The 288,358-nt window shown below is 43.2% G+C and overlaps 1 protein-coding gene, 2 non-coding genes and 1 pseudogene across 4 annotated transcripts; 2 read left to right on the forward strand and 2 right to left on the reverse strand.

Annotated features, from left to right (window-relative positions):
• Positions 1-11,025: 11,025 nt before the first annotated feature.
• Positions 11,026-221,774, forward strand: MAN2A1 (mannosidase alpha class 2A member 1). 2 transcript variants are annotated; one of them, NM_001205886.3, is made up of 22 exons: positions 11,026-11,160; positions 50,003-50,260; positions 57,478-57,622; positions 76,201-76,372; positions 96,397-96,524; positions 106,032-106,205; positions 109,126-109,312; positions 113,083-113,260; positions 122,560-122,762; positions 125,568-125,750; positions 130,032-130,146; positions 131,240-131,307; positions 164,182-164,347; positions 166,483-166,701; positions 167,420-167,542; positions 170,615-170,729; positions 189,856-189,989; positions 192,733-192,874; positions 195,510-195,643; positions 204,798-204,992; positions 217,178-217,288; positions 219,047-221,774. In NM_001205886.3, the coding sequence occupies exons 1-22, from the start codon at positions 11,026-11,028 to the stop codon at positions 219,197-219,199; spliced, it is 3,438 nt and encodes a 1,145-aa protein (NP_001192815.2). In that variant the 3' UTR covers positions 219,200-221,774. The 2 variants fall into 2 exon arrangements, with proteins under 2 accessions (NP_001192815.2, XP_059744171.1); XM_059888188.1 differs by lacking the exon at positions 11,026-11,160 and adding an exon at positions 53,275-53,390 and having other exon boundaries at positions 50,193-50,260; positions 219,047-221,772.
• Positions 55,611-55,664, forward strand: MIR2285BV (microRNA mir-2285bv). Its single transcript, NR_162311.1, has one exon. It is a non-coding gene; the product is annotated as a microRNA mir-2285bv (primary transcript).
• Positions 79,488-81,054, reverse strand: LOC132345809 (protein lin-28 homolog A-like; annotated as a pseudogene).
• Positions 221,775-251,599: 29,825 nt separating the features above from the next.
• TRNAY-GUA (transfer RNA tyrosine (anticodon GUA)) lies at positions 251,600-251,671 on the reverse strand. Its single transcript has one exon. It is a non-coding gene; the product is annotated as a tRNA-Tyr (tRNA).
• Positions 251,672-288,358: the final 36,687 nt, after the last annotated feature.

The following is a 288,358-nucleotide window of genomic DNA, read 5'->3' on the forward strand; positions in this document are numbered from 1 at the left end:
ACTTTCTCAAAGTGACAAAAGCTGTGTTTCCTGGAGAAGGAATCAGAAGAAGCCTTTATGACATGGGACCTTCCTCCTGTAGGCTTCTGGAAACAGGAGGAGCTCAGTTGGTAAAGAATCTGCCTGCAGTGCAGGAGACCTGGGTTTGATCCCTGGGTCATGAAGATCCCCTGGAGAAGGAAATGGCAACCCACTCCAGTATCCTTGCCTGGAAAATCCCATGGATGGAGGAGCCTGGTGGGCTGCAGTCCATGGGGTAGCAGAGTTGGGCACGACTGAGCGACTAACACACACACATTTTTAATTTTTTGTTTTCCTATGAGGTTCCAGCCTCCTAAGCCACAGAAATGGATGCAGTATAGAGACTATTTTCTTCCACTTTTTTCTAGATACATTCTCTCATACTATAAGGGTTAGATCTGTAGCTGCCTCTTTTTCTAATGATAGACTAACTGCTATAATCCAAAGGGTTAATAAAACCTCTCTTATCTTCCCCAAAGCAAAAAATTATATCCTGGGAAAGGACTCTAGCCTGGTTCTGAAGGTGCTGGGGAGCCTGGAGGGTCATCTCTCTAGTTATTTAAATGTCAGCTAGGATGAGGCCCTGGGGCTGAAGACATCTGGACTAAGAAGGAGACCCTCTCAGGAAAGGGAGGGGGACAGCTAACCTCCTTACCTTCATAAGCAGATAAAAATTACTTTTCCCTGTCCCTTGTCTACAGAGTATCTGGCCACTTACGAAAGAAAATCTCCATTGGCTTTCTTCACTTTGTCCCGGGGTAAGGCCCAGGGCAAGCTGGGAAAGGGTAGCATGCAGCTCTTACTTACTGTGGGGTCATAAGGAATCTGCCTCTGATCCAGAACACCTCGTGTGCTCACTGGGGGTCAAATGAATAAAGACGGATATGAAAAACCCACCACTAGACAACTCAGAGGAGGGATAAGAACATATTTCCAGACCATGAGATGAGTAGCTACTAAAAAATACCTGGTCATAGTTGAAGAGATAGAGAGATAGTGTTTGAGTTTCCTTACATAGCATGAGCAGGAATTTGCCAGTGGACAAGTTGGCTGAAAGACGTTCTAAACAAAAAGAATTAAGACAAGGATTTGCGGCACACCTTTGTTCAAGTTTTTATAAAACTGACCGTTTCTTCAAGGTGGTGCTTAACTTCTGTTTGCCACAACACTGTCATATTAACTTTAATAGAGTAAGACAGCTTACTGCCATCTTCCAGAAAGTAGTTCTAGTAACCATACAGGTTGACAGTATTAGTAGTGTGCATGGCACTCCTTGGCAATGGTAAATGTGTGGTATGTGCAGCCATACATAGACCATTCTGCCTACCCGTTAGAGACAAGTTGTTCAACAGAACTCGAGTGAAGACTGTATGTGAAGGTATGATAGGAGATAAGCTGGATAGAAAGGCAGAGGTCAGACTCCCGGGCTTATATCCAAAAAAACCCAAAACACTAATTCTAAAAGAAACATGGACCTCAATGTGCATAGCAGCATTATTTACAATAGCCAAGGTATGGAAGTAACCTAAATGTCTACCAATAGATGAATGGATAAAGAAGATGTCACACACACACACACACACACACACACACACACACACACAGTGAAGCCGTACTCAGCCATAAAAAAGAATGAAAATTTGCCATTTGCAGCAACATGGATGGATTTGGAGGGCATTGTGCTAAGTGAAATAAGTCAGACAGAGAAAGACAATTACTGTATGGCATCATTCATATGTGGAATATAAAAATACAACATACTAGTGAGTAAAACAGAAGAGAGGATACAGAGAACAAACTAATGGTGGGGGAGTGGGGGTGGGAGGTGCAAGCTACCGGGTGTAAGACGAGCTCGAGGGTGCATGCACAGCACTACACGCAGAGAATACACGCAGTATTTTGAAGTAACTGTAAATGGAAAGCAACCTTTAAAAATAGCATTCATTTTTAACAAGAAAAATAAACAAAGGCAGAGGTCAGAACTCGAAGGAACCTATGGTCCATACGACTGTGATCAGCATCAAATGTGATGGCACTGGGAAACTACTGATGGATTTTAGGCAATACTATGAGATTGAAATTTTAAAAATTTCACAAACAGGGGATATTGGAAAAGTCATGATAGTAAGAGAAGGCAGGAGACCTGGTAAGAGATGGGTGGGAAGACAGCAGGAGCGCATGATAGAAAAGGATGGGGAAGAGGCTTCTCGGGTGGCTTCCTGTTGGGAGTGAGCCTCTCTACCAGCCCTACCAGTGATCCCCATCACTGTATCTTCTTCTCTATTATCTCGACATTTTACTTAACTCTTCTTTTTCCTGTGTCTTCAATCTATCTCCACTTCACCCCTATGGCCTTCAGTTGCCCCAATATATCAAAGACTTGCTTCTGCTCACCCCTAGTTTTTCACATGAGTATTTTCCCCTGAGTTATAGTGGCTTAATTCCCTCTTCGGACTGGGGAAATCCTATCCTTCTAACAGTGGCTGAGCCACTCCTAAGTAACACTGCAATAGCTAACAGAGCCACAAGGGCTACAACCGAAGCTTCTAGGTTGGCTTACCACACTTTGAGAGATGCAGCCATTAACGTGACCACAGGCTAAACTGGATTCAGACAATTTATTACTTGCACAGCAAAAACAATATCAACATAGCACTATCTCCGCACATCTCTATCCCACTGAAGGACACTGGACTGGAGGGACCCAGTGATGGAGACAGGAGCAATGGTTGATCTGCTACTGAGAAGCCATCTCAACCATAGCCGGGCGGTTTCTAGACCTACCCAGCTTAGAGCTGTATTTGCAGGAAGGTGCAATTAAATGGAATCAAAGTAATCAACTTAAATGAGGGAGATGGATGAGAAATGGTTTGATGGCAGCTCCTCATAAGAAGCTTAACTGCCCCGGCCGAGAAGGAACTGCAGGGCATTCCACCAAGACTCTGGTCAGACTCGGCTGTCTGGTCTACGTAAAGCTATGTAGCGTCAAGTGGTAGCAGAGCTGTCTCTTAGTAACTACAACCCTGACTTTTCATGCATCCAAGAAAGAATTATTTATTATTTTAAGGAATTTAGGCCTCCCATTACCTAATTAACTCTACTGATTAACTGCAGGGGCTTGAACCAAACATTTTCTATTTGTCTTAGACTACTTCAGATAAGAGTGACCAAGACTTTGACTCCTGGCAGGATGAGCAGACCGACTTGAAAGCTAAATGGCAAACAAGACTCCCAGCCAGAGCTAAGCCAGCTAAGCACATCTCAGTACTCCTGAGACAGACCTTGCATGCATGTGCAGTCACTTGTCGGGTCTGACGCTCTGCGACCTTATGGACCGGCTCCTCTGTCCATGAATACTGGAGTGGGTTGCTATGCTCTCCTCCAGGGGATCTTCCTTATCCAGGGATCAAACTTGTGCCTGTGTCTCCTGCATTAGCAGACAGAATCTTTACTCACTGAGTCACCTGGGAAGCCCCAGAAAGACCTTTGCTAGTTGCTAAGTCACTTCAGTCGTGTCCGACTCTGTGCGACCCCATACACGGCAGCCCACCAGGCTTCCCTGTCCCTGGGATTCTCCAGGCAATAACACTGGAGTGGGTTGCCATTTCCTTCTCCAATGCATGAAAGTGAAAAGTGAAAGTGAAGTCGCTCAGTCGTGTCCGACCCTCAGCGACCCCATGGACTGCAGCCTTCCAGGCTCCTCCATCCATGGGATTTTCCAGGCAGGAGTACTGGAGTGGGGTGCCATTGCCTTCTCCGCAGACAGACCTTAGAGAGCCACTATAATGCAGGAGATACATCGCTCCACCTGCCCTGACTTATTCCTCTCAACGCAGCAACGGTGCTGGCATTTGAATGTACTTCACTTTGATCGGTCAGGAGTGATGTGATTGTCTATAACCAGTTGTGTTAGATAGTTTATACTGGTTTTTGTCAGGCAAGTATAAGTCTGATGTCCACACTGAGAAGTAGTGTCCTGCATGCATGCGTGCTAAGTCACTTCAGTCACACCCGACTCTTTGTGACTCTACCGACTGTAGCCTGCCATGCTCCTCTGTCCTTGGGATACTCCAGTCAAGAATACTGGAGTGGGTATGCCTGCCTTACTAGGGGCATAAAATGTATTAGGAGTGTTTTCTAGTCATTTATCAGGGCGAGTCAATTTGGTGTCCCTTGTGATGGACAAATCCCTTGGTTAAACCTAAATTATTCCTGCAGAGCAGGGTGCAGTGCTTCTGAGGAGAACAATCTGCCTATCACAGCCAACCAGCCTAGCCTTTACAGCAAGAACTGCTCCAGGTAAACTAGATTCTGCTAATAGGTTTGTAGTCCAGCAACAATGTTTTGTTGACATGGGGGTCAAGGTTTGATTTTCCAGTGTCCAAATCTGAACATCTGTTCAGTATTTGGCAGTAGGGTCAGGAGACAGTGATAGATACAACAGTCAAATTCAGAGCAGTAGCTACAGTCTGGGGAAAGTATAGAAGAGAATTTTCTCTTAGCTAGTAAACAGAGAGCACATGGGACTGAATAATCTCAGGCTGGGGCAACCATATTAATGTTCAGAAAATTAATCTTGTTCTGTCATCGTTGGTGGAAGTCATCCATCCAAAAGGTCAACAGTCTTGAGTGTAAGCTCTAAGGACCAAGGAGCTGTGTCCTAAGGTCTTCGGGTCTAGGATCTAAGTTAAGAATGGGTATTCAACTAGCAAAGCATCCTGAGACACCAGGCCAGGTAGTCTACAGGTAAGGGCTGAGGGGTCAGTGAGTCTCCCCCAGTTCTCGGCTTCCTGGGGCTTCAGGCTCCCCTCCTCTGCCCGCTGTGCTGTTGCCTTCTTCCACAGCCACACGAGGGGCACAATCCAAGTCTGCAGCACCCACTTCCCTGTTTCTTCCAATCCTATAATTTCTAACCAACATCATCTGCTTGAATTTCTCTCTCACTGTCTTTTCCCTAGGATAGCTTGTACCATCCTAGAAGCTATCCCGCCCCTGAGGTGTGGGTCTTGCCAGGAACATTTTGGAGTTGCCATCTCTTGTTCTTAATTATCCGATGCCCTCTAGTTCAGATAGATCTTATGAAGGTGTGCTTCATACTTGCTGCTTCCTGCTTATTATCTCCAGTCAGCCTACTGTTGTCATTATGAACAACCAAAATGAACCTGTGTGATATTCCGTGGAATGTCAAGATGATCAACGTTTCTGTAGGCTATAGTAAGGAGGATGGTGAGGTATACTTGTAATAGGAAGAAGCAATCTGGCTCCATAGTTCATCTGTTTCTTTTACTTTAACCTTTGTATTCTATTGCTTTTGCTACGACAATGATGCCCATAGCCTGAAGTAAACAAGACAGTCCATTCTCAAGATTCTCATCTTTAACAGTATAACACTTTTCCATTCACATAGAAAAAAAGCTGCAGAACAGAGAATAACATTTTCTTCTTGGGTGTTTACAAGAATATTGTGATAGAATCTACATAGACAGCTGTAAGAACAAAGGATTCTAACACCAAGAAGTCTGCTATAACCAACCGCACCTCCCCTTTTAGTATGAAAGAAGCCTGAATTCTAGAGAAAGATGGTTCTTTGGGACACTAATCCACCATCTTCTAAATCTACTGTCTTTCTGAATAAAGTTACTATTCCTTGTTCTAATAATTTGTCTCTTGATTCATTGGCCTGTTGAGCAGTGAGCAGTTCTAGCCTGGACTCAGTAACATGCTGTTGGCCCTGATAGGTACAAGCCAGCTTTTGATGGTTTTTACAAATAAGTATAGAGAAGACAGTATTACTCACATCAGTAGCTATACCAAGTGCCAGGTACTGTGCTGATTTGCTCCAGTAAAAATACTGCACCTGAGGATAGCAGCCACAATTAGAATTACCTCCTGGCTAAGTTTATAATAGTCCATGGTCAATTTTTAAGATCTACTTCTGCACTGGCCAAACTGGTGAGTTAAATGAGAATAAGATAGATATCAGCACCTGTGCTTTTTTTCAAGTCTTTTATGGTGACACTGAACAGGGAAGAACAAAGCTGACTCTATACTGGGTCTACTTCTTTTGCTTTAACCTTTGTATTCTATTACTTTCAATGTAGGTTAATTACTTAAGGGCTGTTGCCTATAGTTTAAAGTATACATAATGGCCCATCTCAGGGAGCCCAGCCTCCCTTGACTGATATTAAGCTAAAATACCTTTTTTAGCTCACAAGAAACATCCTGACCAGGCTCACCCATAAAGATCTTCAGGAAAGAAGAAATTAAAATATTTCCTCCAGAGTCTGGCCAGAACTCAGAAATATTTGCAAAAACGCATCCTCCATTTTTACTCTATCTCCTCATCTCCTCCTCTTGCTCTGTCAAAAAGACCAATATCCAAATCTAGGCAAGATAGTTCACTGGGACACTAATCCACCATTCTCTAGGTCTGTTGGCTTTCTGATAAAGCCACTAATTCCTTGTCCCAACACAGTCTCTTGATTTATTGGCTTGTTGTGAAGCAAGCAGCACGAGCTTGGGCTTGGTTAATAATACTAATTGCTTTAGTGTCTTGGAAGAGAGTGAAATTTCCAGGAGCATCCTCTTAGCTCTTCCTACTCTAATGGCCCTCATCCCAGGGATAAGAAAGCCAAAATGGGGATATAATCTGTTCTAGACCTCAGAAAATAATCACACAGTTGGTTGGTGTGTGGATGAAGTGACCTAATGACCAACTGTGAGCTGGACATGAGCTAAGGCTTCATCTATCAACTGACCAGGATAAATTCCAGCTTTAGTTGAAGTGTCACAGTGGTGTTGTGTGTCCCTAGGAATTAGCATCAATTCAGATCCAAGATCCAGAAAACTTCAGAAGATCTATTTCCTTTTTTCCATACCACTCTAGTATATGGCCACACATTTTGGGGGGACAAGGTTGAGGGATCATTTACAACATGTACTGTGGCAATGAAACTGAAGTCCTGTGTGACTCTTTCCGACCCCTTGGACTATAGCCCACCAGGCTCCTCCATCCATGTGATTTTCCAGGCAAGAATACTGGAGTGCATTGCCATTTCCTTCTCCAGGAGATTTTCCCGACCCAGGGATTGAACCCGGGTCTCCCGCATTGTAGGCAGACCCTTTACCATCTGAACCACCGTGGCAATGGTGCAAGGTAATTCCTAAAGAGTACACAGACTCTCCTTCAATCAAGGGGTTCTGGGTCTGTGACTTGATACAGGTCTAAAAACTGAGAGAATCCACTGTGGTGACTCAGGTTGGATTTTGGCTACCTCATTTAGAGCTTTTCTTGTTAATAAATATCAAGTAGTATTCACTTAGGGGGTTTCCCTGAGGTCTCAGGTGCTAAAGAATCCAAATGTGCAATGCAGAAGGTTCAGTCCCCGGATTGGGAAGGTCCCCTGGAGGAGGGTATGGCAACCCACTCCAGCATTCTTGCCTGGAAAATCCCATGGACAGAGGAGCCTGGTGGGCTACAACCTATGGGGTTGCAAGGAGTCGGACACGACTGAAGCGACTGAGCACACATAGTATTTTATTAGGTTGCCTTTCTTTTTCCAAGGGCCTCTCTGGGGACAAAGGCATTCTGATTGCCTGAACACACCTGCTGCCCTTTCATAATGCAGATGTAGTCCCATCATCGGTGGTAGTCTGTGCTAATTTGGGGTTTGTTATCCCCATCATTATCAATGAGTCCACCTTAATAGTGGCATCACTGACAGTCATACGTGGCTACAGAGGGAAACATCCACAGACATTTTCAGAGATGCATGTCTTCCTCTCACGAATGTATGTCTCAATTCTTCAGTGAGGGGAGTGTCTTCTGGGCCTTTGGGGGATGGGTATGCAGATTACATGCCCTAAGTCCAAGGTAACATTTCCCTCAACTTTGGATTCCCTGCTGCACATTATGCCAGGGAAGCTTGGCGTTTCAACCTCACAAATTTCAGGCAACCAGTGAGTCTAAGTTTCCATCAATCAACCGAGTAAAGTACTACAACATCTCTAACCACATGAGTTAACACATATAATAAAAAGCATATTAATAAACTTGGCTCAGCACACTATTACATTCCATCATTCATGGTCTAACACCTCAGAATCCATACAAACACATGTTCTCCAGGTTTCTGCCTATATATTAGAAAAGTCTTGTCATTCCTTTCCGTGTCAGTTACTTCTTCCTCCATCACAGTGTGCACCTACATCCCCAGGAACTTGCTGTAAATTGATTTTAGTTGTGACAACACTGGTAGGAGAAGGTGATTACCATGGTTTTTGAGGAGAATGTGAATTTCCTCTTAAGGCACCTGCCCCAGGTGAATTTTCAAGCAGAGGAAGCCTACCTCTTCAGAAACTGGAGGGCAACCTACTTCCACTAGTGAGAGGGGCTCAGACTGACACGTGGGTGCAAGATTGCCCGTTTTCTCTGGGTCTTAAGCACTCTAAGTTTGGGATCCTGTTATTCAACAGCACTCTAACTTTTACATGAGAAACTTAGCATATCCGTGAATTTGACAGAAGTTGTAATGCAGTAACATGAAAACGAAAATGTGTTTGATTTTCAGCAATATCATTTTGTCACTACAATCCAATGAGCTTCCTTTAGAATTGTACGAAATCTCTCTGGTTCCCTTACTGTAATTTGGAACTGTGCTTATTATTTCTCTTTTTAAGCATTCAAAGGAACGTAAAAGAATACATCTCACACCACAATCCTTACAGTTACCTCACAGCCGTAACAGTCCAGTGTAACTGCCACTTGGGGCCCCAAGGCACTTGGTAGTCCGTCACATTCAGCCACAGGTGGCTGGTTAATTGAGATGCCCCCAGCACCACAAAGTCCTAGCCTCTTAATTCTGTCAAGGAACTCAGCACCCAGCTCAAGCCCAAGTGTCCAACCAAACTGAACTATCCCTTGGGACTATCTCTTAATAAAAAGAATTATGAACTACCACAGGGTTTTGGACTAATGAGAGACTCACTACTAAGATGAGTGAAAATACAGAAATAGCCACTATAGGGAGTCAGTCTTATCAATAATCGTGGGGTTAGGAGACAGAGTTGTTAAAGACAGCTCTCCCTGTCCTTCCCAGGGCTAAGACCCAGACCTGACTGCAGAGGGCACAGCCTGGCCCACTGAGTGGCAAAGACAGCACTTGCGGTGGCATTCCTCGTGAAAAGTCCGCCGTCTGGAGCTTGCTATGAATCTTGCCTCCAGGGTGCTCAGAAAGTTATTAAGGACGTCAAGTCTGTTTTTAGCCCCTCTACTACGAAAATGGTTGGAAGGCATCACTGACTAGATAGACATGAGTTTGAGTAAACTCCGGGAGTTGGTGATGGAGAGGGAGGCCTGGCGAGTCCATGGGGTCGCAAAGAGTCGGACACGAGTGAGTGACTGAACTGACTGAACTACAAAAACAGAGTTGGAGAAGTGCGCGCAAACTGTGGTCCCTGAGCAACACAGGAGCGCGGCACGGGGAGAGCCGGGTATGCTGCCAGAGCCTGCCCGCCGATATACCAAAACCTGGCAGAAAACGCAGTTCTTCCCCGCCTCTGCTGGCAGAGGAACGCTCACTTCACAAGGCCCAGATCTATTTCCCCAGTGCAGCCAAAAAGGGTGAGCTGGGCTGAGACGCAATGGAGACACCGCCGGCACAGGCCGGTTTCCCTCAGGTTTTGTGGCCTGGTGTCTACACCTGCCGGGGGGCTCCTGCCCTCAGGTTTGACCAGAAGTCAGGTAGGCAACGGAGGCAAGGGAGAGTCTGAGCACAACGCGCAGCCCCCTTCTCCTCAACGAGTTTCTGCCCACGGCCCCTCAAGCCTGGGCCTCGAGGCCAGGAGACCCGGGCGACGAAAGGGAGGCGGGGAGACAGAGCGGCGGAGCCGGAGCCTCGGCGTCTGTCCTCCCGCGCGGCCGCCCTCCCGCCGCGGCGCTCCCGAGGCCTGAGCGGGGCGGGCTCGGCGGGCGGCGCGCGCTGATTGGCCGCCGGGGCGCCCGCCCCCCCGCCCGCGCGTCGGGGGGCGGGGCCTGACGCCGCCTTGGCGCCGGGGCCGCGGGCGCCCACTGACCGCGCGGCGCTGCTCCGCCGCTGTCTCCGCGGGCTCGCGGCGGCCGGCGCGCGGGCGCCGAGGGGCGCTGCAGAGCCGGCGTTGCCTTTCGCGGCGACCGCCGCCATCGCCGCGCGTGCGGGGCGGGCGGGGACTCGCGGCTGCGGCTGGAGCGGGCTTCTCCAGGGGAGGCTCCCCTCCTGGCCCCGTCGCCCTCCCCCGCGCGCCGCCGCCGCCCGCCCCCGGCGCCCCCCCGGCGCTGTCCTGTCCCCGAGAGCCCGAAGGCCGGGGCGGCGGGGGCGGGAGGCCGGCCGGCGGGCGCGCACTCTGAGGAAAGTCCTGTCAGAGCCGGGCGCGCCCCGGCCCGGCGGCGGCGGCGGCGGCGGCGGCGGCGGCAGGAAGGGGCTCCGCCGGCGGGCGGGGGCGGCGCCTCGGGGCGGGCCCGGCCGTCCCGGCGCTAAGTTGTGGGGCCCGGCCCCTCCCTCCTGATTTCCTTCCCCGCGGCTCCGCGGACCTGGTCCCTCGGCGCGGAGCTGCAGTGCCCGCACTCCTGGGCGGAGAGAACGCGCCGGCCCGGCTCGAGAAAACTTTTCCTGCCGACCCGGTGCTCGCGACGGCGGTAGCAAGTCCGCGCGGCGACCCTGCCTGCGCCTGCCCCGCGCGCCCCGCCGGCGGCCGGCGCGGAGATCCGCGGCCAGGGCGAGCGGGCCCCTTCCGGGCGTGAGGCGTCCCGCCCCGGGGAGGGCGGCGGGCCGGGCCGAGGGCCGAGGGCGCGTGGGGGCGCCGGAGACGAGGTGAGGAGCGCCGCCCGGACCCGCGCCCGCGGCGGAGAGGAGCGCGCGCAGGGCGAAAGCCCAGGAGCCGGGAGCCTCCGGCCGCCGCTTCCCGGAGTCCGCGCTCCGCCGGCTCCGAGCGGGGACCGTGCTCGGGCGCCGGGTCTATCGAGGAAACATGAAGTTGAGCCGGCAGTTCACCGTTTTCGGCAGCGCTATCTTCTGCGTGGTGATCTTCTCGCTCTACCTGATGCTGGACCGGGGTCACTTGGACTACCCCAAGAGCCCGCGCCGCGAGGGCTCCTTCCCGCAGGTGAGCCCCGGGGAGTGGGGCCGCGGGGCTCCGGGAGGGTGCGGGCGGAGCCGGTAGTTACCCGCTGCTCCGCCGAGGCTCCGCGCTCGGGCAGGGCGAGGCCCAACTGGACGGGGGAGGCTCGGATCCTCCTCCCACCCGGGCGCCGCGGCGTTCGGACGGCGATGGCCGCGACCCGGGAGTTAGCAAAGTACCGGGCGGCCTGAGGTGGCGGGATCACGCCCCGGGGCCCGGGCCTGCGGGGGCGCTCACCTGCCGGCCGGGTCGCCCGGCGCGTTGTGCGGCTTGCTCGCGCGCAGCGCCCCCTGACAGCTGTTTGGGGAGCCCCTGGCCCGCACAGGGTTAAGCCGCCGCAGACCCCCTGCGCGACCTCGGTCGCGGAAACCGATCGAGCAGACCCCATCTGGGTGTTTTATTTGTTTTCTAACTCCACTGTCTCCGGAGACATAAAAGTTTATTTGGTGTTGCAGACCTCCAGAATGAAAATCTGTAGGGTTGATTTTGGTGTCGTCATTCTTCAGCTGTTACCTCGGGTTTGTTGGGCGCAGTCGGGAGAACCTGGGGAAGCGCGTGTCATTCTCCAGCCGGAAGCTGTGGGGCGCTCCGTCCCGGGCCACGGTCACACTGTCAAAGGAACTGGGAAAACGACCCATCTTCAGTCTTTTATTTAAAGTTACTAAAAATAAGCGAACGGAACAATCGGTTCCTATTTGGGAAGATACCGCGCCGCCTGTGCGTTTTGTTTCGTTATTTGCCAATGATCTGTAATATCTAGAAATTTTAGTGAAACTGGGTAATGTGTAGTATCCCCTGCAATGAATGAACCTGAAGAACCCCAAACCCCGACAAGCTGATACATCAGCTACTTAACAGCAGAGAAACGTAGGATGTGAACAAGTTGGCGTTTTTTGTTTTGTTTTCTATCTTTTGTGTGACACTGTAAATAACCAGAGAATATTTTTGCCTTTTGTTCCGGTGATACACTGGGACAAAAGGCTTGAATTTAATGAAATTAGACTAATTTTACCTGAATTATTATGAAAGTGAAAAAAGACCATGTGACACCATTGTGAATGGTGTCATCAATATACTTCACTCAAAATGCTTTGCAGATGAAAGATATTAATAATCTGATTGTAAACAGATGTATCAAAAAATTTTAAAGCTTTTGCTTTTGTTATTGAAAACGCAAATTGTGTGTCTGATGCACAGTGAGGCCAACAATACTAAAACGTTGGGGTCTGGAACAGAGGCAGGTTTATTGAGGGTCATACAAGGAAATGGGTGGCTCATGTCTTAAGAGCCCCAAATGTACTCAAAGCTTTCGTGAAAGCCCTTTTAAAAGCAAAAGGTGAGAGAGGGGCATGGTTAATTGTTGCAGACTTCTTGGTGTCAAACCCTTTATTCTTGAAGTCAAGTCATGGTAAGGTAAGGACGTTCCTGTAAATCTCTGTGTAACGAATATTATTCTCTGTCCTGACAAAAGAAGGGCAAGATCCCAAGGCACAACTTTCCCCACCGAGGTCCGGGTCCTGGCTAAGAGGTGGCGGTCTCAGCTGCGGCTCCCTCAGGGCCAGGGCCCCAGACCCTACCCCGGCCATCGCTGAGGAGCCTGGCCCCGAACCCAGCTGGCCCGCACGCTCCTCAGGCTCCGGCCGGCGGGCCCAGGGGCCCAGGCTGTGTCCGTGCAGATGGCTGCTGCCATCAGGTCGCAGAGGCAGGGATGTAGGCAAGGGTCACCGCCGCCTCCAGGCTTGGGCCAAGGGGTGCTGTGCTGGGCTTAGTCGCTCAGTCATGTCCAACACTCTGTGACCCACTGGACTATAGCCTGCCAGGCTCCTGTGTCCGTGGGGATTCCCCAGGCAGGAACACTGGTTGCCAGGCCCTCCTCCAGGGGATCTTCCCGACCCAGGGATCAAACCCAGGGCTCCTGCGTTGCAGGCGGATTCTTGACTGCCTGAGCCACCAGGGAAGTCCAAGAATACGAAAGCGGGTAGCCTGTCCCTTCTCCAGGGAACTTCCCCACCTAGGAACCGAACCGGGGTCTCCTGCACTGCAGGCGGGTTCTTTACCAGCCGAGCTGCCCGGGAAGCCCCAGGCCAAGGCTGGCGGTGACTTTGGGGAGGGCTCTGAAGCCCGGCAGGACACGGCTCTCAGCCTGTTCCCTGGGACCCGCAGCTCATCCACTTGCCCAAGGCCAGAGAACAGGCTGGAGGGGTTGGGGGAGAAGGTCAGGATCCGCCTCTTGGCCTTACTCTCTACGTGATGACCTCCACCCTACAACTGTAGGCTGAAACCCCCATTGACCGTTGGTTGCCAGTGGGCGGGGCCCACTGCGGTGCCAACCAATGGCTGAGCAGCACCACTAACGGTCTCTCATTGACCGTTGGTTGCCAGTGGGCGGTGCCAACCAATGGCTGAGCAGGACCTTTTACCTGGTAATAGCGTAGTGATGTGCAACAATGGCTCTGTTCTGAGGGCTGCAGTCGCCTTGCTCTCTACACTTTTAGGTAGTATTATAGAGAAAATGGAGAAGGCAATGGCAACCCACTCCAGTACTCTTGCCTGGAAAATCCCATGGATGGAGGAGCCTGGTGGACTGCAGTCCATGGGGTCGCTAAGAGTCAGACAGGACTGAGCGACTTCACTTTCACTTTTCACTTTCATGCATTGGAGAAGGAAATGGCAACCCACTCCAGTACTCTTGCCTGGAAAATCCCATGGATGGAGGAGCCTGGTGGACTGCCGTCTATGGGGTCCCACAGAGTTGGACACGACTGAAGCAACTTAGCAGCAGCAGCATAGAGAAAATACGGTGGGATGAGCACTATGGGGTATCATTAAATACGGAGTTTAGAGTTTGTCCAGTGCTTGTTGGTAAGATTGGATAAAATAGTTAAAAAAAAGTGGGGGGAGGGGTGACACCCTGGTGTTTTAAGCTTTTCTAAAATATGTTGTATAATTTTGGGGCTTAACTTGCTGTGATTTTTGCCCCAATAGTCCCACTTTCAGAATTTTCTCCATTAACAGGAAAAACCATAAAAACTGATCTTACTCAGAATGTTATCTTGAGTAATATCTTTTGGGCTTGACTTGATGATCACTTGGAAATGATTTATGCAAACATCTGAGGTTGGGTTCTCTGGCAACCTTGACATTTGACTATTTCTAAAGAAGTGAGTGACTCATTTGGTCTCTGGAAAGTCTTAGGTGAAGTTAATTCCAATATTTTAGCATCCAGCCCTAGTTCTCATGAAGGGACTGGAGTCCTGCTTTGAACATAAAGCATTAATGGAAAGTGACAGTAGCTGCTGGAAGAGAAGGCCCTCTGCTTATTTTGTTTTTGGACACGACTAAGCGACTTCACTTTCACTTTAATGCATTGGAGGAGGAAATGGCAACCCTTTCCAGTATTCTTGCCTGGAGAATCCCAGGGACAGCGGAGCCTGGTGGGCTGCTGTCTGTGGGGTTGCACAGAGTCTCACACGACTGAAGCGACTTAGCAGCAGCAGCAGCAGCAAGGGGAGAGGGTTTGAAAAGTGGAACTTTTTATACTGAAGTTTGTCTTTTCTGAGATTTTCATACTGGATTTTCAGTGCAAAAGACACCTTTGCTGATTTAGTTTTAAAGAGCCACTGAATCCCCGGGCAGGTGGACTGGATAAACATTCTTATAGCCTTGTATGTCTGATACTAGCCGATGTGTTTTAGTCTTACTTGATAAACTGCATTCACACAGTCACCACCAGGTAGGTGAGGAAGCTCAGGCATGAAGAGAGTAACTTGCCCAAAGTCACACAGCTAAAAGCTGAGATTTCAACAGGCAGCCTTTGGAGTCTAAGCTCTCAGCCACTATGCTGTACTGCCCCTAGTGATCCTTTGCCTACTGTTTAGGCTCCAGCTTCCTTGTAGAAAAAAAGAGCATGTTGCTCTTTGGCTTCTTAGTGTATGAATTTTTTTAAAGGAATTTTTAATATGAAGCCCTAATGAATGTGCTGCTGCTGATTTTTTTTTCTTTGATGCTTTTAAAAAATTTGTCAATTTTGAAATAATTATGGAGTCACATGCAAGTATAAGTAATAATACAAAGAGATAACATGTATCCTTTAACAGTTTCCGCCAGTGGTAACATCTTCCAAAACTGTAGGGTAACACCCTGGATATTGATATCTTGATATAATGAAGATACAGGATATTCCAGTTGCCACAAGTACCCCTTGCATTGCCCTTCTATAGCCATGACCACTTCCTTCCTATCCCTTCCCCTTCTAGCCCCTGGCAACTACTCATCTGTTCCTCAATTTCTATAATTTTGTCACTTCAAGAATGACAAGTGAAATCGCATAGTGTGCAACCTTTGGGGATTGGCTTTTTCCATTCAGTGTAAATCTCTGGAGAGACTTGTTACAAGTTTGTTCCTTATTATTTTTCGTTGATGTTGTTATCTTTTCATTTTTATTTTGTTCCTTATTATTAGTATTCCACAGACAGAGCATAGTTTGTTTAACCGTTCACCCAGTTGAAAGACATCTGGATTGTTTCCAGTTTGGGGTAGTTTATTTTGAATAAAGCTGCTATGGACATTACAAACATTCACATACAGTTTTTGTGTGAACACATGTCCTGATTTCTCTGTGAAAAATGCCCAGAAATATAATTGCTGGGTCATATGGTACAGGCATAGAGTTTCCCACGTAGTTCAGTGGTTAAGAATCCGCCTGCCAATGCAGGAGCTGCAGGAGATGCAGGTTCAATCCCTGGGTCAGGAAGATCCCCTGGAGGAGGAAATGGCAACCCACTCCAGTATTCTTGCCTGAAGAATCCCCACGGAAAGGGGAGCCCGGCGGGCTACAGTCTACGGGGTCGAAAAGAGTTGGACTCGACTGAGCATGCACACACACATACTACACACATACGCACACACACATACTACACACATATGCACACACACACACTACACACATACGCACACACACACACTACACACATAAACACATACACACATATGCGCACACACACACTACACACACACACACTACACACATACACACACTACACACATACACACACATACTACACACATATGCACACACATACTACACACACACACACACACACACTACAGACATACACACACACACACACACATTGTACAGGCATTCCTCAGAGATGTTGTGGGCTCAGTTCTAGACCACTGAATGTGCTCCTTTTTATGAAACATTTAATGCTTGAGATTTGTACCTCTCCTACAATATCTTCCAACTCACTTGAGAGCTAAATGTTGTAGTGGAAACCATTATGCAGCATAGCATCCCAGCATTTGAGTTGATGTTTATTTTTTTCACTCCTTCTAACACCTATGTAAACCTTAATCTGATGAGAACACCAAACAGTGAAACTAGGTGGCACTAAATTATATTTCTTTGATGAGTTTGGGTATTGAATTCTTTAAGGTGGTCAGTCGGTCCCTGTAAACCACTTTTGGTGTCTAGTGGAATGGTTTTTCTAGAAAGGGATTGATTTGCTCTGAATTGTCCATTTTAGTTTCTTCCAGTTAACATGGAGCCCTAGGTGGTCCATCAGGTAAGCAAGATATGTTTGAAAACTGTCTTCGGTTGAGAGCAGTCTATTTGCTTTCGTTCTTTTTCCCTCCTCCCACAAGTCTGTGTTTGCCACCGCCTGGCCAGACTCTGGTGGAAGTAAGCCCAACTCTGGGTGCTCCACTTCCTCCACCCTGCATATAGTCCTTAAAAGGCTTTCCTCTCTGTTTCTTGGAGGAATTGCTTTGAAGCCTTGAGGCAACAGTGGCTTTTGTGTGTCTGTTTCAGGGTTAATAAATCTCAGCTAGAAAAATTAATAAAAATTCCACTCTGAATGAGAGGTTGACCAGGGTCTAATGGCCTGAATATGCTTTGAGGTAATGTAAGAATTCAAGCAGATGGAAAGGAGAAACATTGTTAAGGTGTTCCCGAAATTCTTTATTACTTTTCACAAGCAGATTTCACCAGTTGCTTACTATCTACATTGTGCTTAAGCAGATGGCGTATTAATGTCTTATATTTGGGTCTGGAGAATTAATGACTCAGGTTGTGTATAACAAAGTATCGATCTTTAGTATAGCATATGATATAGGGGTTAATTTTACCTCTTGAAAGATCAGAGATTGAGATTGATGGCAAATGTAAAATTGAAGTTCAGATTTTATCTTTGTGCCCAGATAACATTTATCAAGTGACAAAGCGGGAATGTCTTTAAGTATCTGATAGAAAGGCACTGGTAGAGGGAGACTTTTCTGCCCTTTTTGTTTTTTTGACTTTGACTATGAAAGTATAATACACCTATAAAAATATGCTAGAACACTTTACATCTCTACTACTTTCTTAAGAGTTAACATAGTATATGTTTAATAAAAGTTGACCTGAGTTCCCACTTGTTTTTTCTTGTTTTTAAAATCTGTGACTCTTAAGAGTAATAAACAGAAAAATGTGATCTTTTCTGCTTCTCCACACTTGAGTGCGCTCCGTTTATAAATTGTAGCACTTGTTGCTGGGGTTTGTGCAGGTGTGTATCAGAGAGTTTGTTTCATTTCCTGAGGTCTGCTGTTTGAGATCTGTGACTTCTGGGAAGTGATGGAACTATGACCATGGTGGCGTCCAGGGATTTCAGAGAAACGAGTAAAACAGCAGGAAAGGCCCGAAAGAGAGGTGGTTCCTGTTCCTCTTCCTCTTCCTGCGTCCAGCATCCTTAACTGTTTCTCTCACCTGCGTGTTTCACTAGGACTCGAGGGTCTTCCTACAGACAGACACTCCGGACTGCACCTGGCATGAAGGCTTAAGTTTATTAATTTTTAAGTTGAATTCAATGCTTTATTTTCAGATCAGCACTGCTATTAGGACTTAACCAAATACTTTTGCTTGGGAGATGTTGCAATCCTATTTATCTAAAGGAGATTTTTTTTGTGACTCATTAATTGGCATTAAGGGATATCTGGGCTATGGATAAAACACATTAAAATTACCTCTTTTACTTGTTGTTTTTAAGTCAGCTATTGCTGTTGGTGATAGCTGTTAAAAGTTTGGCTTTTTTTTTTTTAACAGACTGGACTAAGTGTTTAGATTTCCTAAAAGGAGTAGTTCAGTAGCTGCTGCTGATTCCCTGCTTTGCTCTTAGTTTTCCCTTGTTGTTCACTCATTTCCATGGCGGTCTTTAAGAAAACAGGAGGCTATTCAACAACTAGGATTCAATCTCCAGCTGCTGGATTGGACCTTCTGTCCTGGTAGCATCATCTCTTACAGTAAATGGAGAACTCAGAAGAGGAGGAGGAACTCTAAAGAGCAAATTTTGCTTCTGTTCGTAGTTGTGATTGGTAAGTTGATCAGGAGAGGAGGTAGACCATTTTAGCTAAAACAGGTTTCTGTTTCAGTAATAGGTGTTAGTAGCAAAACTGCTATTTTTAAGGTCGAAACCATGTTTAGGTTCAAACAGGTTTGAGGGTCGATTGTACTGAAATGGAATTCAGACCTAGTGCTTGTGTATTGCTAAATGTGCTTTATGATAGGGAAGGATTAAATAATTTGAATTGAGTGAATTCAGTCTCTTGAGGTTACAATGTAGTTTTTCTGTGAGACAGTGTATTTAAGTTTAAGGTAATGTTATTTATACTTTGATGCCAACCGGTGCATAGTTGGTAGCCGGTAAATATTTTATGTTAAATTTGTAAACTTAACTATTTCTAAAGAAGGACTCCCCGGTGCACCCTGGTTTATGTGTGTGCTCCTCCCCTGGCGCCTCGCTGCCTTTGCTGCTGCCATCTGTGACTGCCATCCTCAGGGTGGGGAGCTGTCCTGGGATCCGTACGCACCCTACGATGTGTCGCAGCATCCCTGTCTTTACCACGGGATGCCAGAAACGCCTTTGTCCTACTGGGAGCTACCAAAAATGTCTCCAGACATTGCTAAATGGCCTCCTGAGGAAAAATCAACCCTTTGAAAACCTCTTTGACTTCACTCTTGCCAAAGACATGTTCTTTATGCTGATCGCACTATGTTGGAATTTTGCATTTTAGGAAAAAGTGATTAAAGGCTCAATTCTTTATTTTTTAATTAGAGTTGATCTACAGCATTATGCTAGTTTCTGGGGTACGGCAAAGTCTGTTTAGTCACACACGCATGTGTGTGCTTTTACGTATTCTCTCCCGTTGTGGTTTAGTACAGGATAGCGAATGCAGCCCCCTGGGCTGTTTGTCCATCTCTCTGTGTGGTTTGCGTCTGCTAGTCCCAGTCCAACCCTGCCCCCTGCGCCTTGGAAGCCACGAGTCTCCCTATGTCTGTGAGTCCGTTTCTGGCTCATGGTGAGTTTATGCGTGTCACGCTTCAGATTGCACGCGTGCGCGATGTCATACAGCGTTTGCTTTCTGTTTCTGACTCGCTCTGTTTAGTATGATCATCTCTAGGTCTGTCCATGTAGCTTCAAATGGCATTATTTCATTCTGGTTTTTTATTTCTGAGTACTACTCCATTGTGTGTGTGTGTGTCTGTGTGTGTCTGTGTGTGTGTGTGTGTCTGTGTGTGTCTGTGTGTGAGCGCGCGCGCGCCACATCTTCTTTATCTGTTCATCTGTAGAGGGACATTTAGATTTCCCCTCTGTCTTACCTATTGTAAATAGTGCTGCTGTGAACATAGGGGGCTACCCTGGTGGCTCAGTGGTAAAGAATCTGCCTGCAATGCAGGAGACCCAGGTTTGATTCCTGGGTCAGGAAGATCCCCTGGAGAAGGGAATGGCAACCCACTCCAGTATTCCTGTTTGAGAATTCCATGCACAGAGGAGTCTGGTGGGCTACCGTCCGTGGGGTTGCAAAGAGTTGGACACGACTAAGCAACTAACTTAGTATGAAGATAGGAGTATATGCATCTTTTCGAATTACAGTTTTGTCTGAATATATACCCAGGAGTGGGATTTCAGGATGGCAACTCCATTTTTAGTTGTTTGAGAACCTTCCTCCTGTTCTCCATTCGGGATGCACCAATTTTCATTTCTAACAGCAGTGTAGGAGGGCTCCCTTTTTTTCACACTCTGTCCAGCATTTCTTGTTTGTAGACTTTTAAACGACGGCCATTTTGACCCGTGTGAGTGGTGCCTCTTGTAGTTCTGATTCACATTTCTCTAGTAATTGAGAAGGGGAGCATCTCTTCTCATGTGCTTATTGGCCATCTGTGTGTCTTCTTGGAGGAAGTGTCTATTTAGGTCTTCTGTTCATTTTCTGACTGTGTTTTTTTGCTGTGTGAACTGTCTGTATATTTTGAAAATCAAACCCTGTCGGTCTCATTGTTTGCACATCATTTCTCCCAGCCTGTAGGTCGTCTTTTTGTCTATGGAACTCTCTGTTGCGCAGAAGCTTGTACGTGTGAGTAGGCCCGTTTGTGTGTCTGTGCCTGCGTCTCTTCTGCCGCCTTGGGGCTCAGGGAGCACCGGCGCAGTGCATGTCACAGGGTGTTTTGCCTGTGCTCTCTTCTGGGAGCTTTATGTCGTGTCTTATAGTTAGATCAAAAGGCTTAATGCTAATACTCAGGGATAACTAGCTTTTTTTTTTTTCATGACTGAAATGTGTCCTTTAACTAGATGCGCAAAATTCACTTGCATTTTTAGGATTCCTCATTACAATATGTTACAGAAAATACAAGCGTAGATTATGTTCATATGGAAGTTAAAAACGGAATATTATTATACTGAAACAATGAAAAAAAATTGGGCAAACTTTTTATTCTGAGAAAAGCATTTGATCAAATGATAGTAAATAAGCCATCTTTTCGTTTATGCAAACTTAAAGGTTTAGATTTATTCCCCTTGCCTTTTAGCACAGGAAGATAAGATATATTGATTAGTAATAAGGTAGTATGAAAGGCATATGCAAAAATAATTTGAGAGATCTGAAACTTTCTCAGGCAAGCTATTTACTTTCTTCAGAGTATTACTTGTTTTATTTCTTCTAATTATGATGACTTTGGTTACTGCATTTTTTAATTCCTTCTTGAGATCAGAAAAAGCTGGGAAGGAAACTAGAAAGTCGCTGATGGAGACTTCCTTCCCGTTCATTTCATTTTGTCCTAACTAGGCTTTTTAAAGAAGGGGGTGGAGATGGGGTGGGACAAGAGTGACGGAAGTTCCGGGCAAGCGCTCTCCTTCCTTTTGCCCGGGGCTCTGGGCTTGAACTCTGGGGAAGTCAGGTAACTCAGCCCAGTGGGGCCTGCCGCCTGTTGTTGTAGGACCACAATGGGAGACTGGAGCTTCCATTTTTAAATGGTTAAATAATTCACGACGTGGTCACGCTTGTTCCTGTGTGAATCGAATCGTCTCTGGCTGTTTTTGTGTTATAAGGGCAGAGAGGAGTAGTTGGGACAAAAACAGCATAGCGCACAAAGCCTAAGTTACTGTCTGGCTCTTTGCAGAAGTTCGCCAACCCCTGCTTTAAACTGTATTTCTCTGTTATTAACATTGGAAGCAAACAGTGTGGTTAGATCTGTTGAAGCAGACGTAGGCTAATTAAAAACAAACAAATTCTTGTAAGCTGGTTATTAGGTTAGCATTACTCAAACTTAGTTTGTGTTTTGAGAGTATGGTTTAAAACTCCTGTTGTCTGCATGTTTCATAGATTTTTTCAGATGTCCTTCGGGAACTTCTGTGTTATAGCACTGATATGCTTGACATGTTTAATTTGTTTCTCTTCTCCCACCTAAAGATTTCTTACTCTGGGACTGCTCTGGGATGGAGGGTTCTGGGGCACGAACTGTGCAAAATTGATCCATAGTCTTGAGATGCAAACCGTGACTTTGTTGCATTTTAGATTTGTTGTAATTCACAGGTGGGCTGAGTCCTGAGTCTGATCTGACTGCTTGGATTGCCCAAGTCCAGGTATCTTCTTCATAAGCCAGAGATCCAGGCCAGAACTCGGCCGTCATCTCTGGGACCCCGAGGACTGGGCAGCTTGGAGGCGAAGAACCGACTTCCAGGACGTCCACAGGGCCCTGTGCTAGTCTGTTTATCCAGGAGTAATTAATTCCCGTTAGTTTCGAACCTTCTTCATGCTTCTCAAAGATTATGTATGATTTTCATCATTCCTTGTGGCACAGGCCATTCTCCCATTTACATCCTCAGAGACTTCGCTGTCACCATTAAAATGCAGTACATTTCACATGAACAAAACGGGTGTAATGCATCTCATTGAGTAATGCAACTTTAAAGTTTTTTCCCTCATTTTAAAATATATTCATTTTTCATATGTAAATAGATTTCCACACTGGCTTCCTATGCATGTCGTCACCTTCAGAAGTCGAGAGAAACGAAATTCCTTTTGGAGAGTTAGAGCAGGTCTCAAGTGAGGCCTGATCCTACCAGTGAACCTCACTGCCCTGAATCAGGGGTCTGGAGAGCCAGGGGACCTGCAGTGGTCGTTTTCTTCTAAACACATGTTTTGTCCAGATCTGCCGGTGTTTGGTTTTGTGGTGGGAGGCGGGGAGCTCTTCCTCTCCAGAGTGAAGCTGCGCTTTGGGCTGATGACGTACTTTGCAGCGTTTGCCCTCTGTTCCCTGCCGCAGGTGTGGAGGAACGTGGAACATGGACTCTATTGGTCTTGGCCTTTGTGGCGACATTTTTACCCTTGGAGCATTAGAGGATGGAAGCCTGACAGTATGAATCATTCTCAGAATTCTTTTCTGCATAAAATAATCCTGAATGTGCATTTTTTTAAATCCAGTGAGGTAGTCATTCTCTTAGCAGTCATCAGAATCTCAGAAAAGTCATGAAAACGTCACGGAAGTCTTGGAGTTGGGCAGGCCCTTCCAGGGTTGGTAATTTAGTATTTGATTTTTCAGATAAGGACACAGACGTGTAAACTGGACCTCAGCAGTTTTTTTTCTTTTTTTGATCTGTGTCCCGTTCCTTGTCACAGCATCCTTGGGACATGCTTGCTGTCCCATAATTCGGGGAGCTTCCTGTTGTCCTGTCGCCAGCACCATTTGCTGGCTCGCTGTGTGTTACGTACTGTGCAAATTGTGGCCGACGTACCAAATATGTTCCTTGCTTTGGTAGAGCTTCTTAGTTGTGGAGACACAACTGCCATTTGTGAGACAGCTAGAGACAGTTGAGCGTTTAGTTATTCTTTAAAAGAGTTAATTTTGAGAAGTTGGAAGACTTCCTGGCACATGGCAAATGCTCAGTAAATGCTAGTTGTTACTGATGAACAGCTTAAAATAGTACACGTTAGGTGCCAGGCACTGTTGTAGGTTCCGGGAGCATAGGAACTAAGAGTAAAACAAGAGTCCAAGATCTTAGTTTGTGTTTTCAGTATAAGGGCGAGGGCCTTAGAGTTTAGAACTAGGTTCATGTAGTGGCCTAGCCCAAACTGACCATGACACAGCACAGGGCTAGGCTTTCCTGATCGGGTAGGACTTTGAGGGGAGAAAGAACATTCCTGTGTGAAGCATGACACCTCCAAAGGCTTGGAGTCCCAGTGGAGCCTGGCCGCGTGAGAAGGGGTGAGGGGATTGGTTTGATTTATGACCTTTGAACTTCTAGAGTCCCTGGGGAAACACAGTAGGTCGTTTGGGATCCGTTGTGAATTGCCCTGTGAGCCAGTGCGGGGAATTATGGGGTGAGCCATTCAGAATTGTTGGATATGTCAGGAGGCTGCTTGAGAGAACCAGTGTTGGAGAATTAATTTCATAGAAAATTTTAGGCCTGGAAGGGAGCTAAGAGAATATTCAGTCTGAATTATTCTGGTAACTGTGTGTAGGAAGACTCAGAAGCAGGAAGGCAGCTGAGAATCTGTTTGAGGTAATACAGACATGAGGCAGTAAATCCCTGTACCGGTATTGAATTGGCTGGAATCAAGAGGCAGAGGGGAAACGTGGAGATGTTTTGTGAAAAGAAGCATCCGGGTTTCCTCACAGATGTGATAAAGGGTAAGGATAGGTGGCTTGAGTTAAAACAAGTTCTCCCACCTTTATCCTTTGGAGTATTTGGAGACTGCTTGCTGTACTGTTTGCAGAAGGGGTAGTTGGAAGGATAAGCTGCTTTGGGAAGCCAGGTTCAGTTTGGTTTGTGATGAGGTGGTTGTGCCTGGAAATAGCCAAGTGTGCTGGCTTGCCAGAGGGAGAGAAGGGGAGGGAGACGCGAGTGAGGAGCCTCGCACGGGCGGGTGGGGCGTGCACTTGGGACTTGGCTTTGTGAATGGAGAGCCAAGCGCCAAGCAGTGCTCCTTACATCCAGAGCCCACGCGCCTTAGGTTGAGAGTACTGTGTAGCAGATGTTAATAAAAGGCAGCAGCTTGTATTCAGATTTTCAGAAACCAGCTTATTGATGAGCATATCTCAGAACAGATAATGCTATCATAAGGAAGGATTTCAAAGAAGCATTTTGGTAGGAAATGAAAAAAGGCCCATCTCATCTTTGGCCCTAATTCTGGTCCGGAATTATTTCTTCTAGGTTATAAGAACGAAAGTAGATTATGTGTGCAGGTTTGTGTTGGAGGCTGGAGGAGGGAGAGGGGGAGAGAGAGGAGATTAAAGGGCCTCACAGCTCAAGGTCGGTCTGAGCATCTCGGACATCTGCGAACACCCCCAGTAAAGGAGAGCCTCCCCCATCTGACTGGTGAGTGGCCCTCACACCACTCTCATCCCAAACTGAAGAAGTATGTTGGTCCTCAGGGCAGTTCTTGAAAATTTTCAGGCCCGAATGACAGCACTCAAGATGCAAGGTACTTCCTGTGACTTTCGGGGGAGAGTAAACTAGTAATTGTTTAAAAAGATGAAGAACCCAAGAAATGTACATCTCTAGCTCTATGGTAGCCGACAGTATGGTGTTTAGCAGGTCGCTGTGTTGTGTTTCTGCGTGTGAAATCCGTGCACTTCACTGTCACACTTGTTGTGCCCACGCGAGCATCATGCCCCTTTGCACCCTGGAGAGCAGCTGATTCAGACCCTTTTTTAAAAAACAATTATTTTATTGGGGTGTAGTTGATATACAGTGTTGTGTTAAGTTCTGCTGTACAGCAAAGTGATTCAGTTACACACATATCTAATGTTCGCACAGTCCCTTTCATGCTTTTCCATGGCGGCTTGGCGCAGCATGCTGAGTGTAGCTCTCTGTCTACGCAGTAGGACCTTCTTGTTTATGTGTGATAGTTTACACCTGCTCATCCCAAACTCCTCATCCATCCCCCATCCCGCAACCACAAGTCTGTTCGCTATCATACCGATTTTTATAAAGTCTCTAGGAAAGGATCAGTGGCAACCCCCTCCAGTACTCTTGCCTGGAAAATCCCATGGGCGGAGGAGCCTGGTGGGTTGCAGTCCATGGGGTCGCACAGAGTCGGACACGACTGAAGTGACTTAGCAGCAGCAGCAGCAGGAAAGGATTGGTAAAACTTTAGAATATTTGATGCTTGTAAATAAAAGTAAGGAAATTCAGAATTTATAATAATTAAGATGGGGCTTGGCTAAACACCTGACTCTTGTGAGTAAGGAACAGAGGGGCTTATTCAGGAAACGGTTAGTATGAATAAGACTAAAGGTAGGCTGATTACTTACCTACTACAGTCCTGCCTTCAGGAGGTTCCCCTGAACAATTTCTGTGTGAAAAACTGTCTTAGACATGACACTTGCCTTTATTTTAATAGGCTAATGCTGTTCAGGTTGATTTGCTTTTTCCATTATTGGCAGTTACTCTCTTTTTACATTAAAATCATGTTTCTTAAGACTACTTGTGAAAATTATGTCGATAGAACTTTTATTAGGAGAACCTAAAATATAATATATGCCTTTCCTTCATGGAAAATGAGTTTAGGTAGTATAAATAGATCATGCATAATAACCCTGTGTACAAAGACAGGCATATGTCAAAAAATATGAGACAGATTAACAACATAGAGCAGAAGTCTGATGAGATGAATACATGACATATAACCCTGGTTCTCTGGGAATTTTTGCATTCTGAAAGTGCGTCTCATGAACTTTTGTGCAAGTTCTTGAGTGGGATACAATGTTGACATTATTTCAGAGTGCTATATTTCAGAATAGAAATTCCATTAAAATATGAAATGTTTTAGAAGAAAAATCAGTGTGGTTTTTTAAAATGTTGCAAAATATAAAGAAAAGTAATATTCCTTAGAACAGTTTGCAAAGTGTGGAATTAAAGAAAGAATTCTATTAGTCAACACCTAATTTGTTAGTGTCAATCGCAGTTATTAAATGTATTTGAAAGTAATAAAATTGCACTGTATGAAAATATTTTATAGCTGAAACATTTTGTGCTGTCTACAAGCCCTCATTCTCATAATCATTTTGAAAAAGATGCCCGTTTTGCAGAACTTAGCTTTGTATGGTGCCTGTGTGCCTCTAGGTTGCCTCAACAGGAGGTGGTTTCCGTGCAGCTGCGTTGGGTTAGTGTGGGTGGGCACGGCTGGGTTCTGATCTCCGTGAGCGCTGGACACCCACAGAGGGGAGGAGAGCCTGCAGGCCGCTGCCCGCAGCTGCAGTGCTGCCCGTGCTTAGGGACGTGGGGAGGACGGGGTCACAAGGACGGGGCCTGCTGTTTTTCTGGGTCTGGGCCGGGCCCTTTGCAGGGATTCCAGCAGCTGCAGAGTGGTTGTCTACATGCGGCCATGGCTCTTTCGGGCCCCCTGCAGGAAGAAGGGCTGGTGGACGTGGAGGCCCAGCTCGCCCCTTCAGGGCAACTCGTGCTCCACCACAGTGCCTTGGTGACTGTCGCGCCTCGGCAGGTGCGTGATCCATGAGGGACGATTTCCGGGGCCCAGAGTGCCTTGGCCCGTGTGTTTTGACAGGGTAGTATGTAATTAAGTATTCTTTGTGCTCACATCATGAGGGCGTTTATTTCCTTGGATGGACAAGTAGAAGCACAAAGACAGTACCTTGGAAGAGCTTCAGGCACGAAAAGTTCTAGATTTGGGAAGTCATTGAGAGGTCATTAGTAATTGGTTTGGGGCTTGTTGATAGAGTTACATACGTAACTGTGGCCACAGCTTTAGTTCACATGCTCTCTGGCCTCAGCAGTGCACATCTTAAGGGGTGAGTGGTCACTTGGGTGACTTCTCATTCAATCAAACCAAAATGCTTCCTGTTAAGAGCCTGAGATCTGATTAAATAGGGTTTTTCTGAATAGTTGAACAGCAGCTAACTGCCCTGGGCTATGGTGGTACTGGTGACACCCCTGCTGGAAGTACGGGCTCTCTTTTACCAAATCACTGTTCCTATATTTAGCTTTAGTGCAGTGGTTCTTAACTGGGAATGTGTGAGAATTGCCTGGTGAGCCTTTTACAAAATGGTAAAAGGCAGATCTATGCACTCTGTCTCTGGGTGATCCCACTTGTCCCCACTGCTTTAAATTCACATTGGTACTGGCCGCTCAAGTTTACACATTCTCCTGCCGTAGACGTGCCTCTCTGTGTGACACCACCGTTGAGCTGTCTGATGGCCCCAGGACGGAACCTTTGCCCCTCTTGGTTCCTCCCCAGCGTGTCCTCTTTTCTCAGGATGCCACCCCACCCTCTCAGTTCCCCAGCTGCCTGAGCAAAACTAAGGGGCCTCTTTTCTCTCTTTCCTGGTGCCTCGCGCCGCCCCCCTCCGCTGCCCCGGCTCACTTGTCCTGGCAGAGCCTCTCACATTCCTCCACCTTGGCCTCCGTGGCCCTGGTTACCCTGGCATTTACCTGTAAGCTGCAGCCACCTCTTACTCCACTGCTGCGCTACAGTTCCAGAGGAGCTTTAACACACATTTTGTTCTTTGATCCCAAAGCGTCAGCGGTGATGATATGGGTGTTTCTTTCCTGGTAAAATATGTTCAACCATGTCTTTTCCTGCCTCCTTCATGTAAAGATAATATATAATCTTGTTAGATCGCAGCACCCCTGGGAAAGTAGCGGATAAAGTCACGTGGTCTAACCTTCCTTGCTCCATGGTACGAGCTCTCAGCTTCTTAGGCTCCCAGCCCTCCACCCCTTCTACGTGCATTTGGACAGACTTCCTTCTGCTGCGAGGGTAAGGATGCTTGCTGAGCTTCGTATAAGTCAGCTCTCTTCCAGCTGTGTTATTGTTGTTGTTCAGTCACTCAGTCGTGTCCGACTCTTTGCGACCTCACGGACTGCAGCATGGCAGGCCTCCATGTCCATCACCAACTCCCGACGTTACTCAAACCCATGTCCATTGAGTCAGTGATGCCATCCAACTGTCTCATCCTCCGTCGTCCCCTTCTCCTTCTGCCCTCAATCTTTCCCAGCATCAGGGTCTTTTCCAGTGAGTCAACTCTTCTCATGAGGTGGCCAGAGTATTGGAGTTTCAGCTTCAACATCAATGCTTCCAATGAATACCCAGGACTAATCGCCATTAGGATGGACTGGTTGTATCTCCTTGCAGTCCAAGGGACTCTCAAGAGTCTTCTCCAGCACCACAGCTCGAGAGCATCAATTCTTCAGTGCTCAGCCTTCTTTATAGTCCATCTTTCATATCTGTACATGACTACTGGAAAAACCATAGCTTTGACTATACGAAAGCTTTGACTATACAGACTTTGTAGGCAAAGTAATGTCTCTGCTTTTTAATTTGCTGTCTAGGTTTGTCATTGCTTTTCTTCCAAGGAGAAAATGTCTTTTAATTTCATGACTGCAATCACCATCTGCAGTGATTTTGGAGCCCAAGAAAATAAAGTCTGTCACTGTTTCCATTGTTTCCCCATCTATTTGCCATGAAGTGATGGGACTGGATGCCATGATCTTTTTCTGAATGTTGAGTTTTAAGGCAGCTTTTTCACTCTCCTCTTTCACTTTCATCAAGAGGCTCTTTAGTTCCTCTTCACTTTCTGCCATAAGGGTGGTGTCATCTGCATATCTGAGGTTATTGAGATTTCTCCCAGCAATCCTGATTCCAGCTTGTGCTTCTTCCAGTCCAGCGTTTCTCATGATGTCCTCTGCATATAAGTTAAATAAGCAGGGTGACAATATACAGCCTTGACGTACTCCTTTTCCTGTTTGGAACCAGTCGGTTGTTCCATGTCCAGTTCTAACTGTTGCTTCCTGACCTGCATACAATTTTCTTAGGAGGCAGATATGGGTCTGGTATTCCCATCTCTTTCAGAGTTTTCCACATTTTTTTGTGATCCTCACAGTCAAAGGCTTTAGTGTAGTCAATGAAGGTGTATTAGTTTCCTAATAAATCACAATAAACAGTGGCTTATACAAGAAAAAATGTATTATCCTATAGTTCTTCAGGTCAGAAGTTTGAAATAGGTCTTACTTGACTAAAATCAAGATGTTGGCAGGGCTGCCTCTTTTGGGAGGCTTTACGAGAGAATATTTCCTCACCTTTCAGTCTCTGGAGTCTGCGAGTGTTCACTGGCTCTGAGGTCCCCTTCCAACTCAGTGTCGCTCAGACTTCCTGTTCTGTCTCTGTGTCTCCTCTGATTCTGATGCATCTGTCACCTTCTTTTCCATTATATGTGATTATGTTTGGACTTCCTGAATATTCTAGGACAGTCTCCCCATCTCAAAAATCTTAAGTTAATCACATCAGCAAAGTCCTTTTTGCCATGTAAAGTAGCAGACTCACAGATGTCAGGGATTAGGACATGGACATCTTTGAGGGCCATTCTGCTACCACACCAGGTGCTGTCTAACCTGGTTTGTGTGTGAAAGCTGACTTAACACTTCATAACTGTCCTGTGAGTTAGTTCTTACATGTGATCCCTGTTTTACAGATGAGGAAGACTGAAGCAGAGGAATTATGTAGTTTACCCGAGGTTATAGAGCCATTTATAGTGGAACCATAATTCAAATTTGGCTTGGCTTTATTTTTATTCTGTTTTTTTTCCAGCTTTATTGAGAAATAATTGACATATAGCACATAAGCTTAAGGTGTACAGGTGATCATTTGATACATATATAGTGAAATAATGTTAGTTGACATATCCGTCACCTCACATAGTCACAGTTTCTTTTTTATGGTGAGAAAACATACATATCCAGTGTCTTTGACTGTGATCGTCCTGCTGTACATTAGACCCCAGAGTGTGCTCATCCTCCAGCTGGTGGTTTACCCCCTTTAATCGGCATCTCCCCATTTTCTCCTCTGCCAGGCCCCGAGTGACTGCCACTCTACTCTGTGTTTCTGTGATTGTTTAGACTCCACATGTAAATGATACTACATATTACATGTATTTCTTTGACTTACTGCACTTAGCATAATGCCCTCAGAGTTCATCTGTGTTACCATAGATAGAGGACTTCCTTCTGGCTCTTATGACTGAGGGGGTGTGTGTGTGTGTCTGTGTACAGCACATTTTCTGTATCTGCTGATGGGCACCTAGGTTGCTCTGTTGTCTTGGCTGTTGTCGGTAATGCTGCAGTGAACGTGGGGATGCAGGCGTTTCTTTGAGATCCTGTTTTCATTTCCTTTTTGTACATACCCAGAAGTGGCCTCGTTGGATCCCGCAGCGGTTGTGTGCTTAATTTTTTGAGGAAACGCCGTGCTGTTTTCCGTAGTGACGACACAGTTCACATTCCCACGGAGAGTGCACAAGGCTCTCTCTTCTCTGCACGCTCACCGACGCGCGTCACCTCGTCTTGTTGGTAGCACTTTGCCCGTTGTGAGGTGACGCTCGCTGCTGCTCTGACGCGTGTTTCCCTGGTGATAGTGGGCTGAGCACCTCTTTATGTGCTTCTTGGCCATCATATGTCATCTTTGGAAAAATCTGTTCCTCTGCCCAATGTTTAATCAGATTGTTTTTAAACTACTGAATTGTATGAGTTCTTCATACATTGGGTATTTATCCCATATTAGATATATGTTTGCAAGTGTTTTATTTTTATTCCATGGGTGACTTTTTGTTTTGCTGTTTGCTGCTTTTGCTGTGCAGACACTTTTAGTTTGATGCAGGCTCATTTATTGATTTCGCTTTTGCTGTTTGTGCATTTGGGGTCATATCCGAAAAATTGTTGCCCAGATCAGTGTCAAACATTTTCCTTATGTTTTCTTCTAGGGGTTTTATAGTTGCAGTTCTCATGTTTGAGTCCGTTTCAGTGGTATAATTTGGGTTCTAATTCAGTTCTTCTGCTTGTGGTTTCTCATTATTCTCAACATCATTTATGGAAGAGAATGTCTTTTCCCCGTTGAATATTTTTGCCTCTTTTGTTAAATATTCTTGGACCAGATACGGGAGGATTTATTTCTGAGCTTCTGATTCTGCTCCACTGCCTCTGGGTCACTTTTTATTCCGGTACCATACTGTTTCGATTGCTGTAACTTTGTAGTACAGCTTGAAATCAGGAAATGCCAGCTTTATTCTTTCTCAAGATTGCTTTGGCTTTTTGAGGTCTTTTATCATTCTATACAGATTGCAAGATTGTTCTTTCTATTTCTGTCAAAAATGCCATTGGAATTTTGATAGAGATTGCATTCAATTTTGATAGGGGTGGCATTGGGTAATATGGACATTTTAATAATAATTGTTCTTTTAACTTATGAACAAGGAAGATCTTTCCATTTCTTTCTGCTGCTGCTGCTGCTAAGTCGCTTCAGTTGTGTCTGACTCTGTGCGACCCCATAGACGGCAGCCCATCAGGCTCCCTGTCCCTGGGATTCTCCAGGCAAGAACACTGCAGTGGGTTGCCATTTCCTTCTCCAATGCATGAAAGTGAAAAGAGAAAGTGAAGTCGCTCAGTCATGCCCGACTCTTAGCGACCCCATGGACTGTAGCCTACCAGGCTCCTCCGTCCATGGGATTCTCCAGGCAAGAGTACTGGAGTGGGTCACCATTGCCTTCTCCGTTTCTGCTCTAATATATGTTAATTCCTTCTGCTAGCTTTGGGCTTAGTTTATTTCTGTTTCTCTATTCCTTGAGTTGTAAAGTTAAGTTGTGTGAGATCTTTCTTTTTCTTAATGTGGGCATTTATCACTATAAATTTCTCTTTTAGACTTGCTTTTTTCAGCATTTCCTGGGTTTTTGTATGCTGTGTTTCCATTTTCATTTGTGTAAAGGTATTTTTAGATTTCCCTTTGGTTTCTTCTTTGACCCATCAGTTATTCAGAAGTGTGTTATATAATTTCCACATATTTTTGAATATTCCACTATTCTTCCTGTTAGTTGATTTCTAGTTAGTTTCCAGTTAGAGTCCATTCTGCTGGAAAAGGATACTTGATGAGCTTTCAGTATTCTTAAATTTGCTGCCTTGCTTTGTGGCCTATCCTATCATCTGTGCTGGAGAGTGTTCCTTGTGTGCTGAGAAAGAATATGTGTTCTGCTACTCTTGGATGAAACGTTTTATATGTGTCTGTTAATCTGTTTTTCCTAAAGTATGGCTCAAGACCAGTGTTTCCTTGTTGATTTTCTGTCTGGATGATCTATCAGTTGTTGAAAGTGGGATATTAAAGTCCTGTCAGTTCAGTACAGTTCAGTTACTCAGTCGTGTACCCCAAGGACTGTAGCATGCAAGGCTTCCCTGTGCATCACCAACTCCCAGAGCTTACTCAAACTTGTGTCCATCGCATTGGTGATCCCATCCAACCATCTCATCCTCTGTCGTCCCCTTCTCCTCCTGCCCTCAATCTTTCCCAGCACCAGGGTCTTTTCCAGTGAATCAGCTTTTTGCATCAGGTGCGAAGTATTGGAGTTTCAGCTTCATCATCAGTCCTTCCAATAAATATTCAGGACTGATTTCCTTTAGGATGGGCTGGTTGGATCTCCTTTCTGTCCAAGAGACTCTCAAGAGTCTTCTCCAGCACCACAGTTCACAAGCATCAATTCTTCGGCGCTCAGCTTTCTTTATGGTCCAACTCTCACATCCATACATGACTACTGGAAAAACCATAGCTTTGACTAGACAGATCTTTGTTGGCAAAGTAATTAATGTCTCTACTTTTTAATATGCTGTCTAGGTTGATCATAGCTTTCCTTCCAAGGACCAAGCGTGTTTTAATTTCATGGCTCCAGTGACCATCTGCAGTGATTTTGGAGCCCAAAAAGATAAAGTCTCTCACTGCTTTCATTGTTTCCCCATCTATCTGCCATGAAGTGATGGCACCAGATGCCGTGATCTTAGTTTTCTGAACGTTGAGTTTTAAGCCAGATTTTTCACTGTCCTCTTAAACTTTCATCAACAGGCTCTTTAGTTCTTTTTCACTTTCTGCCATAAGGGTGGTGTCATCTGCATATCTGAGGTTATTGATACTTCCCCCAGGAATCTTGATTCCAGCTGGTGCTTCTTCCAGCCCAGCATTTCTCATGATGTCCTCTGCATAGAAGTTAAATAAGCAGGGTGACAATATACAGCCTTGACATACTCCTTTTCCTATTTGGAACCAGTCTGTTGTTCCATGTCCAGTTCTAACTGTTACTTCTTGCATACAGATTTCTCAGGAGGCAGGTCAGGTAGTTTGGTGTTCCCATCTCTTTAAGATTTTTCCATGGTTTGTTGTGATTCTCACAGTCAAAGGCTTTGGTGTACTCAATAAAGCGGAAGTAGATGTTTTTCTGAACTCTTTTGCTTTTTTGATGATCCAATGTATATTGGCAATCAAGCTTGAACAGTAGTCTCCTACTGTTACTATATTATCTGTTTTTCCTGTGGGTCTGTTAATAATTGCTTAATATATTTTGGTGCTCCAATGTTGGGCACATATATATTTAAGATTGTTATATCTTGTTGATGAATTGATTACTCTGTCCATATATAGTGACTTTATTGTTTCTTTTTACCATTTTTGGCTTAAAGTCTATTTTGTTTGATAGAATTATACTTCAGTTTTGGTTTTTATTTGAACAGAGTATCTTTTTTTCAAAAATATTGCTAGTTTATTTATTTATTTGACCGAGTTGCACAGCTTGTCGGAGAAGGCAATAGCAGCCCACTCCAGTACTGTTGCCTGGAAAATCCCGTGGATGGGGGAGCCTGGTGGGCTGCCGTCTGTGGGGTCGCACAGAGTCGGACACGACCGAGCGACTCAGCAGCAGCAGCACAGCTTGTGGGATCATACTTCCCCAGCCGTGGATCCACCCTGGGTCCTGACAGTGAAATCACTGAGTCCCAACCACAGGACCACCAGGGAATTCTCCTGAATGTCTTTTTTCTACCCCTTCACTTTAAATCCTTGTGCCTCCTTAAAGCAGAAGTGAGTGTTGTGTAGGCAGTATATAGTTAGTCTTGCTTTTTGTCCATCCAGCCACTCTGTTTTTTTATCTGCAAATTAAATCCATTTCCATTTAGAGTAATTACTAATTGGTAAGAGCTTACTAATGTCATTTTGTCATCTGGCTGTTTTGCAGTTCCTTTGTTCTTTATTCCTTTGTAACTTGATTTTCTGTAGCATTATGCTTTGATTCTCTTTATCTTTTGTGAATCTGCTGTAGCATTTTGCTTTGTGGTTAACATGAGGATGAGGCTCACATGAAACATTCTGTAGTTCAGTCAGTTCAGTTCAGTCTCTCAGTCGTGTCCAACTTTTTCCGACCCCATGAATCGCAGCACTCCAGGCCTCCCTCTTCATCACCAACTCCCAGAGTCCACCCAAACCCATGTCTATCAAGTCGGTGACGCCATCGAACCATCTCATCCTCTGTCGTCCCCTTCTCCTTTTGCCCTCAATTTTCCCAGCATCAGAGTCTTTTCTAATGAGTCAGCTCTTCGCATCAGGTTGCCAGAGTATTGGAGTTTCAGCTTCAACATCAGTCCTTCCAATGAACACCCAGAACTGATCTTTAGGATGGACTGGTTGGATCTCCTTGCAGTTCAAGGGACTCTCAAGAGTCTTCTCCAAAACCACAGTTCAAAAGCATCAATTCTTTGGCACTTAGCTTTCTTTATAGTCCAGCTCTCACATCCATACATGACTACCTGAAAAACCATAGCCTTGACTAGACAGACCTTTGTTGACAAAGTAATGTCTCTGCTTTTTAATATGCTGTCATAGGTTGGTCATAATTTTCCTTCCAAGAAGTAAGCGTCTTTTAATTTCGTGACTGTAATCACCATCTGCAGTGATTTTGGAGCCCAGAAAAATAAAGACTGACACTGTTTCCCCATCTATTTCCCATGAAGTGATGGGACCGGATGCCATGATCTTAGTTTTCTGAATGTTGAGCTTTAAGCCAGCTTTTTCATGCTCCTCTTTCACCTTCATCAAGAGGCTCTTTAGTTCTTTACTTTCTGCCATAAGGGTGGTCATCTGCATATCTGAGGTTATTGATATTTCTCCCAGCAATCTTGATTCCAGCTTGTGCTTCCTCCAGCCCAGCGTTTCTCTTGATGTCTTCTGCATAGAAGTTAAATAAGCAGGGTGACAATATACAGCCTTGATGTACTCCTTTTCCTATTTGGAAGCAGTCTGTTGTTCCATGTCCAGTTCTAACTCCTTCTTCCTGTATACAGGTTTCTCAAGAGGCAGATCAGGTGGTCTGGTATTCCATCTCTTGAAGAATTTTCCACAGTTTATTGTGATCCACACAGTCAAAGGCTTTGGCATAGTCAATAATGCAGAAATAGATGTTTTTCTGGAACTCTCTTGCTTTTATGATGATCCAGCGGATGTTGGCAATTTGATCTCTGGTTCCTCTGCCTTGTCTAAAACCAGCTTGAACATCAGGAAGTTCATGGTTCACATACTGTTGAAGCCTGACTTGGAGAATTTTGAGCATGACTTTACTAGCGTGTGAGATGAGTGCAGTTGTGCGGTAGTTTGAGCATTCTTTGGGATTGGAATGAAAACTGACCTTTTCCAGTCCTGTGGCCTGCCATATTGAGTGCAGCACTTTCACAGCATCATCTTTGAGGATTTGAAGTAGCTCAACTGGAATTCCGTCACCTCCACTAGCTTTGTTCGTAGTGATGCTTCCTAAGGCCCACTTGACTTCACTTTCCAGGATGTCTGGCTCTAGGTGAGTGATCACACCATTGTGATTATCTGGGTCATGAAGATCTTTTTTGTACAGTTCTTCTGTGTATTCTTGCCACCTCTTGTTAATATCTTCTGCTTCTGTTAGGTCCGTACCATTTCTGTCCTTTATTGAGCCCATCTTTGCATTAAATATTCCCTTGGTATCTCTAATTTTCTTGAAGAGATCTCTAGTCTTTCCCGTTCTGTTGTTTTCCTCTATTTCTTTGCATTGATCGCTGAGGAAGGCTTTCTTATCCCTCCTTACTATTCTGCAGTTATAACAGTCTGTTTTACCATGATAACAAGTTACCCTCGATCATAGACAAAAATTTTACCCTTTTACTCCCCCTTTTGATGTTTTGATATCATGATTTACCTCTTTTTATATTGTGTATCCACTGACAAATTACTGTAGCTAATAGTTATTTTAATGCTCTTATTCTTCAACTTTTTTTTTTTAATTAGAGGTAACACTACAGGCTACCATATTACAGTATTAGAGTATTCTGAATTTGACTATATACTTACCTTTAGCAGTGTTTTTGCATTTTCTATGTTTTTGTGTTACTAATAAATATGTTTTCAGCTTGCAGATTTTTTTTACAGAATTTCTCATAAGACAGTTGTTGTGGTAGTAAGTTCCCTTAACTTTTGTTTGTCTAGGAGAGTTTTTATCTCCTCTTCATTTCTGAAAGACAGCTCTGCCAGGTAAGGTATCCTTGGTTGGCATTATTCTTCTTTCAGCACTTTATCATCCCAGTCTCGCCTGCCCTGTAAGGTATCTAAGATTCCTGCTTAGAAGTCCACCAGTAGCCTAATGGGGGAGTCCCATAAAATTTACAGGTTTTTTTTTTTCCTCTTCCAGCTTTTTAGATTTTTGTCTTTGACTTTTGTCAGTTTTAATATACTGTGTCTTGGTGTGGATCTCTTTAAGTTTATTTGGTGACCTATTAGCTTCATGAACCTGTTATCCAAATCTCTCCTTAGTTTGGGAAAGTTCTCTGCCGTTATTTCATTCAATAAGCTTTCTGCATCCTACTCCTCAAACTCCAATAATTTGCAGTCTGGGCCTTTTACTGGTATACCACAGAACATGTAGGCTTCTAAAATCCTTTCTCATTCCTTTTTTCTCCTCTGATGCGATGATTTCGATTGATCTGTCTGAGCTCACACGTTCTTTTTTCTGCTTGGTCAAGTCTGATGTTAGAACTTCTATTGATCATTGTATTCTTCAGCTCAAAAGTTCTTGTTTGCGTCTTGCATGTATTTTCCTTCTCTTCATTGAACTTCTCATTTTGTTGTTATATTGTGTTCCTGATATTCTTATATTCCTTATCTGTGTTCTCTTGTATCTCTGAGCACCTTTTCAACAAGTATTTTGAATTATTTGTTGGGCAATCCCTATATCTTCTTCTGTTTGGGACTAGTACTAGGGGTTTACTGTATTCCTTTGGTGGAGTCATACTTCTTTGCCTAGTAAAGGTACCTGCATTTGAAGAAGCAGTGTCCTCTCCCAAACTCCGTGGCTGAAGCCTCTCCCCTGTGCGTGGGGCATGCTGGAGCATGCTGCGACCCCAGGTCGGGTGGGTCAGGGTCTCAGTGCAGCCACGTGTGGCTGCGTCAGCTTTGGGGGTAGTGTGGTGTCTTTTGGCTCAGGCCCCTGCATTCCGTAGCGTTGATGTGTGTGGTTTCTGGCGAGTGCTGCAGGTGTTTGCAGAGGGCTCCAGGGCTGTTTGAGTCCTCAGGAGCCCTCCTGGGTTCAGCAGCTATGCATCAGACCATATGGCATGATGGCCAGCATGGGTGTGGACACACTGGCTGCAGGGGCCAGCTGCAGGGACCAGGGTGGTGGCCAGGCTGGTTGCAGACGTGCATGGAGCTGTGGGGCTCCAAGTCGGGCAGCAAAGCTGGAGCCAGCTGTGGGTGCGCAGGTGGTTGCAGGCGTCCTGCTTGTTGGTGTGTTCTGGTGACGGCTCAGTCCCACCGTGGGTGTGCAGTGGCGCGCTGGGGACAGGCACTCAGGTGTCGCGCAGGTGACAGCTGGCGGGCTGTGCCAGCGGGCACAGTGGTGCCTGCAATGACAGCAGACGGGACCTCATCCTGGCCGACACGCTGCTGTGGGGCCTGGCTGCAGGCCTGCCTTCCCGGGCTGCACAGTGTCATGCGAGGAGGCAGTGGAGGTTGCTGACGGGCATCAGGTTGGCAGCATCTTGCAATGCCTGGCTGGCCGCCCCAGAGGCCTGAAGCGGCTGCTGGTGTGGCTCCCGGGCTCCAGAGAGGCTGGGTGGGGAGAGCAGGAAGAGGCTCGGGGGCTGGTGTTAAGGAGCGTGCCCGTCTGCGGATGGGAACTGGGTGGGGTCTGCGGGGCTCCCGTGGCTGCTGTGCTGGCCCTGGGCTCCTTCGGGGGCAACAGCTGAGGCTCTCTCTGGGAGACAGGCCTCGGAGCCTCTCCCACTGCGGCCCAGTGGCTGCTCCCCGGAGCCCGCTGACCCCGTGTCTTGCGGCCTCTGTGTGTCTTTCCACGCAGTACTCCAGAGCATTGAGGACGTTGGCCCCTTACCCTGCTTCCTTTCCCAGAAAGAGGAACTCTTTCCAGCTGTGGAGTTCCCCCTTGGCACTGAGCAGCGCCAGCTTGGGGGATGGGACGAGCAGGCAAAGTGAAGCTGCCGCCCTTCTTTCTGTGTGTGGTATTCTCGAGGGTTTTTTGTTCCACTGTGTTGCTGAAATTCTGTAAGTAGCCTCCAGAGCTCTCCCAGAACAATTTTGTTTGTGGATAACTGTCTAATTGTTGATCTTTGTAGGAAGATGGAGGTGAGGGTCTTCCATGCTGCTGTTTTGGTGACGCCACTTGTTTGACTTGGTTTAGAGTCTGCTCTTAATCACAGTTGTTGTTCCTTCAACGTAGTTTTAGAAAGCCGAACCTTTGCTACAGCAGTAGCAGCAGTGATGTCTTCTGGAGTGTTTACTTGTTGGCAAAGGTGAAAGTGTTAGTCACTCAGTCGTGTCTGACTCTTTGTGACCCCATGGACTGTAGCCCGGCAGACCCCTCTGTCCATGGAATTCTCCAGGCCAGAATACTGGAGTGGGTAGCCCTTCTCTTCTCTAGGGAATCTTCCTGACCCAGGGATCAAACCTGTGTCTCTTGTGTCTCCTGCGTTGCAGGCAGATTCTTTACTGTCTGAGCCACCAGGGAAGCCCTTCCGTTGGTGGCAGACTCAGTGCTAATTCATTTATAACCATTGCAAGCAGTGGGTATTAGCACCACATCTTGCCTATAATGAAGCTGAGGCTTCCGAAAGTTAAGGCTGCTTTCTCAAGGTCACAGTGCTGGTAAGTGCTGAGACTAGGATTAGAACCCAAGTAGTGTGATCCAGAACCCATCTACTTGAACTTTTTAGCTAAACTGGTTTTACCTTTATTTGGTAAAAGGAATCATTAAAAAGAAAAATAATCATCATTTGCTGGTATTAAAAATAAAAATGTGATCTCCTGCCACAGGAACACAAGATGGGTGAGAATTACTGTCCCATTTAAACGGAGGATCAGATGGTGCAGGTCTGGGAATTCACACCACCCTGTGGGGAGCTGAGCGATGATTTGCCAAGTAGTTGACTGTGTGCTGCATCCTCTTAGGCAGCAGCCTCCAATCTTTTTGGCACCAGGGGTTGGTTTTGTGGAGGACAGTCCCCACTGGCCGAGGCTGGGCGGTAAGGTTCGGGATGCTTCGGGCGCCTCGCATATCTTGTGCCCTTTGTTATCACTGCATCAGCTCCACCTCAGACCATCAGGCATTAGATTCTGGAGTTTGGGGCCCTGCTGTCTCACTGAGATGCATGACTTCAGAGACACAGGTCCCAAACCTAAATGATCACCAGAGTCACCTGTGGAGCATTAACATTGCAGTTTCTGGGGCCCTCCGTGACATTCCAGGGTGGATTCCAGGGATTTGTACTTTTGAGCAGCCTTTACAATGAGTCTTGATGGTCACTGTTGGAGCCTGTTCACCCAACTACACTCACTACACGAAGGGCACTTAAGTGACAGAATCCAAATGCCGAAAAATCCTGATGTGATGGACTGATAGCTGACTCTAACCAAATTAGATTTAAAGGGGAAGAAGCATCAGGTATACACACAAGCATACAATGAGGTCAAGCTTTTTTCGTTAGAATGCTGCCTCTTTAGAATGCTGGTTATATACATGTAATGTTATTTCCTCTAGAGTTCCCTTAATTATAAGTTTGATTTGGCTGCATGAAGATTTCATATCACTAACATGGTAGGAAGGATTCTAGAATTGTCTCAGGGTTCAGATGCCCTCAGTCACCCTCGTCAGCTGAAAATCATAGCTCATTGAGCCACGGTTGTGAAACCTGAAGACATTTGATTGGACTGTACAGAATCCATAATCTTTGCTTTAGAAAGGAAGCCACATTTTTTGCTCTACTCACGAGGTCATGATGGTCACCCTGTGGCTGAATATGGATCGGTTTCTCTCTCATTTCCCAGACAGTCCATAAAGATCATCCTATTTATTTAGGACTCCTCATTCTTTTCTTACCTACATTTTGGGTTACAGTGAAGATTTTATCTTTCTTTAAAAATTGTTAGTTTCATTTGTATTTGTACTATAGGTGTATGTGCCACAAAATGACAGTTACTGCTTCTTTGTCTTAGAAAAAAATGTTGCACACTTTTTTCTTTAAAGTAAATATTTTCAGTTCTGTTTTGTGCCAGGCGTTGTGCTTGGCATCAGAATGCAGTGGGTACAGTGGTGAGTAAACAGCTGTAGTGCCTGTTCTAAATATAGTGATTCATTTAGTGATGAAGATTGGGAAAAAATACATGAATAAAATAGGCAAAAATACTGTGGAAGAATCAAAACAATAAGCTGACAAGAAGTGTGACACGAGGAGGCCTATTTTAGAGAGGACGCCTGGAGAAGACCGGGCAGAGGGGCGTCTGGGAAGCGGCGAAGCGCTGTTTACAGAGAGGGCCTGCGCAGGACCTGGGTGAGGCGGGGGAGCTGGCTGAGGGCAGGGACGAGACAAGGGGTGGGCTGCCATGCCGGCACAGACGGTAAGGACCCACCTGCAGCCTGGGAGACCTGGCTTCAGACGCCTGAGCGTCTAAAAGCAGCACAGCACAGGAGAAGGGTGTGGCTACGTAGAAAGCGAAGAAGAACTGAAGAGCGTCTTGATGGAAGCGGAAGAGGAGAGTGAAAAAGTTGGCTTAAAGCTCAACATTCAGAAAACTAAGATCATGGCATCTGGTCCCATCACTTCACAGCAAATAGATGGGGAAACAGTGGAAACAGTGGCTGACTTTATTTTTTGGGGGCTCCAAAATCACTGCAGATGGTTATTGCAGCCATGAAATTAAAAGACACTTGCTCCTTGGAAGAAAAGTTATGACCAAGCTAGACAGCATATTAAAAAGCAGAGACATTACTTTGTCAACTAAGGTTTATCTAGTCAAGGCTATGGTTTTTCTAGTAGTCATGTATGGATGTGAGAATTGGACTATAAAGAAAGCTGAGTGCCGAAGAATTGATGCTTTTGAAGTGTGGTATTGGAGAAGACTCTTGAGAGTCCCTTGGACTGCAAAGAGATCCAACCAGTCCATCCTAAAGGAAATCACTCCTGGGTGTTCATTGGAAGGACTGATGTTGAAGCTGAAACTCCAGTACTTTGGCCACCAGATGCAAAGAGCTGACTCATCTGAAAAGACCCTGATGCTGGGAAGGATTGAAGGCGGGAGGAGAAGGGGATGACAGAGGATGAGATGGTTGGATGGCATCACTGACTCAATGAACTTGAGTTTGAGTAAACTCTGGGAGTTGGTGATGGACAGGGAGGCCTGGCGTGCTGCGGTTCATGGGGTCGCAAAGAGTCAGACAGGACTGAGGGACTGAACGGAAGTTGGAGGAGAGAAAGAACGCGGTGGGGAGGTAGATATGCAGGTCCTTGTTGAGTCTAGTGTGAGGTGTTTCAGTTTTTTTTAAGTACCATGAGAAACTACCACTGGATTGATTAAAGGTGTTCCATCTTAGGAGGGCGTGGTTGAACCTGTGGATCTAGAGAGTTCCTTAAGCGGCTGCTTGGACTGTAACGGAGGGCAGCCGGGGCGGCCGGTAGCACAGCCACTGCCCTGTGCCCTTACCCTCCGCCTCCGAGCAGGCAGGAGTCGCTGGCCCTTCGAGGTCCTGCTCTGCCTTCGGTCCGGGTGGGCCCCTCCTGCATGCCAGCAGTCCTTGAGTGAGCTCGGTGCTCTCACTGCGCAGAGGGTGGTCCTCGGGTGGAGAGTGAGGTCAGAGGTCACAGGCAGCCCCCTTTCTCCTCGGGGCGCCCAGCTCTTTGGCCTTCGAGTAGCCGCCAGGCTGGAGGCCCGGGAGCAGGCAGGTGGCCTCGAGGGCTCCCGTCTCCCCACAGCCCAGGCCTGGGGGTGGCGGGGACCCTCCCCTGTGCACCTCTGCCACCCGTTGGCAGCGGCCCTGTGCAGGGACGCAGCCTGGGCCCCTGGGCCCGCCTCCCAGCGCCTGCGGAGCCTGCGGGCCACTTGGGCTCCTCAGATGACTGGGGCAGGGTCTGGGCCCTGGCCCTGAGGGGGCTGCCGCTGAGACCTCCTCCTCTTAGCCCGGACCAGACTCGCCCTTTCTTGTGAGAACAGAGAAAAACATCCCTTAAAGAGAGATTACAGGATCACGGTTACCTGACCATAACCTGACCTCTAGGACAAAGGATCTGACAACATGACATCTGTATCAGCTAACTGCATCCCTCCTGCACCTTTCTAGAAGAGGGCTGTGCTGAAACTTTCAGTAACTTGGGGCTCTTAGGGCCTGAGCCTAATGAGCCTGTCTGTGTTCCAAACGCCAGCGTTCACTATTATTTGGCCTCGCTCTGCAGGGGCTCACGGACTGGTGTTTTTGGTAATGGGTAGGCCCTTGAAGGGAATGGCGGGGCTGAGGGAAACACCAGAGGTTGTTTTTTGGATGGGTTGTAGTATTAAGTTGAACCCTGAGAAACTGGTGACATTTGACTATTTCCAGCTTAAGAGAATGGTAATTTCATATTCTTTGACCTAATTTAATCACGATGGTGTAATCACTCACCTAGAGCCAGACATCCTGGAATGTGAAGTCAAGTGGGCCTTAGAAAGCATCACGATGAACAAAGCTAATGGAGGTGATGGAATTCCAGTTGAGCTATTTCAAATCCTGAAGGATGATGCTGTGAAAGTGCTGCACTCAATATGCCAGCAAATTTGGAAAACACATCAGTGGCCACAGGACTGGAAAAGGTCAGTTTTCATTCCAATCCCAAAGAAAGGCAATGCCAAAGAATGCTCAAACTACCACACAGTTGCACTCATCTCACACGCTAGTAAAGTAATGCTCAAAATTCTCCAAGCCAGGCTTCAGCAATACGTGAACCGTGAACTTCCTGATGTTCAAGCTGGTTCTAGAAAAGGCAGAGGAACCAGAGATCAAATTGCCAACATCCGCTGGATCATGGAAAAAGCAAGAGAGTTCCAGAAAAACATCTGCTTCTGCTTTATTGACTATGCCAAAGCCTTTGACTGTGTGGATCACAATAAACTGTGGAAAATCCTAAAAGAGATGGGCATACCAGACCACCTGACCTCCTCTTGAGAAACCTATATGCAGGTCAGGAAGCAACAGTTAGAACTGTACTTGGAACAACAGACTGGTTCCAAACAGGAAAAGGAGTACGTCAAGGCTGTATATTGTCACCCTGCTTATTTAACTTCTGTGCAGAGGACATCATAAGAAATGCTGGACTGGAAGAAGCACAAGCTGGAATCAAGATTGTTGGGAGAAATATCAATAACCTCAGATATGCAGATGACACCACCCTTATGGCAGAAACTGAAGAGGAACTAAAGAGCCTCTTGATGAAAGTGAAAGAGGTGAGTGAATAAGCTGCCTTAAAACTCAACATTCAGAAAAAGATCATGGCATCCAGTCCCATCACTTCATGGCAAATAGATGGGGAAACAATGGAAACAGTGACAGACTTTATTTTCTTGGGCTCCAAAATCACTGCAGATGGTGATTGCAGCCATGAAATTAAAAGACGCGTACTCCTTGGAAGGAAAGTTATGACCAACCTAGACAGCATATTAAAAAGCAGAGATATTACTTTGCCAACAAAGGTCCGTCTAGTCAAGGCTATGGTTTTTCCAATGGTCATGTATGGATGTGAGAGTTGGACTACAAAGAAAGCTGAGTGCCGAAGAATTGATGCTTTTGAACTGTGGTGTTGGAGAAGACTTTTGAGAGTCCCTTGGACTGCAAGGAGATCCAACCAGTCTGTCCTAAAGGAGATCAGTCCTGAGTGTTCATTGGAAGGACTGATGGTAAAGCTGTAACTCCAATACTTTGGCCACCTGATGTGAAGAGTTGAGTCATTGGAAAAGACCCTGATACTGGGAGGAATGGGGGCAGGAGGAGAAGGGGACGACAGAGGATAAGATGGCTGGATGGTATCACTTACTTGGTGCACATGAGTTTAGGTGAACTCCGGGAATTGGTGATGGACAGGGAGGCCTGGCGTGTTGTGATTCATGGGGTCGCAAAGTGTCGGACATGACTGAGCGACTGAACTGACCTGAACTGACTGTTATACTATTGAGGAGGCCTTACCTTTAGAAGGGGAATTTGATGAGGAAGTGTTGAGGGAATGTAGCCAAAAAGAACATCTTTGAGCCATTGAGAGGTGGGTGTAGAGATCGCCAGTGGAGTGTTGGCCTTTGAAGCAGAGAGACAGGAGGGCACATACTCTTTTCAGTTGTAACAGGAAGGAAGAATGACGTGCAGATACAGCCATGCTCGAGTGGTCATAGTTATGCCAATCCCAACAGCAAGTGTCTTATACAGGGCAAGTAATTGCATAATGAATGTTTAAATGTAGCGGTAGATGTGTATAGATTGACTCTGTTCACAGGACAGTATGAGTACCGATCCTGATTTGCTGGTAGTAGGCTCTAAATTTTCTCTCAAAAGTCTTTGCTATCAGTGATTTTTTTCCCATTTACTCAGTTATTCTCTTTCACCAAAACCAGAATAAATCAAGTATCGTGACCTTCTTTCCCACTCCGTGGCAGTCAACACTGTGACCTTCCTTTAGAACTGATTAGCAAATCAAAGAATAAAGTGGGTTTCTCACAAGTGATTTTCTTGCCCTACAGAAAATTGTCTTTTTCAATATTACTATCAGTGTTCTTTGACTTGTCAGCATAGTTGAAACATTATCTATGATTTCTGTTACTTTAATGCAGACTGCAAGTGTATCTTTTTAAAGTCATATCACTCTTCTCTGACATGTATACAGATTTTGCTTATGGAAGTATGTGTATTTCAGGAACTTTAGATGTTTGGAGCAAGACTTTATTCTACCGCATAATATAGTTTAAAAAATGATTCTCACTAGACCATTATGCTAACGTATCCCCAGGCCATGATTTTCTCTATGGACTTACTATTCAGCACAGAGTTCCAGGTACTGATCACTCATTGTATCTTTAAAGCTACAGTGAACTTAAAAGTCATCGTAAGTGCCTGCTGGATCCTTTTTCATGGAGCACCGATCACCTGTAATGTTAATTTGCATAGTACTCTCATCCATGGGTTATGGGACTGGGGCCACAGTGAGCACATTCCCAAAAGAACTGAATTAACTCTTTTTCAGTGTGTTCTTTTAAGCTGCAAGTAACTTTGCAATGTGTATGGCTCCAAAATTATCTTTTCCTGAAAGTACAGAAAGATCTGGAGAAACATAGCACCCATGAATTAATTTATACATTATAAGTGCCTGGTAAAACACATGGCATCTTTAAAAGCTCTGGAACGGTGGTGTTATAGATTAAGGTTTTATTTTATGGGTGTGTAGCTTTTACTGCAGTCCAGACAAATCAACATGTTCTAATTCTGCTCGGAATCAGAGGAACTTGATTTACTGTTGTTCCCTGCTGTGGTAGAAATTCTAAGTATCACTGAAGTAGGCTTGTGTCTTTGGTGCTGGAAATATTCAACAGAACTCATCAGAAGTGATTTCAAAAAGCCTCAGTCTGGGGTATTGTGATGATGAGTGAAGAAACATTTTCTCCTGTTTCAGACACAGCCTTTGACAGTGCATTCAGTTCAGTTCAGTCACTCCGACGTGTCCGACTCTCTGCGACCCCATGGACCACAGCACGCCAGGCCTCCCTTCCATCACCAGCTCCCGGAGTTCACTCAAACTCATGTCCATTGAGTCGGTGATGCCATCCAACCATCTCATCCTCTGTCCCCTTCTCCTCCTGCCTTCCATCTTTCCCAGCATCAGGGTCTTTTCCAATGAGTCAGTTCTTCACATCAAGTGGCCAAAGTATTGAAATTTCAGCTTCAGCATCAGTCCTTCCTATGAGTATTCAGGACTGATCTCCTTTAGGATGGACTGGTTGGCTCTCCTCGCAGTCCAAGGGACTCTCAAGAGTCTTCTCTAACACCATAGTTCAGAAGCATCAATTCTTCAGTGCTAAGCTTTCTTTATAGTTCAACTCTCATATCCATACCTGACTACTGGAAAAACCAGAGCCTTGACTAGACAGACTTTTGTTGGTGCATTTAGGAAAATATATATAGATTAGACAACTATCTACCTAGCTCTGAAATATTTTTCGCTTCCTTGGGTGGACTCTGGGTTATGCCAAGGGATTGCCTTTGACTTTTCCACAGAGAACCAGTCAGCCAATATGGATGTGTGTGTAAAGATTTGTTCTGTAATGTTGCTCAACTGCTGACCTGCAGCCTCCACAGTTCAGCTAGCTTCTCTTCGGCCCTGACCTAGTGCTGCACCAGTCCACCAGGTTTCCTTTGCTTTGCCGTTTCTAGTCAAGGATTGATCCATAGTCAGTCTCTCTTTTCACTAGGAGAAGTGGGGCTTGTCCTGCAGGGTGAGTTCTTTGCTAAGACCTTGCACTTCCTGCTTCTCTCTCCCCTGATGAACAGGCTTGAGTTCTCCCTTGTGGAGACATGGCACCCCACCCTAGAGGTGACTCCTGCCTTAAAGGGCTACAGTTCTGACCTGTAGGGGGCTGTTTCTGTCCTATATGTCTAAGTAGAGGGGCTCCCCTGGTGGCTCAGTCCGTAAAGAACCCACGGGCAGTGCAAGAGACTGCATGCAACGTGATAGACCAGGGTTCAGTCCCTGGGTCAGGAAGATCCCCTCAAGGTGGAAATGGCAACCCACTGCAGTGTTCTTCCTGGGGAATCCCATGGGCGGAGGAGCCTGGCGGGTACAGTGCTTGGGGTCGCAAGGGTCGGCCACGGCGGAGCAGCCCTGCTGCCCGCCCTGGCGTGTGTCTGCGTGGGGAGGCCGTGTGGGCCCCTCTCAGGGGCGGGGGCTCTGCTGCCATCGCGTGCTCCTCGTCTCTCCGCAGGCAGAGCTCCGGACACTCCTCCCCAGCGTTGTCTCTGCCCTGCCTGTGAAGGTCCTTGCCTGCTGGATTGCTTCCCCTTTTGTTTACCTTTTTCTTATTCTGAAACATTTCCCTTAGTCCCTTCGGACTTCTGTGAGCTCTCACACAGTTTGCTGAAGCGATCTTCTCTTGGTAGATAGCACTCTGTTGATCTTTTTTCCCTCCTGTTGTTGAACTGGCCAATACCTGGGACTAGAATTATTCTTTCTCTTGGCTTCCCATTATAAAATCCACAACCACTCATAAGAGACTAAAGAAAGTATAAGTACCTGTAACCAGTTTTACCATCTTGATTACAGCTTTCTGTATGTCAGTTCAGTTCAGTCATTCAATCTTGTCTGACTCTTTGCGAGCCCATGGACTGCAGCACACCAGGCCTCCCTGTCCATCATCAACTCCTGGAATTCACTTAAACTCATGTCTGTGGAGTTGGTGATGCCATCCAGCCATCTCATCCTCTGTCATCCCCTTCTCCTCCTGCCTTCAATCTTTCCCAACCTCAGAGTCTTTTCAAATGAGTCAGCTCTTTGCATCAGGTGGCCAAAGTATTGGAGTTTCAGCTTCAACATCAGTCCTTCCAATGAACATTCAGGTCTCATTTCCTTTAGAATGGACTGATTGGCTCTCTTCGCAGTCCAAGGGACTCTCAAGGGTCTTCTCCAACACCACAGTTCAAAAGCATCAACTCTTTGGTGCTCAGCTTTCTTTATAGTCCAACTCTCACATCCATACATGATTACTGGAAAAACTATGGCTTTGACTAGACAGACCTTTGTTGGCCAAGTAATGTCTCTGCTTTTTAATATGCTGTCTAGGTTGGTCATAACTTTCCTTCCAAGGAGTAAGAGTCTTTGTATTTCATCGCTGCAGTCACCATCTACAGACCAGACCACCTGATTTGCCTCTTGAGAAACCTGTATGCAGGTCAGGAAGCAACAGTTAGAACTGGTCATGGAACAACAGACTGGTTCCAAATAGGAAAAGGAGTACGTCAAGGCTGTATATTGTCACCCTGCTTATTTATTTCTATATGTATCTTTTATTAAAAAGGCGAGTAATCATGTCGTACATACAGTTTTAAAACTGTGTTTTCATCACTTTATCTTCTGAAAATGGTTTCTCAATTTTTAAAATTGTATTTCTAAGTTTTTACTGACTAAAAACTATTCATTATGTTAGTTGTATTGTTTGACTAGTCCTTCACTTTGGGACATATAGATGTTTTTTCTTTTCTCCTTTCTGTCTTTCTGTTATTTACTGGTGAGAGGAATTTCATTTCTCGGCGTCCACATTTGTTTTGCTTTCTACGCGTTTATTTTGTTACACCTTAATGTGGCCTTTTTGCAGCCGTGGGGCAGGCTGTTGCTATGGCACGAACACAGTGTGGCCTGGTTTGCTCCATGTGGGGAACCATGTCTAATGCTCGTCTGTCTTTCTGGCATGTAGCACTGTGCCTGTGCAGAGGGTGTTCACTCAAGCATTCTTGTTGCATGGAAGAAGTGCAGAGAGCTCTGTGACAAGCATTGAAGTACTGTGTCCTGGGACCCAGGGTATCGGAGTGAACAAGGCGAAGATTGGGACTGAAGTGGGTTGCCATTTCCTGCTCCTGGGAGCCCTCCCGACCCTGGGATTGAACCCTGGTCTGTCGCATTGTAGGCAGTCTCCTGTACTGCATGAGCTCTTGACTGACTGAACTGCCAGAGAAAGCCCTTTACTTAGACATGTGTGACAGAAATAGCAGCCTCCTGCAGATCAGAGGCTGAAGGCTTATTCCGTAAAGGAAAGTTTGTGTTTAGAGGTGGCAAGCCTCTACGTGTGAGGATCACTTAAAAGAAACAAAAGTACGCAGTAGAGTAGAAGCCGTCTAAATGACTTAAGTGCAGTTGCTGGAGGAAGGTTCACGCCAGGCTTTTCACAATACAGCTCATTAAAAGAGTTGACCAGATTTTTCTGTTGATGGTAGTTCTTGTTTAGGATTGTTCACTAGTGTTACTGACTGAAATGGAATGGTCGTTTTCAAGTTCATACTTTTTTGTTCTTTTAAGTAACTGGACTCATTTGTACCTCAATTTAAAATGTCATACCTGAATATAATATGGTATTGCACTTAGTGATTTTAGAGACCTGAAGGTCTTTTAGGACTGGGTTTGGGGTAATAGGAAATATAGGCCCCAGTCTTCTTGGTCTGTGTTTTGCACATTTTAAAATATGACTAAACAAAGGTTGCAGCCACGGAGAAGGTTTTCTGCTGTACTCGGGCGTCTAACCCTGCCAGCCGCTCACGCTCCCACTGACCCCACGTGTAAAAGAGAAGAGTGGAGGCTGAGTGGCTACCGTCTTGGTCAGGCACATAGTTTCAAAAAAAATGCTGTCTGTCTCAGTAAAGCTGTCTTAGAGTTTCATATAGCTGTCTTTTTCTTTTTTATTATAGGGTCAGCTTTCAATGTTGCAAGAAAAAATAGACCATTTGGAACGCTTGCTAGCTGAGAATAATGAAATCATCTCAAATATTAGAGACTCAGTCATCAATTTGAGTGAATCTGTGGAGGATGGTACGAAAAACTCAAAAGGCAATTTCAGCCATGGTGCTGGCTCTCCTCTTCTGCCATCGAAACGTTTGTCCCTCACAGTTGACCCTGCAGACTGTCTGTTTGCTTCACAAAGTGGAAGTCAGAGTTCAGAGGTGCAGGTAATGTATGCGTTCATTAAGAATCACTGGGCTTTGATTTGCTTTTGTCTTTTTAGATTTGATCTGGTACCTGTTTATAGTTGCTAAATTCTTCGGATTACAGTTTCTATTTTTGTAAAATCATTTAATTGGTCACATGATCATTGATGTTCTTTTTAGTGATAAAATTGTGTAATTCTATGTTTCTCCTAGTTTTTCTTTCTTTTATACTATGTGACTATGGCCTTTTCTGTGTGCTTCTTAGGTTTTATTTTCTATATCAGTTGAAGACCTTTAGAGGTTTAAATCTTGGCAAAGAGATATTTTCCCCCTTCCTTTAGAGAATACGAGAAAAGCCCTGCTCTTTCTGTGTATCTGTTATACATAAGAAGTTTCACACAGTGTGATGTCAGCTTCTCTTTACTGAATACGCCTCTGTGAGAGGGGAAGGGAAGAGCTCTAGAACTGTCCAGGATGAAGGTTTTTGTCCACCTGTGGTTAAGGAGCACGCCAAGTGTGGCGAGTCTGAGTTGAGATATGCACTGATATCCACACAAAGTGTTGAAGATTTATTGTGTAAAGAAGAATGTAAAATATCTTGCTTATTTTATTTTGATTATATATTGGGATGGTAATATTTTGAATATATTGGGTTAAAATATATCATCAAAATTAATTTCACCTATTTTCCTTTTTTTTGGTTTAGTCAGAGCTGTATTTTAAAAATTAGTTGTGCAGTTATTTAAAAGGAAGTTGAAATATATTTCCCTAAACATGATCGATCAGTTTTACCATTTTCATTTAGTAGGAGATATTCTCATTCTCTTTATGATCTATAAGGCTATTCATTTTTCTGATTGATTTCCTTTCTTATAAAGGGTTTATTTATGAATTTTTAGCTTGATCCTATTTTTGTTTCTAGTATTTTTAGTTTGTTGCCCAGTAATATTTAAGGCTACTTTCAGGTAGTAACTATTGGGTTTTAATTTTGAGGTATTATATTTTGGATTTCAAATAACTTGTATCTTTCATTTATTTATTTGTTTATTTTTTTCCTATCTAGGTAGTATGATTTTATTTTCTTTACACTTTGGCATTTATTTACAGAGACCTTCCTCTGCCCTGGATTCTTTTTTTTTTTTTAATGAAATAAAGATGAATATTTTTAATGATGATTCACAAAGAAGATAGATGATGTAAATTATTAGACACCTTAATAATAAAGAAACAAAGATATATAAAGGAGAAACCAGAAGAAATATGAGGGAAAAGAAAAATATAGAATCATAATGAGATGTATTAACATTTCTCTGAGAATATCAAGTGCAGAAAAAATAATAGGAGCATCTTGAATGATGTCATTAATAATTTAAATATAATTGATTTATATTTAATTCAGTTCAGTTGCTTAGTCGTGTCCAACTCTTTGCAGCCTCATGGACTGCAGCACGCCAGGCCTCCATGTCCATCATCAACTCCCAGAGTTTACTCAAACTCATGTCCATTGAGTCGGTGATGCCATCCAGCCATCTCATCCTCTGTCGTCCCCTTCTCCTCCTGTCTTCAATCTTTCCCAGAATGAGGGTTTTTTTCAAATGAGTCAGTTCTTTGCATCAGGTGGCCAAAGCATTGGAGTTTCAGCTTCAACATCAGTCCTTCCGATGAATACCCAGGACTGATCTCTTTTAGGATGGACTGGTTGGATCTCCTTGCAGTCCAAGGGACTCTCAAGAGTCGTCTCCAACACCACAGTTCAAAAGCATCATTTCTTCAGCACTCAGCTTTCTTTGTAGTCCAACTCTCACATCCATACATGACCACTGGAAAAACCATAGCCTTGACTAGATGGACCTTTGTTGGCAAAGTAATGTCTCTCCTTTTTCATATGCTGTCTAGGTTGGTCATAACTTTCCTTCCAAGGAGTAAGCGTCTTTTAATTTCATGGCTGCAATCACCATCTGCAGTGATTTAATTAATTTATATTAATCATGTCCTACACAAATATATTTAATATTTTGTACTTCATACATTGTTTTTAGATGTGCATAGGATATTTAGAAAAGCTGGCAAAAAGGTAGACATAACTAAATTTCAGAAAGTAGAGTTCTTTTTGTGTGTGTGTGTGATTCAGTTATACACATATGTTATTTGTGAAATTATTTTCCATTATAGGTTATTAGAAGATACTGACTATAGTTCCCTGTGTTATACAGAAAACCTTTGTTGCTTATTGCATATCTATTTTTTAAAATTAGAAATCTAGAATTCTATTCATACTAAGTCAAACAAGTGGAATCAAAAGGTCATAAACTTTTTAGTTAGACAAAGATTCATAAGTTTTCTAAAATATATACATATTATTTATATATATGTATACAAAAGCTTTTTTAATATGCTTGATAAAGGCTTGAGAAAGAACATAAAAAAAACCAAAATCGATGGAGAAATTGGAAAACATAAACTAAATGAAATGGGAACACTGAATATGAAATAGAAAAAGTGAAACAAGCTAGATAAAAGTAAAAGATTCTCATACAGTCTGGTTGCTTTTAAACATGACTGCTCATTAGAAACATATCTGGACCTCTGTCAAAAAAGCAATACCTGGGCATTTGTATTTTTTAAAAAATACCAAAATAATTCTGCTATGCATCTAGATTTCAAAAAGTGATTACAGGTTTTTCTATTGAATGGTAGTTTTGGTGATATAGAATTCTATCTATGATTTTCTGTTGACCAATCATGATACAATGATATTAAGTGAGTAATAGTTACATCATCACAATAGTAAAAGATGTTTATTAGTTTTCACCGTCAATAGCCAGACAAAAAATAAAATCTATACAAAAAATTGTATAGATTACAATTGTAAGGTATAATGGGAACTTGATTAATCTAACAATATAAAATAATTACATGCAGTTTAGGGGGTCAAGCAGAGTGATGTGGTAAGTGAAAATACATACATACACATGATTTCATCTGCTAAGCCAGGCTATGTCTTGGTTGGTGCATTTACTCCATTTGCGTTTCAGGTAATTATTGATATGTAGACCAGAATTCGATCCCTGGGTTGGACAATCCCCTGGAGGAGAGCATGGCAACCTACTCCAGTATTCTTGCCTGGAGAATCTCCTGGACAGAGGAGCTGGTGAGACACAGTCTATAGGGTCAGAGTTGGACACAACGGAAGCAAGTTTGCATGCCTGCTCACATGATCCTGTTACCTTTTTCTTAATTGTTTTGGGTTTATTTTCTGTAGGTAGGGCTTTTCCTTCTCTTGTTTTCTGCCTAGAGAAGTTCCTTTAGCATTTGTTGTAAAGTTGATTTGAGGATGCTGAATTCTCTTAACTTTGCTTGTCTAGAATGCTTTTGATTTCTCCATTAAATCTGAGGGAGAGTCTTGCTGGGTAGAGTATTCTTGATTGTAGGTTCTTCCCTTTCATCACTGTAAATATGTCATGCCATTCCCTTCTGGCTTGTAGAGTTTCTGTTGAGAAATCAGCTGGTTTCCTGATGAGAGTTCCCTTGTGTGTTATTTGTCATTTTCCCCTTGTTGCTTTTAATATTTTATTTCTGTCTTTAATTTTTGTCAGTTTGATTACTATGTATCTTGTTGAGTTCTTCCTTGGGTTTATCCTGCCTGGGACTCTCTGTGCTTCCTGGACTTGGTTGATTCCCATATTAGGGAAGTTTTCAACTATTATCTCTTCAAATATTTTCTCAGGCCCTTTCTTTCTCTCTCCTCCTTCTGGGATCCCTATAATGTGAACTTTGGTGCATTAAATGTTGTCCAGAGGTCTCTTAGGCTGTCTTCATTTCCTTTCATTCTTTTTTCTGTATTCTGTTCTGCAGCAGTGATTTCCACCATTCTGTCCTCCAGGTCATTTACCTGTGCTTCTGCCCCAGTTATTCTTCTCTGTTTGTTCTTTAGTTCTTGTGGGTCTCTCAGTTCAGTTCAGTCGCTCAGTCGTGTCCTACTCTTTGCGACCCCAGGGATTGCAGCACGCCAGGCCTCCCTGTCCATCACCAACTCCTGGACTCCACCCAAAACGTGTCCACTGTAGGTCTTTGATATACACTATTTGCATCTTCTCAATCTTTGCCTCCATTCTTTTTCTGAGATCCTGAATTATATTCACTATCATTATTCTGAATTCTTTTTCTGGAAGGTTGCCTATTTCCACTTCATTTAGTTATTTTTCTGGGGTTTTTGTCTTGTCCCTTCATCTGGGACATAACTTTCAGCTTTTTCATGGTGATTTTGTTTTAGTCGCTGTGGGATTGTGGTTCTTCTTGCTTCTTCTGTCTGCCCTCTGATGGAGGAGGCTAAGAGCCTTGTGTAAGCTTCCTGATGGGAGGGACTGGTGGTGGAAAAATCTGGGTCTTGCTCTGGTAGGCAGTGCCTTTCTCAGTAAAACTTTAATCCAATTATCTGCTGGATTTGCACTCCCGCCCTGGTAGTCTTTTGGCCTGAGGCCAGCCCGCCCTTGAGTCTACTGGCTCTGTGATGGGGTTATTGGGGACCTTCCCAGACAGCTGCTAGCAGTCCCCGGCCCCTGTGGCGAGCCGTGCTGACCCACGCCTGCGCAGGAGGCCCTCCAGCACTAGCGGGCGGCTCTGCTCCTGTGGAGGCGCTGCTCCTTCCCTCTGAGTCTGGTGTGTGCAAGGTTTTGTTTTTGTCCTCCAAGACCGAAATCTTTGTTTCCCCCAATCCTGTGGAAGTCTTGTAATCAAATCCTGCTGGCCTTCAAGGTCAGATACCCTGGGGATTCCCGTCCCTTTGTTGGGTCGCCAGTCTGGGAAGCATGACGTGGGGTTCTGAACCTTCCCAAGAGTGGGAAAACTTCTTCACTGCTGTTGCTTTCCAGTATGTGGGTCACCTACCCCGATAACTTCCCCGGTGGCTCAAATGGTAAAGCGTCTGCCTGCAATGCGGGAGACCCAGATTCGATCCCTGGGTTGGGAAGATCCCCTGGAGAAGGAAATGGCAACCTACTCCAGTTATTCTTGCCTGGAGAATCCCATGGACAGAGGAGCCTGGTGAGACACAGTCCATAGGGTCACAGAGACTTGGATACAACTGAGCGACTTCACTTTTCACCCCGGTAGGTACGGGATTTGATTTTATCGTGCTTGTGCCCCTGCTACATCTTGCTCGTCTTCTTTATCTTTGGACACGGAGTATCTTCTTTGTTAGGCTCCAGTGTCCTCCTGTCGGTGGTTGTTCAGCAGCGAGTTGTGATTTTGGTGCTTCGGCAGGAGAAGATTAGCGCATCTTCTGCTCCACCGTCTTGAACTGGAGGTTACCGATTTCAGTATTAGAGAAATTTAAATTATGTATTTAGCCTGCAATATATTGGTTTGCCAAAATGTTTGTTTGGATGTTTTGTAATAGCTTAGAAAACACTCGAACAAACATTTTGGCCAATGCAATTTTTTCCTCCAGTAGCACTGTTTTTAGAGGGTAGTGGTGTTGAGAACTAAGGTAAGAAAGGACTTCTGCCTTTCTTAAACTTTGAGTGTGTCACTCACATTTATTCTGTTCTACAAATTGACAGAGAGCTATTTTAACGTTGTACCTTGGATGGGAAACTGGATCTTGGTGCAGACCCTAAGGAGTGAATATTTTAAAGTTGGACAAGAGGAGTTGGCTCTGGCCTTGCTTCAGTGTGGAAGCTTTCACTGACTCTTGGGGACAGAGAGCATGATATGCTCTCGAGGCCGTGGCCCGCTTGTTAAGCCGGAAGCTGGGGACAGTGGGATTGGCTCTGTGCTCCAGCCTCATCGGCTAGTGTGTGGCCAGGTTCAGATAGGATCAAGATCCTGGGCTTTGAAGGGATATCTGTTTCTCTGAGGCTTGGCTGTGTTTAGGTTTTAATTAAGTACCTTTAAAGGGAAACAGTAAAATCTTTTTAGGGGTGGTCCTAAATCTGGGCCGGCTAGAAAGGAGTTGCAGAGCAGTCATGGAGCTCAGGCAGAGCGAGGCAGCAGGGTCCTGGGAGCTGCAGGGCCTGAGAAGGATCCGCAGGGCCAGCGGCAGCTGTTCTGTCTCCTCTTCCTGCTGCTTCACAGACAGCCCTTCTTATCTTTGGGACATTTTATTTATATTGTAAGTTTCCAAGTAAAAGGTATGTTATTTTCTTAAAATATTTTGTGTTCACTTTCATATAATTTGCTTGTTATCTTAAAAAACTGTTTTGTAACCAATTTATGTATTAATTAGGATGTAATTTCTCAAGTAGTTTAAATTTTACCAAAGGAGGGTTGTGTTCTTTGTCATACTTAGTATCACAGAGAGTATGAAAAATAAGTCTTTAGGTTTGTTTGACTTTGTTTTCTTGTAATATTTTTTTCTCTTTTTTCCCCAAATGGATTATTATTTAGAAGAAATACTACTTTGGAACTTAGCAAACTTAGCAAACATTAATATTTTTTTCTCTTTTTTCCCCAAATGGATTATTATTTAGAAGAAATACTACTTTGGAACTTAGCAAACATTTGAACACTTAAAAGCTAAATCTCAATTAAAAAAAATTATTTTAAACCTAGCTAACCCTGTTATAGTTTTATTTTTAGGATAAAAAAGGTAAACATACATAAGCTAAATTAAAGAATATCTATAGATCCATTTCCATTCAGATACAGAATTTAAAATATAGGAGATTGGTTATAAAATAAAGACAAATTATAAAATAATTTTCAGTACTTTGTTTGAAAATGCTAAAAATATTTGATCATAATGAAATTTTTTGTTAGCTCTTCAGTTCCCATCCTTTTCTATTAAATTGTATTGGAAGTAAAGTAGGGGAAGAGGAATTGAATGAAGTTATTTTATATTAGGAACAAAAGATGAACGGGGTTATTTATCAGGTTTATTATGGAGCACAATTTTAACCTTTATTTTAACTCTCTGAATGATGGTTAAATGTGTTCTGCCTTAACCTCTTTAGTTAAGGTCTACAGAAATAGTTTCATTTTTTAAAAATATATATACAGAGTACAGCAACAAGTAGTTTTGAGCAAATATTCCCAACATAAAGTTTAAATTAATAATGGTTATACATGATTAACTGGAGAAGGGAACAGCAACCCACTCCAGTAATCTTGCCTGGAGAATTCCATGGACAGAGGAACCTGCCAAACTACAGTCCATGGGGTCATAAAGAGCTGGACACGACTTACTAACACACATGCATACATGATTAAACTTAACTTCTTTTGTCTTTCTATTGTAGATGTTGGATGTTTACAGTCTAATTCCTTTTGACAATCCCGATGGTGGAGTTTGGAAGCAAGGATTTGACATCACTTATAAGCCTGATGAATGGGACACTAAGCCCCTTCAAGTCTTCGTGGTGCCTCACTCCCATAATGACCCAGGTAAAATCTGCACTTCAAAAATCTGGAAGTTATTAAGTCCTTGTAGGCCCAAAGTATTTTAATGAGAATCAGGTAAACCTACTTTTCAAATTTTGGGGATGTTATTCTCTGACTTTTAACATATTTTGTATGTTACAGTGTTCTCATTTTATCAATTTATGGGCCATTCAAGGATAATACTTGTGCAGTATCAAATAGGAATAAACACAAGAAGGTCTCAGCTTTGGGAGATGAAAAGTTACATGCATATAAGGTAGTGATAGTTCATTTTAGTTACTTCTTAAATATTGTGTGAGAGAATTATTTCATGTCCATAAACTCTGCATTAGAAAATTCAGAATGCTCATGGTAAGGTTTGTATCTTTAAAATATAGAAACAGCATAAAGTGGTTAAGAGCCTTGGTTTCAAGCATGCATGAGTGTGAGTCCCAACCCCAACAGTGTTAGACAACTTTAGGCCAGAGTAGGTTTTTTCCCAGGTAGAGACAGGATAAAGTGTTCACTTCATAGAGTGAAAGGTTCAAGGCATGTTGCACTGTGCAAGAATAACTGCTGTCATTGCCATTAATGCTGATATTTGTTCATGTGACACCTTGTGGTATTTACTGGGGCCAGAGATTTTTCCACCCCAGGTAAAGGAAAGTTGCTAAAATGATAATGGGAAATGTAACTCAATGTTTATCTTTATTAGTGTGAGGACACAGGTAATGAGTAAATGACCCATGAATTAAGTTGCAGGATTTTTTGGAATGTACTTCCAAAGACTTTTGAAGGACTGACTTACCTATGCTTCTGTTTTTTATTTTTCTGAGTTTCATTGTTACTATCAGAGGCACCATATTCATTTACTACTTTGCATGTTTTTGCTCTCAACATTTGATTTTGTCATATTCTTTTCCACTAGTTTATTTTTATGTGTTTCTTTCTCAGACAGTAGAGCTTGTTGCTTTACGTCTGGACGCATGCTTTGGTGAAGCCCTGCCTGTGTGTGTTTGCCCACGCATGCTGCTTTTAGCTGTGAAAGATAGTCTCCAAGACAGAGCTTGGGTGCTGAAGCGTTCGAATCTCTAGTGTAGTTCAGTATTTAGTGTGAGAAGAAGGACTATATATATATGAAATCAATATTCTGAAAATTTGTGATGAGCAGTTACTACACATCAGCTTCTGATTTGGTTTCCTTGTCTTTGGTCTTAATGTCTTCATCTAGCTCTATTTGTCTCATTGATGTTTCCTCTTATGTGTTTTAAGTCGTCACCTCAGCAGGTAAAGAATCTGCCTGCAATGCAGGAGACAAAGGTTCTATCCCTCAGTTGGGAAGATCCCCTGGAGAAGGAAATGGCAACCCACTCCAGTATTCTTGCCTGAAACATCCCGTGGACAGAGGAGCCTGGCGGGCTGCAGTACCAAGGGTCACAAAAAGTCAGACACGACTGAGCGGCTGAGCATGCAAGAAAACCTTCACCGTGTAGGGCTGCCGAGCGAGATTCGGGGCCAGCCTGAGTGAGCAGACCTCCAGCTGTCCTGGGGCTTGTTTATTTGTCTGTCTATGAAATGGAGGTCATGTAGGTGGAGCAGCATTGTAAGTGAGATTGAGTTATAAAGTAAATGTAGAAGGTGATGAAAATCATACCTAATCGAAATTTATTTTGCTGTTTATTTACCCACGTGAGCACCAGATTAAGTAGTACATTTGCATTTAGGAGATACATATGAAAGACATAGTATCTTCATTTATATTTGGATTCACTCACTCAAGTGAGGTGCTCACACTTCACGTACGGGATCTGAGACCGTAGGATGGCAGGTTTTTTTTTTCCCTCTATAAATCTCATTTACTCTGAAATATCCCTTCATTGAGTGAGATAGTGGCCAAGCTGGTTTTATTATTTATATTGTTCTCTCCTCTTCTTTTCCCTGCCAGTCTTAGTTTAATCCTTATCACTTAATTGGGTTTGTGATGTGATTCCATTGTGTTTCCATAATTCCAAATCCGTAATAGGGGTTCCAAGGAATCCCGTATAGGTTTATAAACACACTTAACCAGTGTGTTTCACAAGACCTCCTCATGTGAACACAGCTCTCCTTCCTCTTTTATCTTTTAGAGACCTTTATTATCCTTTCCTCTTTTCTGCCATCCTCAATTTCCACTGATCTCATTTCTTGTTATTCTGTAACATGGGCTCTTAACTGAAATAATAAAATTTGTAGTTTACCAGGCAGTGTGCCAGATGTTTTATAAACAGCTAATGCTGACAATAACTTTGGAAGGTTAGTGCCACTATTCATGATGAAGGTGATACCAACTTGCCAAGGTTACACAGGCAGTAAGTGGCACCAGAGTACTTCCCTGTTGGTTTACCTGGATCGGCAGAGCGGCAGAGAACATGGGTCTCTTGTTACACGCTGTCCTCATTGCCTAGCCCAACAGTTGGCATATAGTCTTCGCTAAATATGTGTAAAGCCTTCACTAACTTGCCTCCATGCCCCTCACAACTTTTTCACACTGTGTACACACACACACACTTCATGCTTGCATATCAGCACAGATACAAACTTTTTATTGGTCTTCTTACTGGAGTGTAAGCTCAATGAGGGCTTGAACTTTGTCTTATTAACCACTGGGTTGTTAATACTCAAACAGTAACCAGCACATAGTACAGACTGAATCAGTTAAATAAGCTAATGAACAAAGGAATATGGAACAGCTGACTTACTCTTTGGCCTATACTCTTAACTGCCCTCTTTCTTGTTGTCTACTTATTTCCATTCCTTTAAAAAATAGCTTCTTTAAAGTGCACTGTATAATTTTGAATACCAATAACAAATAATGTTAAGCTCTTAAAGGGCAGGGACTGTCTCTGCCTTTTAAACTTTGTTTGCATTAAGCTTCCTGTTGCAGTTAGTGTGTTGTTCTGTGAGAAGGCATTCTGAATAATTGTCCCTGACTAATAAATGAATCTGTCTGTTGGTATCCTAGCAACCACAGTTGAATCTTTTTGTCTTAGTGAAAGAGGTTAATAACCTTTACCCTCAGGCCCTTCTCCACTTGAGTCAAAAGTAATGGTCAGAAACAGACCTTTTAAAACTAAAGCAATTTTTTGCTATCAAGCAAAATGCTAGAGAAAAGAACCTCCTGACTTAATTTTCATTGCTCCTTAACAAAAATAGAATTTAGATAACTAAATTATTCTGTAAAAAATGGAATCATTCAGATCATGAAAAACCACTCTTCAGTAGAGGAAAAGAGATGAGTATGTACACATACATTCCAAGTTAAAATTCACTCTGTGACAGGAAGTATTTGTATAATACTCCTAAATGAACGTGCAGTTTACTTGTAAGTGAAATTTATAGAGAGCTTTTCCTTTTCTGCAGCAACAATTTAAAACAAACTTTAGCCCAGTAGTTGATTTCATCAGTGGAGTTTTGTCTGTTGGGGCTAGAAATATTTGAAATAAATTTTTAGGAAATTCCTATATTAAGTCACCATACTTAAAAAATTATGTTCCTGCATTTTTGTGTGTGGAGATATTTTTCTTTTTGGGTTGAATTGAAAAGGTACATTTCAAATTATATTTATATATTAATAAAATTTCTAACTATGTCTTTTTCTAGTACATAAGGACATGTAACCATTATCATGTAATATTTTATGTGGTTTACATGAGTTAAAACAAACTTGGAAAGAAATTAAGTAAATGCTGATAATTGTGTACTGTTACGCTTTTGAAAAGTTTTGAATCATAGACCATGAAATTAAATGTTAGTTGATTGATACATGTTCATGTTGTATTTAATAAGCTGATTAAAACACCATTACAGCACCTTTATATCTACAATCTTAATTCTTTGCTTCCTGCTAGTTAACTGTGGAAATAGTTAATTTTCCTTCCAAGGAAAAAAGTGTGTAGAGAGAAGATAAGGTATACTAAATGAAAAATTGGACGGCATATTGTTAGTCAAGCAATTTGTAAAATGAACATTAGAAAATAATCCCCCCATGTGGTGTGACTCCAAAACAGAAGGAAGATCTGGGCCCAAGAGTCACATTGGAAAATAATTTTTTCATGAGTTTTCAGTTCTTTTGCAGAATTTTTGACTCAAGAGTGTTCAGGATTTTCAGCCTTTTTTTTTGAAAATTAAGAGAACAATTTTTGCATTTTGTATTATATAATTTGAAATGAGTTTGCTTATGTATCCTTATTCTTAAAAAGTCAGTGGAAAAGAGAAATGTGAGGACGTCACAGGGGGAATGTTATTTCCCAGCTCTTCTGTTCAAATACTGTTAAGCACAGTCCGGAGAGAACATTTCTGGTTCTGCATGGGTGAGTGAACGTCCATGCAGGCGAAAGGCCGTGGGGACAGAGCTCAGGCTGCCGGAGGAGACCGCCAGGTGGAAGGAGGCAGTCGGGAGAAGGCGAGCTTTGTCTGTGGCAACAGTGGGGACTGCATATGTTTTTCTGGTTAGTTTCTGTGGGGTAAAGTGAGTTCTTTGGTTTTGGCTACTGTACAGGAAATTTGAGTTTCTGGAGCTAAGACACTGTGACCTTCATTGCCTGTGTGGCCTCAGGGAGTGTTGGGTGTGCGTTATTTAGTGTAACCTGTCCTGCAATCCTGAAAAGTGGTAAATTCAAATCCCATTTACCAGGAGAGGACAGTGGGGCTAGAGTAAGTGTAGTTGTTTTTTCAAAGTTAAACAGTTATAAAGTGGCCGAGGATGGTGAATTGGAGCTCAGATTTGCCTGATGCTAAGCCCCATATTCTTTCCATTTACTATACTGTCTCTTAGGATACTTTGTTTAGTTCAAATGACGCTGGTATTTCTTTTCTTCTTGCTTTATGGGCATTGGCTAATTTAGCACATTTATCTGAACTTGGTTTGTTAACAGAGTTGCCAGGTTTAGCTGGGGAAAAAGAAAACAACAACAGGCTGCTCATTCACATTTTAACTTCCTATAAACAATGTACACTTTTTTACCTGTGCTGCAAATATCATATGGTACACGCTTACACTGAACATTTACTATTTATCTGAAGCTCAAATTTAACCTGTCATCCTGTATTTTATCTGGCATTCTTAAATGTTAAAAAATTTTGGCACTTGTTTTTAAGAGATCTCTAGAATTGGTACATTGATATTCCTTTTTAGAGGGAAAAAAGTCTGATTGGGCTCTCACTAGACTGTATTCCTTAGGAGCACAAATGTCAAGTAGCGCCTGAAATGTAGGTAATCATTAAACATCTTCCAGTTACCCTATTTTGATTACTTTTGTCTGTCTTCAATCCTGGGTGCTTCAGAGCTCACCACTGTGCTGGCTATACAACTAACTGCTGGTACAGTGGAAACTTACCGTGTTCCAGGCACTGTTCTAGGTATTGTGTGTGTGTGTGTGCGTGTGCGTGTGTGAGTCGTGTCTGACTCTTGTGACCCCATGCGCTGTAGCCCTCTAGGCTCCTCTGTCCATGGGATTCTCCAGGCAAGTCTACTGGAGTGGGTTGCCATTTCCTGCTCTGGGAATCTTCCCTGACCCAGGGATGAACCCAGATCTCCTGCACTGCAGGCAGATGCTTTACTGTCTGAGCCATGTTTTGAATCCATCCATCCTGTCAGCGACTTTATGATAAAAATCGTGTTTTCACCCTCATTTCACAGATGAAAAAACAAAACAAACTGAGACAGAACAGAGGATGAGTGCTGGGTCTGTGGCAGGGCTGGGTGTGAACCCGAGTCATCTGGGTCTGGAATCAAAATCCATAACTACTTTTAATATTGCCTCTTGCAGGTAATGCTTGTAAAACCACATAAAGAGCTTCTAGGAAGAATGTCTTTAAGGTTTTCTAAGCCAAATGTCATCTACTTTCATATTAATCATATAAAACATCTTAGTGACCGCTGCTAAAGTAGACACCTCACTACACTGTATGCTATCCTTTTCTTTTCTTCTGTCCTTACTGAGACAGATGGCTTAGTCCTTAAATACTGCATTAGTACATGAAATGGTGAGTGGTTTTTCTCATTGCTACATATTGTACGATTGGAAAGTGATTGAGAAGCAGTATTTTCCAGCTTTTAAATGATTTCTTCTAGAAACTTTGATAATTTGCCCAGTATTGGCTTGCTCATAAGGCTAAGTTAGTAGACTCCTCACATATCCTAAGAGTAATGCCCCCAAAGGAATATGCATGTCTCTCATAGATACTTTTCAATATTTCAACTGACCAAACTTTGTTTGGACACGACTTACTAGTCTGGAAGTATCCTCATTTGGTTCAGATAAATACTCAGGGATGAAATTCTTAACACGGGAGGGAAGTAACACAGGGAAGCACAGATTTAGAAAATATTTTGGAGGGTGATCTTACAATTGCAGGTGTCAGGTATCAAGGTATGCAGGTCTTTTAAAGGGCATTTAGAAAAGCAATACAGAAAGAGGTCACATTTGGTCATTATACAGCTGCAGTGTGAACCAAATCCAGCTGTCCTGATCGTAATGCACATGGATTCTTGTGGTGCTGGATAGAATTTCAAGTGACAATATCTTACATAGGTTAAAAAAAATGCTGTATCTCAAACAAGTTAATGGAAGTGAAGCTGATATGTTTTAAAAACTATTAGATGATACTGAATCACCTGGCAAAAAGGTTGGGTTCTTTTGGATATCTGAGTTCAAAAGCATTTAGAGGAATCAGCAGGTTTCTAAGTTTTCAAAGACTCATCTTCATTTTTGACTCTGCTTCTACTCTCTGCTGAAAATTTACTCAATTCCCTTCACTGTGCCTTCTTGGCCTCTATTTCCCTGTATTTGTTTCCACTGAGATCCATCACCATATTTAGCAGAATAATTGCAGTGGCCTCATGTCTTGTTTATCTCCTATTTTTACCTTGTTCAATTCAGTTCATTTGCTCAGTCGTGTCTGACTCTTTGCGACCCCATGAATCGCAGCACGCCAGGCCTCCCTGTCCATTACCAACTCCCAGACTTCACCCAAACTCTTGTGCATAGAGTTGGTGATACCATCCAGCCATCTCATCCTCTGTTGTCCCCTTCTCCTCCTGCCCCCAATCGCTCCCAGCATCAGGGTCTTTTCCAATGCGTCAACTCTTCGCATGAGGTGGCCAAAGCATTGGAGTTTCAGGCTCAACATCAGTCCTTCCAATGAACATCCAGGACTGGTCTCATTTAGGATAGACTGGTTGGATCTCCTTGCAGTCCAAGGGACTCTCAAGAGTCTTCTCCAGCACCACAGTTCAAAACCATCAATTCTTCAGCGCTCAGCTTTCTTCACAGTCCAACTCTCACATCCATACATGACCACTGGAAAAATCATAGCCTTGGCTAGACGGACCTTTGTTGGCAAAGTAATGTCTCTGCTTTTCAATATCCTATCTAGGTTGGTCATAACTTTCCTTCCAAGGTGTAGGCGTCTTTTAATTTCATGGCTGCAGTCGCCATCTGCAGTGGTTTTGGAGCCCAGAAAAATAAAGTCAGCTACTGTTTCTACTGTTTCTCCATCTATTTCCCATGAAGTGATGGGACTGAATGCCATGATCTTAGTTTTCTGAAAGTTGAGTTTTAAGCCAACTTTTTCACTCTCCTCTTTCACTTTCATCAAGAGGCTGTTTAGTCCTTCTTCACTTTCTGCAATAAGGATGGTGTCATCTGCATATCTGAGGTTATTGATATTTCTCCCAACAATCTTGATTCCAGCTTGTGCTTTTTCCAGCCCAGCGTTTCTCATGATTTACTCTGCATAGAAGTTAAATAAGTAGGGTGACAATATACAGCCTTGACGTACTCCTTTTCCTGTTTGGAACCAGTCTATTGTTCCATGTCCAGTTCTAACTATTGCTTCCTGACCTGCATATAGGTTTCTCAAGAGGCAGGTCAGGTGGTCTGGTATTCCCATCTCTTGAAGAATTTTCCACAGTTTATTGTGATCTACACAGTCAAAGGCTTTGGCATAGTCAGCAAAGCAGAAATAGATGTTTTTCTGGAACTCTGTTGCTTTTTCCATGATCCAGCAGATGTTGGCAATTTGATCTCTGGTTCTTCTGCCTTTTCTAATACCAGCTTGAACATCAGGAAGTTCACGGTTCACGTATTGCTGAAGCCTGGCTTGGAGAATTTTGAGCATGACTTTACTAGCGTGTGAGATGAGTGCAATTGTACGGTAGTTTAAGCATTCTTTGGCATTGCCTTTGGGATTGGAATGAAAACTGACCTTTTCCAGTCCTGTGGCCACTGCTGAGTTTTCCAAATTTGCTGGCATATTGAGCGCAGCACTTTCACAGCATCATCTTTCAGGATTTGAAACAGCTCATCTGGGATTCCATCACCTCCACTAGCTTTGTTCGTAGTGATGCTTTCTAAGGCCCCCTTGACTTCACATTCCAGGATGTCTGGCTCTAGGTCAGTGATCACATCATCGTGATTATCCGAGTCGTGAAGATCTTTTTTGTACAGTTCTTCTGTGTATTCTTGCCACCTCTTGTTAATATCTTCTGCTACTGTTAGGTCCATACCATTTCTGTCCTTTATCAAGCCCATCTTTGCATGAAATGTTCCCTTGGTATCTCTAATTTTCTTGAAGAGATCTCTAGTCTTTCCCATTCTGTTGTTTTCCTCTATTTCTTTGCATTGATCACTGAGGAAGGCTTTCTTATCTCTCCTTGCTGTTCTCTGGAGCTCTGCATTCATATGCTTATATCTTTCCTTTTATCCTTTGCTTTTTGCTTTGCTTCCTTTCACAGCTATATGTAAGGCCTCCCCAGACAGCCATTTTGCTTTTTTGCATTTCTTTTCCAAGGGAATGGCTTGATCCCTGTCTCCTGTACAATGTCACGAACCTCCGTCCATAGTTCACCAGGTACTCTGTCTGTCAGATCTAGTCCCTTAAATCTATTTCTCACTTCCACTGTATACTCAAGGGATTTGATTTAGGTCATACCTGAATGGTCTAATGATTTTCCCTACTTTCTTCAATTTCAGTCTGAATTTGGCAATAAGGAGTTCATGATCTGAACCACAATCAGCTCCCGGTCTTGTTTTTGCTGACTGTATAGAGTTCTCCCCTCCAGTACTCTTCTCTGGAAAATCCCATGGACAGAGGAGCCTGGTAGACTGCAGTCCATGGGGTCGCTAAGAGTCAGACACAACTGAGCGACTTCACTTTCACTTTTCACTTTCATGCAGTGGAGAATGAAATGGCAACCCACTCCAGTGTTCTTGCCTGGAGAATCCCAGGGAAGGGGGAGCCTGGTGGGCTGCTGTCTATGGGGTCACACAGAGTTGGACACGACTGAAATGACTTAGCATAGCATAGCATAGCATAGAGTTCTCCATCTTTGGCTGCAAAGAATATAATCAATCTGATTTCGGTGTTGACCATATGGTGAGGTCCCTGTGTAGAGTCTTCTCTTGTGTTGTTGGAAGAGGGTGTTTGTTGTGACCAGTGCGTTCTCTTGGCAACACTCTATTAGCCTTTGCCCTGCTTCATTCCGTACTCCAAGGCCAAATTTGCCTGTTAATTCAGGTGTTTCTTGACTTCCTACTTTTGCATTCCAGCCCCCTATAAGGAAAAGGACATCTTTTTTGGGTGTTAGTTCTAAAAGGTCTTGTAGGTCTTCATAGAACCTTCAACTTCAGCTTCTTCAGCGTTACTGGTTGGGGCATAAGCTTGGATCACCGTGATATTAAATGGTTTGCCTTGGAAATGAACGGAGATCATTCTGTTGTTTTTGAGATTGCATCCAAGTACTGCATTTCAGACTGCATTTCTTTTGTTGACCATGATGGCTACTCCATTTCTTCTAAGGGATTGCTGTCCACAGTTGTAGATATAATGGTCATCTGAGTTATATTCACCCATTCCCGTCCATTTTAGTTCGCTGATTCCTAGAATATTGTCGTTCACTCTTGCCATCTCCTGTTTGACCACTTCCAATTTGCTTTGATTAAATGCCTAAGATTCCAGGTTCCTATGCAATATTGTTCTTTATACCATCGGACTTTGCCTCTATCACCAGTCACATCCACACCTGGGTATTGTTTTTGCTTTGGCTCCATCCCTTCATTCTTTCTGGAATTATTTCTCCACTGATCTCCTGTAGCATTTGGGCACCTACTGACCTGGGGAGTTTCTCTTTCAGTATCCTATAATTTTTCCTTTTCATACTGTTCATGGGTTCTCAAGGCAAGAACACTGAAGTGGTTTGCCATTCCCTTCTCCAGTGGACCACATTCTTTCAGACCTCTCCACCATGACCCGCCCGTCTTGGGTGGCCCCACAGGGCATAGCTTAGTTTCATTGAGTTAGACAAGGCTTTGGTCCATGTGATCAGATTGGCTAGTGTTCTGTGAGTATGGTTTCAGTGTGTCTGCCCTCTGATGCCCTCTCGCAACACCTACCGTCTTACTTGGGTTTCTCTTACCTTGATCGTGGGGTGTCTCTTCACGGCTGCTCCAGCAAAATGCAGTCTGTGCTCCTTACCTTGGACGAGGTTGCCCTTCCTGACCTTGAACATCAGTTTGCTTCTCTTGGCCTCCGCCCCTGACCTCGGATGTGGCGTAGCTCCTCTCGGCGGCTGCCCCAGACCTCGGTCATGGGGTAGCTCGTCTTGCCCGCCACCCCTGACCTCGGGCATGGGGTAGCTCCTCTTGGCCGCACTTCTGCGCAGTCCGTCACAGCCAGCGTGCCTCTACACGGTCTGTTTTACCTTTTAGTTTATTCTTTACCTGGTGGCTCAGACGGTAAAGTGTCTGTCTGCAATGGAGGAGACCCGGGTTCGATCCCTGGGTTGGGAAGATCCCCTGGAGAAGGAAATGGCAGCCCACTCCAGTATTCTTGCCTGGAAAATCCCATGGACAGCGGAGCCTGGTAGGCTACTGTCCATGGGGTCGCAAAGAGTCCGACACGACTGAGTGACTTCATTTTCTTTCACTTTACACTCACAGTACAGATAGTTTTGAAAACCCAGCTCAGAAAACCTTAACTTACTTCCTTCTAAGTTTTTGATGAGAAGCAAGGATGGTTTAGATTTTCAGTGATCTGATCTCACTTCTGTTTATTCAGTATCTTACTATATTCCCACTGTGTAAGGTGCAGTGAGGCCATACCCAACTGCCTTCTGCTCCCTGAAATTGATACATCATTTCCTGGCTTAATGTCTTTTCCCGCTCCTCTTGCCTCTGTTTGGAGCTTCCCCCTTTTCTCTCTAACCAAATGACATCTAATCTAAGAATCTCTCTTCCATTCTTCTAATAGGAACTTACCATTTCTTTATTCTCACAGCATTTTGTTTATATTTTCACTGTAAAATGTTTTCATTGAACTTAGCTTTATTGCTTTGTCATTATTGGATGCTTGGATTGTGTTTGAATGAATAAACCAGAACAGAAAGTTAATTAAAACTCTTTCACAGTTTATCAGGGGGAAAAGTAAGGTTATTTTATACTAGAAATATTGGAATTAAAATTAATCAGCATGTGAGTTATGGTAACATCAGTTAAAGTTGTTTGTAACCCCTTAAGTGTAGGATTGGATGTTGCAGTTGAACATTGAAAGGTTTGACAAGTGATGTAAGAAACTTGTTAATCATTTGTTAATATAGAATAACTTAATTACTAAAATAAAGGAGATTTCTTTTTTAATGAACTCTACTTATATTTTTCAATTTGAAAATATTATGTTAAAATGGAAATTACTTGAAGCATGTTGGATTTTTTTCAGTGTTTATTATCTGGATATATCTGAGAATCTTTTTATGTTTTCTTAACAGTTGGTACCTATTTGAGTGGAATTAATGTACTCATTAAAAAGTCATTATTGTAGCAATTAAAACCATAACAGTGTAACATTGATTTGAGGGGCATGCCTTCTTCCGGATGTGTGTGTTTTAAATCATCTTAGGGCTGACAGATCCTTTATAAATATAAGATAGAAACTTAGAGATATTGTTCAAAGATTATTAGGTTAGTATCAGGACCATGAACATAATAGAGCTAAAAGTATGTGGTGTCTTTGACCTTTGGTTTAATTTTCAGTTGAAGTAGTAAATTTGCATTTTTTACTCCACATGCATTTTTTTCCAGTCCTTTTGGCCATACAGTTCACTCATCTATCAAGTACTTACTGACCTTTTGCTGTTGTGGACTGTACCAGGTGCTAGAGTCATGAGAATTGACCTGTTTGAAGTTCAGCTTGCAGTGTTTATCTAGGCTCACTTCTAAAACTTGCATGACCTGGGGCAAAAGTACATGGAGGCCCTCAAACACTATGTCTAAACATTTAAAGGTTATAAATCAAACTAATACATTGCTAAATAAAATAGATCTTTTCCTGTTGCCTTAGGATATAATAGCTCAGTGATCTGGAAGGCCAAGTAAGGATTTAGAGTGCCTGGGCTGCACTTCCGCATTGGCTGTGCTGCTGCTGTGGGGAGCGTTAGCCTCTGGGCAGCCCGGCCTCGCCTGAACCCAGGATGGTGCTTCTTGCAGACACCCCAGCCCTCTTCCCACACCCCTGCAAACTGCACCTCCTGGCTACTGCCAGGCTAGTGGCCACCTGCAAGTTCATCTGTCCTGGCAGGGGCGGCCTAGTAGAGGCCCTGGGAGGCTCAAGAAGCTGGCTGTGGGATGATCAGATGCGGATATCCAAGCCCCGGGGACTGAGAAGGGCACCACACAGCCAGTGGGTGGGCATGGCCTTTGCCTGGTGGGTTTGTCTTGTGGAAAGGGTGGGCTCAGAGGAGGAGCAGGGAGACCCCTGGGGTCCAGTGCGCAGGGCAGGCGCTCCTGCCCAGGCCCCTGGGTGGTCCTGTATGTGCCCTCTACCAGACAGATGAAGCGCTCCTCAGACCTCAGATCCCACAAAGCCTGCAGACTTTAAGCTAGATCACAAGTCCACAATTTAAAAAATAAATTGTGTTTTGTTAGTGAACAGTTATTAGGTGTGTATTTATTTATGATGAAGAATAAGCAATAGTTTTCAACTGTGTTATTTTTATATTTTAGAAATTAAAAATTTTTCTGATAAAATAGTGATAGTGACTTTGGAATTATGGCTGAATACAACTTCTAATTGTGTACTCTTTGTTTTTAACATTTCCCCACTTATTTAAAATAGTGATTAGCTGTTTTATGGGTGATGGTGGTGTTAGAATGAAAAAGGATAAATTGAAAGGTATTCTTAATGCTGTTCTAGCCCTGTTTCAATTTCTAAGTATATTCAAGGGAAAGAAAAAGGCTGTGAATTGACCATTTAAGTAAATCAGTTTGCATCTGAATGTCCCAAGATTATTAAATCTCGACATAGGAATGTAATTTTATATCACAAAAATTCATCCCATACAAGTTTTTTAAAATGCTATCTTTGTGATTGGTCTCATGTTAATATACAGTTGAAGTTTTACAGTAATTTAGAGAAGAAAGAGTCAATTCAGTGTAAAAGGGAATACTTGATTACTCTATTGTATAAGAGCAATAAAAGCTAATTTACTGTTATATTACTCAGTATTGAAAACTGCAAGAGGCTATCTTTCTGTTCATTCTACATTAATTGTGCTGCATTGTAGTGATATTCATATCTATTATAGATGAGTTTTATGGAAGCCTTTTAAGTTGACATCTCTGAGCTTGTCTTGTAGCTCACGTAAATATCTTTGACATATTGTCTGCATGATTGTTGAAGGGCGAATGAAGTGTTGAAGGCAAGATGGATTAATCAGTCACTGAGATTCCTCTATGAACACTCCCCTGATAAACTATTCTTTGAAATGGCCTGAGTTCATCACAAAGTATAACCTATGAAAATAAGTAGTTGTATTTTTAAAAAGCCTTTAACTTATTAAACTTCATAAAGACTATTTCTTCTAAATTTGCCTCTTATGCTTGTATTTTATTGTAAAATTAATTTCAGAGTCATTTCACTGTTAGTAGTTCTTTTCTTTAATTGAGTTTATAAGTCAAATAATTGGGATTAATTTTAACTTTTGTTAAAATTTAGGTAGAAAATGGTGTCTTTGTTGTTCAGTTGCTCAGTCATGTCTGACTCCTTGCAACCCCATGGACTGCAGCATGCCAGGCTTCCCTGTCCTTCATCATCTCCCAGAGTTTGCTCAAATTCATGTCCATTGAGTTGATGATAAAACCCAACCATCTCATCCTTTGTCGTCCCCTTCTCCTCCTGCCTTCAGTCTTTCCCAGCATCAATGCCTTTTCCAATGAGTTGGCTGTTTGCATCAGGTGGCCAAAGTATTGGAGCTGCAGCTTCAGCATCTGTCCTTCCAATGAATATTCGGGGTTGTTTCCTTTAGAATTGACTGGTTTGATCTCCTTGCAGTCCGAGGGACTCTCAAGGGTCTTCTGGAGTCTTAACCCCTGGACCACCAGGGAAATCCCTTTTGGGCTCCACTGTTAATTCCGCCACATTTACAGTGACTTCCTCTGCTAAAGTCTTGAACCCCTGAAATTATCCATGAAGACTGGAGTCAATACGTTCCAAAATCCTGTTGCATTGATATTTTGACCTCTTCCCATGAATTGCAGATGTTAATAATGGCATCTAAAATGGTCAGTTTTTTCCAGAAGTTTTTCAGTTGACTTGGCTCTGACCCATCAGAGAAATCGCCATCTATGACAGCTGTAGAGTCTTAGGAAAGGTATTTCTTAAAGCATAAGACTTGAAAGTCGAAATCAGCACTTGGTCCAAAGCCAATGTGAACGTTGTTGTGTGTCTTCATCAGAGATCCTGCGTGACCAGCTGACCATTGCTGAGAAGCAGGACTGTTTTGAAAGGAATCTTATTTTCTGAGTAGAAGATTTCAGTAATGGGCTTAAAATATTCAGTACATCCTATGGTAAACATACGTGCTGTTATCTAAGCTTGCTCTTCCATTTATAGAGCACAGACAGAATAGATTTGCATAATTCTTAAGGGCCCTTGAGGTTTTGGAATGGTAAATGAGCACTGGCTTTAACTTCAAGTCACCAGCTGCATTATCCCCTTACAAGTCAGCCTGTCCTGTGGGGCTTTGCAGTCAGGCATTGATTTCTCTTTTCTAGCTAACGAAGTCTGAGATAGCATCTCCTCCAAAGAATGCTCTTTGGTCTACATTGCAAATGTCTTGTTTACTGTAGCCACCTTCGTTCATGATCTTAGCTGGATTTTTCTGGACAACTTGCTGCAGCTTCTACATCAGCACTTGCTGTTTCCCTTGCTGTTGCACTTGGATGTTACGGAGATGGCTTCTTTCTTTGAACCTCATGAACCAGCCTCTACTAGCTTCAGACTTTTCTTCTTTATCTTCCTCAACTCTTTCAGCCACCACAGAACTGGAGAGAGTTAGGCCTTGGCCTAGGTTTGGCTTTTACTTAAGAGAATGTGTTACTGGTTTGATCTTCTATCCAGAGCACCAAAACTCTCCATATCAGCAATAGGGCTGTTTAGCTTTTTATCGTTCATGTGTTCATTGGAGTAGCAGTTTTCATTTCCTTTAAGAACTTTTCCATTGCATTCATCGCATGGCTATTTCAGGGCAATTCATCTAGCTTTTGGCCATCTTGGCTTTCAACAAACCTTCTTTACTAAGGTTAATCATTTCTAGCTTCTGATTAAAAGTGAGGGACATGGGACTCTTCCTTTCACTTGAACATTAAGAGGTCATTGTAGGGCTATTAACTGGTCTACTTTCGATTTTATTTTGTCTCAGGGAATAGGGAGGCTGGAGGAGAGGGGGCGATGAAGAATGGCCTTTAAAGCAGTCAGAACATTCAGTTCACTGTCTTATACAGGTGTGGTTCGTGGAGCCCCAGAGCAATTGCAGGTGTAACATCAAGATCGCTGCTTACAGTTCATGGTAACAAATATGATCACAGTTAAAAACTTTAAAATAGGAGAATTACTGAAATGTGACAGACACATAAAGTGAGCAAATGCTGTTGGAATGATGACACTGATCTATTTGTTTGACAGAGGGTTGCCACAAACCTTGTATTTATAAAAAATGCAACATCTGTGAAGCAAAATAAAGCAAAGCGCGATAAAGCAAGTTATGCCTGTACTGGATTAGGCTCCATTCTCATGACATCATTTTATCTTCATCATCTCTTTGGAGACAAGGGAAGTTGCTCAGTCATATGCGACTCTTTGCCAGTCCCATGGACTGTAGCCTACCGGGCTCCTCTGTACATGGAATTTTCCTGGCAAGAATACTAGACTGGGTTGCCATTTCCTTCTCCAGAAAATCTTCCTGACCTGGGGATCAAACCAAGGTCTCCTGCATTGCAGGCAGACGCTTTACCTTCTGAGCTACCAGGGAAGTCCCTCTTTGGCAACATTATGTCCAAATACAGTCATATTCTGAAGTTACTGGCTGTTAGGACTTCAACGTATGCATTTCAAGAGGACAAATCCAGCCTATTAAAGGGACATAGAATGAGTTCTATGCTAACATACTGGGTAACCAATATGTTTAAGATGTGGAGCAGTTTATTTAATTTGTAAATAAATTGTATACTTTTCAAAATTGGATGTTAGGAATATCTTTTATTTCTCCTTTGACCTGGTTTGATTGTAGAGATGTGAAAAGGGTAATTAAAGGCTGATGATGATTATAATAATAACAGCAGCCGCAGCCACGTCATCAAGTGCTGTAGTGTGTCCTGGGCTTGGGTAGTTAAAGGCTGCTGCTGCTGCTAAGTCTCTTCAGTCGTGTCCAACTCTGTGTAACCCCATAGACAGCAGCCCACCAGGCTCTCTGGTCCCTGGGATTCTCCAGGCAAGAACACTGGAGTGGGTTGCCATTTCCTTCTCCAATGAAAGTGAAAAGTTAAAGTGAAGTCGCTCAGTCGTGTCCGACTCTTAGTGACCCCATAGACTGCAGCCTACCAGGCTCCCCCGTCCATGGGATTTTCCAGGTAAGAACACTGGAGTTAAAGGCTGATGATGGTTATAACAACAGCAGCAGCAGCCACGTCATCAAGTGCTGTAGCTGTAGCATGGAAAAGTTGAATTATTCAGGTAGTGTTCTTTGGTGACAAACTAGCTTAAAAATGTCCCAGATCAAGAAAGTTCTTTAAAGAATATTTTAAACTATATCCTATCTGGCTCATAGCTCCAATACCCTTCACTTTGTGGGTGCTCAGTAAATAATTGTAGAATGAATAGATTTCAGTTAAAGCCAAAGGGAGAAATACAGTCATAGTGGCAGTGCCCATTAGAATCTCATGTTTGCATTGTCAAGAGTATATTGCCTGCTCAGCCCTTGCAAGTTTTTGTTATTTGTCAGCAAATACAGTATGCGTTGACTATTCGCTTGATTGTAGACAGACAAGAGAACTAACTTGCTGGACCCTTTGTGTTTTAGACCTCCCACATGTGTGAGACTTGGAAACAATAGAACAGCGGTTTTGCCTGTCTGTATAGAAACTCCCCTTCCTGTAAGATGCCGCAGATAAGAGGTGATTCTCACAGAGGACATTTTATCTCCCACAGTAGGTGGGATTGACGGCTGTGTGTGTTTTGCCTCAGCTTCTTGTTGTGTTGCTTTATTACTTGGCTGGATGGGGCTGCATTTGGAACTATAGATCTTGTTAAAAATGTTTCTTAATAGTCAAATTGTAAATGTCTTTAGATAAAATTTTCAGGATATTTGAGAAGTAGTAGGAAAAGGCAAAGAACTGAGTTGTTGCAGTTCTTTTTTGAAAACAACTTTATATGGAGGTGTATACATTTGTTGTTTGATTATTGTCAATTTGTTCTTCAAAAAAGTAGAATAATGAGCAGCCTTTTGGGAACTCATGGCTATTTTTGGCAGAATTCTTCTTGTTAGTATTCATAATATTTCTGTAATTACCTTATTGCTCTGTTTCTAGGCTTTTGATATAGTTTGTACTTGTGATTTTCTTTTTCTTAGTTTTGGGTACTTAATGAAGAAGAAATTTTAGATGTGGTATGAGAGAATAAATGGACTTCACTGGTGGCTCAGTGGTCAAGAATCTGCCTGCAATGCAGGAGACCAGAGTTCAAGCCCTGGGTTGGGAAGGTCCCCTGGAGGAGGGCATGGCAGCCCACGCCAGTGTTCTTGCCTGGAGAATCGCACGGACAGAGGAGCCTGGTGGGCTGCGGTCCCTGGGTCACAGAGTTGGATGGGCCTGAGCAACCGAGCAGCAGCAGCAGCAGAGAGAATAAAATTTTGATTCTGTATTAAAAGAATATTACGTCCAACTTGCTAATGTTGTTTGGGTTTTTTTAATTAAAAAAAAATTCCTTAAATTAGAGATAAATTATAAGTAGTTGAATTAGATACTGTAATTGTTAAGTACGAATAAATGTTTTTCAACTTTCTCATTTTTCTCACTGATATCTGAATTTGTACAGTTTTCAAAGTCTTTTTATCATTTCAGTATTAGTGGCTTTTTGAGTCTCATGTCCATTCAGTGGAATTTCATTAACTGAAAATATTTGCTAAATTTTTAGTTGTCTTTGTATGAATGAAACCCCTAAGGTTATACAAAATGCAATTGAGTGTGACTGAGTTTACGTCAGACCTTTGTGATATTATTTGTGTCTTAATTTAGGTTGGTTGAAGACCTTTGATGACTACTTTAGAGAGAAGACTCAGTATATTTTTAATAATATGGTTGTCAAGTTGAAAGAAGACCCACGGAGAAAATTTATATGGTCTGAGATCTCTTACCTTTCGAAGTGGTGGGAAGCTATAGATGTTCAGAAGAAGGATGCTGTTAAAAGGTTTGTTGTTTAAAACTATTGCTTTTTGAAATTAGGTAATATTAAATACATTAATTTTGCAGTGAAACATGTGTTGACTTTTCAGAAGGTGAAAATTCTTAGCTTTATAAATGAAACTTAAAATATTTCTCCATATCCTTTTATTACCTTGATTCTGGTTCATTTCTGAAAAAGTGACCTGAAACTTCTCCATTGAAATTCTTATGTTCCAGCTTTGTCCTTGCAATGGAATTACTACGTCAAAGGGGCTTAATGTTTTAAAGATTTTTTTGAAGTGTATAAATCGAAGTGATCCCTGTAAAGGTGGTTTCAGTGTGTTCTTCATTTAGAAATGTACCAATTTCTCTGCATATTAGCAGATGAAATTCTCTGCATATTTGCAATGTAATTTTTTTCTAAAACATATCAATTTAAGTATTGGAAAATTTGCTTAGTGATACAATTTTGATTAGTGATAGTGTTACATGTTTTCTCATGTATGCAGGCAGAACTTTCTGTGAACTGCTTGATCCTGTACTTTGCTTACTGATTTCTAAGAGTGCTTATGCACACATATGAATCCTTATTTTTTCTGAAGCTTTAAATTTCTTCTTAATTCTTAGTGTTTGACACATAGACTTCAAAAGTTTTTATGTAGTCTAATGTATTAATCTGTTTTCTTGATATTGGCTTTTCTGTCATACCCAAGTCTTAGCCTAAGAGGAGATCTTTCCCCCCCCTCTTTAGTGTTTTTACTGCTCCCTTTCATAAACCTTCCGGTTTACTCTTTAATGTGGTGTGATGGGGGCTTTTGCTCTGCTGTCTCCCTGCTCCCGCCACCCGCCCTGCTTCCGGGAGTTTAAGGTTTGTCTTAGCATAAACTACTTTTTTTACTTATTTAGTGTCACATGTGCACCACTTACTGTATCACTTCCTGTGTTAAGTACCTTACAAATGATAACTGATAATCTTTGCAGTAATCCTGGGCAGTGAGTCCAGTGAGTGTCTTGATTGTACAGATGGGGTCACCCAGCTGGACATGCCACACTGCTTACCGTCCAGGCCAGCCTCAGCCCCATAAGCTCTTCCCTTACACATTCTTTCTTTCCACTGACTTGAAGTGCCATCTTTATTGTATTTAAATAAGCATTGATTTCTGGGCTTTCTGACCTCTTTCTTTTTTTTTTTTTTTCTTCAGTACCAATAAGTTTTTATTCATTGTATATTCCCAAGGAAAACAAAGGAAAGGGAAAAGGGTCAGCGTGTGTGTTACAAAATGATAGCAAATGGGAAAGGAAGTACCTGGCACAGTAAAATCAGCCATCAAATAAACACTGCCCAGATGGGGTCGCCAAAGCCCAAGGCGCTATGTCTCCTGCAGTTCAGGAATGAGAAGGGATGAGGAAAAGAACAGATGGGTACATGCTTTTCTACCCTCCCTCCCTCCCTCCCCATTAAATTCAAGATTTCATACAAAGCTTTGGTTTCTAGCAGTAAACATGGAGTTACATTCGTCTGTCTGCTATTAAACAATCTTGTGGCTACTTTGACATAAGTTTCTTGCACCTGCATAAAAGTTCCTGAGTGACTTGGATATACATTCATCTTTCCTTTCGTGGTCTCCCAGCCCCACCTTCTACATGGAAGGCCCCCTTCATTGCTCCTCTCTACCCTTGGAGTTGGTCTTAATCCAACCAAATACATCAGTCCGTTTAGCATGAATCACATCAAGGAATGGACAGGACTCGAAATTGGGAACGAGGGATGGAGCAATCTTAGCCTTTTCAGGGTTTTTGCACAAATCACTTAATCGCAGATACCCCACAAATTAAATGTATAGGTATATGGTCTATTTCGGGGGGGCACAAAGGTGGAAAGAAGAGGGAATAGGAATCTAGTTTTCAGGACAGATCTTGTTTGAAATAGGAAATAGAGGAAGGGGAACACAAAAGAAAGTGTAGTTCAAGACCCCCCAACTTCAAGAGGGGCCCCCAAGCTTACGTTTCAGATTTCTTTGCCTGGTGCAGAACATTTTGTCAAAGATGCTTTGGCTATTTTTCTCAATATAAAAAGAAGTTTGTAAACAATAAAACCCCAAAAGAACATGGAGAAGACCAACACATTATATTTACACAAACTAGGCCACCTAGCAATCACCAAATCAGCTACTTGTGAAGTCCTACAAAGCCCAGACAAATATAATAACTAGAGGGGGGCAGCAGCTGGGGGAGACAAGGATCAGACACACATCACCCAATGCGTTCTATTGCATTTGCCCCGTGACAACACAGTGAGGTAGGTCTGCAGGGATCTCACAGCTTGTAAACGAACCCGCCGCCCCCACCGCCCTTTCTCCTTTAGCTGCCATGATACTAATCACTGCTGCAGCAGAGTAGGACCCTGGCTCTGGGAACCACAAAGAAGCCATTGCTGATGGTCTCTCCAGAAGCCAAGAAGGAAAAGCCCAGAATCGGTAAAGATCTTGTCCTTGCTTCACATATCCATCCCTGGGCAGCTCAAGATGGGTACAGAGGCATTGTTCTTAAAAACCTCTCCTTACCAACTTCCATTTCTTATAAAAACACACACACCCTGTTGTGCAGGGTCGGCCTAGCCCAGTCAGGTGGAGGATGGATCTGGTATATAAAGCGAGTCCTGTGCCCTAGGATTATAGATCTGGAACAGGAATCCTTTGCCACACATACAGACGACCTTTGCCTAATCTTGGCTTCCCCTCTCTGCACTTCTTACCTGGCCCAGCTTCTCCTAACTTCTCTGCACCATGTTTTCCTGTTCAGAACAATTTCCAATCTTTCAGTAGGAAGGAGACCAAGTCATGGGGCAACCCAGTTAAAACCTAGTCTCTCATGAAACGCTGAAGGGATTTCAGGAGGACACCATGGCAGAAGAGCCAGCTGTAATTGGCAAAAATGAGGTAGTTCAATAGGCTATACACTCCAAATAGTTGTTCTCTCTGATGATACAGCAACAAAAAGCATTCCTGCTGTGCAGACCCGGAGCTGCTGCTGACTTACCCCTGAGATTGCTCATGTACCTGAGAACACAGTGCAGGAATGAGGGTCTTAGATTAAAATACACAAAAATACAAAACCAGAATATTTATATTATGAAAAAAAAAAAGTTAAAATGCACAAGATATGTCATTTGCACACTAGTGCAGTTGGCATCCTGGAGAAAGTGGGACCCAAGGTACAGTCACCCAAGGCAGCAAATAAATAAAATTGAGTTGGCCCAGAATCGGGTAAGAGTGAGCTTAGAAGCAGCAAGTCTCAGCTGTTCCCTCAATTACCCCTTTACCTGTCATCATAACCCATTACTTGGGACAGTTCTTGGCATTCTGTCCCAAGAGGGGGTTATGAGGAGAGAAGACGAGGAAAACCCTGCCGCCCCCCTGAGATGTTTCCTCCCATGGAATGTAGTGGCTTGTTGGTTGGGTGCATCAATCTGTTCTCCTCTTAATCTTTACACTCTGATATGGGAAATATTATTCCACAATCTTCTTTAAGAGTAAAACAACTTCCCTACCCAGGCCACTTTCAAAAGCTGGAGATTCTGGGGGTGGAGACTCAGATGAAGCATGCAGGGAGGGTTAACCCTCAAAGCCCTCATATGCATTTGGGAAGAGCTAATTGGAGTTTCTTTGCCTCACCCCTTCTTCCCACCAAGAGGGAAGAGGGGGTGATGCTGTGGACTCCAGCCTCAGATATATGGCAGTGCCAGCTGCCCCCTACCCACCCTGTCCCCACTTTCTCCACTCTGCCGATTGATGCCTGCTCCTCAAAGCTTTCTGATCACAAAACGATAGCCCCCACCCACTGTGGCTTCAATTCTGGGCCTCTGGGAGCATGGCAGAGCTATGGATCTCTTCTTCCTCCTCCCGAAAGTAGGCTGGCTTTCCCTGGGAGCTTGCTGGGCCTTCAGTGGGCATGAGGCTACCATATGGTTGATGCTCTGGCAGAAATGGCACTTCTTGGGCTGCGGTGGCAGTTTGCATTCCTTGGCGTGATGGTCTAGACCTGCACAGTTGTAGCACCTGGCTCCCTTTGATCTGCGTTTCTGCATATTCTTCCCTTTAGGCCGCCTTTCACTCCCAATACAGAACACCCCCCCAGGGCCGGTGACTCGGATAGATTCCAGGCCCTTGGCGGACTTCTTAAAGGTGAACTCCACGGCCTCCCCCTCCTTCAGGCTCCGGAAGCCCTCCATGTGCAGCTTACTCTGCTGCACAAAGACATCCACCGGGGGGTCGAGCACGACCCCTGCGCTGGCGGTCATGGACAGGAAGCCGAACCCCATGCGCACGTTGAACCACTTAGGGATGCCGGCACCGTGCAGCATCTGCGGCTCCTCCGCCGCGCGGGCCGCGTCCTCCGGCGCCTTAGCGCAGCCACCTGCGAACTGCTCGTGGGACACAGAGCCCATGGTAGTCGGCTGAGCCCGCGGCCCCAGGCCCCTGCTTGGGCGGCTGCTGGCCCCAGAGAAGTCCGGAGGCCCTGACCTCTTTCATAGACTTTTCCGTGTAACTGTGATTGTTGCAAGCTTATGAGGTGTTTGATTAACAGACAGTTTAAATCTTCCTTTATTTTTCTTTATTGAAAAGTTCTTTTAATGAGTGACTGCTTAATTTTCCCAGAGAGCTTTGGGATTAATTCTTCCTACTCGATCCCCCAAAAAAGAGGGGGAAGATTTTGAGAGGTATTGAGCTAAATGTTTAAAGGTATTTTCGGGAGAATTAACTTTCCATTATTATCTATCAGACATTTTTTCTTCCCTGATAGCATCCTTAAAATGCTTACAAGAGTGGTTAGAAGATGTCAGAAGTGAGGGCTGTAGGCTCTGAGAGTCCTGCACTCACCAGGAGTAACTGTGGCACCCAGAGGCCGACCCCCTCTTCCTCGCTTGCAGTGTGTGGCCACAGGAGACGGTTGTCAGCACAGTCTTCCGGTCAGTCACGGCAAGCTGGGATTCCAAGACACTACATAACATGTATTGACTTTTTAAGTTGAAATGTTAGCAGCTAATTTATATTAACATGCACACATACACATCCTTAATTAAAATCAAGCTATCCACTGGTTTGCAACTTTTCAAAAATTAAGAACTGCCCTGTAATGCTCTATGGAATTGGTGCTTGTCAGATATGTAAGTTTTTTTTTAACTAAGTTTAAAGACAAAATTTTCTGTCTGTCTAGGTCTTATGTTGGTCCTTGAATATAAATAATGCTTATAGTTTCTTAAATTTTTATTTTATAGCGTTTTACTTAGATTGTGCAGATTTTAAGATTTTATTCCATCTGTAGGTTTTTTTCCTTATTATTTGGTGGGACCTGATTATTTTTTTATCTTGATTAGATTGGCTGAAGCTCTTACTAGTTTCGTTGGTTTTTGTACCCCCACTTGTTTCCTAAAAAACTTTTTGCATTGTACTGATATTTACTCTTGACTTTTCTGTTTTTATTTAATTCCTTCTGCCTTTTTTTTAACGAATGCTAAATGGGCCAGTTGATTTACTTGAACAAGAAGTATTTCTCTCTCTGTATTTGCCTTTTAGCACTGCTCTTAACCAGCATTCACATTTTTATGTGTTATTTTGTTAATATGATATTTTTTCCTAAATCATCTGTAACTGTATTATTGTTTTCTTTTGCCACATATCTGGGTATGTATAACTTATTACTAAATTTTTCATTTATCAGTTCAAATACTTTTCATCTTATCTGTTTTGCTCTTACTAATTAGTTTTATTTCATTTCCTTATAATTCAGTTATCTAGTTGTTTCTGGTCTCTTTTTGGCATATGCTTTTTAATTTTTTTGTTATATTTACTGTATTTTATGTGATTTTTTCAAGGTTTTTTCTTCCCACTTCACATTCAGTTATTGGTCATGTAGAGCCTGTTCTTTTCTGGCTTCAAATGCATGGTTTTAACTATGCTTTTTAATTACCCTTTAGTTCTGGATTCTTTATATTGTTGTTTATGTGTCCAGATATTTTCTCTTCTTTTTTAAAACCCATCCCATGAGGAATAACATGTATCCACACCTGGAATTTGTTTCAAAACAGAGAGTGTGATTTCAATCACATCCCTTCCTTTTCTGACCGGATGCTGCTTGCATCTCATTCACCTGGTTTCCTTTTAGGAAATGGTCTCCAAACACAGAAGTCACATCTTTGATTTTCCTGCCCCAGGTCAGACAGGTCAGCTGTTATCTGAGCCCAGCCAGTCAGTATATTATTTCCCAGGATTTTCAGTCCTTAGAGAGTGACGTGAAGGTAGACAGCTGAAAGGAAGGGAACAGGACGGAGGGGAGGTTGGGATCGTCCCTTGGAGCACTGGTGCGTTCACAAGAGGCTTCCTGCCCTGTGGCAGAGCCCCTGTTGTGCCTGTGGCATGCCTTCTCATTGTTTCCAGTCCTCTGTTTAGCCTGGACTTGTAGCTTGCCCTCAGTCCTGTGTGCCCACGACAGCCTCCCGAATACATTTCCCCATTCAGAGTCAGTCAGTGTTGCTTGTGGGGAAGAAAGCTAGCTGATATGTTGTTGTTTGGAGAAGGCACTGGCACCCCACTCCAGTACTCTTGCCTGGAAAATCCCAGGGACGGGGGAGCCTGGTGGGCTGCAGTCCATGGGGTCGCACAGAGTGGGACACGACTGAGCGACGCAGCAGCAGCATGTTGTTATTCGGTCACTCAGCTGTCCCTGCTCTTTATGACCCCAGAGACTGCCGCACACCAGGCTTCCCTGGCCTTCAGCATCTCCTGAGTTTTCTCAAGCTCGTGTCCACTGAGTCAGTGATGCTATCTGACCCCCGCACCCTCTGTCACTCCTTCTCCTCTTGTCCTCAAACTTTCCCAGCATCAGAGTCTTTTCCAGAGTCGGCTTTTTGAATCAGGTGGCCAAAGTATTGGAGCTTCAGCTTCAGAACCAGTCCTTTCAGTGAATATTCAGGGTTGATTTCCTTTAGGGTTGACTGGTTTCACCTCTTTGCAGTCCAAGGGACTCTCAAGAGTCTTCTCCAGCACCACAGTTTGAAAGCATCAGTTCTTTGGTGCTCAGCTCTTTATAGTCCAACTCTCACGTCCATACATGACAGCTGGAAAAACCATAGCTTTGACTAGACGGACCTTTGTTGGCAAAGTGATATTTCTGCTTTTTAATACACTGTCGAGATTTGTCATAGCTGTTCTTCCAAGAAGCAAGCGTCTTTTGATTTTGTGGCTGCAGTCACCATCCACAGTGATTTTGGAGTCCCAAGAAAATGAAATCTGACACTGTTTCCACATTTTCTCCATCTATTTGCCAAGAAGTGATGGGACCGGATGCCATTATCTTTGTTTTTTGAACGTTGAGTTTTAAGAAAGCTGTTTCACTCTCCTTCACTTTCATCAAGAGGCTCTTTAGTTCTTCTTCACTTTCTGCCGTAAGGGTGGTATCATCTGCATATCTAAGGTTATTGATATTTCTCCCAGCTATCTTGATTCCAGCTTGTGCTTCCTCCAGCCCAGCATTTCACTTAATGTGCTCTGCATAGACGTTAAATAAGCAGGGTGACAACATACAGCCTTGGCATACTCCTTTCCCACTTTTGAACTAGTCTGTTGTTCCATGTCCAGTTCTAACTGTTGCTTCTTGACCTTTATACAGGTTTCTCAGGAGGCAGGTCAGGTGGTCTTAACAAGGTCCCATCTTGTTAAGAGTTTTCCACAGTTTGTGGTGATCTACACAGTCAAAGGCTTTATCATAGTCAATGAAGCAGAAGTAGATGTTTTAGCTGAAATATTTCTCCTCAAATCCTTTGTTGGAGAGCAGGGTTCCAGAAAGGAAAAAAAAAGACACATACGTTTGTTCCCATTTTTTTAAATTCTGAGCTTATACTATTAACATTACTGACATCTATAACATTATTAACATCTAGTGACATTACTGACAGAATTTTGTTTTGACTGCTAGTGTAATGGTTATGCAATGGTTTGTTTTTCCCTTTTTGAAGATGAATCTATGGATTAAATGTCTGTAGCTAAATTTGCAAGCTAGCTGTTGCAGAGAAGAACCTGTTAATTCTAGCAGAGTTCTCTGTAAGCTTTTATTGTCCCTGAAGAATACCAATTGATTATGGGAATTTAACAGAAACATAGCTCAAGTGATCTTCATAATCTATGCTAGCAATGACTTGTTTGATTCTTCCCCCTGTGGTAGCAGTATTCAGCTCTATAAGCTTTTTAAAATGAAAAATCTAGTTAACTAAAAGGAGATTCATGCAGACAACATCTACCTTCTTTATTTTATGTGACTCAATCAAGTATAGTCATGGTTCCTACTTGTAACACATAGACAGTGGATTTAACAGAAACTGCCTTGTTATCATCAGCCCATTTTCTGTCTACTCTTGTTTTATTTTGAAAATAACTGGTATGTTAACATTCTTTTTACTTTTTAAACTTCATATTTGAATATTTTTTAGCTAAATTCAGTTTAAATACTATGTGATATTTATAAGACATAGAAATGTGGACCCTTATTCAAACAGCTGAAACGTTATTAGCCTTAGCATTTCCTTTGACTGTCACCCAGCATATTACATATTCATTTTCCCTCTGGGCTCTGAGATATTGAAGGGGTTTTTACATAGCATTTGCTTCTGCTACTGAGACCGGTGTTGAAGTAAGAAGCGCATTGAACTGTTGGAACCTGGAACAGTTTCTGTGTTTGCCGGTATCTTGACCAGCTTCTCTGTGTGGACCTCTGATATGAAACAAGGCTCCGAATGTATGTGTTAGATATTGTCTTGACCAGGCTTCTGGATTACATTGCTTTGCCAGGCCTGCAGTCTTTCATCCTTCTACCATTCCCTTACATCTTTTTTTCCTAGGTTTATAGTTTAGTAAACCTTCCACCCTGTCCTAATAACTATCTCTGCTTATTGAAATCAGAGGAATGTTTGAGGTTGCTTTCTTAAATAATACAATTGCAAACATATTGCAAACTTACATACATTCTATATCTTGAGTTCACTAGGAAAAATAACCTTTAAAGTTCTTACACTAGCTAATTTATTATACATTTTATACAGGTCAGATTTTATGGTATTTAAGGAAAGGCTGCTATAAAATTTGCAGGCAATGAGAAGTTACAGTGTGTCTTGTGATGTTCAGAGTAAATTGCAGGTTTGGATCGAATTTAGAGCCTAAAGATACATAGCGTTTCATCAAAGGAGTCAAAGCAGTGCCCAGTGTCTCAGATGACTTTGATTCTAGTAGTGAAGCAGAGGTGTAGGTTTATTTCAGAAAGTACGTACTCCATCCCCGCGCCCGCCCTCCAGTCCTGGCTCGTCCCTCGCCCTCTCATTCAGTTCATCACTGGCTTCCGCTGCATCAGATAGGGGCAAAAGCCTGGAGCGCTGATGAGCTGCTATGTCTGTGGGTACTCTTCAGTCCTCCTAGGGGATTTCTTAGCAGTGTTGACACTGACCACTCCATTCGCCTTGAAATTCTTTCCTTTTTTGGTCTTCTGTGGCCCAGAGCTCTTCTCCTGGCCCCAGGCGTGTATGGCTGAACAGTGCTTTTTCTTCCCCTTCGTGACTCCCTCCTCTGCCCCTTCCTACACATTCCAGCTCTCACCCGTGTGCAGCTGCTGCTTCTCCTCTTCAGTGTGCGGGTGATTCCACACCGCTGTTTTAATTTCCAAGTGTGCAGGCTAAAGTTCCAACCTCACTTTCTTCTTCCCTAGTCAAGGGTAAGAGTAACACCTAACACTGAGTGGTTACTCTACTCAGTGTAGAAGGCATATTCTCAACAGTGCTATGTATTCATTCAGCTGGTCCTAGGTCATTCCTGCATGCTGAGATCCTGCATTTTCCTCATTCTCCTTCTGGGGAGACCAGCCAGAGGGGGTCAGGAGTGTGCCTCGGGTCCCAGTGTATGAGCCTGCCCGTGTCTTCTTGGCTTCAGATGCCTCAGTGACATCCAGCGTCCACAGGCCCAGTGCGGCCCCTCCACTGGGCACATCCTTGCTTGGCCCGGTTCCCGCTCACCTGTCTGCCCTTCCCTCCATCACTTCTCCCCTCACACACCTCTTTAAGCCCCACTGAACCACGTGGATGTCCTCAGTCACAGTTATTCTCTCCTTCTTAGGAATTTGCTCATGAGTTTAGCTGAGAATTTTTTTTTTTCCTTTTGTGCATTGGATAATCTCAATGCTGTTTATTCTTTAAGACTCAACTGAAATATTGCCTCAGCTCTGAAGCCTTCCCTTATTTTCTCCTTCGTCTATTCAGCAAGTATTTACTGTGCTAGACTCCAGGGATACAAGAAGTGAATTAGAGATACCTGGTCCCAGCCCTCAGGGCAGGGAAGGGAAAACAATGTAATTAACACAGTATCACAATAAAGTCTTTCCTTCTATGGAAACAAGGGGGTCTTGGAAAGCTTCCTGAAGCAAGTGGTATTCAAGTTGAAATTGGAAAGCTATTAGAATAGCCAATAGCAGAGGGTGGGGAAAGGATTCCAGGTTATGAGAGGAGAATTGTGATTATGGGCCAGGGATTCGGAAGAACGTGGCCTGTTCCGACGCCTGAAAGAAGTTTATTATGCTGCAGCAGAGCAGGGGAGGGTGTGTGTGCAGGGCTGAGCACAGTGCAGTGCTCAGGGAGGTGCAGATTAAAACTGCTTCCAGGTGCTATCTAGAGCCCCTGAAAGGGGACACAGTCAAAAGGACTGAAAGCTCCAGGGCTTGGGAAGGGTGCGGTGACTGTAGCTCTCTGACACTGCTAGTGGGAATATAAAATGAGAAATTACTTCCTGAAAGGCTGCCTGAGTTTTCCAAAGTTAAGTATTCATCAACTTTCCAAGACCTTCTTGTTCCCATAGAAGGAACCTGCTTTACTGTGATACAGTTTTCATTCCATTGTCTTTCCTCCCCTGCCGTGAGGGCTGGGACCAGGTAAGTCTAGTTCCTGGGGGCTCCCTCCTAGGAATTTATCCAAGAAAAATAAAAACATGTTCACAAAAAAGACTTACGTAGACATTTTCATAGCAGAATCTTTTATAATGACTTCAAACTGGAAACAGTTCAAATATCCATCAACAGAATAATGAATTAAAATTTTGTGCCGTATTTAAACAATGAATTATCACTTGGCCATGAAAAGTAATGTTACTGAAATATACAGAAATATGGATGAATCTAACAAACATGTTAGCAAAAGAGTCCTGATAGCAAAGCACATTGTACGACTCTGCTTTGTGACGTCTGAGAGTAGCTCATCTGTTGGGATAGGAATCGCAAGGTAAGGATGTCACTTTCTGGTTGTTATTGTTGGGGGGAATTGATTGGAAAAGGGCAGAAGGGACATCTCTGAATAGCTTATGTCTTATTTTCGGTAGTAACGGGTACAATTTTGGGCAGTAACGGGTATAAACAGTTGTCAAAATACATCAAACTGAACACATGTATATTATGTGTTGGCTATATCTCAATTATAAATAATTCAGCAAAAATGGTCAGCCATAACAATGATATATGTCTATTTATTGACATGGAAAGATGTTTATGGTAGATCAGATCAGATCAGTCGCTCAGTCGTGTCTGACTCTTTGCGACCCCATGAATCGCAGCACGCCAGGTCTCCCTGTCCATCACCAACTCCCGGAGTTCACTCAGACTCACGTCCATCGAGTCAGTGATGCCATCCAGCCATCTCATCCTCTGTCGTCCCCTTCTCCTCTTGCCCCCAATCCCTCCCAGCATCAGAGTCTTTTCCAATGAGTCTACTCTTTGCATGAGGTGGCCAAAGTATAGTATTAAGTAAAATAAACTGGTTAAAAACTATGTCTACTATAACCCTTTATGTCTTTATAGAAGGACATTAAGAGTGAAATTTTCAATTTTATTCTTCAACTTCATGTATTTTCTGATTTATTTGAATGAGAATTTTATTGCTTTTATTTTTAAAAAATGAGAAAATGAAATACTATTTATTATACAATGAAATATTTAAAGTATATCTTATTGAAATTTTACAGAAGCTATTAGTTAAACCATCTAATATGATAAATATTCTTAAATGAAATTTCATGACTATTTTATGCTATAGTTTTGTTTGTTTTTAGTGCTTAAAAGAAATCAGGGTAGTATGGCATTTATAGTTTAGAGAACAGTTTAATTCATTTTTAACATAAGTCTGAACATATGAAGGGTACACAGTGAAAGGTAAGGTGCTGACGACTCCTGTTTCTTTGTCATCTAACTTCACAGGAGGCAGCTATTGTGATCAGATATATATAATTTATACAGAAATAGGAAAAGATACGTTCATGTACATATATGCAAAGACACGTTCTTATGCATTATGCAAATGACAGCATGCCACGCACATTGTGCTTTTTTTGAGTGCATCTTTTTTATTGTAGTGTAATGTATATAACCCAAAATTTATCATTTTAATGTTTCTCTGTGTGACATTCGCTGGCATTACATATATTCACATTGTTTTGCAACATACCCATCGCCCATCTCCAGAACTTTTTCATCATCTTAGATTGAAATGCTGTACCTGTTACACAGTAACTCCCCAGGCCCCTTCAGTCTGGCCTGGCAATCACCATTCTGCCTCTGTCTCTGTCAGTTTCACCCTACAGGTGAAATCATACAATGCTTGTTTTTTTGTATCTGCCTTATTTCAGTTACCATAATGTGTTTGAGGTTCATATTGAAGCATGTGTCAGTTCCCTCCTTTTCCAGGGCTGCACCGTGTTCCGTTGCATGAATGTGCTGTGTTTTGCTTGTTCATTCGCCCGTCAGTGGGCGTTTGGATTGTTTCTACCTTTGGGCAAAAATGCTGCGATGAGCATGAGTATGTAAATGCCAGTTTGAGTCCTTCCTTTCTTTCTTCTGTGTGTATACCCAGAAGTGGAATTGCTGGGTCCTGTGGCAGTTCCAAGTTTAAGTGTTCACAGAGCCCCCACGCAGGTCCCCGCACAAGCTGCGTCACTTGACGTCGCCACTAGCAGTGCTGGCGGTTTCCAGCTTCTCTGCATTTCTTATCAACACCTGGTTCCTGTTTTTCTTTTCTTTTTTTTTATAATAGCCATCCTAATGAGTTTTGTACCATGCTTTTTAAACTTAATATATCTCAGAGAATCTTTCAGGAATCTTTCTTTTTTAAAGACTGTATACAAGTCTTTGCTATGAGTGGGCCTTTATTTAACTTCTCCTGATTAATGGCCCTGTATTTTCTTTTACGGTCTCTTGTGAATGCATGGAGTGTATCTTTATATTTAGTGTATACAGTCGACCCTTGATAATCCTCAGAGGATTGGTTGCAGAGCCTGCCTCGGATACCAAAATCCTTACATGAAATTGAGTAATATTTGCATTTAACCTACACACATTTCTCCTGCATACTTGAAACCATCTCCAGATTACTTATAATATTTAATACAATGTAAATGTTATGTTGATCAGTTCAGTTCAGTTCAGTTCAGTCGCTCAGTCATGTCCAACTTTTTGCAGCCCCTTGAACCATAGCACGCCAGGCCTCCCTGTCCATCACCAACTCCCAGAGTCCACCCAAACCCATGTCCATTGAGTTGGTGATGCCATCCAACCATCTCATCCTCTGTCGTCCCCTTCTCCTCCTGGCCCTCAATTTTTCCCAGCATCAGGGTCTTTTCAAATGAGTCAGCTCTTCGTATCAGGTGGCCAAAGTACTGGAGTTTCAGCTTCAACATCAGTCCTTCCAGTGAACACCCAGGGCTGATCTCCTTTAGAATGGACTGGTTGGATCTCCTTGCAGTCCAAGGGACTCTCAAGAGTCTTCTCCAACACCACAGTTCAAAAGCATCAATTCTTCGGCGCTCAGCCTTCTTCACCGTCCAACTTTCACATCCATACATGACCACTGGAAAAAACCATAGCCTTGACTAGATGGATCTTTCTTGTCAAAGTAATGTCTCTGCTTTTTAATATTCTGTCTAGGTTGGTCATAACTTTCCTTCCAAGGAGTAAGCGTCTTTTAATTTCATGGCTGCAATGACCATCTGCAGTGAATTTGGAGCCCAGAAAAATAAAGTCTGACACTGTTTCCACTGTTTCCCCGTCTATTTGCCATGAAGTGTTAATAGTTGTCAGTGTAATGTCAGTGCTGTGTAAATAGTGGCTAGTGTGCGGCAAATTCAGTTTTGCTTTTGGGACTTCCTGGAAGCTTTTTCTTTTTAAAATTTTCCTTCAGAAGTTGGTTCAGTGTGCGGACACAGAGCCTGCAGATATGTAGGGCTGACTGTACAGTGCTTTTGTTTATTTTTATCTATTTTCTGACTTCATTTTAATGAGCATAGATAAAAGTATATATGCATTTTAAAATTTGATAGTTATTGCTAGTCTTAAGTAACAATACCTTTTTCTAAACATCCTTGACATCACAGTGTGTTGTACAACTTTTTGATCTCATTGAAGTTTTAATTTGCATTTCCTTATGAGTGACATTAAACTTCTTTTCATTTTTAGCAGCTAGTTATTTCTGAAATATCTGCTTCATATTTTTTGTTTGCATTTCTTTGGGGTTGTTGGTATTCTTTTCTAATAGGAACACCGAGATTTAAATGGTTAGCAAAACAGATATGATTCCTGCCTTTGTGAGCTGGTAGTCTGCTGGGGGACAAAGACCGTGAACATGAAAATGTGTTATTAAATTTTGTGAAAAGTGCCATGAAGAAAAGTTTTGGGTTTTATGCAAGATAACAATTTAGGTGGGGTTTGGGTGGAGTGTGTGTTGGCCAGAGAGGCTCCTAATGGATGCATTACGAGCCAGTGAGGCAAATATTGGGAGAGGATCCTCCAGACAGAGAGAGCATAGACTGCAAACTCAGAGACAGGATATGGTTGGAGTGAAGTGAGGAGGAGATGAGGACAGATGACTCACTGGCTGTTTGCCCCTCATATATCCTCTAAAGGTGGGCATCGACAATACTCAGAAGAATACGGTGAGTTTCCCGATTTATTATCTGAGGAGTTTTAAGAGAAAACTTATTTTTACTCTCTTATTAAATACTTCTCATGAAAGGCATATAAATCTGATGAGCAAATGTTTTTAAATTATTAATTGATTCATTGGGAGCCTCCATCTTTTTAAATTTTCCATTTAACTAGTTTTTTATTTAAGAATGAATCCCTGTGTATCATCATGTGTTATTTCATATTTCCCTAGATGTATGATTACAAATTCAACTCTTTTTATCATGTGAAATTAATTTGTGATTCTTTGATGCTGGCAAAATGATGCATTGTTTGCTACTAAGTTATCTGTAACAGTTTCCCCGTTTGGGGAAGAAAGCTCTTGACGTCTGTCCTTCTGTGTGTGACCAAAGTCTGAATGTGTGATATGTCTACACGGAGGAGAGGGACTCTCAGAGAAAAGGGCTTGCCGCTTCCTGTGCTTGGCGAGTAGATTCACTCTTCACAGCACAGTGAGCTTGACAGAGATGCTCAGCTTACTTTTGATCAGTATCTTCTAAAGCTTTTTATATCAAGCTTTCAAGCAGAGAAATTGTAGAAACAGAGAAGTGCATAGTGGCTTACAGATCAGCTATTTCAAAAAGTAAAATAAGGGTGTTGTTAATTGTGAAAGTTAGTGCCTGGCTTCCTATTTTCTGGACTTGCTGCATGTACGTACTCCTTTCTCTCCGTCTCTTTCCTTGTCTTTTCATTTGTTTCTAGATCTCTTGTTTATTAGGAAATGTTAGGAAGGGCATTCATGCAAAAAATTAACCAGAAACCAGAGAGTGTCTTGGCAGAAATTAAACAATAAGACCCTATGAGATGAGTGCAGCATTTTTGATTTTGCATTTCCTTGTTTTTTTTTTCAAAGTGATAATAGTGGTTGTTACTGGGGAGTTAGATCTGGGTAACTTTGTTTACAGTTTCTTCATCCTTTAAGTTTATCATTAGCACAGTAGGCATCGCTCTCCTAAAAGCAGTGTACGGAGCTTGCTTGCTTGTTTTTCAGAAAGCACCTCTTACTGGAGTGTCGTTGATTTGCAGTGTTGTGTTAGTTCCAGGTACATAGCAGTGATTCAGGTACGCGTATATTTGTATATGAATACGTATATGCTTTTTCAGATTCTTCTTCATTTCAGGTTATTGTGAGATATGTGTTTCCCTGTGCCGTACAGTAGGTCCTTATTGCTGTACTGCCCTGACAGTTGCAGGGAAATGGCTCAATTCATGCTTGTTGAGTGCTAAGTGAATGGAAACATTACTTGGGAACACCTGTATTTGCTCTAAGTAGCTTCTTCTCTGTTTCCTGTTACTTGATTTTAAAAAATTATGAAAGGGTCAAATGTACAGCTTGCAGTCTGTCTTAACTTTATTTTGTTTCGTAACAATGGCAGTTTTAAATATGGTGCTTTTTGTAGGATAGCATGGCCTTTCTGCTATTGCTTATAAATATTTTTCCTGGTTAGTTCCTGGAGTGTTGCTTCTGCGAGACTGTCAGGACCGCGTTTTGTCCCCGTCACTACACGATGCTGACGGCTGCTGTGCTTCATTAGGTCAATGTCTGCATGTTTATTTGGACCGTTTTGTTTTGTCATTCCTCAGATGCTTCCTAAGCGCTTGTTGCATATGTCCTAGAAATCAGGGGTGTACATGGCTAGTTTGTGCACTGCTGCAATTTTTACGTGTTCATGGGTCTTTTTTTTAAACTGGTCAAGTGGCAGTTTTGCTTAACACAGTGAGTATATTTTATTAAGCCTGACCTTCCTGCCTGTGAGACTGTCTGGTTTATAATCCGGTTCTCAGCATTCCTATGTGTGGACTAGAGAGTGAAATAGTACTCACTAACCTGGTTATCTGGCCAGGTGTCCGTCTTAAATCATGCTGTCTATCCTCTCCCATTCTGTTCTACGGGTTAGAGAAACTGTGCTGAGAAAAGCTAAAACCTGTGTTCTTCCTGGCTTGCTGTTATGACACCACTTATGCCTCTTGTGACTGCCTCATGTAGTTTTTGTTAAAAATCTGTTTGAGCCACTGCACATGTCAGCTGTTTGTCTTCCATGACAGAGCATCTTGGCTTTCTTACGAGCTTGTTTCAAATCACTCTGAAGATTTGAAAAACCAACTGTAATCCATGCTTCCCCAGTACTTTAATAGGTATTTTAATAATATAAATATTTGTAAAATTTATTTCTCAACTTTATATTCTGACCCACTGATGTGTCTGTTTCTAAGTTGCAGTTATATGGTAGCTTTTTAAGCTGTAAAAATGCCTTTTACCAAGCAGAGGTGCGGGTTGCTCTTGATGACTCTCTCCTAGGTGGTTTCAGGAGATAGTTGCAGATTTATTTTTATCTCTAACATTTCTTATTGCCTCAGTTTCCTCTTACACTTTCCTTCTACTTGTTCCTTAACTCTCCTTTGACTGTTTTCTCCAAATTTCCTATCCTTTTCTATTTCCTCTTTGTGCCGTTTCTTCAAGATGTAATCTGTATATTGGCCTTTTCCCCTAAACTTAGTTTTCTTTTTTGTTAGTTTCTTTTGACTGCCTCATTGTCACATCAAATAGCCTTATCCAAATTTATATGTATCACACTGTAAATTGTAAAATGACTCCCTTCTCAGCTGAGCTGCACTGTGTGAGCAGCACCAGTCTCTGAGACACCTGGAATCCAATCCCGTGTCAGACGTGCTTTAGTGCTCGCTCTTATTTCAGGTGTTTCTTGATTCCCGCTGATGCTTCCTCAAGCGTCTCCTCTTTCTCCTTCCTCGTTCGTTTCTCCTACATAAGCCACATTCCAGATCGTGTCCCTTCACACCTACATTATTCACCCCTTTTTAGCTGACCCTTCCCTGTCCAATTTATTTGCCTATGTCTTTGCACTGCAGCCAATCAAAAGCTTTATGTTAATACTGATTTTAAACTGAGAATCTCATTCATGGATTCCCTATTCATCTAGCAACAGAGTGCCCATTATATGCCACGTAAGTTTCTCGGTGCTGGCCTGGAGAAATGAACAAAGCAGCACGTCCTGGTCCCTTCTGTCCTGGAGCTGATATTGTAGCGGTTGGTAGGACAAGGAAGGATGGGTATCCTGGAGGCTTCTGTGGGTGGGTTTATTTGATCTGAGAAAGGAAAGACAGGAGAAAATAGCTAAGAAAATTATGAAAAGCAGTTAAATGAGCAGGGGCTTTCACGCCTCCCCTGTGTTACAGATGGGGTAGTCTTCAATCACTGTGTACAGATGAGAATTCAGTCTCTAATCTCAGTAGTATCTTAGGCGTCATGGGGAGGGGAAGGGGTAAAGTATTTACAAATGGAGTTGAAGAGATTTAATATGCATGATTATTTGCTGGCTTGGCTGTTTCTTGGAGCCTATTTATGCTTATGGGACAGGAAATATGTAGCAAAATAAAACTGGCAGAAATAGGTGAAAAATTCCATTGTCTGAGTGATTTTTTTTTTCCCATTTAATCTTAATAGTATTCAGATTAGTTACTTTATAGTTTCTATTCTCTGTTCCGGAGAAGCACAGAATTTGTTTTGGCCAGTTTATTTGTGATGTTTTCCAAAAGATCTGTTTACTGAAATACTGAGCTAAGGTGGCTAGAGATTAAACTCCAAATCTTTCCTGACATCTCAGGCTTCCAAGTACTGGCCATAGGTATAAGGGGCTGGGGCTGCCGTGGCCTCTAGAGTGTGGCTAAAGCAGGCAATCAACAGAAAGAGAAGAGGAAGAAGGAACCTTAAATGAAGTCCTGTTGGCAGGAAAAGTGGGACAAAATCGCCTTGGGTTTTGTTGTGTTCTTAAAGAGATACAGTTGTTAGGAATTCCCATCTTCTTTCTTGTAAGTCTGATGTGGGCCTGTGAGAAGCTGAGAATCTGAGATGTGACTGGGTTTCTTTAATACAATAATGAACCATCATATTCTCCGTGGGAGATTGCATTAGTTGGTGATCCCCATGGTGACACAGATGTAATTAATACCTTTTCATTTTACACAAGGAAATCATTCATTCATTCACTTTTAGAAATTGTGTCCTTATCCATTCTGTCATTGGTTCTGTGTTTGAAAAAATCAGATGTTTTGTTAATGCTACAGCTTGTGTTATATGCCTTGTATAAAATTATTCTTTATGCTTCTGGTCTGTTTTAGTTAAATTTGGCTTGATACTTGGCTGTTAAGTTATAGGTGTTCAGTGATATTTATCCTTATTAAAACTGCTTTTCCTTCTGAAATTTTACAGCATTTTCAAAACCACCTTGTCACAAACTCAGAAGTCTGTAGCACTTAAGATGTTTGCTAAAGTTCTTGACATTTATACTTCCTCATGTAGTTTTTCAGATTTTTTATTAGTTGATTATTTTTTTCTTTCTCTGAGAAAGATGTAACACTTTGTATGGTGTTATGTAAAGGAGAACCCAATGAACAGATGATGATCATGTTAGACCTTTTCACTCAATAATGAAAGATAAACTTTATAGCCTATGTTATAACTGACTCCAGAGCAGGGTGCTCTATAATGTCTTCTGTGTTCCCAGAAGCATGTGATACTATTAGATTTACCTTTATTATCATTACTTTTATAGTTTGCATGATTAACTTATTAATGTCAGAAGTACTAAAGTAAGTATGATAAAACAAATGCTGTGCTTAAAATGACTGTCCACCAGTAGACACTCCTCAAGCATACACTCTGAGTAAAGCACTTTGCCAGGTGCTCAGCAAGATCCAGAAATAAATGAGACATGGCTGCTGACTTCAGGAAGCTATGTGGGAGAGCATATCCTTTATGAAATAGATCTCCCAGAGTCACCTGTGTGGCTTTGTCTTTAGGACAGGTCACCTCAGATACTGTGCCATGCATGCTTCATCACCAGTGTCCCAAAGTGGAAATTCATGCACTGTGTTGTTTTTTTTTTAATTACTGTAAATACATTTAAAGGCTATACCTAATGTTTATGATGTCTTACTTTTTAATTTCAACTTTTTTTATATATGTTAATGTAAATTCTTATGTTATTTTCTCCCTAGTTTGCTAGAAAACGGTCAGTTTGAAATTGTGACAGGTGGCTGGGTAATGCCTGATGAAGCTGGTGCACATTATTTTGCCATAATTGACCAACTAATTGAAGGACATCAGTGGCTGGAGAAGAATCTAGGTACGTATGGGTATCTTTCTCTTCCGTGTGGACTGTGCTGTGCTGTGCTTCGTCACTCAGTTGCGTCCGACTCTTTGCGACCCCATGGACTATGGCCCGCCAGGCTCCTCTGTCCATGGGGATTCTCCAGGCAAGAACACTGGAGTGGGCTGCCATGCCCCCTGCCAGGGGATCTTCCTAATCCAGGGGTTGAACCCAGGTCTCCCACGTTGCAGGCAGATTCTTTACTATCTGAGCCACCAGGGAAGCCCAAAAATACTGGAGTGGGTAGCCTGTCCCTTCTCCAGGGGGTCTTCCCGACCCAGGAATCGAATCAGGGTCTCTTGTGTTGCAGGCAGATTCTTTATCAGCTGAGCTCCCAGGTAAGCCCTGGTAGCTCATGTGGACTACTTTGGGCAGTTCATTTTGGGAGAGGTGAGATGGGGTCTTTTATTTTTTTAATAATTAATTTTTCTAGGACTGATTATTATTGAATAACTTATTTTTCATCAATTTATGTCTTTTGGATCATAAACTCTGTTATATAGGTATAATGTGGTCACTTTAAGGATCATCTACCTTGTTTCACCTATTTTATCAATTTTGTTTATTAATTTTAGTATTTTCTCCTAAAAATATCCCACTGGAATTTTAATCATGTATTAGTTAAGACCCTTGATCATAAAAGGCAAACACCTAATTGCCAGAGATGGGGCAGCGCCAGGGCAGACTGGGCCCAGAGGACTTGGACTGTGCTGCCTGGGTGCTGTCTCTTGGGCCTGCTCACTCTTGCATCTCCTCCTGGGGAGTGTGATAGCTGGAGACAGCCAGGACTCTGGTCTTCCTAGCCCAACAGGAGGAGTCTGCAATTAATACCTTACCTAACTGGCCCGCTTTGGGTTAGATGGTTATTTCCGAGTCAGTTTTTTGTGGCCATAGCTATAGGAGCTGAAATCACTGCGACCTGGTTAGTTTGATGCAAATGGTCTCAAGGAAAGAGAGATTTGAGGCAGGGTCAGCCCCACTTGAACCAGGTGAATGGGTCCTGTAAGGGGAAGAGGATCCTGAACTGGTAAAATCAGTTCATACAACTCATAAGAACATGGGACTAATTGAAATCTTTGTGATATATGATATTTGCATTGTGCATCACGGTAAATGGGGCTTCCCTGGTGGCTCAGTAGTAAAAAATCTGCCTGCCAATACAGGAGATGTGGGCTCGATCCCTGGGACAGGAAGATCCCCTGAAGTAGGAAATGGCAGCAGACTCCAGTATTCTTGCCTGGGAAATCCCATGGATAGAGGAGTCTGGCAGGCTACAGTCCATGGGCTCACAAAAGGCTTAATGACTAAAACAACGGCAAACAGCGTGTGTGTAATTATGCTCACATATTTTTCAGTACAGTTTTGTAGTTTATAGTAAATATACATTTGCAATTGAAATTATTTATATTTTATTATTTTAAAATATTTTAAAATATTCTGTTAGAAATGACACCCTCCCACCCCATTAATAGTGACTTTTTATTTTGGAATAATTTCAAATACAAGCATTCTAAGAGTACTACAAAGAACTCCCATAAAGCCCCCAATCACACTCACCAGTTATTAACATTTTGACACATTTGCTTTACTTTTTTCTCTTTCCATATTATTATTGTTGTGATTCTCGTAGAGTAAGTTGCGGATAACATACCTGTACCGAAAAGAGTTAGCATGGCAGGTCAGATGTTATCCTTAGAAAGGTCTTGCTTGCAGAGTTGTTCTTTGGTGGGTGTCTGAGGAGTTGAATTCTTCAATGATGAGTAACTCACTGTGTTTAAACTGCTTGTAAACCCAATGTAGTATATGTTAAACACTTGTTTTCCTTCTGGGAGTCGAATCGTATTATGAACTAGACAGTGAGTACCCACATGCCCAGAGCCCAGTGAAAGGCCTGGGTACAGTCTCGAGGGAGCGGTTTGGCTGGCCGCCTTTCGGTGTTGTCTGCATTCACTGGTGCAGTGGTTGACTCCGTCTGGGTAATCCGGCAGAGAGAGAGCTCTTAGAAGCCTGGGCCTGGTTCCTGTGGGCTCTGCCCTGTGTGCCGTTTGTTTCTGCTAATTTTTCTTTGTATCTTTTCACTGTAATAAATCATAGCTGTAAGTTTGACTTTATGTTGGGTGCTATAAGTTTTCTTAAATAAAGAAGTCTGGGGGTGGACTTAGGGACCCCCTACTTAGTGTCACTTTTCTTGAATACTGAGTTGGCCAAAAATTTCCTTCAGTTTTTAAGTAAAAATAAAAGACACTTTTTTTCCCCCATCAGGAACTTTATTGAACAAAGTATTCACCATTTTGTTCCACTACCTTCTGCCATTTTTCAGGCAACTTTATAATTCCGTTTTCCCAAAACTTTTTGTTTTTTTGAGCGAAGAACTGTTCCAGGTGCTTTTTTATAGTCTTCCAGGGAATTGAAACTTTTTCCATTAAGAGAATTTTGTCAAGACTCCAGTAAGTGGATTTTGTAGATTTTTTCTTTATGGATGTGTAATTTACATGTAGTGCAACATGTAAGTCGTAACTGTGGAGTTCTGACAGATGTATATACCCACATAACCCCGTTTTCATCATTCTAGAAAGTCCCCTCATTCCCTCACCCACCGAGTTTCTCCCTGCAGCCGAGTGCTCTGCGTTGCTGTCACTGCAGATCGTTTGCACTGATTTCAGGGCTGCCGCTTTGGGTCTGCCTTCGTTTGCTCAGCATAGATGTTTTCCTTGCTGTACGTGAGTGACCATCATTTTGCTGCTGTGAGATCCTCCCAGGCACAGGGCGCAGTAGTGCTTGGTGTTGTCACAGCGTTGTGTGCCGTGACTACCATCTGTGTTAGAGCCTTATCAGCATCCCCAAAAGGACTCTCTGGTTCACTGATAGTCACACCCCTTTCTGACTCCTTCCTTCTGTGTCCTGGGTTCAGGTGACCACTAGTCTCCTTAGTGGAACACGCACACACACACGCAGATTTGACTGGTCTGGACATTTCACATGAATGGCATCATACAACGTGGCCTTTTGGGACTAGCTTTTTTACCTGGCATAATGCTTTCATGGTGTATCCATAGCATGTATCAGGGGTTTATTCCTTTTTAATGACTGAATAATATCCTCTTGTATGGATATACCATATTTGTTTATCCATTGTTTTCCACCTTCAGCTAATGGGCGTTTAGATTGCCCTCCTTTTTAGCTACTCTGGGTAATGCTGCTGTGCACGTTTGTGTAAGTTTTTGTGAGGGCAAAAGTTTTCATTTTTTTGGATGTATACCTAAGAGTAGAGTTTAATGAACACATTTGAGAATATTAATTTCTTTATTGCAGCTTTGACTATAGTGAGAACACTTGTAGTGTTCTCAGTTTTGTTTGCTAAACAGTTTGGAGCAGCTTGTTTTGGACACTGTTTTTACATTTGATTTGGGGATACTTTTTAAATTAAAATAATTATTTAAATAATTTTAGTTAATAAATAATTATTTATTAATAATTATTTATTAATAAACGATTATTTAAATAATTTAAAATAACTAATTATAGTTCCCTGATGGCTCAGATGGTGAAGCATCTGCCTACAATGTGGTAGACCCAGGTTCGATCCCTGGGTTGGGAAGATCCTCTGGAGAAGGAAATAGCACCCCACTCCAGCACTCTTGCCTGGAAAATCCCATGGATGGAGGAACCTGATAGGCTACAGTCCATGGGGTTGCAAAGAGTCGGACATGACTGAGTGACTTCATTTCACTCCACTTCACTTTAAAATTATTTAGTCTTTGGTTGTTAATTTCTGTTTTTATACATTTTATTATATAAAACCGACCATTAGAAACTTTAAATTTGAGTTTTTAAGGTTATCTTTTGCCTAAAATATGCATTTTATAACTGTTCTCTCTGACTCATCTTAAGTTCTAATATTGTATTTGAAATGATCCAATTGTATTATGTTATTCATATTGCTCATGTTTTGATTTTAAGTCTATTAAATTTGCCATCACTTAAGTGGTATGTTTTACTCTTTTTAATGATTATTTCCTGTAACTTTTCTTGCTTTTACTTTTATATATTTTAACGATCTTATTCTTACATGAAAACACAAAATCTTTCCTGGTTTTATTGGCACACATGCCCTCTTTTTAAATTTTGGATTTGTCTTATATGCATTTTCCCTTAAATTTGTCACTTAACCCCCTTTTAAAAATATTTACTTACACCAAGGAAAATCCTGGCGGGATGCTGGGTTTCCCTCTAAGTCTCTGTGTAGCTTTCACCTCCTTTCATATCAGTTTTTAAAAATTCACTTTTTTCTCTGTCATTACACCCCAGGGATTCTTTAATTTGTTGCAGCTAGGTTGCTCTATCCTGTGTATCAGGTGATTTTGATCGAAAAAATCACTGGTAATGATAAAATCAGACATCACTGTAACTTTTCATGTTGGATTTTACTTTTGTTTGTAAGCTTATTCTGCCCTTGTTATTCTGGACAATATATGAAGAAGTGAAGTCGCTCAGTCGTGTCTAACTCTTTGCAATCCCATGGACTCTAGCCCACCAGGCTCCTCTGTCCATGGGATTTCCCAGGCAAGAATCCTGGAGGGGCAGCCATTCCCTTCTCCAGGGGCTCTTCCTGACCCAGGGACTGAACCCGCATCTCCTGCACTGCAGGCGAGCTCTTTACAACTGAGCGGCAAAGGAAGCCGACTCACTGGAAAAGGCCTGATCCTGGGAAAGACGGAAGGCAAAAGGGAAGGGGCAGCAGAGATGAGATGGTCAGGCAGCATCGCTGACTCGATGGGCGAGAATTTGAGCAAACTCGGGAGAGAGCGCAGGATAGAGGCTCCTGGCGCACAGCAGTCCCTCGGGTTGCAAACGACCAGGCATAACTGAGCAGCAGCATCGCATTCCTAGTGCTTGTTTACCTTGTAGCTGGAAGCGTGTACCTTGTGACCACCCTCATTCAGTTCCTTCTTGTCCCACTCCTGCCTTTGGTGACCACAGGTCTGATCTCTCTGAGTTTGCTGCTTTTGAAGTATAATTGATCTACAACATATGTCCCTGATACACAGCACTGTGACTCTGTGTTTCCATACATTTCAAATATGGAATCACATGGCTTATTTTGCAGCTGGAAGTTTGTGCCTCTTAATCTCCCTCACCTATTTCTTTCTTCTTGCCAGTCTCCTCCCTTCTGGAAACCACCTGTTTGTTCTCCGTGTCTGTGGCTCTTTTCTGTTTTGTTGTTCATGTGTTTTCTAGCTTACGTGTCAGTGACATCATACGTGGTTTGTCTTTTTCTGTCTGACTTACTTCATAGAGCAGATTGCCTCAGCCTGGTAAATGTTGTCAAAAATGTTCTTTTATGTGCCTGAATACGGTTCTGTTGTATATTTGTATGTATACATGCACATATGTATGTGTGTATATGTACATGTGTGGGTATGTATGTATGTCCACCCATCCACTTATGGACACTTAGGTTGCTTCTGTATCTTGACTACTGTAAATAATGCTGCTGTGAATGTGGGGGTCCGTGTATCTTTTCAAATTAGTGTTTTTGTTTTCTTTAGATTAATTCCCAAGTGTGGAATCGCTGGGTCATATGGTAGTTCTCTTTAATTTTTCAAGAATTTTCTGTACTGCTTACTATAGTGACTATACCAACTTACATTCCCACCAGCAGTGCAGGGGTTCTCTTTTCTCTACATATAGTTTCTTTTAACTGAAGTATGTACAGTTTTTTAGACATAATGCTCTTGTACACTTAATAGACTATGTAAACATAACTTTTATATGTACTGGGTAACATTTTATTGTGATATTCTCTTTATGGCAGTGGTCTGGAAGTAAACCCTCAATATCTCCGAGGTATGCCTATATGCAATAGGATGTGTGTAGGTTATATGAAAATATAATACCATTTTATATAAGGAACTTGACATCCAAGGATTTTGGTTTTTTCAGGCATCCTGGAAGCAATCTCCCTTGGATACCAAGGGATGACTGTAGTTAGATTCACATGCATGTTTTTTTGAACCATTTGAGAAGAAGTGGGAGACATCTTGTCCCTTCAGTGTTACTTCCTAAGAAACAGAGATGTTTGCTTAGATAAGCAGAAGATGTCAAATCAGGAGTTTTAGCAATGATGCCACAATCTAGTTCACCATATATTCAAACCTTGTCACTTGTCTTAGTAATGTTATTCAGTAAAAGCTGCTGTTTTCCCTCTCCCAGTCCAGGGTCACGTATGGCATCTAGCTGTCACGTCTTTTTGTCTCCTTAACCTGGAGCACTCCCTCAGCTGTTCTCTGGGTTTCTTAACCTTGGTATTTTTGAGGAAGTCAGACTTCTGTTGTAAAACGTCTCTCAGTTTGAGTGGTTCCCCTTATCCTTAGCTTCGGCTCACGCTGTCTGGTCTGTCTATTTTCCTGGGATGTCTCCACGGGTCTTTCCTGTGGGCTCAGTGTGTCTCATCAGGAAGTGCGCGCCGCCTCTCTGTTCCCGTGCTAGTGGCGCTGTCCGTGACCAGGCACGGCTTACATTTCTTCGCTGTTCTTTACGTTTACCCGCTTTGTGGGAGACACGTTGAGAACAGGTAAAATTCCTCATCAAACTTGAGTATTTTAGTTTTAGGATCTGTTGATGAGTTTCTAACTCCACCATTCCTTCCGTAACTTGGTTTTTAGTTGTTTAGTTGCTTTGTCTGACTCTTGGGACCCCATGGACTGTAGTCTGCCGGGCTCCTCTGTCTGTGGGATTTCCCAGCAGAGAATACTGGAGTGGGTTGCCATTTCCTTCTCCAAGGGATCTTCCTAACCCTGGGGTCAAACCCACATCTCCTGCATTAGCAGGCGGTTCTTTACTGCTGAGCCACCAGGGAAGACCTAATTATTTGTTAGCATTTTACTAAAAGGAAGAGGTTTCTTTTTTATTTTGTATTTGTGAGCTTGTGGGTTTTATTTTATTCAGCGGGTTCTAGTCCAGCGCTACTGTTCTTTATTTTGATGCCCCAGTTGTCCCACATTTGGCCAATGGAAGCCCCTTCAAGCTATCTCCCAGTTTATTTTTATAAAATATGTTTCCATGACTCTTTGGCCATTTCTTTACTTTATGCCCCAAATACTCTGTTCTAGGGTTATCTTGTACTTTCGCAGTCTCAGCCCTGAAATAAGCTGTCTCTCTGAGGTTATTATAGAGCATAGCATTCAGAGGTCAGAATCTAGGAGCAAAGTTCAGCTAATGGATGCTGAAGTGCTCCTGCATCTAGGCCTCCCTAGTGCAGTGAGCTAGGAAGTGTGCGCGTGCACACACACACACACACACACACACAGTTTGTTTAAATATATATGTATGTTTGTGTGTTTATTTGTACATTTATTCATAAGTTAGTACTGCTGTCTCCTATTTCAGCTCAGTACCATAGGCTCCATTCTACTCGCACATTTATAGGAACTGGTTTGCAGTTCCTTCTCTCAAAATATAAAACCTGGCTGCTTTACCTAACTAGTTTGCTCAGTCTTGGAATTCATGAAAGTTTCAGAATTGCTAAACCTATGCTACCACAAAAAAACCCAAAGTACTAAATAGGTTCAAGATTTCTTTATAATTTTTTGGAGGTAAATCCCATATGTGAAATGGGCAAACTTCATATGGCAACTTCTTTGAGTTTTGACATATACTGTTGGTTCTCTGACAGTTCAACTTTTCCTTTTCAGTCTGCTTTGCTGGCTTAATCTTCAGTGTTCTGCAGCGTTCTCTCTGTTTTCTTTTCTGTTTTTCTCTGTGAACACCTTGCATGGTAATCTTTACAGCTATAATCAGGATCAAGATTAACTCATTTGTGTAATCCTAAGCCAATGTAATCCTTTCTTCAGTTCAGTTCAGTTCAGTCGCTCAGTCGTGTCTGACTCTTTGTGACCCCATGAATCGCAGCACACCAGGCCTCCCTGTCCATCACCAACTCCCGGAGTTCACTCAGACTCACATCCATCGAGTCGGTGATGCCATCCAGCCATCTCATTCTCTGTCGTCCCCTTCTCCTCCTGCCCCCAATCCCTCCCAGCATCAGAGTCTTTTCTCCAACACCCCAGTTCAAAAGCATGAATTCTTCGGCACGCAGCTTTCTTCACAGTCCAACTTTCACATCCATACATGACCACTGGAAAAACCATAGCGTTGACTAGACGGACCTTTGTTGGCAAAGTAATGTCTCTGCATTTCAATATGCTATCTAGGTTGGTCATAACTTTTCTTCCAAGGAGTAAGCGTCTTTTAATTTCATGGCTACAGTCACCAACTGCAGTGATTTTGGAGCCCCCAAAAAATAAAGTCTGACACTGTTTCCACTGTTTCCTCATCTATTTCCCAGGAAATGATGGGACCAGATGCCATGATCTTCGTTTTCTGAATGTTGAGCTTTAAGCCAACTTTTTCACTCTCCTCTTTCACTTTCATCAAGAGGCTTTTGAGTTCCTCCTCACTTTCTGCCATAAAGGTGGTGTCATCTGCATATCTGAGGTTATTGATATTTCTCCTGGCAATCTTGATTCCAGCTTGTGCTTCTTCCAGCCCAGCGTTTCTCATGATGTACTCTGCATAGACGTTAAATAGGCAGGGTGACAATATACAGCCTTGATGTACTCCTTTTCCTGTTTGGAACCAGTCTGTGTATGGAAAGTGCTAAATAGATGTTTGAGTGAAAAAAATGCACAGTTAGATTACTTATGTCTATGTATATGTAGCATATAGAAGCCTTCTTTAAGAATCCTGAATAAATATTTGCATACTGCCCAATGAATAATCTTATTTCATTAATTCTAACCTGTGTGTTTATTATGTTGGTTTTTCATGTTATCCTCTGTGAAATTGAGGTGTATCTTTAGTTCTTTACCAGAATTGGTGTGAGTCAGGTGTGAAAAATTCTTTTGATTCCTTCTTGATAGCAAGTACCAGCATCAGAATGTCTTAAGATTTATAAGGACATAACAGCATAGTTATTTTGGCCAGTTCTGCTACTGTGTTATATGATGATTTAGCACTGTTGTACGGTATAAAAGAGAGCCTAAAATCCCTTAATGTTGGGATTGGAGAGTACAAGTTGAAATGACTTGGATTAGTTTTCTGTGTTGTATAAGAGCGAGTTGCAGGCTTTTGCAGCTCCACAGAAGAGAGGACTGTTAGCTCCTAGAGGGCAGTGGCTTGGTCCTGTGTGTTTCTCGGGCTCCACTGACTGCAGCAGCTTTCCAATATCTATCAGATGACAGAGTGCTCACTTTAGCTCCAGCCGATTCACTTCCAGTGTGAGTCACCCTGCCTGGGAGGACGGCCGGGGCAGAGTCCTCCTTCTCTCGGGGGTCTTGCAGGGAGTCTCACTAAGGGTGCTCTGGGCAGCCCTTTATCTTGGAATCCAGAAGACCAGGGAGCTCGGGTGGGTCTGAATGTGTTGTGACTTTTTCTTTTTCATTTATCAATTAAAAAAATAACACTTATTCTCTTTATCAACAGGAGTGAAACCTCGGTCTGGTTGGGCTATCGACCCATTTGGACATTCACCAACAATGGCGTATCTTCTAAAACGTGCTGGATTTTCTCACATGCTTATTCAGAGAGTTCATTATGCAGTTAAAAAACACTTTGCATTGCATAAAACACTGGAGTTTTTTTGGAGACAAAATTGGGGTATGTAGGGTTAGATGAAAGTAGATCTTACTTGACCTAGATATTATTTCACAGGGGTTATGACCTCTTGCTGTTATGGGTTTTATTCAACGTGTCTTTCTTGAGAATCAGGTTGCTTAAAGATACACATAATTATTTTTTCAATATAATTGTGTCAGGAGTCTTTTAAGCATTGGTAAAAATATTAATCTATAGAACATGGTAGATTCTTTTAAGCCTAAAGGAAGTAAACAAAATAAGAAATTAGTCTTTTGCAACTAATGCTTTCATTTGATTCTATTTTAAAATGTACCCATTTTACCACAAAGTTGATCGCATTAGAACTGATGTTTGTTTAGTCACTAAGTCATGTCTGACTTTTTTGCGAACCCAGGGACTGTGGCTCTTTGGACTCCTCTGTCTGTGGAATTTTCCAGGCAAGAGTCCTGGTGTGCATTGCCATTTCCTTCTCCAGGGGATCTTCCCGACCCAGGGATGGAACCCGGGGCTCTGCTGTGTCTCCTGCATAGCCAGCTGACCCTTTACCACTGAGTTCCTGGGGAATCCCCGCCAGTGTTCCTTCCTTCTGCCTCCTGTCTCTGTAGCTAGTTGGAATTGCCTTTTAAAACCTTCCTCTTGCCCTCCTGGAACAGCTGTCCTGTTTCCTTTGTCACTTGTTTTCACACTCTTCTTGGTACCCCGGGGATCCACGGATGCACGCCTCCAGGGGATCCACGGATGCACGCCTCCAGCTCTGCGCTGGAGGAGGGGTGGCAAGGTTCAGCCCTCCTGAGGGGCCTCTGCCTTTCCTACCCCCAGGCCATTGTCTGCTTACATATTTTTACTTAGTGAGTCCTTATTATGGGACATGCATTGTGTTACATGCTTTATATTCACTCTCTCATTGAACCTTTGTAATTATTGCCAAGTTGGGTTCTATTATTATAGGACCTCTTAAATGGTGAAAAGGTGAGGCCCTTTGCCAAATCTCATACAGGTGCTAGGTACAAAGCCTGGATCTAAACCCAGTTCTGTGCTCTTCCGAGGCCTAGGCCCCCTGACCTCTAGCATCTGCTGCCAGCTGTATCAAGTTGTCAGTAAAATGTCATCTGAAAAAGGATTTCATTATTAAGACTGTTCAGCCATCACTGCATTACATCATACTTGTTCTTTGGGTAATCTAGACCCTCATTAAGTGTTTCAGCAGCATCATTTGTAAATTTAGACAGTATCTTTCTCATGGGCACTGTTGTTTTTTCAAAAGGAAACAAATTAACTGTATAACTTATTATCCTGGAAAACTGAACCTGTAGGGCAAACAAGAGCTTCTGGGGGGTTGCATCCTATATAATTTTATCAGATGCTTAGGAGCATATTAATTTTTGTTGAAAAGGGATCATTTATTTGAGGAAGCCCTACTTAAATTATTGCTTACATTCAAATTGCTTATAAATATCAGTTGGCATAAAATCAATACTTTTATGCACTTAATACTATGCTAAGAAGAAATATAGAAAACATTGTTGCCTGTAAAATTATAGTCTTAATTGGATAAAAGACTAACACCACCAAATGCAGCAGGTGAATTGAAATGTGTAAATGTGCTGCTGAACAGTATGGTGGACCTACCTGCTGTCTTTGGACATGTTGCTTGGAAATGATGTTTTGGAATTAAGGTGAGCTTCTTTGTTTGTTCTGGTTGTTAATGAAGCAGTTGTTTTCAAATTTTTTAAATGTATATGGTGCTTGTTTCTTTTTTCTTGTTGTCTGTCTGTATTATAAAAGCAATACATTGCTGAGAATTGGAGATCTGTATGTAGAGAGGAAGAGATATTTACAGGTCAGAATTAAACAAAAAATAGCCATTTTTTAACTCTTATTAAAGCCCTCCAATCTTACTTTGTGGGAGGCATCTTACCTCTCAAGGGCAATGATGCCAGCACATACTGGCATTGAGGTTTCAATTAAAAACAATTCTGTGTCGGGAAGCAGTACTCGTTTTCTGTATCTTTATTGTTTGCTTTGTTTTGATTCTTCTCTTTGGTTTTGAAAATTATTTTTACTTTTTCTCTGCCTCCAAGGAGAACAGTCAGACTGGCCCTTCACTGGTAAGGGGCCCTCTACAAACTCTGCTGCGGAGAAGGCAATGGCATGCCACTCCAATACTCTTGCCTGGAGAATCCCATGGACGGAGGAGCCTGGTGGGCTGCAGTCCATGGGGTTGCTGGGAGTCGGACACGACTGAGCGACTTCACTTTCACTTTTCACTTTCATGCATTGGAGAAGGAAATGGCAACCCACTCCAGTGTCCTTGCCTGGAGAATCCCAGGGACGGGGGAGCCTGGTGGGCTGCCGTCTATGGGGTCGCACAGGGTCGGACATGACTGAAGTGACTTAGCAGCAGCAGCAGCACAAACTCTGCTGAGTGCGCTTATTTCTTGTCACTGAAGACGAGTATTTCCCCAGTATTTTCACAGGCCCTTCCCTCTCCGTCTCTTATTCTCCCAGTCCCCTGTTCTGCTGCCTTCGTGTCTTCTTCACACCTGGTCTCCGCAGCTAATGGTCCCTCTCAGAGTCCCTGCTCCCCAAGGCAGACGCAGATGTGGCAGGCGCTGGCAGCCAGGGGTGGCCGTAACTTTGGATGAGCTGGCTGTAACTTCTGCTCATTTATATCCTTCCAGGTCAGCAGATGCTGCTTTAGGATGGGACCTTTCTGTTTCAGTTAAGTTTGGACAGAAGATGCAGGCAGACACTGAGATACAAGTGTCGTCCTTCTGGCTGGTGGCCGTTGAATGCTGCTGGGGTGTGTGTATTAGTAGTTAGAGGGGTTGTTGCTTTAGGATGGAACTTGCACTGTGTATGTGTAAAGCGGTGGCGTTTTGAAAGTTTGGGGATGAAATCTGTAAATTTACACAGGTCTCTCTATTGCTGTTTGTTGTAGATCTGGGATCTGTCACAGACATTTTTTGCCATATGATGCCCTTCTACAGCTACGACATCCCCCACACTTGTGGGCCTGATCCTAAAATATGCTGCCAGTTTGATTTTAAACGGCTTCCTGGAGGCAGATACGGTTGTCCCTGGGGAGTCCCCCCAGAAACAATATATCCTGGAAATCTCCAGAACAGGTATGAAAATATGCATTTTATAAGTCAGCATCTTGAACAAGTAAGTATTAGTGGCTTGTTGCTGAAGAGTTATATAAATGGTCTTTGGTAGCCAATATTATCCTTACTCAAAGCATTCATTCAAACGAGATTTAAAGCAGCTGAAAAATGCCAAAGCCTTGTCTGTCTGCCTTCTGTGTTACAACTTAATGGAAAGTGAACAACAGTAGATCAATGTACGGTGGATAACCTGTTATACACTGTTACTATGCTCTCCTTTGCCTTTATTATAAAAGCCTCCTACTGTGTTTGATTGATTTCATATACTTTTGTTGATAATAAAACTTATGGTCTCTATGGTATAAATTGGTAAGAGAAGCAACCCAATTGCAAAAACATGTTTATTGAAATGGATCACATAAAGAGCATAATTATCTGTTCCCTTAATAACAATCAGTAATAGTGAACACTGCCCAGCTCTGATGAATACATGTCTTTGCATCTTTCTGAAGTTTTTGACTTACCGAAAACTTTAATTAGGAATATTTATTCTTAAGAATTGTTAACTAAAAATCAGGAAATGAATTACTTGTTTTTTCTTAGAAGAAAACTGTCCTAAAGATGGAAGCATCTCATTAAATCAAGCTACCTATACTTCTAATTCTGGTGCTTTTAAAAGTTTAATTTCTTCACTGTAAAATTAATGGTATGTAATACACTAAAATAAAACACTGTGTTGTAATATAAGACACTCAACTCTGCTAGAAAAATAATATAGCCTTTTAAATAAAGTAAGATTGTTGCTCTGTGCTCAATAAAATCTATTTTTAAAAAAGTGTGTGTGAGGATGAAGGTATGATTTGGGTCTCCTTGCACTGATTGAGCCCTTGTGGCGATAAAGGAGATATTGCAGTGTGAGCCTCTCACTGTGGCAGACATAAAAGTATCTCAGCATGGCCATCTTCTTAAAGTTGTGGATCCTTTATGTATATCAAAATCTGGCTTTTATAGTTGTTTTGAGAAAAAGTGTCCCAAGATTTGGGATCTGTTTGGTTTCTTTTTTGGCTCTTGGAGCAGTGTAGAACCTGAACAGCCTGCTAGGGCCAGGCTGCTTCGACATAAGCGGGTAATTCAGTACAGTTGTCGCAGAGGTGCAGCGGGAAGGTGGTGGTGGCTTGGTCAGGGTCGGGGGATCCTTGCCTGCCTTCTTGGGAGAACACTTAGCTGTTTGCCGCTAAGTGGGGTTTGCACGCCTCTTCTTACTCCAGTGGTCAGGGGCTCCGGGAGACTTCTTGCAGGCTAGCTCAGGGAATCCCCGAGCACCCACAGATGGTGCGAGGCCCCTCTTTTTCTTTCTCGGGTGCTGCTGAGAGTGCCTGAGAGCCATTCTGCGCAATCCTGTTGATGGTCCTGGAACCCTTCAAAGACTACCGCCCCCCCTCCCCAACCCCCCTCAGAACACACCTTGTGTTCAGTCAGTTCCAGTGATTCTGAAAGGGGCTTCCAGGCACCAGGGACATACAGATGAATGAATCTGTATAATGCTTACATAGATTTTTGTTGTTGTTTAGCTTATAAGTCTTGAAGTCTTGGTTCTGCTGGTTATTTCCCATGCAGATGTCACCTTCCTTGTGATGTTCAGAGATCAAGCATGGGCATTCCAGTTTAATGGCACTGGGTTTTTTAACACCCTAAAGAAAATGATTTTTAACTATCATGTACAGGTGATACATTCAGTATGCTTAGTTTATCAGGTTTCTCTACTTTGAAGACAAAGAAACTCCATTCTTTATCAAGTTTGGTTTAGATCTAGTACCATATAATTTGGGCTTCTCTGGTGGCTCACATGGTAAAGAATCTGCCTGCAATGCAGGAGACTGGAGTTCAATCCTTAGGTCAGGAAGATCCCATGGAGAGGGGAATGGCTAACTACTCCAGTGTTCTTGCCTGGAGAATTCCATGGACAGAGGAACCTGGTGGGCTACAGTCCATGGGGTCACAGAGAGTTGGACACGGCTGGGCAGCCGATACTCACTCACCGTGTGTTTTACATATGGTAATGGTTTACATGTCAGGTGATGTGACGTCTGTTCCAGTCAAGTTGCCCTTTCCTCCCTGGTAGGATAAGTGCAGAGTGATTGCAGCCGCACACCTGTGCCTGTGATGTGGCCAAGGCACCTGTCACAGGTTGCCATGTGTAGCGAGTGTCCACTCCCTACCAGCTTGGCAGTGTGGCCCCTTGGCTTTCCCAGCACTGACACTTCCTGAGCAACAGCCTGGGAGTCGGGATGGGTGCTGTGTAGAAAAGGCACTTCATCAGAGTCTGTGCTTGCTTTCCTCTTCCGTGTTTCACACATATACATGCAGAGCATGGTGTATCTAGTAGTGAGCCTTGGGATGCGTTTTTGTGCTGATTGCCTGAAGGATCTAGCTGGATGCTCATTTATACTTTATCTTTTGTCTGTGATTCATGTACGTATTTTTCCTCTTGTTTCCTTAGGTCTTAGACATCTTCCTATGTGATTAATCTCATTGTATGTGTGCTTTATAATTATAAGTAATAATTTAAAATTGTTTTTTGGGAAATATGGAATATTAGTAAATTACTAGTAAAAATTAAGTTCTATATTGAATGGTAATCTCAGGAAACTAGGTATTATATGTTAAGTAAGAATATTATGGTTATATTTTACTCACCAAGTTATTAAATTTTTGCTAATTTAATATTTGCAGAACAATTTCAGAGACCATCAATATAAAAAGAGCATATGAGATTCTAAATTTAGTTCAGTGTTTTTTCATAGTTTCTGTAAAATGCCTCCTTCCATCGTTGATGTTCTTTGAGATTTCTTCATAAATTTTTATATCGTGAATTAGAATCTACTTCTGGATAATCCTTGAAGTGAAAATTGGAATACTGAATAAAAAACCGTGTTTGTCATCTATCACTGTTTTTAAACTTTGGCACTAGACACATGGAGAACTCCTCAGGGTTAATCTGCTTGTTTAATTTCACTTTCAGAAGCTCTTCCTCTTACTTTGTGTTCCCAGGCTTTCTCAAACGGGGCCCCCATTCAGCGTTTCCCAAAAGGTTTTCTAGACAGTGTAAGTAAATGAAATACAGAAGCCTATCAGCACGTTGTATTTAGCTGTCCTTTTGAGTCATGGGTTAGGACCCAGAGAGAGAGAAACCAGAATAGCTCATGCAGTTCCTTAGCTGTATCTGTTGATCAGTATGAAGGACACTGTGACAGACACTCAGATTATTGATGGAAGAAGTTGACTGAGTTGGTTTTCTTCCTTTAGAAAAGGAAATATGGTTCTATAATTGGCTTCATTCAAAATAATTTTATGTTTAATTAGGCAATTTTATTTTTTTTAATTAGGCAATTTTAGATTAAGTTAGAGAAAGGGATATTAAGTCAAAGCAAGTCAGAGTTCATGTAGATGAGAAATCTATCTTCTTGGACTGAATTATTTTATGGCACAGGCTATCTGGCAGTCAGTGTCTGTGGCTGACCTTTGGAGGGCACTGATGCCCTCAGGAATTTATGCCAAAGCTGTCATAAGCCTTTATTTCTCTAAGGATATTCCATGGAAAAGCTATGGGGTTTTCCCTCTGATAAGAATTTATCAATATTTTAGAGGGATAGGAAAAATTAGTGCAGTAGTTAGAATAATCTGTCTCGTAAATCGTGAGAACACAGGCAGAATGCGTGATGCTGTGTCACTGCAGCGCGCTTCGTGCGAGTGCTCCCGCTGTGTTAGTGGTGCTCCTTCTCCTTCTGCAGGGCCGAGATGCTCCTGGACCAGTACCGAAAGAAGTCAGAGCTCTTCCGTACCACAGTGGTCCTGGCCCCGCTGGGAGACGATTTCCGCTACACCGAACGCACCGAATGGGATCACCAGTTCAAGAATTACCAGCTGCTTTTTGATTATATGAACTCTCATTCTCAGTATAATGTTAAGGTAATGAGAAATGCTTTATCATGATGCCATATTGGAAGGTGAACCTTCATTATTAAAGGAGGCTGAAACACAACAGCCTTAGTTCCTTCGTCCCACATCCTAGTATTTCTTAGAATATGTAGTTCTTCTGTAAAAGTGTGATTCATGAAGGGGTAAATTATCTTACATTACCGTTCCATTTCTAGAGTTATCCCTTTCTTACCACTCATTGAGGATTAAAGAGGCATTGCTTTGTGTGGTTGAAAACACGTACCTACTAAGTTGTGATGTTCGTTTTCCAGTGATGTCCTGTTTTCCTACTAGCACTGAAAGTTTGCTGTTTCTCTCAATCGCTTCCTGTGATTTAGCAGTGTGACTGGCAGATGCAGACGCATATGTCAAGAATTTTGCAAACAAATGTCTTGTGTCAGAGACTACACTTGCATTTTTCTTAGATGAGAAGTCTTCTAAAATTAATCATTCATCTGTCATTCTTTCTCTTTTTCTCCCCCTCTGGAAAATTTAAAGTGTACCCTGAAGTTTTGAGAATAGCATAAATTTCTCCCTGCTTCCCAGTACCCATGATTCACCTATAGCACCCATCAGCTCAAGGTCACCCTTGTTTCTGCTGTGCTCCACTGTCGTCTCACTCCTCTAGAATTTTGGAGCAAATCTCAGAGGGCATGGATTTTTGTCTATAACCATTTCATTATGTATCTAAATGATAAGCACACTGTGGAAAAATATGATCGTAATACCATTATCCCATCTGAAAGATTAACAGTAATGTCATATACCCAGACACATTCCAATGTACTCATCTCATCAAAGCGTTTTACAGATGGGTTGTGTGAGTGAGGACTTGAGCACGAGTCGTGTGGACCCTGTGTGAGAGGCTGCTCACCCCGCACTGTACTGTGTGCACATCCAGAGCTGTTAGATGTACCACACTGAGAATACAGTAGAGAGGAAGTGGGCTTACCTGTGGGAAGTGAATTCAAGCTTATTAAGGAAAAGCACATAATACTGAATAGATGAATAAGCTTCAATAAAACATCACGGTGATTCGAGATACTTAAAACCGAATTTCAGCCATGTCATAAACCTTGAGTATGGACCTGTGTGTAGGTCTTCTCTGTGCTTCCCTCCAAGAGGAAGTGCACACAGGGACCGTTGATCGGAGGGGCGCGTGCATACGTCTCGAAAGACACCTTCCTGGGGAATGGTTCTGAGGTCTGCAGAAGGAGCCACTGCATGACTCTGAAGAATTTAATCCTGTCTTTAATATTTTACCTGTTTCCTCCTTTGCCCCCTAGAAAAATCTTTAAAGTAATTTGAAAAGTTAATGTATCATGTACATAGGAGTGCATAGGCCATTAAGTACACAGAGAATATTTTCAATTTTTAAAACACCCATGTAATATTAAAAAGGATATATATATATGTATAACTGAGTCACTTTGCTGTATAGCAGAGATTGGCATAACATTGTAAACCAAATATACTTTGTTTGAAAGAAGAAAAAATCAACATGTAACCCCTATCCAATATGTAGAACATTTCTAGCCTTCCAAGTCTTGACCAGTTCCTACAAGAGTAACCATTGTTTTCATTTGTATTTTTTAATTGGAGGATAGTTGCTTCACAGTTTTATGCTGGTTTCTGCCGTCTGTCAACGTGAGTTAGCCGTGGGTGTGTGTCTGTCCCCTCTTGCTGAACCCCACTCCCACCTCCTGCCCCACTCCGCTCTTCTGGGTTGTATCTTTGTGATTGGTGTTGCCTGTTTTTGAATTTTATGAGAAGGGACTCTTAAATATGTGTTATTTTGTGTCTCAATTTTTTTTTTTTTTGGCTGCACATTATGTTTTTGAAATTCATCTACTGTTACGGGTTACATGTGGCATGTATCATGTGATATTGATGAGCATACCACCATTTATCCATTCTGTTGTTGGTGGACACTTGGATTGTTTTCAGCTTTGGTTAATGACAGGTAACACTGCATTGACCGTTTTGTGCAGTGTGTGTGTATGAGTTTATGGGGTATAAAATGGAGTGGAGTTTGGGGTTATTGGGTATGCACATGTTCAACTTCAGTAGATATTGTCAAATAAAATTCCAAAGTAGACCCACTGGATGTCACATCCTCTGACAGTTTCAGTGGTTCCTCTTCCTTACTCAGGCTCATCTTATCAGAGCTTTTTTCTCCTTTTATGATGGATGTGATGGTTTTATTTTGTATTTCCAGTAGTTAATGAGGCTGACTCTCTTCTCATAAGTTTATTGCCATTTGGGTATCCTCTTTTGAGCAGTGCTAAGTCTTTTGATGATTATTTTATTAGATTGGGTCGTCTGTCTTTTTCCTAACCATTTATATTTCTCTTATGTATTTTGGATTGAGTCTTTTTTCAGATTAAAGTTATGCAAATGTTATCTCCCTCTATGTAGCCTCTGTTTTCTCTCTCTTAATGCTATCTTTTGAGGAACAGAAATTCTTAATTTTAATAGAATCTTATGGTTAGTGCTTGTTATGTTTTGCTTAAAAACTTTTGTTTACCCACGGTCGTGAAAATCTATTCTTTATGAAGCTGTACTCTAGAAGTGCTGTTGTTCTACCTTCAACATGTAGGTCTGTTTACAGTATGTCGGAAATCAGTCAGTTCAGTTCAGTCACTCAGTCGTGTCCGACTCTGCGACCCCATGAACCGCAGCACGCCAGGCCTCCCTGTCCATCACCAACTCTCAGAGCTTACTCAAACTGTCCACCCAGTCAGTGATGCCATCCAACCATCTCATCCTCCTCGTCCCCTTCTCTTCCTGCCCTCAATCTTTTCCAGCATCGGGGTCTTTTCAAATGAGTCAGCTCTTCACATGAGATGGCCAAAGTATTGGAGTTTTAGCCTCAACATCAGTCCATTCAGTGAATATTCAGGGCTGATTTCCTTTAGGATGGACTGGTTGGATCTCCTTGCAGTCCAAAGGACTCTCAAGTGTCTTCTCCAACACCACAGTTCAAAAGCATCAATTCTTTGGCACTCAGCTTTCTTTATAGTCCACCTCTCACATTTCATACATGAGCACTGGAAAAACCATAGCCTTGACTAGATGGACCTTTGTTGGCAAAGTAATGTCTCTGCTTTTTAATAATGTTTGGAATAGATTGTTATATATTGTCTGAGGGGAGGGATCAAGATACTTTTTGCCCGTGTGAGTATCAAGCACCATTTATTGAAAAGACCATAGTTTGCCCATTTCTATGCAGTGTCATCTCTATTATTAATCATGAGTGGAGATGGATTTATGTGTGGGTCTGTGTCTAGACTTTCTACTCACTTTTGTCTATTTAACTAGTTTCATACTTTGAGCTTCATAGTAGATCTTACTATCTGATAGTGAGTCTTCTAGTTCTGTTCTTCTCTTCAGCACTCTGCCTTCTTTATGGTCCAACCCTCACTTCCGTACATTGACTATTGGAAAAACTGTAGCTTTGACTATATGGACCTTGGTCAGCAGAGTATTACCTCTGCTTTTTAATATGCTGTCTAGGTTTGTAATAGCTTTTCTTCCAAGGAGCAAGCGTCTTTTAGTTTCATGGCTGCAGTCACTGTCTGCAGTGACTTTGGAACCCAAGAAAATGAAGTCTTTTACTCTTTCCATTTTTTCCCCTTCTGTTTGCCTTGAAGATGGGACGGGATGCCATGACCTTCATTTTTTGAATGTTGAGTTTTAAGGCAGCTTTTTCACTCTCCTCTTTCACCTTCATCAAGAAGCTCTTTAGTTGATCTTCACTTTCTGCTGTAAGGGTGGTGTCATCTGCATATCTGAGGTTATTGATTTCCTTTATTTCAAGAATTTTTGTCCTTCAAATCCTGGCTGCTTTGAGGGCCCTTAGATATCTTCAAACATTTTTTTCTGTGTATTAAAACTTGTTTGTCTAGTTGTATCTGTTCTCTGTGAGATGTTTAAAGTTGCTTAATCAAGCTGAAAGTGTTAAGCTTATTTTCTTCTAATGAAGGACAAACAAAAATAAGCAATTGGATTTAGGTGACTGAGAAACTGACGTTGGACTAGCCCAGTCAGCCAGTTTGCCATTGATCACGACTTATTTAGCAATCTATATAACCTTTCTTTTTATGTCATCCTGGTAGAGGAGTTTAATGTTACATTTAAGATTAAGGTTATGTTTAAGATTATTTGTTGCTTTTTAGTGTAAAACATTTAAATATTTTTGTTCAGTTATTTTTTGGTATCCCAAATACTTTATTTGAGCTACCAAGAGACTATAGAAAAATTTACTTTAAATTATTTTTTTTTTTGAAACTACTCTAGCATTGCAAGAGGATTATATTTCAGTCCTTTAAGTTTGTAAGAAAGCTCATCAGGTCACTTACATCAACTTTGCTCTGGGATTTTGCCAAGAAGAAAATATTTTCATTCTGGGTAGTACCAAAAATTAACTGAAATATTTTTAAAAGGGTGTACTCTCTTTTTGATATTAACTTTCTAGCATGTCACAGATCCCTAAAATTTGAAACTGAAAGTGATTTTTGTTATCTAATAGTAATCCCTTATTACACAGATGAGGAAGTGAAAGTAAAAGTGCCTCAGTTGTGTTTGACTCTTTGTGACCCCATGGACTATACAATTCACAGAATTCTCCAGGCCAGAATCTGGAGTGGGTAGCCTTTCCCTTCACCAGGGGATCTTCCCAACCCAGGGATTGAACCAAGGTCCTGCATTGCAGGCGGATTCTTTACCACCTGAGCTATCAGGGAAGCCCCATATGGATGAGGAAAGTGAGACTCAAAAATACCTATATCAATGACTGTTTTGCCACTGTTACTACGTATCCTTCTCTGATCTCATCTGTACCTATTGGGTCTGTAGTTAATGCTGTGTCCTGGTATTTGTGACCCTCATTTCTTGTATGTCCACACATAATCTACTTCCTAGTAAGTGTATTCTACTTCCTAGTAATGAGATTGGGGAGTAATACTTAATATTAAATAAACTAAAGTATATTGAGAGATTGATTTGCTATTAACTCTCTAAAGTGCTTTACTTTTTAATTTGTTTATAATTTTATTGAAATATGATTGATATATATCACTGTTTATGTTTAAGGTGTATATTAATAGCATAATGTTTTGACTTACCTATACTATGGAATGATTACCACAATAAGTTTAGTTGGCAGCCATCATCTTGTATCAGATCAGATCAGATCAGTCGCTCAGTCGTGTCCGACTCTTTGCGACCCCCATGAATCGCAGCACGCCAGGCCTCCCTGTCCATCACCAACTCCCTGAGTTCACTGAGACTCACGTCCATCGAGTCAGTGATGCCATCCAGCCATCTCGTCCTCTGTCGTCCCCTTCTCCTCCTGCCCCCAATCCCTCCCAGCATCAGAGTCTTTTCCAATGAGTCAACTCTTCGCATGAGGTGGCCAAAGTACTGGAGTTTCAGCTTCAGCATCATTCCTTCCAAAGAAATCCCAGGGCTGATCTCCTTGCAGTCCAAGGGACTCTCAAGAGTCTTCTCTAACACCACAGTTCAAAAGCATCAATTCTACGGCGCTCAGCCTTCTTCACAGTCCAAATCTCACATCCATACATGACCACAGGAAAAACCATAGCCTTGACTAGACGAACCTTTGTTGGCAAAGTAACATCTCTGCTTTTGAATATGCTATCTAGGTTGGTCATAACTTTCCTTCCAAGGAGTAAGCGTCTTTTAATTTCATGGCTGCAGTCACCATCTGTAGTGATTTTGGAGCCCGGAAAAATAAAGTCTGACACTGTTTCCACTGTTTCCCCATCTATTTCCCATGAAGTGGTGGGACCAGATGCCATGATCTTCGTTTTCTGAATGTTGAGCTTTAAGCCAACTTTTTCACTCTCCTCTTTCACTTTCATCAAGAGGCTTTTTAGTTCCTCTTCACTTTCTGCCATAAGGGTGGTGTCATCTGTGTATCTGAGGTTATTGATATTTCTCCCAGCAATCTTGATTCCAGCTTGTGTTTCTTCCAGTCCAGCGTTTCTCATGATGTACTCTGGATTTAAGTTAAATAAACAGGGTGACAGTATACAGCCTTGATGAACTCCTTTTCCTATTTGGAACCATTCTGTTGTTCCATGTCCAGTTCTAACTGTTGCTTCCTGACCTGCATACAAATTTCTCAAGAGGCAGATCAGGTGGTCTGGTATTCCCATCTCTTTCAGAATTTTCCACAGTTTATTGTGATTCACAGAGTCAAGGGCTTTGGCATAGTCAATGAAGCAGAAATAGATGTTTTTCTGGAATTCTCTTGCTTTTTCCATGATCCAGCAGATGTTGGCAATTTGATCTCTGGTTCCTCTGCCTTTTCTAAAACCAGCTTGAACATCAGGAAGTTCACGGTTCACATATTGCTGAAGCCTGGCTTGGAGAATTTTGAGCATTACTTTACTAGCGTGTGAGATGAGTGCAATTGTGCGGTAGTTTGAGCATTCTTTGGCATTGCCTTTCTTTGGGATTGGAATGAAAACTGACCTTTTCCAGTCCTGTGGCCACGGCTGAGTTTTCCAAATTTGCTGGCATATTGAGCACAGCACTTTCCCAGCATCATCTTTCAGGATTTGGAATAGCTCAACTGGAATTCCATCACCTCCACTAGCTTTGTTCGTAGTGATGCTTTCTAAGGCCCACTTGACTTCACATTCCAGGATGTCTGGCTCTAGGTGAGTGATCACACCATCGTGATTATCTGGGTCATGAAGATCTTTTTTGTACAGTTCTTCTGTGTATTCTTGCCATCTCTTCTTAATATCTTCTGCTTCTGTTAGGTCTATACCATTTCTGTCCTTTATTGAGCTCATCTTTGCATGAAATATTCCTTTGCTATCTCTGATTTTCTTGAAGAGATCCCTAGTCTTTCCCATTCTGTTGTTTTCCTCTATTTCTTTGCACTGATCGCTGAAGAAGGCTTTCTTCTCTCTTCTTGGTATTCTTTGGAACTCTGCATTCAGATGTTTGTATCTTTCCTTTTCTCCTTTGCCTTTAGCTTCTCTTCTTTTCACAGCTATTTGTAAGGCCTCCCCAGACAGCCATTTTGCTTTTTTGCATTTCTTTTCTTGTATAGATACAATTAAATAAAAAGAAAGAATTTTTCCTTGCAATGAGAACTGTTAGGATCTGCTCTCTTCACAGCGTTCATACATTTCGTTCAGCAGCGTTAACTGTAGATGTCATGCTGTGTGTATTACAGTCCTGGCACTTACTTCTCTTAGAACTGGAGTTTGTACCTTTCGGCCACCTTTGGCCAGCTTCCTTCCCTGCCCCTACCTCTACTCTCTTTTTCTGAGCTGTTCATTTTTTGTTATATTTCACATGTAAGTGAGGTCATACAGTATTTTTCCTTCTCTTTATCTACTTGGCATAATGTCCTCTAGTACAGTGCTTTGCTTTAACAGTTATTTAATTCTCTGAGCATTTTCTGGTAAGCACATAATTATTCCTATTATATTTTAGGAGACAGGCACAAATAGATTCGCTTGCCCAAGAAAAACTGTATTTGGTGAAGCCAAGATTAGAGTAGATAATGTAGTTTAAAACTGCTTTTTTTAATGGTACTGGTGAACATATTACAGGGGAGAAGTAGAGAGAAAGACGTGGAGAATGGGCTTGTGGATGCAGTGCAGGAAGGAGAGGGTGGGGCAGCTTGAGAGGAGCATTGGCATGAATGCATCGCCACGTGCAAAGTAGACAGCTACTGGGAAGCCGCTGTCCACAGGGAGCCCAGCCAGCTCTGTGATGCGCCGGGGGTGGAGGGGGGACGAGGTGGGGGGGGGGGGGCGTGTGTGTGCCCACAGGGTTCCACCTCACTGTGCCGCAGAAGCCAGCACAACATGGAAGACGGCTATCCTCCAAGTAAAATGAATGTAAAAAGCTAACTTTGAAAAAGCTGCTTTTCTTTAACGCAAGCATAAGGAATGGAATAATCATCCATTTTGCTGTTACAAAATTCACTATATCACAGATTATGAAAACTTACGTTTGTCTTACTAATATCACTGTGGTGTTTCCAGTTGATATTTTGCCTTTGCAGTGGTGGAGTAACAGCCAAAGCTTATACCTCTATTTGCCAGTCGTGTCTCTAAGCATTTTACTTAGAATCCATCAGCTGTACCATGGAGACGTGCAGAAACACTATATAATACGCTCAAAACTAAGTGTTAGATAAGTGGCGGAGAGAGCGTTCAAACCCACGTCGTCGGGATACAGCTTCTGTGCTGCTCTTAGTAACTGCTGGAGGGCCACTAACTGGTTTTGACTACTTTAATTATTTTTCTGCCACACTGAATCAAAATGGCTCTCAGTATCTGGGTGTGTATCTATGTACTGCGTTGGCCAGAAAGGTCTCTTGGGTTTCATTACATCTTATGGAAAAACAAATTAACTCATTGACCATGTATATATGTGTGTGTGTGTATAAGATCAGAAACCAAAAAATTAGCGTCTTTTTAAAAAGAACACATTCCTGTTTAATTGTCTATTTACTTCTAGCAACACCACCTTTCAATATATGTTTATTAGATCTTGTATAATATTTCTTTTTTCCTCTGATTTATAGACTAGTTTGAGATCATAAAAATGGATTTATGTACCGGTAATTTGAGTCATTAGTCAGAAAAACTTTTTCATTTGAGCAGTCAACCTTGCAATTCTCATCCCCTTTTCTGTTTTACTTCTATTGCTCACTGTTACCTACTGGTAGAGAAAGTCCTTTTTTTTTTTTTTTAAATGACCTGCTGTTCTTAAAGTCTCTCCTTTCTCCTTTGTAAGAATACAGACCTGGTAGAGTGGAGGCCAGAGGAGAATATGTGGATATGATATGTGGAAATACTTAATAGCTAACAAAGCTGTTCTTCCAGACTGCTGTAACATGTACTTAAAATACACACCTTTTATTTTTGCTGTTTCCCCTACTTGCCATTCATCTCTGGATTATGCCGTAGCCCAGTCCTTGCACACTTGGAGATTCTAGAAATGTATAAGGAGTTTTCAGATCCACACATTTGTAGCTCTGATTAACTCTTCTAACTGCTTACATGTGCAAGTTTTCTCTTAGTTTTTTGGGACTTGATGCAAGTAAAAGACAATCACTGAGTGCTTTTCCCCCTGCATTTAAGTAAATCTGAGCTATATATTTATCCTAATTTGGAAGCATGCCTTAAATATTTATTAGGAACTTTTCCTTTCAGCACTAAAAGTAATTTTAAGGTACAGATGAATGTGTGAATAAATGAAATGTAACTTTTTTTTTTTTTTTCCCCCACTAGATACAGTTTGGGACTTTATCAGATTATTTTGATGCACTAGAAAAAGAAGCTTCAGCCAGTAGTAGGAATAGCCAATCAATATTCCCTGTTGTAAGTGGAGATTTTTTCACTTATGCTGACCGAGATGATCATTACTGGAGTGGCTATTTTACATCCAGGCCCTTTTACAAACGAATGGATAGGATATTGGAATCCCATTTAAGGTACATTTACCTTTAGAGAGCTGCATTTATTGTTTCACTTCTTTTATGTTATCATTACCTGTCTGTAGAGTTTTGCGTAGTATACAGCATTTATGTTGTATGTGTTAGGATGTGTTTAATGTAATTGTAAAATTTTAATGCAGTCAGAGCTATATCTTTGGAAGTAATCAGATTTTTACAAGGGTTTTGCTCTTGAAGGAAAAACAGTTTCTGTAATGGCTTTTCTGGGAGTTGTACTCCACATTCTCTATTTTTCTGACTGGCCCCCTGTGTTACCTGCACACTGTAGCAGCATTCAGCGGCATCACTGAGTGCCTGCAGGCCGGGAGCCTGGTCAGCCGGGTTACAGAGGCGGGACCAGGGCTCAGAAGGAGCAGACAGGCCCTCAGCTGCCGGGGGCAGGCCTCAAAGACTGTCCTCTGAGACAGCTGTGTTCATCATTGGGAGGACTGGGGACTCGATCACAGCTCTTATTTTAAAACACATTTCTATAGATATGGTTTTCTGCTTAAAGAAGAAAATTTAAGAGATGGGAACTGATGGAGGCAAAATGATTGGTTGAAAAAATGATTGGTTGAAAAAATAAACTGATATGGAGAAGACAGAAAAAGTCAATAGAAAAAACATAAAAGCACTCTCTACACCTGCATTATCCAGTTCTTTTCGATGACTAGCCAGTAGGCCTTTCTGTAGTGAGAAATGCTCAGTTCTCTGCTGTATGTGCAGCATAGGGGCCACCAGCCATGTGTGACCAGACCACTTGGAATGTGGCCAGCGTGACTGTGGAGCTGAAGTCTCAGTCTTATTTAATTTTAATGTACATGGCCACATGTGGCCACATGTCACAGTGGAGAGCGCTGCTCTAAACAGCTGAGTCTCACTCTTTTCAGACGCTCAGAAACCTTCCCAAGGCAGTCCTGTGGCTTTTTCTGTATGTGTGGCCCAGGAGAGGAACCTTCATGATGAATTCATTGTCCATTCAGTTCAAAATAGGAAATCATGATGAGTAATTTTCATGATGAATCTTGGTATTATAGATAATAAATTATATGAAACCTACCCTCTTCTATGTATTAGTGGATATTAAGTATATATTGGACAGTATTTTTCTAAAAATCATTAATTTCTTTAAGTGTTGTACTTTGGCATAGTGGTATGTGTGTTTATTATTTTTGCCGTTTCTGTGATACTGTTTCCACAAAGTAACAGTAACTTATTAAAAAACCCTAACCTTTGACTGTTTGAGGGGATAGTCATTAATGTGCCAAATGTATGTATATTATTATATTTATAACAAAAAAGTATTTGTATATTATAGATATTTCTGCATCATTAACCAATAGAATATTGGTTATCTGTTACGTTATTCTAAACTATCTATGATAAGAACAGAGCAAGTACTAAATAATGTAGAAATTCTTTTGGGCCACTGCATAATTTTTTTAAGTGTCAAGTATTTTTTGGTGGCAAAAAGTTATGAGTATTAGTTCAGTCTTATTTTATTGAACTTATTTAAGGTGCTACTTGAATATATTACTACTGGTAATGTATTTTGAAAATTCTCCTGCGTTAAAATAAAACAATAAGCCATACAGTAATTTGAATTTCAAAATATAATTAGTTTATTTGAAACTAAGTTTACTGTGTGAAAAATTATATTTGATCCTCAACTTATTTGTAAAAATAAGTGTATAAATTAGAAAAGTACAAAAAAGAAAATATTCTTAAAATCCACTTGTTTAATATTTTGGAATATTTATATGTATATGTACTCTTCAGTGCGTTTGCTCTGGATATGTCTGCCTACATACTTATAGTCTTCTTAATTCCAGGAGAGGGAGTCTCATGCCGTCAAGAAGGCTTGTAATTTTAAGAAGTGGATATTAAATTTTTATCTGTTTTTAAAAAGTAGAGATTATTTAGTGTCTTCAAAAATTCAAAGGAATTCTTTTTTAAAAAGAGCAGTTTAAATCTCTTCTTTTTTCCTGATATCTTGCTGCATTTTCATGCTGCCTTGATTTTTCTCTCCATCATCCTAACGTTTGTCATAAAGGTCCTTCTTATATTTTTCACTCCATCAAGCTGTGTCTCTTTTTAAAGAACCTTTCAGAAACCTATCCTGAACCATATCCTTGAATGGAAAAATTTAAAGGTGAAAGTTATAAACTCTCATATTCTTGCTCAAAACTATTCTTAAGCTAAAGTATTTTTATTCTTTTTAAAATAAGTGAGGAATGCCAGTGTATGATTTATCACCCTTCAGGTTATATTGCTAAATTCTCTGTAGCTGGCGTGTGTTGTCATTCACCTGTTAGACTGACTCCTGTCCCTGAGCTGTCAGGCCGCCTTCCATTTCCTCTCCTTTGCTGTTAGTCTAATGCTCATGGGGCCACGCATTTCCCCACCGTCTCCTCCACTGTACGTGTGAGAGTCAGTGGCCTTCTGGTGAAGTTCACGGTGTATGTCTGCACTGTGGAGAAGGAGGGACAGACACACTTACCTAGTTCCTGCTGCTTTCATACGTTACACGGAAATGGACGTGTCTTCCTGCCAACAGATACTCACTTCTTCCCCTTGTATCACTGAGACATGGTGTTCTTTGATGCTTAAGAATTTAGATGTATTAGGTGTATACCTTGGTGGTTTTATAGAAATGTTTATTATCAATATTTGTCTTATAAATTGATCATACTGAAATCATGGATTTCTTTTTAAGTTTGAGAATGTATCATTGATACCTCTTTTAGGTAGTAAATTAAAATGTTTGTTTTGAAATAAAAATTAATGACTGTTTTATGCAATTAGGGCTGCTGAAATTCTTTACTATTTCGCCATGAAACAAGCTAAGCAGTACAAGATAAGTAAATTTCTTTCATCATCCCATTATGTGATGCTGACAGAAGCAAGACGAAATTTGGGACTATTTCAACATCATGATGCTATCACAGGAACTGCAAAAGATTGGGTGGTTGTGGATTATGGTACCAGGTAATGTAATTACTGAAAAGTGAACTTAAAATCTTTTAAAATTTGGGGTCATAAGCGTTTATCTTTTGATGAATTTTTTTTATTGTAATACTGAATTTTTATTGAAGGAAAGCACACTAAATCAAACCAATTTCAAAGATACATATGTCATGCCAAGAAACATTTTCAGTTATGCTGACAACCCAAAATGCTTATCTTTGATGAAGATTTTAATAATCACATCTCTTATAAGTGTTGCTATAGAAAAACCATCAGTATTCACAACCATCATTTTTTAAAGAAATCTCTTGACAAAAAGTGCTGGCCTTCCCAGCTTTGCATGGTAGTGCCTTTCTGTAAATGGAGTAGTAAAACATTGTTACAAAACTGACCCCGCTTTTCCCCAAGTAGAATGTGGTAATTGAGGCTGCCTTCTTGCCCAAGGATTTGGTTAGGGTTAGTAAATCATAGCTATAATCCAGGGCCATGCAGAGCTCCATTTCATTATATAGCTATTTAATTCTATCCTATCATATCCATTTACTCTTGGATACCTCATTTTTTAACAGGGGCACTGACAAAAAACACTATGTTTAGAAGAATAGCCAGGAAGTAGAAGAACTGAGAAAGCTTGTCATATTATAGATGATACAAAGAATTGGGGTGATAAGGGATGGTCTGAGTATTGACATCAAAGCCATCTTCAGCTCTTAGATGGTCTGTTAGATGAATGAGGGGGTAGAATTCCATTATTTTCATATTGCAGATCAGAAACAGTGATTACTGGCTTTGGCTCAGAATAGCAGGGCAATTTGTAAACTGTGCTTCCCAATAAGCGTAACCTTTTGTAATAGTGAGATTTCCATCATCATACCAGAGTTGAGGCTATCATTCGTTAGGATCTGTGCAGGTGAGATTCTGACATTGGAGGAGGAGTTTTGCCTATTGTTTCACCGTAGTTTAGTATTTCTTCCAGATTACTCTTTGATAATATTTTAAAATCATTAAAAATCTGATTTTCTTAGATTTAAAAAGTGAATATCTTTTTATAGATATTCTCATAGGTAGAAAATGTACATAGCACATAAAGTCATTCTTAAAAAACTGTTCTACAGTGGATACTACTAATTGTAATAGTGTTAACTAGATTTGTAGTTATAATATTTTGACTGCCTTTCAGAAAACTTGGTAACAAATATTCTGGAGGTTCCATTAGTTGCCTTAAGTCTTAAAAAATATATTCAAGGTAGTACCTTAAATGTCTTCTCAGTTTTCTTGTGGCAGATATACCTGGCATTGTTCTGAGTTTAAGCTGAGCTTAAAGTGGAGGATACTTACTGGATGATAATGATGTTATTGCTCCCACAGAAAGTGTTTCTGAAAGTAAGGTCAGGTACTCCATTTTTCTTTTCACCTGTTTCTGTTTTCTTGGTTTCTCAAGAGTTTAAAAGTGAAGCTGCTGGGAGTCAGGCCAGAGCAGAGCTCCTAGGACGACACGGAGAGTCCTCCTCCTCCACTGACTGCTCTCTCCCTGGCTGCCATACTGAAAGGGATTAGGGTGCAGGTCATGGGGCTTTTGTACAGAATATCTTCTGTCTCATGACCTCTCCAGAAGGCCTGCCGTTAGTTCTTCCATGTACTTGGTGTTGCTTTTAACTTATGAAAGCATTCCAATAGAAAATTGCATCTTAGAGAAAAAAGACACAGTAATTCTCATTGTACTTGACATTTGTAAATCTGCTTTGTCAGCCCTTCATGCTTCATTGAAAAGCCATAAACAATTATCAAGTCATTAGCACACACATTTTTAAATAGGAAATTTCAAAACAGAAGTTAGAGAATTATAACTAAAGGAGCAGCTAGTATAGGGTGCTTTCTTGTTCTTGGATTGTTGACTCCTGTTCATTCACATGTTGGCGGAGATGTCTCCGTGAGCAAACGTGGGCCCTAGGGGCCGGCTTTGGCTGCTAGTGGTAGTGCCTGGAAACTGAATGCGTCCGCCTCCACGCTTCCAGGCTGTGCTCAGGTGTGGCAGCTCCACAGGGCGTCAGAGCTCCAGGCCGTGGGAGCCCTCTCTTCTGCCTTCCCAGCAGATTGAGTGTTTATGTAATTATAAATTGGAGAGCACGTGTACATCATGGCATATTTGGAGGTTAATTCTAGTTATGGCATAAAAATCATGAAATCAAAAATGAATTAGACTAGGCAGTGTTTTGCTGGATGTTTAGCTTAAAAGTGAATCCTGGGACTGTGTGAAGAAGGGATGGTAATGAGGTCAGTTACAGAGAGATTAAGAATTCTGCCAATGGCTAAACTGTAATAAAGGTAGGTAGGAGAAATGAATGAACAGAGGGTGAGAACGAGGCTCCTAGCGTGTAGTCTAAACTAGTGAATGACAAACGTGATGACGGCTCTTTAAACAGCAGCAATGGTAACGAACTAAAACGGACTCCTCGGTGACGTTTGCTAAACTTGTTTCATAGTATGAGAAGGGTATATTGGGAAATCAGAGGAAACTTTAATCCCACGTTGATGAAATGTTGAAATGTATAAAATTTTGTTTTTCCCAATTTTCCCCAAACTTATTTACTGGGGTTTAGCTTTATTTTGTTTTTAGCAAAATAGCTTTATACATCTTGAGAAAGTATTTGGGAAATGCACTGTCTTTAGTGGTCATCTCATAAGAAGACTACGTATCTGCCTTCAGGACACAAACAGTGATTCATGGCATTTATTCGGCTTAATTAGGACTCTTTAAAACACTAATAGGAATAAGATTTTAGCAGGTGCAGAACATGACTTATTCTGTAGGTTCAGATAACCTCATAAAGATAGCCATGTAGATAATAAAAATAAACTTAGATTGAAGTTGTTGTTTTCGTAACTGAGTTGTGTTCATTCATATATATGGTCTTTTAGTCTTATGAAAACACTATTTTTTAGTAAAATATTTGAATAGAATGAGAAATTTAGCTGGATGATTGAACTCCAATCCATAAGATTTTAATACTGTGGTTACAGATTTACTATGTAAATGCACTTAGTTAATAACTTGCTGATTATGATCACTTACATCTTTGAAGTTATCTAATTCTTGTACAGTTATTTGTTGTTGTTGAATATCAACAAAAATATTTTAACACATAGATCCAAAATTGCTTTCTGTGTTGGGGAAGATAATATAATCCCTCTATAAACATCTGAGGGTTGATTGAAAGCATGGCTATAACAGTTTCTCCACCAGCTTCTCCATCATGAGTTTACTTAGGGATACCTGCTCTCTAAATCTTTGAAGAAACAAGATGGGACTTTGGCGGGGGAAGGCACGTTTTTTTCCAACGTATAGTGCTTCGCCAATAGCTGGTAATGTTCCAAGATTATATTTTAGATTTGAACTTGAATCAGTCGATTCATAAGCATCTCTTTTGTTCCTCAGACAGAACCGCACAGTTTGAATACAGTTAAGAATTTCAGTGACAAAGAAATAGAACAAGAACAAAGACAAGTTTGTTATCTGATCTGTGAGAAACTTTTTTCTAACTCTTTTGAACAAGAACATGAAACTAAATTCAACAAAATATCTATTCGAATTCTTTAGGAATTTAAATTCTTTGAAGTGTGTATGCTGATTGAATTTTCTTGCGAATGAGAGTTAATCTTATGTCTTCTTTTGTTGTTATTTCAGTGCTTGTTAAAGGTTTTTCTAAAGTGAAGCGTCAGCTCATTGCTGTTGGTAGAATGCTTTAGAGCTACTGGGGTCATCGTGCTGGCTGCTGTTGGTATTTAGAATGATGTTCATGGGGAATATAAGTAGAGTGGATAAGTTTATGTGTTTCAACTGTATCCAGAAGGTTTGCTACTGAAATGAATCCTTACCAGTGATACCTTCTGATTAACTTTTTCCCCTAAGTACTTCATTCAGAGTAGAGATTCATCATAGTTTATGATAGGTTTTAGTTTGAATACAGGATGAAGATGATGGTGGTTTGGCCATAAATAAAACAACTGAAAATGTTATGTACAGATTAGTTGATGTACAGTGTGTTAATTTCTACCGCCTGGCAGTGATTCCGTTATATACGTATTTTTAGTTTTCCTTTCTGTTGTGGCGAATCACAGGATACGCTGAGCTGTGCAGTAGGGCCTTGTTCATCTGTCCTGTGTGTAATGGTTTGCCTCCACTAATGCCAGGCTCCCAGTCCGCCCCTCCCCTCTCCCTTGGCAACAAGTCTGATCGCTGTGAAAATACTGTATACTGATGTTTGAATCACTTCTCAGATGAGTAAAATTTTTGGTTCACAGACTCTTTCATTCACTGATGAATTTAAAGAAGATAATTGGACATTCTGCACTGCTGCTTATTTTGAAGGACAAACACTCATACGACTCTTATTCTTCGGATACCTTCCTAGAAATGGTTAGTTAATATCTTCTGTTTTCATAATCAAAATGAGTGATTCTTTTCTTCTTGGATTGGGAAAGGGAGTGACAAGCTTAATAGAAAGAGGCATTGAAATTTAATTATTTCTCTGTAAATTATTTGAAATAATTTGTATCGCTTTATATAAATTACCTGTGTTCTTTTTTCCTGTAAATGTGTCTCTTTGATTTATGGTGTGTATTTTCCCACAAAATCTAAGCATGAAAAATAAAATAATGAACTTATTTCAAAGTGTGTGAAAAATTCAGACTTTTAGAACACTTAAGATGATATTGTAAGGTAACTAGACTTTATACTCCTTATTTTCCTTAGCTTTAACGAACAGCTCCTTGATACGTGAACTGCCGTAAATCCTGAACCTGTTCTTGCTGCATTTCCATTTCAATGATCCTAAATTTTCTTCTGATTTCCCGATGAGTCCAAGCACTGCTCTGGGCAGTGTTGAGACGTAAGAGCAGAGCAGTGACTGAGGAGCTAAGAGATTAGCTATTAGTCTCACCCCTGCCCCTCTGCAGGGGCTGAAGGCGTTACATCTGTGAGCCCTTGATCCTCTGTAAAACGGAATGATGTATGCCTTAGCTCGCTAGGGTCAGATGAGTAGGTAAAACAGACCATGCCCTGAGAGGAGGAGCTTGGTATCTGCAGCAAGGACCAAGGGTTCAAAAAATTTCTTATTGCAATCCTCTTTACACTTCTAATTAGTAACTCAGATATTTAAAAATTGGTTTTTATTTGTCAAACTTATGTTTCTAAAGACATGAGGCATGTGACACAAAAGGAACATAGTAAAACTTTCTGCAGAATTGTCGCTAGAACTGTGATTTATTTGGTTACTAATTAGCACTCTAGTCCCTGTAACATATGCTATGCTTAAAATCTAAATACACAATACATATTCATAGACACAAGGTTTGTTTACTTTGAACTTGGATGGACTTTATGTAGCTGGAAAGAGGCTTGTTTTTTCTTTTCTACTGTGCCCTTTTCATGTTTTCTTCAAGGTATTATTACACAGCTAATTTTGAAACTTTTTTAAAAGTAAAATAAAAACTTCTGTTCATTTTTCTAGGATTTGAAACAAAGAACGCAAAGTTCTCTACCACAAAAAAATGTAATAAGTCTGAGCGCAGAGCCAAGGTAAATAGCGTTACTTCTCATAAACTTTGACCACTTCTATGATTTGACTTTTTGGATTTTCATGGTTTTGCTCTGGATCCGGCATATATTTTAAGGCAGTATTTCATTTAATCAGCTTATTAATTTAAAACATCTGTTTGAAGAATGGATTTTTCTCCCATGGCTGTGTCATGCCTGTGTGTACTAAGTTGCTTCAGTCATGACCAACTCTTTGCAACCCCATAAACTGTAGCCTGCCAGGCCCCTCTGTCTGTGAGATTCCCAGTAAAGAATCCTGGAGTGGGTTGCCATGCCCTGCTCCAGGGATCTTCCCCACCTGGGGTGGAACCTGTGTCTCCTGCGTTGCAGGTGAACTTCTGCCCTGGAGCCACCGCAGATGCCGGCTGGTGTCATGTTCAGAGATGACAGCTAACAGTGCTTGGCTGGGACACGGACAGCCACACAACTGTGAGAGTAGCTCTTAGCAGAGGCTTAATGTGGGATGGTAAATATGTAGCTTTATTAAAAAATTACCTTATATTTAAATAATATTGATTATTTTTTAGAGTATATTCTTTCTTAATTAACTTTCTATTTACTTACCTTGTTTTCATTAATCTCTGATCATGTATTTTAAAATGGAAGAAGATATGTAATTACTATTAGAAGATAAGTGTTCCTACTTAAATTGTTTACTACATAACTATCATTGTGCTTGTAAAACTGCCTCATTTTCACACTGTAGATTTATCTTTAAATGGGAAAGGTGCTCAGTCAACCTAAAAATGGGACATTTAATTTAGATTTACAAAAAACATTTTATGTTTTTATTGACAATTATTTAACCAAGTTATCTATTTTTAATTGACCCCAAGTATCAATCAGTCAGTACCCAGATACACGTTATCAGTTCAGTTCAGTTGCTCAGTCATGTCCGACTCTTTGTGACCCCTTGAGCTGCAGCACGCCAGGCCTCCCTGTCCATCACCAACTCCTGGGGTTTACTCAAACTAATGTCCATTGAGTCAGTGATGCCATCCAGCCATCTTCTCCTGCCTTCAATCTTTCCCAGCATCAGGGTCTTTTCAAATGAGTCAGCTCTTCACATCAGGTGGCCAAAGTATTGGAGTTTCAGCTTCAACATCAGTCCTTCCAGTGAAGATTCAGGACTGATTTCCTTTAGGATGGACTGGTTGGATCTCCTTGCAGTCCAAGGGACTCTCAGGAGTCTTCTCCAGCACCGCAGTTCAAAACCATCAGTTCTTCCGTGCTCAGCTTTCTTTATCGTCCAACTCTCACCTCCATACATGACTACTGGAAAAATCATAGCCTTGGCTAGATGGATCTTTGTTGGCAAAGTAATGTCTCTGCTTTTTAATGTGCTATCTAGTTTGATCATAACTATCTTTTGAAGGAGTAAGTGTCTTTTAATTTCATGGCTGCAGTCACCATCTGCAGTGATTTTGGAGCCCCCAAAAAATAAAGTCTGTCACTGTTTCCACTGTTTCCCCATCTATTTCCCATGAAGTGGTGGGACCAGATGCCATGATCTTCGTTTTCTGAATGTTGAACTATAAGCCAATGTTGAACTATAAGTGAAAGCCAAACTTTCACTTTCATCAAGAGGCTCTTTAGTTCTGCTTCTCTTTTTGCCATTAGGGTGGTATCATCTGCATATCTGAGGTTACTGATATTTCTCCCAGCAGTCTCGATTCCAGCTTGTGCTTCATCCAGCCCAGCATTTCTCATGATGTACTCTGCATATAAGTTAATAAGCAGGGTGACAATATACAGCCTTGACGTCCGCCTTTTCCTATTTTGAACTGGTCTGTTGTTCCATGTCCAGTTCTAACTGTTGCTTCCTGACCTGCATACAGGTTTCTCAAGAGGCAGGTTGGGTGGTCTGGTATTCCCATCTCTTTCAGAATTTTCCACAGTTTATTGTGATCCACACAGTCAAAGACTTTGACATAGTCAATGAAGCAGAAATAGATGTTTTTCTGGAACTCTCTTGCTTTTTCCATGATCCAGCGGATGTTGGCAATTTGATCTCTGGTTCCTCTGCCTTTTCTAAAACCTGCTTGAACATCTGGAAGTTCACAGTTCACATATTGCTGAAGCCTGGCTTGGAAAATTTTGAGCATTACTTTGCTAGCGTGTGAGATGAGTGCAATTGTGCAGTAGTTTGAGCATTCTTTGGCATTGCCTTTCTTTGGGATTGGAATGAAAACTGACCTTTTCCAGTCCTGTGGCCACGGCTGAGTTTTCCAAATTTGCTGGCATATTGAGTGCAGAATTTTCACAGTATCGTCTTTTAGGATTTGAAATAGCTCAACTGAAATTCTATCACCTCCACTAGCTTTGTTCGTAGTGATGCTCCGCTAAGGCCCACTTCACATTCCAGGATGTCTGGCTCTAGGTGAGTGATCACACCATCATGATCAACTGGGTTGTGAAGATCTTTTTTTTGTACAGTTCTTCTGTGTATTTTTGCCACCTTATAGTTTGGTAATATAAGTTTTTACTATCTAAATTGAGAAATTGAGTATCACCTCTTATAAGTTTTAGAATAAAAGACTAATTGTGAAGTGTAATGCATTATTTTCACTAGGTACACTTTATTAAAGGTATTTTAAAATAAATAGGATCACAGTGCTTGCAGAAGTTCTACAGTTGCTAGTCAAGCTGAGTTTGGTTACACACAGACTACAGCCTTCGCTGACTACACCTCTTCTGTGCGCAGGGACTCACAGCAGATTTAGGCCACACCGTCGAGCAAGAGTATATTTCAGCAATACTTCAGTTCAGTTCAGTTCAGTTCAGTCACTCAGTCGTGTCTGACTCTTCGGGACCCCATGAATTGCAGCACGCCAGGCCTTCCTGTCCATCACCAACTCCCGGAGTTCACTCAAACTCACATCCATAGAGTAGGTGATGCCATCCAGCCATCTCATCCTCTGTCAACCCCTTCTCCTCCTGCCCCCAATCCCTCCCAGCATCAGAGTCTTTTCCAGTGGGTCAACTCTTGGCGTGAGGTGGCCAAAGTCCTGGAGTTTCAGCTTTAGCATCAGTCCTTCCAAAGAAATCCCAGGGCTGATCACCTTCAGAATGGACTGGTTGGATCTCCTTGCAGTCCAAGGGACTCTCAAGAGTCTCCTCCAACACCACAGCTCAAAAGCATGAATTCTTTGGTGCTCAGCTTTCTTCACAGTCCAACTCTCACATCCATACATGACTACTGGAAAACCCATAGCCTTGACTAGACAGGCCTTTGTTGGCAAAGTAATGTCTCTGCTTTTGAATATGCTGTCTAGGTTGGTCATAACTTTTCTTCCAAGGAGTAAGCATCTTTTAATTTCATGGCTGCAATCACCATCTGCCATTATTTTGCAGCCCCCCAAAATAAAGTCTGACACTGTTTCCACTGTTTCCCCATCTATTTCCCATAAAGTGATGGGACTAGATGCCGTGATCTTAGTTTTCTGAATGTTGAGCTTTAAGCCAGCTTTTTCACTCTCCTGTTTCACTTTCATCAAGAGGCTTTTTAGCTCTTCTTCACTTTCTGCCATAAGGGTGGTGTCATTTACATATCTGAGGTTATTGATATTTCTCCCGGCAATCTTAGATATCACTAAAGTAATACTAAAGAAACTTACCATCTCTTTTGGCTGACAAAAAAAGAAGGGATTAATTTGAAAAGAAAATTTAAGTCTTAAGTTTAGTCTTGCTAAAGTCTTAAAAGCTTTCATATAGCCAAGCCATTGTTAGGATGAAAGGATAATGATACTGAAAGAAAAATCTATTATAAAATTGTAAAACATTTTCTTTGTCTTAATATAAGTAGTGTTTTGATGAATTTGGGAGTGTATGACAATTCTTAATATATTGTGTCCCTAATAAACCGTGGTGTCAGTAAATCTATTTGGCTTTAGGCATAATCCTCTTATCTGTTACCTTTTTTATCTTTTCCTATTCTGGTGGCGGCAGATCTCCTTTTTTGCTGACTCTAAGAATGACCTGTGTGCTCTTAGGAAGCCGCGCTCCACCCCCACCCCTAGTCTTCCTGGGCGCCTGTCAGGGCGGGTGGGCTGTGGTGGGGTCAGAGGGATGGCTGTGCTCTGTGGTGTCTCTTCTCTGTGCAGCCCTTGCCTTGGCCAGCTGTGCGTGAGACTCAGCTTTCCTGATGCTAGAGGGAGAAAGGAGACAGAGTCTATTAATTGAGGATAAATATATTTTTGAGCTTTAATAATGAACAGTTTTAATTAAAAATAAGCATAGACTTTTTGAGTCTATTAGGAAAACAGTCGCTTCTTGATATTTCATTTTAAATAGTTTCTGTTTAAATAGTGTTCATTTTAATATTATATCTTCAGAGTTCTTTTCTACCAAATGTCAATGCTACTGTTTCCATAGTTAAGTGTGTTGGAAATACTTAGGATTGTCAGATTCTTATTTTTATCTTTACTGTCCTTTCTGAACTCTAGAACCTCATGAATAAAACCAAAATATATTTTTGGTTTTAAATCCACTTTTTACTTGTTAGCCACAAATTACATGAGTTGGTGCTCTTTGAATAAAATCCATCAAGAATGGAGGACTGTTGATGTCCTTTAAAATGGAAGAGTTTCGTAGTTTTGTTTTGCAGGTGCTGGAAGTTCGAGTTCTTAGCTGTGCTTCTCAGTCTTTAAGTCAGCAGTTTCGAAAAAGCAGCTGTGACTCGGGCTTTTCTTCCTCATGAGTCTTCTGAGATGCTCTAAGGCTTAGTTTTATTTTGATTATAGGAATAATTCTAATTTGAACAACATATTATTAGTCTAAATAAAGCGTGCATTCTCAATAGGGAGATGTCTTCCCCAGGAGGGTAATATTGCTTCTTGGGCCTGTGGTGATGTTGGGGTGGGGGATTAAAAAAAAAACAAACATATTCTTTTGGAAATGCAAAGCACAGATACAATACATAATAGTCCCTAGCACATGAGCATTGTATATGTAGTATCAAAATTGTGTGGAGGAATGATTAGGAAAAAATATGTATGAAGAGAATCTTTAAGGAGGTTATAATGACAAAAGGTTGAGAAACATTGGTCTAAACCCATGCAGTTTAAATAATACATGTAAAATGAATTTGATCATGCTTCTGGCAGCATTACTTATAGCTATAACCTGACGTGATTTTGTTAGTGAGTATGTAAAGTAGTCCATGATTTGCTGAAAGTGACCTAGTACTTGCCCGTGTGCCTAAGTGAGTTCACAAGGTTATGTGAGCTGTATAGTAAATACATTCTTAGCCTTTGTATAGATAGCATATGAAATTACAAATTAAAATTTAGGGTACCCTGAACAAGTCGTAAATTGTCTAACCTTAATTCTTAAATACACAGAGATGTTACTGTTTCTCTTTATGTTCACAGTTGCCTAAGGAAACCAGTTGTAAGAACATTTAATACAAAGATTTAACAGGATTAGGGACTGAGGGTACAAGGTGAAAGTCTGAGACAGACAAGGAGATTTCAGTCTCCTTTCAGTATTCTGTCTGCTCAGGCAGGACAGGATTAAATGTTGCTACAGCACAGGTCTGCAAGTCATGTGGCCTGACAGGGTATAAAGTAACTTTTTTTTTTAATGGTGGATACTTTGAAATGCCACCAAGTATGTAATAAAAGGGCTCCCCTGGTGGCTCAGTGGTAAAGAATCCACAGATAGACACAAATATGATCCCTGGGTCAGGGAGATCCCCTTGAAGGAGGAAGTGGCCACCCATTACAGTATTCTTGCCTGGTAGATCCATGAACAGAGGAGCCTGGCAGGCTACAGTTGATGGGTTCACCAAGAGTCAGACAAGCCTGAGTGACTGAACACCAAAGGCACAAATGTAGTCCAAGTTATACCGAGACGGCTTCTGTAAATCTGAAAGCTTTAATTTTTTCAAGTAGATGAGTTTTAGTTTGAAATCACTATTACAAATTTACCTTTATATGCTTCTAATTATTAGAAAGGTATTTATTAGTAAGGAGTCCTACATCTTCTTTGGCCAGGGAAAAAAAAAAGAATTAACTAGAATAGATAGCATTAACCATGTGGAGACACAAAGGAAGTCAGTGTTTTCTAGGCTTAGGTTACTTCAGAATATCAGCCAGATTAAAAAGGACGGAACTCCAGAACAGGCTCTCAATACCCCACTCACTCGAAATGTTGCCATTCATTTGTTGGAGGACCTTGATTGACAGCATCATTTTCTTTTCAGCTGTCTAGGTTCTGAAGCGCCAGAACCCACATTGACTTCTATTTTTTCTCAATCCTTAATTGTCATCAACTGGAGAGTCTTTTGCATTTTAGCTTTACTCATCCCTGACATCCGTCCTCTCTTCTCTTTCTGTTGCTTTTGTTTTAACCAGTCCTTTATGTTTTGCGTGAACTGCTGTAATAGTTTACTGTCCCTAGGCCTTTCTCTGTACCTAAGTTATTAACTATAATTCAGCTCTCTGACGAGTCTACCCAAAGCCACTCTGAAAAAGCCACTTGGATAGAAATGGCAAGGCTTCAGACCTGGACTCGAAAGCCGAGAAGCCAGGGAGGCCACCGGGGTGTGAGGGAGGGGGTACTCTCCACTGCCTGGGGGGAGGCGCCTGTAGGGGACGCAGGGGAAAGAACGGCAGCGGCTTTGGAGAGGACCTCCCACAGCCCACGCTGGCCCTCACAGTTCACGTTTCCCACGTGCAAAACAAAATAAGCACCCCTCCTCCCAAGATGCCCAGGGTCTCATCCCGTCACGGTGGTGGCGCCAGTGTTTCGTCTAATCAGGTCCAGTGTAGCTCAGTCGTGTGCCTGGGGGTTGATGCTGGCTTTTTTCGGCCAGTGTAATTGTCTGAAGTGTATCCCACAAGACTGTAAACTCCTTGAGGGTTTTTTTTATGTCCACCGCTGTGCCTCTGGTGTGATAGCATGGTAAGAATTTAATAAAGATGTGTTACAGCACATTGTATTATTGCTTGAAGAGAAGATTAAACTTCAGATACCACATATGCATAGACTATGGTTCACATTCTGTGTGAAGATGTGGTATCCTGGTATATATTCTCCTCAGTGGAATCTTTCATCTGACATTTGGAGGTTGAGTGACAGAAGACTGCCAATCCACTAAATACTAATATAAATAAAAATAAGCAGTAATTCAATATACTTTAAATTTGTTCAGCATTTAGACAGCTGTTCATTTGAGATTTCAGAGTATAATACCATGAGACTTGACAAATTTGGCATTGCATCTCAGCACCACTGCATTCTTAAAGAGTTAATTTTGTTGGGATTGCATTCTTGGGATCTCTAAAGAATGAATGAATTCAAAAGATACACCCGTATACCTAAATGAGTTTATTTTGTCATAAGACTTTTGCTGTTGTTGTTGACATAGACTATTTGCCTAATTCTACATTTTGTACTTTTTAATTGGAGGAAAATTGATTTATTATAATGTGATATGACATTATATTTTTGATATTGTTATCAGACACGGTTATTCTGATAGTAATTTTCCACTAGTGAGATGGGATTCAAGGCTTTGGAGCATTTTCTGATGGGTCATTATGTCATAAAATCAGAATATATCTAAGGAAGTACTTAACATCTCTACCAGTTATTTAAACATAAGTTTTAAGTGAAGAAACTAAGTTCAAAGCCTTATTTTTTTGTTTGGAATGTTGGCTTTTTCTTTGGAGGAGATGGAACAGTGATAATTAGTGTGAGGACTGTGCTTATTGCTCATGGTTTATGATGTTCGAGCTCAAGTCTCATCATGTACTAGAAAACTAGTGTAGAAATGTCTTCACATTAGTTAGCAGAAAAATAAATGGATACAATCAAGAAGGCTTTTTTTTTGTTGTTTCTTTTTTCCCCTTGAAAATGGCTGCGTTTTATAATTATCACAAGGGAATTCAAGGTGATAATAGAATACATGATTCTCTAGGCTCTGACACTGAACCCTTGCTTAGAAAACTAGTTTATAACTTTTCTTTAATGGAGAAATTGTTAATGACAGTTGTTTGATCGTATCTGATTCTTTCGCAACTCCATAGACTGAAGATTCCTCCCAGGCTCCTCTGTCCATGGGATTTCCTGGCAAGAATACTGGAGTGGGTTGCCATTTCCTTCTTGAGGGTATCTTCCTGACCTAGGGATTGAACCCATGTCTCCTGCATTGGCAGGTGGATTCTTTACCATGGAGCCCCCAGGGGAGCCCTAACCGACAGTACTGGAGACAAATAAGCTGGACTAGTCTAAGTCTATCTGGGTGTTAATTGCATAGTCTATTTGTAAATTAATATTCACTACCGGACTTGAAGGAGGAGTTCCCAAACTCTGCTCTGAGATACTATTCTGTTTAAGTATTAATTACTTTTGAAGGGTATTTGTGTATTTTTATATGCGTTCCATCTGAGTTGTGTTTTGTTGACATTGACTGTTTTTAAGACATAGATTGACCAGTTCTCTGATTATCCAGAAACACTTTTCAGCCTGTTTGTTATCTGGAATATTTTAGAGAGGATGTTTTAACCAGAAGACTGAGTGGAATATAGTACATTATTTAAACAACCAAAGTTTCTTAGGGGATTGGAAGAAATGTACCACCTTCCACGTACATTTTGTGTTAAAACTTCTTTGCCTAGTAGTCGGAACGGTTTGGGAACAATCATGTCTGATAAGCAAAATAAAATAACCTTGTCTAGAGTTTGCCATTCTAAACCAGTCATTTACTGGCTTGCTTTTTACCCGACTTGTAAGGGAAGTAGATCTTTGAGGAGAGAAGAGGGGGAAGGACTCCACCTTTCTCACACTGTTCTCCCTGCTCTTACTATTTCTATTTAGTTTATCATATCAGGAATGATGAGTATTAATTAATTAATTAATTAATACTCTTTCCATCTCACATTGCCTTAGATGAAGTAACACCTATTATATGTTTCTTAAAAATATTGACAAAATATTGACGCTTCCATTTTATATGGTGACTGACTAGGAACCCTGAAATTGACTCTCAGTTTTTTGTTAAAGCTCAGATGTTGAACAATCAAGGAGCACCAAAACCTTAATTTGACAGTCACCCTATTGCGGCAGTCTAAGATAACTACAAACTGCAATGCTGATCAAACTGGACTAAAAAATGCACCTGCTCACTAACCAATGATAAACAGAAATGAAAATAGCATGCAGGTTTCTAAAAGCAGGCGTGGAGACTGATTCCCTTATGTCTACCCACAAGGCTTTGAAGGGGCTTCCCTGTGGCTCAGATGGTAAAGAAGCCGCCTGCAGCGTGGGAGACCCAGGTTTGATCCCTGGTCCCCTGGAAAAGGGAATGGCAACCCACTGCAATGTTCTTTCTTGCCTGGAGAATCCCACGGGCAGAGGGGCCTGGCAGGCTGCGGTCCATGGGGCTGCACAGAGTCGGACGCGACTTAGCATACAGCATGAGGCTTTGAAATGGCACAAGAGAAATGGACGAGAGGGTGCCTCTTCCTGCAGCTCAAGAGGCAGCTGTGCTTCCCTTTCATCCTCCTTGCCTCAGATCTCTGTTTACAAATCCCCGCTTAACTGGCCAGCTAGACCGATGGGTGCTCTGTGCCCATGGCACCCACCCTTGCTGCCGACAGACCGCTAGCTAGCCGGCTGGGGCTTCTCTCCCGCCAGGAGTTCAGTTGAACCATGCGATTACCTTAAAGCAGTTACTTACTCCCCAGTCAGTTGTTCTTGTTACTGATCTCTCATAATTTGATTTTTATTAAACTGATGAATTAAGGCTAAAGTTTTTTTAATCATAAAGTTGAGTGCTTTGGAAATTTTCAGTAACGGTAAGTCGCTGATAAATACCAACAAGATGCCTCCAAAAGATTTGGGAAGAAATTGTAAAGATGTAGAAGCACTCTGTGCTGAGATTGCCTAATGTTTTTGAGTATTTAAATTCTTGGTCTTCTTTAGAAAAACTAGGCTAGAAACCACAAATAATTTATCATATGTATGGTTATGCAGAAAATATGACACAGAATGCCAATTAGCGGTCCCATAATCAAAGCAGAAGCTTTGCTTTTGCATCAGTAGACTGGGGCATGATACATATTTGTATGTTTTATGATGAAGTCTTTTATGGTGAAGCTCTGCAGAATGATGACTAATGGAAGATGTGCTTAAAGATATACCTATGGCTGATTCATGTTGACAGAAAACAACAAAATTCTGTAAAGCCATTATCCTTCAATTAAAAATAAATTTTTTTAAAAAAAGATGTTCTTCTTTAATATTTACTTTCAAGTAGGTTTAACCCTTTCAGTTAACAGAGCTCTTGCCAGCCTTAATCACATTGACGGTTTTCACTGTGCCTGTATTTTACAACCAATTTGGGGACTGAATCTGCCAGAAATAAAATAGGCAGGAACAAATAGGGGAACCGATGATAGAGCACTGATCTAGCACAGTATCCACTCAGGGAAGCTGCTGTCGGTGGCATGGGCCAGGAGAATGCCTGATGCTGTTTGTTGAAGGCAGAAGCCCTGGGTTTTTCAGAGCAGCAGAGCTGGTATAGAAGACCCAGCGCTGTGGACAGTAGCCCTGGGCGGCAGCCTTTCGGGAACGTCAGACCGCGTCTGTGCCTGGGAGCTCATCTTCCACTCATTCTTTTCTCTGTTACTGCATCTTTACATTCTTCAGGCCTTAATAACAAACTGGTTATTTCCTTTATTTCTGGTTTTCCATCTCTCTTGCTAAAATGTTAGCTGCATGAGTGCAGGGAACTTTTAGTTTTGAATCCCCTGGCAAATAACTGGTACACTGTAGGTGGTCAACAAATATTTGTGAAATAACTAACTCTAGACTAGAGAGGAACTTGAGCCAGTACTGCAGTGAAGACCACGAGGCACCTTTCTCATACACAGGATCTAGGTAGATGAGTAAATGGGAAATTATCATAGGAGAGCTTGTGAAAAAGCTCTGTAGAATTCTGAACATTGGGGTAACATGAAGACTGAGAAGAACAGTTTATCTTAAAATAGTTTATTACAGAGACCAGGAAAAAGATTTTTTTAAACTCTTTGTAATTCTCAGTTTGAGTCATAGTCCCTGAGGAAAAAGTAACAGTGTCAGGCAACACGGCAAGATGCCGTAGGAAGGGCGGGGGTGAGGTGGGCAGAGACTGCTGGGGTGACAGGAGCGGAGTCTGCACTAGTGATGTGTGAGAGTGAAGCTGGCGCAGTGCAAGAGTGTGTCAGTGACATGAAAAAATGAGATGCTCTTCAAGAATGCAGGCAAAAGGAGGACAGTGATAGGCATGAAGGACAAGAGCTCAACAAAAGAATCATGGGTTTTCTGTAGGGAAAATGTTAGCAGATGCAGTAATCAAAGATACAATGAAAAGTGTTCTGAGCTGAGGAGGCCTTGCTTTGTAGATGAAAAGGGCTAAGTTCTTGGTAATATAAATGAAAAGAGAGTCACCCCTAGTGCATCTTGGTAACTTATTTCAATTAAAAGGAAAAGGACATTTTGTACAACTACCCAGACAGAGAGACAGATATTGTGTAATATGGCACAAAAGCTAGACTGACTTAGGTTTCTGCTCTATAACAAGTCTGTGGAGTTTTGAAATCATTTTGTCCTCAAAGTTATCTTTCATATGTGAAAGTAACAAAGAGGCATTTTCAAAATTGAAAACATTTATAAAGCATACCACAGATATTCTTTCCTTCTTTTAAAAAGGAAATTTTAAAAATGTTCCTGCTAAACTTAACTCACCTGACTGATAAGTGCATCAAAATTAAGAAGGCATTGGAAATAATTAGACATAGTGAAAATCCATCACTAAACTGAATTAGAATTTCCCATCTAGTTTTGGCAGAATTTTTATAATGTAAAGGCAGTTTGCTAATGCTAATATTGAGCTATAGTTTCGAATTATGTTAACATCTGAAAGAGGTAGAGAAGCAGAGCATGTAGAGATCTTAGAAAGCAGTCGTGTTGCCTTGGGAAGATGGAAAAGTTAGAAGTTTGTGGTGGGAGCAGTCTTTCCTCCCCATTGCCATCACTTATTGCCACTGCCCCACTGCCTCTAAAAACAATACACAGCTCTGCTGAGAAGTCCCTGGAGGTCTAGACCCACACGCCCGCAGGCCTTGCGGGTAGCTCCACTGGGACGGCCGCTCACACCTCTGCCTCCATGTGTTTAAATGGAATTCCTCCCTGCCTGAACTTGTTTTGTGGTCCCAAGCTCTCTGATAAAATTTTCGCATCGTCATCCAGTTCCCCAGGCCAGAAACCTGGGCCTCAACTTGAAAGTGATCGTGTGCTCTAGATTTTCATTTAGTGTCCCCTTTCACTCTCAAAAGTCTGTTTGTTTGCACAAGAAATCATGGGCTTACTCTGATTATTTTTGTCTCTTCTCTTTCACTTTCAACTTGGATCCGGACGAACACGATGTCTTCTTGTGTTGTTTATTAAATGTATCTCAATTTTGTTCATATTTATTCAGTGCCAGCTTTCTCCCTTGGGTGTGTCCCTGCCGCATACATTTGTTTGAGGAATTAAGTAAGATTATGTATATGAACTTAATTATATGGGATCTAGCACTTAGTAGGCACTCAGCAAGTATTAGCAATGATGTTGTAACTCTTCTGCTCAAAACCCTTCTTTTTCCCATTGCCCTAAAGAAAAATTCCCAGAGTCTTTAACTTGGCTTTTCTGTCTACATTTTGATTTCTCTTGTATCATCTTCCGTATGATACTCTAGCCTACACTATGAGCTCTAACCTTTCAAAAGCTATCAGTTTTTTGACTTGCTATGTTCTGTCTTATTTACAGGTCTTTGCTACCTGGAAAAAAAACATAAAAAAACCCTTTCCACGTTGCCCCCAAACACACACATACGCACACACACACACACTTGGCTTGGTTAATTCCTGGTTGTCTTTGAGAACTCAATATTGGTGCTGCATCCTCTGGACCCTTTCCTCATGCCCTTGAGTCGGGGCTGGGTGTCGCTCTGCACGCTCTCACACGAGCGTGTCCTCACTCACCGTTGCTTCTCTTGTCACATGTGTAATCTAAAGAGACTTGCTGAAAGCCTCCTGAAGGCAGAGACTGAGGCTCGCTCAGCATTCTGATCCCAGCGCCTGGCAGTCTCAGGAAAGGCTCTTTGTAGTGTGCGCAGGAGCGTCTGCACTGGGCAGTGTGCTGGGAGAAGTCCACCCTGCGGAAGTAGTCATATATAGATGTGAAGAGAATGTTAAAGATTTCAGTGTTCATCAACAGTAACTATCAATGAATTTGTCAGATATTCTATGTTGGGACTTCCCTGATGGCTCAGACAGTAAAAAATCTGCCTGGAATACAGGAGACCTGGGTTCGATCCCTGGGTTGGGAAGATCTCCAGGAGTAGGGGGTGGCAACCCGCTCCAGGATTCTTGCCTGGGGAATTTCATAGACTACAGTCCATGGGGTCACAAAGGGTCAGACATGAAAGCGACTAATGCTTTCACTTTTCTGCTTTTATTTCTGTGTTCATAAAGTTCTGTATGAAGTTTTACAAAGATGCCAGACTTGCTTTTATTTTTTTAATAAAAGCAGAATGGGATTGGTAAATTCTGAGGTTTTCGTTTTATGTTTTTATGAAATCTCTCTTCTGAGTCCCATGGAGGAAAGGAAGATGACTTGTTTGAATGGAAGAAGTTGTGATTAGTTGAGTCAAATAAGGAAAAGTGCTTGGCTTGTAGGACATGTTTGCTGAATTGAAAACTAAAAATGGAAATGGAGGAGGTGACAATTATGAGAAAGAAGTTATGTAGAATATTTGATAGGCAGTTAAGGACTTGTTTAAAAAATAAACAACCCTTTAAGGGAAAGCATGTGTATAGTGATGAATCTTTATGGGGAATTTTCTACTTTAGGAGAATTATCTCTTGCATTCAGTGTTACTTTGTTTTTGGTACTAGTTGGCTTCCCTGTGTTACCCAGTATTATTTCTTATGTGTTTAATGAATCACTTTGGGTTGTATTAGACTGCCTACAACAAAAATCGAAGGCAGGTAATTTTTCTTATGTACGAGTTTCGAGGTGGGTAGTCCAGGACTTGTGATGTATCTCATGGGGTCTTTAAAGAATCAGGCGTTTTTTTTTTTACCTTTCAGCTTTCTGCCATCCTAAGCCTATAGCTATTGTTCTTATGGTCTTAAGATTGTTCCTGCTTTTCCAGACATTGCATCTGTTTTCCAGCCAGGAATGGGGAGGAGCAAAGGATGAAAGTTACGCCAATTGAGCCTGCTGATTTTTATTAAATTGGTGATATAATAAATTTCTGGGCTTCTCAGGTGGCACAGTGGTAAAGAATCCACCTGTCACTGCAGGAGGCCAAGGGACAGAGGTTCGATCCCTGGGTCCGGAAGGTCCCCTGGAGAAGGGCATGGCAACCCACGCCAGTATTCTTGCCTGGAGAGTTCCACAGACAGGAGCCTGGTGGGCTACAGTCCATGGGGTCAAAAAGAGTTGAACATGACTGAACCACTGAGCATGTGTGTGTGCGCGGCACACACACACACACACACACACACAGAGAATAACTTTCTAGGAGTCTCTACCCTGTGTGGCTCAGCTGGTAAAGAATCTTCCTGCAATGCGGGAGACCCAGGTTCAATCCCTGGGTTGGGAAGATCCCCTGGAGAAGGGAAAGGCTACCTACTCCAGTATTCTGGCCTTGAGAATTCCATGGACTATACAGTCCGTGGGATCACAAAGAGTCGGACACACAAAGAGTCGGACACAACTGATTGACTTTCACTTTCACTACTTACTGAATTCCAATTACATTTTTTGTTGGCCAGAACTATGTCACGTGGCCTACCCCAAGCATGGGAAATCAAATGTTTTGATCTTTTTTTTTTTTAAGCTAGGATTGTTGTCATCCCAAGTAAAATTGGGTTTCTTTTGACAAAGTAGAAAATGAAGATGGCCATGGAGTAACCTAACTGGTAGTGTCTGCTCACTGAGTTTATTAACTAGGCCACGGGGCAGCTACCATATTTTCTGATCATTGGCTTACCCTTTTCCTGCTCCCTTCCACTCAGAGTGGATTTGTGTTTTGTGTATTATAGATACAGATCTGTGCTGAATACATCAGTCCTGGGTATTAAAAGCATCTTAAAAATATGTCCCCAAAACTGTGCTAGCAGTCAGATAGGAAAATCCTATCAGGGACTTCCCTGGTGTTTCAGTGGGTAAGAGTCTGCCTTCCGAGGCAGGGGACACGGGTCAGCCCTGGTGGTGGACTGAGACCCACATTCGTGGGGCAGCTGAGTCCCTGCACCTCAGCTCTGGAGCTCATGTGCTTAGGAGTCCAGGAGCTGCGTCTCAGACCAGACACAGCCAAAAGTAAATATTAAGAAAGGAGAAGTCATATCAATCACAGCTATTAAAGAAACAGAGTTTTCTGTTTATTTCAAAACCGAAACGTAATTGAATATTACACAATTACACATTAGGAAAGAGAGGAAGGGGTGTCTCACAAAAGCAGATGTGTGTCCTGTTGGAATCCGGGGATTTTACATATGAAGAAACTAGAGTGTCCTTAAACCTTCACTGTTTCTTAGTGACCTGTTTAAGACCGGGCTAAAGCGCACGTGTTCTGTAGTTCCGTCAGCTGCCGTTCGCTGCCAGATTTAGTCTGTGTAGCGGGATGGATGCTCTTCCCCCCTCTTTCACTTGTTGGTTCTTTCTTGCTCAGAATCTGTACAGAATCGACAAGTAGTATGTAACTCACATTACGGTATAGCCTCTAAATACAAGTCCTTAATCCTTTACCTGAAATCTTCAGGGCTAGATATTTATTTGTGGATTTAGAATTTCTAAAATTTTAGGAACCTGATAGGAATACACGGTTGGCGTATTATATAATACTTCAGAGTCTGGGGAAAACTCATCAAATACTGTAAAAATTCTGAATATTCAGACTAAAAGGAATAAGTAATTATATATAGCTTCATGTCAGTTCAGTTTAAGTTTTGCCATCAAAAGAACTTTGAAAAATCTTGTAAAACTGTAGATCAGTGGTTTGAAGAGGAATGAAATTGTTTGACATAATTAGTGAGTTCCCCCCCAAAAGGTATAGAAGCCACCATGATTCTTCCAAGTGGCATCAGATTATTACCAAGATGTTTGAATGCCTCAACTCTTCTCTGTCTGATTTTATCCCTTTTAAAGATCTCTTGGAAAATGTCTGCCTCTCAGGAAGTCTTTGCACTTTGAGCAGTGCTATCTCTCCACATCTCTGTATCCCATCTCCTGATCACAGACATAGTTAGGTGCTGACTTTTCCAAAAAAACAACATTTCTTATTCCATTCTTGTACCTCCTGAAGTAATAATTTTTATAACTCTTACATTAGCCAGTTTAAAGTTTATGATAGAATGATTGAAATAATTATTTATTATATATACACTTTTGCTGTCACTTATAAGTTTGAAGACAGTGTTTGTCAGTAGGCTACTCTGTCTCACATATTGTTTCCTAAATGATTTTCCTTAGTGCTTTCAGAGCATGGTATCTTACATCAATCCGTTTATCAATTTTACATAAACTTGAAATGCTCAGACTCTTCCCAGGTCCTTATGATTGGTCTGTTTTCATTTTTGTTCCTAGGTACAAACTATTTTAGATTTATTAGGTTTAGATTTTATTTTGAAAAGTGATTGAACAGACTCTTAAATATTTTAAGGTTTATTTGTTTAAGAGCAATGGCAAAGTAGTTGTGTGCTCAGAGAACATTTGCTAACGTGCTGTGTTTTAATTGCCTTCTTATTGTTCATACTTTAAATCAAACTTTATTAACTAGCTGTGTGGTGCTAGTTTATTGTCGTCAGATTATCATACAGAGAATTAAGTTTACACTTAGGTTGTAGTTGTGTGATTTGTCTAATGAAATTAAAGTGATTTTGCACATTGCATACAACATCTTATAATTACTCCAAGGACCACAGTCAAGAAAGTGCTGAAGATGGAGAGAAGTAACGTGTGCCTCTGTCTGTGTAAAAGTATGATACTATTTTAATACCTTACAATACGAAGGCAGAGTTAGCTTGGGGACTGTCACCTGTATCTAAGAAGGATTATAATAATTTCCAGTTATGATATTTGGAAATAATTTGTAGAATCTAAGAAAAATTTGTAAAGGAGATGAAACTGTGTCAAAGAAGAGCTAGCGTTAGCTTTGGTGTGTCTGCCAGATAATGCCGACTTTGAGTGGCCTGTTCTGTTCCCGCTTGCAGCGCCCAGGCTTCTCCCGCCGTTAGCTGGAGCCCCACACTATGGAAGTGCTGAGGTAGATTCGATACCTGGCACATGCGTGACTGCTCTGAGCGGTCTGTGTCCGGTCTGAGGACGGGCACGTGTGCGAGTGTGACTCCTCAGCTGCGTGTGTCTCCTGGCTCTGTGCGCTCTTGGTCCTCTGTCCTCTCGCTCCTCCTCCCAGCGTCCGTTGTGTCTTCTGAAACCGCTAACACAAAGCTCATGATTCAGAGCGGTGCAGAGCATAGGCGGAGGAGATGCGGCTTATTTCAGTCTTCCATTCTTCTGAACCAGATTTTTTTCCTTCTAAATGCAGATTAATAAACCGTGCACTACCAGAGGAACAAGGAAAAGGGTGTTAGTGAAGGCATCCTGACCCTGACAAGTCAGGGAGGGCTTCAAGCCCACCTCGGACTTCAGAGCACTTCACAGCTTTGTGGTAAAAGAAGCATTTTAAATAGAGCCTTTGGACTTATTTCACCCTTATTTGGAGAGTAGCTTTATTTTATTTTTTAGGCAAGAAAACAAAATGTGAAGTTGAGGTACTTTTTGAACTAAAATGTACTTGGTTTTAGATTTTGATATTTTGTAGGTGCTTAACATATACTCAGAGTACTGTAGGTGTTTGGATGGTGTGAGTGTTTTTCTTAGAAACGTGTTCTTTATCCCTTGTGGCTTGGTGTCTTCTTCACTGTGAGTGACGTTTTCTCTAGTGTTTTGCATCTTCTTCAGTCAGTTCTTGGGATTGTAGAGTTTCTGTCCTAGAACCGATGTTGTGTAAAAGTGTTTTGAAAAGAGAGAGTGCTTTTGTTTTGTTGTTTTCGTATTTTTACCTCTTACAAGGTGGCTCACTAGCATGAAGAGATGTAGCACCAATAAAAAGTTGTTTGCTCTTCACCAGAAAACCTCACACAAGATACATTTTCATTTGTCAACAAGGAGATGCAAAGTGAATACAAACATTTGCCATTTTTGTCTTTAGCAACAAAACAACCTTATTTTACTGCATTAACTTTTAAGGTCTTTTTATTTGTGAAAATCAGCCTGTTTATGTACTGTGCATTCCTCCAAAGTTACGGCATTATAGTCACTGGAGAAATGAAATGTTCTTCTAGTAGATGAAAATTACATTTTGATTGAACATCATTCCTTATGCAGTCACCCATAAATATAATGTCTTTTGCTGTCTTTTCAGAAAATGGCTACAGATGTGATTTCTGAATTGACAAGAAAATAGAACATCTTAATGTTTTAGGTAAAACAGATGGTATTTTTGTTTTAGGCAAAGCTATCTCAGAGTGAAGGGAACTTAATTGGTGACAAGGCTCTTGGGGTCAGCCAAATTACGTACAGTTTTTGTGTCTGTTTCTTTTTATTGCTTTAGTATCAAAATTTTAGAATAGTTGGATAGAAATGTTTATCCTTTTCATTGATTTGCTATTTTCTGTTATACAGTGGGAACAATTGCAAGATTTTTCAACCTTATTTTGTTTTAAAAAATTATAAAATGAAGTGTTGATTCTACTTTGGTTGTGGTTTTATTTCTGCTTTTAGAAATGCTTTTCTCAGTGTAGGAAAGACTGAAATATGTAGTTGTACTTGTGAGGGTTAAAACTTTATGGTACTGAGTTGCATTTGCAGCTGTGAATCCTGGTAACATTTATGATACTAACTCTGCTCCTATCCTGCTGGGCTTTGGGCAGGGCTCACTGTCTGATGCTTGGAAAGAGCAGAGCTGTGAAGGGAGCGCGGGCTGAGAGTTGGAGGCTCCTTCTGGTCCCACCTCTGTCACCAGCCAGCTCTATGTTTTTAAACGTTAGTTCTTTTTGCAGTATATCTTGAAGAAGAGAGGGCTGTGGATAATCCCCAGGGTTATGTCCAACTGACATTTAGTTGTCTGTTATATACAAATCATTTATAAAGCATTCACTTGCATAAACACTGGGAAAGGAAGTTTTGAGGTAGAAAACTCTAGAAAATAACCAAGTTGGTTCAATAATTGGGACATAGGAGAAAGAAACTATTTTCCAAAATATCATGAATATTGCAAAATGAAGACCTGTGATATAGCTTGGGCTCCCCTGGTGGCTCAGCTGGTGAAGAATCCGCCTGCAGTGCAGGAGACCCTGGCTTGATTCCTGGGTCGGGAAGACCCCCCTGAAGAAGTGATAGGCTGCCCACTTCCATATTCTTGCGCTTCCCTGCTGGCTCAGACAGTAAAGAATCTGCCTGCAGTGCAGGAGACCTGGGTTTGATATTTTTATTCTTGGTTTCCTGTTGCCTTCCTTCTACAAGTGTATTAGAGAACCATTGGAGACAGAAAACTATGAGATGTTGCTTTTTAGAAATGACTGTGAAAGCTGTTATCACTGCTATACCCTTGAGAGCCTCAGCTCTACGCTTTTTGAAATTTTAGGGAGAGTGAGCCTGTAATTTCAAGATACCTTAAATAGCAAAATTTGAACCACATCTTCCAAGTGCCATTCTTCATAAATCTATTTAGAATCAAGCTTAAAAATCACCACCAGCAAATCATTTTTGTAGCCTATATGGCGACTGAACATTCTTCTATTTAATTTTTCAGCACTGCTTTATTATAAGACATAGGTTGCAAAAAATAATAAGCTATGTGTATTGTAAGCTGAAAAGAATGAGAATCATAGAGTAGATCTGCAGCAATCTCTTCTGAGGATGGCAAGAAAAATAGACGTTTCAACTGCACCTTTAGATTCGCAGTCAGGTTGATGGAAACAAATAGCCCCAGGTCATTCACCTTAAAACCTAAATAAAGAAACAGTTGGCCAACTAGAGGTGTAGAATTGGTATAGAATTGGTGTAGAATTGGTATTGAATTTAAAGGCTCATAGACAGTTTTCTATGACAGTTAACCTGGGGTATCCTCTAATGCACATTAATGAAATCTCCTTTATGTACAGTTGGGAAGATCCCCTGGAGGAGGAAATGGGAACCCACTCCAGTATTTTTGCCTAGAGAATCCCATGGACAGTGGAGCCTGGCGGGCTACAGTCCATGGCGTCGCAAAAAGTCGGACACGACTGAGCGACTAATACTTTTACTTTTCCTGGAGGAGGGCCTGGCAACCCACTGCAGTATCCTTGCCTGGAGAATCCCCATGGACAGAGGAGCTGGGCAGGCTACAGTCCATGGGGTCGCAGAGAGTCCGACATGACCGGGCGACTAAGCACACACGCATTCTCACTGCCTCCCACAGAAAGTAAGACTCCTGAGGGAGCAGCTTGTGTGTTGTTCGAGCCATTTAGAGAAGTAGCCTTTGTTTCACCCCCTTAAAGAAAGCCCGTCTACCCCATCCTCCCCCTGCAACTGGTTGGGGGCCATCAGAGTGAGGGCTCTTTGCTGAGGTGCAGTGGCATGGAGCTGCCTGATCAAGGAGCGTTCTGAGAGCCTTGGAGAGCTGGAGCTGGGCTAGACCTCTGCTTCCAGCACGTGCACCCCAAGGCCCTCACCCGCTGGAGAAGGGCGGGCCGCCTGCTCTGCCTCCGAGAGACCTTAGGGTCTGGCTGGTTCATTGTGATTCCTGGCTCTGCATGGTTTTAGGATTTCATAAGCTGGCTGTAAAGCTGCACAGAGTTAAGGAAAGCACATCCTGTATGCTTTAGGCCCTGTTCTAAAGGCTCATCAGTGCTAGCTGTTTGGTATTGTTTTTATTGTTGTTAACATTTGAAAGGTGGGAAGAGAAGGGGATGCCTGAGGATGCGATGGTTGGATGGTATCACCAACTCAGTGGACGTGAGTTTTGGTAAGCTTTGGGAGTTGGTGATGGACAGGGAGGCCTGGCATGCTGCAGTTCATGGGGTCGCAGAGAGTCGGACGTGACTGAGCGACTGAACTGAACTGACTAACATCTGAAAAACTCTGTCACAAGTCAGTTTTACTTAGAATTAAAAGTAGTAAGAATATTCCCTTAAGGGGCAGTTTTTTTTTACAATTTTATTTTTGATTTACTGCTTTGCCTATTAGTATTATAAGCAAACTTAATTCTCTACACAAAGTAACATCTTGTAATGTAGAACTTTCTGGAATAGTTACTTAGCGGTTGCCTGTTACTCGTCTCACGTAAGAAGTCTTGTTAGTAATGTCTTACGGAGTCTCTGGATTTAGTGAGGCGTCTTCCGAAGCCCAGCGCTTGGTTGGCAGCAGCAGGCTGAGGCGCCGCCGTCGTCACTGGTCCATGAAGCGTCTTCACGCTGGCAGCGTCTTTGTTCACTCCTTCCGGATCTTGTCCTTGGCTGAATGACTCCCATGAGATTAGATGTATAACATTCTTGTCCATGAATTTTAATTTATTTCTCTTAAATGTAGAAAAATTGCTGAAATAAACTTTCACGTGTTAAGAAATTCAGGCTACAATTATGCACTACGTATTCAAGTAAAATCCTAATTTTGATTGCTGAGATGAAAGTGTTCTATTCCTAAGTGTTGAATTGTTTTTCTTCTTAAATGAGGCCAAATAATATATGTTATTGAATCAACTGGAAGCTTCCAGAAAACATTGTGTTTTATTTTTCCTCTTGCTAGTATAAATTCTATATCTGGTCATGGAAGAGAAGTGTGATGGTTATTATATAGTTTCTAGGAAAGTTTTTATGGAAAAACCATTAAATATCTAGTTAAGAAGGCCTGTTTTTTAGAAATAGAAGGATTTTTAAACTGAGAGGCCTTGGGACTTATATGAAAAAGTCTTGGGCGTATGTACATTTCTTCAGTGAATGGTGTCTGTGTAAGGTATTCAAAGGTTAAAAAGTAAGTAGAATTTTAAAAGGTTAAGAATAACCACCTTGGTCAGTGTAAGGGACTGTTAATCATTTGATTTTTACGAAATGCAGGGCTGGGAGTTTTCTCCTCTGCTTCTGGGTGTTTGTTAGCTGTGTGCACTTGCTCAGGGACAGTGTAGATCTGGGCTCCTCAGACCTTGTAGCCGGCGGATGAGAAAGCAGGAGGGAGTCCGCCATGGGAGAGGGGTCAGAGCGACACCCTTTAGTCTTTCCTGGGCCCAGCTCCAGGAGCCTGGAGCTCTGCCCACTGCCCTTTGCCCTCCCTGCCTCCTGCTCCTGTTTCCAGCACTCGGGATTTTCTCTTCTGTGTGCGGTGGTCTCTGTGCTGGGAAACCGGAGCTTGGCCCTCGTTTTCAGGAGGAGCAGTATGACCCGGTGTGTTTGTTCCCTAGTGCTGTTTTAACAAATACCCACACACCCAGTGTCTTGATAAACCACAAATGTATTATCTTAAACATTTAGAAGCCAGAAGTTGAAAATCAGTTTCACTTGGGTGACAAGTGTTGGCAGGGCTTGTCCCTTGTGGAGGCTCCGAGGGCCGCGCCTGGTCCCTGCCTTTGTCTCTTCTTGCTGTAGTTGTGTCCTGAAGGCATGTCCGGGTCTTTGTGGCCCCGTGGACCGCAGCCTGCCCCGTTTCCCGTTCCATCAGTTTCTCGTGGTCACCTGCAGTGCTTGGCCTGCGGCCCCTTCCACACGCTGCCCTATCTCTGGCAGGTTCTAAAATCTCGTGTCTTGCTCTACTTTTCAAAAGCTTTCTGTTTAGATTTCTGGGCAGTTCCCAATGTTTGGTACGTGAGCTAATGGGAAAGCCAAGTGTATACATGAAGCCTCCTGCGTATCCTCCAAGTGCTTTTTAGCCTCTTTGCCCGCGCAGTGAAGCTCCTCTAGGCTTTGTACTGGGCTTTGCATGGAACTCAGCCTTTCCTGTGCTGAGAATTGGCACAACCCAGAGTAGAAAATGGCTCGAGAAGGCAGCTCTCTTCTCTGAAATTCTCTCTTCAGTGATTCTCTGTTGCCTTCAAGCAAACGATTACTGTATTTTATCTGGTTTCCTAGTTGGCCCGTAGAAGTGAAAGCTCTTGTCATCAACTATGTTACCTCTGCTGGAAGTGGAAGCATCATTTATTGTTCATTTTCAATTTGGTGAAAGAAAAATCCTCATTTTCTCCACTTGAGTGTTTATATTTCTATTGACTTTTAAGAACACTTTACAGATTTCCTGAATTTGGTCTCCTTTTATTTTTTCATTCTTTAATCTCACTTTTTAATATAGAAAATGTTCTAAGCATTTTGTTATCAAATCTGTTACCTTTTACTTTATTGCTGTATTTTCTATTATGGTTAAAAAGATGTTTTGTACTGCAAACTTTACATTTATTTTTCCTACTTGTTTTCTATCGTTTTTTTCCGTCTTTAAGTTTTTGATTCACTGAGAATCAATGTTGCATTATGTTTTAGTGCATCTATTTACCATACGTCTTTCCATCTATTTGAAGAAATATCATAAGATTGTTTTGTTCCCTTTCTCCCAATAAGAGGATTTCATTGGGATTTTGGTTGGCAGTTGGCATAAATTCATGAATTTATGGCATAAAATTCATGAAGTAATTTTGGGAGAATTGTATATTTTACAGTATTTTAGTTTTCTCACCTAGAAAAGTATATTTCTCTTCATTTTTTATGTCCCTCAATAAAGCTCTGTCAGCCTCTTTGTATACATTTTGCTTATTTTGTGTAAAGTTAATTTCTAGTTTGAATCCTCTCCTGGTTGATTCTTAACCATGCTGCTGCTGCTGCTGCTGCTAAGTCATTCCAGTTGTGTCTGACTCTGTGTGACCCCATAGACGGCAGCCCACCAGGCTCCCCCGTCCCTGGGATTCTCCAGGCAAGAACACTGGAGTGGGTTGCCATTTCCTTCTCCAATGCACGAAAGTGAAAAGTGAAAGTGAAGTCCCTCTGTCGTGCCCGACTCTTCGTGACCCCATGGACTGCAGCCTTCCAGGCTCCTCCATCCATGGGATTTTCCAGGCAAGAGTACAGGAGTGGGGTGCCATCGCCTTCTCTATCCTGACTGCCATCTTTGTGTGTATCGCAGCACACTCTGTACATAGAGTGTACAGAGTCCTTACTACCTCCTCTCTTGTACTGAACTCAGCAATACTCAGCACAGGGACTGTGCGGCCAGTCACAGGTCTGTGACTGCACGTGGCAGGAGGCGCCCTCCTCTGTCCGTTCTGTGTTGCTTCCTAAAGCAGCCGGCCATCGCGTGGTGACTGCACATGCGTGTGTTCTGTGCACCCGTTTATCTCCACTGCCTCCCCACATCTTATCTGAACTCTTGTTGAAGGTGTCTGTAACATGTGTGGTTTTGTTAATTTCTCTCATTTAGATTTACGTATGCCTTACCTAGAAAAGCATGTGAGGTGGCTCAGAGACCTGGGTTGATTAAAACCTCCATCCCACCATCCATGTGATTTGTATACCAGGGTCCCTGGTCAGGACACCAGGAGGTTCTTGCAGGAGAAAGGAGAGATTTAATTGCTGTTGATATTCTTCTTTGTGTCAGGTCTCAGCCCTGGGATTTTCCAAACATTTTACTATATAACCCTAACTGCAAGCTCGTCTCCTGATTTTATAGATAAGGATCTTAAAGCCTCTCAAATTATATGTATGATTGTTGGCTTTTGAACTTGAATGTATCTGACTCCAGAGCTTAGGAATCACAGAACTGATTGTGATTTTTGAAGGTCTAATGTATCTCAAAAAGGCTTCTTTTTGGTTTTATAATATCTTGATTTTTATTCTGATGGCTATTATGGTAAGCATTATGTTTTAAAACTAGAAAACTAGGTGGACTATATGAATATAAGTTCATATTTAGAAATTGTAGTTTTTGTAAACAGGTAAAGCTATATATTTTCGTATTCAGAATAACTTAATGTAAAGGTTACTACTCTTTATATTATGCTCCACTAATGAGGCTATTTAGAGAAGTTGAATATATTGTTTGAAGTGAATTTTTTAATATGCTGTCATTGATTAATAATCAGACAGACTGAACTCTAGTTTTTGCTTTTATTGTTAACTTTCCCTTTGATCATGAATCTGTCATTGCCCTCATCTTTGCAGAGGGGTTAATTACATAGTTTTTCAATCATATCTTTTGAGGAATTAAAATAATAAAATGAAAATGATTTGATAAAACCATAAAGCTCCACACTAGTAGGTATTATTCACAAATGATAGAGTCTCCCCCCTGAGAGCCTTGTTTTAGTCATTCGTCAGCTATTTACTGAATGCTATTCCATGCAAGGTGCTGCACTGGGCGCATGAAGTACCAGCTACTTTTCATATAACCTGGTGTTTGTTTAATTGGTTTTAAACTTTACTAACAGGTGGCATTTTTCGTTTATGTCTTCCTTTCACCTCCATAAATGCATGTAATATTTTTTAATGTTTTTTAAAACTATAGTTAGTTTTTTAATATTTTTTAATATCGTTTGAATAATGTTTTTGACTGTTGTTTGAATATGCAGTAAGGTCATAAGATAAATGACCTTATATACTTTTATATACTTACATGTAAGTATATACTCTTATATACTCTTTGGTATATAAGATTTTCTATTCCATTGTTCTAGTTGATAAGTTTTCTTTCACAAATGTACTGAAATGTAAATAGCTTTTTGTTCATCCTGAGCTTTCTGAAGAGAGAATGTCTGTGGGGATCTTTGGCATCAGTGAAGAATCTGTCTTCACATCTGTGGAGTTTTTCCCAAGTAAATTTGGAGCTAAGGGAGTCTCCACAGGAAACCCCATTTGTCAGAATGGTTGTTACAAGCATGTCCTGTGAGTCCAGTGGTCAGGATGGTGAGGGGTGAGGCTGAGTGCTAAGCCCGTTGGCCCCTCTAACCAGTGGAGTCTTGCAGCATACCTGACCTCGTGAACCTCAGCTCTCCTGACTGTGCAGTAACGGATGAAACGCTATGTCTTGTAGGTCACAAGTCTTTGGACTGAGCTTGGCGTACAGGAAAGCTCTGTGGGTGGTGCCTCCAGTGGCACTCTCACCAGGGGGCCTCTTCCTTCGTGCTGCCCTGGGTCCAGTCCTGGGAGGAGGTCCGCCTGGCCCTAGTCATTGGTTTATAGCAGGTGTTGGTTAGATCGGCCAAAAAATAGGACCCAGAGGACCACTGTTGCCTTAGCATGACTCGAATCATTTCTACAAAAGAAGTTAGGGACTTTTAAATAGACTCCTCTTCATTAGAATCTTCAAGCACAGAATCACATTTACAGTGGAATTCTAGTTCTTCATAAAATGATTCCCGATCTGACATGAACAAGCAGATGTTTCTCCTGCCCGTTTTCTCTCAGCCACGATAGATCATAGTCTCTCATTTGATTGGCAGATGACATATGAGTGTTCTGTCTGCATGACGTGAAGGTTGTTCTCTGTATATAGATAGAGACATGAGATAATTGCCTGTAGCCCCAAGTCATGGGGGCTGAGTGTCATAATGAGGACTGGGAAGCTGCTTGGTGACAGGCGGATTGGAAGCCAAGGCAAATGTAGGAGAGACTGGGGGGGAAATAGGTCTGAGCTTCCTATGCAGTTTCTTCCGAGGCAAAATAGAAATTAACTATTCCCCCTTTTCAGGTATATTACTGTTTTCTTTTGTCAGTGTGGATGAAATATTATTTTTTAATGAGTATGATAGTAGGAAAAAAGGAAAGATATAAGCATCTGAATGCAGAGTTCCAAAGAATAGCAAGAAGAGATAAGAAAGTCTTCTTCAGCAATCAGTGCAAAGAAATAAAGGAAAACAACAGAATGGGAAAGACTAGAGATCTCTTCAAGAAAATTAGAGATACCAAGGAAACATTTCATGCAAAGATGGGCTCGAATAGAAGCAGAAGATATTAAGAAGAGGTGGCAAGAATACACAGAAGAACTGTACAAAAAAGATCTTCACAACCCAGATAATCACGATGGTGTGATCACTCACCTAGAGCCAGACATCCTGGAATGTGAAGTCAAGTGGGCCTTAGAAAACATCACTACGAACAAAGTTAGTGGAGGTGATGGAATTCCAGTTGAGCTATTTCAAATCCTGGAAGATGATGCAAATTTGAAATCCTGGAAGTGAAAGTGCTGCACTCAATATGCCACCAAATTTGGAAAACTCAGCAGTGGCCACAGGACTGGAAAAGGTCAGTTTTCATTCCAATCCCAAAGAAAGGCAATGCCAAAGAATGCTCAAACTACCACACAATTGCACTCATCTCACATGCTAGTAAAGTAATGCTCAAAATTCTCCAAGACAGGCTTCAGCAATATGTGAACCATGAACTTCCAGATGTTCAAGCTGGTTTTAGAAAAGGCAGAGGAACCAGAGATCAAATTGCCAACATCCGTTGGATCATGGAAAAAGCAAGAGAGTTCCAGAAAAACATCTATCTCTGCTTTATTGACTATGCCAAAGACTTTGACTGTCCAGATCACAATAAACTGTGGAAAATTCTGAAAGAGATGGGAATACCAGACCACCTGACCTGCCTCTTGAGAAACCTGTATGCAGGTCAGGAAGCAACAGTTAGAAGTGGACATGGAACAACAGACTGGTTCAAAGTAGGAAAAGGAGTACGTCAAGGCTGTATGTTGTCACCCTGCTTATTTAACTTATATGCAGAGTACATCATGAGAAACGCTGGGCTGGAAGAAGCACAAGCTGGAATCAAGATTGCCGGGAGAAATATTAATAAGCTCAGATATGCAGATGACACCATCCTTATGGCAGAAAGTGAAGACGAACTAGAGTCTCTTGATGAAAGTGAAAGAGGAGAGTGAAAAAGTTGGCTTAAAGCTCAACATTCAGAAAACGAAGATCATGGCATCCAGTCCCATCACTTCATGGGAAATAGATGGGGAAACTGCTGAGGTCCAGCCCCGGCTGATCCAGGGTATTCTAAGGGGAGACGGCGTTGGCGACCTATTCAAATGTTAATTAGAGATATAAAGAGTAATAGAATGAGGATAGCTCAGTAGGAAAATTCAGTGGAGAAAAGAGGCTGAGTAGCTTGGTTTACACAGAAAATCAATATAACCCGTGACGCCAGGTTAGCTCTGACCACGGAGGCCGCAGGCGCCCTCTCGAATAGCAGAAGGTGCCCCACCTTAGACACCTTCTCGAGTGGGTCTTAGAAGCCCAGGCAAATAAATGGTCGCAGAGGACCTCCGCGCTCCAGATGGAGACTTCAGCCAGAATGTGAAAAGAAAGAATGACATGGGGAGACCAAGCTCTGGTGAGCAAGGCCCGTAGCTTTATTTTCAACAGGGGCTTTTATACACTAAGTTACACATAGAGGATAATAGGGGATGCAAAGTCAGCAGTTTTTGATCCTTATCAAAAACCAGGGTTTCTTTCCTGCAAATTTATCGTATACAAATGGTTTAGGTGATTTACATCATCTTCTGGCCAGAAGGCCTATTAACATTTTATGACTCTTGACGAAGACTTATCAACAAAGACTTATTTTCTCTAAGAGTAATTATTTTAAGGTTTGGCGCCATCTTCTGAAGATAAAATTGCATTCCTATAGGGTGGATGTGTAATGTGTTTACAACAAAGGAAAGAATTTATTACCTTAAGGGTCTAAGTTACTAACACCAAGGCCACTACTTATTTTTTCTACATACCAACTATATTAATTAATACACATTCAAGGATACAATTCAGGGGATGTGAAAACTTGGCAACAAACATTGGCTCATCAATGAAATCCTTTACTAGTTTACTCTGACAGTTTCTGACTCTCTGAGAGGCTCTAAGCTATTTAAATATCTTAAGCTTCCCGTGCCTCTCGAGGCTGGGAGACTGTAAACAATTGTATGCATAGCTGTAGGAGTCCGGGTAAACTTGTCAGGCGAGTTAGAGAGCTATCTGAGGGGTTTGGATTTAAACGTTCCTAATTGCCCAGGAACTTTTATTAATTGGAGCTGTAAGTTAACTCTTTGACAGAGAGAGCGAGATGATGGTAGGGGACAGCCCCCAGTAAAGTCAGAGGTGAGAGCACAAAGCAATAAAGTAGGCAGACTCTGGTTTTTTGGGGGTAGATGCTCGGGAATATCCAGGGGGACTCCTGAGGCTCGATCCCACCTTTGCTTATGCCGAGCCTCCTTCCTCATGACCTTTGTCACGAGTGGAATGCCTCACCGGCTCCCGACAGGAAACAGTGTCAGACTTTATTTTTCTGGGCTCCAAAATCACTGCAGATGGTGATTGCAGTCATGAAATTAAAAGACGCTTACTCCTTGGAAGGAAAGTTAATGACCAACCTAGAGAGCATATTGAAAAGCAGAGATATTAGTTTGCCAACAAAGGTCCATCTAGTCAAGGCTATGGTTTTTCCAGTAGTCATGTATGAATGTGAGAGTTGGACTGTGAAGACAGCTGAGCGCTGAAGAATTGATGCTTTTGAACTGTGGTGTTGGAGAAGACTTTTGAGAGTCCCTTGGACTGCAAGGAGATCAGCCCTGGGATTTCTTTGGAAGGAATGATGCTAAAGCTGAAACTCCAGTACTTTGGCCACCTCATTCGAAGAGCTGACTCATTGGAAAAGACTGTGATGCTGGGAGAGATTGGGGGCAGGAGGAGAAGGGGACGACAGAGGGTGAGATGGCTGGATGGCATCACTGACTGGATGGACGTGAGTCTGAGTGAACTCCGGGAGTTGGTGATGGACAGGGACGCCTGGCGTGCTGCTGTTCATGGGGTTGCAAAGAGTTGGACAAGACTGAGCGACTGAACTGAACTGAACTGATGATAGTTTAATATGAAACCTGTTGGTTGCATTCATAATTGAAAGGTTTAAAAAGTCTCATGTTTGGAGATACTGGCAGTGTAACAAGTGTCTCACTACTGCACACAGCAGTGACGATGCAGATCTGCTTCATTTGTGGTGGTGTGCTTACCTGCCCCGAAGCGTAACTCACGTATGATTGTGCTTTCTCTGTGCTCTGCTTGAAGCATACATGGATAGGAGTTTGTGTGTCAGGCAACTGTGTGCTGTGATGCTCCTGAACGTGCTGAGAATCTCTAATTATGTGGAAAAAATTTTTTCTTAGTGCAGCATTATACTCATTATATACTCCATACACTTTGCTTTTGAATAGATTCCTGGCATGATAATTACATAATCATTTAGTACAGTAGAAACATCATTATGGTCAAATACTAATTAGCTACTAACACGAAACAAAACAGAACCTAGTTCACAGCATATTATAAAAATCTATTTATTACTGTACAAAGTGAAATATATGGTTAAAATTATTATTTGCTGAAAGTGTGAATCTCTTTCTTTCTTACCAGAAAGAATCAGTGTTTTGGATGCTTGCTGCCTAAGTCTCTCTGTTGGATGCATTGTATTTTATTATCAGATCCTTTATGACCAGCTCTGTGTAGTGGGGCATCCAGAGATTTGCAGTGGAAATTCTGGACTCCATTCCTAGGTCTTCCTCAGGACTTCTACAGAATTAGGAGGCTGGCCCAAGCCTTCAGCCTACAAACACAGACTACAGAGAGCTCTTCTCATACTGGCGCTGAGCCTCTGGACGTGTGGGGTTCAGTAGTAAGCCACTCGTTTCTGGGACGCTGCTTTGCACGTCTGATGCTGGGCGTGAGCGATCCTTGACCGCCTTCCTGCCCTCGCGCAGCTGAGGGAGGTAGTGCAGTCTAGTTGGTAACGCTGAAGCCCCTGGCATTTGTGGCTCTCCAGGTGTGAGTGTGGCTGGAGAACCGTCGGGGAAACCTACGCTCCGGTAGAGGGTGGTGGGCGGGCACTCACGGGCTGGCAGATGCCTTCAGGGGAGTCTGCCCAGCGCGCCTCTCAGGGGCGGTGCTCTCCCTCTCCTTGCTTCATGGACACAGTGGGGTTTGGTCTAGGACTTCGGGGCTTCAGTGCGTTACCTAGAGTCTTGCTTTGTTTTGTCTTGTTTTTGACTGCATGCTTCTGATGCTCTTTTCTCAAATATACATGGGGTCTCAGTGAACGCAAATGACGTTACAGCTCGTCACCCTGAGGTATACTGCAAGTCTAAAGGAGCTAAAGACGTTCTTATGTTGTTACCTTTGGTATATTACAATACTGAGTCAATCAAAAGTGCTTCTCCTGATAACGTACGAGTCAACGTTTTATGGGTTTCACGCTACATCCACCTTTTCCTTTATCCTTCACTTTCGTTTTGGTCACTGTATTTATTTTCTAATGAACCATTTGCAATGCAGTTGAAATGTGCAGGACACGTGCTGCTCGACTCTGAGATGCACTGAGCAGACAGTGGTAGCTGGGACCCTGTCTGCTAGAGTACCTACCGGGTTAGAGGGAGGCGTGGTTGGCTGCCTGACTCTGTGCTCCTGAAGTTACGGGAGTGTACAGGAATGTACGTGAAAGTACAGGAAATGCCATGAAAGTGTTCACGAATGAATCAGTTGTATTGTTAGTCAGGTATCCTCTCTGAAATGCTGTTTCTTGTGTTTGAAGATAATATGTTGTAAATATATTATAAAGTAAAATCATAGGTCTTACAAAGAATGCATAATTCCTGAAGTCTGTGACGTGATCTAGAACGTTTCTGCTCACAGGCAAAGCCGTGAAGCGGTGAGGACCTAATGCTATTGAGGAAACCAAGGCTGTTAAGGGCTTCAGCTGACAATTATCTAAATATCAAAGAATCGAGAGAGAACTAACTGTAGGAAAAATGATTAAGACCTTGAATATTCTTAACAAATATAGTTATGTTTAAAACCATCATGTAAAAATTAAATGTTACTTGATGGATGTGTGCTAATATAAGGTGTTATTGGAAAAATTTTGCCAAAACCCCACTTCATTCTAAGAACTGCACTTATTTGCAAATGTTGCCTAAACTTATTTTAATAGTCTTTATTTCCCTTTTCTAGTTAAGTTCCAATCAATTTTTTTACCACTATTTATTATAAGATTTCAGCCTCTTATTTTAAGTGAATTTGCTTCAAATGATCTTTCTTCTGGGACCAACTTTCTGGGATAATAGGGACCCCTGTTTATAAAATACACGTGTGGCTGCATGTACAGCCATATATTTCACTGTGTGTTAGTCCTCTAAAGTGAATGTCAGAATTTTAATTGAAATTAATTGTGACTAAAATGCAAATGTTAAGGGATTCCCTTGTGGCTCAGCTGGTAAAGAATCCACCTGCAATGTGGGAACCTGGGTTTGATCCCCGGTTGGAGAAGGGAAAGGATACCCACTCCAGTATTCTGGCCTGGAGAATTCCATGGACTGTATGTATAGTCCATGGGGTCACAAAGAGTTGGACACAACTGAGCGACTTTCACTTTCACTTTCAAAATGCAAACAGGCAATTTATATATTTTTGTATTCAGATTAGGCAAGGATCAGGATATTGTATAGGGCTGCTTATTTCAGATTAATAAAACCATATGTACATAAGTCATTCTCTAGGACATAGAAATAGCGATAACAGTCCTGTTGTTGTCTTCCGTTTGTATAACATTCATTCTTAGAAAGTGAATCATTGTTTCATTGCCCTTTGTACAATGTGGTGTTTGTTGTGATGAAATTGCCTGTTCTTTGAAAGTTTTACTGGAATGTTTCTGAAAATTCTTCTCCTTGGGTTGGCTTTATGCTTATCTGTGAGTTGAAATCTTACAAATAATGTGAAAAAAGGACAAATGTTTTGAGACCCCACTAGTAAAGCAACTGTTTTTACAGGTATCTCGTGGTCTATAACCCTTCAGAACAAGCTCGAAGCTCTGTAGTCTCAGTCTGTGTGAGCTCATCCGCAGCACAAGTGTCCTCTGCTTCAGGAAAGCCTGTGGAAATCCAAATGAGTGCAGTGTGGGACACAGCAACAACCGTCTCACAGACAGCCTACGAGGTATGCGCGCCCCATGCAGCGGAAGGAGGCACAGCCAGGGTATAGTTTGTAATGTTGCTGTTGTTAAGTTGCACAGTCATGCCTGACTCTTTTGGGACCCCGTGGACGGTAGACTGCCATTCTCCTGTCCATGGGACTCTCCAGGCAGGAACACTGGAGTGGGGTGTCATTTCCTTCTTCAGGGGATCTTCCCGACCCAGGAATCGAACCCAGATCTCCTGAATTGGCAAGTGAACACTTTACTGCTGACCACCAGGGAAGCCCCCCTCACTGGCCAGTGAAATGACTCTAAAGGAAAATAGATCCTTTGTTTTCCAAAGTATTAACATCTTTGTTAGTGTGTATATTACATGTTATTTTTAGTGCACTATGAGTATGTATATTGTTCATTTTTGTAAGTGTGTATATTGTAACTCTTTTCTGATTCCTTGTAAAATTTTGAACTTTTTTGCCTAACTCAATTTAATGAGTTGTAAGTATTGAAAGTGAAAGTGGAGAGTGAAAAAGTTGGCTTAAAGCTCAACATTCAAAAAATGAAGATCATGGCCTCTGGTCCCATCACTTCATGGGAAATAGATGGGGAAACAGTGTCAGACTTTATTTTTTTGGGCTCCAAAATCACTGCAGATGGTGACTGCAGCCATGAAATTAAAAGACGCTTACTCCTTGGAAGAAAAGTTATGACCAACCTAGATAGCATATTCAAAAGCAGAGACATTACTTTGCCAACAAAGGTCCGTCTAGTCAAGGCTATGGTTTTTCCAGTAGTCTTGTATGGATGTGAGAATTGGACTGTGAAGACAGCTGAGTGCTGAAGAATTGATGCTTTTGAACTGTGGTGTTGGAGAAGACTCTTGAGAGTCCCTTGGACTGCAAGGAGATCCAACCAGTCCATTCTGAAGGAGATCAGCCCTGGGATTTCTTTGGAAGGAATGATGCTGAAGCTGAAACTCCAGTACTTTGGCCACCTCATGCGCAGAGTTGACTCATTGGAAAAGACCCTGATGCCGGGAGGAATTGGGGGCAGGAGGAGAAGGGGATGACAGAGGATGAGATGGCTGGATGGCATCACTGACTCGATGGATGTGAGTCTGAGTGAACTCCGGGAGTTGGTGATGGACAGGGAGGCCTGGCGTGCTGCGATTCATGGGGTCGCAAAGAGTCGGACACGACTGAGCGACTGAACTGAACTGAACTGAACTGAAGTATTGAAAAGAAGATAAATACCTCCTTCTAAATAACTGGATACTTCCAACTTTCATTGCAAAGATTACAGTAATATCCCAATAAAGAAAGACTTTTTAAATAAATAAGATGCTTCTTTTCTAAGATATAATTATGAAAAAAATGTCTGGGTTCAAGTCTTAGGTGTTTTGGGAAAATGTCTTGAAGTATGCAGTGTTAAATTGAGCGCCCCCCGTCACCGGAAATGTTGGACTGCTAAAATTCGGATGTATAAACTGTATTTCTGAAGACACAGACAAAAGCTAAGGATTCTAAAAGAGAATTAAAAGGCATTGCTGGCTGCTCTTACGAATTTATTATCCTTTAGAAAGAAAAGAAACTATGATACAGGTTTTGATCAGATTTTACAGGAAACCCCTCGCCTCGAGATTGGAGCAGAAGCTCCTGAAAGGTTGGATCATGTCCCTTGGTGGGTGCCTCCTCCGTGCCTGTTCAGCATCTGCTGGACCTCCCAGGCATTGATGTCTGGTATTGATGAACTAATATGCTTGATGTTTACATTGTTACATTTATCATTTTTCATTTTGAATGTACTGAATTACCATAGTGTTGTACAATGATTCCTAAAATCACTGTCACGGTAAACCCTTACATCATGGAGCATTTCCCCATCTGAGCATCCATTAAGAGCACTGTGGGACAATTGAGGATGGTCACATAATTTCGTATATTGAATAAAAGCCTTAATGTCTTTGATAGTCCTACCCACTTGAATTTACTAGGTTCCCTAGATAAATAGAAATGTGAATACTCCACCCATAAGTTATAAAAACATGGAATAGTATTATATTCTTTCTTAAACATAGTAGTTGCTTATTTGTACTAGAAATATAGTTTCCTTTCAGTAGATTGCATTTCTCTTTAATAACTTCTCTCCTTTATCTTTAAAGATATCTTTTCTAGCAGAGATGCCACCACTGGGACTGAAAGTGTATAAGATTTTGGAAACATCAAGTTCAAATCCACATTTAGCCAAATATGACCTATATAATGGTAATATAGCAAATGAAGGAATTTTTAACATGAATAATATAAAAAGTGCTCAAGAAGCTATAACTCTAGAGAACTCCTTTATTAGGCTGCGCTTTGGTCAATCTGGGCTTATGGAGGTATGTTCCAACTAGTTCTGAAATTTACAGAAGGCATGTCACTTTTATTATAACGTATGTAGATTACCTGTGTAAAGTGGGAAAAGGGGACACAGGTTCTGGAGGGAAGGATGGAGAGCTGCGTGTACCGTCCCCTTGTGGTCCGCAGCGCCCACTGCTGCTCACAGGTGTGGTCTGTGAGGTGCCGCCCCGTGGACTGGTTGGTACTCGTCCACAAGATGAGTATGCAATTGGTGGCTATTTAGAAATGTTTATGGAAACTTTGAAAGGAATTAGACTGAGTAGATTTATGCCTATTAAATCTAATAAGAAAAAATGAGTTTATATTTGGCATATCACTTTAATTTTTTTTTAATTAATTCACTTTCATTGTACTTCACCAAAATGCTGCTTCATGCATAGTGGAAATAAAAATAAATTCACTCCTTTACTACAGAAAGTTTGAGAAGTACTGGTCTAATGTCTTAATTTGTATATGTCTTTCTTCTTTGGTGAAATGTGTTCTTTTTGTTCTATTGTGGAAGTTTTCAGTCCTGAGGTTTTAAGTATAAAATTTGGAGTGTTCATCCAAGAATTGTGAATATTACAGGCTGAATGTTAATCACTTATAAATCTATCACAAGGTAATTTTTTAAAAATAGACATATGCATGTAGCTAGACACAGTAAGTTTATGTCTTAATACTAACTCATACTAAAAAATTTTTTTTTATCCTTAGGAAATGCTAAATAGAGGAGATGGTAAGAGTCTTGAGGTGACAGTACAGTTTTCCTGGTATGGAACCACAAGTAAAAGGGATAAAAGTGGTGCCTACCTCTTCTTACCCGACGGGGAGGCCAAGGTAAGGGCTGATGCTCGTGGCGGCGACTGAGCACGTACTGAGAGAGTAGTGAGGAGCATACTAAATGCATCTCAATGTGATGGTCGTCTATTAGGAATAGATGAATTAGCTCCACTCGTATATCATTATTGACACTTAGCAATTTCTAGTTGAGTGTTAGGTGAACAGTAATTTCTCAGTGTTGGAATTCAGTAAGGATGCTACAGGGGACAAGTGCTCTGTATGGAAAGAAGCTAGATTTGATTTGGGATTAGGGTGCTGCTGAGTTGTTACGTACCTCTGTGGCATGGCAGAGATACAAACACAAAATTCCTAGCCGTGTGGGAAAGATAGATTGACCACTGAGCCATTTTTCTTCTTAACATTTAGCACTTTAAAAAACAAACAAAGAAAGTGTTCTATCCTGACTGCACATTTAATGCAGAAAACTGAAGAATAATATTTGCTGGCTATTCTGCTGCTGCTGCTGCTGCTAAGTCGCTTCAGTCGTGTCCAACTCTGTGCAACCCCATAGACGGGAGCCCACCAGGCTCCCCCATCCCTGGGATTTGCCAGGCAAGAGTTCTGGAGTGGGTTGCCATTGCCTCCACCGGCCAGCTGTTCTACAAGCCCATGAAAACCTTTGCCAATGTTGTATTTTTACCATATTTTATTCTGTGTGTATCATGGCAACCCACTCCAGTGTTCTTGCCTGGAGAATCCCAGGGACGGGGGAGCCTGGTGGACTTCCGTGTATGGGGTCGCACAGAGTCGGACACGACTGAAGCAACTTAGCAGTAGCAGCATGTGAATATGTCTTGTGTTTCATTGTGACAGTGCTCACAATCTCATATGCTCTTGGAAAACACATTTTAATACACACTTCTGTGATTTAGAACTTCAGCTGTAGGGTGAACGCGATCTGAGAGTCTGATGCGTTACATGGTGACTAGCTGATAGCACTGTGTTGGATTATTGATATTTGCTAAAAGAGTAGAACTTAAGTGTCCTCACAGTAAAAAAGTGTGTGTGTATTATATATATATATGTGGAAGTAAAGAATTTCCTGTTGTTGCATATGTACATTTTACATTTTCTCCCAATACTTTATTACTGTAAAATTGTGATAAGCTTTCTTTGTACAGTGCTAATTATTTCCTGAGAATAATTTTCTAGAAGAGTCATTTTGTGTGTCTGGAGCCTTTTAAGGCTTTTGACATATAGATACTACTTATCTTCCTTGCCTCTCTAGAACGATACATATTCATTCCAGCAGTGTGTTTTTGAAAGTAGCTATCTAGCATACTACTCTAAACTCTGAGAATTAGCCACATTACATACTTAACCTATAATAACAGATGAAAAATATTTTACTGTTATGATTTTTGTGATTATTAGTAAGGTTGAACTGTATAATGCTTTTATTTATCTTTCATATTTCTTTTGTGAGTGTCCTATTTAAGTTCTTGGCCATTTGTCTACTGATATGACTTGTGGATCTATAAAGATTTTTTTATATATTATAAAATTAATCCTTTTTCCTATTTATTGAAAAATATGTCCTCAGTGTATCACTGAGTTTGTTATTTTATTTTTCTGTTATATTCGTTCTTAATTTTTGTGTAGTCAATTTTGTATTTTTTTCTTTAGAGTTTCTTCCTTTGCTTTTACACTTACACCGACTTTCTCCACTTTAAGATAAATTAAATATTCTGTGTTTTGTTGCCTAGGGTCCTGTCTCCTAAAAAAGTTACTTTTGCTCTAGAAAAGCCTGCTAACCAAAATCAAATATAGATGTTAAGGGATTGTTTAGGTCATGCTCAGAATTCTAGTTATTTGTTGTTTCTGTTTTTTTTAATTATTGAGGAATTAAAGGTAAGCTATAGATCATAGTAGACATTTCAGGATGAGCAGTGGATCCTAAATATAAGCTACATCAGTGTTTTCTCACTTAACAGCTTTTGTCATTACACAGGTATTTTGTTATGACTGACTTAAAAAAAAATAACTACGCTATAGAATATTAAACACAGACAGTTGTAATTACTATTTTAAAAAATTATTTTATGTTTAAATAACTCTAATATTAGATAGTAGGAAAAAGAGAATCATCGTATGTTTACAAAGAAGAAATAAAAGAACACCAGGGAAAGAGACAGCTGGGTGTGCCGGGAAAAGGTGGGGACCCAGACATCCCCATCCTAGTTCCCACCCTCCTCCACGCTTTCTAGCTGTGTGGTGATTAGGTACAAGAGCTTTGTTAACTGTAAAGCATTATAGTAAATTCAGAATATTTTTCCTTAACCAAAGAGGTAAATATGGAAGAAAATTACACAGCACTGAAAATCTTGTGCTGCATTGCAGACTAGCTTTGCATGCTGCTGTTGAGCCTTCTAAGATGTGTAATACTTACAATTCTTCATAAGTGCTTTAGATTTCATTTCTTTACCTATGTATAAGTTATAAGTTTTATTCCCATAGTTTCTTGATTCTAGATTCTAAATAATGAAAAGTAAACCAGTGGTTGCCATAGTTTTTCCAGGTTTGTAAGTTGGCTTCATATCTGCTTAGTTCTTTGAAGTAACAGGGCAGTGTGCTTTATAGAGCAGTGAGCCTGGCTGGGATTGAGCCGTGTTCTGAAGCCTGCTTCCAGGTTGTTTGAGATGAGTCCCTGTGGTCCTTCCAGCCACATGCTGCAAACCCTGAACATTAGGGAGCCGTGGTTATAATGTTTGCCTGGGAAACAAACGTCACTGCTGTAAAAGTATTGCTCTTTCTCATAGATAACATAGGAACCATATAGAAAAATTTTAATTAGAAATTTTTATGGCAGGGAGAAATGTTTGTAGATCTTCTAAACCAATCAAGTTGTAACATTTTTATTTTCTATTTTCAGCAGTTTTTGTCTAATGTAAAACCGTATATTCAATTTTTATAGCATGTGCATAGTCTGATACCTTATAAGGTTTGGTTTTCACTTAATATTACCAATATCACATGATATGTATTTGCCAATTTGGAAACTATAATAAACATCCCTTGGAAAAATTAAAAGCCAAAACATTTTTCTTAAAAATGTTATTTCCTCTTCAGCCTTACGTTTACACAACACCACCCTTTGTCAGAGTGCAGCGTGGAAGGTTTTATTCAGACGTGACTTGCTTTTTTGAACATGTTACCCACAGAGTTCGACTGTACAACATACATGGTAAGAAAACAGAGAAATGCAGTTGTGAAACATGTATACTGATTCTTGAATTCTTGCTTTTCTTGTGTCAGTTTTAATAATTTAGCAATTGGTTTTTGAAGATGACACAATCATCTGTCTAAACTTGACCTCATACTCATCATATGACTTTAAATGCTGGTATTTTCCCTTCAATAATCAAAAATGGTCAAACACTTAACTCCCTACATATACGTGTTTTTTTTTCTTCTGTATATCTTCTTGTTCTAGGGGGTTCCCTGGTGGCTCAGAGGGTAAAGTGTCTGCTTGCAGTGCGGGAGACCTGGGTTTGATCCCTGGAGAAGGAAATGGCAACCCACTCCAGTATTCTTGGCTGGAGAATACCATGGACAGAGAAACCTGGCGGGCTACAGTCCATGGGGTCACAAAGAGTCAGACACGACTGAGCAACTTCACTTTAACTTTTTCTTTCTTATTGCAGTATTTGTCATAAGTTGTGAGCTCTTTTATCAGATCTAAAAACAGTATAGTATTTTTTATTTTAAGAAATAGAAATTATATCAAATGTGGCTTTCAATGAATGGATCACTGACTACCTTTCTCTCTCTCACATACATACAACCTGCCTCAAATACAGAAGTTATTGCCATAGTTAACATTATTAGACTTGAACTTTAGAAGAAAAATATTCTACGCTCATTCTGTTTGTTTACAACTCATTAGCTTGCAGCATATAAAATCAGACAGTTTATTACTTTTAGCACAGTATTGAAGTAGCTTCTTTGTTAATCAAGTGGTAAGAAGTAGGCCTTTGATCTGTTTGGAAACTGAACTGTGACCAGTAGCACTGGTTTTTCCATACGATTTGAATGGACCTATGGTTCCCAGTCTCAGAATTGTATAGTTAGGTTGGTTGATTTTTAATTCACTGTTTTTAGCATGGAGTACCTTTCCAACCACACTTTTAATCCTAGTAACCAGACCATTTACTATTGTATCAAATCTTTTAGTAAAAGACCTCATAAAAATGCCACTTTAAATGTTTTGTTGCTGTAAGCTAAGATGAAAAAATTAGAAAAGGAAAATATTCTTTCCCTGAATCTGTAGACAGGTAGACAAAAAGTGTTTCAAAACAAGTAATAAAATATATGGGCAGGCACTGTTTACTTTTTGGGTATTATGGGGAAGCAAAGGCTACTCTGGGCTTCTGTGGTGGCTCAGCAGTAAAGAATCTGCCTGTCAATGCAGGAGATGCGGGATCCATCCCAGAATTGGGAAGATCCTCTGAAGAAAATGGCGACCTCCTCCAGTATTCTTTGCCTGGGAAATGCCATGGACAGAGGAGCCTGGCAGGCTACAGTCCATGGGTTGCAAAAGAGTCAGACACGAATTCACAACTGAACAATAACAAAAGCCTACTGTGTTCAGGGAATTTCTTATTTAGCTAAGTTCAGTTTTCAGATTTCAGTGTTTGACTTTGTTTTTAACTTTTTTTTTAACTTAAAATCTCATCAATGCAAAAGTCTAACGTCAGCTCAAGTTTATCCCACGCACTGAGACATCTAGAGGCAATCTAAGGTCTGGGTATTTATGTTTTAATTATTATTTTTGTTTTGGTAATACTCCAAGTACCCAGTAGAATTTCAGATATGAACAGACTTCATTATGTGACTTCTTATGTGATATATTTTCAGGGTAACCCATGATTCATATGTTGAATTAAAAAGTAAAAGTTCTTCTAGATGGCAGGGAAAATCATACTAGACACTAACTTGGTGTCTTTTGCAATTATCTGCAAACACTTTGAAACTACAAGAAAGTCTGTAGTTTTGAAATAATCTTTGAAAGATTTTAAGTCAGAAGCACTGTGTTTGGCCTTCATTTTGTACCCTTGCATAGGCCATTGTTTAGCATTTGTGAGAGCCCTACAATTCCATCTTCAGCTATAGCCACAGGTTTCATCTTACGGATATAAAGTAGCATGATCACACAGAAGGTGTGCCTGTCTACTTTTAAATTTGCGTAAAATGACTGTTTTTTGATGGGGAGGTTCTGTCTGGAATCCAGCACGGTGCAGCCTCGGTCCAGACCTGCTTGGTCAAGCGTGGTTTACTGTTGCTTGTCATCAGTTATTTTGAGAAACAGGCAATGTCTCGGAGTGGGCTTCCATGCTGGCTCAGTGGTAAATACAGGAGAGGCAGGTGTGATCCCTGGGTTGGGAAGATCCCCTGGAGAAGGAAATGGCAACCCACTGTGGTATTCTTGCCTGGGAAATCCCATGGCCAGAGGAGCCTGGCAGGCTACAGCCCATGGGGTCGCAGAGTCAGACACGACAGAGCGGCTAAGCAACAACGTGTCTCAGAGTAAATGCTGAAGCAGCTCATCAGAAAAGTCTAGCTTCATGTTCCAGCAGGTGTGTCTGCTTAACTGCTTTTGCTTTTGTTTAATTGCATTTGTTCACCAGTGCAGCTTCTGAGTTTTCTTCGTTTGTCCACAGGATCTGGGTCTCATATCAAAGGGTGGTTTCTCTGAACTCAAGGGCCCTCTTCCACTTCTGTGGCTGTAGCTTAGCTTGCTGTCTTGCTTCAGCAGCCAGCTTGGAAGTTATTATGCTCCACCTTGGCCTGTTTGCTTAGCCCAACAGATAGGCACTCCTCAAAACTAAGTAGCTTGTCTTTCCGCCTCTCCTCCCCTCCTGTCCCCCACTGAGCGGTCAGAAAGGCCCAGGGGCTAATGGGCCCTTAGGCAGGAGCAGGGCAAGAGATGTCACCAGCTCCCCACCCGCCTTCCCTGCTCTCCAAGGTGGCAAGGCTGGCTCTGATTAGTCAGTTAAGAAATAGAGGTTGTTTTGAACTGGGCACTTAGAGTATTAGCATAACAAAAATAATAATTAAAAAATAAAAAGAGCTCAGATTGCCCCTAGATGTCTCAGTGGGTGGGATAAATTGAGCTGATGTTAGATTTTTGAAGCTTGAAAGCAGGAAGCTTCAGAAATTTGTGTGAAATGACAGATAAGTTAGATAAAATGTGATTTTAAAGTGATTCTCCAGATGAGCTTTACTGTACTTGCTTGGACTGAACCTGAAACCAGCATATGTAACTATTCAAAGTCAGATCCATCTTTCTTTTTACTGTTTCAAGCCTAGAGCATTTTCCCCCCAGCAAGACTGTGGAGAAATGGAGATACTATATCACCTGAAGCTCTTTCTTTCAATCTGTACACCCTCCCATGTTTGTATTTGAGACCCTCTCAACGTATTTCTGTCCTGGGAAAAAAAAAAAGAAAAAGCCCAGTTGTGGAGCTGGAGCCTTTTCCTGGTGGCCTCTGTTATCTATTTCTATCTATCCTTGTTTCATACACTGCCGCAGGAGGGCACAGGTTGTCTGGATCCTGTCTTCATGGGTTTTGACTGAATCACTCACCCAGACCTGTGACTGAGATGTGAAATCTTCAGGGAGCTTTCCTCTCCAGGTATTCCCGATACCTGAAGAGCCCTTGGTTATGTGGCGCTCAAGTGTCTGTACTAGGAAACGCTTCTCGACTTGAGCCTCGTGCAGGACTCCTTGTAAGCTAAGCTTCTGAGTAACGGATCAGAATGCGTAGACAGACCGACCTGATGTTTGGTGCTACGAAGACTTCAGCCGACTGCCATGCTTTTGTAAACCGACTTTGGTTTAAAATTTCTTAAGATAACAGAAATATCTATTATTGAATTTAACTTATGGATCTGTTTTCTGACGTAGACGAATTTCCCCTTTTAAATTGAGAATACAGTTATTTGAATGAGTATTAATGACTAGAGCTTGTTGTTAGTACTAAGTTCAGGATCCAAGAACAAGTGGGGGCTGAAGGAAAGGAAACTATTAATATTTTATGATTATATATTGTAACTATTAGTTTACTAAACCATTTAATCATACAAAAGACTGTCTTATCTCTCAACAGCAAGAGTAAAGAAACAGAAAATGAGTTAATATTATGGATTGTCTTACTGAATATCTGTTATATTAAACCTTTCAAATTCTGTTTACTTGAAACATTCTTTTAAAAACCTAAGGTAATGCAAACCTGAAAAAAATATATTTAAATTCCTCAAAATCTTTTTTTGTTACTCTTTGATTCTTCTCTCCATAAAGTAACTTTTGCCGAAATTAAGCTTTATCAGAAAACAAAGTCAAGGACAAAAGTCAAGCAACACTTCCCAAATTACATAAACTATGTGGTCATTATTGATTTTGACACAAACTGATTTGGGAGGCCTGGGTTCAGCCTGGCTTCTGGTTTGTTCTTGATCTGGTATTTAACTTCAGTTTCTCTATTTGTGTTCGCTCCAGATTCTGAAAATAATAAGCAATACAGTTTAAAGTCTCTCCTTAACATCATTTAAGCTATTAAAAACACTGTGGTTTTATTTTCATTATTGTTCAGACATCATATTCAAAAAGGTTCCTAGAAATATTGAACTAAAAGAAATCTTGTGTTCATGAGCTTTAAAATCTCCAAAAGATCAGAGAAATTTCAGAGATTTCTAATGAGACATCATGCTTTGCCTCATAAAAGGTTAAATAAGAAACCCTTTTCATAGTGACCATAATTTAATGAAATGCCCTTTAAGAGCATTCCATGATTTCTAAAATATTCTTTTGTTTGTAGAAAATAACAGTTTTCTGGAGGAACAGGTGAAAGAGGTAGGGATTCATTTTTTATTGTAGTGTAATCATCTTTCATTAAACTGAAACTTTTAAGTGTTACCAAATATGCTACTTTAGCTTTTATCATTAAGCTTGGATTAGAAGATAGAATATGATACAAGCCAAAAACCCCCCTGAGTTATAGTAATTTGATACTTTACCGGCACCAAAAAATGCCTGTCTTGCAGCGATCATCAGTGAGTGACACTCACCGGTTTAGTTTCGCTTGTCTTCGGAGCTGTAATTATAGACTTTGGAGCCCTCGTTTTCTGACATCAGCCGCTGCTTTGAACTCTTAGATTGCGGTTGGTTGCCAGTGTGTCATGCACGTAGTCACTGGCACTCGGCTTGGGTCTCAGATCTGTTATAATATACACCTGCAAGGCCTTTCCCTCCCTCAGAACTGTGTTCTTCTAGGCAGCTATTTGTGAGTGAGTGAGTATGTCAGTGTAAACCATGTTTAAACCCTTAGGAGAAATATCTAAAATGCAATACGTTTACCTGTTTTCCACCAATCATATTATAAAAGTGTAGCATGTAATGGATTTTGGCAAAGAAAGTACAGAGTAGCCTGGGGGTAAAATGTAATGAACTGCCATCAAAAAGTATGGAAGAAAAGATTTTCCTTTGGCTGAAATGACTGATAATTTTATTCCATGGGCATATTTGGTAATCAAAGAGAGCTTGCTTAGTTTTCCTTCTGTTTTGAATATATAATCTAAATGGATTCATAACATGACCCTTAACTTTCAGAGAATCGAAATGAACTTTATCCAGTTCAACATGTTGAGAGAGTTCACACTGGGAATTAGAGATCTGAACCTTTAGTTTTGCCTCTAAGCAAACTAGAATGACTTTGGTTTGCTCTGTAAGTTCTTAAGAGAGAAAGACCGGATGGTCAATTAGGCATCACCATCAAGGTGTCTTCACAAGACTTATTTTCACATGGAGCTTCTTTGGTGCTTGGCTTCTTGCTTCTGAATTCATTTTCTAAGGATGCTTGAATCTGGGGCCTCATCCCTGGAGTCCTTGCACTCACGAACAAGGTCTCAGAGCTTCGCTGAAATTGTTTTTATTTCCATAAAAAGATTCATGAGGATATTAAAATGGCTTGCAATCAATTTCTCATTTTTCCCAGGGCTACATTCCATATTTAGCTTGATTTAAGAGTAAAAAGCATTAAGTATGTTATGACTAGGCAGACTTAGGTAATTAAAACATTTTTGGAATATCATAATATGCAATTGACTGCTAAGGATTTTTTTTTTCTGTTAATTGGAACTTAAAAAAAAAATGAAGTAAGTGGCTATGTGTTGAATCTGATTATTCCCTACAGGCATGAAAGGGAAGGTTATTTTAAGGGACTATACACACATTCTGGTTGCACAAATTCAGAGCTCACAGGTTATCTTGGGGGCTGTTTGACGGCAGCTGCTGCACTGAAGGCATGGCTTCCTAACAGGAAACCGCATCATCCTCCACAAGTGTGTGCCGAGCTCAACGGAGACGGAGGGGCCGGGGCGGGACGCCCAGGGGCGCATGATGGTCAAGAGCCCAGGCCGCAGGGACAGCCAGGGCCCTCCAGTCCAGCCCTCACACCTGCTTCATTTGACCTTGTGCCGGTTATGACCTGCACGGTCTCGGTTTCATTATCCTGCAAACGGTGACAGTAATAGTCTTCCCCAGAGTGTTGGAGGTAAACTGAGCTAATGTACACAAAGCCCGGCACATACTGAGTGGTGTATCTCCTTCACAGGTGCAGGCCCAGTTACACAGTAAGTCATGGGAGGTTTGGGGAAGTTGGGGAAGATTTGATTTTAAAAAGTGAGCTTTTGAGAGGCTTGGTCTTGGAGAAATGTCATTTGAATGGACAGAAAGGAGGAAAAGTAGATCACAAAGTGTAAAGTGGATTTGTTGAGATCAAATTCCCTTGTTCTTATAAGAATTTGAAGAATCTGTGTCCTTTACATTTTTGCAAGTTGACATCTAGTTTTTCTTTATACATTTAAATTTTTGCAAAGGATGTTATATTTGGCACATTGTAAATATTGCCATTTTAAAATAAGCATAACCAGTGCATAGCAGTTTGATACTAAATCATGCATTTTTGAAAAGCCTGAACAAGCCCTCCTTAACAGTTAATTTCATATCATTATTTTCTCCTTGAATTCGTGTTTCCATTCTACTTCCCCCACCAAATTTTACCTCAATATAATACTTTATACTTAAGAGTCTTCTTATTGGTCAACTTTTCATTATTCTTCTGAAAGATATACACACATACACACACATATATGTTTTAAGATTCTGTCATCCTAAAACTCAAAAGTATTAAATTTCTTTGAGATTGAGTTATAAAATTATTACTAATAGTATGTAATTGATAAAAACATATAATTAATATATATATACCATTTTGATAATTTATTTTATAAACTTTAATAGAAATATATATATTTTAATGATAGCATGTTAATATTTATTTTTTTATTTTTTTTAATTTAAATTTATTTATTTTAATTGGAGGTAATTACTTTATAATATTGTATTGGTTTTGCCATACATCAACATGAATCCACCATGGGTGTACATGTGTTCCCCATCCTGAACCCCCCTCCCAGCTCCCTCCCTGTACCATCCCTCTGGGTCATCCCAGTGCACCAGCCCCAGGCATCCTGTATCCTGCATCAAACCTGGACTGGTGATTTATTTCTTATATGATATTAAATATGTTTCAATGTCATTCTCCCAAATCATCCCACCCTCTCCCTCTCCCACAGAGTCCAAAAGACTGTTCTATACATCTGTGTCTCTTTTGCTGTCTCCCATACAGGGTTATCATTACCAACTTTCTAAATTCCATATATATGCGTTAGTATACTATATTGGTGTTTTTCTTTCTGGCTTACTTCACTCTGTATAATTGGCTCCAGTTTCATCCACCTCATTCGAACTGATTCAAATGTATTCTTTTTAATGGCTGAGTAACACTCCATTGTGTATATGTACCACAGCTTTCTTATCCATTCATCTGCTGATGGGCATCTAGGTTGCTTCCATGTCCTGGCTATTATAAACAGTGCTGTGATGAACAGTGGGGTACACGTGTCTCTTTCAATTCTGGTTTCCTTGGTGTGTGTGCCCAGCACTGGGATTTCTGGGTCGTATGGCAGTTCTCTTTCCAGTTTTTTAAGGAATCTCCACACTGTTCTCCATAGTGGCTGTACTAGTTTGCATTCCCACCAACAGTGTAAGAGGGTTCCCTTTTCTCCACACCCTCTCCAGCATTTATTGCTTGTAGACTTTTGGATCGCAGCCATTCTGACTGGCGTGAAATGGTACCTCATTTTGGTTTTGATTTGCATTTCTCTGATAATGAGTGATGTTGAGCATCTTTTCATGTGTTTGTTAGCCATCTTATTGAGATGAATTGTACCTTTTGTATCCTAAATGTTTATGCCTTCATTGGTGAATGTTACTTATTGCTAGAGTGAGATAAGTTTCAGCTTTTATTTTATTCTTATTTTTTGCTCTTATAAATTTAAGGCAAAGGAATGTTGAAAACATAAATAAGTAGGTGGGAATAGAAGGAGTTTAGTTATGGGCATGTTATCTAATTCCTTGAATTCCTTCTGAGTTATGTTCCATAAATCACAGTGATCTATTGCCAAACAGTAATCAATTATTTTTAATGATCTACTGTCTGACAACGTTATTGGGTAACCTTCAATTTTGTTGAAAACCAGCAATTGGAAACTGTGTGTTTTGCAAAAATCTTTGTTCCTAGTCATTAAAGTTCAGTCAGACACCAGTACTTTAATTGTTCAGCTCCACAGGAGTTAGGGTGGGTAAGAGGAATGCGGCTGCCTTTGTTTTTGTGTGTGTGTTTGTTTTTTTTCTTTGGTGGGTGGGGAAAGTTAGGAGAAGGAGTAGTCAACGTGTGGTTAAAGAGGAAGAATCCCATGCCTGCATGGCAGGTTTGTCTCAGTGAAATCTGATTTTCCTCTCTAAAGGCAGCTTGGAAAAGAGCATGTTTGTGAGGACGGGAGGCAGGCCACTCCAGAGTGACTGTCGGTGTGGAGGCAGACAGACCATGAGATTCCTCCAGCATTCCTCCCTGCCTGCACTAGACCAGCCCAAGCCTGTAATGCAGGTCACGAGCTGTTTATGCACCTTCTGGGAGGAAGCCAGGGTTAGTGAGACCGATTCTGTTTGGGATTTGAAAGAATGTTAGTGATGTAGGTGTTATGTTCCTCCAAAATGAGGCTTCCAAGAAAGCGTGTTGTTTTTTAAAATCAATGTTTATTAGAGGGAAAAAAATAAAAAGGACAGCTTCCTAGTTTTGTTGTCTGTGTTTCAGTTATTAGGGCTTTTTCACCCATAGCATACTTAATTGGTATAATCTTTAACCAGAATTTGCAATCTGTGTGATCAAAATGTTGTACCTTTCCTAGTATGCATTTACTTTTTGCATCATTTTGAGAGTTCGTGGAACGAAAAGCATAAAATGTATTGACTAGTGCCGAGCTCATGACAAGTTGGTCATAACAAGTAGGGGTAGTTATTTATCTCCTGCTTTATGAATGAAACACAGTGATGCATTGTCACTTTCTTAAGTTTGAGTCTTGGAGTGAAATTTACTAAACTTTGTATTCATGAAAGCAGATGTTAAAATTTTCACTTGTGGAGAAATAATCAGTGTGAACATTTACAGACCTGGAAATCACCAAGTACCTTAGAGGATAAGTTAGATCTTGTAATGGATGATAAGTTGAGTTAGTCAACATGAAGAAAAAGGTCATCTGGTTGTGGGAATTACTACCATTTCTATTCTTGGTACATTCAGATAGGAGTACATTTTTTTTTTAATATAGTAATGATAATATTTGCTTTAAAGAAACATCATCTCCATGCTGACCTACTAAATTTATCATCATTGTGAGAACTGTCATTTAAATGTATGTGCCTACCTAAGCAGTATGTATTAGTTATTAGTAATAACCACGTGTCAGTGCCCAGTTAAGTTGGATGCGTGGGTTTAGAAAAACAGTGTCACAAAGTAAACACACACCAGGAACATTGTTTCAATTTCTGATCACTTAAACATGAAACAATATTCCCCGGATTGAAGGGGGGCTGTTCAAAATGAGAAGCCCTAGTTTTCCACGACAGCTCTGCCTGTCCTGCTTATGTTCTGACGTGAGGGCCCAGGCCTCTCTGCTGCGGCACAGATTTGAGAGAAGGGCCGAGGACCGCAGATTGATCGCAAAGTTCCATTTTTGCCCCAAAGCCAACATTTTAAGGACAGTCACTGAAGACCTTGCTTCAAGTCTTGGGTGGGTGTCTTTTAGGATGTATTCTGCGTGGTATCCTGTCTGCGTCACATTTCAGTTTTGCCCCAAAGCCAACATTTTAAGGACAGTCACTGAAGACCTTGCCTTAAGTCTTGGGTGGGTGTCTTTTAGGAGTCTTGGGCGGGTGTCTTTTGGGATGTATTCTGCGTGATACCCTGTCTGCGTCACATCTCAGTTAAACTTCTCTTTGGTGGTTAGGCGCCTCTCTTGGGGCTCCCATCATCACCTTTTGCTTTTCCAGGTGGGGTGGGCCGGTTGCTGTTTTTCCATCTGATCTGATGACTTGTCCTCAGCACATACTGAGTGCCACTAAATAAGGGACTGAATCCTTGCTGGACCGGGAGCGAGGCTGTCTCTTGCTCTTTCTCCCACGCTGCTGCCTCTCGTTCCTGTAACGGTTTCACTGTCATGAGCGAGCTGTCTGACTATCAGGCATGTTCCTTGGAGGAGTGATTGTGCATTTCAGAATTGCTAGAGTCAGGTGACCCAGACAGGTGGAGAGGGCTGAACTCGGCCATTCTGGGTGGATTTAGAATAATCTGATGAAGAGAGTGTATGTGCTGAGGAGGTATGCCTGGGATTCTCAAAGGTTGCTGTCAGAGCCACAGCCCCGGGCTTTCTGTCTGCACCACCCAGCCATGAGCCCTTCCAGGCTGCTTGCCCCACCTCTTCTTAAGGCCCAGGGGACGCATTGGAAGTGCCATCCAGTCTTTGTCCCCACACACAAAGGACTGCTCTTATTGATTCCTTAAAACCAGTGCTGAGCAACAGAGTCCGCAGGGTGCTGCTTTCTGACCCTTAGCTCTTGCCTACTTAGTTTCATTTTCTCCCAGCCTCAGAAAATGTTCTTTAAAAAAAAAATGCTTATAATTACTTTTATGTATAAAATGCAAATACATAGTATTTATGTCTGTGTGTGCACACATATTCTTCTGACAAAATTTCACATGCTATAAAAAAGCTGGCTTAAAACTCAACATTCAAAAAACTAAGATCATGGCATCCGGTCCCATCGCTTCTTGGCAAATAGATGGGGAAACAATGGAAACAGTGACAGACTTTACTTTCTTGGGCTCCAAAATCACTGCTGATGGTGACTGCATCCATGAAAGTAATAGATGCTTACTCCTTGGAAGAAAAGCCAAGACCAACCAGGACACCTGATTAAAATGCACAGACTTTACTTTGCCAACAAAGGTCCATCGAGTCAAAGCTATGGTTTTTCCTGTGGTCATGTATGGATGTGAGAGTTGGACTATAAAGAAAGCTGAGCACAGAAGAATTGATGCTTTTGAACTGTGGTGTTGGAGAAGACTCTTGAGAGTCCCTTGGACTGCAAGGAGATCCAACCAGTCCATTCTAAAGGAGATCAGCCCCGGGTGTTCTTTGGAAGGAATGATGCTAAAGCTGAAACTCCAATACTTTGGCCCCCTGATGGGAAGAGCTGACTCATTGGAAAAGACCCTGATGCTGGGAGGGATTGGGGGCAGGAGGAGAAGGGGACGACAGAGGATGAGATGGCTGGATGGCATCACCCACTCAGTGGACATGAGTTTGAGTGAACTCCAGGAGTTGGTGATGGACAGGGAGGCCTGGCGTGCTGCAGTCCATGGGGTCACAAAGAGTTGGACGCGACTGAGCAACTGAGCAACAACAACAGCATAGATATAGCATAAAATCTGTCTGAAAAATATTCCTGTCCTGCGTCCACTACTTAAGACAGCTAATACAGAGATGTGGGCCCTTTCTTTCTCTCTCTTACACACACACACACTCAAAGAAATCTGTAATGTTATATCTGTGTCTGTTTTGAGCATAAAGTGTATCAGACTGTACAGATGCTCTGTTTGCTTTCTCCATCAGCCCCTTCTCTGCCGGGACAGAGAGCTGCCTCATGCTTTTCATTTGCTGCAGAGTGTTCCATAGCATGGATGTGCCCACCTGGTTTTATTGTTCCTTTGCCCGTTGGCGGCGTCTAGTGTGTTTCCCCAGATTTCTCCTCTTGGCGCCAGTGCGCTGTGCATATACTTGTGCTCATGATCGCTCCATTCAAGGTAGATAAGAGGTGATTAGGGTGTGCGACTTTAATATTTAATGCATATTACTTTATTGGCTTCTAAAGTGTCTGTGACACTTCAGAAGAGATTCTGAGATTGTTTTAGTGAAATTTTAGGTTTTGACAAGCCTTGTCCCTTAATTTCATTTAATTCAGTAGCTCTTGTAGTATATCAGATCGCAGATCAGTGCCTTCTCTCCTTGTTTAAAAATAATCTGGAGCCCTCTTCTCTGCTTAGAGTTCCTACAAAATATTTCTCAATCCTTGGTCTGAAGGTAATTTCAACATTTTCTAGTAGTTGGTCTGCCATTGAGACATGATGGCTGAGAGGTTTAGTCCTGATTCTGCCAGACCTTGTGGTCTGGGGCAGATGACTCCCTCCTGGGCTTGGGGCCAGAATTGATGGGTTACGAGGTGTGCGCAGTGTGGTCCACACGGAGCACCTGGTACCTGCTGGTTGTGTGCCCCCACACAGCCGCCTCTCTTCACTCAGCTCTTCAGTGCCTCTCGTGTGCTGGGAGCATAAAGATAGATAAGACATGGTCCCTTTACACAGGGAGCTGAGATTGTCACAGGAGTGTGTTTGCTCAAAACGAAAGGATTTCCTCCTCCTCTTTCCATGTGAGCCTTATTTATAGCCCGTCTGCTCTCTCCCCTGCCAGCCAACTGCTGCATGGTAAGGGACAGCCTCTCACATCTTCATTCTTTCTGGCTAACAGTCATTCAGCCCTGAGCATGTGCCCAAAACATGGCTAAAAACTGAAGTGTGAAGGTGTGTGTAGGACAGTCTGTGTCTGTGAGATGCTCACAGGCTGTAGGGAGGAGAAATGAAAGAGCCCCAGGGTTGTGAAAGACTCCTTTGGCTTCTCTGCTACAGCTTTCCACCTGTGAACTGGCTGAATTTTACTTTGCATTGCATGTATTAATAAGGATAAAGAATCTCCATCCTCTCTTCTGCAAGAGCACAGAATATGAGGTGCTATTAATAGTTAAAGGGCACTTAGTTCTCTGTTGAAACCTGGAATGGCCTCACACCAACTCTCACTTCCCTGTGGATTACTTTTGTAAAGTCAGAGGCATTTTCTTTCCCAGTATTGAGCTAAAACTAGAGGGCCTTTAAAACCCCTGGCCATCTAGAGCCGTTGCTCAGGTAGAACCATTTTAGTAAAAGTACCTTTTGCTGCCACATCCTGCAAAGAGACAGCAGGTCACTGGGACCAATGGGCTTGTACCCCTGCTTCCTGGGGACTTTTCCCCTCACTCCAGTGAGCTTCGTTGGGACAGGCGCATCTTCAGACTGTTGACACAGAGTAGGAAATGTTCAGTCGCTCAGTCGTGTCCAACTCTTTGCGACCCCATGGACTGCATCACACCAGGCCTCCCTGTCCTTCACCGTCTCCTGGAGTTTCCTCAAGCTTGTGTCCAGTGAGTCGATGATACCATCTGACCATCTCATCCTCGGTCGTGCCCTTCTGCCCTCCATCTTTCGCAGGAATAGGTCTTTTCCAGTGAGCTGGCTCTTCCTGTCAGGTGGCCAGAGTATTATAGCTTCAATGTCAGTCCTACCAATGAATATTCAAGGTTAATTTCCATTAGGATGGACTGGTTTCATCTCCTTGCTGTCCAGGGGACTCTTAAGAGTTTTCTCCAACACCACAGTTAGAAAGCATCAATTCTTCAGCTTTCAGTCTTCCTTATAGTCCAACTCTCACATCCATACATGACCACTGGAAAAACCATAGCTTTGACTAGATGGACCTTTGTAGGCAAAGTGATGTCTCTGCTTCTTAATATGCTGTCTAGACTGCAAGGAGATCCAAGCAGTCCATCCTAAAGGAGATCAGTCCTGGGTGTTCATTGGAGGGACTGATGCTGAAGCTGAAACTCCAATACTTTGGCCACCTGATGTGAAGAGCTGACTGATTTGAAAAGACCCTGATGCTGGGAAAGATTGAGGGCAAGAGGAGAAGGGGATGACAGAGGATGAGATGGTTGGATGGCCTCACCGACTCAATGGACATGAGTTTGGGTAAACTCTGGGAGTTGGTGATGGACAGGGAGGCCTGGCGTGCTGCAGTTCATGGGGTCATAAAGAGTTGGACATGACTGAGCGACTGAACTGAACTGAACTAGGTTTTTCATAGCTTTTCTTCCAAAAAGCAAGCATCTTTTAATTTCATGGCTGCAGTCACCATTTTCAGTGATTTTGGAGCCCGAAAAATAAAAGTCTTATCATTGTTTCCATTGTTTCCCCATCTATTTGCCATGAAGTGATGGGACCAGATGCCATGATCTTAGTTCTCTGAATGTTGAGCTTTAAGCCAACTTTTTCACTCTCCTCTTTCACTTTCATCAAGAGGCTTTTTAGTTCCTCTTCACTTTCTGCCATAAGGGTGGTGTCATCTGCATATCTGAGGTTATTGATATTTTTCCCAGCAATCTTGATTCCAGCTTGTGCTTCATTCAGCCCAGCATTTCTCATGATGTACTCTGCGTATAAGTTAAACAAGCAGGGTGACAATATACAGCCTTGACGTACTCCTTTTCCTATTTGGAACCAGTCTGTTGTTCCATGTCCACTTCTAACTGTTGCTTCCTGACCTGTATATAGGTTTCTCAAGAGGCAGGTTGGGTGGTCTGGTATTCCCATCTCTTTCAGAATTTTCCACAGTTTATTGTGATCTGGATAGTCAAAGGCTTTGGCATAGTCATAAAGCAGAAATAGATGTTTTTCTGGAATTCTCTTGCTTTTTCGATGATCCAACAGATAACTGGCAATTTGATCTCTGGTTCCTCTCCCTTTTCTAAATCCAGCTTGAACATCTGGAAGTTCTCAGTTCACATATTGTTGAAGCCTAGCTTGAAGGATTTTGAACATTACCTTGCTAGCATATGAAATAAGCACAATTATGCAGTAGTTTGAGCATTCTTTGGCATTGCCTTTCTTTGGGATTGGAATGAAAACTGGCCTTTTCCAGTCCTGTGGCCACTGCTGAGTTTTCCAAATTTGTTTGCCTATTGAGTGCAGCACTTTAACAGCATCATCTTTTAGGATTTGAAATAACTTAGCTGGAATTCCATCACTTCCAGTAGCTTTGTTTGTAGTAATTCTTCCTAAGGCCCACTTGACTTCACACCACAGGATATCTGGCTCTAGGTGAGTGATCACACCATCGTGATTATTTGGGTCATTAAGGCCTTTTGTTTTGTACAGTTCTTCTGTGTATTCTTGCCAGTCTTCTTAATCTCTTCTGCTTCAGATAGGTCCTTATCGTTTCTGTCCTTCATTGTGCCCATCTTGCATGAAATGTTCCCTTGGTATCTCTAATTTTCTTGAGGATATTTCTAGTCTTTCCTGTTCTGTTGTTTTCCTCTATTTCTTTGCACTGATCACTGAGGAAGGCTTTCTTATCTCTCCTTGCTGTTCTTTGGAACTCTGCATTCAGATGGGTATATTTTTCCTTTTCTCCTTTTCCTTTCACTTCTCTTCTTTTCTCAGCTATTTGTAACACCTCCTCAGACAACTATTTTGCCTTGTTGCATTTCTTTTTCTTGGGAGTGGTTTTGGTCACCACCTCCTGTACACTGTTAGAAAGCTTCGTCCACAGTTCTTCAGGTGCTGCCTATCAGATCTAATCCCTTGAGTCTGTTTGTCGCTTCTACTCTCTTAATCATAAGGGGTTTTATTCAGGTCATAACTGAATGATCTACTGGTGTTCCGTACTTTTTTCTAGTGAAGTCTGAATTTGGCAATAAGGAGCTGGTGATCTGAGCCACAGTCAGCTCCTGGTCTTGTTTTGCTGACTGTATAGAGCTTCTCCATCTTGGCTGCAAGGAACATAATCAATCTGATTTCAGTATTGACCATCTGGTGATGTCCATGTGTATAGTCATCTCTAGTGTTTTGTTGGAAGAAGATGCTTGCTATGACCAGAGCGTTCTCTTGCCTAAACTCTATTAGCCTTTGCCCTGCTTCATTTTTTAGTCCAAGGTCAAATTTGCCGTTACTCCCAATTTCTCTGACTTCGTACTTTGGCTTTTCAGTCCTCTATGATGAAAAGAACATCTTTTTTTGGTGCTATTTCTAAGGGTCTTACTGGTTTTCATAGAACCGTTTAACTTCTGCTTCTTCGACATAAGTGGTTGGGTCATAGACTTGGATTACTGTGATGTTGAATGGTCTTCCTTGGAAAAGAACTGAGATGATTCTGTCGTTTTTGAGATTGCACCGAAGTATTGCATTTTGGAGTCTTTTGTTGAGTATGAGGGCCACTCCATTTCTTCTAAGGGATTCCTGCCCACAGTGGTAGATGTAATGGTCATCTGAATTAGATTCACCCATTCCCATCCATTTTAGTCCTCTTTCTCCTCCAAACATTTTCTTCTTTGAAAAATAATAATTTTTCTTTGAGAACTCAGGGATACCTTCTTGCTTTTGTTACCATTACAGGTCTCATTTATTTGGTTTGTTCATAATAAGTATATTAAGTTTGACTTTATTTTAAAACTCTGTCCTGGCACAGAATTTAAATTAATGTCTTATTGAGGTGCGAATGGGCGTGGAGGCTCCTTTTAAAGGAGCTTTAAGCATTTGTTGCCCCAATAGGATCGGAGCATAATAGTATTGAGCTTGAGAAAGATGATTTTCTCAATAGAAATAATTTATCATTGCTCGAGGTAGTGAGAAATTATTAATTTTTTTCTCAGAGCATTTTGTTTTGGTCAGTGTTTTCCGGAGATGCATGACACCCTCCTTTATGAAGACCACTTCATTTTATGTGTTTTGTTGGCCCCTGAGATAATGTTGGTAGGTTTATCTGGTAATGTTGGTAGGTTTATCTGGTAATCCTCAGAAGAAAATGTATGCAGGTATATGCATCATTTAACCAGTAGAGGCTAGTGGTTCACACTGTGGCTGTGTGTGTGCTAGGTCACTTTAGTCACGTCTGTCTCTCTGCAACCCCATGGACTGTAGCCCGCCAGGCTCCTCTGTCCATGGCATTTCCCTGGCAGGAATACTGGAGTGAGCGGCCATTTCCTCCTCCAGGGGATCTTCCCGACCTAGAGATCGAGCCTGTACCCCTTATGTCTCCTGCGATGGCAGGTGGGTTCTTTACCACTAGCGCCGCTTAGGGAGCCTATAAAGCAGTGGGGAAATGGTATTTCCTTCCTCCACCCGTGAAGATATACTTGTCATGGTGAGACAGTGAGGCTGGCTCTGGTGAGGTTGGTCAATCAGAAGAGCACCATCTACCAGAAGAGAATCTCTGTGAGCATTCTGAATACTATATTAATGGAAGCTGTGGCCCGTTCAGTACTGTTACCATGTTATTATTGTGTACAATTTCCAGTGTATTTTTCACATAAACCTATAATGCTTAAGCCAGCTGCATTTATGTTTTTTCTACAAATCCTGCATATTCAAACTTCCTTTCTGCTTGCTATCACCTTCTATAAACTCTGGGGTTTCTTCTTAGCTCCTGGAAAAAAATCTTCCTCACTTTATTTCTCCCCTCCCTGTGTGATGCTAAAGCTGAAACTCCAGTACTTTGGCCACCTCATGCGAAGAGTTGACTCATTGGAAAAGAGTCTGATGCTGGGAGGGATTGGGGGCAGGAGGAGAAGGGGACGACAGAGGATGAGATGGCTGGATGGCATCACCAACTCTATGGACATGAGTTTGAGTGAACTCCAGGAGTTGGGGATGGACAGGGAGGCCTGGCGTGCTGCAATTCATGGGGTCGCGAAGAGTCAGACACGACTGAGCGACTGAACTGAACTGAATTGTGTTTCTGTAGACAGCCCTCTGTGTCTAAAGAGGTGCTGGTTATCAGCGGGCTGACAGGTTATGTGTGAGGAAGGGGAGAGCTGAGTCACTAGTCACAGATGTGGGAAAATGTCTTGGGCTCCAGGAGCCTCAGAAAGCTTCAGCTGTATGTGGCCAGTCTTTCTTCTTTGACCACTTTCCTAATTGCTGTCTTTCTTAGAAGATCCTGCGATATCTTTTCTACCCACTTAACTGTATTAAGTGTTCCATTTATTTATAACTCCTCTCCAGCTCTGAAATAGACCCAAGGGTTCACCACAGACCTGAAGATATACTTAGGGTAGCATGACAGATAGAAATTAGTAAATACTTTAGGCTTATCCAAAATAAAAATAAAAATGTCCTACATCTGGGACTTTTTGAAGCTCTCCTCTCTCTGCTTTATATAGCAAAGGGAAAAATGAATCGCTCCATAACAAGGGATCCTAAAAGATACCAGACTCAATTAAAATTGACTGAAGTTCTGGGGAGCTCTCCAGATTATACTCCACAAATACTAATACGGTAGTATCATTTTCAGCCATAAATCATCTCGCTGGATCTCCTGTCTCTTCCTGGAGAGAGATCATGGACAGTAATATACTGTCTCTTGAACCAACACAGTGTAAATTTCACTGCTCATAATTTCCAGTGTGTGGAGAGAGCCTGGTGAAGAAGTAGCCCTGAATGGTTCTGCTGGGGATGGCAGCTCAGCTGAGTGGCAGATGAGCCTGTAGTGGGCTGACCTCCTGTCCTTCAGTGTCCTCTTTCCCGTCTGTGACTTCCTGCAGAATCATTTGCATATTTCATTTCATGTACATTTATCTCATTCCAGCCTCTTAATCCTTCTGTTGAGTTATATATGATCTGAATAAATGTTTTCTATGGTCTGACTTTAAAAAAAGATGAATTGTGACACCGTTCAGTGTATGAGGGATGGTAAAGATAGAAAGTCGGAAACAGGGGAATGCATGTAACTTTGGAAGGAGTTCTGTATAGTATATTTAAGAAAAGGGGGCAGTTACTTTTATTAATGTATTGTTCAGTTACTAAGACACGTCTGACTCTTTGCAGCCCCGTGGACTGCAGCGCGCCAGGATTCCCTGTCCTTCACTGTCTCCTGGAGTTCGCTCAAACTCATGTTCATTGAGTCAGTGATGTTATCCAACCGTCTCATCCTCTGGCACCCTGCCCTCATTCTTTCCCAACATCTTAATGTAAATATTGTTTTGAATTTAGGAGTAGAAGGACAGTCTGTGGAGATTTCCAATATTGTAGACATCCGAAAAGAGCATAACTATGAGATTGCAATGAGAATTTCTTCCAGCATCAACAGCCAAAACAGATTTTATACTGACCTAAATGGATACCAGGTAATTTTCCATTAAAATGTTTAAATGATGGTTTTAGTATGTACCTTTTATATATGATAACAGGCAAGTTAATTTTGGATCCTTTGAAAAAATATAAGGTTGCAAATTTCTAAAATAAAATTGAATTTTAACAGACACTTTTAGGTTATGTATCTAACCAGGTTTTAAGGATAGAAAAAAATATTTGCAAGATTATTTTGTAAAACATCTATTTGTAAGGATTTGTTTTTTCAAAGGAAAATCTGGGGACCACTATGCATGTTAAATACCTTGATATATATGAATTTTTCTAGTAGAAGGAAATATTAATATTAATTAGGGATTGATAGAGTATACCTTTTATTTCCTCATAAGGAATTGGTCTATCCGTATTTAGTTTGTTCCACATATGTTTTTAAACGTATGCTTTAACAGTGGGCTCTTTTCAATTCCAGGAAATCCTTCTCTACTGATGTATGTGTGTGTGCACATTTATACACATACATATATGTGTACGTAGACACAGACATACAGATAAAAACATCTATCTGTTTAGAAATGTGAATAGCTGTATTTAATCAAAGTGTTCGTGAAATGGTTTGAAATAGTAATGGGAAAATTGATTGGTAAAATTTTGTTCAGATTTTCATTTCTCTAATTTACTAGAGCGCTTTTGATTGCTACCTAAATCTATATGCAAAGTATATGTGTGTAACAACATATATTTGAAATAATACTATTAAAAACATGAGCATGTCTCTGAGACATTAGCATTTTAGAAATTTCTGACTACGAATAGAAATAATTTCACAAATGCTATTACTCTGATTTTCAACTGGAATGAGGGAAAGGATTGTGATAATTTTCTCTTCTACAATTTCCTGCAAAAGTTAAATTTAAACCTTTGCAAAGCATAAAAATTGCAGCATGCATTTTAAATTAACATGTTAATTCTACTACAGCTGTTTGGCTTTCAGATGAAGCCCTGGCTTTATGGTGATTCATTTTCCTTGTGTACAAAAGAAAGGCGTTTCTAAGTCCTACAGAAGCAATAACTTGTATATGTGGGTGTATACATGAGTGAAAAAACTTAGTACAAATGAAAATGTGAATTTTCTTTACAAAGATAGAGCACGTTAATAAATAGGAAAACATTATTTTTCAGACTGTAAGCTAAATGTTGCTTCTTTTTTAGAATAGGCCATTTCTTATGCTTTGAAAATAATAGTTGCTTGGGCCAAACTAGAAGTCTAGACCCACAGATGGGGAGCGTAACAGCTGCACAGTTGCGACAGCTTTGGAGGCCTTTTCTTTCAGTATAAGCTCAGTGGGAGTAGAGAGATCAGGATTGGCGACTTCGTACTAGCTAGCTTTCGTGCCTTCCTTTTTAAAAAACATTTTACAGGGTTGTTTTTTTTTTTTTTTCCCCTACCAGGTTGTTAATTTCCTAGGGCTGCGATACAAACTGGGTGACTTAAAAACAAAAATGTATTCCCTCACAGTTTTGGACTTCAGAAGCCAGAAGGAAGGTGTAGCTAGGCCCCTCCCTCAGTCAGCTCTAGGAAAGGGTGGCCTTGCCTCTTCTGGCTCCTGGGGGTCGCTGGCAGTGCTTGGCACGCCGTGTGTTGCAAACACATGGCTGCGGCTCCTGCCTCTGCTCTCATGCGGTCTCCTCATGTCCCTGCGTGTCTGTATGTCCAAATTCCCCGTTTCTTGTGAGGATACCGTTCTTTAGATTATCACCCACCCCAACCCAGTGTAACTTGGTTATCTCTGCAGAGGCCACATTTCAAAATAAAATCACATTCACAGGTTCTGAGTGAACATGAATTTGGGGGCACTCTATTGAGAACCAGTAAATTGAATGACTGGTGAAGATTAAGATGTTATTTGTGAAATACCCAGTACTGTGCCCGGTGTTCATGGACACTGAGTAGGTGTTAACTATTGTGCTTACATTGTACTTCTCCTGTTCTGAGTTCCATGTTAAAGTTTCATGAGTTTAAAAGAAGACATGACATTTTTATGTGGTGTGAGTAAGATTTCCGATAATAGAGTCTCTGTTTGACATCTCTTCCTGAGGTTTGAGTGACTCTCCTTGACCCAACCAGCTTAGTTCATTATCAGTCTCTCTCAAAAACTAAAGGTAGAGTTGTATTTCATGCATTCAGATAGTAAACCAAGAAAAATTGGAATTTGGAACTGTCTACATTGAAACTAAACAAGAACAGTAAGCATTGAATAGTTTTTAAATATAAAAATGCATTTGATTATTACAACAGAGTATGTTAGAGGATATGGTGGCGAGATGTGTGGTATTTATTAAAACTGATTCAAGAATTATGAGAGACATTTCTTGAAAGGGGATACGGAGCTATTAAGCTTTGCATTCATTACAAAGCCAGTATGTTAGATTTAGATGAGAAATGAATACTTAATACCTTTATAACTTGTTTTATGCAAATATGGAGAGCTAGAAGACTTTTGTTAAGGATTTTTATTCTGAATTTAAATAGTAATGCCTATTTAAAAAAAAAATCTAGATAAGTTCTACCTTTCTCACTTAAACATTTTCTAAGACGCTCATGATTTTTCTTCATCTTGAAGAATGTTTTAATTTCTAAGTTAGCTGTTCTGTTGGACAAGAAAGGTGCTGTACCTTTTTCTATTTGGGAAAAAAGCCATCTGCAGTCAATAGTAATGTTTTTAAGTACGTTTGTAAATATCACTGGATTTTCTTAACGATAGTTGTTTGGTCTTGCAGATTCAGCCTAGAGTGACGATGAGCAAATTGCCTCTCCAGGCGAACGTCTACCCCATGACTACGATGGCGTACATTCAGGACGCCGAGCGCCGCTTGACTCTGCTCTCGGCTCAGTCTTTGGGTGTTTCGAGTCTGAAGAGCGGTGTGTATTCTGTAGATGCTCTTTGCTCTCACTAGTCTCACTCTCTGTTAGTCGTGTGTTGGTTACCTTCCTCAGTCACAAGCTTTTTTCTTTTTAGAACCAGACTGTTAATTTTGAGCTTTGTGAGACTGACATAAAATAATAAATTTCCTCAATCTTCACATGAAAACAAACCCAAAAGTTCACAAAACTGATGATTTTTAAAGATAATATACTTTTCCCAGTAGCCCATTGTTTGCAAAATTCTGTCATTGTTGTGACTGAATGGATATGGAAATTCAGACTCTGACTAAACTAAATTTAGATAATTTGAAGTTTAGATATTAATAAATTAGCCAGGGTTGCCAAAGGGGAAAGTTGCAGTTCAAACTTAGGTCCTTTTCTGAGTCACGTCCTCCTAGGATGCTGCCGCCTGAAAGGAAAAAGGGAGCAGAGATGATATGGACATGGCGATAAAGAGGCGGCAGACACAACTGCATAGACGCCAGACGGACCGAGACGGGGGGAGGAGAGAGATGGCAGACGCTGGTTGTTGTCTGGGAAACTTTCTACTGGGAGACTTGTCCTTCATAATACCTGTGTTTAATTATTTACATGTCAGTTGCCCCTCTTTGCGTACATACTAAGAGTTGCTAAGACAAGTGTATTACGGAGCTGGGCAGGTAATAAGTGAGAGTAGTTGCCTGGCATAGTCATTTCATGCTGGGCATATGCATACATTCTGTGCGTCCTTACACAGAAAACTTGACTGTCCATCATTTTTCTTTGTGGCCTTCATTACACAAAATCCTGAGATCATGTCACCAAGACATGAATGCAGTTATAAAAATAGAAATGGCCTCACCTCGGGGATGCAGTAGGGAGTGCTGAGATTTGGGTGAGTTGCAGAGCACACCCCCGTGTACAGACCTTGTTACCATGGGGAACTGGCCCCGCGTTGTCACCATCTGCAGCTTTTCACAAAAAGCCCATCTGGAATTTTACAGGAAGTTGCCCATTCTGTAAATGTTGACATGATTTTTTAATAATCAGAATGTAAAACCTGTTGGTGTCAGATACGACTCCTGAGCTACCCATTTTTAAACCCTGCCTAAAATTCCCCAATTTGGGCTCCACGCTGGGGTCTCACAGGGTCGGACACGACTGAAGTGGCTTGCAGCATAGGGGACTGGGCCTTAGGCTTCAAGCAGTCATGCATCTAACAGTTGTCTCACTTCTCTGGTAAAGACCCTGCGATAGACGCCCAGGCACCCTCGAGTTTGCATAACTCCAGACATAAAAGCAACTTGAGTATAGGCGAGGAGCTTACTATGTGTCACATAGTGTGTGGGCTAATATTTGAAGTCAGGGAGAAGACTTAGAAAGGACCGAGAGGTTGATAGACTGCTTTGGATGTGAAGTGATAGAACTCGAGACAAGCATGGGGACAGTTAGCGCCAGGGCCTGAGGAGCACCTTCTAGACCGAGACAAGCATGGGGACAGTGAGCGCCAGGGCCTGAGGAGCACCTTCTAGACCGAGACAAGCATGGGGACAGTTAGCCCCAGGGCCTGAGGAGCACCTTCTAGACCGCTGTCTTACAAGTGTGGGGAAAGTGACAACAGGACTCTAACCCCCATGGTAACTGTACGTGCTGGCTACCCAGACTGCAAGGCAGGAGCCGCGTTTGGTCTACCTGTGTGAGCATAATAGTTACTAACACAGTCTGTAGATTTTCCTTTTACTCCAAGTGATGGCTCAGTACAATAGCAAATATTAATGGATGGGTAGGTGAATATATATATTTAAGTGTGTGTGTGTGTGTGTGTGTTACTTAGTCGTGTCCGACTCTTTGTGATCTCATGGACTGTAGCCCACCAGGCTCCTCTGCTCATTGAGTTGTCCAGGCAAGAACACTGGAGTGGATTGCCATTTCCTTCTCCAGTATATTTAAGGTAGTATAACTTTAATGGTTTTTTTGGTTTTTTGTATAATCTTAGACATATAAATATGTCTCTGGTGATTTTCTTTTAGTTTGTAATTTCATAACCTAACTATTAGGGTTATAGCCTAAACTAGAGGAGTTACTGAATTACTACATAGCAAATAGAGGAACCAAATATAACAACTTTTTGAGCTAAAGGAGAAAAGACCACTGGGAAATCACTAATACAGTATCAGAGAGGGAAGCATTTACACAGTGGGTGTCCCCAAATCCTCAGGCTTCAGAGAATCTCCACACGTCAAGTAACCTAAAATGTTACTTCAGATCCTTTTTAGATCTGTCCTTCTGTATTTTTCTTATTACTCCATGTGTGATATATATATTTCTTAATGAACCTCATAAACATTTTTCAATTCCAAATGCTGTTGCTAAAAATTTGGAGGCCTTTACTCTTTTGATCAGTATTTTTAAGTTTTACTTTCATTTTGATCATTTCTATCCCATTTAAATTTCTTATCAGATTGTACAAAATGCTGATGAAGACAAGAAGAAATACAATCCTGTTTTGTGAATTTATGCTAAATGCTCTGAGCTGTTGTCGAAAGGAACCCCGTGGCTTCCCCGACTGGAGGGGAAGCGTACGTCTAGACTGCTTTGTATTTGTGAGATTCTCAGTGAATAACCCTGGCCTGTTTGTTTCCTTGTTTGCTAGGTCAGATTGAAGTTATCATGGATCGAAGACTCATGCAAGATGATAATCGTGGCCTTGAGCAAGGTGTCCATGATAACAAGATTACAGCTAATTTATTTCGAATACTACTAGAAAAGAGAAGTGTCGTGAATATGGTAGGAAAGAAGCTCTCATGTTCCAATGTTGACTGTTCTTTGCCATCCAAAAATGTGACCTTATACTTTATTTTTTGCATTTTCCGATATTGAGATGTCTTTGTATTAGACTTAGCCTATATTCACAAGAAAGAGAACTTCAGTTATGTGTATCGTGTAAGATTCATATTTAGGCATTTTATTTTTTGTTTTGCTTATTATGTAGATATAAAATAATGTTAAGCAATCAGTTTGGATAAAATTTCCTGAAATTACTTTGGCAGAAGCAAGAGCTCAGTTTAGAGAACAGACCTTAGTCCTACACTCAGGAGATTAAGTTTGATCAGTAAAATGTATCTGAAGCTTCAGCGCACTCGTGCTGGTCTTAGGCGCGTCCACTGAAAGCGGGTTACTTGTCTGCTTTCTTGTTCAGTTTTCGTTTCTCAAAGCGAAAGTCCAGCGCTCTGTGCACAGAGTCTGGCAAAGACGCTGTTGGGCATGAACTCACCTGACAACATACTCCTTGAGAAGGCAGCACCAGTTCCCCCCAGAACCCCCGCAGACTGCAGGCCCCCACCTCAAGGGCCCCGGACGCGGCCCTCCTCCTGGCTCTGTTCTCTGCTCTCTGCGCCAACATCAGACCTCTCTGCTCTGTGCAGCCGGTGGCCTCCCGTCCGCCTTGCAGATGGAGCAGCTCTAGGGCTCCCGGTCCTGGACCCCGGGCGTCTGCTCCCCGCCTCCCGCTCCCTGTGCTGGCCTCCTCTCCTCCTCGGCCGGTCCTCCGGTCCTCCGCTGTCCTGGAGCCGACCCGTCGCCCTCCCCGGGACCCTTCGTTAGTCATCCTCCCGGCCCTGCCCCTACAGCCTTTCTGCTGGCTTGTAAGCACCATTTGTTTTCTTCTGTTAAACACAAACCCACACGCAGCTGACGCTCAGCCTCTCATCCGCGTCTCCCTGCTCCGCGCTGAGGCCGGGCTGCCGGCTGCGTTGGGGCCCTCTCCTCTCGTGCCGCTGTGCTCCAGGCGGGCTTCGGCTCTTCGGCTCCGGGGCCGCTCGCCCCAGCGGGTGTGGTCGGTCGTCATCTTACCTCCTCGCGCAGCAGCATGTGACACTGACCGTTGTCAGGTCCTGAAACACTGCCAAGCCAAGGCTCCCGTGGGCCCTGCGTACCTGGTTTTCCTCCGGCCTCTGGGACGGTTCTTTCTGTCTCTCCGATAGCTCTGTATTCAGCTTTAAATATTAGAGCCCTCGAGGCTCAGCCCCGGGCCTTCCCCTTTCCTCACTTTGTGTGTTATTCCTCCGCATCAGCTGGAACTGACAGATACAAACCCTCAGCTTCAGTTTCACCTCTCGCCTTGAGACTCACCCATCTGGTTGCTTCCTGGCATTTCTTTGTGCGTTTCTAAGGGCATCTCAAGCCTGACACACTCAGAACCACGGTCCTGATCACCCCCTTCCAAGTGCCCCCTCTCTGATAACCAGCACTGCTTTCCATGCAGCCCAGACCGCTGAGGGTCGTCCCTGGTGGACGTTCTCCCACACCTGCTCTCTTTGCACAGCAGTCTTCACCTTCACTTAGGCTGTATCGCTGCCTAAATATTTCAAATCTACAAACTTGATTGCTTTGACAACTCTAATTTTAACTAGCATCTTGTGTTTTCTGGAGGTAGGCTATGCGCACCCACCCTGCCGTCTTCTTTCTGCTCTGCTCTGAACCCAGTGAGCAGCAGCTTTGTTTTTGAAGCCGAGTCTGTCCCACCGTGCCCTGCTTCCCGGCTCTACCTTCGCGTTGCTCCCGACCGTGGCTCGCGGAGCCCCGTGCTCGCGGCCCTGCCTGTCCAGCCTTCTCTACTGATGCGTGTTCTCCCTGTTCCCGCAGGCCTCAGCGCTTCCTGTGCGCCCGGCCTTCCCCGCACCTTTGCACACGCCTTTCAGTCTCTACCCAGCGATTCTTCGTAATCAGGTGTTCAGATCTGAGTCTCCTTCAGCAGCTTCTTCGGTTTGACCAGATTCGAACCGCCCTCAGAATCATGCACGTTTCCTGTGTGTGTGGTTGTGTGGTCATTGTCCTTCTCCTCCTGTGGGCTTAAGAGTCGCATCTCCGTCTGCTTCTAGGATGGTTCCTGGCACAGCAGACACCCAGTGTGTGTTGCATGCACGAGCACACAAGAGCTGCAGTGCCTGAGCTGGGAGAGCATGCTGCCCCGCTGTCCTTACCGCAGTCACTGCTCGCTGCCGGTCACCCTGTGAGCACTCCGTCCCCCCTGGATTCCAGGGACGTGTCTGCTTCGTCTGCATGTGCCCCCGCCCGGCCTCCTGGCCTGCGGTCGGCATTTTATAAATAAAATACTGGTTGGTTTAGTGAAATGGCAGCAGCTAATTAAGGCAAACAATTCTCTCCGTATTTAGAATCTTTTAGGAAAAAGGTTTTAATATTCACTTTACATGTCAATATTTATACCAGTTCTTGGGACTCATGGTTTAAATCAATTAGTGACAAGATAGCTTAGTTTTAGGACTAAAACGGCATACGAAAATCATTGTCTGGGTGCTGGTGGCTACTATCTTTTGCTTCTCCTGAAATGTTTCTGGCTCTGATGATTTTTCTCTCCACAGATACTAATTTACAAAACTTCTGTTAACTATAGCAATAAGAATTTTTTTATGTCAGATCTATAAAGCTGTCACTTAGAAGTTAAATAATTTGTTTATTCTCATTCAAAACTCTTTGCATAGTGATTGATTTCAGTTTGATGCAAAGTTTTTATAATCCTGTCTTGGTTAAATTCGTCTTTTGCTCAACTATAGATTCTTGGGCTTAAGTCAATAGTTTCTTTTAAATAAAAAATGAACCAGAGAAGAGAAGATACATTTTAATTTCTAGTGAAATTAATTAAAATGACATTTGATTAAGAAATGTTACAAATCACGTAACTTAAATTTTCTAGAAAGTGTTTTTATTTTCAACCAGACTAATGACTAAAATGTCGATGGTAGAAATTGACATGGGGAGACATTCCCTGGAAAGGAAGGCTTTTTAGTGGGAAGCTTTGAACCTGCTGGATCCTCATGGTGATAATCCTGGATGACTAAATGGAAGCATTGTGTTCTCAAGGCCTTTGCAGAGGCAGTGAGAACAAGATTGGAATGACATATATCACTGGGAGAGGTGTACATGCCCAGCGGAGGACTGCCACTGTGTGAGGTCTTTGACAGTAATGACGCCCAAGGCTCAGCAGAAGAACAAAATAGAAATTATCTCATTAGCGTTGACTTTTTAGGATTTATTTCTTTGACCCCTACTTCCTACCCTTCCTGCTGGCAACTAGAATAATAGTAAAGGGGACAGTGAACTAGAAATCATTGCACTGGAGGGACTCATGTGTTACAGTTGGGTCATTTTGCTTCTGGATACCAGTTCTTTACATAAAAGGAGAGGAATTTTGGAGCTATCAGGTGACAATCACAAGTGCTGACTGGGCTCCAGGAAATGATAGCAAGAAGGAGATTGGTCAGGTTTAAGGGAGATGCTTACGTTAGGTGACCAGAGGGGCTGCTGAACATGAGGATGGCTGCCTGGCCCACATCAGAGCCGCAGTGCAGCCCCAGATGGCCATTTCTACTCGAGGTTGGGGGCCCAGTGGGACTTCATTTCCCAGTGCTTAGGGTAAAAAAAAAAAGTAATCTGTTTGGATAAGTTTTCATTACTGTAGTCATTTTGATGATTTTAAATATGAAATCTCCTGGGTTGTTTTTTTTTTTTCTCTTGAGAGGACTGAGAAACAAACACTGTTTTAATGCCATGTGGAGCTGCCGGAACACGTCTAGTAGGGCCAGTCACTCAGTTGTGTCCAGCTCTTTGCAGCCCCGTGGACTGCAGCACACCAGGCCTCCCTGTCCACCTCCCAGAGTCCACCCAAACCCCTGTCCGTCGAGTCGGTGATGCCATCCAGCCATCTCATCCTCTGTCGTCCCCTTCTCCTCCTGCCTTCGATCTTTCCCAGCATCAGGGTCTTTTCCAGTGAGTCCGTGCTTCGCATCAGGTGGCCAAACTGTTGTAGCTTCAGTTTAAGCATCAGTTCATCCATTGAGTATTCAGGACTGATTTCCTTTCAGATTGATTGGTTTGATCTCTTTGCAGTCCATGGAACTCTCAAGAGTCTTCTCCAACACCACAGTTTACAAGCATCAAATCTTTGGCGCTCAGCCTTCTTTATCGTCCAACTGTCACATTCATACATGACTACTGGAAAAACCATAGCTTTGACTAGATGGACCTTGTCAGGAAAGTAGTATCTCTGCTTTTTAATATGCTGTCTAGGTTTTAATATGCTAACCTAGACAAATAGATTTTCTTCCAAGGAGCAAGTGTCTTTTAATTTCATGGCTGCAGTCACCATCTGCAGTGATGTTGGAGCCCAAGAAAATAAACTCTGTCACTATTTCCATTGTTTCCCCATCTGTCTGTCATGAAGTGATGGGACTGGATGCCATGATCTTAGTCTTAAGCCAACTTTTTCACTCTCCTCTTTCACCTTCATCAAGAGGCTCTTTAGATCTTCTTCACTTTCTGCCATAAGGGTAGTGTCATCTGCATATCTGAGGTTATTGATATTTCTCCCAGCAATCTTGACTCCAGCTTGTGCTTCATCCAGCCCAGTGTTTTGAATGATGTACTCTGCATATAAGTTAAATAAGCAAGGTGACAATATATAGCCTTGACATACTCCTTTTCCTATTTGGAACCAGTCTGTTGTTCCATGTGCAGTTCTAACTATTGCTTCCTGACCTGCATACAGATTTCTCAAGAGGTAGGTCAGGTGGTCTGGTATTCCCATCTCTTGAAGAATTTTCCACAGTTTATTGTGATCCACACAGTCAAAGGCTTTGGCATAGGCAATAAAGCAGAAGTAGATGTTTTCCTGGAACTCTTTTGCTTTTTCCATGATCCAGCAGATGTTGGCAATTTGATCTCTGGTTCCTCTGCCTTTTCTAAAACCAGCTTGAACATCAGGAACTTCACAGTTCACATACTGTTGAAGCCGGACTTGGAGAATTTTGAGCATTACTTTACTAGTGTGTGAGATGAGTGCAATTGTGTGGTAGTTTGAGCATTCTTTGGCATTGCCTTTCTTTGGGATTGGAATGAAAACTGACCTTTTCCAGTCCTGTGGCCACTGCTGAGTTTTCCAAATTTGCTGGCATATTGAGTGCAGCACTTTCACAGCATCATCTTTTAGGATTTGAAATAGCTCAACTGAAATTCCATCACCTCCACTAGCTTTGTTTGTAGTGATGCTTCCTAAGGCCCACTTGACTTTGGACTCCAGGATGTCTGGCTCTAGGAGAGTGATCACACCATCGTGATTATCTGGGTCATGAAGATCTTTTTTGTCTAGTTCTTCTGTGTATTCTTGCCACCTCTTCTTAATATCTTCTGCTTCTTTTAGGTCCATACCATTTCTGTCCTTTATCGAGCCTATCTTTGCATGAAATGTTGCCTTGGTATTTCTAATTTTCTTGAAGAGATCTCTCATCTTTCCCATTGTATTGTTTTTCTCTATTTCTTTGATCACTGAGGAAGGCTTTCTTATCTCCTTGCTATTCTTTGCAACTCTGCGTTCAGATCTTTCCTTTTCTCCTTTGCTTTTCACTTCTCTTGTTTTCACAGCTATTTGTAAGGCCTCCTCAGACAACCATTTTGCCTTTGCATTTCTTTTTCTTGGGGATGGTCTTGATCACTGCCTCCTGTACAATGTCATGGACCTCCGTCCGTAGTTCTTCAGGCACTCTGTCTATCAGATCTGATCCCTTGAATCTGTCACTTCTGCTGTTTAATTGTAAGGGATTTTATATAGGTAATATCTGAATGGTCTAAAGTTTTCCCTATTTTCTTCAATTTAAGTCAGAATTTGGCAAGAAGGAGTTCATGATGTGAGCCACAGTCAGCTCCTGGTGTTGTTTTTGCTGATTGTATAGAGTTTCTCCATCTTCGACTGCAAAGAATATAACCAGTGTGATTTTGGTGTTGACCATCTGGTGATGTCTATGTGTAGAGTCATCTCTTGTGTTGTTGGGAGAGGGTGTTTTCTATGTCTAATAGGGTAACTTGGCCCATATATTGCTAGGCTTCAGGTCTACACTAAATCTTACCACTCTGTATATTTTCATTCTTTCTCTCTCCTTCTCCCTGTTTGTCTTTTTACCCCATTCTTTCTCCTACAGTAATTTTCTCTCATTCATTAATATTGCATTGGTTGTTAATATAATAGTTAATAAATTAATTATCAACATTTATCTGGTTCTCATTATGTCAGGTCATTCTGAAAAAACAAGGGTGACTAAAAAGAATGATCTCTTTCTTAATAATTTGGCAGGTTTTTATGTAGATGAAATGGAAAGCTTTGATGTTTAGGCAGTGGATAACTCAAGTGGGCTTAATGAGGGACACCAAGGAGCCTGGCAAGAAGTTCTGACTCATGAAATAAGGGCTTAAACCCAGTGGAGAAGATCTCAACTTAATGTGGTTTGCATCAGAATGTGCTAGAAATTCTCTTTAATCTCAGGTAGGCTGCGGAGAGAAAGCCAGACCTAGACAGTCTGAAACCTCCCAACCTACAAGAAACCAAATAATGTTTGTAGTAGTAGTGTACCATTTCTTGTAACACTGGTTTATAGGTTACACAAACATGTAAAAAATTCCTATACAAATATATTTTATAAATTTTGAGTCTATCATCAAGGTTATGGTTCAAAGATTACCTGTCTAGGAGGTTAATCAAAGTAGCGATAGCTTCACAGTTAAATATATTGTTGAGCCCTTATTGCTATAAAGCTGTTAAGAAGGTGTGTGAATCTGGTGCTGTACCCGAGTCTTTGTCTCACCCTGCCTGGCCCGCGTCCAGAGTGTTTGTGTTCTTGGAGCTCTTCTGGCACTGAGCCACAACTCTTACATAAACTTCTCTCCCTTCTTGCTTAGGAGAACATAAATAGCACAGGTCTTGAATGCCCAAAGTACTTACATTCACGACAGTGTATTATTTGGCAAGACTTTTCCTTAACGTGCTTCTGAGTCTGCATCTTTTTTTTTTTTTTTTTTATCCTAAACTAGTTAAACGGTAAGGCTTATACTTTTAATTCCAGAGTGAGTGCTGTTTGCTCTGAAAGGTCGGGAGGGTGCTGCGGTGGCTGTTCCTGTATCATACAGGCCAGCAGAGCAGAGTGGGCCTGACTGCGACAGCACATGGGGGCTTTTAACTTGACTTTCCCAGGCCCCTCTCCTTAGAATTCCTATTCAGTAGATTTTGGTTCAGGTCCAAGGATCTAGGTTTCATAAAAGTTTCCCAAGCCACTCTGATGTCTGGTCAATCTGGTCAGGAGAACTGATTTGGGTTTGAAGGAGTACTAGATTTGCACATTATTACTTCTAAGGTACAGATAATCTATCAGTTAGTATCCAACCATCTCACTGAAGTGTCCAAGGATTCCTCCAAGAGCATAGAATAAAGCCAGAGAGCTTTTTCTGAACGTGTCTTGACCTAGAAGGGATTTAATGCCTCTGAATCTGATAAAGCAGGTGTTTTCCTTTCTGTAAGAAGCTTTTATCTTTTATTACTCAAAAGTGGTTTTGTCAGCAGTCCTGACCTAGATTATGAAGTCCTTTGATCTTTGAGTCCATTTAAAGCTTCTTATTGAAAATGTTCCCTCTCTTTTCATGTTACTCTACAAGCTGCGTTAAATTTCAATGTTGTTGAAGAATATTATTTTATATACTTTATTTAATCTTTCCTTAAAAAAGAATGTGGGCTGGATAAATTTTCTAACTTAATATTTTTTACCTAATGTTTTTTGTCAGTGTCTTAATATTGCAGTGTCCCTCTGTTGCCTTAATTTTTTTTTCTCTATTCATAGTCTGAATTGTAATGACATCTACAGTTTGCTGCTGGCAAGATGTTCACCACTCTTTGCTAACACCCTCTGTTCAGTGCTAATCTGACATTCTGAATTTTAAGCTCTCTATCTTCTATAAATCTTGTCTTTTCACACAGATAAGTTGTCAAACCTTTTATTTGAGCCATCTATTAAAAAATATGCAAAATCAGAAGATATCAGTGAAATAGTCATTTCCAAACATACGATGCAAAATGGAAATATCCCCAAGTGTTGTTGGTGATCACAAGGCCTTTCTACGTAAATTACGTTTTTTCTTAGTGCTTTTCTGGGTCTGCTTTTACACCTTGGACATTTTTGGTTAAGATTCTACTTAGTCACTGATTTAATTAATTGTGTATGTCATCTACCATATGTGTATTCCGCAGTCCTGGTAGATTTACTTAATGTTTGAACGTGCTGAAATGCTTATCTGTAACCACACACCATAGCAAAGACTAAAGTATTTTAAAACTATGCTGAATAATTGTATACCATGTAAATGTGTGATAACTATTCTGTAACAGATGTAGTAGCTCCAGCTTTTGGAATAAGGTAAAGCAAAACATCTGGCAATGATTTTACCAAATTTAAAGAAAATAGATGATACAGATATGCTACCTGTGTTATTTTAAAGCCTTATTTGTTTTGATTTTTTTAAAAAAATCTTATCATTGGGTAGAACATAACTTTATATATTTTATATATAGAATATGTATATAAAAATTTTCATATAAATTCTATATATAGAACTTATAGAACATTATTTTGGATTGGTACATAACTTCACAGTCTAGTCAAATGTATAAATGAAACCATGAGAATATGATAGATAAAACCTGAGGGAAAAGAGACAACATTTGATGATGTACAAGATATGTGAACATCCTAATCTGTCCACTTTAAGAGTTTTGTGGTAGGCTGAGAAAGAATCTTCATATAAACTAATTCCTTGTCCTCGAATGTTTGTGGAAATGTTCTCGAGACTTCTAGTTTTAAAGCAGTGCAGAGGAGAGGTTTCTACACATGGAAGTTAATGTTAAGTGGGCACTGTTTTCTTCTTTTGCTTAGAACTGAACTTGGTAATCTGCTGTGCATTGTCTAAACTTATTTATAAAATATAGTGAAACCAAAGTATTGATATATTTTTATATTTCTTTCCTGTCTGAACCCTGCCTGCTGATTCAATTAATACTATGAGAATTGCAGATATCTAACTGTTACACATTCTTGTTTTCTCTTGACAGGAAGAAGACCAGAAGGCAGTCAGTTACCCTTCCCTCCTTAGCCACATAACGTCTTCTTTCCTGAATCACCCTGTCTTCCCAATGACAGAAAAGGTCCCCGTGCCCACCCTTCAGCTGCTGGGTGAATTCTCTCCCTTGATGGCACCCTTGCCCTGTGACATTCACCTGGTTAATCTGAGGACAGTGCAGTCGAAGGTATATCCCCAAGTATATCTATGAAAACTGACTTTTTGTATTATACGTGGCATAAGGGGGTGGGAATAAGAAAACTGTGAGTTTTACTCTGCTTCAGGAAGTGATTAAGCGCACTTCACCTTTAGGCAGCATCATTATACCTTTCGTCTGACTGTTGCTGTATAGTTTAGAGAATGTCCTTAGACTTATTTTATTCTCATAAAAGTCCTGTGTGGTGAGCAGATCGGGAAGAATCAGCTTCTATTTACAGATAAAGAAGCTGAAGCTGGCCTGAGGTCACGTAACGAGTAGGTGGAAGAACAAGGAGAGCGAGGCCTGAAGATCGGCTCTGCTGCTGTTTGCCGTTTGTTTCTGCCTATTAGCCAGTGTTCTCAGGAGTTAGACAGAAAGCACAGTGTTTAATTATTTCTGTACCAGAGGCTTTGTACATTTGTATCTGTTCTCCTAAAAATATAAAAAATCCTAAAATACTCCTAAAACTTAGCATTGAGAAACCAGCTATGTAGGAGAGGTATAAAGATATGTTAGAGGAGGTAGCAAGGGAAGATTTTGTTAGGTATGGAATGTTAACTCAGATTGCTTGGGTTTACCTCTGTGCCTAATTTTAAAGTCAGATTGCATTTGTGGGGGAAAAAAAGATGAGAGGTTTGGCATTTTTATGTTTTGTAGAGCTGTTTTGATATTGTGGATTGACATACACTTAGCTGGAAATAGTAAGTGGTTATGGATTCTGTGACAAATATAAAAAAATTACCTGCATGTGAAAAGAAGAGAGTGTTCATGTTCAAAGACAGCATAAGAGGGAAAAAATGTTTAGCTTAAGAATAAAAAACTGAAGCATATCAAATAAAGGAAGGATCAGTATATACAAATTTGGACACTTAGTGCTTTAAAACTGGATGTCCACAATAGGGAACTTACGTCTGAGTGTGTACGAGAATACATGTGACGAGTGATGACGAATACAAGTGGATGTTAGAGGCCTGTGCGTGTACCCCCGTGTCACGGGTGCACAGAAGATCGCACGAGGGAACTGCTATGTGCCAGTCACCACTACAAGCACTAAGGGGCGCAGCCCTGAACCAAGCAGACAAGAGCCCTGCCTTTCTGAGGCTTAGATTCTAGTACGAGGGGAAAACTGAGCATCAGAACTCAGAGAACACACGCTAGATGGTAATAAGCGTTGTTCTGAAGGGGGAAAAGGAGGGAAGAGCACCTTCAGGAGGTGGTTGGAATAGGACAGTTGGAGAAGGCACTGCAGAAAAGGTGATATGGGAGTGAAAATCTGAAGGAAGTCAGGGAATAGGAGACTTCGCAGATTTCTGGGGGTTGAGTCGTCGGGAAGAGTTACAAGCACACGGAAGGCCTGAAGGCAGGAGGTGCCGGTCAGAAAGGAGGAGCCGGAGCCGTGAGATTCCTTGCTGTGTCCCCACTCTGAGAGCAGAATCTGCACCCAGTAGGCACTGTGTAAACCTTTGTTGAACGAGTGCATCTTGAGAGCACTCTCTAGGATTTTGCTGTGGTCTTTGCGGGTCTACTCTGACTCTGGGAAAGAACACACTCGAGACGGGCAGCCTCGCTGAGGTGACCTGTCATTGACTCCTGGCTCGAGAGAAAGATAGGAGAGAGTGGAGACGCCAGCCTCTGAGCCCCCGGCTGCGCCCTCTGGGCGGGGATGGTGGAGGCACTAGCAAGCGGAAGGCGCCCAGGGCTCTCGGGTCCATGGTGGCCGCTGTTCCTCAGCCTCCCTTCTCTGGGAGTCTCTCCTGTGACGGCGTTCTGGGAGCAGCCCAGCTGATTCTGGGAGGCTTGTCCCTCTGCAGGTGGAGGTGGGGTGTAGAGTGCAGGGTTTTTCCTCCAGGTGTCGCTTGTTTTCCAGATTACCTCTTTGTCGTGGTGACCTGTTTCTTTCATTCTTCCTGCTGTTGGCTGTCTTCCTGGGATATAGAGCTAATCAGTTTTGTGGTTAAAAATTCCATTGCCAGGACTTGGCCCGTGGTCCAGTGGTTCAGGCTCTGCACTCCCAGTGCGGGGGGCCCGGCTTCAGGCCCTAGTCAGAGCACTGTATCCTGCATGCTGCACCTAAGAGCCTGCACGTGGCAACCAAGACCCCCCAGGCCACAGCCAGCACCGTGCAGCCAAAATAAACCCCACTGCCCACCAGGTTGGGCTTCCCTGGTGGCTCAGACAGGAAAGAAGCTGCCTACAATGTGGGAGACCTGGGTTCGATCCCTGGGTTGGGAAAATCCCCTGGAGAAGGGAATGGCTGCCTACTCCAGTATTTTGGCCTGGAGAATCCCATGAACAGAAGAGCCTGGAGGACCACAGCCCATGGGGTCGCAAAGAGTCAGACACAACTGAGCAACTGATACTTCACTTTCCCCAGCTGGTTCATAGCCGTGGACCCTGCAGGCTGGCCCCTACTGGCTGCGGTCACGTGACGTCCCGTTGCCCCTCTCACCTCTGGGCAGACAGACCGCCTGCACCCCCGCTGCATGCCCACTGCGTGCCCACAGACTGCGCTGCCGTGTATGAAATGGGCCTGATGCAGATACGTCTGCTTCAGGTCTGGTATGAGAAACGGGTGAGATAATGCTGTGAGAGCTTTTGGAAACAGAAGCTCTTTGTAGACATACATTGTTGTCCTGAGGATACTTAGAGTACATGCCAACACAGGTGCAGACCAGGGTTTTAGCAGAGGAAACACAGCGATTTAACAGTCTGACCAGGAAGAATACAGACTGAAATGCCATAGGCGTAAGTTAATGCCTAACCACGTGGTCAGAACGAAATATTTGAGGCTGTTTTGCATTAGATATCAGTTGGTTCCAATTTCTCTGTTAGTCTTTGACTCTTAGCACCTATTTCTAACAGTTTAAAAACTTGCCAGGAATCTGAAGGGATTCTTTAAAGAATTGCTCTCCATCCCCTAATCTCTGATAATGGGGAAGTAATCATTAAAGGACGCTGATGTGCGTATTCATTCAAAGAAAACTTAGTACTTAAAAGGTACCCAGAGTAATTCCATGGTTATACTAGAAGAAAGACAAAAGTAACTCAATCCAGAAGGCAGAGCTAGACATTTTGGATTGTGTTCTTGTTTTTGGTGTGTTGGCATCTCCCAGCATGCAATAGTGCGCTCTTTGTTTAGAGACTGCAGTGCGTTTTTCCCACTGAAGTAATGTCAAGAGAGATTGGCCTCCAGGCAAGACTGGAGATCTGCCTTGGCCCATCACCTCACAGTATTGCCACGAGGAAAGTGTCTGCAGACTTCAGTAACATAACGGGTGCGTCGCCCTTGCTGCCTGACCCCTCCTTCCGTAGCATGATGGGGGGCCCTCTGCCGGCCTGCGCTCCAGGCCGCTGTCTGCAGGCAGGCTCCCCTTCCAGCCCTGGGCTCCCCGCTCCAGGCTGCTGTCTGCAGGCGGGCTCCCCTTCCAGCCCTGGGCTCCCCACTCAAGGCTGCTGTCTGCAGGCTCCCCTTCCAGCCCTGGGCTCCCTGCTCCAGGTCGCTGTCTGCAGGCTCCCTGCTCCAGCCCTGGGCTCCCACTCCTAGTGGAGGAAGGCTCTGTGTGCTCAAAGCTCAGAGAGCACATGGAGCCTGGGGGGTCTGCTAACCCCCTGAGGTTAGCAGCTTTTCTAGCTAAAGTCCTCAAACTCACTGTGTCCAGGTGATACCAGAGAGATTATAGAAAAGACTTCCACAGATGTCTTCATCTCTGAGATTCTGATTCTGTAGATTTGGGGTGGAGAGCTTAGGAATTAGTAACTTTTAAAAACTCTCCTAGTGATTCTAGAAATTGCTGTTATCTGCATTTACTGAATTGGGAAAGTAAGAGTTAGAATAAATAGTTAAAATTAAATTACCTACCTGTGAATGGCAGAATCAGGAGCCACAACCAGCCCTTCTGAACCTGGGTGCTGACTGTGATTTCAGAGAGTCACATTAAGATTTTAAGATTTACTAAATCTGTCCTCAAAGTCCAGCTTTCCAGAAAAACAAACAAAACAGCAACAAAAAAAGTCCAGTTTTCAAAAATTATTCTATATTGATAGATGAGCTTGTTTTTACATAGACATAGTTTGCTTTTTTAGTTTATAGTTTTTTTTTTTTTTAACTAACTATGTCATAAATTTGTAGTCAGATAAAGAGGAGAACAAACATGTCGTAAAACCCTGCCTCACAGCTGTATGGCCCAGTGTGCTCCAGCCACTGTTAAGGAATTTAAATGTTAGCCTTCTCATCCTGTGTATCTGGTGTCCAACTCTCTTCTCTTCATCACTCCCTTTTCTTGCACTATCAACAGCCTGAGTTATAAACAGAAACTTCTGTGAAGGTTTCAAAACTGGGGAATAGGAGTACCACTCAAGTGCACTAACTGGGAAAACCACACCCTCAGGAGAGGGAAGTGATGTAGGGAAAGAGAGCCTTGGGAGAGGGCATGCTGGGAGAATCTCAAGGGAGGATGAGCCATGGATCAAGCTAGAATGGAAAGTTCCGTCTAGAATGCTGATTTTCCAGGGATGAGGAGGAACTTGATTAAGCTGTTTAGCTAAGCGTCGTGGAGCCATACTGCCTTGATGCTTTGAGCAGTGATACCTACATCCGCTCTTCTTGCAGATTGTTTTCCCTGCTTTTATATTCAAATATATATTTTTTTCATTTATCCATAGTTGTGAAGTGAAAAGTGTTAGTCACTCAGTTGTGTCCGACTCTTTGTGGCCTAGTGGACTGTAGGCCCCAGGCTCCCCTGTCCATGGAATTCTCCAGATGAGGATCCTGGTATGGGTGGCCATTTCACTATCCGAGCCCCCAGGGAAGCCCTCATCCCTAGACATCTGTCTGTATATCTCTCCTCTCTATCTGTATGTGTTAAATGTAACTCTTTATTATGTATGGGATTTATTTTGGTTTGGGCTTAACTGTTTCTTATAGGGAGTTAACCAGTCATTTCAATGTCCGCACCACTTACTGAATCAAGTCTTCTCTCTCAACTTGTTTTCACCACCCCCTCCTTTTCTTGTAAGAGGGAGTTTAAGGTTTATACTTTATTTTGCCTTTCTTAAAAGAATTGATTGGTGCTTTATTGATCTCCCTAGTTTCTGGAAAGGTGAAAATTGTTGGGAAAAAATGTTCTTTGTTGTACTTATCTGAGGACACCCATCCACCTTCCCCTTTCTTTCTGTCATGCTACCTTGTTGGTTAAAACAGGATAACTGTTATTGACATCTTAACAAGTGCCCTGGAAAATGCATTTCTACTGCTTATTTCCTGCCTCAGGACTTGTAACACAGTGTGAGATTTTCTAGCCTTGCCACCTGCCAGAATGCACTGAAATATGAGAGGCATTTAGCATCGCCAAAGAATCTGAGCAGCTTGGAGCCGTGGCGTCGTCTGTGCGTGCCTGGCGCGTCCCTGAGGAGGGCGGGGTCAGTACCTCCGTGGAGAGTCCCGCCACAGTCGGGCCCATCTCTTCCTCAGGAGGCAGTGTGTCCACAGGCACCGTGCACAGTTCGCAGCAGTTACGGCTTGTGAACCCCACAGGAGCGGCTCCGCTCTCATATTTGCACAGTTCCCATCCACCATGGGGAAGGAGCATCTGCCTGTTCCTTTGCTTAGAAGAGACTGTCATATGTGGTGTGATTTTCAGGGTGGCCTTAAATCTTAAAATGGGATGAGTGGATGGCTGGGCAGGTAGTAAATGGGTAGAAATGATAACTTCTAAACCTTTCTTTCTGAATGTGTTAGTAAATCATTATTTTAGCTCTGTTGGAACCATTGATTAAATACTCCCATTTTCCAGCCTGAGATCAGAAGCTGGAAAGTCTCCTTAAGTGATCTCAAGTGATAACCTTTTGTTTTATCAAGTCAAAAGCGATCCTCCTCCTTCCCCTGAAGCCGGTGTCGGTCTGCACCAATCCGCAGCAGAGCAGAGGCAGAGAATGCAGCTGCGCCAGTGCAGGCTTGGGGGCCGGGCCCGCTGGGCCAAGGGCACTGCCTCTGCTTGCTGCCCAGCTGTCTCAGAGCAGGCCCTGCGTCCTCCGACACCAGTGTCCTCGCCGGTGGCCAGGCGGTGGTGAGAGTGTCACCCGAGAGAGGCCCTGTCAGGCCCCAGTGAATTGATAGTTGTCAAGCATGTAGAATAGCAGCCGGCACGTAGTAAGCACAAAGTTTTAATAAGGTTCTCAACTGTGATCATTCAGTCATCAGCAGCTTCACCGTTACTAATACTGAAATAAAAATATTGGCACTTTCTTTTTAATTGGAGAAAGCTGAAGTTTATTGCCACAGTAAATTTTGATGTATCTTTGATGTGTATTCCTTGTATAGTTTATTGCTGATTGCTTAGATTGCTCCAATACGACGCACCTAAAGCCGCCTCCGTCCCAAGCGTTGCACCGAGTGCTTTCTGTGAGCCTGGTTTAGCTCTCACGGCAGCACGAGGAGAGGAGGCGGCACCTGTGCCCCTTGTGTACAAGAGGAAACGGGCGGGCCTGGGGCTGCTGGGAAGCCTTCGGGGCCACACAGCCAGGGAGCGGTGATGCTCGGAGGCTGACTCCAGACCCCTGCTCGCTGCCTGGGACTGCCCTCTGCCTGGGACTGTGCAGACAGCGCTGGGCAATACCCGGCTTGCTTTCTTCTTGTCTGCTCAGTAATAGTGGAATACTCAGAAGGCTGCATCAACCGTTGGTGAGGGTTCCTGCTGGAGCCAACCCATGCCTCCAGGCTAGCCTTCTCTGAACCTGACGACCTCACTTGTAGTCAGATCTTCTTGCCCAGCCTTCCCCTGTCGCTGGAGAAGTTTTATGAGCCCTGCTTAGTCTAGAAACTCAGTGTTGGTTTTTCCTCTGAGATAAGTTCTACAGTGGATTTTCCTGGCACAGCCTGGGAACATCCACACCGTGATTCAGCCCCAACGGTGATCTGTTCTACAAGGACAGTTTGACACTCATCCAGCACAGCGATGATGCAGTTTCAAATTTATAAGTTTTCTTACCCATGCCCCCCCGCCCTTTTTGAGGTCTGGATTTTATTAATGTGTTAATGAATATAAAAAGAAGTCTTTCAAAAGTTGTTTGCTCTCCTAGAGCGTATGCTGTGACTACTTGAGGGTAACTGGTTTTCCTGCATACGTATTCAAGTTAAAATCACAGTTTCCCTACTTTAAAAAAACAGTTTTCTTGGAAATAAAATGTCTAGACAGACTTTGAAACTGAAAAACTGCTCCTTTGCCTCAGGTATTTTTGCTTGAAAACTGATCCTTTCATGATTATTTGATTTTTAAAAACTTACACAAGATGAATGCCATTTTATTAGTCTTTTAGTCCTTGTGAAAATGATGCAATTTTAGTTTTTAGAGAAAGTAAAACTTTTTTCCCGCAAGTGAAAATTAATTTTTATGACTTTAATCTCCACTTTTGTACTGTTTGTTTAAATCTCTTATCTAAAATTAAGTCTCAGTGGCAGAATCCTGAAAGTGTTTCCCTTCCCACTTTTTTTTTGGTCATCTTCAGTCTGCTAAAGACCTTACACAGTCATTATTCCAAGGACAAATGTTCTACAGGAATTTTCACAATGCCTGCTTATCAGTGTTTTTTTTAATGATGGTCTAGATCTCATGGACGGAGGAGCCTGGTGGGCTGCAGTCCATGGGGTCGCTAAGAGTCGGACACGACTGAGCGACTTCACTTTCACTTTTCACTTTCATGCATTGGAGAAGGAAATGGCAACCCACTCCAGTGTTCTTGCCTGGAGAATCCCAGGGATGGGGGAGCCTGGTGGGCTGCCGTCTATGGGTTTGCACAGAGTCGGACACAACTGAAGCGACTTAGCAGCAGCAGCAGTGAGTTAAAATGGCCAGATGCCAAGGATAGTAGTGATAAGTGCTTTTGGAATTTAATTAAGAGGCCGTCTAATTCGTGAATTTGAATCAGAACTCTTAGGACTTTGATGTATAGTTGTGGACATATAGTTTAGGACTATCCTGACTCCGTAGTTACAAAGCTATGATGCCAATAAAATAAATTTGTGAATAAGAAGTTAAAAGAGAATATTGTTTAACTTGTAACTGTTATGAAAATAACCAGTTTATTTGATGGATGATGTTGATATAAATAATAATATATTAAGGTCTTTCTCTGCTCCAGACCCTGGGCTAAGTCCTTATTATGCTACCTCTTTTTATCTCTTTTTTTATGGTAAAGGAAAAACAGTTTTGCTGACATCAGCAGCTGGTAAATTGCAGAAGTAGGCTACAGATCTTAGGCTGTCTGACTCCCAGCCCAGACGGTGGCCCTCTCATGTCTATAGTCTCTGCACTGGCACAACCTGCCCTACGAGCTGGGCTGCCTTACACAGTGTTCTCAGTGGGTTAGCTCACAGCATGACTCTGTGAGGAGAGCAGACATGTGTTAGCTCCACTTTACAGACGAGGAGACTGGTGCTCAGGAAGAATAAAAGAGTATTCCAGGGTTTCAAAATTGGCATAACTGTTATCCTTCTATACGTACTAAATACAAGATTTTTTTTAATGTGCTATTTTCATGCTATTTAGGGGCTATGAAATTGTTTGAAATTTCATTAGGAATCTTTATCATATTACTTCAACTTGCTATGTGTATTATATGGTCCTGTAATGACTCACAATCCCTAAATGATGTTTTTCTCTTCTTCAAAAAAATTTTTTAGCAGCACCACTGTAAAATACCAGTGTAAAATGTCATAAAACAGGTTATTCCAGCCAAGAGTCTGAGGTGAGGACAGATTTAAATTGTTCAGTCACATTAAAATCAAATCAGTGTTGGGAATGCTGGCAGCTATTCAGAAAAGATGTCTCTGTAGCACATTAAAAAAATTTTATGCCCTAGTAAGGTTGACCACCTCTTCTTAATATCTTCTGCTTCTGTTAGGTCAATACCATTTCTGTCCTTTATCAAGCCCATCTTTGCATGAAATGTTCCCTCGGTATCTCTAATTTTCTTGAAGAGATCTCTAGTCTTTCCCATTCTGTTGTTTTGCTCTATTTATTTGCATTGATCTCTGAGAAAGGCTTTCTTATCTCTCCTTGCTTTTCTTTGGAACTCTGCATTCAGATGCTTATATCTTTCCTTTTCTCCTTTGCTTTTCACTTCTCTTCTTTTCACAGCTATTTGTAAGGCCTCCTCAGAGAGCCATTTTGCTTTTTTGCATTTCTTTTCCACGGGGATGGTCTTGATCCCTGTCTCCTGTACAATGTCACAAACCTCCATCCATAGTTCATCAGGCACTCTTATCTATCAGATCTAGTCCCTTAAATCTATTTCTCACTTCCACTGTATAACCATAAGGGATTTGATTTAGGTCATACCTGAATGGTGTAGTGGTTTTCCCTACTTTCTTCAATTTAAGGCTGAATTTGGCAATAAGGAGTTCATGATCTGAGCCATAGTCAGCTCCTGGTCTTGTTCTTGTTGACTGTAGAGGTGGCAGGAATACATAAAAGAACTGTACAAAAAAGATCTTCACGACCAAGATAATCATGATGGCGTGATCACACCTAGAGCCAGACATCCTGGAATGTGAAGTCAAGTGGGCCTTAGAAAGCATCACTACGAACAAAGCTAGTGGAGGTGATGGAATTCCAGTTGAGCTATTCCAAATCCTGAAAGATGATGCTGTGAAAGTGCTGCACTCAATATGCCAGCAAATTTGGAAAACTCAGCAGTGGCCACAGGACTGGAAAAGGTCAGTTTTCATTCCAATCCCAAAGAAAGGCAATGCCAAAGAATGCTCAAACTACCGCACAATTGCACTCATCTCACATGCTAGTAAAGTAATACTCAAAATTCTCCAAGCCAGGCTTCAGCAGTATGTGAACCATGAAAAGGCAGAGGAACCAGAGATCAAATTGCCAACATCCGCTGGATCATGGAAAAAGCAAGAGAGTTCCAGGAAAACATCTATTTCTGCTCTATTGACTATGCCAAAGCCTTTGACTGTGTGGATCACAATAAACTGGAAAATTCTGAAAGAGATGTGAATAGCAGACCACCTGACCTGCCTCTTGAGAAACCTATATGCAGGTCAGGAAGCAACAGTTAGAAGTGGACATGGAACAACAGACTGGTTCCAAATAGGAAAAGGAGTACGTCAAGGCTGTATATTGTCACCCTGCTTATTTAACTTCTATGCAGAGTACATCATAAGAAACGCTGGGCTGGAAGAAGCAGAAGCTGGAATCAAGATTGCTGGGAAAAATATCAATAACCTCAGATATGCAGATGACACCACCCTTATGGCAGAAAGTGAAGAGAAACTAAAAAGCCTCTTGATGAAAGTGAAAGTGGAGAGTGAAAAAGTTGGTTTAAAGCTCAACATTCAGAAAACTAAGATCATGGCATCTGGTCCCATCACTTCATGGCAAATAGATGGGGAAACAGTGGAAACAGTGTCAAACCTTATTTTTGGGGGCTCCAAAATCACTGCAGATGGTGACTGCAGCCATGAAATTAAAAGGCGCTTACTCCTTGGAAGAAAAGTTATGTCCAACCTAGATAGCATATTGAAAAGTAGAGACAGTACTTTGCCAACAAAGGTCCGTCTAGTCAAGGCTATGGTTTTTCCCATGGTCATGTATGGATGTGAGAGTTGGACTGTGAAGAAGGCTGAGTGCCGAAGAATTTATGCTTTTGAACTGTGGTGTTGGAGAAGACTCTTGAGAGTCCCTTGGTGTGCAAGGAGATCCAACCAGTCCATTCTGATGAAGATCAGCTCTGGGATTTCTTTGGAAATTATGATGCTAAAGCTGAAACTCCAGTACTTTGGCCACCTCATGCGAAGAGTTGACTCTTTGGAAAAGAGTCTGATGCTGGGAGGGATTGAGGGCAGGAGGAGAAGGAAACGACAGAGGATGAGATGGCTGGATGGCATCATGGACTCGATGGATGTAAGTCTGAGTGAACTCCAGGATTTGGTGATGGATAGGGAGGCCTGGCGTGCTGCGATTCATGGGGTCGCAAACAGTCGGACACGACTGAGCTACTGAACTGACTGAAGGTTGACCAAGGTTTCCCTGGTGGCTCAGACAGTAAAGAATCCACCTAGAATGCGGGAGACCTAGGTTCAGTCCCTCGTTTGGGAAGATCCCCTGGAGAAGGGAATGGCTACCCACTCCAGTATTCTGGCCTGCAAACTTCCACAGACCGTAGATAGTCCATGGGATCGCAGAGAGTCAGACACAGCTGAGCCACTTTCACTTTCAAGGTTGATCAAGAACCTCGGCATATTCGTATCTGTGGTCACATTAAAAAAAAGGACGAATACATGTGTCTATACAGTAAGTGTGCATTGCTTAACTTTTCCAAAGATTTTATTAATCCATTTTATTTATCATAAACATTTCCCGGTTTAGAAAATGTAAAATTGATTAAATGGTTATAATTTTAAATGTTCAAGGACTTAAAGCATTCAAGGCATTGTTACTTGAATTGGGTGCAGTTACTTGAATTGGGAGCAGGAAATTTTACTGCAAGAAAGTGTATACTGATCGCTGTAGCTGACTTGTGATTTTTAGTGTTTTCCTTTTTGCCTGAGCAAGAAGAATAGTTTCTGTAATGTGAATGTAAATGATACATCAAGCTAATAAATGTGGCTGGCTTAGCAAGTGATAAGCATAACTAATTCAACTTAAATTTCTCTTATATAAAAATCATGAACCAATACATTAAAGATTTAAAATGTTAATGCAGTTAACAAAAATTAGTATTCAGTGAAGAAGCATATTTCAGTTTTAAGATGGATGATACATCATTCAGTGGCCAGATAAGGACCAAATTCAGGTATCCTTTATTGAGTTGATGGATTTATTAAAAGTAAGTTAAAATGAAACGCTTTATTTGAAGAAACTTTGACAAACCAGTATGTAACATGTGGACAAGATAGCCCGTGTCCTTAGGAACCGTGGAGGAAACCAAGGCCTGAGTGACTTGCCAAGGATTCTCAGAATGTCAGCTGAGCGCCTGGGGAGGGCAGTGTCGCCGGGGAGTAGGCAGGCTGCGCAAGGAGCCTGAATGGGAGTGGGCAGGCCTGAAGTCACTTTAAGATACAAGAGCATTCGTGGTTGGGGACAGGGACATCGAGGGTGTGCAGTGGGGTCAGAATTCGCTCTCAGCGTCCCCATGGCATCTTGCTGTCTGCTCGTTTACAGGTGGATGGCAAGCATTCCAACGAGGCCGCCTTGATCCTCCACAGGAAGGGGTTTGACTGCCGCTTCTCTAGCAGAGACACCGGGCTGCTGTGTTCCACAACCCAGGGAAAGGTGAGCCGAAGGCCTGTTCTTCCTGTTGGTCTAGTGTGATTTGAGATGCTTGCTTTGTGCAGATGATCCTGACAAGGAGATGTCCGTTGCCTTTCTGTGGACGCCATCACCTCACCTTCAGGTTTGCTCCAGTTTTCCCTCTTGTGGAGCCCCTGTCCAGTGTTCAGTCTCTTGTCCTTGTTGACATCATGCTGCCCCGGCAGACGGGTGCTGCTTGGAGACAGGGCCTCCTCGAGTCTCAGGCTTTCCGTTTCCAGCCCACAAAGCGGCTGCTTCCCAAGCCCTCTATTCCCACCTCTCTCAGACAGCTCAGGTATGATCCAGTTCAGCGAAGGCAACCCCATGTTCTGCGGGGGCCAAGTAACTGCAGCGGGGGCTTCCGTGGTGGCTCAGTCAGTAAAGAATCCGCCTGCAGTGCAGGAGACCCGGCTTTGATCCCTGGGTGGGGAAGACCCCCTGGAGGAGGGCATGGCAGCCCACTCCAGAATGCTTGCCTGGAAAATACCATGGACAGAGGAGCCTGACAGGCTATAGTCTGTGGAGTCACAAAGAGTCAGACACGACTGAGCGACTGGCACACACACAGTGGGTGCAGGCTTGTAGTAGGGGTGGCGGGGACATGAGACGCCCGTGGGGTGAGTCGGCCGAGGCCCATGGGGCAGCTGGACTCCGCCCCAGGCCGTTGTTTCCCAGGCCCGGATCTTCTGATAAAGCGGGTCTGCGTGAGTCCACCCTGTGCAGCCCAGCAGGTCCTCAGGCTGAGTACTGACCGCTGGGTGCACCTTCCGATTTCTCTTCAAGCTGGCCTTGCTGGTGGTCCTTGTCAGCCAGTCTCGGAGGGAAGGGAACCTCCAGCTTACGCCCCTGGCTCCGACAGGCTGGGGCTGTCTGCAGCACGCGGCAGGCCTCCCACACCAAGTCAGCTGGCTGACCCACTCTTGAAGACCTCGTAGACATGGTGTCGGACAGACTCAAGGGAGTCCGTTCTGTCCTGCACAGTTGGCATGTGCGCAGCAGAGGCTCCAGAAAGAGGGGAGCACGAGAGGCAGTGGAGAGGCCTGAAGCTGCTTGGGCGACGTGTCCGTTCCTTCTGCCCACGCTGCATGTCACAGGCGCTCGAGGGAGCACGGGTCTCTGTCGTTGGTTTCATTGTTCTTACTCTCTCCCTTCTCAGTGCAGATCTGAGACACTTGGGTGTGAACGTTTGTATCAGACACTAAGGTGTTGAGTCTTAAGGGGGTTAGATGACCCAGAGAGACAGACTAGGAGAACTGCCAGAAGTGAGAGTAGTTTTTTCCAAGCAGCCTTCCTACGCTGTAAGTGACCCCCTTACGTGAGGGCCTTCCTGGGGGGCCTGGGGCCTGTCTCCCAGCTCCTCTGGCTCAGGAGGATGGTGGAGAAGCGCCACTGTTGGGGTGAATACTGACTGAAAGCAGGTGTAGCTGTGTGTAAAGCTCTTGGTCTGAGGAGTCCTTTCTTTCATTGAGAAAGGCCCTTGCATACGATACGTTGTTAAGCAGCTGAGAGGGGTCCAGAAGACAGCCTTCTCCTGTTGCTGGGTTCCAGTCTCCCTTCAGAGTTGTCTTCTGTGCTCACGTGTGTGGAGGTGGACTTAATCTCCATCCCCTGCCCCTGCTTTTTCACTAAAAGACAATTTCAAACGTACTTTCTACTTTTTCTCACACTGAGTATATAGATGCACTACTTACCTTTCTCCAAAGCTATTCTGTACGTGTGATTTTCATCACTCACTTTCAGATCCTGGTCCAGAAGCTCTTCAGCAAGTTCACTGTTGTGAGCATCACACCTTCGTCATTATCCCTGATGCATCCCCCTCCAGACGCCCGAAATATAAGTGAGATCAACTTGAGTCCCATGGAAATCAGCACATTCCGAATCCACTTGAGGTGAACCTGGTTTCAGATTTGGATTGGAAAGCAATGGCTTTTATATACTTCTTGGTTTTATGTGCAATAGAGAAGCACATTATTTTAGCTTCTGGCTACTGTGAGGACATGAATTCTGTGATTCTTCTTCTTAAACCAGTACAGTAGGAGAGAAAAAAAAGCCATGCTACAAACTAATTTTTTTTTTAAGTTCCTTCCATGAACTGCTATCATCAGTATGAATTGATGCAACAAACGAAGAAATGTCTAAAGACAGCCTCTCAACAGATTGTATCTCAGGTTAAATGTTAACTAATTATATCTATGTTGGGGGTTGTAAAGAGATTGTTCTCAGTATTCATGTTGCTGACCCTTTGTTAGTTTTACAAAAATACCCATTTTTACCAAAATGGGATAAAAAGCTGGTGGGTAATAGCTAATGGCCAAAATGGTTGCAATCATTCATACGTGTTAGAAGAACTTTATGTGTTGAAATATGTGGAAAAGTGCAATCCGTCAACCCGATGATACATCGTTGCTTTTACATGTTTCTCTACCACTTGGCCCTCCCTTCCTGCCCTCTGTAAGCATTTCCAGAAATACCAGATTTTAATCATTCAATAGTAGACAAAGAGGCATATTTTCATTACTTGACAATGTGGGATAGGTGCAATTTATTCCATTGTCACTAAGCTGGGAGAAGCGATTCCGTAGGTACCATGGCCTCTTCTGGGTACCACAAGGTGTCTTTTTACACAGCTCATTTGAATACAGATGTTCTGAGAAGGGGTTTTCTATTTTAAAAGTCTCATATCAGAATAAATGTGCCTTATTTTTAGTCTTGTTAAGTCTTTTGGTGTCCATATTACTGTTGCGGGGAAGGTGGGGAGTGGCTGGGGGGAGGGGCGGGTACTTTCTATGACACATAAATTGTATAATTTTTGCCTGACAATGCTGGCCACGTTCTGATCTGTTTCATTAAATTTGTGGTGATGTTACTCTAAACATTTTGACTATTTGAATGTACTGAGATGTCAGAAAACAAAACAAGGAAGAAAAATATTGTTAATTAAAATATGCTGCTGCCGAGGAGACTGCAACTTGAAGCTAGGATTTTGTAACAAGCAGAATCCACATACTGTTTTCATTTCACAAGAGTTCACCATTTTGAAGAGAGAATGCTTTAAAATAGGCCGTTTTGAAACCCACTTATATGTAACTCATCATAATTTATCATATTAAAGAATATGTTTGTTCAGTGAACTTCAAACTTTTGTACGTGCTAACCTCAAAATGAAGTTCTAAACCTATGTGCCATTACAGTACTTTAGATCAAATTTATTTGGGATCATTGTTAACTTGACATTAAAATAAAACCAACATTTAGAGTATTCCATTTTAGCATAGAAAGGATTCTTGACTATGTGCACTGCTGAAAATTCTGTGTTAACTAATAGGTTTACTATTATCTGACTTTAAACTTCCATTTTACCTCCTGCCATTCCAACATCTTCATACAGAAATAAAACATCATTTCTGTTTTATCATGTAGCCTAGTTATCATCTGTATTACCAGTCAAGATGCAGCTCCTTAGATTATTGTTCCATTAAGTTCACAAACTTCTTTCGCCTTTAATTATTAAGGAAATAATACTAGTGTTGATGAAGATATTACAAGAGAGTAATTTCTTGCAATAAACATGTACTGTAAGTTTCCTTCCTTGTTTTGGGGGGAGGAACAACTAAAACAAAAAACAAGCTTAATTTCTGTGAACATCTACAGACGTTAGGATTGCCAGACACAAAGCCCAGGAATAAGATCAGTATTTTCATTGCATCTTAAGTGTAAAACCTTGCTACAGGAGTTCACTGTGTTCTGTGGTTCAAGTGGTTGTACGTAATCGCTCTGGAATCTCTGATCAGCTGAAATAAAACTCTTGATGCAATAACAGCGGTCTTGCCACCCGTGGTGTCTGAGGTGGGTCTGTCCTGTGCTCCTCGGGGTCTTACTCAGTGCGTGTGGTCACCAGCTGCTCACAGGTAAAGCGGAAATTCTCTTTCACCAGCAAGTTTCTGCTCTTTATTTTTAGAATAAATCATCAGGGAAATGAAGAGAGGATGCTTTGCTTTGGGTTGTGGTCAAGAACTGATTAGATGATTTGGTGTCCCTGGCACACGCTGCGAACCGTGCCCTTCAGTCGTGATCTCAGTGGCATATTTGTTAGCTTAGATTCTATTACATTCATTATCGCAGAGGTTCAGTTGACCAAGTAGTTCATGACTTTCTCTTTTTTTAAAATTTAATTTGGAGTTATAACTGCAGTGTTTGAGAACTTAGCGTCCTTGTTTTCTGCAAATACTGATTAAAACAAAATGCTGTAAAACGTGTTGTAAAACATTGTACTTGCCTTCCCATGTCTTTGTTGTATTTGTGCTGAAATGTTTTCATATTCCTTTGTCGGGAAGAAAATCTTTGCTTTCATTTTGATTATGTTGCTTTCCTTGAAATCAATAGGTTTTGATATTTTCTCTTGGAAGATTTTATATCTTTTTGGGAATATGTAATATAAGATATCTAATAAAAGATCAATCTTACCATGTCTGTGGTCCTCTAGAGCAGTTCTTAAATCTGATTTTGTGAGCAAGATATAGTAAATGTTTCCGGTGGGTAGAGTGGAGGAGTAAGGGCTTGTTTTGTCTTCTGTCATGAGTGAATTGCTCCTTCTTCAGTCCATTTCCGTTGGGTTGGCCAAAAAGTTTTTTCAGTTTTTTCCTCTGAGATAGATGGTTCTAGTAGAGCTTTATCTTTATCTAGTTGTCTTTATCTTCAAAACAGTTTTGTTAAATTGTGTTGTGACTACTGTCATATCAGCATGTATTAAAAAAAAATCAATTGGTGAATTGTTGTGTAGCCATTTTAGTAATGAAGATGGAAGAAAAAGCAACATGTTTGGCATATTATGCTTTATTCAAGAAAGGTAAAAATGCAGCTGAAACACACACAGAATTATCTATGCAGTGTGTGAAGAAGGTGTGGTGACTGAGCTGACTTTTTAAAGTGGTTTGTGAAGTTTCGTGCTGGTTGTTTCTTGCTGGACGATACTGCACAGCCATGTGCACCAGTTGGCGCTGATGACCATCCAGTGGAGACGTCGAGAGCAGTCATGTGTGCCACAGGGGGGCCGCTGCAGTCAGCGTGTGCTGCAGGGAGGCCGCTGCAGTCACGTGTGCCGCAGGGAGGCCGCTGCAGTCACGTGTGCCGCAGGGAGGCCGCTGCAGTCACGTGTGCCGCAGGGGGGCCGCTGCCGCACTCGGAATGCCCAGACCAAGCGCTGAGAAGCATTTGTGCCAGCTCAGTTATGTCGATCACTGTGATGTTTGAGTTCCTCATAAGCAAAGAGAAAAACCTTCTCGACCATCTTTCCACATGCAATTCTCCAGTGAAAGGTAATAAAAATGTTCTGTTTTTAAAACAAATCGTATTGGGTGATGAAAAATAGATACTGTACAGTGATGTGGAAGGGAAGAGATTGTGAGGCAAGCAAAATGAACCACCACCAATGACACCTGAAGGCCAGTCTTCATCCAAAGAAGCTGATGTTTTATGTGTGGTGGGATTGGAGTCCTCTTTATGAGCTCTTGCTGGAGTATGATTAATTCCAACAAGTACTGCTCTCAGTTAGACCAGCTGAAAGCAGCAGTCAAGGAAAAGCATCTGGACTTGGTCAGCAGAAAGTGCATCATCTCCCCCCAGGATCCCACAAGACAACGAGTTTCTCTGATGACCAGGCAAAACCGTTACAGCTTGGCCGGGAATTCTGATTCATCCAGGTATTTCTCCAGACCTTTGGATTTCCATTTATTTTCGTCTTTACAGAATTCTCCTAATGGAAAAAATTTCAGTTCCCTGGAAAACCATAAACACACTTGAAACAGTTCTTTGCTCAAAAAGATAAAAAGTTTTGGGAAGATGAGATTATGAAGTTGCCTGGAAAATAGCAGAACGTAGTAGGGTAAAAAGGCGGTGAATACGTTGTTCAATAAAGTTCTTGATGAAAACGAATAATGGGTCTTTTATTTGTACTTAAAACCGAAGGAACTTTTTGGCCAACCCACCAGCAGGCGAATGGCAGGCGGGGGATGGTAGCGAATCCACGTCTGGGTTTGGGGGCAGCTTTGAGTTTGGGGTTCAGGAGCCTTCCCAGCAACACTTGTGCCTGTGGAACCTTCTGGTCCAGTAAGGAGGGGGAGGTCATGGTCACAGTCCAGTATTCCAAGATAAGACGAGAGTAAGCCAAGATGTGAAACAGAAGGTCCGTGTGAGCGGATGCGGAAGGTCAGGCGTGTTGGAAGGGTGGGGTCTGAAGACGTCTTCCAGCCTGCCGGCCAGGCCAGCACACAGCTTAGTGGCTTTAGGGGAATTTCCTCAAAGCCAGGAAGTGGGGGAGGGAAAGGGATACATATTCTGGAGATGCATATGTGTTAGCCAGGCAAAGAATACGCGCTAACTAGGAAGTTTATACTTGTTTTGGGTGACTTACAACGTGAAGAGACTAATCAATTTATAATATATATACACTGAGCTGTAAAACCCTAGAGAAATATGAATAAAAATACTAATTTCATCATCAGATGATGAAAATTTTTTGGCTCCATATTATTTGATTATCAACATGCCAAATCGTTTTAAAGTTAAAAATGGGTAAAGAAAAATTTCGTTTAGATGGGCATATGCTTACATTGCTCCTGCAAAGCTGTGATGTGAAACCAATTAAGGGCGATTGCTACTGTAAATGGCTCCAGGAGTGGCTGCAGAGCAGCTGTAGTGGGTGAGGCCCCTGCGGTGTACATTGGCTTGAGCAAAAATACGTGATTTATTGTCCCCAGTACGACGTCAAGGGTGGACAGAACTCCAAATACAGCTATAGGGTGATGTCGTCCAGGATGTGGCTTTTTCTCTTTTTCACTTTCCTCTGAGTTGTTCTCATCTCAGGCAAGGGCTGCACGTGTAATGGCGAGAGGGCTCCCAGCAGAGCCAGACCTGCACCCAGCCGGCTTCGTGACCCCACCGGTAAGAGCACCTTCATTTGGACTTTCAGCAAAGGGCCCGGCATCGACAGTACTGGCGGTCGTCTTGCTAATATCCTAGTGACAATGACTAGGGGTAGAGTTAAGTTCAACTGAATCACGTGGGCAAAACACGTGAGGAATAGCCCACCCTTAACCCCCCTACCACATAGAAACAGCAGAGAAAAGGGAGTTGGATACTAGGGTGCTTTGGATCCTAAGTAAGCAAAATACAGTAAGAAATACACTGCTGAGAAGAAGCAAACGTGCAGACTTTAGAAAGCACACTTAGCTGTAATTTCAGGGAAGGTTCCATGGAAGAGAGAGGCTTGAAATAGTGCCTAAAAGACACATTTGACTTCAGCAGGTAGAAATAATATGCATGTTCTCCATAAAAACCGGAATAAGCAAAGACGTAACAGCAAGCCTGAAGAACTGGAAATGGTTCCTTCTGTTGAGCGACTGATCTGATCTGATCTGATCTGTCCAGTGAAACGTTTGTGATAGCAGCCGGGTTCTCTCTCCGTGTGCCGTCCCGTATGGCCGCTAGCCGCGTGTGGTCCACCAGCGTTGAGGTGTGCTGTGTGCAAGTAAGGAGCTGCATAGCTCATTCGAGTGGAAAAGCAGTGTGTGTCTACAGATTAACACGGTCTAGAGCACGTGGTAATGTGTAAGATACCGGTAGGAAAAACAAGTAAAAATCCACGCAGTTTGCATTTTTCGTTGATCGGGCACCTTGGGCTACAGTCTTGCCACTCGGTGTGGCCCTCAAACCGGGAGCGTGGGCACACCTGGGAACTTGTCAGGATGCAGGGTCTCAGGCCCACCCCCACACCCGCTGAGTCACAGACTACGTTTCCGCAAGACCCCTCCCCAGAGGATTAACATGCATGCTAAAGCACTGGCCCAGAACATTTGTCAGAAGGAAAGCCTCTCACGCCTGTCAGAAGGTCTGTTATCAAAAAGGTAAGAAGAAGTGTTGCCAAGGACGTGGAGAGAAGGGAAGCTTCATACGCTCTCCTGCTGTTCTTCGGGCTCGGCCCTGTCCCTTCTGCTGTAGTGTTCCTGCTTTCACGCCTTCCTGTAGCAGGCTCCTTGTTACTCTGCTCCGGTTCACTGTCACTTCCTCAAGAATCCCCCTGGACCAGCCAATTTACAGTAGTCCTACGCCTACTTCCTCTCCGAGTACTTATTACCCTGCTTCTTTTCTTCTTAACAGAGCCAAGTGTGAAATGTCAGTGTGCCTTCCCCAGTGGAATGTAAGCGCCACTGAGGGCAGGGACCCCAGCTGTTTGTGCAACTTTGTACTTCCACACTTGGAACAGCAGGCGTTCAGCAAATGTGTGTTCAATAAATTGGTGAAAATGTTTATCACCGTTGAATGTTGAGAGACAATTGCAATTTTCAGAATAGGAGGCTGAGAAGTCCTTTACATCTTAATTGTATCGAAAAATATTTGTTCATGGTATTTTCCTGCTCAAAAAACCCTCAATAAGTTCCCATTACCCGAAATTAAAGCATAAATGTTTCAAGCTGCATTCCTAATTTCCCTCAAGGATGTGACCTTATGGAAGATATTATACTTGCTTCACAACCAGCCACTGGCCCTCTGGCTTCTTTGCTAATAAAATCCTGATCTTCTTCACATATCGGATACTCATGAGCCTCAGGAGGTGGGTTGTAATTGGTCTAAATCAGTCACGATTTCTTTCTATAGCCTTGATGCCTGATTTAAGAATTAGTTTGTGACAGTTTTGGCCATCGAACTGTCAGGAGGAGTCAGTTGGGGACTTGCAGGGAGCATCCCTCCATCTTCAAAAGGGGAGAGCACCTCACCCTCATGCAGCTGTGTTCAAAGGCAGTTTTGTGGAGTGTTGATGCTGGAGCTGCTGCAGCCATTTTGCAGCCCTGCAGAGACAAGCCTGGGGACCAAATGAAAACGAGCAGAGCCGGGTGCGTCCCTGTTGGTGCTGAGCTGCTGAGTGAGCCAACTCCCACCTTTTTGTTACAGGAAGTCGTGACACGTTAGTATTTCAGCCCCTCGGAGTTCAGTGTTAGGTCACAAAGAACCTAAGGCGTTTAAACGGATGCTCTTCACGGCTGCCTCGGCACCCGACGCTGTTTAGAGTGGTGCGCGTGTGCTTGCCTGGCTAAGGTTGTCAGGGCAGTTTCTCAGAACACAGCCTCTTACTCTGTCCCTATTGCTCCCCCCGCCTTGCACATTTGCTCAGAATATTTAATAAAACTGTTCTTGATGATATTGCGTAGGCACTTTTTTCAAGTATAAGATGAAAAGATAACAAAGGCAAGATGAATGCAGGGTGTGTGTCCCAGCAACATGCCCGAAGGGCACAGAGCCCCTTTGGCCCAGCCCTGAGCGCCAGCCCAGTGCGGCTCAGCCTCTGCGCGGGGAGGTGAGCCCGACAGGTGGGCAGGGCCTGCCCCGGGGTGGGGTAGGTGCCAGGCCGGCCCTCTGTGAAGCGCTCAGCTACCTCTTCAGCTGCTGTAAGAGTTTTTCCAGGAGATTTCTCTCGTTGGAGGGCCGTAAGTGAATTTCTGAATCTCCAAACCAGGCGAAGAAAGGCAGTTGTGACAGTGCGGTTTTTAAGCGCAGATGTTAAGGGTCTTCATGGAGCCAAGCGTTCTTGGCCCCCATGCCCTGTGTAGCTTTCCAAATCTTGACTCATCACTGTAGTCTTGGGGCCCATTTTCTGATCCCAAATCTAAATGGCAATGCTAGCAAGCAAGATCGGAGAAGGCAATGGCACCCCACTCCAGTACTCTTGCCTGGAAAATCCCATGGATGGAGGAGCCTGGTAGGCTGCAGTCCATGGGATCGTTAAGAGTCTGAGCTACTTCACTTTCACTTTCCACTTTCATGCATTGGAGAAGGAAATGGCAACCCACTCCAGTGTTCTTGCCTGGAGAATCCCAGGGACGGGGGAGCCTGCTGCGCTGCCATCTATGGGGTCGCACAGAGTTGGACACGACTGGAGCGACTTAGCAGCAGCAGCAGCAAGATGAGTCTCTAGGGTCTGGATGTATGAAACACTTTTACTAAACCAAATGGAACTTCATTGGTTGGCTTTCAAAGTATGATCTGAAGTTTCAGGGAGGCCTTTGTTTTGATTCAAAACTCGCCCCCCCATCCACCCTCCCGGATCAGATCAGAGCACTTGCCTTCCATGGGATGGATGTCCTTGTCAAATGCAGGACTGAAATCATCTCAGGATGGCTGTATGGAAGGGAGTTTTCAAAAAAAGCAATTTGACTCATTTGTTTATTTTGTCTTCCTAAATGGATTTTTAAAGCACAGTTAATATCATTAGTTTGAAGTTTAAATCTATTAAGGAAAATCTACAGATTCCTCTTCACTGAATGCATGGACGCCCTTTAATAGAGCCTGATGGCAATTGGTTTTAGATTTTGCATTGAGTTCCAATAAATGTGACATTTGATCGGGATGCCTGCTGTGCGCTCTGGGGGAGTGGGGTTTTAATCATCTTGCTCTCCTGTCTGGTGAGGGAGAGAGATCCTGCCTGGAGTTACGGTGACGTAAGTTATGGTACCTCACGTCTGGTGGCACAGGTAAGGCCAGAGGCCAGAGGCCCCTTAGTGCAGGCAGCACAGACGTGAGCCCAGGGGAAGGGGACGTGGCTTCCGTCTGGAGTACTGAGGGGAGGGTAGGCGTGAGCTGAGTGGGAGGACGTGGGGGGCGGTGACCCCAGCACACACGCAAAACAAGAAAGCTCGTGTCTGGGGCAAGTGTGGTGAGGGGAAGTCACTGGAAGTTAGGCTGGACATGTTTTTGTATGATTTAAAGGCTCGCCCTGCCCTGTATTTAAGACTTTGAACCTACAGAAGGAAATGGAGATCCGGTGGTACCCATGTGCATATTGGCTGGTGAGCACAGCTAAGAGGTGGAAGGAAAGAAGTGTGAGTGCCATTTTCCGGAAACCTTAATAACTGTCAGTCGTTGTGAAGAAAAGGAAATGTGCGTCCAAATTAATTTTGTTCGCTGTAGCCATGTGGTGTTTGATCAGGGCAGTTATGAAATGTAAGTTTCTTGTGTGTGAGACTGTTGCCTGCAGAGCCCTACAGTGGTTCTATCTGTGAAATAGCAGCCTCACCGCCAAGCTTGGGCAGAACCGTGGTCCAGGGGACCGAGTCACCGGCCCCTGCTGTTAGTCCACCGTCGGTCTGCTCTGGGGCTGTCTCTGGGGGTCAGCTTGTCAGCTATAAACTCGGGAGTACTTGTCACCCAGCTAAGAATCAAAGAACTCATGAGACACGTTATTAAAATACTTTGAACTTTAAAGGGGTCTGATATTTTCAAGTTTAGCAGAACCTTGTCGTATGCGGTTTTCTTGGGCCTGTCTCACTGCAGTGTCGTGATGAGGGTTTGTAAGTCAGTAAACCTATGTAAGGTGAAGGCTAGCCATTTAGCCTGAGCCCACCTTTTTGGAGATGAGTGGTGAGTGAGGTTCCAACAGTGGTAGCCCCAGTTCTTTCAGCTTCAACAGTATGACCAAAGCAGAGCCCTTTGGGGACATTTCAGCTTAGAAGGGAACACAAGGGGCAAGAGGCCACAGGCACAAACGCCTGGCCTTTAAAACTGTGCACCTGGCTTCATTAACATCTCCGGAAATAGACCATGAAATGAAAGCTTTTCACTATTTAAACAGAAAGCACCTATCCGAGCACCTGGCATCACAGAGCCAGGGGGCTGCAGGAGCTCCAGCCTTGCCAAAGTTCCAAGTAGAAGGCAAGCCGTCTGTCTCGGGCCTGTGGACTGTGGTGTGGCCATCTGTGGGGCTGTGACAGTCAGCTACCTGACGACGCGCGCAGGGCTGCAGGGGCTCGTGGCAGCCAGCAGATAATGTCAGGGTCAAGGGGAAATAAAGCAGTGCTAAATATTGACTCCTTTTTCTCTTCCTTTCTCAGAAGGCATGACCAAAAGTAAAATAAGATGATGATAAAAATAATTGCCAACACTTAATGAGTGTTGTGTGCCAGGCACTGTAAACCCATGGTGTATTTCAGATCAGTCGCTCAGTCGTGTCCGACTCCGCGACCCCATGAATTGCAGCACACTAGGCCTCCCTGTCCATCGCCAACTCCCGGAGTTCACTCAAACTCATGTCCATAAAGTCTGTGATGCCATCCAGCCATCTCATCCTCTGTTGTCCCCTTCTCCTCCTGCCCCCAATCCCTCCCAGCATCAGAGTCTTTTCCAATGAGTCAACTCTTCACATGAGGTGGCCAAAGTACTGGAGTTTCAGCTTTAGCGTTATTCCTTCCAAAGAAATCCCAGGGCTGATCTCCTTCAGAATGGACTGGTTGGATCTCCTTGCAGTCCAAGGGACTCTCAAGAGTCTTCTCCAACACCACAGTTCAAAAGCATCAATTCTTCGGCTCTCAGCTTTCTTCACAGTCCAACTCTCACATCCATACATGACCACTGGAAAAACCATAGCCTTGACTAGACAGACCTTTGTTGGCAAAGTAATATCTCTGCTTTTGAATATGCTATCTAGGTTGGTCATAACTTTCCTTCCAACGTGTAAGTGTCTTTTAATTTCATGGCTGCAATCAACATTTGCAGTGATTTTGGAGCCCAAAAAAATAAAGTCTGACACTGTTTCCACTGTTTCCCCATCTATTTCCCATGAAGTGATGGGACCAGATGCCATGATCTTTGTTTTCTGAATGTTGAGCTTTAAACCAACTTTTTCACTCTCCACTTTCACTTTCATCAAGAGGCTTTTTAGTTCCTCTTCACTTTCTGCCATAAGGGTGGTGTCATCTGCATATCTGAGTTTATTAATATGTCTCCCGGCAATCTTGATTCCAGCTTGTGCTTCTTCCAGCCCAGTGTTTCTCATGATGTACTCTGCATAGAAGTTAAATAAGCAGGATGACAATATACAGCCTTGGCATACTCCTTTTCCTATTTGGAACCAGTCTGTTCCATGTCGAGTTTTAATTTTGTTTTATTTTTAAACTTTACATAATTGTATTAGTTTTGCCAAATATCAAAATGAATCCACCACAGGTATACATGTGTTCCCCATCCTGAACCCTCCTCCCTCCTCCCTCCCCATACCATCCCTCTGGGTCGTCCCAGTGCACCAGCCCCAAGCATCCAGTATCGTGCATCAAACCTGGACTGGCATCTCGTTTCATACATGATATTTTACATGTTTCAATGCCATTCTCCCAAATCTTCCCTCCCTCTCCCTCTCCCACAGAGTCCATAAGACTGATCTATACATCAGTGTCTCTTTTGCTGTCTCGTACACAGGGTTATTGTTACCATCTTTCTAAATTCCATATATATGCGTTAGTATACTGTATTGGTGTTTTTCCTTCTGGCTTACTTCACTCTGTATAATAGGCTCCAGTTTCATCCACCTCATTAGAACTGACTCAAATGTTTTCTTTTTAATGGCTGAGTAATACTCCATTGTGTATATGTACCAAAGCTTTCTTATCCATTCATCTGCTGATGGACATCTAGGTTGTTTCCATGTCCTGGCTATTATAAACAGTGCTGTGATGAACATTGGGGTACACGTGTCTCTTTCCCTTCTGGTTTCCTCAGTGTGTATGCCCAGCAGTGGGATTGCTGGATCATAAGGCAGTTCTATTTCCAGTTTTTTAAGGAATCTCCACACTGTTCTCCATAGTGGCTGTACTAGTTTGCATTCCCACCAACAGTGTAAGAGGGTTCCCTTTTCTCCACACCCTCTCCAGCATTTATTATTTGTAGACTTTTGGATCGCAGCCATTCTGACTGGTGTGAAATGGTACCTCATAGTGGTTTTGATTTGCATTTCTCTGATAATGAGTGATGTTGAGCATCTTTTCATGTGTTTGTTAGCCCTCTGTATGTCTTCTTTGGAGAAACGTCTGTTTAGTTCTTTGGCCCATTTTTTGATTGGGTCATTTATTTTTCTGGAGTTGAGCTGTAGGAGTTGCTTGTATATTTTTGAGATTAGTTGTTTGTCAGTTGCTTCATTTGCTATTATTTTCTCCCATTCTGAAGGCTGTCTTTTCACCTTGCTAATAGTTTCCTTTGATGTGCAGAACCTTTTAAGGTTAATTAGGTCCCATTTGTTTATTTTTGCTTTTATTTCCAATATTCTGGGAGGTGGGTCATAGAGGATCCTGCTGTGATGTATGTCAGAGAGTGTTTTGCCTATGTTCTCCTCTAGGAGTTTTATAGTTTCTGGTCTTACGTTTAGATCTTTAATCCATTTTGAGTTTATTTTTGTGTATGGTGTTAGAAAGTGTTCTAGTTTCATTCTTTTACAAGTGGTTGACCAGATTTCCCAGCACCACTTGTTAAAGAGATTGTCTTTAATCCATTGTATATTCTTGCCTCCTTTGTCAAAGATAAGGTGTCCATATGTGTGTGGATTTATCTCTGGGCTTTCTATTTTGTTCCATTGATCTATATTTCTGTCTTTGTGCCAGTATCATACTGTCTTGATAACTGTGGCTTTGTAGTAGAGCCTGAAGTCAGGTAGGTTGATTCCTCCAGTTCCATTCTTCTTTCTCAAGATCGCTTTGGCTATTCGAGGTTTTTTGTATTTCCATACAAATTTTGAAATTATTTGTTCTAGCTCTGTGAAGAATACTGTTGGTAGCTTGATAGGGATTGCATTGAATCTATAAATTGCTTTGGGTAGTATACTCATTTTCACTATATTGATTCTTCCAATCCATGAACATGGTATATTTCTCCATCTATTAGTGTCCTCTTTGATTTCTTTCACCAGTGTTTTATAGTTTTCTATATATAGGTCTTTAGTTTCTTTAGGTAGATATATTCCTAAGTATTTTATTCTTTCCGTTGCAATGGTGAATGGAATTGTTTCCTTAATTTCTCTTTCTGTTTTCTCATTATTAGTGTATAGGAATGCAAGGGATTTCTGTGTGTTGATTTTATATCCTGCAACTTTACTATAGTCATTGATTAGTTCTAGTAATTTTCTAGTGGAGTCTTTAGGGTTTTCTATGTAGAGGATCATGTCATCTGCAAATAGTGAGAGTTTTACTTCTTCTTTTCCAATTTGGATTCCTTTTATTTCTTTTTCTGCTCTGATTGCTGTGGCCAAAACTTCCAAGACTATGTTGAATAGTAATGGTGAAAGTGGGCACCCTTGTCTTGTTCCTGACTTTAGAGGTAATGCTTTCAATTTTTCACCATTGAGGATAATGTTTGCTGTGGGTTTGTCATATATAGCTTTTATTATGTTAAGGTATGTTCCTTCTATTCCTGCTTTCTGGAGAGTTTTTATCATAAATGGGTGTTGAATTTTGTCAAAGGCTTTCTCTGCATCTATTGAGATAATCATATGGTTTTTATTTTTCAATTTGTTAATGTGGTGTATTACATTGATTGATTTGCGGATATTGAAGAATCCTTGCATCCCTGGGATAAAGCCCACTTGGTCATGGTGTATGATCTTTTTAATGTGTTGTTGGATTCTGATTGCTAGAATTTTGTTAAGGATTTTTGCATCTATGTTCATCAGTGATATTGGCCTGTAGTTTTCTTTTTTTGTGGGATCTGTGTCAGGTTTTGGTATTAGGGTGATGGTGGCCTCATAGAATGAGTTTGGAAGTTTACCTTCCTCTGCAATTTTCTGGAAGAGTTTGAGCAGGATAAGTGTTAGCTCTTCTCTAAATTTTTGGTAGAATTCAGCTGTGAAGCCGTCTGGACCAGGGCTTTTGTTTGCTGGAAGATTTTTGATTACAGTTTCAATTTCCGTGCTTGTGATGGGTCTGTTAAGATTTTCTATTTCTTCCTGGTCCAGTTTTGGAAAGTTGTACTTTTCTAAGAATTTGTCCATTTCTTCCACATTGTCCATTTTATTGGCATATAATTGCTGATAGTAGTCTCTTATGATCCTTTGTATTTCTGTGTTGTCTGTTGTGATCTCTCCATTTTTGTTTCTAATTTTATTGATTTGATTTTTCTCCCTTTGTTTCTTGATGAGTCTGGCTAATGGTTTGTCAATTTTATTTATGCTTTCAAAGAACCAGCTTTTGGTTTTGTTGATTTTTGCTATGGTCTCTTTTGTTTCTTTTGCATTTATTTCTGCTCTAATTTTTAAGATTTCTTTCCTTCTACTAACCCTGGGGTTCTTCATTTCTTCCTTTTCTAGTTGCTTTAGGTGTAGAGTTAGGTTATTTATTTGACTTTTTTCTTGTTTCTTGAGGTGTGCCTGTATTGCTATGAACTTTCCCCTTAGGACTGCTTTTACCGTGTCCCACAGGTTTTGGGTTGTTTTGTTTTCATTTTCATTTGTTTCTATGCAAATTTTGATTTCTTTCTTGATTTCTTCTGTGATTTGTTGGTTATTCAGCAGTGTGTTGTTCAGCCTCCATATGTTGGAATTTTTAATAGTTTTTCTCCTGTAATTGAGATCTAATCTTACTGCATTGTGGTCAGAAAAGATGCTTGGAATGATTTCTATTTTTCTGAATTTACCAAGGCTAGCTTTATGGCCCAGGATGTGATCTATCCTGGAGAAGGTTCCATGTGCGCTTGAGAAAAAGGTGAAATTCATTGTTTTGGGATGAAATGTCCTATAGATATCAATTAGGTCTAACTGGCCTATTGTATCATTTAAAGTTTGTGTTTCCTTGTTAATTTTCTGTTTAGTTGATCTATCCATAGGTGTGAGTGGGGTATTAAAGTCTCCCACTATTATTGTGTTATTGTTAATTTCTCCTTTCATACTTGTTAGCATTTGTCTTACATACTGCGGTGCTCCCGTGTTGGGTGCATATATATTTATAATTGTTATATCTTCTTCTTGGATTGATCCTTTGATCATTATGTAGTGACCTTCTTTGTCTCTTTTCACAGCCTTTGTTTTAAAGTCTATTTTATCTGATATGAGTATTGCTACTCCTGCTTTCTTTTGGTCCCTATTTGCATGGAAAATCTTTTTCCAGCCCTTCACTTTCAGTCTGTATGTGTCCCCTGTTTTGAGGTGGGTCTCTTGTAGACAACATATGTGGGGGTCTTGTTTTTGTATCCATTCAGCCAGTCTTTGTCTTTTGGTTGGGGCATTCAACCGATTTACGTTTAAGGTAATTACTGATAAGTATGATCCCATTGCCATTTACTTTATTGTTTTGGGTTCAAATTTATACACCGTTTTTGTGTTTCCTGTCTAGAGAATATCCTTTAGTATTTGTTGGAGAGCTGGTTTGGTGGTGCAGAATTCTCTCAGCTTTTGCTTGTCTGAAAAGCTTTTGATTTCTCCTTCATACTTGAATGAGATCCTTGCTGGGTACAATAATCTGGGCTGTAGGTTATTTTCTTTCATCATTTTAAGTATGTCTTGCCATTCCCTCCTGGCTTGAAGAGTTTCTATTGAAAGATCAGCTGTTATCCTTATGGGAATTCCCTTGTGTGTTATTTGTTGTTTTTCCCTTGCTGCTTTTAATATTTGTTCTTTGTGTTTGATCTTTGTTAATTTGATTAATATGTGTCTTGGGGTGTTTTGCCTTGGGTTTATTCTGTTTGGGACTCTCTGGGTTTCTTGGACTTGGGTGATTATTTCCTTCCCCATTTTAGGGAAGTTTTCAACTATTATCTCCTCAAGTGTTTTCTCATGGTCTTTCTTTTTGTCTTCTTCTTCTGGAACCCCTATGATTAGAATGTTGTAGTGTTTAATATTGTCCTGGAGGTCTCTGAGATTGTCCTCATTTCTTTTAATTTGTTTTTCTTTTATCCTCTCTGATTCATTTATTTCTACCATTCTATCTTCTAATTCACTAATCCTATCTTCTGCCTCTGTTATTCTATTATTTGTTGCCTCCAGAGTGTTTTTAATTTCATTTATTGCATTATTCATTATATATTGACTCTTTTTTATTTCTTCTAGGTCCTTGTTAAACCTTTCTTGCATCTTCTCAATCCTTGTCTCCAGGCTATTTATCTGTGATTCCATTTTAATTTCAAGATTTTGGATCAATTTCACTATCATTATTCGGAATTCTTTATCAGGTAGATTCCCTATCTCTTCCTCTTTGGTTTGGTTTGGTGGGCATTTATCATGTTCCTTTATCTGCTGGGTATTCCTCTGTCTCTTCATCTTGTTTAAATTGCTGAGTTTGGGGTGTCCTTTCTGTAATCTGGCAGTTTGTGGAGTTCTCTTTATTGTGGCGTTTCCTCGCTGTGTGTGGGTTTGTACAGGTGACTTGTCAAGGTTTCCTGGTTAGGGAAGCTTGTGTCGGTGTTCTTGTGGGTGGAGCTGTATTTCTTCTCTCTGGAGTGCAATGAAATGTCCAGTAATGAGTTATGAGATGTCTATGGTTTGGGGGTGACTTTGGGCAGCCTGTATCTTGAAGCTCAGGGCTGTGTTCCTTTGTTGCTGGAGAATTTGCTTGGTATGCCTCACCCTGGAACTTGTTGGCCATTGTGTGGTGCTTGGTTTCAGTGTCGGTATGGAGGCATTTGATGGGCTCCTGTCAATTAATGTTCCTTGGAGTCAGGAGTTCCCTGGAGTCAGGGTTTGGACTTAAGCCTCCTGCTTCCAGTTATCGGTCTTATTTTTACAGTAGTTTCAAAACTTCTCCTTCTATACAGCACCATTGATAAAACATCTACATTAAAGATGAAAAGTTTCTCTACTGTGAGGGTCACTCACAGAGGTTCACAGCGTTACATGGAGAAGAGAAGAGGGAGGAGCGAGTTAGAGGTGACCCAAATGAGATGAGGTGGAATCAATAGTGGAGAGAGTGGGGTAGCCAGTAGTCACTTCCTTATGTGCACTCCACAACTGGACCACTCAGAGATGTTCACGGAGTTATACAGAGAAGAGAAGAAGGAGGAAGGAGACAGAGGTGGCCAGAAGGATAAAAGGGGGGAATGAAAAGGAGGGAGACAGATCCAGCCAGTAATCAGTTCCCTAAGTGTTCTCTACCATCTGGAACACACAGAAATTCACAGAGTTGGGTAGAGTAGAGAGGGGTTAGGGAGGAGACACAGGCGACCTGGTGGAGAAAAAGGAGAGTCCAAAGGGAGAGAGAGCAGTTAAGCCAGTAATCTCGCTCCCTAGTGAAAAATGGGTCCTGAAGATTGGGTTCTTAAAGGTACAAAATTGGTAACAAATATATAAAAGCAAAAATTAAAAATCTAGAGTAGAGTTTGGAATTTCAAAAATACGATGTTAAAGAAAAGAAGGAAAAGAAAGAGAGAAAAAACAAACAAACAAAAACAAACAATGTCGCAAAAATTATAAAGAAAATACAGGTACAAAATTGATATCAAATACCAAAAAGCATAAATTAAAAATCTAGAGTAGAGTTTGGAATTTCAGATATACACTGTTATATAAAAGAAGAAGAGAAAGAAACAGAGAAAAAGAAAAAAAAAAGTCACAGAAATTATAAAAAAAACTATAGGTACAAAATTGATAACATATACCAAAAAGCTAAAATTAAAAATCTAGAGTAGAGTTTGGAATTTCAAAAAAAACAATGTTAAAGAAAAAAAAAAAAGGTCAAAAAATTATAAAATATATATATATGAAGTTTGCTGAAGAAGAAAAAAATAGGGTTTTGGTTTTTTTTTTGCAAAGTAATAGGTTATAAAAGTGAAAATTAAAGGAACAATAGAGGACTCCTTTTGAAGAGTTGGGTTGCTTTTCTGGGTGCCTGATGTCCTCTGCCGGCATTCAGAAGTTGTTTTGTGGAATTTACTTGACGTTTAAATGCTCTTTTGATTAATTTGTTGGGGAGAAAGTGTTCTCCCTGTCCTACTTCTCTGCCATCTTGGCTCCTCTCCCATGTCCAGTTCTAACTGTTGCTTCCTGACCTGCATACAGGTTTCTCAGGAGGCAGGAGGAAAGCCTTACAGCCATTTATAAAGGCTGTACTGTTATTATACCCATTTTACAGAAAAGGAAAGTGAAGGCTGATGAAATCGAGTTCCACTCTTGGTCTCTTGAGGATCTGAGAACTATGATCCACAGGTCAAAGCTAACACACTGCCTGTTTGTACAAATGAAGTTTTAATGGAACACAGTCACACCGTTTGTTACATACTTTTTACGGCTACTGTATGGCAGGGTTGAGTAGCTGTGACAGAGACCATATGGCCCACAAAGCTGAAAATATTTACTAATGGTCCATAAGAGAAAAAAGTAGACCTTTTATCTATCTGACTATAGAGTCCACTTGATGTAGAATCCCCACTTTAGTGAATGTTGAGAATATTCTAATCATAAAAGAATGGAAAATGCGGCAGAAGTGCAAGGCACTCTAGACTAGGGAGCCTGACAATCTAGATTCTGGTCTCAATTCTGCAAAAAGTAACATTAGGTCCTTGGAAAAGTCACTCTAACTCCTAAAAAATCTGTTTTTTCCCCCTGATCTGCTCATTAAAGCTATACTGCCAAGCTTCCAAATTAAAAGTTTCCCCAAACACTTTTTCTGGTTTACAAAAAGCTATTTTAACTGATCAAATAAAATGCATTTTTTACCAGTTCTCCATGGCAACGCTCACAGCTCTCGCCAAATAACCTTTTGAAGTCCTATTTCTGCATGTTAGGGGTATGGCACCTTTGGGTAGAAAGATGTTTCAGAATGGGAATATAATACCTGTTTAACTTATTTTTGTTCTGTTTTTGTGAATGCCAGGGTTTCCTTCCACCGAAACCACCTGAGCCTGAAGCTTTCTCTGGGAAGACATAAGGCTGAAAGTGAAGAGTAACATAAAAAATCCCAAAAGGAGTGTGTGAACGCCACTGAGTTTCAAGCTGCAAGTCAGCACCAACAGCTCCTACACGTTGTGGGCTTGTGGTCAGCGTGCAGACCTGTGGAACGAGAGAGTCTTCCATTGCAGGACGAAGATGAGAAATCACTTTAAATCTCAGGGAGTCTTAGTCTTTGGCCATCTGTGGTTAAAAATCAGTCCTGGGGTAGCTTTACCCTGAAAGATTAAGGGGAAGGATTGCTTAGGAGAAAATACAGGCTGCCTTGTGATAAATGCCAGAGATCCTGTCTTGTGAAAAGAGGATTTGATGAGAAGGTTGGCGATGGGACTTATATCTTGTTCCAATAATGCAGGGCTTCCCTGGTGGCTCAGCTGGTAAAGAATCCACCTGCAATGTGGGAGACCTGGGTGAGAAGAGACCCTGGAGGAGGGCATGGCAACCTGCTCCAGTGTTCTTGCCTGGAGAAGCCCACGGACAGAGGAGCCTGGCGGGCTACAGTCCACGGGGTCACAAAGAGTCAGACACGACTGAGCAACCAAGCGTGTGTGCGCGCGCACACACACACACACACACACACACACACACTTACACTCTCCAGTGTTCTTGCCTGGAGAAGCCCATGGACAGAGGAGCCTGGCGGGCTACAGTCCACAGGGTCACAAAGAGTCAGACACGACTGAGCAACCAAGCGTGCGCGCGCACACACACACACACACACACACACACTTACACTCTCTCCAGTGTTCTTGCCTGGAGAAGCCCATGGACAGAGGAGCCTGGTGGGCTACAGTCCACGGGGTCACAAAGAGTCAGACACGACTGAGCAACCAAGCGTGTGCGCGCGCACACACACACACACACACACTCTCTCTCTCCAGTATTCTGGCCTGGAGAATTCCATGGACTGTATAGTCCTTGGGGTCGCAAAGAGTCAGACACGACTGAGTAACTTTCACTTTCCAATAATGCATCAAAGTCGTTTGAAGCAAGGCATGTGTTAATCTGGTGACTCTTTTCTATGTAAAGTGTCAAGATTTAGAGTGGGAGTGGGAAGGAAATAATTAAATGTATATCTTTGAATTTGACCTCAGTCAAGTTTGAATCTGAAAGACGCTCTATGTATATTTTAGAAAGAGAAAGATGTCAGAACTTGATGCCCACTGTTTAGTAATGAACTTCCACTGGGCTAATATCAGCTATAGCCTGTTACTTCTCAAAGTGGTAAAGCCCTGCATCCACTGAGACTGATCTCTTCTGAAGATACAGGCTTCTGTAGTGGGATGAAGAGGGTGTGGGGCGGGGGGAGGGGGCAGGTTGCCGAAAGATTTGTCCATATTCTAACCCCTGGAGCCTGCTAACGTTATCTAAATGGGAAAAGGGTCTTTGAAGATGTAATTAAACAACTCGAGATGAAGTGGATTATCTGGATGGGCCCTAAATCTAATGCAAATATACTCACAAGAGACAGAATGGAAAACATAGCCAGCAGGAAGCCAAGTGACCTTGGAGCAGAGACTGGAGTGAGCGGCCCCAGGCTCAGGAGTGCTGAGGCTCCCGAGGACCAGGAGTCCCAGGGGTTTCCTCCTCCAGATCCTCCAGAAGCAGCGTGACCCCGCTGACACCTATTTCAGACGTCGGCCTCTGCAACCGTGAGAGGATCCGTTTCTGTTGTGTTAAGCCACACAGTCCCAGTACTTTGTTACAGAAGCCTCAGAAAAGGAATGGAGTGTTCACAGTCCATCTCTCCCAGCCGTCCTAATCCAGCCTGTCTGGGGATGCCCACGGGGCTTCCCCAGTCTCCCTGGGATCCTGCTCCAGAAAGAAAGGCTGTGGGATTATGCTGATTGGCGGCAGACACAGCGCTTTGCCAAAAAGAGAGAAGCACCAGACTAGACCAGAGCCCCTTCGGCATCTGATTCATTCTGTGGGATTCCTCATCCACTGGCAGCGTAGAGAACGACTGGGAAAAAAAGCAGGAAAACGTGTGCAGCGATTTGCCACCATTAACCACAGAAGGTTACCTGTCTATTTCCAATCAATCTAAGTAAATCCTCTCAAGATGAAAGGGTGGGATACTTGTCAATAATAAACAATACGACTGATTTTTACTTCCCAGAAGCTTCATTTGTAAAGTACTTTTAATATGCAGGTTAATTTGCACTCTCTTGTCTCACAATACCTCTGTGAAGAAGGTCAATAGATATGATTATGGATCTTTCAAAGCTGTGCATCTTAAAGCTGGAAAACTACTGAAGGCAGCCTGATTGAAAGGTAATTTTTTCTGATCTAATGACCTGCTCATTGGCTTACTTGCTAGGGATTTATTGGACTCAAAAGGGACATGATAAATTCACAACATATGTACCTGGCTGTGTCCCTGAATAAGACTAGGAAAAAAAGTTTCAAAGGAGAAAAATAGAGATTTGCCTTATCACGTACCAGAACATACAGACGTAACATCTTATATAGAGTATGATAAGGGTTCCAATTCACGCTGGTGGCAAAGAGGTAGACTATTCAATAAATAGCATGGTCTTTATTTAGAGGAAAATAAAATTGTATATCTACTCAAACACAGACAAGTAATTGTCAGGTTAAAGAGTTAATTGCAAAAGTTAAGACTATACATAAAATACAGATTTAGGATTGAAGAAGGCATGTCTATGCATGGTGAGAACTTGAGAGTTGTAAAGACAATTAGACAAATCTGATTATACAAATTAAAAATGGTGTGGCCAAGATGTCAGAAATAGTTAAAAGAAAAATAATATATACTGGTAAATATTTGCAATATATATGTTATTAATATACTCAATAGCTCTGGAGCAGTAACTCTGGGCCAGACACTGTAGTTGGTGCTGAGAACTAAACATTGAATAAGATAAGAATAGACCGTACCTTGTAAAACGTGTGACTGTGTAAGCAAGGAACCACACCGAACAATTTAGAGTAAGAAATGGCACCCCACTCCAGTACTCTTGCCTGGAGAATCCCATGGAGGGAGGAGCCTGGTAGGCTACAGTCCATGGGGTCGCAAAGAGTTGGACACAACTGAGCAACTTCACTTTCTTTCACTTTCTTTGCATTATAAAGGTCAAGTCTGGATGCCACAGGAAAGTATGGTATGGAGGAGTATCGACAGACAAGAGTTAATATTTACAATGTGTAAGTAACTCGTGGAAATCAATGAGAAAAACATTAACATAGAAAAATCAACAGATGTATACTGTAAATTCACAAATGGAGAAACACGGTTCACCAATAAATAAAAAGAATGTCTATCCTCAGGCGTAATCAAATATATGTAAACCAAACTTAGTTGTGGTGCTTTATCAGATTATCAAAGAGTGAAATGAGTTGTGATGAAAACTGCTGATGATAAGAGGTAGAGAAATGGGAACTCTCACCTATTTTGGTAGGAGTGTAAATTGCAGAAGCTCTGATGATGCATATTAACACTCACAATTTAAAAACCGGTCTCTTGGTTCAGTGTAGTATGAACCAAATGTTTGCATCTCCCCAAAATTTACAATTGAGACCCTAGCCCCCAGTGTGATGACGTTTGGGCATTTGAGAGGTAATTAGTGGTAGATAGGTCACGGGGGTGGAGCCTCCACAATGGGATTAGTGCCCTTAGACAGCGGAGAGCTTGCTTGTTCTCCCTCCACAGACCCACACTGAGGACACATCGTCCTATAGAGTATTACTCAGCAAATGGTAGAGTGAATCCTTGCATACAGACATGGGTATATGTCTTAAGATGTTTTAAGTGAGAATTACAGTTCAATATATATAACATGATTCATTTCTGTAAATAACATATATATATGCATATACTTATAAAGTGCTATGACACCACCCTTATGGCAGAAAGTGAAGAGGAACTAAAAAAACCTCTTGATGAAAGTGAAAGAGGAGAGTGAAAAAGTGGGCTTAAAGCTCAACATTCAGAAAACTAAGATCATGGCATCTGGTCCCATCACTTCATGGGAAATAGATGGGGAAGCAGTGGAAACAGTGTCAGACTTTATTTTGGGGGGCTCCAAAATCACTGCAGATGGTGACTGCAGCCATGAAATTAAAAGACGCTTACACGTTGGAAGGAAAGTTATGACCAACCTAGATAGCATATTGAAAAGCAGAGACATTACTTTGCCAACAAAGGTTCATCTAGCCAAGGCTATGGCTTTTCCAGTGGTCATGTATGGATGTGAGAGTTGGACTGTGAAAAAGCTGAGCACGGAAGAATTGATGCTTTTGAGCTGTGGTGTTGGAGAAGACTCTTGAGAATCCCTTGGACTGCAAGGAGATCCAACCAGTCCCTTCTAAAGGAGATCAGTCCTGGGTGTTCTTTGGAAGGAATGATGCTGCAGCTGAAACTCCAGTACTTTGGCCACCTCATGCGAAGAGTTGACTCATTGGAAAAGACTCTGATGCTGGGAGGGATCGGGGGCAGGAGGAGAAGGGGATGACAGAGGATGAGATGGCTGGATGGCATCACCGACTCGATGGACGTGAATCTGAGTGAACTCCGGGAGTTGGTAATGAACAAGGAGGCCTGGCGTGCTGGGATTCATGGGGTTGCAAAGAGTCGGACACGACTGAGCGACTGATCTGATCTGATGGTCCATAAATGTTCAAAAAGGACAAATGCCAACTTACTATTTTAGATTAGGGATGGGAATCAGAATAGAAATATTAGGGCCTTTAGTATCTTGATATTATTTATTTTACTGGCAATAAGTGATTATTGTTAAAAATTCAAAGGTTTCCCCTATTTGGGAAGAAAAAGAACAAGTGAGGTAATTCCACGACTTTTGCATTATCTATAAAATGATGTTTGCAGTCAATAAACCACTGATACTGTTACATCAATGCAAAATACACTGAAAGCTGTCATATAGGGTACTTTCTTAATTAATTTGTTATCAGAAAACCAATTCAGTTTTAAATGAAGGAAAGAAAGCTTTAATGTCAATTATTTTCCTAGAAAACTTGCAAGAGAAGGAAAACTATACAGTGTCCAAGCTTGGGTTAAGCATGGATTTCCTAAGCTTGCATTATTCAGATGGACATGATTTTCCTGCCTTGTCACTTGCCAGGCATTGTTGCGGCTTAGTAGAAATAGGTTTACATTGAAAGTAAATTCAGTTGAATTAAAGACCTGGATTTAAACCCTAGCCCTGCCTTTTTAACTAGGTAATTAAAAATTTCTTTACCCACTTCAAACTTACTTTCTTCACATTTAAAATAGGGATATTAGTCCCTACTTTTTGGGGTCACACACATTAGATCTTCTAATATATCCAGCACATTGCCAACCACTTTGCTGATGCTTAATAAACATTGGCCGTATCTGTAGAAATACAATTTAAGCTCTCAACTGGAGAGTTAAATTGGTCAACTCAGATTTTTCTGTCCTCAGCTCCACCAGTCCAGAAGGAATGAGGTTTTCTCCCACTCAGTAACACAGGCCGGCAACAGCACCATCCGGGCTGGGTGTTCATCGCCATGGCAACAGCCATCGTCTCCCTGCCTCCTGCTCAGTGTTTCTGCTCCCATTTCCCCTCCTCAGAGCCAGACTCAGCCTCACAGCTCCCCCTCAGATGTCCTTTTGAAAAGAATAGACAAACTGTAGCAAGGATAAATTGGACCTCTCTCTTTTTCCCTCAAAGTAAGATACCACTGTGGTCCAATTTTAAAGCAATGTAACAAAATATTGTGTTTCCATTCTGATAACAACACAAGATTCTCTTAATTGGTGGAAATATATAAGAAGTAGGCAAGACTTTTGATACTTAGCTCTGGTGGATTTTTGCTCTTTAGAGCCCTAAACTGGGGGTCAGTCCAATTGAAGTGACTGCAAGAGCAAAGACACAGATGTAGGAGAGCTATTGGTGAATCTGGAGGTGTGTGGGGTAGCTGGTTTGTTGGAGGAAAAGGCTGACACAGGTGAGGAATAGAGAATACGGCTATCGTGCTAGCTTGTGGTCAGGCTGTGATGTAACGGGTACTGCTCATCTCACTGGCCTCCCAGGAGACGTCGTCTCTCATTGTCCCAAATTTCTCTGTAATAATCTCTATGGAGTCCTACAGTCCCTGTGTCTCTGTGATTCTAGCATCTTCAAGTGATCCAAACGTGTAGAAACTCAGCAGTATTTGGTCTTAAGCAGTTTATCCTCTATGACCCTGCATGCAATGGTAATACTCGCATAAATTATTCTTTTAGCTGACAGTTGCCAACATGCAGATATGTCTAAATTTTAATTTTTACAGGAATAATATTTTTGTAAACATTAAACTGACTTTTTTTTTTCATTCCCAGAAATCATGTAGCTATGTAGCTCTGTATTTAACAGATCAATGGACTTCACCGTGTCATGGGAGTTTGAAACTGAGAAGTCATTTCTTGGCAGTGAGTGGAAAACCATATTTTAAAAAATTCACAGTGAGATCATAGTGTTGAAATCCAGGCTCTGTTGGGGGAGATGGAGCGGGGGAAGGTGGTTTAAATTTGCCAAAATTCCCATTACAAATCAAATGCTAAGCCTACAGAATCTGGATGACTGTATTTTATCTTAAGCCCTACTGTAGCGAGGACTGATATTCGCTATAAGGGACATTTCCCCCTTAGAGAGACAGGGAAAGCCCTTCCTTTTTTGAGAGGAGGTTGCCAAGAGAAGAAAGCAGAAGAAATACAAGTCATCAGATGTGAATATCGCAGCGGCCTGGCCCGTTGGGGTTTAACCGTTGGAGTACGTAGCACAAACATGTTCCAGAAGAGTGGCTTATCCTAGGGTGTATTTCAGAGCATCTCCACAGCTGGCATGACACTGCATCTAGCCAGTGCCAGGCTGGGTTTTAGAAATGGCTGAGGAAGGTGTCTAGAGGGCTGAGCTTTGGACATCACCCCATTTCTTCATATCCTGCCGTGTGCTATATCGCTGGCAGGGATGGGGGACAGCAGACAGAGGAAGCCTAAGATGAGGAAGAAGATGGCACAGGCGTGACGTTACAACTAGAGCTAAGACTGCACCGGGGAACGCGCACATCAGTGAGGAGGTTCTGGGAGAACCGACCCACCTGCGGCTACTTTGTCTTAGGAAGTCGATTTCCTGAATTATATGGGAGGCACACAGGGCCCCGAAACAGACCAGTCATCAAATCACAAACGTCACTTCCTTCTGATTTAAGGGTTGACCGAGAAATGCTTCCACATGAGTTCAGTTCAGTTCAGTAGCTCAGTCGTGTCTGACTCTTTGGGACCCCATGGACTGCAGCACACCAGGCCTCCCTGTCCATCATCAACTCCCAGAGTTTACTCAGACTCATGTCCATCGAGTCAGTGATGCCATCCAGCCATCTCATCTTCTGTCGTCCCCTTCTCCTCCTGTCCTCAATCCCTCCGAGCATCAGGGTCTTTTCCAGTGAGTCAACTCTTCGGAGTTTCAGCTTCAGCATTAGTCCTTCCAATGAACACCCAGGACTGACCTCCTTTAGGATGGACTGGTTGCTTGTCCACATGAATAGACAATTCTTATTTCATCTTCCTATAAAAGAGGAAGTTAGGCTTTCAGTCCAAAGATAATTTATCTTTTCATCATTTTTGCTGTAATATTTTACTAAAATGTTTTAAAAAACTTTTAGTGGAGTATAGTTGGTTTACAATGTGTTAGTTTTTGCTGCACAGCAGAATGAATCAGCTATTCATGAGTACATATCTACTCTTGTATAGATTCTTTTCCCAAACAGGTCATTACAGAGCACTGAGAAGTGTCCCCTGCGCTACATGGTGGGTCCGTGTTAGTTGTATATTTTATATACAGCGATGTATGTATGTCAGCCCCAGTCCTCCAGTTTACTCCTCCCCTACTCCCGCTCTGATAACCATTGGTTTTTCTGTCTCTGTGACTCCTTCTCTGTTTTGTAAATAAGCTCCTTTGTACCATTTTTTATATTCCGCATACGAGTGACACCATATCACGGTTGTCTTTGAGCCGCGTCACTGAGTGTGACAGTCTCTAGGTTCACCCACGTCGCTGCAGCGGCCTTAGTTCATACTATTTATGGCTGAGCGACATCCCGCTGTACATGCGCACCACGTCTTCATCCGTCTCCTCTGCTGACGGACGTTTGGGTTGCTTCCACGTCCTGGCTCTTGTGAACTGTGTTGCCGTGGTCATTGGCGTGCACGCATGGTTTCAAATTATGGTTTTCTCCAGATACATGTCCAGGAGTGGGACTGCTGGATCATACGGTAGCTCTATTTTTAGTTTCTTAAGGAGCCCCACACTGTTCTCCATAATGATTGCACCAATTTATATTCCCACCAACAGTTTCTTTTAAAAGACACTTTCTGTATTCAGAGCCCCTTTAGTTGCATTCCTATGTTTTCCTAAATGCACTGCAGATTTTTCGTTGTATCTCCAGCAGATTTTCAGTCTTTCCTAATTCTACATCTCTTCCATGGAATGTTTTCTCATTTTTAGAGTTATTCTAAAGTTATTGCTTTCACCTATCTGTTTAACTGTTTAGGTACATTTCTATGTTACCATTACAATGAAAAAACAGGTCTTTTAAGGAACAATCATAAAGTAATTTAAAATTTATTTTGTCTTACAACTGGTGCAGCAAACCCACTCCAAGGGTTGGTTCTCTTCTGTCCCCAGATAAAATTGGAGAAATGTACCATTAGCCTTTCTGGTCATAGCTAGAAAATATTTCATCTGTAGAGTAGCCTCAATGTAAACACCTGGATTTCTAGTCAAAACTCCTATTTGTATTCACACCTACAATCTCTCCTTCCTCCAGCTCTGGCCTGTGGCCGATGTGGGAAGGGGAAGGGGCGTGACGGGCTCCATCACTCCCCCAGCCTGCTCTCCTCTGCCCTCAGCTCCTTGACAGGAGGGAGGGGTAGACGCAAGGCGGCAGGGAGGCGGCGGGGGTCTTCCTTGACTGGCCTCGATCAGTGGTGGACGTCCCAAGCCGGCTTTGCCACAGAACGTTTCCTGGGTTTCCCGGAAGCCTCCCTTTGCTGGCAGTCTCTCACTGACCTTTCCTTTGATGTGGGTGCAAGTTTGTCCCAATCACCGGCTTCCTCTCACCATCCCCGGATATCTTGTGGTGCATTTCCATCTTTGAAAGCAACGTCTTCCCCAAACACAGCCCATTTGCCCTTTAACCACCTAGTAGGAATCCTTTCCGACCATAGAAAGAAGAAAGGTCGCTCAGGCGTGTCTGACTCTGCGACCCCATGGACTGTAGCCCACCAGGCTCCTCCGCCCATGGGATTCTCCAGGCAAGAGTATTGGAGTGGGGTGCCAATGCCTTCTCCAGGGGATCTTCCTGACTCAGGGATTGAACCCCGGTCTCCCACAATGCGGGCAGACGCTTTGCCATCCGAGCCACCAGGGAATCAACCATTCCCTACCCTTATTTTGAGAAAGTCAAGACTGGGTTTGGGCCGCGTGTGTGACAAGCCTCGCAGACGTAGTCCTGCGCATCATTTTGGATGCCTACTGTCTGAGAGCTTCGACCTACGCCAAGCCTGAGATCCCTCCAAGTCTCCTGCACACAGATCGACTGCAGGCTGGCGGGCGGTGTGTGTGTGAGGGTGAGTGCTCCTCTGTCTGCAGGCTGGCGGGTGGTGTGTGTGTGAGGGCGAGTGCTCCTCTGCAGGCTGGCGGGCGGTGCGTGTGTGAGGGTGAGTGCTCCTCTGTCTGCAGGCTGGCGGGCGGTGTGTGTGTGAGGGCAAGTGCTCCTCTGTCTGCAGGCTGGCGGGTGGTGTGTGTGTGAGGGCGAGTGCTCCTCTGCAGGCTGGCGGGCGGTGTGTGTGTGAGGGCGAGTGCTCCTCTGTCTGCAGGCTGGCGGGCGGTGTGTGTGTGAGGGCGAGTGCTCCTCTGTCTGCAGGCTGGCGGGCGGTGTGTGTGTGAGGGCGAGTGCTCCTCTGTCTGCAGGCTGGCGGGCCGGTGTGTGTGTGAGGGCGAGTGCTCCTCTGTCTGCAGGCTGGCGGGTGGTGTGTGTGTGAGGGCGAGTGCTCCTCTGCAGGCTGGCGGGCGGTGTGTGTGTGAGGGCGAGTGCTCCTCTGTCTGCAGGCTGGCGGGTGGTGTGTGTGTGAGGGCGAGTGCTCCTCTGCAGGCTGGCGGGCGGTGTGTGTGTGAGGGCGAGTGCTCCTCTGTCTGCAGGCTGGCGGGTGGTGTGTGTGTGAGGGCGAGTGCTCCTCTGCAGGCTGGCGGGCGGTGTGTGTGTGAGGGCGAGTGCTCCTCTGTCTGCAGGCTGGCGGGCGGTGTGTGTGTGAGGGTGAGTGCTCCTCTGTCTGCGGGCTGGCGGGCGGTGTGCTGTAACGGTGAGTGCGCGTGCGCCTCCGCCTCCTCCTCTCCGGGACTCGGCCTCCTCTTCCGCCTGCAGAGCCTCCTTTTGTGGAGGCGTCCTAGAGCACCTGTTTTGCGCTCTTTTCCATTCTTTGACTGTCACTCTCCCCAGTTCATTGTCTCTTTGGTGGCTATTTCCTCACCTCCTAACCTGAAGATTTTTAGTTGCTGTTCCCACTTTCTAGTCAACTCATCGTCCTATCGGAAAGGCGAGGACTGTATGTCTTAGAGAGAAAAGTTTAGGAAGTTTCTTCGATAGCCTGGGCTCTCTGTCCACAGATTCTCATTTGCGCAAGGGAGCTCTGTGTGCTCGTAAGAACAGGAGAGACCCTGTTGTGCGCTGGCCGCAAAGGGGAAGCCCCGAGCATGGAAAGAATCGTGTTGTGAACTCTACTCGTTTGTAGTATTTCAGCCTGTGTGTGCTCATTTTGTTCCACTTCTTGTAGTAGAAGAGCAAATAAAAACAAACTTCGAAAAATTACCTTGGTAAAACAACAAGTATGGTTTTTTCAGATAAATATTTAAAAGAAAATAATAGAAATGGGTAAAATGATGTGAACGCATAGATAGGAAGCTGTTAAAATCAGCACACTGTATTTTATTGTGATCAGTGATTTATTTGGCCACATGATAAAGGCTATAAATGCGTTCCACTTTCCTCTGAATCCTAAAAAGAATGTTTCTTGTTCACATTAGACTAATATTCTTTAGAAAATAATTTGAATTTAAGAAGCTAAATATTTAGAAAAATTTTGGTTAGATTGCCTATTAAAGAGGGTTTATATATTCAGCATTAGTAATTGCCAGTGAGGAAACTCTGAACAGCTGCCATCTAGGATTCTAACATATCACTGCTGCCATCTAGGATTCTAAGATATCACTCCTTGTTAAACGTGCGACACAAACTCCATAGCCCCACAAGGAAGTCGATTTTCTCTCCAGTCAGAGAGCAAGTTCAAGATTAGTTATGCATTAAACAGTCCATTTGGGGAGGCTAATTAGAGAGAGAAGACCTTGAAATAGAAGTCATCAGAAAAAGCTAGCAGATGAGTCTTCCCGGAGACTTGATTTGTCCTTTGTCACCAACAGGATCACCTGCGAAAGTGCAGGTTGGCCTCATCCGTGTCTGGGTGTGAGGCTCACGAGGCTTGCTGATCCTGAGGGAAGAGCCACGCTGGTTCCGGAGACTGTCTTTAGGGGCCCTGGAGCCTCTGGGTATCAGGTTTCCAAATGAGTAGAGCAGGTGTGAAGAAGTAAGTGCCAAAAAAATAGACACAGGCACACAAGAATTTGGATTGTTCTGTTTTCCCCAGGACTTTATTAGTACCAGGAATGAGCAGAACAGACAGCAGTAAGATAGTCACATTTTTAACAGGAAACCCAATATGTGAAAAAAGTGTCTGAATTCTATCCCATTTACATATACTTGGATTAGTGTAATTCTCACTCCAGCCAAATAACAATGCCTCTGGAAACTGGCCTAGTTTAACGTCACGTTATTTTTGGTAACATTTTCATCGAGGATAAGAAAGAAGTAATTCTGTATAAGTTGTATTCACTTTGGTATCAGTAATGTTCATATTTCTAGAATATTAGACAATACATTTAGACAATACATTTTCTTAACAAACTTGTGTCACTATCAGTATCCAGATTTCTCAATGTTATCTCATAAAAGGGCAAACAAAATGCTTTGGAGAAAAGTACGTGTGAATTGTCCATTATGAATGCTGTCTACCTTATTTATTGACCACTCTCATGAAATATCTCTGGGAAGCCTTCTCTGGGTCTTCTTTGTAAGGAATGGACAAAATGCCTCTGGAGAGAAGACCACAATCATAAAATCACAAATTAAGACTTTTCCTCTTAGAGCCTCTGTTTTCTGAAGGGTTGGCAGCCCAGCCCTGAAACCAGATAGACCGTAAGTTCAACAGTTAAACTTTATCAGTGTCGGAAACTCTCAGGTGAGCTATGAAAATCTAAGGCCTTGTAGAGAAACTAGTGTGAAAAAACTAGTTCTGTTCTTCACATACAAAATAACAAGACTGAGGAAGGTCAGTTCTGTGATTACATAATGAGGTTTACTGAAAGGTCGAAGCTGCCCACTCCTCTGACTTGGGATAGGCGGTGATCAAAGGCGAGGAGGGTTGCTTTTAGGTCTTACTATTCAGAGGTCTCTTACCCTTCAAGTATTCCTCTTCAAGTACTCCTCACCTTTTTAGAGGAGGTATCTTGGTCCTCTTGACCTGCGTCAGTTACTGCAAGTATATACACACAAAAAAAGTATATACAAAAAAAAAATCTGCAAATCTCTGCAGTCTGTAATCTCATGGATGTGGACTACCTCATTCATATTTAATTCCCACAAGAGATGGTATTCAAAACATTTAACAAACCAATAAGATGGCTTCACAGATAATTCAAAGGGCACCCTTGAACAGACCCGGAAGTCCTTAGTTGGAGGATTATGGAGACGTGTGACCGGGGCCATGGGGAACCCTGCAGACACTCGGGCAGTGATTATTTACCAACTTGCACTGAAAGGTTTTCATATTTTCTCAATCAATACAGCCGAACCGGCGAGTGTTGCCTGGTTGTACGCCCTGCTCACGACCCCGGGAGGAAGAGATGAACATTTCTCTTTTATAGTTGAGGATGCCGAGCTCAAGGAAGGTAAGCAGTGTTGCTGTCGTCCCTCAACTAGCAGGGGGCCGAGAGGAGGGGAGCCTGGAGCTCACCCCGCTTGGGAGACGCCAAAGCACAGGCCCTTGCCCTGGCAGGCTCCAGGCGGCGTCTCTGTTGGCCAGGCCCAGGTTTACCCAGCTCCTCAGCATCTAGTTTGATATCATAGCATGCTTAGATGTAACCGCTGAGCCTCCCTTATTCTGTGAGGTTGGCCCTGCTGGGAAAGGCTGCCCGAAGACCCGGGAGCGGAAGCCCTGCCGAGGAGTGGTGTTGCTGCCTGCCCCCAGCACAGCAGCTGCTGGAGCCCTCCGTGCAGTCAGACCATGGAAGACCCAGGAAGACCACACTCAGCGACTGTCTTTCTGAGTAAGTGGTAGGAGCTTGAGGGACCACCTTTTCTGGGGTTGCCTTGAGAAAAGAAAGAAAAGAAAGTGAAGTCGTCACTCACATCCAACTCTTTTCGACCCTGTGGACTGTTAGCCTACCAGGCTCCTCTGTCCATGAGATTCTCCAGGCAAGAATACTGGAGGGCATTACCATTTCCTTCTCCAGGGGATCTTCCCAACCCAGGGATTGAACCCGGGTCTTCTGCATTACAGGCAGACGCTGTGCCCTCTGAGCCACCAGGGAAGCTTTGGGAACAGGAGACTTCAATGCACTCCTCTTGAATGTATAATTTTTTCTGTTCCTCCTGGCTGAAAGTCAAGTATACAAAAGAAATGAATTTTCCTTTTTCTCTGGAAAATTCCTCAACACTTGAAAATGTTGCTGTTGTCTTTAAAGTCAACATGCATTCATTGTAGATGACTGAGAAAAAAAATTTCCTTTAAAAATTACTTACATTCTCGCTGCATGTTATTATATTTATTTACATAGTCTTAGAATCATAGTTTTTAGCACTTTAAAGTTATTTTAATACCATTAGTTTTTAAAAAGTTATCAATATATTTGAAAGTTTTATGAGTTTTTTTCCCTATTTGGTTGCATTATATTTGAAATTTATGTGATTATTCCTTTATGGGTGGACACTTAGGGTATTTCCAGTTTCTCAGCATTCTATACAACACTCCATCCAAATCCTAATAGCATGAAGCTGACTCACCGCAGGCTGTTTTTTTTCTCAGGGAAAATCCTAAAAACTGAGATTACAGAGACTCAGTGTGGGTGTCTGTTCGTTACCTGAAACAGCTACTTTTCCCGGTCTTCACGGATGCCTGGTGCAGGACGAGACCCCGAGGAGGTGCCACCGAGACTGCGGAGCCCCTGTGCGCGCTGTGCTGAGAGCCCGTGTTCTTCCCTCTCGGCAGCCCTCGGGTGTCTGGGGTGCCCGGGTCCTGGCTGCACAGCCGAGCATACGAGAAGACAGGCCCTTGGGCGGCTGCACGGAGAGCTGGGTAGTTCGATGAGTGACCGACCTCTCTGTCCTCCTCGGGGGACGCCGGAAGCTGGTCCTTACGGCCGTCACCGCCCGCGGAGCTGCAGGGACGAGCCACGCTGGTGCCTGTGCCGGTCAGGACGCCTTGGCCTCGGGAGCTCCAGGGGCCTGCGGATGCCAGGCCCTCCGCCTGCTGAGACGCTCAGGGGGTGGTGTGCTTTCTGTCAGCCTGCTGAGACCCGCGCGTGCCAGGCCCTCAGCCTGCTGAGACGCCCAGGGGGCAATCGGACTCTAGGGCAGCGCCCAGAAGGCTGGGACTCTGGGCTGCGCTAACTCCTTTGCTGCTTAGGAGCAGCCTGGAGCAGGGGTCCCTCCTGATTGCAGGGTCCTGAGCCAGGGAGGGTAGCAGTAGGAGGGCGTTCTCTCTGTTTTTTGGTCTTGGCGTGAGTGGGTTTGCACTTGCTCAGGATGTAGGAGCCGCTCATTAATTTTCTGGCTTGGATCAGGGCCTCTCATTTCACCCTCTTGGGGACATCAGGGAGCCTCAGCCAGCACTGCTAACCTTTCCCTGCAACTATCCAGAGCCCCACACTTAGGGCCAACAATAGGAACTGGAATTTTAAGCTTTATGTTCCCTCTTCCAATCCCAGCCCTGATGGTACACTGTACCTGCGAGTATCAGATTACACCAGGTGATTTGCATGGTCAAAGTGATGGCTGGAATTGCAGGAACAGAATGATTTCCAGTTAATGGTGTGAGGGAAGTAGTTCATAGACTTCGCTGCAACCTCCCCGCTAAGTCCAGCTCACTCACCCACTTCAGCGACCCTATAACTTCCTCAAAGGGAACGTTTGGACAGCAGAGGTGGCCAGTTCACTGCTCCTTCGATAAGGGAGCCACTCCCTTGGCTTGCTCTTTTGAGCATTATGTGCTCACGGCACATGTTAGGACTGATCACGTGTAGAAGAAAAAACGTTAAGGCAACTTAAGCATGAAATGAAACACGGGCGATGGAACTCGTAACTCATGCCACGAAAATGTTCGCGCAAAGCTGAGTCAGAGCATCAGACCACGTCACCAGCGCTCAGCTCCTCTCTGCCCTCATCTCTCAGCTTTGCTCTTCTGTGCTGACAGCATTCCTAGAAAAGTCCTTTCCACACAGTTGTCCCCAGCAGTTCCCACCTCATGTTTTCCCGGGTCTTGAGCCTGCTGGCCTGTGCATCAGAAGTGACATCATTGGTTCTTCTGGTTCTTCAATGTGCCAGCTCACCCTGTAGACTTGAGACCTGTGAGTCTCCACAGTAACATGAGCCATGATCCTCTGGTCCCTCTCCCTGGGTGTGGACAGGTCGGTAGAGTCTCCCGGGTCTGTTTCTTTGCAGAGTGCTGACCAGCAGAGCGGGATAAACAGCAGAAACTCTTCCTTTCTTCTCCCTAAGCCTGTCGTTTCAGGAGGTCTGTTCCGGAGCTCTTTTGTATCCTCTCCTTGAGGGCCTCCCTGAGTTTATTCTTGGAGAACCAGGCATCACCTACTTTAGAGTTTCACCAGGCACTGGAATTGTTTTTCAGTTTGCTCGTTCTGTTTCCACATTGACTGCTTTAGTTTCCCTGCCTTTACTGGAGGAAAAGCTCTTTCTTTCTTGGGTCCCTGCTGTGTATAAAATACCATGTCACATGTTTTATGGAAAATGGATAGGAAATATTTGTCTCTTTCTCACAAACGGGGGAGACTCAGATAATCATGGTCTTCTCCTCTGCCCTGCTACCCTGGTTTTGTTACTCATCTCTAGTTAGACAGCCCACAGAATCTCTATAAACCGGGTTCTGGCCCCACATTGCTGTTAGAGTGGTAATTAGGTTCTGTGACCAGTTGCAGTAAGCCAGGGTGACGACTAGAAAGAGCAGGGAACTTGGCTTGAGTAGCAAATTGGAGCAAGCTGTGCAGGGGCTGGTCCTTCAAGGGGGCAGGGGGCCTGCCAAGTGGGTCATGGCCAGAGACGGCGCGGCTGTGCCCGGCTCGGGAGTGAGGTCCCTTACGACCGAGCAGGGAGAGCCGCCTCTCGGGGGATCTGCCTCGTCTTGCAGAAGCCAGCCTGCAACCTGTAAGCGATCACACAGCCCCGGGAGCAGACCCAGGGCCTCCTCTGACCTTATGTGAGATCCCGGGGCAGGCCGCTTCGGTGTTCTGGGTTTGTTCCTCCTCCTCGGCTGGAAGATTAGGCGCCTCCAGAAGGCTGGCTTCACGGTTGTACGGGGTCTTTGCCGTCCCTCAGAGCTCCATGGTTTGGCTGTTTTTTGCTTGGCTTGTTTGTTTTTAATATATATTTACTTGGCCGCCCTGGGTCTTAGTTGCGGCCATAGATCTTCTGTCTTCGCTGTGGCGTGTGCGATCTGGTTCCTGACCAGGGAGAGAACCCGGCGCCCTGCGCTGGGAAAATTCTTGACGATATTTGAGTAAAGAGCCTGGCATTTTCACTTCGCGCCAAGCCCTGCAAATTATTCAGCTGGTCCTGTGGGCCAGGTCAGTGGCTCCCCAGGATCCCTGAGGCTGTTCTATGGACTAAGGGACCCAAAGCCTACAGGTGTGGAAACAGTGGGTTCACTGTGAACAGTATGGAAACAGCTGTGTTAAAAAAAAATCTCCAAGTCTTTAGTGTGCCGATGTGCTTTGTAGCCGTCCAGGAAAGGGGTGTGAGAGTCGTCTCCAAACTTCCTTGGCCACAAAACCCCTTTCTTTGTTCAAAAGCGTGTAGTATAACAAGTATCACATAGACTGATGCTGGGGGATGATGGCCTTGCTGTTTGCTGAGGTGTCTGTGAACTCTGCGACCTTTACCTTTTATTACAGCGAGTTTATGTGCAGAGTGGAATTGGGGGGCGGGAAGGAAAGCCGCAGTTAAGAGTGAGGATGGTGCTACTCGCTGACCCAGGACTCTGCTACAAGGAAGACTTAGGCTCCTCCAGGCTCAAGCAAGCCCACACGGACCCCCTGGACCCCCGTTTTCCTCCTCTGAATCTTCGCTTATGTTGCTTTGTCTCCTTACACGCTCTGTGCTACTTCAATCCACTGATTCTTGTCGTTTCTTTTTCTAAAATGTATTCCAAATTTATCTACCCATCTCCCAGCTTCACCCTGCTATAAAGCACGGTGCCCCAAAGAGACTGCCACTGCAGTCTGCTTACCCCCCGAGCTCCAGCCCATTCTCCACGCGGTGCTCCGTCCCGGCTTTCTTTTCAAAGTGTAAACTGGCTTCACACCACCGCTTGGCTTGAAGCCCTTCAAAAGTCTTTCTACAGTTGGGAGAAAATCCAGATTCCTTCTCATGATCAATGCCTTGCAAGCCCACCTACTTCTCCAGCTCCTTCTCAAGCTGCCTGGCGCTTGAGTCCTTCTTGATAATCCCCAATTTTCTCTTTAAGAACTTTTCACTTGGGCCCACAGGATTTTGTTCATTCCAATCCCCACTTTTCAAATGGCTGGTTCTTCCTCGTGCCTCAGATCTCCACTGAAACTCTCGAAGACGTCCCCTGCCTTTTGCCAAAGCAGGACCCTGCCCTGCCCCCAGCGCCACCCAGCCTGGTGATGCAGTCAGCGCCTTCTGCTCTTCAGTCCCCATATCTGTAGCAAGCTGTAAGTAACCTGTTCACTGGCATGTTGTCTACTTGTTTGCAAGAACGCGGGAGCCTGAGGCCCGGGACTGCGTTCCTCTTGTGTCTCCAGTTCTCGGCACGTGCCTGGCACACGCTGTGCGTCCAGTAAATACTTTCTGACTGACTAATTCCTAAAGGTCTGTATCAAATGCTAGCTCCTTGTCCGCGGTGTCTTCTCCTCCCAAGCAGCGGGAACGTCTCCTTTGTCTGCAGTCCCGTAGCTCTCTCTCTGTTCTCCGTTACAGCTCTCGCCTTTGCCTCTTAGCACTGTTTGCAGGGGTGGTTGCATCCTCCCAGTTCCTCAGGTTCCTGTTGTGGTGTCTTAGTGATCTTCTTATACTCCCGTTGTGTCTGGCGCAGAATAGGTGCTCAATGAATGCTGATTGAATTGATTTGAATAATTGAAAGAACTTTCAATAGAAAAGGCAACTAAAAAAAATGTTAGAGAGGTTTATTTAAAAACGAAACCACGGTAAGCGCTGGACTCCTTGCCAACAATGGTCACATTTCCTGGCTGTCCTAGAGGTCTTGGAGAGCAGCCTAAACACCAATCTCCACTGGTCCGAATCGGCCCCATTAAACGCTCCCCGGGCCTGTGAGACGGTGGATCGGGAGCCAATCTGGACGGCTGGGATTTCCCTCCTCCAGGCCCTCCCGGCCCCAGGAACGGCCTGGCCGTGGAGGCTTTCAAGGAGGAGACTCCGCCGTGGCCGTGAGGGCTGGCCGGTGCTGATCCTTCCCGACCTTTCAGAAGTTTCTTCCAACTGAGGAGGAAGCCTGGGGGAGGAGGAATGCATAGGCGGGACTGCAGCGAAGACTTAGGGCGAAAGGAAGGTCTCTGTCCCAGCCGGGACACTGGCCGGGAGCGACCTTACCACGCTGAGCTCCTTTCATTGTATCTGTGACACAGTACACATCTCAGAGCGTTGCTGCAAGTGTTAACTAGGGTAATGCATGCCTGAAGTTTATATACTTTTAGTAGGTGGTTAATGCAGGTTAAGCGCCTTCCTCCCATCCCTCCCATGCCAGGTGCGAGCTCCACCTGGACTCTAGGACAGGCCAGCTCTTGCTGCACAGGAAGACTCTGTAGAAAGGAGGAGAGTGGGTGATGTGTGTGTGTGTGTCCATGTGGCTCGTGAATGTACGTACGTCATATGAAGGACATACATTTGCTAAGCGTTCGGATGTAGTAGGTGAACAGAGAAGTGATGCGTAACTAGCTCTGTTACTTCTGCCCCAGAAGGGAATGTGGTGGGAATCCTGATCTCAGTGTGGAGGCCGATGGCTTGCAGGGCCAGTGTCGGTTTGGAGGAAGAAAAGTTCTGCACTTTAACGGGACAAACGAGAGTGGCATTTTCATACACAAGCCGGAGGAGTAAGAATGCGTTTAATCAGCGGCAGACTGACTGACAGCACAAAAAATTGGAATTTCGTGTTTAAATCCCGTCCAGTACCCAGAGTGGGGGATTTCTGTTGGTAGACGTGGGCGCCTCTCCAGGTCAGTCTCGTTCTCGTGAGCAAGGGACGTGGCTTCTAAACGATTATCCGTGTTGGTTTTCCAGGGCTTCCACGACGAAGTGCTACAGACTAGGTGGTAAACCGCAGAGCTGTACTTGCTCGTGGCTCTGGAGGCCGCTGGGACGGCTCCTCCGGGGCTGTGAATGGACGGTCTGTCCCGGCTTCCTTCTTTGACTGGTAGCTGGCCGCCCTCTCCTGTGTCTTTGCCGCCCCCCCATCTCTCTGGACCTGTCTCCAGGGCCCCCGTCACGTTGGAGTAGGGCCCACCCTGTGTCCTCGCCTTACCTTGATTTCTCCTGTAAACATCCAGTCTCCAATTACGGTCACCTTCTGAGGCACCGGCGGTTAGGACTTGAACGTGTGAATTTGAGGTGGGGCTGGGGGATATTTCTCAACTGAATTTCATGACAGTTCTGAAATTTGAAAGTGTCTGCCAAACGCTATGCTCCTACCTCAGCAAAAGAGGGGCCAGATGATATTAAGATGGTGACGTCTGCATCCCTGACAGTCAGTTCTGGACCAAGGTTTGGGAACTAGGTTACTTGGATACAGAATGTTTCTAGCAGGAGCTCACCTAAGGTCCAGGATGTACTGGAAACGGTACGATTAATTGCTCCGTGTAACCGTGATGTGACCATTCACCTGTGGGCCAGGTGAAGCCAGTGGAAGAGGCCCATCAAGTCATGCATTTGCTGGAGAATTAGCCCCAGGACAGCCTGACTTCAGTTTTCAGGGAAGGTAGCTTCTGGGTCATAATCTGTGCACCTTCTGTATCCGACGCAATACCCATGTTCTTTCATTATAAATGGGCAGGAGAGCTCAAAAGAAAATGAGAACTGAAGAACAAACAGACAAACCCGAGGCTCGCAGAGGCTTGTATGTGTGTGTACAGGAATACTGGCTGACGGTGAGGCATCTTTGTCACGGGGACAGCCGTCATGTAAAATAGCTTGTCTCTAAGGTTTTCTTTAACCGACTTATTTTAAACTGAGTTCTATAAGCATGATGTCTTTTTGCATTTCTTTTCTAATTATAAGCTATAGAAAATAATACATACATTGGTTTTGCTGTTGATGAAAGCTTATTTTTAAAAGACAATAATGAAGAAGGAGATTCATAGGGCTAAATGGCCATCTGCCCTGACATTCAGCACCATCCAGGCAAACACAGCAGAAGGCTAGAAGTCGAATGCAACGAGTTCCAGGAGGTTAGTATTTCCGAGACTGCTCCCCAGCTGTTCGTTTCCTCGCTGCTGTAAGCCCCTGATAGTTCCTTCAGTGGCACGGTGGCACTACGGCCATTTATGTGATGAAATAGCGGAATTCATCGGAATGGAGACACACAGTCCTCGAGTGGAGACGCAAGCTGATAATGGGGAGAGCACATTTTTCCACATTTTCCACAGAGGCACATTTTCCACTGGCTGGGTGTGGGTACAGCAGAATGTCAGAATGTGTTTAGTAGAGGGTTTTAGTCCTCTTTCAGCACTTGAGCAGCTCACTTCATGTAAAGACAGGACTGGGCCCTTTAAGATCTTCCCTGAGCCTAACGAATGGATTTGAACAGGCTTATAAAAATGGCTGCAAATATTTTTCTTTGCCTGTTTCAGATCATGCTAATCAGAAAGGCTCTTTGAAAACAATATTTTTATCTGTAGCTCAAATTCATCCATACCCATTAGCTGCTCAATTAGGCGAAACAGACTTTTAGTTGCATGCCAGGGGCTTAATTTAATTTGCCTGGGATAAGCAGTTGGCCATAACTGTGAAACCCTGTGTTTTTTTAGAAATTAAACCAGAGTAGTGAAGCAAAAGCTCTTGACATGCCGTGTGGAAGCTGAAGTCCGCCGTCGTTTAGATTGTGTGGAAATTCAAAGCGATTTGGTAGGCGGTATGCAGGTGTGTTAGTCACATCTTCCTGCTCCTGTTCGCTTTCCAGTTTCTGCTTGTTTTTGTTTTTTTTCCACTCTAGTCCTGTAGTTTCTAAAGCAGAACAACGCGAGTGGCACCTGTTGGGGAAGACAAAAGAAGCTTTTTATTTGGCTGTGGCAGGATGGGTGTTTAGTTCAAGCAAGAGCAAAATGAAAGTTGTCTTTATAAATCCATAGCCTAATGGAATTTTCTCAGATTCAAAATGTAAATTCTGTGAAATCCCTTTTCATTCATCATCTAATGTACCGAAGTGTTTCTAGATAGTGAAACACATTTAGTCTTAATGCTAAAAGGAAAAAAAAAAAAATAACCGTGCAAGAAACTGGTCCTTTGTTTTTAATCATTTAAAGCATCCAAACCACCCAGTCCTATAAAGAGGAAAGTTAGAAGGCGGATTCCTTCTGCATTATAATAAGTGTGTTTAGGTGTGAAGTGCAGCCTGGGAAAACGGGGGAATCCATAGCGGAGTCTGCTTGGATTGCGTCACCAACCACCCACCACGGGGGAAGCTGGAAGGCCCAGGTGGGGCTGCGGGGGCCCAGGCGGGCTCCTCCTGTGGCCCGATCCTGATGCTGGGCTTGGATCTTATGCTGATAATAGAGCCTGACTTCAGACAGGTCACCTGACCACCTATCTCAGTTTCCCGGTATGTGAAAAGTGGAAATACACACACACACACACACACACACACACACACACACATACATATATATGTGTGTGTATATCCCCCAGGATTTTCATTTTCAAAGGAAAGGTAAAAGTGATTAATCCGTATTTCAGAGCAGGAGTCCAAGTAAGAGCTGCAAGGTGAAGGAGAAAGAGAAGCGGGTTCAGAGACGGGTGGACCGTGAGAGCAGGGCCGTGTGCCGGACTAGACCGAGGATGAACGGGAGGAAGGGCCTGGGGCGTCTGAGCTCGGGGGGCGGCGTGGGGGCGGCAAGCAGGGAGCAGACCCTGGACCCTCACCCCCGTGCGGGGCGCGCCGCCACTGCTGACGGTGCACAGAAGCCTGCGGGCGGGGGCCAGGAGGGGGTCGGGGCGGGTAACTGCGGATGACCGCGTCCCTGGCCAAGCCTGCTGGGCGGGCCCGTTCCGTGCAGGGGCTGAGTGCCGAGGGCTAATTGAAGAGACAGTGTAGAAGCCGCAACCACACCGGCTGTCCAGTGCCCAGCGCGGCTCGGCGAGCTGCGTGCACCCGACGGGGAGGAGGACCCAGGGGACGTCCACCCGGGCGGGAAGCCTCCGGGTGAGTCTCAGTTGACGATTTACTCGCTTAGTCGCCGTCCAGGGACAGAGTGCTCACAGGTGAGCTGCCAAACTGAGTAAACCTGAGTTATGCTAAGAAATGAACCAAAGATGGACTTCAGGCAACTTTCTGGAAAAACACAGTCTGGTGATCAGATCCCCTGGACTGTGAAATAGCCTTTCAGTGGGAAGGGGAGGGGTGCACTCACTGAAGATACTTAAAGCAAGAGTAGCAAAAGCATCTGTTAGAATCTCATCCACGACGGAAAATTCCAGACCTGTCAAGAGCTGAGTGATCTGCTGTCTGGGAGCTCTCACACCTCTCATGAGAGCATTTCACACCTGATGCTGAAAAGTTGTGGTCAAATCCCTGAACATTTTCACAAGCACATCTACGACTGGGACCCGTGTGACTTGACAGTCATTCCCGTGATCTCTGGGATTCAGTGCCAGCTGCGGAATTTCCAGCAGATGTGGCAAAACAGCAAAGAGCACCTTTCAGATTCATATCCTCTTTACCTCTCACTCTGGTCTTATCCTTGAGACAATCTGAGCATATTTTCTTAAAGGACAAGTTAGGTGGTGGTAGGGATGTAAAAAAAGGAAAAAGAAAGTAATCTGTTTAAAAGAGAAAGCTTCCAACCTCCTAATTATACTGAGGCGAGAAGGATGGCAAACACCTGGGTTTCGGTACTATAGGTGGTCTGACCATCATGGGACTGTGCCCGACCCACAGCAACTGTGTGCTGTTAATTATGCATTTGAGTTTTGGTCCCAGCCAGTGTGTGACTGCAGACCATCTTCCTGCTGCTGTCTGGTATGTTTCTGGTCCATTCCCTGTCTATTTGCTAGCAGAACACACTATATCCTTGATAAGCCCGCCATTTGAGAAGAAATACATCTGGAGGAACTGGCAGAAGAGAAGGGGGAGGGGGGGCTCCCTTGATAAGTCAGAACAGCCACCTGTCAGCTCTGAGTCTCTGGGCCAGGCTGGTTGGGGAACAGAAGGGTGCAGATCAAAGCTAAGAAACATGCGTCTCGAATTCGTTAAAAGATGACCTTACGTGATTTCCACACGATGCTAAGCCAGTGGCTTTGACTCATCCTCCCAAGAGTGGCATTTCCACTGCGTCACTGATGCACGTGCTGTGGGAAAAGCAGGAAGAGCCGGGGGTGGGGCCTCAGAGTTCAGAGCCCGAGTCCTGCTCTGATACTGAGAGTCGCTGCTTGACTTCAGACACGTGGCTTAACTATGTTGTCTCAGTTTCCTAGTAAAGAGGAAATAAATAATCCTTATCTTTCATATGTATCTCACAGGGTTGCTTTTATTAAAGGAGAAAAAAATGGAAGCAATTAGTATATTTATTTGGAGAAAAAAGCACTTAGATTAGAAAAATTTGTCCTATCAAAGCTAACTCCTCGATTCATTTAGAAACTGGAGCTGATCCTCTTTTAATTAAACTCCAGCAATTCTTCATTTTCCATCCCGTATTGTCTTAGTTCAGGTTGTTACAAGAAAAATACCATAGACTGGGTGACTTTTTAAAAAATCATTTATTTTTAATCGAAGGATAATTGCTTTACAGTGTTATGTTGGTTTCTACCAACGTCGACAGGGATCAGCCTTAGGTTGCCGCATGGCCCCTCCCACTTGAAATCTCTCCCACCTCCCTTCCCGTCCCACCCCCCTGGGTTGTTACCAAGCTCCGGGTTGAGTTCCCTGATAGACTGGGTGACTTTAACAACAGGAATTTGCTTCTCACAGTGTGAGGGCTAACCCAGGTGTGGCAGATTCATTTCTTGGAGAGAGCCCTTCTCCCGGTTTGCAGATAGACGCCTTCTTGCTGTATCTCACATGGTGGAGAGACATCAATACTCTGCGTCTCTTACTCAGTTCAGCCGCTCAGTCGTGTCCGACTCTTTGCGACCCCATGGACTGCAGCACGCCAGGCCTCCCTGTCCATCACCAGCTCGCGGAGTTTACTCGTAGTGTCTCTTATTATAAGGGCCCTAATCCTCTTCATGAGTGTTCTGCCCTTATAATTAATCACAACCCAGAGGGTCCACCTCCAAATACCATCACACTAGGGATTAGGGCTTCAGCTTATGATGTTGGGGAGACAGAAACATTCAGCTCCTATGGTATATAGTTCATTTTCTTTTCTCTACTGGATAGTATAAAAATACTCTTAATAATTCCGATCTTAAAACAAGCCACAAGGAAAAAAAGCTTGACCCCAAGTCTCAGGTCTTCCTTCACCTGCAGCCTGTTTTCACCGCTCCTCTGGATGAAGAAGCTCGAATACAGCCGGCTGTCCTCGGCGCCCGCTGCTGGTCTCTGGCTCCCTTTCCAGCTCACCCCACTGAGTTTTGCTCCCGATGCTCCTGGTCAGGTCCCCAGTCCCTGCCCTGTTGCCGACTCTAGTGACCACCTTACACTTCTCCTCTTTAGTGAACTCTCAGCATGATTTGACACAAATTTTACTGCTTATTTTTGAAACACACTTCACTTCTAGACAATTTTCTGATCTTCATTCTGTATCCTCAGCTGCTTCTCGGCCTTCCCGGCTGGACCCACCTCTTCTTTCTGACCATATCTGTGGTACACTGGAGCTCCTAGCTCAGGGCTCTGCCTTCTCTATATCCTAAGATGATTCCATCTAGTTTCATGTCTTTAGATGTCATGTACATCCTACATCTCCAGCCTCATCCCCTCCTCTGAACTGCAAAATCACAGCCTTGTTGAAATCTCCAGTGTCCAATAAATTTCTCAAACTTAGCATGTACCAAAAATCTACTCAGATGTTGAGGTCAAATATTAGGAGCCATCTTTTAATCCTTTGTTGACTTGATATCCTAGATTGTATCCATTTAAAAGTCCTCTGTTTTTCAAGTTATACCTCAAATCTAACTACTCTTCAATTTTGAGATTACTATTCTATTGCGTCACCATCGTCCGTCATTTGGACTCACACAAAAGCATCCTTATGAATCATCTTGCTTCTGCCTGAAACTGCCTCAAATCTAATCTCCGCCCAGCAGCCTCAATGGTATTTTTAAAATCTAAGTCCGATCTTGTCACTTTTCATTTGAAATTCTCCACTATGTTCCTATCATAGTCGTGTTGTGCCCGACTCTGTGCGACCCCCTGGACTGCAGCCCGCCAGGCTCCTCTGTCCACGGGATTCTCTAGGCAAGACTACTGGAGTGGGCTGCCATTTTCTCCTCCAGGGATCTTCCCAACCCAGGGATCGAACCTGCGTCTCCTGCATTGATAGGTGGATTCTTTACCACTGGGCCACCTGGAAAGTCCCATGTTCTTATCACACCTATGATACAATCAAAACTTTTATCATGTCCAACAACTTCCATATACATTGGCTTTGACCTGTTTCTCTAATCTAATTTTCTTTTTTTGTCCTTATTATGTACTCTGTTGGGGTTATAGGATCTTTCTTAGGTTCTTTGAACGTGCCAGGCTTATCTACTCCTCAGGATTCTTGGAGTTACTCTTCCCTGTCTGAGGAGTCTCTTCTAGATCTTTGGAAGAGTTTGCATAAGGACTCCTTCCCTACCCATCAAACCTAAAATAGTCTTTGCCCCACCACTGTTTCACCACGGTCCCTCAATCTGATTATATTTTCTTCAGAGCATTTATTGGTATCTGAAGATACATCTTTTATTGCTTTTACTTTCTTTTCTCAGTATTTCCAAATAAATGTAAATTTCCAATAGGCAAGGACCTAAAGTTTACTGTTGGATCTTCAGTGCCTAAAGAAGCCCAGCCTGTAATAGGTATTCTTCTCTGGTCTGAATATCTGTGTTTTCCCCAAATTCAATTACTCATATCCTAAACCCCAAAGGTGATAGTAAGTACCAGTTGGTTGGGAAGTGATTAGGTCATGAAGGTGGAGTTCTCATAAATGAGATTAGTGTTCTTTTAAAAAACTATTTTATTTTAGAATATGGTTGATTTACAGTGTGGTGTTAGTTTCAGGTATACAGCAAAGTGATTCAGCTACACAGAGTCTTTTTTTTTTTTTTCCAGATTCTTTTCCCATATGGGTTATTACAGAATGTTGAGTAGAGTTCCCTGGGCTATACAGTAGGTTGATTATCTATTTTATATATTCTAGTGGATATATGTTTATCAAAAAACCCTAATTTATTCATCCCCCACCTTTTCCCTTTGGTATCCATACGTTTGTTTCCGGAGTCTATGAGCCTGTTTCTGTCTTGTAAATACATTCACTTGCATTATTTTTTAGATTCTACCTACAAGTGATATCATGTGGCATTTGTCTTTCTGTCTGACTGACTTCACTCAGTAGCATAATGTCTGGGTCCATCCACGTTGTTGCAAATGGTGTTCTTGCACCTTTTTACGCCTGAGTGACGCCCACGGCGTTCGGTGCACCGCGCCTCCTTTACCCATTCCTCTGCTGACGGGCGTCTAGGTCGCTTCCACGTCTTGGCTGTTGTAAACAGTGCTGCGGCGAACAGCAGGCTGCGTGCATCCTTTCAAACCATCATTTTCTCTGGATATATGCCCAGGAGTGGATTTGCAGGATTGCATGGTAATTCTATTTTTAGTTTTTAAAGGAACATCTGTACTGTTCTTGGAGAAGGCAATGGCAATCCACTCCAGGATTCTTGCCCAGAGAATCCCGTGGACAGAGGAGCCTGTCACAGATGGGCTACAGTCCATGGGTCACAGAGTTGGACACGACTGAGAGACTGAGCGTGCTCACACACCTCACTGTTCTCCATAGTGGTCGTGCCAGTTTACATCGGGAGAGTAGTGTTCTTGTAAAAGAGGTCCCACGGGGCTCCCCCACTCTGTGTGAGGGCGTCACCCAGAGGCGCTGGCTGTGCAGCAGGAGGAGGGCCTAACCAGAAGGTAACCATGCCAGCTCCCCATCTTGGTCCTCCCGGCCTCCAGAACCACCAGCCATAAATTTCTAGTGTTTATATAGGCTACCTAGCCTGGGCTCTTCTGTTACAGAAGCTTGAATAGATTAAGACATGCCACACAGTGATTTTTTTGCATCAATTAGTTCACTACACCTTTTAAATTTCTTTCAAAATCAGTTTGCTGTGTTTAACTCTTGATGCATCAAGAGACCAGGTCTTGTTTACGGGATCAGAAGACATCTGCTGTGTTGGCTAACTGCTGTGTGCTCCTCTTGATTCTCATCATGATGGTGGGTGGCAGTTTATTTAGTGACTGACTCTTTATACCTTCTGTGTTTTTTTCTCCCTAAGCAGTCCTAGATACGTCAGTGTATCATAGATCGCAAGGGAAATTTACCAGTTGGATCTGCTTTGAAATTGGCTTTTTGGTGAAGCTATTAAAAAAAAAACCCAACTGGGTCCTTCTTGTTTGGTTGCTTTCCCAAAGCCCAGATGCGTCAGCTTGAAGACTGTGGTTTGAAGCAACTGGACTTGAGAATGGAGAATGAGCTGGCCAGATAGGAAGCCAGATCGGGGTGGTTCTGGCACAATGGAGAGAGAAGAACGGATCCCGTGGGCACAGACCCAGGTGCCACCTCCAGGCACAGCAGAGGGGCCAGGGCCTGGGAGGCGGGAGGCTACTGACGGCCCAGGGCAAGGCGAGGCGGGTGAGCGTAGGGTTGAGGCGTGTAAGCAGATGCTAATGTGCAGGGTAGAGGGCGTAGTGATAAAGGAGAGACAAGCTCCCACTCAGTGAGTCCTTCAGATAATTCTTTCTTGGGCGCTAACCAACTCTTCATTCAACTGAATTGATTTTTTAGGAATTTATTAAGTGCCCACATTTGGCAGTCTTTCTGATAGCTGAAATATCTGTTTTATATCTAAGAGTGCTCACAGTGTGATGTGTTATTTGTCCTCAGTAAACCTGTGGACAGAAGTCTTTGTTAAACCAAACAGATTTGGTTTCATTTTGGAAAGATAAAGGTCAGGGGACTCAAGGAAGGCTCGAGCGGTTAAGGTCAGGGGATGAAACGAAGGACCAGCGAAGAGGAGACTTGAGGAGGTGAGGTCCCTCCTTGAGAATAAAGGATCGTCGCTTTGTTCATGATGATTTCAGTATTTATCAGAGGCCTCGTGCATGTAACTGGTGCTTCAAAGTCAAAAGACATTTCTCCCTTCCCTCTTTGGCTCACGTAGGCACGGGAGTCTGCGCGATGGGAGAGGAAAGCTTGAAGTCAGATGGAGAGGCACATTATTTCCCGGGGTGTCTGAAAACGTTATACAGGGGGTTTTGAATGTAGGCAAACGTTTATAAAAGCTGTCCTTACCTTCTTCACGCATCTCGTTTCCACTAGGACTGTGTGGAGAAGTGTGTGTGACATTCTGTTGGACGTAAAACCAGCACGTGTCCCAAGGAAATCAGCAGCAGCGGTTTGAAACAGCAGACTGTATGCCTAATACGGCGGTGAACCGGGAGGAGTTGCGGGCACGCCTGCGCTCCAGAGCACCGCGCCGGGGGCCGGCGTGTGGCCGAGGGCCGGGGGCCTTCAACGGGGCAGCTGATCTCCGTGGGGAACGTTGGTGTCGCCTCGGCCGTGGCACCGCCTCTCCGTCTGAGATGGGCCCGTCTGCATCGGAGACTCATTTCCGTGGTTGAAGCCTTCACCCAGAATCCCGGGGACTTCTCTACACGGACCAGAGATGCGGTTTAAACCCGGTTTGTCCCCTTCAACAACACTCACTCCAGCGTTCTGAAAAACATCCTGTACCTTCGTCCCTCTGAGAGTTCATGCTATAATACGGTGGGCTAATCGTATTATCTGGCGTCCCTAAGAAGGTTCAGTTCTGTGAAATATGGATTGTTTTCATCTTAGCACAGAGCCACACACACTTTCAGTCTCCTGAGTCGCCTGCCGCTGGTTGGGGCTCCTTCGGCAACTCGCGGGGCGCTGTTTGGGGCTTGCATGTCAGGCCTCAGAGAGCAGAGTGGACACTCCACCTCCAGCGCCTCACCGGCTCCTCTAACAAGGCGGCCCCTGCCGCAAGGCCGCACCCCAGACCTCACCGGGCGGAACCTCCCGCGGCTTCAGAGGGCGCGTCTCGGGGCTTGGGGTGGGCCTGACCCAGGCGCCGACTCCTCCTGGGAGCCTCTCTCGCCGTTTTGCAGGCTTGCCGAGAGGCTTGCTCTTTACGTGACTGAAGCTGCCCCCGTTCTCTTGCCTAATGGCTCCCTCCCTGCGGACAGTCCGCGAAATAATGCACCTTCCAACTGACTTCAGGTTTCCTGGTTCATTATATGCGCTCCCATGCATCACTGAGTGCTGTATTATAAGTCTCTGTGACCCCCCTACCCATCAGGCTGGGACCTTCAAAAACCAGAAAACAACGAGGGTTGGCACGATGCAGAGAAGCTGGGACCTTGTGTGCTGTCGGCGGCCGTGTCAGACGGGGTAGTTCCGGGTGAAGGAGGATGGCTGTTCCTCAGGTATCAAGAGGAGAATCAGTTTGTGATCTAATAACTTCACTTCTGGAAACATATACCTGGAAGAGATACCTGTATGCCCATACTCATTGCAGTATTATTCCATTATACTTGAATATTATATTATAATATAATAATATATAAGATAATATAAATATAATAATAAAATTATATTATAATTACATTATTCTATTTAGCTATTATACAATAGCTAAAAATGGAAAAATCCAAGTGCCCATCAACAAATGAATGAATATACAAAATGTGGTGTGTATACACAATGTAATATGCTGCAGCGTAGCTCAATCAATAACCTCAGATACGCAGATGACGACACCCTTCCGGCAGAAAGAGAAGAGGAACTAAAGAGGCACCTGATGAAAGTGAAAGTGGAGAGTGAAAAAGCTGGATTAAAGCTCAACATTCAGAAAACAAGGAACATGGCATCCAGCCCCATCACTTCATGGTAAATAGATGGGGAAACAGTGTCAGACTTTATTTTTCTGGGCTCCAAAATCACTACAGATGGTGACTGCAGCCATGAAATTAAAAGACACTTACTCCTTGGAAGAAAAGTTATGACCAACCTAGATAGCATATTCAAAAGCAGAGACATTACTTTGCCAACAAAGGTTCGTCTAGTCAAGGCTATGGTTTTTCCAGTGGTCATGTATGGATGTGAGAGTTGGACTATAAAGAAAGCTGAGCCCTGAACAATTGATGCTTTTGAACTGTGGTGTTGGAGAAGACTCTTGAGAGTCCCTTGGACTGCAAGGAGATCCAACCAGTCCATTCTGAAGGAGATCAGCCCTGGGATTTCTTTGGAAGGACTGATTCTAAAGCTGAAACTCCAGTACTTTGCCCACCTCATGCAAAGAGTTGACTCATTGGAAAAGAGTCTGATGCTTGGAGGGATTGGGGGCAGGAGGAGAAGGGGACGACAGAGGATGAGATGGCTGGATGGCATTACTGACTCGATGGACGTGAGTCGGAGTGAACTCCGGGAGCTGGTGATGGACAGGGAGGCCTGGCGTGCTGCAGTTCATGGGGTCTCAAAGAGTCGGACACAACTGAGCGACTTCACTTTCAGTTTCCATTTTCCTGCATTGGAGAAGGAAATGGCAACCCACTCCAGTGTTCTTGCCTGGAGAATCCCAGGGACGACGGAGCCTAGGGGGCTGCTGTCTATGGGGTCACACAGGGTCGGACATGACTGAAGCGACTTAGAAGCAGCAGTAGCAGAAGTAAAAAAAGATTTTTTAAAAAAGACCCCTATGACCAATCTGAGTATCTCAGGGAACTGCTAGAATTGAACTGATGCCCCACCTTCTCAGAGTGTCACACCTACTGACTTTGAACTGACCGTGGCTGGCCCGCTGTCCTTATGTGCGGCTCCAGACTGGGGACAGAGCCTCCCTGAGCTCCCTCACCCCGCCACTGACGGGCCTGAGGGCCCCCCGACACTCTGGGCCAGGGCTTTGCACATCCCTCCATTGGCCATAAATCCCCCCAAGGAGTTACTGGCAGGCATCGGTTTCTATCACTTGGATCAGAGTTTTCCCTGCTGCAGGGAAGAGTAAAGTGTTCAGCAATCAGCTGCTCTGGTGGCTGTTCTCTGACATGCTGGTGTGGCACCAGATGAAATACTCGCAAGGCTCAAGCCTCTCAAGCTGTGGACAGAATTTGAAAAACAAAATCACATATTTATTTTAGAACACTGACTTTTAAAAAGACAGGAGGAAAGCTCGCCAGTTTCATTGCCTCTTGAAAGCCTTACAGATAGGTGCAAACCATACCCACCTTCAAGGCACAGCTCAAATGCCAAACCATCCTCTGAGTCCAATATGATCAATAACTTCCCCTTTTGAATTCCCAAAGCATTTTATCTGAAGCTCTCTTAAGACATTTTTACTTTTATCCTGGAATACGGTTATCGACGCTTATCCGTCTTCCGTATAGACTCTGTACTACAAGCTATCTTACTGTGGAGTGTCCCACAATGCTTGTGCATGCATGATGCATATTTGTGGAATAGAAAACACAGAACTCTTTGAAAGAGTTATGCTAACTCTGCAAAAAAAAAAAAAGAATTGAAAATGGCAAAGTTTCTAGCCCTGTAGCTCCTGGTTGGTGCAGATGTCTTTGCACAAGGGCTGTTTCTGGTTCTTCCAGCTCAGCCTCCCTGGGCAGCTGTGACTTGCGGGAAGCCTGACTGCAAGTGTGAAGCTGTTAATGAGACAAAAGCTGATTTTGCCCACAGACCCAGGCCACCATGGGATCTAATTAACAAGCGTGGTCTTGACCAACATGTGAGAATTAGGGTGCACGTGCGTGCTAACATTGCCAGGGAGGCCTTTGGAAGGAGAGAGAAGCCACACCAAGTGGCAAAAGCGGTGGTTTTGGTGGCGCACTGGCGGGGAGCTGCGTCCGGCCTAGGAGAACTAGACCAAGCTCCTCACGTGAGCAGCAAAGGACGCGCCTGCCGGCCTACAGAACACGCTCTGTCTGCGCTGTGCTCCGGCTGACTCCTGCTGAAGGTCAGAGGAAGGATGGACTGCAGATGAAGGGAACAGAGACTGTTACCAACGCTGCTACCTGACCCCGGGAAGCTCATTTCTATTCAGAATCATCTTCACAGAAGAACTTAAAACACACAATAAAATCAACGGAAGCCTCGTCCAGAGTGCTCTTTCTCTGAGAAAGTGGTCTCGACAAACCCTTCATGGAGCACTCCGCCGAGCAGGGGGTTCTTGGTCTTCTCTCCTCGAAACTAATGGGTCCTGCTCCCCCTGAACTCTTGGAATCAGCCTCCTCACCCCACCCTTTTACCTAGATTCTCAAGTTATTTTTCGGTGCCTACCAAAACAGTGAACATGGAAACCATGGTGTTTATGCCTTCTGGTTTACTGTGTAATCTGGGGGCTTCCCAGGTGGTCAAAAAACTCATGCCGATGCAGGAGGCGGAAGAGCTGCAGGTTCAATCCTTGGGTCAGGAAGATCCCCTGGAGAAGGCTATAGCAACCCACTCCAGTATCCTTGCCTGGAGAATCCCATGGCCAGAGGAGCCTTGTGGGCTAGAGTCCCTTGGGTTGCAAAGAGTCAGATGCGACTGAACTGACTTAGCAGCAGGCACTGTGTAATCTTGAACAACCGAGGAGTATATGGGTGAACCCCCAAAGCTGGCCGCTCTGAAGACCCCTGCTCTGTGGCCTCCGTATTCCCCCTTTATGAGCTAATGTATGGGACTTACACAGGTACAATTTTCATTATTACTCAATGTTGGGTGGCAATAATAAGCAAAGTACAGAATGTATATTTAAGTACATTTCTGCCCATTGGGATGTGCAGGGTAAATGCCAAGCAAAAGGGAATGAGGAAAGGCAGGGCTTAGTGGAGGAAGACCAGCTCTGGTACCCCCAGTACCCTCTCTGCAGAGAACCCGGGAGACAACAGCTTCCTTCCCATGGTCACTTCCATGCCTCCCCACCCACCAACCCAGCCCCTCTTTCACTCCCACATCAGAAGTGCATGTGGACTCGAGGGCTGGCTCTGTCTCTTTGGAATTCCCGAGCCCTCTGTTTTGAAAGGTTCTTGGGATTTTCTACCAGAGATACTGCCTTACCCTACAGTAAGCTCCCCCGGTTGAGGGTGGAAACACTGATGTTGGAATGCAGTGTCACCTGAGTAGAAACTGCTTGTGTGCTAGTTCAGAGCTAGAGAAGTGTGCCCAGGTATATCCTGGATCTCACGTGTGACGTCTTGGCTTTCTCTGTGGAAAATACAGAGGCTTTGGACTAGATTTATGTGGGAGATTCCATTTCCTCCTTTTTAATCCCTTCCCTCTCAAAATTTGATCTGATTCTGAAAGCAAGATAGTAATCCTGGTATGCTGTACTCATTAATTTGTCTTTCGAGTAGTATTTAAAGAGCATCTACCACGTGTGGATGAGTTTCTCCACAGAAACAGAATAGGGGAAATAGATACCAATATCAATATTGACATAAGTATCGATAAAGACACAGATGAATACATGATTCCAGAGGCCGAGAAGTCCCGTGGCCTGCTGTCTGCAAGCTGGTTGCCCAGGAAAGCCAGTGGTACCCGTCCCAGCCTGAGTCTGAAGGTCTGAGCACCGGGATTGCCTGGTGCTGCAAGTTCCACTGTGCAGACCAGCATCTCACCTTGCACGTTTGGGCAGAGAGAGTGAATGCGTGTTCTTCTGCCTCTTTGCTCTGTTTGGGCTCTCAGAGGGTGAGCTGATGCCCACCCACTTTGGGGAGACCATCTGCTTTCCTCCAGCTCACCAGTTAAAGTGCTAATTTATTCTGGAAATCCTCTCACAGACACACCCAGAAATAATATTGAACCCAAGATCTGGGCACGTTGTGGCCCTTTCAAGTTGACACATAAAATGAAGCGTCTCAGCACGTCTCTGAGCTGGGTACGTTCATCTATAGGAGCTGGGCCCTAGCCTCCAAGTGCAAAGCTGCTAACACTTTCCCTTCCGGGGCACCTACGCTGGCCCTTGCTTATCCAGCCCTTGTTTCACCTTCAGCTTTGCTTTCGCTGCTCCTCACCCGGCCGGCCCAGCCTGGGGTCACAGGTGAGCTGGACTCCCAGGCCCTGAGGGCTTAGCACGAGCTATGTCCTCTGGAGGGGATGGCCTCCCCGCATGTGCCTCTCACGCATGCTTACGGTTCTGTTTTGAGCTTAAGAGCTACCTCTTCTATTTATAAAGCCTCCCTTGATTTCTTCAGTCAAATCGGAATGCTCCTGCTCTAATATATTCATAGCACTTTGTGTACAGACTCATACGCTTGCTGAGAAGTATGTCCCACCTCAAAACTATCAGCTCTGTGATTGTGCTTTTTCTGCATGTAGCCCCCTTTCGTCACCTATAAAAGTTTTGCCACTGGTTGCCAGTGGGGGGAGGTTGGCCTTTGGGCAGGAGGTCACCCCCCTCCATTGTTGTTCAGTGGCTAAGTGTGTCCAACTCTTTACAGCCCGTGGATTGTAGCACACTAGGCTCCCCATCTGCAAACTTTCCTTTAAAAAAAAAACAACTCTAAGCCCTTTGAGGATTCAGTTCAGTTCAGTTCAATCAATCAGTCATGTCCAACTCTTTATGTCCTCATGGACTGCAGCACGCCAGGCCTCCCTGTCCATCACCAACTCCCTGAGTTCACCCAAACCCATGTCCATTGAGTCAGTGATGCCATCCAACCATCTCATCCTCTGTCGTCCCCTTCTCCTCCTGGCCCCAATCCCTCCCAGTATCAGAGTCTTTTCCAATGAGTCAGCTCTTCTCATGAGGTGGCCAAAGTACTGGAGTTTCAACTTCAACATCAGTCCTTCCGATGAACACCCAGGACTGATCTCCTCTAGAAGGGACTGGTTGGATCTCCTTGTAGTCCAAGGGACTCTCAAGAGTCTTCTTCAACACCACAGTTCGAAAGTATCAATTCTTTGGTGCTCAGCTTTCTTTATAGTCCAGCTCTCACATCCATACATGACCACTGGAAAACCATAGCCTTGACTAGACGGACCTTTGTTGGCAAAGTAATGGCTCTGCTTTTTAATATGCTGTCTAGGTTGGTCATAGAGACCACATATTTTTATTTCTCTATCCCTTTTACTTTTCCTGGTGGGTTGGTAGGTTCTCAACACATGTTTGATGATGGAATAAACGTATAATTGAAAGTAGAAGATGGTTAAAACCCTAAGAGGGGTTCTGACAAGTGGCGCTGTCGTCCACTGAACACTCGCTCTGTATCAGGCACTGTCCTACACCTCTTTCATTCATCTCATCGTTATTTCCTGGGCTGCAGATGAGGAACCTTAATGTGGAGAGGCTAACTGACGGGCCTGGTGTGACAGGGCTGAACGTGACGGCATGGCGTTGGGGCTCAGGTCTGCCTGCATGCTCCCAACTGCCACACGGCATTATCCTCACTGAGACTGAGCTGACCCAGGAAAGGGAGCCTGTGACTTAGAATGCTTTGGCTCTTTTTAAAAGCAGCAATCAAACCCGTGTGTGTTACTGTAAACGTCTGGCGCGTTACTTCCGAGGCTGCCCTACAGCCTCAGACGATGGTTTTAGGAAGAACAGAACCTTAGAGCTGAGCCAGCCCAGGGCAGGGAGTGCGTCTTCTTCAGGAGCTAGGTCCCTGAGCAGTGCACAGCGCTTAACTGACGCCCGATCAAACTCAAATCTCATGTGAACGTGGAAATTGAGGTTCTCCACAGCGAGCTCTGAGCGACTTTGTCAACAGGAGATAACTCTCTTCCAGATAATGACTGAATTTAATCTCACAGAAGCCCGATAACAGGTGAACTTCCTGCCGGCCAGGAGCTGCCTCGCTGTCGTGTGATCCCGAGGGGTGGGGTGAGCTCGGGGGTCCTGGCGTGCGGGATGGCGGGGAGTGCGGGGCGGAGAGCAGGCCATCTGGGAAGGGGCGTCCAGGCCTCTGAGAGCAGACGCAGCTTGGTAAAAGGTACAGCAGTGTGATATTTGCAGTCTCACAGGCGTTTCTGAATGTATTCATTTAAGTTTTTTCATATGCCTAATTGGCATTTTAAAAAATTAGTTCATTTTTAATTGGAGGATAATTGCTTTACCATGCTGCGTTGGTTTCTGCTGTACATCAGCATGAACGAGCCTTGGGTATGCACCATCCCTCCCTGTGGAGCCTCCTCCCACCTCCCACTCCACCCCCGGGTGGTCACAGAGTGCTGGGCTGAGCTCCCTGCGTCGTGCAGCAAATCCCCGCTGGCTCTCTATTTTCCATATGGTGATGGATACGTTTCAATGCTACTCTCTCAATTCATCCCATTCTGATGTTTTAACCTCCTTTTTTTTTTTTTTTTTTTTTATGCTTATGTTCCTTTCTCAACTCCTGAGAATTGGTTTCTCCTCCTGGACAAGAAAAAAGATATAACATTTCTCTTCATACCCTAGTCAAGAAACACTGGAGACAAAACATTTATTGTCTACAATAGACTGAGTACAGAGAACTCAGCCAATGACTGAGTTCCTAGATCATTCTGAATTGACTTTAATTTTTTTTATTTTAATCTCACATGGACTCTGCTACAAGCTGACTTTGGACAAATTTTCTTTCTTGCGCCTCCTTCTCTACCACTGAGAGCGACCAGGATTTCCAAGGCCCACGAGGGCCCTGTTTGTGGCCCAGGGACTGTGTGGAAGCAGAAGGGAGAACGCTTGGTCAGCCGCAGCCGCGGGCCGTCCTTGCGGGTCCTCGAGAGCGGTGCTGATGGGGTTGCTGGCTGCTGTTATGTAGGCCTTTTTACCAGCTTGGTGCCGGGAGAGGGCACACGAGCCAAGACGGCATGGGCAGGCACTCTTGCCCCACGTTCTGTAAACAATGGTTCTGTTACAGCCGAGCTCACTCACAGCTCTGTGCGTGCGTGTCCCAAGGTGACCACCTGGTCATGGGCTGCTGTGCCCGGTGCCCCTGTTTGAGGTCCCCCAGGAAGGCCCTGGCTGCACTGGGGTGACACTGTGGTTCTGTGCCTTGAGGTCATGCTGTGGCTCCGTTACGGTTATGTTATAAGAGGTCATGTTATGGCTGCCGTCCCAGCCGGATGAACACATGTGTCTGCAGTTCCTACGGCTCCTCGAGTCTCCTTCCAGCCTCTTCGCTCGCACTTACCTGCCCTGGGTTCAGCAAGCAGTGTGGACGGCAAGACAGCTGGCATCACGAACAGGGTCAGCGAGACAGAGGGTCTACAGGAGCCTTCCCTTAGACAGAGCTTCATTGCAAAGTCTCGTTTCCAATTTTCCCAACTCCTCTCTCACCCGGGCCTGGCCCTCCAAGGGCGCCCAGGTTGAAGCAAGCAGGCCGAGCTCTGTTGGTCATTTCAGCGCTGTGGTCCTCTGTGGTCGTCCCTGCAGCTGTAGGAGGCTTACGGAACTGTCGCTATTCTTGAAGTTGACGGGAGCTGGGTCACGCCCTTGGCTGCCAAGGCAGGGCCCGGAGCTGCTCCCCACCCGGGTCTAAAGGAAGGGCGCTGTAGTCACGGATGGGAAGCGAGCTCCACTTGCACTGCAGACGCCCTCGCTGGGGCAGGGTACGCAGAAATAGACAGCAGCGATGCCCGGACGGTCAGGCTCACCAGACCTCTGTTGCCAATCCCGATCACCCTGCTCTGACCTTTGGAAATTACATGGTGCTGCATGCTCTTGATTCAGGGTACGGATTCCGAGGGAAGATGGCCGAGAAACCGTGGCTTGAGATTCCTTTGTCACCATTTTATTAGCGTCTTTCCTTCTAATCAGTCATGCAGTCCAAGAGTGCATTCAAACAGTTTGGGCTGGAGGAGCCCATGACATCAAAGGACGCAATATTAACACAGACACGATGGCCGAGAACAGCACAGAGGAGTCCAGGACTGCAGAACTGCGTGCAGCCGTCTGGAAGGGCTGTGGGAGGAGACTTGAGGCTGTGGTACGCGGCCAAGATAGGCTCCAAGAAAAAGTCGCTAAAGCTGGGTCTTAGAAAACGTGCCAGATTTGAGCTGTGGAAGGGGAGGACATCCCAGGAGCCAAGAGCAAAGGGAAGGCTGCAGGGAGTTTTGATTCAATGCTAAAGAGACTGGTACAGATCCAAGCCTCGGAAAGGAAGGCGCTGAGCGTCTTTAATCATAGACTGACTTCCTGAGGGCACCCTTGTTCAAGGCAAACCAGCTGTGACTTTCTTATGTCCGGGGTCCCAGGCAACCCTTCGAGGTCACCACACAGCTGTGGTGCCGGAATGCTGGGGTGCGTCCCTGCAGCCACAGGCTCACTGTGCTTCTCTCTTAACCACGTGGCATTCCTGCCCCGCTTGTAACCCCTTTGAAGCTGCCAAAACACAGGTGTGCTTTTGTTTTGATTACAAACTCGGAGAGAGCTGTTGGTGGGACTTTTGAATCCTGAGACCTGGCGCTTCTGCAGCTGCTCGGATCCTTCCAAGAGCTGAGGGCTGAGCTGCAGGTAGAAGGGAGGCTTTGACTTCAGAGGTTCAGGCGGGGGTGCCTTCTCCACTCTCGCTGCCCCCCACCCTGGAAGCAGAGGCTTCTGATCTCTTGCAGAGGATCGCCAACGGCCCTGCCGTGCCAAGCGCCGACAGGAGGTCACGGCTGCTTTCAGCTGAGCATTAGCCCCAGTGGGCTTGGCAGGATTTTACAACAATCAAAACTAAGCAGGTTAAAAGGCTCTGTGGGGGCGGGACGGGGTGACTGCCTGAGCCTAGATCACAGCATGCGCAGTGCAGCTTGGGCCTGGAACCGCCCCGAGGCCAGACGCCCGGGGTCTGAGCCAGATAGAAATCGGGACTGGCTGCGAGAAAGCAGCCTGCGAGGTGGGCTGAGGAGAGTCTGAACTTGCACGCAGCACCCCGAGGATAAGGTGTCTTGTGTGGTGCTGAGTTCCTCCCTCCAGCTCTGGAGGGTCTGGGGGGAACCTCTCAAGGGAGGGTGGTGGGGAGACGGGCGTGGGGTGGTGCTTGGGTGCGACTGTGCTAGATACGCTCGTCTCTGGGGGACTGAGATTTTTCTTTTTAACAAGTAATTTATCTAATGTTTTAGAGATTGAAAAGAGATCAACATAATAAAAGAGAGATACAATTGCTGGCAGGGAAGGAGGCTTCAGTGATTGTTGTTTGGTTGGTTGGTGGCCTTAGCTGATTACCGCTGTTGTGGACAGGGGAGGGGCTCACCACACACGTACGTGTGTCCCTTCTCCTCCAAACGCCCCTCCCTTCTTTTGGCACCCATTTGGGTCCAGCGTTCAGACACCTAAGAATATGTATTAGAGGTCAGGAAAGACAGGACTTTGACCAGGCTGGGTATAGAGTTTTTAATGAAACTGGAATGACGTATAATGTATCTTTTTCCTTTTTTTCTTTTTTCAGATTTTTAAAAACCTCTTTTATTTTGAGATAGTTTTCAACTCAGAAGAGTTGAGAAAACAGCACAGAGAATCCCCGCCCACCCAGCTTCTCCTTCTGTTCACGTGTTACCTAACCATGGAACAGTGATCAAAGCTGAGACACTGGCACTGGCGCAGGGCTGTCACTACAGACTTGACTCAGGTTTCCCCCACTTCCCCACTAACGTCATCTTCGTGTTCTAGGACCCACTCCGGGTCCCGCGTTGTATGCGGTCTTCGCCTCCCTTTGGCTTCTCACTCCTTGGCAAGTCTTTGTTTTCTCTTGTGTTTCCTGGTGTGACACCTGGGTGGAGTGCTGGTCCTGGATTTACTGGGAAGCCCCTGAGTTAGCCTTTAGCTCGTGTGGCCTCAGGGTTAGTAAGAGGTGGTGCCTTCTGTGGCAGGCACGCTGTGGGGGCGACCTGTGCGTCTTGGTGATCATATTAGGGGCACGCATGTCAGAACATTTCTGTATATTGTTTATACAATCTTAGGGGCATTTTCCCTCCGCAATGATCAAGAAGTACTAGCTAGCTTTGCTGTGTTGAACGGCAACGCCCTGAGCCAGCCAGAGCACCTCCAGGAAAGGACCGCAGCCGTCACTGCGTGGGCACCGGGCGCTGCCCACCTCTCCTCGGGGGAGGACTGTGCCCTGGCCGCGCGGGACCCCCAGCCGCGGGCTGCAGACACCACAGCCACGGCAAGGCAGTCGCTGCGTCCCTGACCCCAGCGGGCTGCAGGCGCCCCAGGACTCCGCCGGGTCCCTGCTGGAGATGCCGCTCGAGGCGGTGGGGTTTGCTCTCCCTTCCGCCAGAGGCCCCCTCGGCATCCCCCGACGTCTCTGCCTCCAGCTCCACGTGCTCCTGGCAAAGACAGAGCATCGCAGAGTCTTCCTAGCGGGCTGGAGGGGCTGCTTCTACAAGCAACAGCGGCTCCCGGGTATGGGGCCTCGCTGGGGGCGTGGATTCGAGCCCCCTTCCTCTGCCAGGGCCTTCCTCGGAGCTCTCTGATTGCACCCAGACTGAACAGAGAGGAGCACCGAGGTTACAAAATGGGGCCGCTGCCTGGAGCTCAAGGGAAGGCTGGCCCGGGCCCGCCCCGTAAGGACCGGCAAGCCGCACCTGTCTCTCCGTCGCCCTCCGGACTCGCAGGCCTTGCCCCCGCACGGCACTACCTACCCGATTTGTTTTTGTTCTTCCGCCGCACCAGCCTTGGCTGTTTCTCCCAGCACGTGGCAGAAGATGCCGCCCCTTCCACTCCCAACGTTACAAGGATGTTTCTCAAACGTCTGAGTTGGTCCTCTCCGCGTCCATTCCAAAGTCACAGAAAAATATCTGAGCAGTTGAGATGGTCAGAGCGGATTGTCAGACGGAGGATATGGTGATGCCCTGAGTTCCGATTGCAGAAGACGCCTCTCAGCCTGGGCCAAAAGCTTCTCCAAGGATGTATGGACATGAGGCGCCGGGGAAGGTGGTCACAGAGGGTCATAGGATGTAATGACGTAGCTGCCTGGACCCACACCTGTTAGGGCTCAGGGATGTGTGTGTGGTCTTGTGGTTGGACAGAGACATCCCTAAGCGTCTACCACGTCAGAGAGATAACCAGAAAGAGGAAAAGTTGGAGACACCCTCCATCCAGAAATTTCCTTTCTTGAGGGTACCCGCCTGCTGTTCACTTCAGCAAAGTTCCTCATTAACATGGCCCTGCTGAGTCCAGAGATTTGGTCCCAGATTATCTAATCATCCTCTGTCTTCCCTGGAGTGGATAAACTGATATATGCTGGGAAGCTTTGGTGAGTTTACATCTCTTTTAATATGCATTGGGCACAGATGGTTACCAGGTTGTCTGCTATCTGTAAGTCTTCTTTCATCAAAGGCTGATCAAACTTCAGTGCAAGCAGCTTTAAAGGGACAAGCTTCTGGGCTTGGAAATGCACGGATAATACACACGTTGCTGTGGTGGCTCCGTTGTTAATGAAAGAAAAATGATCCACATCCTCTTCTGGGATAACGAAGTCTCTGAATATATTTATTTCAAGATTTAGGGGCTGGGAGGAACTAGCCACAAATCACAGAGCAACCATTAACGAGCCTCTGTCCCTACCTGTTAAGCTTATTAACTGCCTGTTCCCTACAGCGCTATTTCCCACCTGGGGCAACACAATGGCTGCTTCTGCCGTTTCAGCGGCTGAAAAACACAGAAGTTCATCAAAGGCACGGGAGGACCTGGAAATGCAATCAGGAGACGTGTGCCGGCTGAGATTGCTGGGGCAGTGGGAGGTGGCCGGGGGGAAGGATCTGGTGCTGTCTGAGCTGAGATTTAGCTAATTAAATCCGGCTGTCCTTTGCTCTGTCTTCTCACTCCATGCAAGCCAAGGGCGTGAAAGGTTCCGTCCCTGCCCTCAAGGAGCCCCTGTGCTCTTCGGGTGGGGAGGCTCCACGGAACTGAACACAGGGATTCTTCTGGGACGCGGGTCGGTGGCAGCGATGCTGCGGCTACATGAGTAAGTGCTAAAGTCACAAAAAGAGTGGACAGGGCTCTTAGCTGGGGCAGAGGGGACTTCGGTTTTGCTCCCGTTCTACCCTGTGACAGGGGCCGAGCTGTTCATTTTCTTTGTCTCAGTTTTCTTCTGAAGAGTTTGACCTTGGTCATTGCTAAAATAAAATATTCATGAGATGCACTCTTATGTATCCATGAGACGGGTGTAGGGATGGACAATTGCTTCGAGGGAGGAGCCTTAATCTGAGCATTTAGCAAAGTGGAGAGGAGGCAGGAGACCTGGGCTTGGGGGCGGGTGTGCCTCTGCAGAGGGCCTGGCCCGCCCTGGGCCTCCAGCCGAGCGGGAGGAGTGGGCACTAGCCAGAGGCAGGGAGGAGGGCGGACTCAGCTCCGGGAGCGGGCGGCGCAGAGAGCCCTGCTGGGCCTCGCGCTGTGCTCCTCAGCCCCCGTGTCTCAGGGGCCTTCTCAAAGGTGATTTTCCCACTTTAAGGCAAGGTTCTTTCTACCAAGAGCAGCGGCAGTCTTTTTAATGTAATTGGAAGGTAAAGATAAACACCGAAAACAAAAAAGCCTTGGCTCTATGATTAATTAACGGAATCATCTCAAATTTAGAAAATTGCTTCAATAAAAGCAGACATGAAATTGCATCAGCGTGCCTCAATATGTTAATTACGGCTATTTTTCCTTGTTTTTCTGCTGCCGCCACAGCCAGGCCCCATCTATCACCTGGTTTCCGGCGTCATGATCAATTGGCTGTACCGTGAATAGCATGTTGCACACGTGGCAAATGATAACATCATTTAACTCGACACAGAGTGAAGCAGTCCCTCGTTTTCATCCTTCCAGCTCCTCAGAAGAGAAGGACAGCCTTGAATTAATTCTTTGCTTATTGAATCAAGCATGCATTTTTTTTTTTTTTTTCTTTCGGATCCTACCAGGGATCTTCCCCTGGTGGCTCAGAGAGTAAAGCGTCTGCCTACAATGCCGAGTTCAATCCCTGGGTTGCGAAGATCCCTTGGAGAAGGAAATGGCACCCTACTCTAGTACTCTTGCCTGGGAAATCCCATGGACGGAGGAGTCTGGTAGGCTACAGTCCACGGGGTTGCAAAGAGTCAGACGTGACTGAGCGACTTCAGTTTCACCAGGGTGGAGAAGCAGGCCCGGCAGCTCCACCACAGAGCCTGATCTGTGAGGATGGGACTCCGCAAAGGACCATCTGTACCCTGGAACACAGCACAGCGCCGGGTACTTGGTGGGCACTCAACTTTCTATATGAAACCAAATCACTGCTCCTACTTTTAGTGTCTCTGAAAGGTGATAAATTTCATACATGTGTGCTCAATTGCGTCCAACTTGTCTGCAACCCCATGGACTGTAGCCCGCCAGGCTCCTCTGTCCGAGGGATGTCCCAGGCATGGACACTGCAGTGGGGGCCATTTCCTCCTCCAGGGGACCTTCGTGACTCAGGGATCAAACCCCTGTCTCCTGAGTCTCCAGCACTGCAGGCAGGTTCTGTATTACTGTGCCACCTGGGAAGTCCCAGTATATTTTATAGAGAATTAGCATGCATCAACATACTGGGGCTTTTTCTAGTGGGGCAGCTCTTTGCATCAGGTGGCCAAAGTATTAGAGTTTCAGTTTCAGCATCAGTCCTTCCAGTGAATATTCAGGGTTGATTTCCTTTAGAACTGACTGGTGTTTGATCTCCTTGCTGTCCAAGGGACTCTCAAGAGTCTTCTCCAACACCCCAGTTCAAAAGCATCAATTCTTCAGCACTCAGCCTTCTTTATGGTCCAACTCTCACATCCCTACATGACTACTGGAAAAACCAGAGCTTTGACTATAGCCTGTGTTCTTACCAAGACGCAACTGCGTTTACTTCAAATCCCACCCATCTAGTTATGCTTCAGATTATAATTATAGAATTTAAATACATATTACAAAACTGATGATACATGTGAGGAAAGAGGGTTTTTATTTTCTTATGAAAAATAAATTGAATGTTCTGGAGAAGCTCAATAAAGTCAAGTGCTTAAACAGTCTTTGTAAAATCAGTGGGTAAGATACCTGTAAATGATTAAAAGAAGTAAACATCTAGAACAAATGCACTTTCAACTTTAAACAAACTAAATCTGGAAATAATTGGTGATGTATGAGTTGTATGAATGTTCTTGATTCAAGGAAAACAACATGTAACTCCAATTGGCAAACACCCACTCACAGAAAGTGCACACAGTTTCAAGGGAAAAAGAAGTATTTAAGCCATGTATGTGTCATTTTTGAAAATGGTTTGCTGCTTTCATTAACTTTTTGCACTTAACCAGTTACCTATTCTTCCCGATTGGTAGGTAGCATAAGAAAGTGAAAGTGAGAGTCGCTCAGTCGTGTCCGATCTTTGTGACCCCATGGATTCTCCAGGCCAGAACACTGGAGTGAGTAGCCGTTCCCTCCTCCAGTGAATCCTCCCAACCCAGTAATCGAACTGAGGTCTCCTGCATCGCAGGCAGATTCTTTACCAACTGAGCTATCAGGCAAGCCCCAGGTAGCATAGCAGGAGTTTTTTTTTTTTTTTTTTTTTAATAGTAAATTCGTCAAATCGGCACTCTGTCTTTGCCGTGGACGCGTGATTGGTGGTCACACCTTGGGGCCTTCGGTAATATAGGAACCCAGCCCAGCACTGCAGGCGGAGAATGTCGGGGCCAGCCTGCTCCCCACAGAAGGGGGTGAATCCTCTGCAGCAAATCCATCCTGCCATCAGCTTGTCGTCTCATACACATCTCTTGCTTTTTCTTTTTTGCTCATGTTTTACAAAATATTTTATTTTGGAAAAACTCCGAAATTTGTAGAAAGATGCAAGTATAATGTAATGGAATTTCCTTATACCATTTACCTAGATTCACCAGTGTTAACTTTTTGCAGTCTTTTCTTTGTTTTTTTCCTTCTATCTGCTCCACCAGTCCCATGAGGGCTTCCCTCATAGCTCAGCTTAGTAAAGAGTCCGCCTGCAATGCAGGAGACCCTGGTTTGATTTCTGGGTTGGGAGGATCCGCTGGAGAAGGGATAGGCTACCCACTCCAGTGTTCCTGGGCTTCCCTGGTGGCTCAGCTGGTAAAGAATCTGCCTGCAGTATGGGAGACCTGGGTTCGACCTGGGTTGGAAAGATCCCCTGGAGAAAGGAAAGGATACCCACTCCAGTATTCTGGCCGGGAGAATCCACGGATTATACAGTCCATGGGGTCGCAAAGAGGTGGACACGACTAAGTGATTTTCACTTTCACCCCCATTACACACTTCTTTTCCTCCTCCTCCTTCTTATTAAGCTTGTTAAATGATTTGAAATCCCTTGACTTTTACCCCTAAATAATTCTGTGTGTATCCCCTAAAAACAAGAAAAGTTTTTACATATCCGTGATGGAATGATCCAGTTCCGGAAGCTTAACGCCGACGCAGCAGTGTTCTCTACTCCGAAGTCCGTGTCTAGATCTCAGCTCAGTAATATCTCGCGTGCATATTTCCCGGTTCGTTCAGGATCAGATCTTGGCTCGCCTGCTGTGCTCTTTACTCTCTTTACTCTGGAATGGGTCCTCATCCTCAGCTGTCCTCACGGCACTGGCAGTCTGAAAGCGCGCCCAGCCGGCTTGTTCCGTGAACGCCGCTGGCGTGTGTGCGTCTGACTCTTTCCTCACACTTACGTTCAGGGTATGTGTGCTTGGGAGGAACACCACCGAGCAACGCTGTGTCCACCTTAACGCATCGTGTCAGGAGGCGTCGTTTACAAAGGTGACGTTGTTGTCTCTTTGTTGACGACGTGAGCTTGGATTGTGTGGTTATCAAGTCACCACTTTCTTCTTTGTGATTTGTATTTGGAAACTGTGGCCACACGCTGGCTTCCATCAACCCTCTGCCCAGTGGTTTCCCATCCTTCCGTGGGTCTGAGCCAGCTGTGACTATGAGGTTGCCAGATGCCGTCCCTGGCGCTCTCCGCCTCCCTGACTCTAAATGGAGGGGCCCAGTGACTTCCCAGAAGTTAGGGCAGGGACGGGGAAGAACCCCATGTGCTCCTTTCCAGCCTGCTTAGCCTGCGAAGGGAACACAGACCCCTTGCTCCGCTCGGTCTGCCCACAGGTTGCCGTCCAGAGGCTCGGGGACCTTGGATGCATGGCTGGCTTTCCCCCGTCCCGCCCTAAGGCGCTCCTTGCAGCTTCTCAGTGTTTCTAACCCCTTTGCTTCCCATCCTCCTGTTTCTGCCATTTCCTGTGTCCAGCCTCAAAACACAGAGGTCCGTCATTTCTTGCTCAATCCACCCTCGTTTTGCTGAGTGGAATATGCGTGTTTGGGGGGTGGAGGGGGATGGGGGAGCTGTGAAAGCGTCGAGTCATGAGGGTGAAGACGGGCAGGGAGCAAAGCCCCTCAGAGGTCTGCGCTGAGTGAAATATCTAAAAGCAACCCCAGTCAGATGCTTTGCACGATATAGGTTCATGTCTCGGTAGCTTGGTGTCTCTCTTTATCACCTACGGTGTTAGATGAGTGTGTCTCCCCTCCCCAGGCTTGAGATAGTTCTTTGGCTTTGTTTAACGCCTACATGTACCACTGCCTTCCTTGGTTTATCTCATCTACATCTTGCAGTAACCCAGCGTCACAGGTACTATTGTTAGAGTCTCAGTTCCCACAGGAGGAAGCTGACGCCTAGGAGAGGTTGGCCTCTGACCCCATGGCTGGTCACCAAGGCGGTCCATTTCCAGGGGACATTGCTTTGGCCACCGTATTTGTGAGATGTCAGGAAAATAGGTGGCAGAAAGCTCACGCTCATGCGCACACGCACAGAATTACCTTCCGGCTCTCCAGCTAGAGTTGACTGATTAAATTCTGAACAAAAGCATGCTTCCCTATGCAGTCATTGGGGATGCGGCTTCCCACTGACGGTGGTACCTCATCTCAGGTCGTGGTTGATTCTCATGAGAAATGATGGTGGAGGAGCAGACAGATGGAGGCTGGGCAGCCGGGAAGGAGTCGACAGTGGCTCCTGAGTGAGTGCCGAGAGTGCCCGGCGTGTCTCGCCCCGAGAGGCAAGGTGCCTGACACCGATGCTGGAGAAAATCATTCAAGGTGCACCAGCAATCTCACTCGACAAAAAATTTACTTTTGTGAATCTGCCCTTTCTCCAAGGTCACGGTGAGGTGGTGGCCTGGGCCCCCCAGGTGGCACTGGCGGTACAGACCCCGCCTGCCAGTGCAGGAGACACGCAAGGCACAGGCTCGGTCCCTGGGCCGGGAAGGTCCCCTGGGGAGGGCGTGGCGACCCCTTCCAGTGTCATTGCCTGGAGGGGCCCCTGGACAGAGGAGCCTGGTGGGCTGCAGGCCAGGGGGTCACACAGGGTCGGGCACGACTGAAGTGACTTAGCATGCACGCAAGGTGGTCCTGGGAAAGTCACTTCACCTCAGCTGCAAAATGAGGAAGCAGAATGCAGTGATCTCTCAAAGGTCCCCTCTGGTTTCGTGAACCTAAGCATGAGTTGTTATTGTAATCATCCAAGTTCTAGAATATCAATAACAGTGCTCTTTCTGTGACATGTAAACATGACCTACACTGAAGTTAATCCTGATGTTCAGACCACAGTAAGATTCTTTAAGGCAGGGTTCTCCTAATTGGTTCCTGGAGCAGACCCTTTCGGTGCATAAATTCTCCCAGGACAGGGAAGAGCTCAGATCATTACCATATTCAGAAGACAAACGCCTCACCTCATGAAAATGTTAATGGGCAGCATTAATTGGAAGCAGAGGTTGGGCTGGGAGGTCCCTGCAGATCCTGGGAGCCCGCAGGACTCGGTGGATAGAGCTCATCTTCCTAGGGCTGGGCGCCTCCCCCGCGGGTGCCCGACACCCCGGCCTGTGCCCCGCCGGCCCGTATTCTCAGCCCACTCCCCCCTCCCTCTGAAGTGCGCTCTGCATCCCTTCTACACATTTCTAGTGTGAGCATCCCAGGGATGGAGGGGCCTGGTGCAAAGTGTCGGACACGACTAAGCAACACACACACACACACACAGTATGAGCGTTAAGGTTCAGTGAAGCAAACGAAAGAGAACAAGACCGGCTGAAACATGGACTTACGAGGAAGCGACGACACCTCGACCTGAAAATCCTTCACGAACAAGGCTGCCGCCCATGCCGTGACTGCGTGTCACACATGAGGGGGATCCTGCCCCGTGTCGCTGTCTTGGTGAGGTCAACTCAGCGTAAAAAGGCAGTGAGGATCCTAGCTCAATGTCGGCTCCACCCTTGCTTTGATTTCTTTCGTTCTCACTTGAAAATTATGCTGGTCTCCTGTATCTTACTTATTTTTGTTGGCTGCCTCACATTCTTTATAGAACAAGAGGGATTCAAACAAGTATGAATTTATCTAACGGGGAGAAGCCGTCCACGTGCTTCTCTTATCAGTAATGAGAGTCAGCACTGGCTTGGTGTATAGTATTTGCCAGACACTATGTAACCATTTCACATATACTGACTCAACTCTCAAACTCCAGGCAGGGTTTGATTACCATGATTACCCCTTCCCCACCTTTTGACAGGGAGGAATTGGAAACCTAGAGAAATTAAGTAACACTAGCAAAGTTACACCAGTGTTCTTGCCTGGAGAATCCCAGGGACAGAGGAGCCTGATAGGCTACAGTCCATGGGGTCGCAGAGTTGGACACGACTGAGCGACTTTACTTCACTTTCAATCATTTCCTCAACTGCAGGAGATCCTTCTAGAGACTCGCGCTTTGCGTGGATGACTGAGTTTGATTTCGCAAAAGGCTTTTCTGCGGTGTCTGTTGGTCTCTCCTGGTGCTCTCCAGTTCTGATGAGAAGTACGCGGCCTCTCTCAGCCTGTCTCGGGCATTTTGGACATCTCTCGTCGTCCTCTATCTCCTGTGGCCATTCCTGGTCACGGCTCCAGCCTTTCCTACCTGATGGGCAGCAGCTTATCTGCATCCACGGCAGTGCCGGCTGAGGTTGTCTCAGCCTCAGACTCGTTTGGCCCTCTGGCTCGAGAGCAAAGCCCACTGGCTCAGAGCCCTGGGTCGGAGCAGTCGCTGCTTCCTGCGTCTCTGAGGACGGCTGCTGAAGAGCTTCCGTGAGATGTCGGTTTACTGAAGAGCCTCTGCACAGGCTAAAAATCTGTGAGTTAAGTTCTGTTCAGGGATTTTACTGAGGACTGCGGCCTAGGTGTCCGCCTCTCACGTAGCTCTGAGGAACTGCCCTAAAGAGAGGAGCGGGATATATAGTTTTTTTGCCAGAAAAACACAAAAATAAAAGCATGGGAGTGAAAAGACTGCTGCTGATCACAGAGAGCAGAGACCTCAAGTCGCTGACTTCAGAGCTCGCTGTCTTCCTGCTTCCCGAGTGCCCCTTGGGTGGGGCATCCGTGCTGTGATACCGGCCCCAGCGGTGAAGCTGCGTGTCGGAGGCGTAACGTCAATGAGCCCGGGGTCTTGCGTCTTCTCATTTGCTGAAAAGCATGAAGTGAGAATGTCCAGGTGGGAGGAAGAGGGGCAAATGTCCCTTCGAAGTTTAGCTGTTGACCTCAAACCCGCCGCGGCTGGGCCAGCTGAGCCAGCAGTGGTTCTCGGCTGTTTGTTAACTGGAACCCTGAAATGCATTTTAGTTACATGTTGGAGACGAAAAGGAAGCACATCAGTGTTGCGTTGGTTTGATGCTGCTTGTACAGAGAGAAGAAGTCTGTTAGCA

The sequence above is a fragment of the Bos taurus genome, chromosome 7 (assembly GCF_002263795.3).
Source record: "Bos taurus isolate L1 Dominette 01449 registration number 42190680 breed Hereford chromosome 7, ARS-UCD2.0, whole genome shotgun sequence".
Classification (NCBI taxonomy): domain Eukaryota; kingdom Metazoa; phylum Chordata; class Mammalia; order Artiodactyla; family Bovidae; genus Bos; species Bos taurus.

Excerpts from the sequence above, each read along its gene's own strand:
- MAN2A1 (NM_001205886.3), top strand. The coding sequence starts at position 11,026 with ATGAAGTTGAGCCGGCAGTTCACCGTTTTCGGCAGCGCTATCTTCTGC. Across the intron at positions 50,261-57,477 it reads GTCAGAGTTCAGAGGTGCAG|ATGTTGGATGTTTACAGTCT; the intron begins GTAATGTATGCG and ends TTTCTATTGTAG. Across the intron at positions 170,730-189,855 it reads TCGACTGTACAACATACATG|GAGTAGAAGGACAGTCTGTG; the intron begins GTAAGAAAACAG and ends TTTTGAATTTAG.